Source organism: Mesoplodon densirostris, chromosome X, assembly GCF_025265405.1.
Source record: "Mesoplodon densirostris isolate mMesDen1 chromosome X, mMesDen1 primary haplotype, whole genome shotgun sequence".
Lineage (NCBI taxonomy): Eukaryota > Metazoa > Chordata > Mammalia > Artiodactyla > Ziphiidae > Mesoplodon > Mesoplodon densirostris.
In genome coordinates this window covers 130,568,760-130,854,853 of record NC_082681.1, presented here as the reverse complement: position 1 = coordinate 130,854,853, position 286,094 = coordinate 130,568,760, and the positions used below count along the sequence as shown (strand labels likewise).

The following is a 286,094-nucleotide window of genomic DNA, read 5'->3' as shown; positions in this document are numbered from 1 at the left end:
GGGGGGGTGCTGGTATATGCTCTGCACTGAGTTACAGTGAGTCATGTGTTTCTGTGTCTGTGCTGGTATAATCTGAGCATTGAGTCACAGTTCAGTGTGTGTATATGTGTGTGTGTGCTGCTATGGGCTTTGCATTGAGTCCCTGAGAGGAGTGTGTGTGTGTGTGTGTGTGTGTGTTGTGAAGATATAGGCTGTGCATTCATTCACAGTGAACCATGTGTGTCTGGGACTGGGGGCAGGCATACGGTGCACTGAGTCACAGTGAGCCATGTGTTTGTGTGTGTGTGTGTGTGTGTGTGAGTGTGCTGGTATAATCAGATCATTGAGTCACAGTGAGGTGTGCTGTGTGCGTGTATTTGCTTTTATGGAAAGCGCATTGAGTCTCATTGAGCTGTGCATATCTGTGTGTGTGTGTGTTTGTATTTCATGGTGTGGAATGTGCATGAGTTACTGTAAGGTGAGTGTGTTTGTGTGTGCTGTTACAGGCTGAGCACTGAGTCACATTTAGGGGTGTGTGTGTGTGTCGGTAATGGGCTTTGCATTGAGTCACTGAAGCCTGTATGTGTGTCTGTGTGGTGCTATAGACTGTTCATTGAGTCAAATTGAGACGTGTGTATGCGTGTGTACTGGTATAGGCTGTGCATTGCGTCACAGTGAGCTCTGTGTTTGTGTATGTGTGTGCAGTATACGCTGTGCATTCAGTCACCGTGAGGTTTGTGTGTGTACTGGTTTGGGTTCTGCATTGTGTCACAGTGAGCCATGTATGTCCATGTGCCTGTTTCTGTGCTGCTTTAGGCAGTGCATTGAGTCACAGTGAGCCATGTGTGTATGTGTGTGTGTGTGTAATGATATAAGCTGGGCATTGAGTCACAGTGAGCCATGTGTGTGGGAGTTGGGGAAGGTGTACACTGTGCACTGAGTCACAGCGAGCCGTGTGTTTGTGTGTGTGTGTGTGTGATGGTATAACTGGTTCATTGAGTCACAGTGAGCCATGTATGAGTGCGTGTTTGTGTGTGTGTGTGTTCCGGTAGAGCCTGAGCTTTGAGTCATAGTGTGCCGTGTGTGTGTGTGTTGTGTGTGTTGGTAGTACAGTCTGAGCAAGGGGTTACAGTGAGATGTGTTGTGTGTATCTGTGCTGGTATGAAATGTACATTGAATCACAAGGAGCCATGCGTGTGTGTGTTTGTGTGTGTGCTGGTAGAGGCTGAGCATTGAATCACGTTTAGGTGTGTATGTGTGTGTGTGTGCGTGCTGGTATGGGCTTTTCATTGAGTCACTGATGTGTGTGTGGGCGGGCTACAGACTGTGCACTGAGTCACAGTGAGTTATGTGTATCTGTGTGTGCTGCTATTGACTGTGCACTGAGTCACAATGAGTTGTGTGTGTGTGCTCGTATAGACTGTGCATTGAGTCACAGTCAGCATGTGTGTGTGTGTGTGTGTGCTGGTATGAGATTGCATTGAGTCACTGAGGTGTATGTGTGTGTGTGTGTGGTGCTACAGACTGTGCATTGAGTCACAGTGAGCCTTGCGTGTGTGTGTCTGAGTGCTGATATAGGCTGTGAACTGAGTCACAATGAGTTATGTGTGTCTGTGTGTGCTGGTATTGACTGTGCATGGAGTCACAATGAGTTTTGTGTGTGTGCTCCTATAGACTGCATTGAGTCATAGGGAGCATGTGTGTGTGTGGGGGCTGCTATAGGCTGAGCATTCAGTCACAGTGTGCCGTGTGTGTTTGTTGTGTGTGTGGTTAGTACAGTCTGAGCATTGAGTTACAGTGAGATGTGGGGTGTGTGTGTGTGTGTGTGCTGGTATGAAATGTACATTGAGTCACGTTAAGCCGTGCGTGTGTGTGTGGGTTTGTGTGTGTGTGTGTGCTGGTAGAGGCGGAGCATTGAATCACAGATGTGTGTGTGTTTATGTGTGTCTGTGTGCGCTGGAATGGGCTTTGCATTGAGTCACTGAGTTGTGTGTGTGAGGGCTACAGACTGTGCATTGAGTCACAGGGCAGAGTCATTGTGCATTGAGGCACAATGAGTTGTGTGTGTGTGCTTGTATACACTGTACATTGACTCTCAGCATGTGTGTGTGTGTGTGTGTGTGTGAGTGCTGATATAGGCTGTGAACTGAGTCACAGTGAGTTATGTGTGTCTGTGTGTGTGCTGCTATTGACTGTGCATGGAGTCACAGTGAGCGTGTGTGTGCTACTATAGGCTGTGCATTGAGTCACAGTGAGCCGTGTGTTGGGGGGGGGCTGGTATATGCTCTGCACTGAGTTACAGTGAGTCATGTGTTTCTGTGTCTGTGCTGGTATAATCTGAACATTGAGTCACAGTTCAGTGTGTGTATATGTGTGTGTGTGCTGGTATGGGCTTTGCATTGAGTCAGTGAGGTGTGTGTGTGTGTTGTGAAGATATAGGCTGTGCATTCATTCACAGTGAGCCATGTGTGTCTGGGACTGGGGGCAGGCATACGGTGCACTGAGTCACAGTGAGCCATGTGTTTGTGTGTGTGTGTGTGTGTGAGTGTGCTGGTATAATCAGATCATTGAGTCACAGTGAGGTGTGCTGTGTGTGTGTATTTGCTTTTATGGAAAGCGCATTGAGTCTCATTGAGCTGTGCATATCTGTGTGTGTGTGTGTTTGTATTTCATGGTGTGGAATGTGCGTGAGTTACTGTAAGGTGAGTGTGTTTGTGTGTGCTGGTACAGGCTGAGCACTGAGTCACATTTAGGGGTGTGTGTGTGTGTCGGTAATGGGCTTTGCATTGAGTCACTGAAGCCTGTATGTGTGTCTGTGTGGTGCTATAGACTGTTCATTGAGTCAAATTGAGACGTGTGTATGCGTGTGTACTGGTATAAGCTGTGTATTGCGTCACAGTGAGCTCTGTGTTTGTGTATGTGTGTGCAGTATACGCTGTGCATTCAGTCACCGTGAGGTTTGTGTGTGTGCTGGTTTGGGCTGTGCATTGTGTCACAGTGAGCCATGTATGTCCATGTGCCTGTTTCTGTGCTGCTTTAGGCAGTGCATTGAGTCACAGTGAGCAATGTGTGTATGTTTGTGTGTGTGTAATGATATAAGCTGGGCATTGAGTCACAGTGAGCCATGTGTGTGGGAGTTGGGGAAGGTGTACACTGTGAACTGAGTCACAGTGAGCCGTGTGTTCGTGTGTGTGTGTGTGTGTGTGATGGTATAACTGGTTCATTGAGTCACAGTGAGCCATGTATGAGTGCATGTTTGTGTGTGTGTGTGTTCTGGTAGAGCCTGAGCTTTGAGTCATAGTGCGCCATGTGTGTGTGTGTTGTGTGTGTTGGTAGTACAGTCTGAGCATTGAGTTACAGTGAGATGTGTTGTGTGTATCTGTGCTGGTATGAAATGTACATTGAATCACAAGGAGCCATGCGTGTGTGTGTTTGTGTGTGTGCTGGTAGAGGCTGAGCATTGAATCATGTTTAGGTGTGTATGTGTGTGTGTGTGCATGCTGGTATGGGCTTTTCATTGAGTCACTGATGTGTGTGTGGGCGGGCTACAGACTGTGCACTGAGTCACAGTGAGTTATGTGTATCTGTGTGTGCTGCTATTGACTGTGCACTGAGTCACAATGAGTTGTGTGTGTGTGCTCGTATAGACTGTGCATTGAGTCACAGTCAGCATGTGTGTGTGTGTGTGTGCTGGTATGGGATTGCATTGAGTCACTGAGGTGTATGTGTGTGTGTGTGTGTGTGGTGCTACAGACTGTGCATTGAGTCACAGTGAGCCTTGCGTGTGTGTCTGAGTGGTGATATAGGCTGTGAACTGAGTCACAGTGAGTTATGTGTGTCTGTGTGTGTGCTGGTATTGGCTGTGCACTCAGTCACAATGAGTTGTTTGTGTGTGTGCTTGTATAGACTGCGCATTGAGTCACAGTCAGCATGTGTGTGTGTGTGTGCTGCTATAGGATGTGCATTGAGTCACAATGAGGTGTGTGTGTGTGTGTGTGTGTTGGTATAGGCTGAGCATTGAATCACAGTTAGGGGTATGTGTGTGTGTACACTGGTATGGGCGGAGCATTGAATCAGTTAGGTGTGTGTATGTGTGCATGTGTCCTCGTATGGGCTGTGCATTGAGTCAGTGAGGTGTATGTGGGTGTGTGTGGGTGTGGGCTAGTATAGTCTGAGTATTGAGTCACAGTGAGGTGTGTTGTGTGTGTGGGTGTGGGCTAGTATAGTCTGAGCATTGATTCACTGTGAGGTGTGTTGCATGTGTGTTTGTGCTGGGATGGACTCTCCATTGAGTCACAATTAGCCGTGTGTGTGTGTGTGTGTACGTAGTGGTCTAGGGGGTGCACTGAGTCACAGTAAGGTGTGTGTGTGTGTGTATATGTGTCTGCTGGTTTAGGCTGAGCACTGAATCACAGGTGTGTGTGTGTGTGTGTGTGCTGGTAATGGCTTTGTATTGAGTCACAGGGGTATGTGTGTTTCTGGGGTGATACAGACTGTGTATTGGGTCACTGTGAGCCTTCTATGTGTGTTTCTGAGTGCTGATATAGGCTGTGAACTGAGTCACAGTGAGTAATATGTGGCTGTGTGTTTGCTGGTATTGACTGTACATTGAGGCACAATGAGTTGTGTGTGTGTGTGCTCGTATATACTGTGCATTGACTCTCAGTCAGCATGTGTGTGTGTGTGCTGCTATAGGCTGTGCATTGAGTCACAATGAGGTGTGTGTGTATGTGTGTATGTGTGTGTGTGTTGGTATAGGCTGAGCATTGAATCACAGTTCGGGGTGTGTGTGTGTGCACTGGTATGGGTGGAGCATTGAATCAGGTGTGTGTATGTGTGCATGTGTCCTCGTGTGGGCTTTGCATTGACTCAGTGAGGTGTATGTGTGTGGGGGGCTATTACAGTCTGAGCACTTAGTCACAGTGAGGAGTGTCTGTGTGTGTGTCCTGCTATAGGCTGTGCATTGTATCACAGTGAACCTTGTGTGTGTATGTGTGTTTGTGTATGCATGTGTGTGTGTGACGATACAGGCTAAGCATTAAGTCACGGAGGTGTGTATGTGTGTGTGTTGATACAAACTGTGCATTGAGTCAAAGTGAGCCGTGTGTGTGTGTGTAGGGAAGGATGGTGCATTGAGTCACAGTGAGCCATGTTTGCATGCTGGTATAGGTGGTGCGTTTTGTCACAGTGAGCGGTGTGTGTGTGTGTGTGTGCTGCAATAGGCTGTGCATTGAGTCACAGTAAAGTGTGTTTTCGTGTGTATGTGCTGGTATAGGCTGTGCTTTGAGTCACAGTGACATGTGTCTGTGTGTGTGTCCTGCTATAGGCTGTGCATTGTATCACAGTGAACCTTGTGTGTGTGTGTGTTTGTGTATGCATGTGTGTGTGTGACGATACAGGCTGAGCATTGAGTCACGGAGGCGTGTATGTGTGTGTGTTGATACAAACTGTGCATTGATTCACAGTGAGCCATGTGTGCATGCATGTTTCTGTGCTTCTGTGCTGGTATACAATGTGAATTTAGTTACAGTAAGGTGCCTGTGTGTGTGTGTATGTGTTGGCATGGACTGTGCATTAATTAACAGTGAGCCGTGCCTGTGTGTCTTTGTGTGTGTATGTGATGGTATAGCCTGTGCATTGAGTCACATTGAGCCATGCGTGTGTGTGTGTGTGTGTGTTGGTAAAGACTGCATTGACTCACAGGTGTGTGTGTGTGTGTGTGTGTGTGTTGGTAAAGACTGCATTGACTCAGGTGTGTGTGTGTGTGCCTGTATGGGCTTTGCATTGAGTCACAGTGAGGTGTTTATGTGTGTGTGTGTGTGTGTGCTGCTACAGACTAAGCATTGAGTGATAAGTGAGCCGTGATTTTATGCTGGTACAGGCTCGGCGATGAGTCACAGAGCCGTGTGGGTGGCGTGTGTGTCTGTGTGTGTGCTGGTACAGGCTGAGAACCGAGTCACACTTAGCTGCGTATATGTGTGTATGTATGCTGGTATGGACTTTCCGTTGAGTCACTGGGGTGTGTGTGTGTTTCTGTATGTGCTGGTATAGGCTTAGAATTGAGTCACAGTGTGCCGTGGGGGGGGGGCTACTATGGTCTGAGCATAGAGTCACAGTGAGGTGTGTTGTGTGTGTGTATGTGCTGGTATGGACTCTCTTGAGCCACAATTAGCCCTGTGTGTGTGTACGTAGTGGTCTAGGGTGTGCATTGAGTCACAGCTGTGTGTGTGTGTATGTGTGTGCAGGTTTAGGCTGAGCATTGAATCACAGGTGTGTGTATGTGTTTGTGTGTGCTGGTATGGGCTTTGCATTGAGTCACTGAGGTGTATGTGTGAGTGTGTGTGTGGTGCTACAGACTGTTCACTAGGTCACAGCCTTGTGTGTATGTGTCTGTGTGATGATATAGCCTGTGCACTGAGTCACAGTGAGTTATGTGTGTGTGTGTGTTGGTATAGACTGTGCATTGAGTCACAGTGAGTATGTGTGTGTGTTTTTGTGTGGTGCTACAGACTGTGCATTGAGTCACAGTGAGCCTTGTGTGTGTACATCTGAGTGCTGATATAGGCTGTGAACTGAGTCACAATGAGTTATGTGTGTCTGTGTGTGCTGGTATTGACTGTGCATGGAGTCACAATGAGTTTTGTGTGTGTGTGTGTGCTCCTATAGACTGCATTGAGTCATAGGGAGCATGTGTGTGTGGGGGGGCTGCTATAGGCTGAGCATTCAGTCACAGTGTGCCGTGTGTGTGTGTTGTGTGTGTGGTTAGTACAGTCTGAGCATTGAGTTACAGTGAGATGTGGTGTGTGTGTGTGTGTGTGTGCTGGTATGAAATGTACATTGAGTCACATTAAGCCGTGCGTGTGTGTGTGGGTTTGTGTGTGTGTGTGTGTGCTGGTAGAGGCTGAGCATTGAATCACAGATGTGTGTGTGTTTATGTGTGTCTGTGTGCGCTGGAATGGGCTTTGCATTGAGTCACTGAGTTGTGTGTGGGGGGCTACAGAATGTGCATTGAGTCACAGTGCATTGAGTCATTGTGCATTGAGGTACAATGAGTTGTGTGTGTGTGCTTATATACACTGTGCATTGACTCTCAGCATGTTTGTGTGTGTGTGTGTGTGTGTGTGTGAGTGCTGATATAGGCTGTGAACTGAGTCACAGTGAGTTATGTGTGTCTGTGTGTGTGCTGGTATTGACTGTGCATGGAGTCACAATGAGTTTTGTGTGTGTGTGTGTGCTCCTATAGACTGCATTGAGTCATAGGGAGCATGTGTGTGTGTGTGGGCTGCTATAGGCTGAGCATTCAGTCACAGTGTGCCATGTGTGTGTTGTGTGTGTGGTTAGTACAGTCTGAGCATTGAGTTACAGTGAGATGTGGTGTGTGTGTGTGTGTGTGTGCTGGTATGAAATGTACATTGAGTCACATTAAGCCGTGCGTGTGTGTGTGGGTTTGTGTGTGTGTGCTGGTAGAGGCTGAGCATTGAATCACAGATGTGTGTGTGTTTATGTGTGTCTGTGTGTGCTGGAATGGGCTTTGCATTGAGTCACTGAGTTGTGTGTGTGGGGGCTACAGAATGTGCATTGAGTCACAGTGCATTGAGTCATTGTGCATTGAGGCACAATGAGTTGTGTGTGTGTGCTTGTATACACTGTGCATTGACTCTCAGCGTGTGTGTGTGTGTGTGTGAGTGCTGATATAGGCTGTGAACTGAGTCACAGTGAGTTATGTGTGTCTGTGTGTGTGCTGGTATTGACTGTGCATGGAGTCACAGTGAGCGTGTGTGTGTGTGTGTGCTGCTATAGGCTGTGCATTGAGTCACAGTGAGCCGTGTGTGGGGGGGTGCTGGTATATGCTCTGCACTGAGTTACAGTGAGTCATGTGTTTCTGTGTCTGTGCTGGTATAATCTGAGCATTGAGTCACAGTTCAGTGTGTGTATATGTGTGTGTGTGCTGCTATGGGCTTTGCATTGAGTCCCTGAGAGGAGTGTGTGTGTGTGTGTGTGTGTGTGTGTGTTTGTGAAGATATAGGCTGTGCATTCATTCACAGTGAGCCATGTGTGTCTGGGACTGGGGGCAGGCATACGGTGCACTGAGTCACAGTGAGCCATGTGTTTGTGTGTGTGTGTGTGTGAGTGTGCTGGTATAATCAGATCATTGAGTCACAGTGAGGTGTGCTGTGTGCGTGTATTTGCTTTTATGGAAAGCGCATTGAGTCTCATTGAGCTGTGCATATCTGTGTGTGTGTGTGTTTGTATTTCATGGTGTGGAATGTGCGTGAGTTACTGTAAGGTGAGTGTGTTTGTGTGTGCTGGTACAGGCTGAGCACTGAGTCACATTTAGGGGTGTGTGTGTGTGTCGGTAATGGGCTTTGCATTGAGTCACTGAAGCCTGTATGTGTGTCTGTGTGGTGCTATAGACTGTTCATTGAGTCAAATTGAGACGTGTGTATGCGTGTGTACTGGTATAGGCTGTGCATTGCGTCACAGTGAGCTCTGTGTTTGTGTATGTGTGTGCAGTATACGCTGTGCATTCAGTCACCGTGAGGTTTGTGTGTGTACTGGTTTGGGTTCTGCATTGTGTCACAGTGAGCCATGTATGTCCATGTGCCTGTTTCTGTGCTGCTTTAGGCAGTGCATTGAGTCACAGTGAGCCATGTGTGTATGTGTGTGTGTGTGTGTAATGATATAAGCTGGGCATTGAGTCACAGTGAGCCATGTGTGTGGGAGTTGGGGAAGGTGTACACTGTGCACTGAGTCACAGTGAGCCGTGTGTTTGTGTGTGTGTGTGTGTGATGGTATAACTGGTTCATTGAGTCACAGTGAGCCATGTATGAGTGCGTGTTTGTGTGTGTGTGTGTTCCGGTAGAGCCTGAGCTTTGAGTCATAGTGTGCCATGTGTGTGTGTGTTGTGTGTGTTGGTAGTACAGTCTGAGCATTGAGTTACAGTGAGATGTGTTGTGTGTATCTGTGCTGGTATGAAATGTACATTGAATCACAAGGAGCCATGCGTGTGTGTGTTTGTGTGTGTGCTGGTAGAGGCTGAGCATTGAATCACGTTTAGGTGTGTATGTGTGTGTGTGTGCATGCTGGTATGGGCTTTTCATTGAGTCACTGATGTGTGTGTGGGCGGGCTACAGACTGTGCACTGAGTCACAGTGAGTTATGTGTATCTGTGTGTGCTGCTATTGACTGTGCACTGAGTCACAATGAGTTGTGTGTGTGTGCTCGTATAGAATGTGCATTGAGTCACAGTCAGCATGTGTGTGTGTGTGTGCTGGTATGAGATTGCATTGAGTCACTGAGGTGTATGTGTGTGTGTGTGTGTGTGGTGCTACAGACTGTGCATTGAGTCACAGTGAGCCTTGCGTGTGTGTGTCTGAGTGCTGATATAGGCTGTGAACTGAGTCACAGTGAGTTATGTGTGTCTGTGTGTGTGCTGGTATTGACTGTGCACTCAGTCACAATGAGTTGTTTGTGTGTGTGCTTGTATAGACTGCGCATTGAGTCACAGTCAGCATGTGTGTGTGTGTGTGTGCTGCTATAGGATGTGCACTGAGTCACAATGAGGTTTGTGTGTGTGTGTGTGTGTTGGTATAGGCTGAGCATTGAATCACAGTTAGGGGTATGTGTGTGGGTACACTGGTATGGGTGGAGCATTGAATCAGTTAGGTGTGTGTATGTGTGCATGTGTCCTCGTATGGGCTGTGCATTGAGTCAGTGAGGTGTATGTGGGTGTGTGTGGGTGTGGGCTAGTATAGTCTGAGTATTGAGTCACAGTGAGGTGTGTTGTGTGTGTGGGTGTGGGCTAGTATAGTCTGAGCATTGATTCACTGTGAGGTGTGTTGCATGTGTGTTTGTGCTGGGATGGACTCTCCATTGAGTCACAATTAGCCGTGTGTGTGTGTGTGTGTGTGTACGTAGTGGTCTAGGGGGTGCACTGAGTCACAGTAAGGTGTGTGTGTGTGTGTATATGTGTCTGCTGGTTTAGGCTGAGCACTGAATCACAGGTGTGTGTGTGTGTGTGTGTGTGTGCTGGTAATGGCTTTGTATTGAGTCACTGAGGGGTATGTGTGTTTCTGGGGTGATACAGACTGTGTATTGGGTCACTGTGAGCCTTCTGTGTGTGTTTCTGAGTGCTGATATAGGCTGTGAACTGAGTCACAGTGAGTAATATGTGTCTGTGTGTGTGCTGGTATTGACTATACATTGAGGCACAATGAGTTGTGTGTGTGTGGGCTCGTATATACTGTGCATTGACTCTCAGTCAGCATGTGTGTGTGTGTGTGCTGCTATAGGCTGTGCATTGAGTCACAATGAGGTGTGTGTGTATGTGTGTATGTGTGTGTGTGTTGGTATAGGTAGAGCATTGAATCACAGTTCGGGGCGTGTGTGTGTGCACTGGTATGGGCGGAGCATTGAATCAGGTGTGTGTATGTGTGCATGTGTCCTCGTATCGGCTTTGCATTGAGTCAGTGAGGTGTATGTGTGTGTGGGGGGCTATTACAGTCTGAGCACTGAGTCACAGTGAGGAGTGTCTGTGTGTGTGTCCTGCTATAGGCTGTGCATTGTATCACAGTGAACCTTGTGTGTGTATGTGTGTTTGTGTATGCATGTGTGTGTGTGACGATACAGACTAAGCATTGAGTCACGGAGGTGTGTATGTGTGTGTGTTGATACAAACTGTGCATTGAGTCACAGTGAGCCGTGTGTGTGTGTGTAGGGAAGGATGGTGCATTGAGTCACAGTGAGCCATGTTTGCATGCTGGTATAGGTAGTGCGTTTTGTCACAGTGAGCGGTGTGTGTGTGTGTGTGTGTGTGTGTGCTGCAATAGGCTGTGCATTGAGTCACAGTAAAGTGTGTTTTCGTGTGTATGTGCTGGTATAGGCTGTGCTTTGAGTCACAGTGACATGTGTCTGTGTGTGTGTCCTGCTATAGGCTGTGCATTGTATCACAGTGAACCTTGTGTGTGTGTTTGTGTATGCATGTGTGTGTGTGACGATACAGGCTGAGCATTGAGTCACGGAGGTGTGTATGTGTGTGTGTTGATACAAACTGTGCATTGAGTCACAGTGAGCCGTGTGTTTGTGTATGTGTGTGTCTGTGTGTGTGGACTGGTATTTGCCATGCGTTGAGTCACAGTGAGACGTGTTGGGGGGGGCTGGAATAGTCTGAGCACTGAGTCACAGATGGGTGGTGTGTATTTGCTGGTATGGACGCTGCATTCAGTCACAATGAGCCGTGCGTGTGTGTGTGTCTTTGTGATGGTTCAGAGAGTGCACTGAGTCACAGTATGGTGTGTATATGTGTGTTGGTATAGGCTGACCATTGAAACACAGTAAGGTGTATGTGTGTGTGTCTGTGTGTATGAGTGTGCTGGTATGGGCTTTGCATTGACTCACTGAGGTGTATGTGTGTGTTTGTGTGTGGTGCTACACACAGTGCACTGAGTCACAGTGAGCCTTGTGTGTGTGTGTCTGTGTGCTGATATAGCCTGTGCACTGTGTCACAGTGAGTTATGTGTGTGTGCTGGTATAGAGTGTGCGTTGGGTCACAATGAGTTGTGTGTGTGTGTGCTCATATAGACTGTGCATTTAGTCACAGGGAGCATGTGTGTTTGTGTGTGTCCACGCTGGTATAGGTTGTGCAGTGAGTCACAGTGAGGTGTGTTTGTGTGAGTGTGCTCATATAATCAGATCATTGAGTCACAGTGAGGTGTGTGCTGTGTGTGTATGTGCTCGTATGGACAGTGCATTGAGTCAGAGTGAGCCGTGAATGTGTGTGTGTTTGTATTTTGTATTTCATGGTGTGGAATGTGCATGAGTTACCTTAAGATGTGTGTGTTTGTGTGCGCAGGTATGGGCTGAGCATTGAGTCACACTTAGGTGTGTGTGTGTGTGCCGGTAGGGGCTTTGCATAGAGTCACTGAGGCCTGTATGTGTGTTTGTGTGGTGCTACAGAGCATTCATTGAGTCACAGGGAGCTGTGTGTGTGTGTGTGTGCAGGTATACGCCGTGCATTCAGTCACAGTGAGGCTTGTGTGTGTACTGGTATGGACTGCATTGTGTCACAGTGAGCCATGTATGTCCGTGTGTGTTTGTGTGCTTTCGGAAGTGCATTGAGTCACAGTGCGCCGTGTGTGTGTGTGTGTCTGTATGTGTGTGATGGTGTAGACGGTTCATTGATTCACAGTGAGCCATGTGTGAATGCATGTTTCTGTGCGTCTGTGCTGGTATACAATGTGAATTTAGTTACAGTAAGGTGCCTGTGTGTGTGTGTATGTGTTGGTATGGACTGTGCATTGACTAACAGTGAGCCGTGGCTGTGTGTCTTTGTGTGTGTATGTGATGGTATAGCCTGTGCATTGAGTCACATTGAGCCATGCGTGTGTGTGTGTGTGTGTTGGTAAAGACTGCATTGACTCAGGTGTGTGTGTGTGTGCCTGTATGGGCTTTGCATTGAGTCACAGTGAGGTGTTTATGTGTGTGTGTGTGTGTGTGTGTGTGCTGCTACAGACTAAGCATTGAGTGATAAGTGAGCCGTGATTTTATGCTGGTACAGGCTCCGCAATGAGTCACAGAGCCGTGTGGGTGGCGTGTGTGTCTGTGTGTGTGCTGGTACACGCTGAGAACCGAGTCACACTTAGCTGTGTATATGTGTGTATGTATGCTGGTATGGACTTTCCATTGAGTCACTGGGGTGTGTGTGTGTTTCTGTATGTGCTGGTATAGGCTTAGAATTGAGTCACAGTATGCTGTGTGTGTGTGTGTGGGGGCTACTATGGTCTGAGCATAGAGTCACAGTGAGGTGTGTTGTGTGTGTGTATGTGCTGGTATGGACTCTCTTGAGCCACAATTAGCCGTGTGTGTGTGTGTGTACGTAGTGGTCTAGGGTGTGCATTGAGTCACAGCTGTGTGTGTGTGTATGTGTGTGCTGGTTTAGGCTGAGCATTGAATCACAGGTGTGTGTATGTGTTTGTGTGTGCTGGTATGGGCTTTGCATTGAGTCACTGAGGTGTATGTGTGAGTGTGTGTGTGGTGCTACAGACTGTTCACTAGGTCACAGCCCTGTGTGTGTGTGTCTGTGTGATGATATAGCCTGTGCACTGAGTCACAGTGAGTTATGTGTGTGTGTGTGTGCTGGTATAGACTGTGCATTGAGTCACAGTGAGTATGTGTGTGTGTTTTTGTGTGGTGCTACTGACTGTGCATTGAGTCACAGTGAGCCTTGTGTGTGTACATCTGAGTGCTGATATAGGCTGTGAACTGAATCACAATGAGTTATGTGTGTCTGTGTGTGCTGGTATTGACTGTGCATGGAGTCACAATGAGTTTTGTGTGTGTGCTCCTATAGACTGCATTGAGTCATAGGGAGCATGTGTGTGTGTGGGGGCTGCTATAGGCTGAGCATTCAGTCACAGTGTGCCGTGTGTGTTTGTTGTGTGTGTGGTTAGTACAGTCTGAGCATTGAGTTACAGTGAGATGTGGGGTGTGTGTGTGTGCTGGTATGAAATGTACATTGAGTCACATTAAGCCGTGCGTGTGTGTGTAGGTTTGTGTGTGTGTGTGTGCTGGTAGAGGCTGAGCATTGAATCACAGATGTGTGTGTGTTTATGTGTGTCTGTGTGCGCTGGAATGGGCTTTGCATTGAGTCACTGAGTTGTGTGTGTGAGGGCTACAGACTGTGCATTGAGTCACAGGGCAGAGTCATTGTGCATTGAGGCACAATGAGTTGTGTGTGTGTGCTTGTATACACTGTGCATTGACTCTCAGCGTGTGTGTGTGTGTGTGTGAGTGCTGATATAGGCTGTGAACTGAGTCACAGTGAGTTATGTGTGTCTGTGTGTGTGCTGCTATTGACTGTGCATGGAGTCACAGTGAGCGTGTGTGTGCTACTATAGGCTGTGCATTGAGTCACAGTGAGCCGTGTGTTGGGGGGGGCTGGTATATGCTCTGCACTGAGTTACAGTGAGTCATGTGTTTCTGTGTCTGTGCTGGTATAATCTGAACATTGAGTCACAGTTCAGTGTGTGTATATGTGTGTGTGTGCTGGTATGGGCTTTGCATTGAGTCAGTGAGGTGTATGTGTGTGTGTGTGTGTGTGGTGCTACAGACTGTGCATTGAGTCACAGTGAGCCTTGCGTGTGTGTGTCTGAGTGCTGATATAGGCTGTGAACTGAGTCACAGTGAGTTATGTGTGTCTGTGTGTGTGCTGGTATTGACTGTGCACTCAGTCACAATGAGTTGTTTGTGTGTGTGCTTGTATAGACTGCGCATTGAGTCACAGTCAGCATGTGTGTGTGTGTGTGCTGCTATAGGATGTGCACTGAGTCACAATGAGGTGTGTGTGTGTGTGTGTGTTGGTATAGGCTGAGCATTGAATCACAGTTAGGGGTATGTGTGTGGGTACACTGGTATGGGTGGAGCATTGAATCAGTTAGGTGTGTGTATGTGTGCATGTGTCCTCGTATGGGCTGTGCATTGAGTCAGTGAGGTGTATGTGGGTGTGTGTGGGTGTGGGCTAGTATAGTCTGAGTATTGAGTCACAGTGAGGTGTGTTGTGTGTGTGGGTGTGGGCTAGTATAGTCTGAGCATTGATTCACTGTGAGGTGTGTTGCATGTGTGTTTGTGCTGGGATGGACTCTCCATTGAGTCACAATTAGCCGTGTGTGTGTGTGTGTGTACGTAGTGGTCTAGGGGGTGCACTGAGTCACAGTAAGGTGTGTGTGTGTGTGTATATGTGTCTGCTGGTTTAGGCTGAGCACTGAATCACAGGTGTGTGTGTGTGTGTGTGTGTGCTGGTAATGGCTTTGTATTGAGTCACTGAGGGGTATGTGTGTTTCTGGGGTGATACAGACTGTGTATTGGGTCACTGTGAGCCTTCTGTGTGTGTTTCTGAGTGCTGATATAGGCTGTGAACTGAGTCACAGTGAGTAATATGTGTCTGTGTGTGTGCTGGTATTGACTATACATTGAGGCACAATGAGTTGTGTGTGTGTGTGCTCGTATATACTGTGCATTGACTCTCAGTCAGCATGTGTGTGTGTGTGTGCTGCTATAGGCTGTGCATTGAGTCACAATGAGGTGTGTGTGTATGTGTGTATGTGTGTGTGTGTTGGTATAGGTAGAGCATTGAATCACAGTTCGGGGCGTGTGTGTGTGCACTGGTATGGGCGGAGCATTGAATCAGGTGTGTGTATGTGTGCATGTGTCCTCGTATCGGCTTTGCATTGAGTCAGTGAGGTGTATGTGTGTGTGGGGGGCTATTACAGTCTGAGCACTGAGTCACAGTGAGGAGTGTCTGTGTGTGTGTCCTGCTATAGGCTGTGCATTGTATCACAGTGAACCTTGTGTGTGTATGTGTGTTTGTGTATGCATGTGTGTGTGTGACGATACAGGCTAAGCATTGAGTCACGGAGGTGTGTATGTGTGTGTGTTGATACAAACTGTGCATTGAGTCACAGTGAGCCGTGTGTGTGTGTGTAGGGAAGGATGGTGCATTGAGTCACAGTGAGCCATGTTTGCATGCTGGTATAGGTAGTGCGTTTTGTCACAGTGAGCGGTGTGTGTGTGTGTGTGTGTGTGTGTGTGCTGCAATAGGCTGTGCATTGAGTCACAGTAAAGTGTGTTTTCGTGTGTATGTGCTGGTATAGGCTGTGCTTTGAGTCACAGTGACATGTGTCTGTGTGTGTGTCCTGCTATAGGCTGTGCATTGTATCACAGTGAACCTTGTGTGTGTGTTTGTGTATGCATGTGTGTGTGTGACGATACAGGCTGAGCATTGAGTCACGGAGGTGTGTATGTGTGTGTGTTGATACAAACTGTGCATTGAGTCACAGTGAGCCGTGTGTTTGTGTATGTGTGTGTCTGTGTGTGTGGACTGGTATTTGCCATGCGTTGAGTCACAGTGAGACGTGTTGGGGGGGGCTGGAATAGTCTGAGCACTGAGTCACAGATGGGTGGTGTGTATTTGCTGGTATGGACGCTGCATTCAGTCACAATGAGCCGTGCGTGTGTGTGTGTCTTTGTGATGGTTCAGAGAGTGCACTGAGTCACAGTATGGTGTGTATATGTGTGTTGGTATAGGCTGACCATTGAAACACAGTAAGGTGTATGTGTGTGTGTCTGTGTGTATGAGTGTGCTGGTATGGGCTTTGCATTGACTCACTGAGGTGTATGTGTGTGTTTGTGTGTGGTGCTACACACAGTGCACTGAGTCACAGTGAGCCTTGTGTGTGTGTGTCTGTGTGCTGATATAGCCTGTGCACTGTGTCACAGTGAGTTATGTGTGTGTGCTGGTATAGAGTGTGCGTTGGGTCACAATGAGTTGTGTGTGTGTGTGCTCATATAGACTGTGCATTTAGTCACAGGGAGCATGTGTGTTTGTGTGTGTCCACGCTGGTATAGGTTGTGCAGTGAGTCACAGTGAGGTGTGTTTGTGTGAGTGTGCTCATATAATCAGATCATTGAGTCACAGTGAGGTGTGTGCTGTGTGTGTATGTGCTCGTATGGACAGTGCATTGAGTCAGAGTGAGCCGTGAATGTGTGTGTGTTTGTATTTTGTATTTCATGGTGTGGAATGTGCATGAGTTACCTTAAGATGTGTGTGTTTGTGTGCGCAGGTATGGGCTGAGCATTGAGTCACACTTAGGTGTGTGTGTGTGTGCCGGTAGGGGCTTTGCATTGAGTCACTGAGGCCTGTATGTGTGTTTGTGTGGTGCTACAGAGCATTCATTGAGTCACAGTGAGCTGTGTGTGTGTGTGTGTGCAGGTATACGCCGTGCATTCAGTCACAGTGAGGCTTGTGTGTGTACTGGTATGGACTGCATTGTGTCACACTGAGCCATGTATGTCCGTGTGTGTGTTTGTGTGCTGCTATAGGCAGTGCATTGAGTCACAGAGAGCCATGTGTGTGTGTCTGTGCTGGTATAGGCTGTGCACTGAGTCACAGTGAGCCTGCTGTTTGTGGTAGTACAGGCTGTGCATTGAGTCTGTGAGCTATGTATGTGTGTGTGTGTATTTGTGTTCCGGTATAGACTGGGCACTGAGTCACAGTTAGCCATGTGTGTTTGTGTGTGTGTGTGTCTTGGTATCGGTGGGTCACTGAGTCACAGTGAACCATGTATGAGTGCGTGTTTGTGTGTGTCTGTGTTCTGGTATAGGCTGAGCATTGAGTCACAGTATGCCGTGTGTGTGTGCGCTGGTATAGTCCGAGAATTGAGTCACAGTGAGGTGCGTGTGCATGTGTGTATGTGCTGGTATGGATGGTGCACTGAATCACACTGAGCCGTGCATGCGTGTGTGTGCATGTGCTGGTGTAGACTGTGCACTGAGTCACAGCTGTGTGTGTGTGTGTGCATGCTGCTATAGGCTGTGCATTGAGTCACAGTGAGGTGTGTGTGTGGGGGGGTGCATGTGCTAGTAGAGGCTTTGCATTGAGTCACTGAGCTGTGTGTGTGTGTAGGTATAGGCTGTGTATTGACTCACAGTGAGCCATGTGTGCTTGTGTGTGTATGTGTGCTACCATAGACTGTGCATTGATTCACAGCTGTGTGTGTGTGTGTGTGTGAGCGCTGGTATAGGCTGTGCAGTGAGTCACAGAGGGGTGTTTGTGAGTGTGTGCTGGTATAGGCTTTGAGTCACATTGAGCCGCATGTGTGTGTGGTGGTATAGGTGGTTCACTGAGCCACAGTGAGCCATGTATGAGTGACTGTGTGTGTGTGTGTGTGTGTGTGTGTGTGTTCTGGTATAGGCTGAGCACTGAGTCACTGTGCACCGTGTGTGTGTATGTTGTGTGTGTGGGTAGTACAGTCTGAGAATTGAGTTACAGTGAGGTGTGTGTGTGTTTGTGCTGGTATAAAATGTACATTGAGTCACAATGAGCCATGCGTGTGTGTGTGTGTGTGCTGGTAGAGGCTGAGCATTGAATCAGGTTGTGTGTGTGAAGACATAAGCTGTGCATTCTGTCACAGTGAGCCGTGTGTTTCTGTGTGTGTGAGTGTGCTGGTATGGGCTTTGCATTGAGTCACTGAGGTGTCTGTGTGTGTTTCTGTATTGCTGGTATAGGCAGAGCATTGAGTCACAGTGCATCGTGGTTATGTGTGTGTGTGGTGAGGGGTGGCTGGTAGAGTCTGAGCATTGAGTCACTATGAGTGGTGCATGTGTGTGTGTGTGTGTTTGTAGTTCATGTTGTGGAATGTGCATGAGTTACTGTAAGGTGTGTGTGTGTGTGCTGGTACAGGCTGAGCATTGAGTCACACTTGTGTGTGTGTGTGTGCTGGTATGGGCTTTGCAGAGTCACTGAGGCCTGTATGTGTGTTTGTGTGGTGCTACAGACTGTTCATTGAGTCAAACTGATACACGTGTGTGTGTGTGTACTGTTATAGGCTGTGCATTGAGTCACAGTGAGCTGTGCCTGTGTGTGTGTGTGATGGTATAGAATGTGCATTGAGTCACAGTGAGCTGTGTGTGTGTGTGCAGGTATACGCCGTGCATTCAGTCACAGTGAGGCTTGTGTGTGTACTGGTATGGACTGCATTGTGTCACAGTGAGCCATGTATGTCTGTGTGTGTTTGTGTGCTGCTTTAGGCAGTGCTCTGAGTCACAGTGAGCCGTGTGTGTGTGTGTGTATGTGTGTGATGGTGTAGACGGTTCATTGATTCACAGTGAGCCATGTGTGCATGCATGTTTCTGTGCTTCTGTGCTGGTATACAATGTGAATTTAGTTACAGTAAGGTGCCTGTGTGTGTGTATGTGTTGGCATGGACTGTGCATTAATTAACAGTGAGCCGTGCCTGTGTGTCTTTGTGTGTGTATGTGATGGTATAGCCTGTGCATTGAGTCACATTGAGCCATGCGTGTGTGTGTGTGTGTGTGTTGGTAAAGACTGCATTGACTCACAGGTGTGTGTGTGTGTGTGTGTGTGTGTTGGTAAAGACTGCATTGACTCAGGTGTGTGTGTGTGTGCCTGTATGGGCTTTGCATTGAGTCACAGTGAGGTGTTTATGTGTGTGTGTGTGTGTGTGTGCTGCTACAGACTAAGCATTGAGTGATAAGTGAGCCGTGATTTTATGCTGGTACAGGCTCGGCGATGAGTCACAGAGCCGTGTGGGTGGCGTGTGTGTCTGTGTGTGTGCTGGTACAGGCTGAGAACCGAGTCACACTTAGCTGCGTATATGTGTGTATGTATGCTGGTATGGACTTTCCATTGAGTCACTGGGGTGTGTGTGTGTTTCTGTATGTGCTGGTATAGGCTTAGAATTGAGTCACAGTGTGCCGTGGGGGGGGGGGGGCTACTATGGTCTGAGCATAGAGTCACAGTGAGGTGTGTTGTGTGTGTGTATGTGCTGGTATGGACTCTCTTGAGCCACAATTAGCCCTGTGTGTACGTAGTGGTCTAGGGTGTGCATTGAGTCACAGCTGTGTGTGTGTGTATGTGTGTGCAGGTTTAGGCTGAGCATTGAATCACAGGTGTGTGTATGTGTTTGTGTGTGCTGGTATGGGCTTTGCATTGAGTCACTGAGGTGTATGTGTGAGTGTGTGTGTGGTGCTACAGACTGTTCACTAGGTCACAGCCTTGTGTGTATGTGTCTGTGTGATGATATAGCCTGTGCACTGAGTCACAGTGAGTTATGTGTGTGTGTGTGTGCTGGTATTGACTGTGCATTGAGTCACAGTGAGTATGTGTGTGTGTTTTTGTGTGGTGCTACAGACTGTGCATTGAGTCACAGTGAGCCTTGTGTGTGTACATCTGAGTGCTGATATAGGCTGTGAACTGAGTCACAATGAGTTATGTGTGTCTGTGTGTGCTGGTATTGACTGTGCATGGAGTCACAATGAGTTTTGTGTGTGTGTGCGCGCTCCTATAGACTGCATTGAGTCATAGGGAGCATGTGTGTGTGTGGGGGCTGCTATAGGCTGAGCATTCAGTCACAGTGTGCCGTGTGTGGGTGTTGTGTGTGTGGTTAGTACAGTCTGAGCATTGAGTTACAGTGAGATGTGGTGTGTGTGTGTGTGTGTGTGTGTGCTGGTATGAAATGTACATTGAGTCACATTAAGCCGTGCGTGTGTGTGTGGGTTTGTGTGTGTGTGTGTGTGCTGGTAGAGGCTGAGCATTGAATCACAGATGTGTGTGTGTTTATGTGTGTCTGTGTGCACTGGAATGGGCTTTGCATTGAGTCACTGAGTTGTGGGGGGGGGCTACAGAATGTGCATTGAGTCACAGTGCATTGAGTCATTGTGCATTGAGGTACAATGAGTTGTGTGTGTGTGCTTATATACACTGTGCATTGACTCTCAGCATGTTTGTGTGTGTGTGTGTGTGTGTGTGAGTGCTGATATAGGCTGTGAACTGAGTCACAGTGAGTTATGTGTGTCTGTGTGTGTGCTGGTATTGACTGTGCATGGAGTCACAATGAGTTTTGTGTGTGTGTGTGTGCTCCTATAGACTGCATTGAGTCATAGGGAGCATGTGTGTGTGTGTGGGCTGCTATAGGCTGAGCATTCAGTCACAGTGTGCCATGTGTGTGTGTGGTGTGTGTGGTTAGTACAGTCTGAGCATTGAGTTACAGTGAGATGTGGTGTGTGTGTGTGTGTGTGTGTGCTGGTATGAAATGTACATTGAGTCACATTAAGCCGTGCGTGTGTGTGTGGGTTTGTGTGTGTGTGTGTGTGCTGGTAGAGGCTGAGCATTGAATCACAGATGTGTGTGTGTTTATGTGTGTCTGTGTGTGCTGGAATGGGCTTTGCATTGAGTCACTGAGTTGTGTGTGTGGGGGCTACAGAATGTGCATTGAGTCACAGTGCATTGAGTCATTGTGCATTGAGGCACAATGAGTTGTGTGTGTGTGCTTGTATACACTGTGCATTGACTCTCAGCGTGTGTGTGTGTGTGTGTGAGTGCTGATATAGGCTGTGAACTGAGTCACAGTGAGTTATGTGTGTCTGTGTGTGTGCTGGTATTGACTGTGCATGGAGTCACAGTGAGCGTGTGTGTGTGTGTGTGTGCTGCTATAGGCTGTGCATTGAGTCACAGTGAGCCGTGTGTGGGGGGGTGCTGGTATATGCTCTGCACTGAGTTACAGTGAGTCATGTGTTTCTGTGTCTGTGCTGGTATAATCTGAGCATTGAGTCACAGTTCAGTGTGTGTATATGTGTGTGTGTGCTGCTATGGGCTTTGCATTGAGTCCCTGAGAGGAGTGTGTGTGTGTGTGTGTGTGTGTTGTGAAGATATAGGCTGTGCATTCATTCACAGTGAACCATGTGTGTCTGGGACTGGGGGCAGGCATACGGTGCACTGAGTCACAGTGAGCCATGTGTTTGTGTGTGTGTGTGTGTGTGTGAGTGTGCTGGTATAATCAGATCATTGAGTCACAGTGAGGTGTGCTGTGTGCGTGTATTTGCTTTTATGGAAAGCGCATTGAGTCTCATTGAGCTGTGCATATCTGTGTGTGTGTGTGTTTGTATTTCATGGTGTGGAATGTGCATGAGTTACTGTAAGGTGAGTGTGTTTGTGTGTGCTGTTACAGGCTGAGCACTGAGTCACATTTAGGGGTGTGTGTGTGTGTCGGTAATGGGCTTTGCATTGAGTCACTGAAGCCTGTATGTGTGTCTGTGTGGTGCTATAGACTGTTCATTGAGTCAAATTGAGACGTGTGTATGCGTGTGTACTGGTATAGGCTGTGCATTGCGTCACAGTGAGCTCTGTGTTTGTGTATGTGTGTGCAGTATACGCTGTGCATTCAGTCACCGTGAGGTTTGTGTGTGTACTGGTTTGGGTTCTGCATTGTGTCACAGTGAGCCATGTATGTCCATGTGCCTGTTTCTGTGCTGCTTTAGGCAGTGCATTGAGTCACAGTGAGCCATGTGTGTATGTGTGTGTGTGTGTAATGATATAAGCTGGGCATTGAGTCACAGTGAGCCATGTGTGTGGGAGTTGGGGAAGGTGTACACTGTGCACTGAGTCACAGTGAGCCGTGTGTTTGTGTGTGTGTGTGTGTGATGGTATAACTGGTTCATTGAGTCACAGTGAGCCATGTATGAGTGCGTGTTTGTGTGTGTGTGTGTTCCGGTAGAGCCTGAGCTTTGAGTCATAGTGTGCCGTGTGTGTGTGTGTTGTGTGTGTTGGTAGTACAGTCTGAGCATTGAGTTACAGTGAGATGTGTTGTGTGTATCTGTGCTGGTATGAAATGTACATTGAATCACAAGGAGCCATGCGTGTGTGTGTTTGTGTGTGTGCTGGTAGAGGCTGAGCATTGAATCACGTTTAGGTGTGTATGTGTGTGTGTGTGCGTGCTGGTATGGGCTTTTCATTGAGTCACTGATGTGTGTGTGGGCGGGCTACAGACTGTGCACTGAGTCACAGTGAGTTATGTGTATCTGTGTGTGCTGCTATTGACTGTGCACTGAGTCACAATGAGTTGTGTGTGTGTGCTCGTATAGACTGTGCATTGAGTCACAGTCAGCATGTGTGTGTGTGTGTGTGCTGGTATGAGATTGCATTGAGTCACTGAGGTGTATGTGTGTGTGTGTGTGTGTGTGGTGCTACAGACTGTGCATTGAGTCACAGTGAGCCTTGCGTGTGTGTGTCTGAGTGCTGATATAGGCTGTGAACTGAGTCACAAAGAGTTATGTGTGTCTGTGTGTGCTGGTATTGACTGTGCATGGAGTCACAATGAGTTTTGTGTGTGTGCTCCTATAGACTGCATTGAGTCATAGGGAGCATGTGTGTGTGTGGGGGCTGCTATAGGCTGAGCATTCAGTCACAGTGTGCCGTGTGTGTTTGTTGTGTGTGTGGTTAGTACAGTCTGAGCATTGAGTTACAGTGAGATGTGGGGTGTGTGTGTGTGTGTGTGCTGGTATGAAATGTACATTGAGTCACATTAAGCCGTGCGTGTGTGTGTGGGTTTGTGTGTGTGTGTGTGCTGGTAGAGGCGGAGCATTGAATCACAGATGTGTGTGTGTTTATGTGTGTCTGTGTGCGCTGGAATGGGCTTTGCATTGAGTCACTGAGTTGTGTGTGTGAGGGCTACAGACTGTGCATTGAGTCACAGGGCAGAGTCATTGTGCATTGAGGCACAATGAGTTGTGTGTGTGTGCTTGTATACACTGTACATTGACTCTCAGCATGTGTGTGTGTGTGTGTGTGTGTGAGTGCTGATATAGGCTGTGAACTGAGTCACAGTGAGTTATGTGTGTCTGTGTGTGTGCTGGTATTGACTGTGCATGGAGTCACAGTGAGCGTGTGTGTGCTACTATAGGCTGTGCATTGAGTCACAGTGAGCCGTGTGTTGGGGGGGGGGCTGGTATATGCTCTGCACTGAGTTACAGTGAGTCATGTGTTTCTGTGTCTGTGCTGGTATAATCTGAACATTGAGTCACAGTTCAGTGTGTGTATATGTGTGTGTGTGCTGCTATGGGCTTTGCATTGAGTCCCTGAGAGGAGTGTGTGTGTGTGTGTGTGTGTGTTGTGAAGATATAGGCTGTGCATTCATTCACAGTGAGCCATGTGTGTCTGGGACTGGGGGCAGGCATACGGTGCACTGAGTCACAGTGAGCCATGTGTTTGTGTGTGTGTGTGTGTGTGTGAGTGTGCTGGTATAATCAGATCATTGAGTCACAGTGAGGTGTGCTGTGTGTGTGTATTTGCTTTTATGGAAAGCGCATTGAGTCTCATTGAGCTGTGCATATCTGTGTGTGTGTGTGTTTGTATTTCATGGTGTGGAATGTGCGTGAGTTACTGTAAGGTGAGTGTGTTTGTGTGTGCTGGTACAGGCTGAGCACTGAGTCACATTTAGGGGTGTGTGTGTGTGTCGGTAATGGGCTTTGCATTGAGTCACTGAAGCCTGTATGTGTGTCTGTGTGGTGCTATAGACTGTTCATTGAGTCAAATTGAGACGTGTGTATGCGTGTGTACTGGTATAAGCTGTGTATTGCGTCACAGTGAGCTCTGTGTTTGTGTATGTGTGTGCAGTATACGCTGTGCATTCAGTCACCGTGAGGTTTGTGTGTGTGCTGGTTTGGGCTGTGCATTGTGTCACAGTGAGCCATGTATGTCTATGTGCCTGTTTCTGTGCTGCTTTAGGCAGTGCATTGAGTCACAGTGAGCAATGTGTGTATGTTTGTGTGTGTGTAATGATATAAGCTGGGCATTGAGTCACAGTGAGCCATGTGTGTGGGAGTTGGGGAAGGTGTACACTGTGAACTGAGTCACAGTGAGCCGTGTGTTCGTGTGTGTGTGTGTGTGTGTGATGGTATAACTGGTTCATTGAGTCACAGTGAGCCATGTATGAGTGCATGTTTGTGTGTGTGTGTGTTCTGGTAGAGCCTGAGCTTTGAGTCATAGTGCGCCATGTGTGTGTGTGTTGTGTGTGTTGGTAGTACAGTCTGAGCATTGAGTTACAGTGAGATGTGTTGTGTGTATCTGTGCTGGTATGAAATGTACATTGAATCACAAGGAGCCATGCGTGTGTGTGTTTGTGTGTGTGCTGGTAGAGGCTGAGCATTGAATCATGTTTAGGTGTGTATGTGTGTGTGTGTGCATGCTGGTATGGGCTTTTCATTGAGTCACTGATGTGTGTGGGGGCGGGCTACAGACTGTGCACTGAGTCACAGTGAGTTATGTGTATCTGTGTGTGCTGGTATTGACTGTGCACTGAGTCACAATGAGTTGTGTGTGTGTGCTCGTATAGACTGTGCATTGAGTCACAGTCAGCATGTGTGTGTGTGTGTGTGCTGGTATGGGATTGCATTGAGTCACTGAGGTGTATGTGTGTGTGTGTGTGTGTGGTGCTACAGACTGTGCATTGAGTCACAGTGAGCCTTGCGTGTGTGTCTGAGTGGTGATATAGGCTGTGAACTGAGTCACAGTGAGTTATGTGTGTCTGTGTGTGTGCTGGTATTGGCTGTGCACTCAGTCACAATGAGTTGTTTGTGTGTGTGCTTGTATAGACTGCGCATTGAGTCACAGTCAGCATGTGTGTGTGTGTGTGCTGCTATAGGATGTGCATTGAGTCACAATGAGGTGTGTGTGTGTGTGTGTGTGTTGGTATAGGCTGAGCATTGAATCACAGTTAGGGGTATGTGTGTGTGTACACTGGTATGGGCGGAGCATTGAATCAGTTAGGTGTGTGTATGTGTGCATGTGTCCTCGTATGGGCTGTGCATTGAGTCAGTGAGGTGTATGTGGGTGTGTGTGGGTGTGGGCTAGTATAGTCTGAGTATTGAGTCACAGTGAGGTGTGTTGTGTGTGTGGGTGTGGGCTAGTATAGTCTGAGCATTGATTCACTGTGAGGTGTGTTGCATGTGTGTTTGTGCTGGGATGGACTCTCCATTGAGTCACAATTAGCCGTGTGTGTGTGTGTGTGTACGTAGTGGTCTAGGGGGTGCACTGAGTCACAGTAAGGTGTGTGTGTGTGTGTATATGTGTCTGCTGGTTTAGGCTGAGCACTGAATCACAGGTGTGTGTGTGTGTGTGTGTGCTGGTAATGGCTTTGTATTGAGTCACAGGGGTATGTGTGTTTCTGGGGTGATACAGACTGTGTATTGGGTCACTGTGAGCCTTCTGTGTGTGTTTCTGAGTGCTGATATAGGCTGTGAACTGAGTCACAGTGAGTAATATGTGGCTGTGTGTTTGCTGGTATTGACTGTACATTGAGGCACAATGAGTTGTGTGTGTGTGTGCTCGTATATACTGTGCATTGACTCTCAGTCAGCATGTGTGTGTGTGTGCTGCTATAGACTGTGCATTGAGTCACAATGAGGTGTGTGTGTATGTGTGTATGTGTGTGTGTGTTGGTATAGGCTGAGCATTGAATCACAGTTCGGGGTGTGTGTGTGTGCACTGGTATGGGTGGAGCATTGAATCAGGTGTGTGTATGTGTGCATGTGTCCTCGTGTGGGCTTTGCATTGACTCAGTGAGGTGTATGTGTGTGGGGGGCTATTACAGTCTGAGCACTTAGTCACAGTGAGGAGTGTCTGTGTGTGTGTCCTGCTATAGGCTGTGCATTGTATCACAGTGAACCTTGTGTGTGTATGTGTGTTTGTGTATGCATGTGTGTGTGTGACGATACAGGCTAAGCATTAAGTCACGGAGGTGTGTATGTGTGTGTGTTGATACAAACTGTGCATTGAGTCAAAGTGAGCCGTGTGTGTGTGTGTAGGGAACGATGGTGCATTGAGTCACAGTGAGCCATGTTTGCATGCTGGTATAGGTGGTGCGTTTTGTCACAGTGAGCGGTGTGTGTGTGTGTGTGTGCTGCAATAGGCTGTGCATTGAGTCACAGTAAAGTGTGTTTTCGTGTGTATGTGCTGGTATAGGCTGTGCTTTGAGTCACAGTGACATGTGTCTGTGTGTGTGTCCTGCTATAGGCTGTGCATTGTATCACAGTGAACCTTGTGTGTGTGTGTGTTTGTGTATGCATGTGTGTGTGTGACGATACAGGCTGAGCATTGAGTCACGGAGGTGTGTATGTGTGTGTGTTGATACAAACTGTGCATTGATTCACAGTGAGCCATGTGTGCATGCATGTTTCTGTGCTTCTGTGCTGGTATACAATGTGAATTTAGTTACAGTAAGGTGCCTGTGTGTGTGTGTATGTGTTGGCATGGACTGTGCATTAATTAACAGTGAGCCGTGCCTGTGTGTCTTTGTGTGTGTATGTGATGGTATAGCCTGTGCATTGAGTCACATTGAGCCATGCGTGTGTGTGTGTGTGTGTGTTGGTAAAGACTGCATTGACTCACAGGTGTGTGTGTGTGTGTGTGTGTGTGTTGGTAAAGACTGCATTGACTCAGGTGTGTGTGTGTGTGCCTGTATGGGCTTTGCATTGAGTCACAGTGAGGTGTTTATGTGTGTGTGTGTGTGTGTGCTGCTACAGACTAAGCATTGAGTGATAAGTGAGCCGTGATTTTATGCTGGTACAGGCTCGGCGATGAGTCACAGAGCCGTGTGGGTGGCGTGTGTGTCTGTGTGTGTGCTGGTACAGGCTGAGAACCGAGTCACACTTAGCTGCGTATATGTGTGTATGTATGCTGGTATGGACTTTCCGTTGAGTCACTGGGGTGTGTGTGTGTTTCTGTATGTGCTGGTATAGGCTTAGAATTGAGTCACAGTGTGCCGTGGGGGGGGGGGGCTACTATGGTCTGAGCATAGAGTCACAGTGAGGTGTGTTGTGTGTGTGTATGTGCTGGTATGGACTCTCTTGAGCCACAATTAGCCGTGTGTGTGTGTACGTAGTGGTCTAGGGTGTGCATTGAGTCACAGCTGTGTGTGTGTGTATGTGTGTGCAGGTTTAGGCTGAGCATTGAATCACAGGTGTGTGTATGTGTTTGTGTGTGCTGGTATGGGCTTTGCATTGAGTCACTGAGGTGTATGTGTGAGTGTGTGTGTGGTGCTACAGACTGTTCACTAGGTCACAGCCTTGTGTGTATGTGTCTGTGTGATGATATAGCCTGTGCACTGAGTCACAGTGAGTTATGTGTGTGTGTGTGTTGGTATAGACTGTGCATTGAGTCACAGTGAGTATGTGTGTGTGTTTTTGTGTGGTGCTACAGACTGTGCATTGAGTCACAGTGAGCCTTGTGTGTGTACATCTGAGTGCTGATATAGGCTGTGAACTGAGTCACAATGAGTTATGTGTGTCTGTGTGTGCTGGTATTGACTGTGCATGGAGTCACAATGAGTTTTGTGTGTGTGTGTGTGCTCCTATAGACTGCATTGAGTCATAGGGAGCATGTGTGTGGGGGGGGGCTGCTATAGGCTGAGCATTCAGTCACAGTGTGCCGTGTGTGTGTGTTGTGTGTGTGGTTAGTACAGTCTGAGCATTGAGTTACAGTGAGATGTGGTGTGTGTGTGTGTGTGTGTGCTGGTATGAAATGTACATTGAGTCACATTAAGCCGTGCGTGTGTGTGTGGGTTTGTGTGTGTGTGTGTGTGCTGGTAGAGGCTGAGCATTGAATCACAGATGTGTGTGTGTTTATGTGTGTCTGTGTGCGCTGGAATGGGCTTTGCATTGAGTCACTGAGTTGTGTGTGGGGGGCTACAGAATGTGCATTGAGTCACAGTGCATTGAGTCATTGTGCATTGAGGTACAATGAGTTGTGTGTGTGTGCTTATATACACTGTGCATTGACTCTCAGCATGTTTGTGTGTGTGTGTGTGTGTGTGTGTGAGTGCTGATATAGGCTGTGAACTGAGTCACAGTGAGTTATGTGTGTCTGTGTGTGTGCTGGTATTGACTGTGCATGGAGTCACAATGAGTTTTGTGTGTGTGTGTGTGCTCCTATAGACTGCATTGAGTCATAGGGAGCATGTGTGTGTGTGGGGGCTGCTATAGGCTGAGCATTCAGTCACAGTGTGCCATGTGTGTGTTGTGTGTGTGGTTAGTACAGTCTGAGCATTGAGTTACAGTGAGATGTGGTGTGTGTGTGTGTGTGTGTGCTGGTATGAAATGTACATTGAGTCACATTAAGCCGTGCGTGTGTGTGTGGGTTTGTGTGTGTGTGTGTGTGCTGGTAGAGGCTGAGCATTGAATCACAGATGTGTGTGTGTTTATGTGTGTCTGTGTGTGCTGGAATGGGCTTTGCATTGAGTCACTGAGTTGTGTGTGTGGGGGCTACAGAATGTGCATTGAGTCACAGTGCATTGAGTCATTGTGCATTGAGGCACAATGAGTTGTGTGTGTGTGCTTGTATACACTGTGCATTGACTCTAAGCGTGTGTGTGTGTGTGTGTGAGTGCTGATATAGGCTGTGAACTGAGTCACAGTGAGTTATGTGTGTCTGTGTGTGTGCTGGTATTGACTGTGCATGGAGTCACAGTGAGCGTGTGTGTGTGTGTGTGTGCTGCTATAGGCTGTGCATTGAGTCACAGTGAGCCGTGTGGGGGGGGGTGCTGGTATATGCTCTGCACTGAGTTACAGTGAGTCATGTGTTTCTGTGTCTGTGCTGGTATAATCTGAGCATTGAGTCACAGTTCAGTGTGTGTATATGTGTGCTGCTATGGGCTTTGCATTGAGTCCCTGAGAGGAGTGTGTGTGTGTGTGTGTGTGTGTTGTGAAGATATAGGCTGTGCATTCATTCACAGTGAGCCATGTGTGTCTGGGACTGGGGGCAGGCATACGGTGCACTGAGTCACAGTGAGCCATGTGTTTGTGTGTGTGTGTGTGTGTGAGTGTGCTGGTATAATCAGATCATTGAGTCACAGTGAGGTGTGCTGTGTGCGTGTATTTGCTTTTATGGAAAGCGCATTGAGTCTCATTGAGCTGTGCATATCTGTGTGTGTGTGTGTTTGTATTTCATGGTGTGGAATGTGCGTGAGTTACTGTAAGGTGAGTGTGTTTGTGTGTGCTGGTACAGGCTGAGCACTGAGTCACATTTAGGGGTGTGTGTGTGTGTCGGTAATGGGCTTTGCATTGAGTCACTGAAGCCTGTATGTGTGTCTGTGTGGTGCTATAGACTGTTCATTGAGTCAAATTGAGACGTGTGTATGCGTGTGTACTGGTATAGGCTGTGCATTGCGTCACAGTGAGCTCTGTGTTTGTGTATGTGTGTGCAGTATACGCTGTGCATTCAGTCACCGTGAGGTTTGTGTGTGTACTGGTTTGGGTTCTGCATTGTGTCACAGTGAGCCATGTATGTCCATGTGCCTGTTTCTGTGCTGCTTTAGGCAGTGCATTGAGTCACAGTGAGCCATGTGTGTATGTGTGTGTGTGTGTGTAATGATATAAGCTGGGCATTGAGTCACAGTGAGCCATGTGTGTGGGAGTTGGGGAAGGTGTACACTGTGCACTGAGTCACAGTGAGCCGTGTGTTTGTGTGTGTGTGTGTGTGATGGTATAACTGGTTCATTGAGTCACAGTGAGCCATGTATGAGTGCGTGTTTGTGTGTGTGTGTGTTCCGGTAGAGCCTGAGCTTTGAGTCATAGTGTGCCGTGTGTGTGTGTGTTGTGTGTGTTGGTAGTACAGTCTGAGCATTGAGTTACAGTGAGATGTGTTGTGTGTATCTGTGCTGGTATGAAATGTACATTGAATCACAAGGAGCCATGCGTGTGTGTGTTTGTGTGTGTGCTGGTAGAGGCTGAGCATTGAATCACGTTTAGGTGTGTATGTGTGTGTGTGTGCGTGCTGGTATGGGCTTTTCATTGAGTCACTGATGTGTGTGTGGGCGGGCTACAGACTGTGCACTGAGTCACAGTGAGTTATGTGTATCTGTGTGTGCTGCTATTGACTGTGCACTGAGTCACAATGAGTTGTGTGTGTGTGCTCGTATAGACTGTGCATTGAGTCACAGTCAGCATGTGTGTGTGTGTGTGTGCTGGTATGAGATTGCATTGAGTCACTGAGGTGTATGTGTGTGTGTGTGTGTGTGTGGTGCTACAGACTGTGCATTGAGTCACAGTGAGCCTTGCGTGTGTGTGTCTGAGTGCTGATATAGGCTGTGAACTGAGTCACAATGAGTTATGTGTGTCTGTGTGTGCTGGTATTGACTGTGAATGGAGTCACAATGAGTTTTGTGTGTGTGCTCCTATAGACTGCATTGAGTCATAGGGAGCATGTGTGTGTGGGGGGGCTGCTATAGGCTGAGCATTCAGTCACAGTGTGCCGTGTGTGTTTGTTGTGTGTGTGGTTAGTACAGTCTGAGCATTGAGTTACAGTGAGATGTGGGGTGTGTGTGTGTGTGTGTGCTGGTATGAAATGTACATTGAGTCACATTAAGCCGTGCGTGTGTGTGTGGGTTTGTGTGTGTGTGTGTGCTGGTAGAGGCTGAGCATTGAATCACAGATGTGTGTGTGTTTATGTGTGTCTGTGTGCGCTGGAATGGGCTTTGCATTGAGTCACTGAGTTGTGTGTGTGAGGGCTACAGACTGTGCATTGAGTCACAGGGCAGAGTCATTGTGCATTGAGGCACAATGAGTTGTGTGTGTGTGCTTGTATACACTGTACATTGACTCTCAGCATGTGTGTGTGTGTGTGTGTGTGAGTGCTGATATAGGCTGTGAACTGAGTCACAGTGAGTTATGTGTGTCTGTGTGTGTGCTGGTATTGACTGTGCATGGAGTCACAGTGAGCGTGTGTGTGCTACTATAGGCTGTGCATTGAGTCACAGTGAGCCGTGTGTTGGGGGGGGGCTGGTATATGCTCTGCACTGAGTTACAGTGAGTCATGTGTTTCTGTGTCTGTGCTGGTATAATCTGAACATTGAGTCACAGTTCAGTGTGTGTATATGTGTGTGTGTGCTGGTATGGGCTTTGCATTGAGTCAGTGAGGTGTGTGTGTGTGTGTTGTGAAGATATAGGCTGTGCATTCATTCACAGTGAGCCATGTGTGTCTGGGACTGGGGGCAGGCATACGGTGCACTGAGTCACAGTGAGCCATGTGTTTGTGTGTGTGTGTGTGTGTGAGTGTGCTGGTATAATCAGATCATTGAGTCACAGTGAGGTGTGCTGTGTGCGTGTATTTGCTTTTATGGAAAGCGCATTGAGTCTCATTGAGCTGTGCATATCTGTGTGTGTGTGTGTTTGTATTTCATGGTGTGGAATGTGCGTGAGTTACTGTAAGGTGAGTGTGTTTGTGTGTGCTGGTACAGGCTGAGCACTGAGTCACATTTAGGGGTGTGTGTGTGTGTCGGTAATGGGCTTTGCATTGAGTCACTGAAGCCTGTATGTGTGTCTGTGTGGTGCTATAGACTGTTCATTGAGTCAAATTGAGACGTGTGTATGCGTGTGTACTGGTATAAGCTGTGTATTGCGTCACAGTGAGCTCTGTGTTTGTGTATGTGTGTGCAGTATACGCTGTGCATTCAGTCACCGTGAGGTTTGTGTGTGTGCTGGTTTGGGCTGTGCATTGTGTCACAGTGAGCCATGTATGTCCATGTGCCTGTTTCTGTGCTGCTTTAGGCAGTGCATTGAGTCACAGTGAGCAATGTGTGTATGTTTGTGTGTGTGTAATGATATAAGCTGGGCATTGAGTCACAGTGAGCCATGTGTGTGGGAGTTGGGGAAGGTGTACACTGTGAACTGAGTCACAGTGAGCCGTGTGTTCGTGTGTGTGTGTGTGTGTGTGATGGTATAACTGGTTCATTGAGTCACAGTGAGCCATGTATGAGTGCATGTTTGTGTGTGTGTGTGTTCTGGTAGAGCCTGAGCTTTGAGTCATAGTGCGCCATGTGTGTGTGTGTTGTGTGTGTTGGTAGTACAGTCTGAGCATTGAGTTACAGTGAGATGTGTTGTGTGTATCTGTGCTGGTATGAAATGTACATTGAATCACAAGGAGCCATGCGTGTGTGTGTTTGTGTGTGTGCTGGTAGAGGCTGAGCATTGAATCATGTTTAGGTGTGTATGTGTGTGTGTGCATGCTGGTATGGGCTTTTCATTGAGTCACTGATGTGTGTGTGGGCGGGCTACAGACTGTGCACTGAGTCACAGTGAGTTATGTGTATCTGTGTGTGCTGGTATTGACTGTGCACTGAGTCACAATGAGTTGTGTGTGTGTGCTCGTATAGACTGTGCATTGAGGCACAGTCAGCATGTGTGTGTGTGTGTGTGCTGGTATGGGATTGCATTGAGTCACTGAGGTGTATGTGTGTGTGTGTGTGTGTGGTGCTACAGACTGTGCATTGAGTCACAGTGAGCCTTGCGTGTGTGTCTGAGTGGTGATATAGGCTGTGAACTGAGTCACAGTGAGTTATGTGTGTCTGTGTGTGTGCTGGTATTGGCTGTGCACTCAGTCACAATGAGTTGTTTGTGTGTGTGCTTGTATAGACTGCGCATTGAGTCACAGTCAGCATGTGTGTGTGTGTGTGTGTGCTGCTATAGGATGTGCATTGAGTCACAATGAGGTGTGTGTGTGTGTGTGTGTTGGTATAGGCTGAGCATTGAATCACAGTTAGGGGTATGTGTGTGTGTACACTGGTATGGGCGGAGCATTGAATCAGTTAGGTGTGTGTATGTGTGCATGTGTCCTCGTATGGGCTGTGCATTGAGTCAGTGAGGTGTATGTGGGTGTGTGTGGGTGTGGGCTAGTATAGTCTGAGTATTGAGTCACAGTGAGGTGTGTTGTGTGTGTGGGTGTGGGCTAGTATAGTCTGAGCATTGATTCACTGTGAGGTGTGTTGCATGTGTGTTTGTGCTGGGATGGACTCTCCATTGAGTCACAATTAGCCGTGTGTGTGTGTGTGTGTACGTAGTGGTCTAAGGGGTGCACTGAGTCACAGTAAGGTGTGTGTGTGTGTGTATATGTGTCTGCTGGTTTAGGCTGAGCACTGAATCACAGGTGTGTGTGTGTGTGTGTGTGTGCTGGTAATGGCTTTGTATTGAGTCACAGGGGTATGTGTGTTTCTGGGGTGATACAGACTGTGTATTGGGTCACTGTGAGCCTTCTGTGTGTGTTTCTGAGTGCTGATATAGGCTGTGAACTGAGTCACAGTGAGTAATATGTGGCTGTGTGTTTGCTGGTATTGACTGTACATTGAGGCACAATGAGTTGTGTGTGTGTGTGCTCGTATATACTGTGCATTGACTCTCAGTCAGCATGTGTGTGTGTGTGTGTGCTGCTATAGGCTGTGCATTGAGTCACAATGAGGTGTGTGTGTATGTGTGTATGTGTGTGTGTGTTGGTATAGGCTGAGCATTGAATCACAGTTCGGGGTGTGTGTGTGTGCACTGGTATGGGTGGAGCATTGAATCAGGTGTGTGTATGTGTGCATGTGTCCTCGTGTGGGCTTTGCATTGACTCAGTGAGGTGTATGTGTGTGGGGGGCTATTACAGTCTGAGCACTTAGTCACAGTGAGGAGTGTCTGTGTGTGTGTCCTGCTATAGGCTGTGCATTGTATCACAGTGAACCTTGTGTGTGTATGTGTGTTTGTGTATGCATGTGTGTGTGTGACGATACAGGCTAAGCATTAAGTCACGGAGGTGTGTATGTGTGTGTGTTGATACAAACTGTGCATTGAGTCAAAGTGAGCCGTGTGTGTGTGTGTAGGGAAGGATGGTGCATTGAGTCACAGTGAGCCATGTTTGCATGCTGGTATAGGTGGTGCGTTTTGTCACAGTGAGCGGTGTGTGTGTGTGTGTGTGCTGCAATAGGCTGTGCATTGAGTCACAGTAAAGTGTGTTTTCGTGTGTATGTGCTGGTATAGGCTGTGCTTTGAGTCACAGTGACATGTGTCTGTGTGTGTGTCCTGCTATAGGCTGTGCATTGTATCACAGTGAACCTTGTGTGTGTGTGTGTTTGTGTATGCATGTGTGTGTGTGACGATACAGGCTGAGCATTGAGTCACGGAGGTGTGTATGTGTGTGTGTTGATACAAACTGTGCATTGATTCACAGTGAGCCATGTGTGCATGCATGTTTCTGTGCTTCTGTGCTGGTATACAATGTGAATTTAGTTACAGTAAGGTGCCTGTGTGTGTGTGTATGTGTTGGCATGGACTGTGCATTAATTAACAGTGAGCCGTGCCTGTGTGTCTTTGTGTGTGTATGTGATGGTATAGCCTGTGCATTGAGTCACATTGAGCCATGCGTGTGTGTGTGTGTTGGTAAAGACTGCATTGACTCACAGGTGTGTGTGTGTGTGTGTGTGTGTTGGTAAAGACTGCATTGACTCAGGTGTGTGTGTGTGTGCCTGTATGGGCTTTGCATTGAGTCACAGTGAGGTGTTTATGTGTGTGTGTGTGTGTGTGTGCTGCTACAGACTAAGCATTGAGTGATAAGTGAGCCGTGATTTTATGCTGGTACAGGCTCGGCGATGAGTCACAGAGCCGTGTGGGTGGCGTGTGTGTCTGTGTGTGTGCTGGTACAGGCTGAGAACCGAGTCACACTTAGCTGCGTATATGTGTGTATGTATGCTGGTATGGACTTTCCATTGAGTCACTGGGGTGTGTGTGTGTTTCTGTATGTGCTGGTATAGGCTTAGAATTGAGTCACAGTGTGCCGTGTGGGGGGGGGGCTACTATGGTCTGAGCACAGAGTCACAGTGAGGTGTGTTGTGTGTGTGTATGTGCTGGTATGGACTCTCTTGAGCCACAATTAGCCCTGTGTGTACGTAGTGGTCTAGGGTGTGCATTGAGTCACAGCTGTGTGTGTGTGTATGTGTGTGCAGGTTTAGGCTGAGCATTGAATCACAGGTGTGTGTATGTGTTTGTGTGTGCTGGTATGGGCTTTGCATTGAGTCACTGAGGTGTATGTGTGAGTGTGTGTGTGGTGCTACAGACTGTTCACTAGGTCACAGCCTTGTGTGTATGTGTCTGTGTGATGATATAGCCTGTGCACTGAGTCACAGTGAGTTATGTGTGTGTGTGTGTGCTGGTATAGACTGTGCATTGAGTCACAGTGAGTATGTGTGTGTGTTTTTGTGTGGTGCTACAGACTGTGCATTGAGTCACAGTGAGCCTTGTGTGTGTACATCTGAGTGCTGATATAGGCTGTGAACTGAGTCACAATGAGTTATGTGTGTCTGTGTGTGCTGGTATTGACTGTGCATGGAGTCACAATGAGTTTTGTGTGTGTGTGTGTGCTCCTATAGACTGCATTGAGTCATAGGGAGCATGTGTGTGTGGGGGGGCTGCTATAGGCTGAGCATTCAGTCACAGTGTGCCGTGTGTGTGTGTTGTGTGTGTGGTTAGTACAGTCTGAGCATTGAGTTACAGTGAGATGTGGTGTGTGTGTGTGTGTGTGTGCTGGTATGAAATGTACATTGAGTCACATTAAGCCGTGCGTGTGTGTGTGGGTGTGTGTGTGTGTGTGCTGGTAGAGGCTGAGCATTGAATCACAGATGTGTGTGTGTTTATGTGTGTCTGTGTGCGCTGGAATGGGCTTTGCATTGAGTCACTGAGTTGTGTGGGGGGGGCTACAGAATGTGCATTGAGTCACAGTGCATTGAGTCATTGTGCATTGAGGTACAATGAGTTGTGTGTGTGTGCTTATATACACTGTGCATTGACTCTCAGCATGTTTGTGTGTGTGTGTGTGTGTGTGTGAGTGCTGATATAGGCTGTGAACTGAGTCACAGTGAGTTATGTGTGTCTGTGTGTGTGCTGGTATTGACTGTGCATGGAGTCACAATGAGTTTTGTGTGTGTGTGTGTGCTCCTATAGACTGCATTGAGTCATAGGGAGCATGTGTGGGGGGGGGGCTGCTATAGGCTGAGCATTCAGTCACAGTGTGCCATGTGTGTGTGTTGTGTGTGGGGTTAGTACAGTCTGAGCATTGAGTTACAGTGAGATGTGGTGTGTGTGTGTGTGTGTGCTGGTATGAAATGTACATTGAGTCACATTAAGCCGTGCGTGTGTGTGTGGGTTTGTGTGTGTGTGTGTGTGCTGGTAGAGGCTGAGCATTGAATCACAGATGTGTGTGTGTTTATGTGTGTCTGTGTGTGCTGGAATGGGCTTTGCATTGAGTCACTGAGTTGTGTGTGTGGGGGCTACAGAATGTGCATTGAGTCACAGTGCATTGAGTCATTGTGCATTGAGGCACAATGAGTTGTGTGTGTGTGCTTGTATACACTGTGCATTGACTCTCAGCGTGTGTGTGTGTGTGTGTGAGTGCTGATATAGGCTGTGAACTGAGTCACAGTGAGTTATGTGTGTCTGTGTGTGTGCTGGTATTGACTGTGCATGGAGTCACAGTGAGCGTGTGTGTGTGTGTGTGTGCTGCTATAGGCTGTGCATTGAGTCACAGTGAGCCGTGTGTGGGGGGGTGCTGGTATATGCTCTGCACTGAGTTACAGTGAGTCATGTGTTTCTGTGTCTGTGCTGGTATAATCTGAGCATTGAGTCACAGTTCAGTGTGTGTATATGTGTGTGTGTGCTGCTATGGGCTTTGCATTGAGTCCCTGAGAGGAGTGTGTGTGTGTGTGTGTGTGTGTTGTGAAGATATAGGCTGTGCATTCATTCACAGTGAGCCATGTGTGTCTGGGACTGGGGGCAGGCATACGGTGCACTGAGTCACAGTGAGCCATGTGTTTGTGTGTGTGTGTGTGTGTGAGTGTGCTGGTATAATCAGATCATTGAGTCACAGTGAGGTGTGCTGTGTGCGTGTATTTGCTTTTATGGAAAGCGCATTGAGTCTCATTGAGCTGTGCATATCTGTGTGTGTGTGTGTTTGTATTTCATGGTGTGGAATGTGCGTGAGTTACTGTAAGGTGAGTGTGTTTGTGTGTGCTGGTACAGGCTGAGCACTGAGTCACATTTAGGGGTGTGTGTGTGTGTCGGTAATGGGCTTTGCATTGAGTCACTGAAGCCTGTATGTGTGTCTGTGTGGTGCTATAGACTGTTCATTGAGTCAAATTGAGACGTGTGTATGCGTGTGTACTGGTATAGGCTGTGCATTGCGTCACAGTGAGCTCTGTGTTTGTGTATGTGTGTGCAGTATACGCTGTGCATTCAGTCACCGTGAGGTTTGTGTGTGTACTGGTTTGGGTTCTGCATTGTGTCACAGTGAGCCATGTATGTCCATGTGCCTGTTTCTGTGCTGCTTTAGGCAGTGCATTGAGTCACAGTGAGCCATGTGTGTATGTGTGTGTGTGTGTGTAATGATATAAGCTGGGCATTGAGTCACAGTGAGCCATGTGTGTGGGAGTTGGGGAAGGTGTACACTGTGCACTGAGTCACAGTGAGCCGTGTGTTTGTGTGTGTGTGTGTGTGATGGTATAACTGGTTCATTGAGTCACAGTGAGCCATGTATGAGTGCGTGTTTGTGTGTGTGTGTGTTCCGGTAGAGCCTGAGCTTTGAGTCATAGTGTGCCGTGTGTGTGTGTGTTGTGTGTGTTGGTAGTACAGTCTGAGCATTGAGTTACAGTGAGATGTGTTGTGTGTATCTGTGCTGGTATGAAATGTACATTGAATCACAAGGAGCCATGCGTGTGTGTGTTTGTGTGTGTGCTGGTAGAGGCTGAGCATTGAATCACGTTTAGGTGTGTATGTGTGTGTGTGTGCGTGCTGGTATGGGCTTTTCATTGAGTCACTGATGTGTGTGTGGGCGGGCTACAGACTGTGCACTGAGTCACAGTGAGTTATGTGTATCTGTGTGTGCTGCTATTGACTGTGCACTGAGTCACAATGAGTTGTGTGTGTGTGCTCGTATAGACTGTGCATTGAGTCACAGTCAGCATGTGTGTGTGTGTGTGTGCTGGTATGAGATTGCATTGAGTCACTGAGGTGTATGTGTGTGTGTGTGTGTGTGTGGTGCTACAGACTGTGCATTGAGTCACAGTGAGCCTTGCGTGTGTGTGTCTGAGTGCTGATATAGGCTGTGAACTGAGTCACAGTGAGTTATGTGTGTCTGTGTGTGCTGGTATTGACTGTGCATGGAGTCACAATGAGTTTTGTGTGTGTGCTCCTATAGACTGCATTGAGTCATAGGGAGCATGTGTGTGTGTGGGGGCTGCTATAGGCTGAGCATTCAGTCACAGTGTGCCGTGTGTGTTTGTTGTGTGTGTGGTTAGTACAGTCTGAGCATTGAGTTACAGTGAGATGTGGGGTGTGTGTGTGTGTGTGTGCTGGTATGAAATGTACATTGAGTCACATTAAGCCGTGCGTGTGTGTGTGGGTTTGTGTGTGTGTGTGTGCTGGTAGAGGCTGAGCATTGAATCACAGATGTGTGTGTGTTTATGTGTGTCTGTGTGCGCTGGAATGGGCTTTGCATTGAGTCACTGAGTTGTGTGTGTGAGGGCTACAGACTGTGCATTGAGTCACAGGGCAGAGTCATTGTGCATTGAGGCACAATGAGTTGTGTGTGTGTGCTTGTATACACTGTACATTGACTCTCAGCATGTGTGTGTGTGTGTGTGTGTGAGTGCTGATATAGGCTGTGAACTGAGTCACAGTGAGTTATGTGTGTCTGTGTGTGTGCTGGTATTGACTGTGCATGGAGTCACAGTGAGCGTGTGTGTGCTACTATAGGCTGTGCATTGAGTCACAGTGAGCCGTGTGTTGGGGGGGCGCTGGTATATGCTCTGCACTGAGTTACAGTGAGTCATGTGTTTCTGTGTCTGTGCTGGTATAATCTGAACATTGAGTCACAGTTCAGTGTGTGTATATGTGTGTGTGTGCTGGTATGGGCTTTGCATTGAGTCAGTGAGGTGTGTGTGTGTGTGTTGTGAAGATATAGGCTGTGCATTCATTCACAGTGAGCCATGTGTGTCTGGGACTGGGGGCAGGCATACGGTGCACTGAGTCACAGTGAGCCATGTGTTTGTGTGTGTGTGTGTGTGTGAGTGTGCTGGTATAATCAGATCATTGAGTCAGAGTGAGGTGTGCTGTGTGCGTGTATTTGCTTTTATGGAAAGCGCATTGAGTCTCATTGAGCTGTGCATATCTGTGTGTGTGTGTGTTTGTATTTCATGGTGTGGAATGTGCGTGAGTTACTGTAAGGTGAGTGTGTTTGTGTGTGCTGGTACAGGCTGAGCACTGAGTCACATTTAGGGGTGTGTGTGTGTGTCGGTAATGGGCTTTGCATTGAGTCACTGAAGCCTGTATGTGTGTCTGTGTGGTGCTATAGACTGTTCATTGAGTCAAATTGAGACGTGTGTATGCGTGTGTACTGGTATAAGCTGTGTATTGCGTCACAGTGAGCTCTGTGTTTGTGTATGTGTGTGCAGTATACGCTGTGCATTCAGTCACCGTGAGGTTTGTGTGTGTGCTGGTTTGGGCTGTGCATTGTGTCACAGTGAGCCATGTATGTCCATGTGCCTGTTTCTGTGCTGCTTTAGGCAGTGCATTGAGTCACAGTGAGCAATGTGTGTATGTTTGTGTGTGTGTAATGATATAAGCTGGGCATTGAGTCACAGTGAGCCATGTGTGTGGGAGTTGGGGAAGGTGTACACTGTGAACTGAGTCACAGTGAGCCGTGTGTTCGTGTGTGTGTGTGTGTGTGTGATGGTATAACTGGTTCATTGAGTCACAGTGAGCCATGTATGAGTGCATGTTTGTGTGTGTGTGTGTTCTGGTAGAGCCTGAGCTTTGAGTCATAGTGCGCCATGTGTGTGTGTGTTGTGTGTGTTGGTAGTACAGTCTGAGCATTGAGTTACAGTGAGATGTGTTGTGTGTATCTGTGCTGGTATGAAATGTACATTGAATCACAAGGAGCCATGCGTGTGTGTGTTTGTGTGTGTGCTGGTAGAGGCTGAGCATTGAATCATGTTTAGGTGTGTATGTGTGTGTGTGCATGCTGGTATGGGCTTTTCATTGAGTCACTGATGTGTGTGTGGGCGGGCTACAGACTGTGCACTGAGTCACAGTGAGTTATGTGTATCTGTGTGTGCTGGTATTGACTGTGCACTGAGTCACAATGAGTTGTGTGTGTGTGCTCGTATAGACTGTGCATTGAGTCACAGTCAGCATGTGTGTGTGTGTGTGTGCTGGTATGGGATTGCATTGAGTCACTGAGGTGTATGTGTGTGTGTGTGTGTGTGGTGCTACAGACTGTGCATTGAGTCACAGTGAGCCTTGCGTGTGTGTCTGAGTGGTGATATAGGCTGTGAACTGAGTCACAGTGAGTTATGTGTGTCTGTGTGTGTGCTGGTATTGGCTGTGCACTCAGTCACAATGAGTTGTTTGTGTGTGTGCTTGTATAGACTGCGCATTGAGTCACAGTCAGCATGTGTGTGTGTGTGTGTGTGCTGCTATAGGATGTGCATTGAGTCACAATGAGGTGTGTGTGTGTGTGTGTGTTGGTATAGGCTGAGCATTGAATCACAGTTAGGGGTATGTGTGTGTGTACACTGGTATGGGCGGAGCATTGAATCAGTTAGGTGTGTGTATGTGTGCATGTGTCCTCGTATGGGCTGTGCATTGAGTCAGTGAGGTGTATGTGGGTGTGTGTGGGTGTGGGCTAGTATAGTCTGAGTATTGAGTCACAGTGAGGTGTGTTGTGTGTGTGGGTGTGGGCTAGTATAGTCTGAGCATTGATTCACTGTGAGGTGTGTTGCATGTGTGTTTGTGCTGGGATGGACTCTCCATTGAGTCACAATTAGCCGTGTGTGTGTGTGTGTGTACGTAGTGGTCTAAGGGGTGCACTGAGTCACAGTAAGGTGTGTGTGTGTGTGTATATGTGTCTGCTGGTTTAGGCTGAGCACTGAATCACAGGTGTGTGTGTGTGTGTGTGTGTGCTGGTAATGGCTTTGTATTGAGTCACAGGGGTATGTGTGTTTCTGGGGTGATACAGACTGTGTATTGGGTCACTGTGAGCCTTCTGTGTGTGTTTCTGAGTGCTGATATAGGCTGTGAACTGAGTCACAGTGAGTAATATGTGGCTGTGTGTTTGCTGGTATTGACTGTACATTGAGGCACAATGAGTTGTGTGTGTGTGTGCTCGTATATACTGTGCATTGACTCTCAGTCAGCATGTGTGTGTGTGTGTGTGCTGCTATAGGCTGTGCATTGAGTCACAATGAGGTGTGTGTGTATGTGTGTATGTGTGTGTGTGTTGGTATAGGCTGAGCATTGAATCACAGTTCGGGGTGTGTGTGTGTGCACTGGTATGGGTGGAGCATTGAATCAGGTGTGTGTATGTGTGCATGTGTCCTCGTGTGGGCTTTGCATTGACTCAGTGAGGTGTATGTGTGTGGGGGGCTATTACAGTCTGAGCACTTAGTCACAGTGAGGAGTGTCTGTGTGTGTGTCCTGCTATAGGCTGTGCATTGTATCACAGTGAACCTTGTGTGTGTATGTGTGTTTGTGTATGCATGTGTGTGTGTGACGATACAGGCTAAGCATTAAGTCACGGAGGTGTGTATGTGTGTGTGTTGATACAAACTGTGCATTGAGTCAAAGTGAGCCGTGTGTGTGTGTGTAGGGAACGATGGTGCATTGAGTCACAGTGAGCCATGTTTGCATGCTGGTATAGGTGGTGCGTTTTGTCACAGTGAGCGGTGTGTGTGTGTGTGTGTGCTGCAATAGGCTGTGCATTGAGTCACAGTAAAGTGTGTTTTCGTGTGTATGTGCTGGTATAGGCTGTGCTTTGAGTCACAGTGACATGTGTCTGTGTGTGTGTCCTGCTATAGGCTGTGCATTGTATCACAGTGAACCTTGTGTGTGTGTGTGTTTGTGTATGCATGTGTGTGTGTGACGATACAGGCTGAGCATTGAGTCACGGAGGTGTGTATGTGTGTGTGTTGATACAAACTGTGCATTGATTCACAGTGAGCCATGTGTGCATGCATGTTTCTGTGCTTCTGTGCTGGTATACAATGTGAATTTAGTTACAGTAAGGTGCCTGTGTGTGTGTGTATGTGTTGGCATGGACTGTGCATTAATTAACAGTGAGCCGTGCCTGTGTGTCTTTGTGTGTGTATGTGATGGTATAGCCTGTGCATTGAGTCACATTGAGCCATGCGTGTGTGTGTGTGTTGGTAAAGACTGCATTGACTCACAGGTGTGTGTGTGTGTGTGTGTGTTGGTAAAGACTGCATTGACTCAGGTGTGTGTGTGTGTGCCTGTATGGGCTTTGCATTGAGTCACAGTGAGGTGTTTATGTGTGTGTGTGTGTGTGTGTGCTGCTACAGACTAAGCATTGAGTGATAAGTGAGCCGTGATTTTATGCTGGTACAGGCTCGGCGATGAGTCACAGAGCCGTGTGGGTGGCGTGTGTGTCTGTGTGTGTGCTGGTACAGGCTGAGAACCGAGTCACACTTAGCTGCGTATATGTGTGTATGTATGCTGGTATGGACTTTCCATTGAGTCACTGGGGTGTGTGTGTGTTTCTGTATGTGCTGGTATAGGCTTAGAATTGAGTCACAGTGTGCCGTGGGGGGGGGGGCTACTATGGTCTGAGCACAGAGTCACAGTGAGGTGTGTTGTGTGTGTGTATGTGCTGGTATGGACTCTCTTGAGCCACAATTAGCCCTGTGTGTACGTAGTGGTCTAGGGTGTGCATTGAGTCACAGCTGTGTGTGTGTGTATGTGTGTGCAGGTTTAGGCTGAGCATTGAATCACAGGTGTGTGTATGTGTTTGTGTGTGCTGGTATGGGCTTTGCATTGAGTCACTGAGGTGTATGTGTGAGTGTGTGTGTGGTGCTACAGACTGTTCACTAGGTCACAGCCTTGTGTGTATGTGTCTGTGTGATGATATAGCCTGTGCACTGAGTCACAGTGAGTTATGTGTGTGTGTGTGTGCTGGTATAGACTGTGCATTGAGTCACAGTGAGTATGTGTGTGTGTTTTTGTGTGGTGCTACAGACTGTGCATTGAGTCACAGTGAGCCTTGTGTGTGTACATCTGAGTGCTGATATAGGCTGTGAACTGAGTCACAATGAGTTATGTGTGTCTGTGTGTGCTGGTATTGACTGTGCATGGAGTCACAATGAGTTTTGTGTGTGTGTGTGTGCTCCTATAGACTGCATTGAGTCATAGGGAGCATGTGTGTGTGGGGGGGCTGCTATAGGCTGAGCATTCAGTCACAGTGTGCCGTGTGTGTGTGTTGTGTGTGTGGTTAGTACAGTCTGAGCATTGAGTTACAGTGAGATGTGGTGTGTGTGTGTGTGTGTGTGCTGGTATGAAATGTACATTGAGTCACATTAAGCCGTGCGTGTGTGTGTGGGTGTGTGTGTGTGTGTGCTGGTAGAGGCTGAGCATTGAATCACAGATGTGTGTGTGTTTATGTGTGTCTGTGTGCGCTGGAATGGGCTTTGCATTGAGTCACTGAGTTGTGTGGGGGGGGCTACAGAATGTGCATTGAGTCACAGTGCATTGAGTCATTGTGCATTGAGGTACAATGAGTTGTGTGTGTGTGCTTATATACACTGTGCATTGACTCTCAGCATGTTTGTGTGTGTGTGTGTGTGTGTGAGTGCTGATATAGGCTGTGAACTGAGTCACAGTGAGTTATGTGTGTCTGTGTGTGTGCTGGTATTGACTGTGCATGGAGTCACAATGAGTTTTGTGTGTGTGTGTGTGCTCCTATAGACTGCATTGAGTCATAGGGAGCATGTGTGGGGGGGGGCTGCTATAGGCTGAGCATTCAGTCACAGTGTGCCATGTGTGTGTGTTGTGTGTGGGGTTAGTACAGTCTGAGCATTGAGTTACAGTGAGATGTGGTGTGTGTGTGTGTGTGTGCTGGTATGAAATGTACATTGAGTCACATTAAGCCGTGCGTGTGTGTGTGGGTTTGTGTGTGTGTGTGTGTGCTGGTAGAGGCTGAGCATTGAATCACAGATGTGTGTGTGTTTATGTGTGTCTGTGTGTGCTGGAATGGGCTTTGCATTGAGTCACTGAGTTGTGTGTGTGGGGGCTACAGAATGTGCATTGAGTCACAGTGCATTGAGTCATTGTGCATTGAGGCACAATGAGTTGTGTGTGTGTGCTTGTATACACTGTGCATTGACTCTCAGCGTGTGTGTGTGTGTGTGTGAGTGCTGATATAGGCTGTGAACTGAGTCACAGTGAGTTATGTGTGTCTGTGTGTGTGCTGGTATTGACTGTGCATGGAGTCACAGTGAGCGTGTGTGTGTGTGTGTGTGCTGCTATAGGCTGTGCATTGAGTCACAGTGAGCCGTGTGTGGGGGGGTGCTGGTATATGCTCTGCACTGAGTTACAGTGAGTCATGTGTTTCTGTGTCTGTGCTGGTATAATCTGAGCATTGAGTCACAGTTCAGTGTGTGTATATGTGTGTGTGTGCTGCTATGGGCTTTGCATTGAGTCCCTGAGAGGAGTGTGTGTGTGTGTGTGTGTGTGTTGTGAAGATATAGGCTGTGCATTCATTCACAGTGAGCCATGTGTGTCTGGGACTGGGGGCAGGCATACGGTGCACTGAGTCACAGTGAGCCATGTGTTTGTGTGTGTGTGTGTGTGTGAGTGTGCTGGTATAATCAGATCATTGAGTCACAGTGAGGTGTGCTGTGTGCGTGTATTTGCTTTTATGGAAAGCGCATTGAGTCTCATTGAGCTGTGCATATCTGTGTGTGTGTGTGTTTGTATTTCATGGTGTGGAATGTGCGTGAGTTACTGTAAGGTGAGTGTGTTTGTGTGTGCTGGTACAGGCTGAGCACTGAGTCACATTTAGGGGTGTGTGTGTGTGTCGGTAATGGGCTTTGCATTGAGTCACTGAAGCCTGTATGTGTGTCTGTGTGGTGCTATAGACTGTTCATTGAGTCAAATTGAGACGTGTGTATGCGTGTGTACTGGTATAGGCTGTGCATTGCGTCACAGTGAGCTCTGTGTTTGTGTATGTGTGTGCAGTATACGCTGTGCATTCAGTCACCGTGAGGTTTGTGTGTGTACTGGTTTGGGTTCTGCATTGTGTCACAGTGAGCCATGTATGTCCATGTGCCTGTTTCTGTGCTGCTTTAGGCAGTGCATTGAGTCACAGTGAGCCATGTGTGTATGTGTGTGTGTGTGTGTAATGATATAAGCTGGGCATTGAGTCACAGTGAGCCATGTGTGTGGGAGTTGGGGAAGGTGTACACTGTGCACTGAGTCACAGTGAGCCGTGTGTTTGTGTGTGTGTGTGTGTGATGGTATAACTGGTTCATTGAGTCACAGTGAGCCATGTATGAGTGCGTGTTTGTGTGTGTGTGTGTTCCGGTAGAGCCTGAGCTTTGAGTCATAGTGTGCCGTGTGTGTGTGTGTTGTGTGTGTTGGTAGTACAGTCTGAGCATTGAGTTACAGTGAGATGTGTTGTGTGTATCTGTGCTGGTATGAAATGTACATTGAATCACAAGGAGCCATGCGTGTGTGTGTTTGTGTGTGTGCTGGTAGAGGCTGAGCATTGAATCATGTTTAGGTGTGTATGTGTGTGTGTGTGCATGCTGGTATGGGCTTTTCATTGAGTCACTGATGTGTGTGTGGGCGGGCTACAGACTGTGCACTGAGTCACAGTGAGTTATGTGTATCTGTGTGTGCTGCTATTGACTGTGCACTGAGTCACAATGAGTTGTGTGTGTGTGCTCGTATAGACTGTGCATTGAGTCACAGTCAGCATGTGTGTGTGTGTGTGCTGGTATGAGATTGCATTGAGTCACTGAGGTGTATGTGTGTGTGTGTGTGTGTGTGGTGCTACAGACTGTGCATTGAGTCACAGTGAGCCTTGCGTGTGTGTGTCTGAGTGCTGATATAGGCTGTGAACTGAGTCACAATGAGTTATGTGTGTCTGTGTGTGCTGGTATTGACTGTGCATGGAGTCACAATGAGTTTTGTGTGTGTGCTCCTATAGACTGCATTGAGTCATAGGGAGCATGTGTGTGTGTGGGGGCTGCTATAGGCTGAGCATTCAGTCACAGTGTGCCGTGTGTGTTTGTTGTGTGTGTGGTTAGTACAGTCTGAGCATTGAGTTACAGTGAGATGTGGGGTGTGTGTGTGTGTGTGTGCTGGTATGAAATGTACATTGAGTCACATTAAGCCGTGCGTGTGTGTGTGGGTTTGTGTGTGTGTGTGTGTGCTGGTAGAGGCTGAGCATTGAATCACAGATGTGTGTGTGTTTATGTGTGTCTGTGTGTGCTGGAATGGGCTTTGCATTGAGTCACTGAGTTGTGTGTGTGGGGGCTACAGAATGTGCATTGAGTCACAGTGCATTGAGTCATTGTGCATTGAGGCACAATGAGTTGTGTGTGTGTGCTTGTATACACTGTGCATTGACTCTCAGCGTGTGTGTGTGTGTGTGTGAGTGCTGATATAGGCTGTGAACTGAGTCACAGTGAGTTATGTGTGTCTGTGTGTGTGCTGGTATTGACTGTGCATGGAGTCACAGTGAGCGTGTGTGTGTGTGTGTGTGCTGCTATAGGCTGTGCATTGAGTCACAGTGAGCCGTGTGTGGGGGGGTGCTGGTATATGCTCTGCACTGAGTTACAGTGAGTCATGTGTTTCTGTGTCTGTGCTGGTATAATCTGAGCATTGAGTCACAGTTCAGTGTGTGTATATGTGTGTGTGTGCTGCTATGGGCTTTGCATTGAGTCCCTGAGAGGAGTGTGTGTGTGTGTGTGTGTGTGTTGTGAAGATATAGGCTGTGCATTCATTCACAGTGAGCCATGTGTGTCTGGGACTGGGGGCAGGCATACGGTGCACTGAGTCACAGTGAGCCATGTGTTTGTGTGTGTGTGTGTGTGTGAGTGTGCTGGTATAATCAGATCATTGAGTCACAGTGAGGTGTGCTGTGTGCGTGTATTTGCTTTTATGGAAAGCGCATTGAGTCTCATTGAGCTGTGCATATCTGTGTGTGTGTGTGTTTGTATTTCATGGTGTGGAATGTGCGTGAGTTACTGTAAGGTGAGTGTGTTTGTGTGTGCTGGTACAGGCTGAGCACTGAGTCACATTTAGGGGTGTGTGTGTGTGTCGGTAATGGGCTTTGCATTGAGTCACTGAAGCCTGTATGTGTGTCTGTGTGGTGCTATAGACTGTTCATTGAGTCAAATTGAGACGTGTGTATGCGTGTGTACTGGTATAGGCTGTGCATTGCGTCACAGTGAGCTCTGTGTTTGTGTATGTGTGTGCAGTATACGCTGTGCATTCAGTCACCGTGAGGTTTGTGTGTGTACTGGTTTGGGTTCTGCATTGTGTCACAGTGAGCCATGTATGTCCATGTGCCTGTTTCTGTGCTGCTTTAGGCAGTGCATTGAGTCACAGTGAGCCATGTGTGTATGTGTGTGTGTGTGTGTAATGATATAAGCTGGGCATTGAGTCACAGTGAGCCATGTGTGTGGGAGTTGGGGAAGGTGTACACTGTGCACTGAGTCACAGTGAGCCGTGTGTTTGTGTGTGTGTGTGTGTGATGGTATAACTGGTTCATTGAGTCACAGTGAGCCATGTATGAGTGCGTGTTTGTGTGTGTGTGTGTTCCGGTAGAGCCTGAGCTTTGAGTCATAGTGTGCCGTGTGTGTGTGTGTTGTGTGTGTTGGTAGTACAGTCTGAGCATTGAGTTACAGTGAGATGTGTTGTGTGTATCTGTGCTGGTATGAAATGTACATTGAATCACAAGGAGCCATGCGTGTGTGTGTTTGTGTGTGTGCTGGTAGAGGCTGAGCATTGAATCACGTTTAGGTGTGTATGTGTGTGTGTGTGCGTGCTGGTATGGGCTTTTCATTGAGTCACTGATGTGTGTGTGGGCGGGCTACAGACTGTGCACTGAGTCACAGTGAGTTATGTGTATCTGTGTGTGCTGCTATTGACTGTGCACTGAGTCACAATGAGTTGTGTGTGTGTGCTCGTATAGACTGTGCATTGAGTCACAGTCAGCATGTGTGTGTGTGTGTGTGCTGGTATGAGATTGCATTGAGTCACTGAGGTGTATGTGTGTGTGTGTGTGTGTGTGGTGCTACAGACTGTGCATTGAGTCACAGTGAGCCTTGCGTGTGTGTGTCTGAGTGCTGATATAGGCTGTGAACTGAGTCACAATGAGTTATGTGTGTCTGTGTGTGCTGGTATTGACTGTGCATGGAGTCACAATGAGTTTTGTGTGTGTGCTCCTATAGACTGCATTGAGTCATAGGGAGCATGTGTGTGTGTGGGGGCTGCTATAGGCTGAGCATTCAGTCACAGTGTGCCGTGTGTGTTTGTTGTGTGTGTGGTTAGTACAGTCTGAGCATTGAGTTACAGTGAGATGTGGGGTGTGTGTGTGTGTGTGTGCTGGTATGAAATGTACATTGAGTCACATTAAGCCGTGCGTGTGTGTGTGGGTTTGTGTGTGTGTGTGTGCTGGTAGAGGCTGAGCATTGAATCACAGATGTGTGTGTGTTTATGTGTGTCTGTGTGCGCTGGAATGGGCTTTGCATTGAGTCACTGAGTTGTGTGTGTGAGGGCTACAGACTGTGCATTGAGTCACAGGGCAGAGTCATTGTGCATTGAGGCACAATGAGTTGTGTGTGTGTGCTTGTATACACTGTACATTGACTCTCAGCATGTGTGTGTGTGTGTGTGTGTGAGTGCTGATATAGGCTGTGAACTGAGTCACAGTGAGTTATGTGTGTCTGTGTGTGTGCTGGTATTGACTGTGCATGGAGTCACAGTGAGCGTGTGTGTGCTACTATAGGCTGTGCATTGAGTCACAGTGAGCCGTGTGTTGGGGGGGGGCTGGTATATGCTCTGCACTGAGTTACAGTGAGTCATGTGTTTCTGTGTCTGTGCTGGTATAATCTGAACATTGAGTCACAGTTCAGTGTGTGTATATGTGTGTGTGTGCTGGTATGGGCTTTGCATTGAGTCAGTGAGGTGTGTGTGTGTGTGTTGTGAAGATATAGGCTGTGCATTCATTCACAGTGAGCCATGTGTGTCTGGGACTGGGGGCAGGCATACGGTGCACTGAGTCACAGTGAGCCATGTGTTTGTGTGTGTGTGTGTGTGTGAGTGTGCTGGTATAATCAGATCATTGAGTCAGAGTGAGGTGTGCTGTGTGCGTGTATTTGCTTTTATGGAAAGCGCATTGAGTCTCATTGAGCTGTGCATATCTGTGTGTGTGTGTGTTTGTATTTCATGGTGTGGAATGTGCGTGAGTTACTGTAAGGTGAGTGTGTTTGTGTGTGCTGGTACAGGCTGAGCACTGAGTCACATTTAGGGGTGTGTGTGTGTGTCGGTAATGGGCTTTGCATTGAGTCACTGAAGCCTGTATGTGTGTCTGTGTGGTGCTATAGACTGTTCATTGAGTCAAATTGAGACGTGTGTATGCGTGTGTACTGGTATAAGCTGTGTATTGCGTCACAGTGAGCTCTGTGTTTGTGTATGTGTGTGCAGTATACGCTGTGCATTCAGTCACCGTGAGGTTTGTGTGTGTGCTGGTTTGGGCTGTGCATTGTGTCACAGTGAGCCATGTATGTCCATGTGCCTGTTTCTGTGCTGCTTTAGGCAGTGCATTGAGTCACAGTGAGCAATGTGTGTATGTTTGTGTGTGTGTAATGATATAAGCTGGGCATTGAGTCACAGTGAGCCATGTGTGTGGGAGTTGGGGAAGGTGTACACTGTGAACTGAGTCACAGTGAGCCGTGTGTTCGTGTGTGTGTGTGTGTGTGTGATGGTATAACTGGTTCATTGAGTCACAGTGAGCCATGTATGAGTGCATGTTTGTGTGTGTGTGTGTTCTGGTAGAGCCTGAGCTTTGAGTCATAGTGCGCCATGTGTGTGTGTGTTGTGTGTGTTGGTAGTACAGTCTGAGCATTGAGTTACAGTGAGATGTGTTGTGTGTATCTGTGCTGGTATGAAATGTACATTGAATCACAAGGAGCCATGCGTGTGTGTGTTTGTGTGTGTGCTGGTAGAGGCTGAGCATTGAATCATGTTTAGGTGTGTATGTGTGTGTGTGCATGCTGGTATGGGCTTTTCATTGAGTCACTGATGTGTGTGTGGGCGGGCTACAGACTGTGCACTGAGTCACAGTGAGTTATGTGTATCTGTGTGTGCTGGTATTGACTGTGCACTGAGTCACAATGAGTTGTGTGTGTGTGCTCGTATAGACTGTGCATTGAGTCACAGTCAGCATGTGTGTGTGTGTGCTGGTATGGGATTGCATTGAGTCACTGAGGTGTATGTGTGTGTGTGTGTGTGTGGTGCTACAGACTGTGCATTGAGTCACAGTGAGCCTTGCGTGTGTGTCTGAGTGGTGATATAGGCTGTGAACTGAGTCACAGTGAGTTATGTGTGTCTGTGTGTGTGCTGGTATTGGCTGTGCACTCAGTCACAATGAGTTGTTTGTGTGTGTGCTTGTATAGACTGCGCATTGAGTCACAGTCAGCATGTGTGTGTGTGTGTGTGTGCTGCTATAGGATGTGCATTGAGTCACAATGAGGTGTGTGTGTGTGTGTGTGTTGGTATAGGCTGAGCATTGAATCACAGTTAGGGGTATGTGTGTGTGTACACTGGTATGGGCGGAGCATTGAATCAGTTAGGTGTGTGTATGTGTGCATGTGTCCTCGTATGGGCTGTGCATTGAGTCAGTGAGGTGTATGTGGGTGTGTGTGGGTGTGGGCTAGTATAGTCTGAGTATTGAGTCACAGTGAGGTGTGTTGTGTGTGTGGGTGTGGGCTAGTATAGTCTGAGCATTGATTCACTGTGAGGTGTGTTGCATGTGTGTTTGTGCTGGGATGGACTCTCCATTGAGTCACAATTAGCCGTGTGTGTGTGTGTGTGTACGTAGTGGTCTAAGGGGTGCACTGAGTCACAGTAAGGTGTGTGTGTGTGTGTATATGTGTCTGCTGGTTTAGGCTGAGCACTGAATCACAGGTGTGTGTGTGTGTGTGTGTGTGCTGGTAATGGCTTTGTATTGAGTCACAGGGGTATGTGTGTTTCTGGGGTGATACAGACTGTGTATTGGGTCACTGTGAGCCTTCTGTGTGTGTTTCTGAGTGCTGATATAGGCTGTGAACTGAGTCACAGTGAGTAATATGTGGCTGTGTGTTTGCTGGTATTGACTGTACATTGAGGCACAATGAGTTGTGTGTGTGTGTGCTCGTATATACTGTGCATTGACTCTCAGTCAGCATGTGTGTGTGTGTGTGTGCTGCTATAGGCTGTGCATTGAGTCACAATGAGGTGTGTGTGTATGTGTGTATGTGTGTGTGTGTTGGTATAGGCTGAGCATTGAATCACAGTTCGGGGTGTGTGTGTGTGCACTGGTATGGGTGGAGCATTGAATCAGGTGTGTGTATGTGTGCATGTGTCCTCGTGTGGGCTTTGCATTGACTCAGTGAGGTGTATGTGTGTGGGGGGCTATTACAGTCTGAGCACTTAGTCACAGTGAGGAGTGTCTGTGTGTGTGTCCTGCTATAGGCTGTGCATTGTATCACAGTGAACCTTGTGTGTGTATGTGTGTTTGTGTATGCATGTGTGTGTGTGACGATACAGGCTAAGCATTAAGTCACGGAGGTGTGTATGTGTGTGTGTTGATACAAACTGTGCATTGAGTCAAAGTGAGCCGTGTGTGTGTGTGTAGGGAACGATGGTGCATTGAGTCACAGTGAGCCATGTTTGCATGCTGGTATAGGTGGTGCGTTTTGTCACAGTGAGCGGTGTGTGTGTGTGTGTGTGCTGCAATAGGCTGTGCATTGAGTCACAGTAAAGTGTGTTTTCGTGTGTATGTGCTGGTATAGGCTGTGCTTTGAGTCACAGTGACATGTGTCTGTGTGTGTGTCCTGCTATAGGCTGTGCATTGTATCACAGTGAACCTTGTGTGTGTGTGTGTTTGTGTATGCATGTGTGTGTGTGACGATACAGGCTGAGCATAGAGTCACGGAGGTGTGTATGTGTGTGTGTTGATACAAACTGTGCATTGATTCACAGTGAGCCATGTGTGCATGCATGTTTCTGTGCTTCTGTGCTGGTATACAATGTGAATTTAGTTACAGTAAGGTGCCTGTGTGTGTGTGTATGTGTTGGCATGGACTGTGCATTAATTAACAGTGAGCCGTGCCTGTGTGTCTTTGTGTGTGTATGTGATGGTATAGCCTGTGCATTGAGTCACATTGAGCCATGCGTGTGTGTGTGTGTTGGTAAAGACTGCATTGACTCACAGGTGTGTGTGTGTGTGTGTGTGTGTGTGTGTTGGTAAAGACTGCATTGACTCAGGTGTGTGTGTGTGTGCCTGTATGGGCTTTGCATTGAGTCACAGTGAGGTGTTTATGTGTGTGTGTGTGTGTGTGTGCTGCTACAGACTAAGCATTGAGTGATAAGTGAGCCGTGATTTTATGCTGGTACAGGCTCGGCGATGAGTCACAGAGCCGTGTGGGTGGCGTGTGTGTCTGTGTGTGTGCTGGTACAGGCTGAGAACCGAGTCACACTTAGCTGCGTATATGTGTGTATGTATGCTGGTATGGACTTTCCATTGAGTCACTGGGGTGTGTGTGTGTTTCTGTATGTGCTGGTATAGGCTTAGAATTGAGTCACAGTGTGCCGTGGGGGGGGGGGGCTACTATGGTCTGAGCATAGAGTCACAGTGAGGTGTGTTGTGTGTGTGTATGTGCTGGTATGGACTCTCTTGAGCCACAATTAGCCCTGTGTGTACGTAGTGGTCTAGGGTGTGCATTGAGTCACAGCTGTGTGTGTGTGTATGTGTGTGCAGGTTTAGGCTGAGCATTGAATCACAGGTGTGTGTATGTGTTTGTGTGTGCTGGTATGGGCTTTGCATTGAGTCACTGAGGTGTATGTGTGAGTGTGTGTGTGGTGCTACAGACTGTTCACTAGGTCACAGCCTTGTGTGTATGTGTCTGTGTGATGATATAGCCTGTGCACTGAGTCACAGTGAGTTATGTGTGTGTGTGTGTGCTGGTATAGACTGTGCATTGAGTCACAGTGAGTATGTGTGTGTGTTTTTGTGTGGTGCTACAGACTGTGCATTGAGTCACAGTGAGCCTTGTGTGTGTACATCTGAGTGCTGATATAGGCTGTGAACTGAGTCACAATGAGTTATGTGTGTCTGTGTGTGCTGGTATTGACTGTGCATGGAGTCACAATGAGTTTTGTGTGTGTGTGTGTGCTCCTATAGACTGCATTGAGTCATAGGGAGCATGTGTGTGTGTGGGGGCTGCTATAGGCTGAGCATTCAGTCACAGTGTGCCGTGTGTGTGTGTTGTGTGTGTGGTTAGTACAGTCTGAGCATTGAGTTACAGTGAGATGTGGTGTGTGTGTGTGTGTGTGTGCTGGTATGAAATGTACATTGAGTCACATTAAGCCGTGCGTGTGTGTGTGGGTGTGTGTGTGTGTGTGCTGGTAGAGGCTGAGCATTGAATCACAGATGTGTGTGTGTTTATGTGTGTCTGTGTGCGCTGGAATGGGCTTTGCATTGAGTCACTGAGTTGTGTGGGGGGGGCTACAGAATGTGCATTGAGTCACAGTGCATTGAGTCATTGTGCATTGAGGTACAATGAGTTGTGTGTGTGTGCTTATATACACTGTGCATTGACTCTCAGCATGTTTGTGTGTGTGTGTGTGTGTGTGTGTGTGAGTGCTGATATAGGCTGTGAACTGAGTCACAGTGAGTTATGTGTGTCTGTGTGTGTGCTGGTATTGACTGTGCATGGAGTCACAATGAGTTTTGTGTGTGTGTGTGTGCTCCTATAGACTGCATTGAGTCATAGGGAGCATGTGTGTGTGGGGGGGCTGCTATAGGCTGAGCATTCAGTCACAGTGTGCCATGTGTGTGTGTTGTGTGTGGGGTTAGTACAGTCTGAGCATTGAGTTACAGTGAGATGTGGTGTGTGTGTGTGTGTGTGCTGGTATGAAATGTACATTGAGTCACATTAAGCCGTGCGTGTGTGTGTGGGTTTGTGTGTGTGTGTGTGTGCTGGTAGAGGCTGAGCATTGAATCACAGATGTGTGTGTGTTTATGTGTGTCTGTGTGTGCTGGAATGGGCTTTGCATTGAGTCACTGAGTTGTGTGTGTGGGGGCTACAGAATGTGCATTGAGTCACAGTGCATTGAGTCATTGTGCATTGAGGCACAATGAGTTGTGTGTGTGTGCTTGTATACACTGTGCATTGACTCTCAGCGTGTGTGTGTGTGTGTGAGAGTGCTGATATAGGCTGTGAACTGAGTCACAGTGAGTTATGTGTGTCTGTGTGTGTGCTGGTATTGACTGTGCATGGAGTCACAGTGAGCGTGTGTGTGTGTGTGTGTGCTGCTATAGGCTGTGCATTGAGTCACAGTGAGCCGTGTGTGGGGGGGTGCTGGTATATGCTCTGCACTGAGTTACAGTGAGTCATGTGTTTCTGTGTCTGTGCTGGTATAATCTGAGCATTGAGTCACAGTTCAGTGTGTGTATATGTGTGTGTGTGCTGCTATGGGCTTTGCATTGAGTCCCTGAGAGGAGTGTGTGTGTGTGTGTGTGTGTGTTGTGAAGATATAGGCTGTGCATTCATTCACAGTGAGCCATGTGTGTCTGGGACTGGGGGCAGGCATACGGTGCACTGAGTCACAGTGAGCCATGTGTTTGTGTGTGTGTGTGTGTGTGAGTGTGCTGGTATAATCAGATCATTGAGTCACAGTGAGGTGTGCTGTGTGCGTGTATTTGCTTTTATGGAAAGCGCATTGAGTCTCATTGAGCTGTGCATATCTGTGTGTGTGTGTGTTTGTATTTCATGGTGTGGAATGTGCGTGAGTTACTGTAAGGTGAGTGTGTTTGTGTGTGCTGGTACAGGCTGAGCACTGAGTCACATTTAGGGGTGTGTGTGTGTGTCGGTAATGGGCTTTGCATTGAGTCACTGAAGCCTGTATGTGTGTCTGTGTGGTGCTATAGACTGTTCATTGAGTCAAATTGAGACGTGTGTATGCGTGTGTACTGGTATAGGCTGTGCATTGCGTCACAGTGAGCTCTGTGTTTGTGTATGTGTGTGCAGTATACGCTGTGCATTCAGTCACCGTGAGGTTTGTGTGTGTACTGGTTTGGGTTCTGCATTGTGTCACAGTGAGCCATGTATGTCCATGTGCCTGTTTCTGTGCTGCTTTAGGCAGTGCATTGAGTCACAGTGAGCCATGTGTGTATGTGTGTGTGTGTGTGTAATGATATAAGCTGGGCATTGAGTCACAGTGAGCCATGTGTGTGGGAGTTGGGGAAGGTGTACACTGTGCACTGAGTCACAGTGAGCCGTGTGTTTGTGTGTGTGTGTGTGTGATGGTATAACTGGTTCATTGAGTCACAGTGAGCCATGTATGAGTGCGTGTTTGTGTGTGTGTGTGTTCCGGTAGAGCCTGAGCTTTGAGTCATAGTGTGCCGTGTGTGTGTGTGTTGTGTGTGTTGGTAGTACAGTCTGAGCATTGAGTTACAGTGAGATGTGTTGTGTGTATCTGTGCTGGTATGAAATGTACATTGAATCACAAGGAGCCATGCGTGTGTGTGTTTGTGTGTGTGCTGGTAGAGGCTGAGCATTGAATCACGTTTAGGTGTGTATGTGTGTGTGTGTGCGTGCTGGTATGGGCTTTTCATTGAGTCACTGATGTGTGTGTGGGCGGGCTACAGACTGTGCACTGAGTCACAGTGAGTTATGTGTATCTGTGTGTGCTGGTATTGACTGTGCACTGAGTCACAATGAGTTGTGTGTGTGTGCTCGTATAGACTGTGCATTGAGTCACAGTCAGCATGTGTGTGTGTGTGTGTGCTGGTATGAGATTGCATTGAGTCACTGAGGTGTATGTGTGTGTGTGTGTGTGTGTGGTGCTACAGACTGTGCATTGAGTCACAGTGAGCCTTGCGTGTGTGTGTCTGAGTGCTGATATAGGCTGTGAACTGAGTCACAAAGAGTTATGTGTGTCTGTGTGTGCTGGTATTGACTGTGCATGGAGTCACAATGAGTTTTGTGTGTGTGCTCCTATAGACTGCATTGAGTCATAGGGAGCATGTGTGTGTGGGGGGGCTGCTATAGGCTGAGCATTCAGTCACAGTGTGCCGTGTGTGTTTGTTGTGTGTGTGGTTAGTACAGTCTGAGCATTGAGTTACAGTGAGATGTGGGGTGTGTGTGTGTGTGTGTGTGCTGGTATGAAATGTACATTGAGTCACATTAAGCCGTGCGTGTGTGTGTGGGTTTGTGTGTGTGTGTGTGCTGGTAGAGGCTGAGCATTGAATCACAGATGTGTGTGTGTTTATGTGTGTCTGTGTGCGCCGGAATGGGCTTTGCATTGAGTCACTGAGTTGTGTGCGTGAGGGCTACAGACTGTGCATTGAGTCACAGGGCAGAGTCATTGTGCATTGAGGCACAATGAGTTGTGTGTGTGTGCTTGTATACACTGTACATTGACTCTCAGCATGTGTGTGTGTGTGTGTGTGTGAGTGCTGATATAGGCTGTGAACTGAGTCACAGTGAGTTATGTGTGTCTGTGTGTGTGCTGGTATTGACTGTGCATGGAGTCACAGTGAGCGTGTGTGTGCTACTATAGGCTGTGCATTGAGTCACAGTGAGCCGTGTGTTGGGGGGGGCTGGTATATGCTCTGCACTGAGTTACAGTGAGTCATGTGTTTCTGTGTCTGTGCTGGTATAATCTGAACATTGAGTCACAGTTCAGTGTGTGTATATGTGTGTGTGTGCTGGTATAGGCTTTGCATTGAGTCAGTGAGGTGTGTGTGTGTGTGTTGTGAAGATATAGGCTGTGCATTCATTCACAGTGAGCCATGTGTGTCTGGGACTGGGGGCAGGCATACGGTGCACTGAGTCACAGTGAGCCATGTGTTTGTGTGTGTGTGTGTGTGTGAGTGTGCTGGTATAATCAGATCATTGAGTCACAGTGAGGTGTGCTGTGTGCGTGTATTTGCTTTTATGGAAAGCGCATTGAGTCTCATTGAGCTGTGCATATCTGTGTGTGTGTGTGTTTGTATTTCATGGTGTGGAATGTGCGTGAGTTACTGTAAGGTGAGTGTGTTTGTGTGTGCTGGTACAGGCTGAGCACTGAGTCACATTTAGGGGTGTGTGTGTGTGTCGGTAATGGGCTTTGCATTGAGTCACTGAAGCCTGTATGTGTGTCTGTGTGGTGCTATAGACTGTTCATTGAGTCAAATTGAGACGTGTGTATGCGTGTGTACTGCTATAAGCTGTGTATTGCGTCACAGTGAGCTCTGTGTTTGTGTATGTGTGTGCAGTATACGCTGTGCATTCAGTCACCGTGAGGTTTGTGTGTGTGCTGGTTTGGGCTGTGCATTGTGTCACAGTGAGCCATGTATGTCCATGTGCCTGTTTCTGTGCTGCTTTAGGCAGTGCATTGAGTCACAGTGAGCAATGTGTGTATGTTTGTGTGTGTGTAATGATATAAGCTGGGCATTGAGTCACAGTGAGCCATGTGTGTGGGAGTTGGGGAAGGTGTACACTGTGAACTGAGTCACAGTGAGCCGTGTGTTCGTGTGTGTGTGTGTGTGTGTGATGGTATAACTGGTTCATTGAGTCACAGTGAGCCATGTATGAGTGCATGTTTGTGTGTGTGTGTGTTCTGGTAGAGCCTGAGCTTTGAGTCATAGTGCGCCATGTGTGTGTGTGTTGTGTGTGTTGGTAGTACAGTCTGAGCATTGAGTTACAGTGAGATGTGTTGTGTGTATCTGTGCTGGTATGAAATGTACATTGAATCACAAGGAGCCATGCGTGTGTGTGTTTGTGTGTGTGCTGGTAGAGGCTGAGCATTGAATCATGTTTAGGTGTGTATGTGTGTGTGTGCATGCTGGTATGGGCTTTTCATTGAGTCACTGATGTGTGTGTGGGCGGGCTACAGACTGTGCACTGAGTCACAGTGAGTTATGTGTATCTGTGTGTGCTGGTATTGACTGTGCACTGAGTCACAATGAGTTGTGTGTGTGTGCTCGTATAGACTGTGCATTGAGTCACAGTCAGCATGTGTGTGTGTGTGTGTGCTGGTATGGGATTGCATTGAGTCACTGAGGTGTATGTGTGTGTGTGTGTGTGTGTGGTGCTACAGACTGTGCATTGAGTCACAGTGAGCCTTGCGTGTGTGTCTGAGTGGTGATATAGGCTGTGAACTGAGTCACAGTGAGTTATGTGTGTCTGTGTGTGTGCTGGTATTGGCTGTGCACTCAGTCACAATGAGTTGTTTGTGTGTGTGCTTGTATAGACTGCGCATTGAGTCACAGTCAGCATGTGTGTGTGTGTGTGTGTGCTGCTATAGGATGTGCATTGAGTCACAATGAGGTGTGTGTGTGTGTGTGTGTTGGTATAGGCTGAGCATTGAATCACAGTTAGGGGTATGTGTGTGTGTACACTGGTATGGGCGGAGCATTGAATCAGTTAGGTGTGTGTATGTGTGCATGTGTCCTCGTATGGGCTGTGCATTGAGTCAGTGAGGTGTATGTGGGTGTGTGTGGGTGTGGGCTAGTATAGTCTGAGTATTGAGTCACAGTGAGGTGTGTTGTGTGTGTGGGTGTGGGCTAGTATAGTCTGAGCATTGATTCACTGTGAGGTGTGTTGCATGTGTGTTTGTGCTGGGATGGACTCTCCATTGAGTCACAATTAGCCGTGTGTGTGTGTGTGTGTACGTAGTGGTCTAAGGGGTGCACTGAGTCACAGTAAGGTGTGTGTGTGTGTGTATATGTGTCTGCTGGTTTAGGCTGAGCACTGAATCACAGGTGTGTGTGTGTGTGTGTGTGTGCTGGTAATGGCTTTGTATTGAGTCACAGGGGTATGTGTGTTTCTGGGGTGATACAGACTGTGTATTGGGTCACTGTGAGCCTTCTGTGTGTGTTTCTGAGTGCTGATATAGGCTGTGAACTGAGTCACAGTGAGTAATATGTGGCTGTGTGTTTGCTGGTATTGACTGTACATTGAGGCACAATGAGTTGTGTGTGTGTGTGCTCGTATATACTGTGCATTGACTCTCAGTCAGCATGTGTGTGTGTGTGTGTGCTGCTATAGGCTGTGCATTGAGTCACAATGAGGTGTGTGTGTATGTGTGTGTGTGTTGGTATAGGCTGAGCATTGAATCACAGTTCGGGGTGTGTGTGTGTGCACTGGTATGGGTGGAGCATTGAATCAGGTGTGTGTATGTGTGCATGTGTCCTCGTGTGGGCTTTGCATTGACTCAGTGAGGTGTATGTGTGTGGGGGGCTATTACAGTCTGAGCACTTAGTCACAGTGAGGAGTGTCTGTGTGTGTGTCCTGCTATAGGCTGTGCATTGTATCACAGTGAACCTTGTGTGTGTATGTGTGTTTGTGTATGCATGTGTGTGTGTGACGATACAGGCTAAGCATTAAGTCACGGAGGTGTGTATGTGTGTGTGTTGATACAAACTGTGCATTGAGTCAAAGTGAGCCGTGTGTGTGTGTAGGGAACGATGGTGCATTGAGTCACAGTGAGCCATGTTTGCATGCTGGTATAGGTGGTGCGTTTTGTCACAGTGAGCGGTGTGTGTGTGTGTGTGTGTGCTGCAATAGGCTGTGCATTGAGTCACAGTAAAGTGTGTTTTCGTGTGTATGTGCTGGTATAGGCTGTGCTTTGAGTCACAGTGACATGTGTCTGTGTGTGTGTCCTGCTATAGGCTGTGCATTGTATCACAGTGAACCTTGTGTGTGTGTGTGTTTGTGTATGCATGTGTGTGTGTGACGATACAGGCTGAGCATAGAGTCACGGAGGTGTGTATGTGTGTGTGTTGATACAAACTGTGCATTGATTCACAGTGAGCCATGTGTGCATGCATGTTTCTGTGCTTCTGTGCTGGTATACAATGTGAATTTAGTTACAGTAAGGTGCCTGTGTGTGTGTGTATGTGTTGGCATGGACTGTGCATTAATTAACAGTGAGCCGTGCCTGTGTGTCTTTGTGTGTGTATGTGATGGTATAGCCTGTGCATTGAGTCACATTGAGCCATGCGTGTGTGTGTGTGTGTGTGTTGGTAAAGACTGCATTGACTCACAGGTGTGTGTGTGTGTGTGTGTGTGTTGGTAAAGACTGCATTGACTCAGGTGTGTGTGTGTGTGCCTGTATGGGCTTTGCACTGAGTCACAGTGAGGTGTTTATGTGTGTGTGTGTGTGCTGCTACAGACTAAGCATTGAGTGATAAGTGAGCCGTGATTTTATGCTGGTACAGGCTCGGCGATGAGTCACAGAGCCGTGTGGGTGGCGTGTGTGTCTGTGTGTGTGCTGGTACAGGCTGAGAACCGAGTCACACTTAGCTGCGTATATGTGTGTATGTATGCTGGTATGGACTTTCCGTTGAGTCACTGGGGTGTGTGTGTGTTTCTGTATGTGCTGGTATAGGCTTAGAATTGAGTCACAGTGTGCCGTGGGGGGGGGGGCTACTATGGTCTGAGCATAGAGTCACAGTGAGGTGTGTTGTGTGTGTGTATGTGCTGGTATGGACTCTCTTGAGCCACAATTAGCCGTGTGTGTGTGTACGTAGTGGTCTAGGGTGTGCATTGAGTCACAGCTGTGTGTGTGTGTATGTGTGTGCAGGTTTAGGCTGAGCATTGAATCACAGGTGTGTGTATGTGTTTGTGTGTGCTGGTATGGGCTTTGCATTGAGTCACTGAGGTGTATGTGTGAGTGTGTGTGTGGTGCTACAGACTGTTCACTAGGTCACAGCCTTGTGTGTATGTGTCTGTGTGATGATATAGCCTGTGCACTGAGTCACAGTGAGTTATGTGTGTGTGTGTGTGCTGGTATAGACTGTGCATTGAGTCACAGTGAGTATGTGTGTGTGTTTTTGTGTGGTGCTACAGACTGTGCATTGAGTCACAGTGAGCCTTGTGTGTGTACATCTGAGTGCTGATATAGGCTGTGAACTGAGTCACAATGAGTTATGTGTGTCTGTGTGTGCTGGTATTGACTGTGCATGGAGTCACAATGAGTTTTGTGTGTGTGTGTGTGCTCCTATAGACTGCATTGAGTCATAGGGAGCATGTGTGTGTGTGGGGGCTGCTATAGGCTGAGCATTCAGTCACAGTGTGCCGTGTGTGTGTGTTGTGTGTGTGGTTAGTACAGTCTGAGCATTGAGTTACAGTGAGATGTGGTGTGTGTGTGTGTGTGTGTGTGCTGGTATGAAATGTACATTGAGTCACATTAAGCCGTGCGTGTGTGTGTGGGTGTGTGTGTGTGTGTGCTGGTAGAGGCTGAGCATTGAATCACAGATGTGTGTGTGTTTATGTGTGTCTGTGTGCGCTGGAATGGGCTTTGCATTGAGTCACTGAGTTGTGTGGGGGGGGCTACAGAATGTGCATTGAGTCACAGTGCATTGAGTCATTGTGCATTGAGGTACAATGAGTTGTGTGTGTGTGCTTATATACACTGTGCATTGACTCTCAGCATGTTTGTGTGTGTGTGTGTGTGTGTGTGTGAGTGCTGATATAGGCTGTGAACTGAGTCACAGTGAGTTATGTGTGTCTGTGTGTGTGCTGGTATTGACTGTGCATGGAGTCACAATGAGTTTTGTGTGTGTGTGTGTGCTCCTATAGACTGCATTGAGTCATAGGGAGCATGTGTGTGGGGGGGGGCTGCTATAGGCTGAGCATTCAGTCACAGTGTGCCATGTGTGTGTGTTGTGTGTGGGGTTAGTACAGTCTGAGCATTGAGTTACAGTGAGATGTGGTGTGTGTGTGTGTGTGTGCTGGTATGAAATGTACATTGAGTCACATTAAGCCGTGCGTGTGTGTGTGGGTTTGTGTGTGTGTGTGTGTGCTGGTAGAGGCTGAGCATTGAATCACAGATGTGTGTGTGTTTATGTGTGTCTGTGTGTGCTGGAATGGGCTTTGCATTGAGTCACTGAGTTGTGTGGGGGGGGGCTACAGAATGTGCATTGAGTCATTGTGCATTGAGGCACAATGAGTTGTGTGTGTGTGCTTGTATACACTGTGCATTGACTCTCAGCGTGTGTGTGTGTGTGTGTGAGTGCTGATATAGGCTGTGAACTGAGTCACAGTGAGTTATGTGTGTCTGTGTGTGTGCTGGTATTGACTGTGCATGGAGTCACAGTGAGCGTGTGTGTGTGTGTGTGTGCTGCTATAGGCTGTGCATTGAGTCACAGTGAGCCGTGTGTGGGGGGGTGCTGGTATATGCTCTGCACTGAGTTACAGTGAGTCATGTGTTTCTGTGTCTGTGCTGGTATAATCTGAGCATTGAGTCACAGTTCAGTGTGTGTATATGTGTGTGTGTGCTGCTATGGGCTTTGCATTGAGTCCCTGAGTGTGTGTGTGTGTGTGTGTGTGTTGTGAAGATATAGGCTGTGCATTCATTCACAGTGAGCCATGTGTGTCTGGGACTGGGGGCAGGCATACGGTGCACTGAGTCACAGTGAGCCATGTGTTTGTGTGTGTGTGTGTGTGTGAGTGTGCTGGTATAATCAGATCATTGAGTCACAGTGAGGTGTGCTGTGTGCGTGTATTTGCTTTTATGGAAAGCGCATTGAGTCTCATTGAGCTGTGCATATCTGTGTGTGTGTGTGTTTGTATTTCATGGTGTGGAATGTGCGTGAGTTACTGTAAGGTGAGTGTGTTTGTGTGTGCTGGTACAGGCTGAGCACTGAGTCACATTTAGGGGTGTGTGTGTGTGTCGGTAATGGGCTTTGCATTGAGTCACTGAAGCCTGTATGTGTGTCTGTGTGGTGCTATAGACTGTTCATTGAGTCAAATTGAGACGTGTGTATGCGTGTGTACTGGTATAGGCTGTGCATTGCGTCACAGTGAGCTCTGTGTTTGTGTATGTGTGTGCAGTATACGCTGTGCATTCAGTCACCGTGAGGTTTGTGTGTGTACTGGTTTGGGTTCTGCATTGTGTCACAGTGAGCCATGTATGTCCATGTGCCTGTTTCTGTGCTGCTTTAGGCAGTGCATTGAGTCACAGTGAGCCATGTGTGTATGTGTGTGTGTGTGTGTAATGATATAAGCTGGGCATTGAGTCACAGTGAGCCATGTGTGTGGGAGTTGGGGAAGGTGTACACTGTGCACTGAGTCACAGTGAGCCGTGTGTTTGTGTGTGTGTGTGTGTGATGGTATAACTGGTTCATTGAGTCACAGTGAGCCATGTATGAGTGCGTGTTTGTGTGTGTGTGTGTTCCGGTAGAGCCTGAGCTTTGAGTCATAGTGTGCCGTGTGTGTGTGTGTTGTGTGTGTTGGTAGTACAGTCTGAGCATTGAGTTACAGTGAGATGTGTTGTGTGTATCTGTGCTGGTATGAAATGTACATTGAATCACAAGGAGCCATGCGTGTGTGTGTTTGTGTGTGTGCTGGTAGAGGCTGAGCATTGAATCACGTTTAGGTGTGTATGTGTGTGTGTGTGCGTGCTGGTATGGGCTTTTCATTGAGTCACTGATGTGTGTGTGGGCGGGCTACAGACTGTGCACTGAGTCACAGTGAGTTATGTGTATCTGTGTGTGCTGCTATTGACTGTGCACTGAGTCACAATGAGTTGTGTGTGTGTGCTCGTATAGACTGTGCATTGAGTCACAGTCAGCATGTGTGTGTGTGTGTGTGCTGGTATGAGATTGCATTGAGTCACTGAGGTGTATGTGTGTGTGTGTGTGTGTGTGTGGTGCTACAGACTGTGCATTGAGTCACAGTGAGCCTTGCGTGTGTGTGTCTGAGTGCTGATATAGGCTGTGAACTGAGTCACAATGAGTTATGTGTGTCTGTGTGTGCTGGTATTGACTGTGCATGGAGTCACAATGAGTTTTGTGTGTGTGCTCCTATAGACTGCATTGAGTCATAGGGAGCATGTGTGTGTGGGGGGGCTGCTATAGGCTGAGCATTCAGTCACAGTGTGCCGTGTGTGTTTGTTGTGTGTGTGGTTAGTACAGTCTGAGCATTGAGTTACAGTGAGATGTGGGGTGTGTGTGTGTGTGTGTGCTGGTATGAAATGTACATTGAGTCACATTAAGCCGTGCGTGTGTGTGTGGGTTTGTGTGTGTGTGTGTGCTGGTAGAGGCTGAGCATTGAATCACAGATGTGTGTGTGTTTATGTGTGTCTGTGTGCGCTGGAATGGGCTTTGCATTGAGTCACTGAGTTGTGTGTGTGAGGGCTACAGACTGTGCATTGAGTCACAGGGCAGAGTCATTGTGCATTGAGGCACAATGAGTTGTGTGTGTGTGCTTGTATACACTGTACATTGACTCTCAGCATGTGTGTGTGTGTGTGTGTGTGAGTGCTGATATAGGCTGTGAACTGAGTCACAGTGAGTTATGTGTGTCTGTGTGTGTGCTGGTATTGACTGTGCATGGAGTCACAGTGAGCGTGTGTGTGCTACTATAGGCTGTGCATTGAGTCACAGTGAGCCGTGTGTTGGGGGGGGGCTGGTATATGCTCTGCACTGAGTTACAGTGAGTCATGTGTTTCTGTGTCTGTGCTGGTATAATCTGAACATTGAGTCACAGTTCAGTGTGTGTATATGTGTGTGTGTGCTGGTATGGGCTTTGCATTGAGTCAGTGAGGTGTGTGTGTGTGTGTTGTGAAGATATAGGCTGTGCATTCATTCACAGTGAGCCATGTGTGTCTGGGACTGGGGGCAGGCATACGGTGCACTGAGTCACAGTGAGCCATGTGTTTGTGTGTGTGTGTGTGTGTGAGTGTGCTGGTATAATCAGATCATTGAGTCACAGTGAGGTGTGCTGTGTGCGTGTATTTGCTTTTATGGAAAGCACATTGAGTCTCATTGAGCTGTGCATATCTGTGTGTGTGTGTGTTTGTATTTCATGGTGTGGAATGTGCGTGAGTTACTGTAAGGTGAGTGTGTTTGTGTGTGCTGGTACAGGCTGAGCACTGAGTCACATTTAGGGGTGTGTGTGTGTGTCGGTAATGGGCTTTGCATTGAGTCACTGAAGCCTGTATGTGTGTCTGTGTGGTGCTATAGACTGTTCATTGAGTCAAATTGAGACGTGTGTATGCGTGTGTACTGGTATAAGCTGTGTATTGCGTCACAGTGAGCTCTGTGTTTGTGTATGTGTGTGCAGTATACGCTGTGCATTCAGTCACCGTGAGGTTTGTGTGTGTGCTGGTTTGGGCTGTGCATTGTGTCACAGTGAGCCATGTATGTCCATGTGCCTGTTTCTGTGCTGCTTTAGGCAGTGCATTGAGTCACAGTGAGCAATGTGTGTATGTTTGTGTGTGTGTAATGATATAAGCTGGGCATTGAGTCACAGTGAGCCATGTGTGTGGGAGTTGGGGAAGGTGTACACTGTGAACTGAGTCACAGTGAGCCGTGTGTTCGTGTGTGTGTGTGTGTGTGTGATGGTATAACTGGTTCATTGAGTCACAGTGAGCCATGTATGAGTGCATGTTTGTGTGTGTGTGTGTTCCGGTAGAGCCTGAGCTTTGAGTCATAGTGTGCCGTGTGTGTGTGTGTTGTGTGTGTTGGTAGTACAGTCTGAGCATTGAGTTACAGTGAGATGTGTTGTGTGTATCTGTGCTGGTATGAAATGTACATTGAATCACAAGGAGCCATGCGTGTGTGTGTTTGTGTGTGTGCTGGTAGAGGCTGAGCATTGAATCATGTTTAGGTGTGTATGTGTGTGTGTGCATGCTGGTATGGGCTTTTCATTGAGTCACTGATGTGTGTGTGGGCGGGCTACAGACTGTGCACTGAGTCACAGTGAGTTATGTGTATCTGTGTGTGCTGGTATTGACTGTGCACTGAGTCACAATGAGTTGTGTGTGTGTGCTCGTATAGACTGTGCATTGAGGCACAGTCAGCATGTGTGTGTGTGTGTGTGCTGGTATGGGATTGCATTGAGTCACTGAGGTGTATGTGTGTGTGTGTGTGTGTGGTGCTACAGACTGTGCATTGAGTCACAGTGAGCCTTGCGTGTGTGTCTGAGTGGTGATATAGGCTGTGAACTGAGTCACAGTGAGTTATGTGTGTCTGTGTGTGTGCTGGTATTGGCTGTGCACTCAGTCACAATGAGTTGTTTGTGTGTGTGCTTGTATAGACTGCGCATTGAGTCACAGTCAGCATGTGTGTGTGTGTGTGTGTGCTGCTATAGGATGTGCATTGAGTCACAATGAGGTGTGTGTGTGTGTGTGTGTTGGTATAGGCTGAGCATTGAATCACAGTTAGGGGTATGTGTGTGTGTACACTGGTATGGGCGGAGCATTGAATCAGTTAGGTGTGTGTATGTGTGCATGTGTCCTCGTATGGGCTGTGCATTGAGTCAGTGAGGTGTATGTGGGTGTGTGTGGGTGTGGGCTAGTATAGTCTGAGTATTGAGTCACAGTGAGGTGTGTTGTGTGTGTGGGTGTGGGCTAGTATAGTCTGAGCATTGATTCACTGTGAGGTGTGTTGCATGTGTGTTTGTGCTGGGATGGACTCTCCATTGAGTCACAATTAGCCGTGTGTGTGTGTGTGTGTACGTAGTGGTCTAAGGGGTGCACTGAGTCACAGTAAGGTGTGTGTGTGTGTGTATATGTGTCTGCTGGTTTAGGCTGAGCACTGAATCACAGGTGTGTGTGTGTGTGTGTGTGTGCTGGTAATGGCTTTGTATTGAGTCACAGGGGTATGTGTGTTTCTGGGGTGATACAGACTGTGTATTGGGTCACTGTGAGCCTTCTGTGTGTGTTTCTGAGTGCTGATATAGGCTGTGAACTGAGTCACAGTGAGTAATATGTGGCTGTGTGTTTGCTGGTATTGACTGTACATTGAGGCACAATGAGTTGTGTGTGTGTGTGCTCGTATATACTGTGCATTGACTCTCAGTCAGCATGTGTGTGTGTGTGTGTGCTGCTATAGGCTGTGCATTGAGTCACAATGAGGTGTGTGTGTATGTGTGTATGTGTGTGTGTGTTGGTATAGGCTGAGCATTGAATCACAGTTCGGGGTGTGTGTGTGTGCACTGGTATGGGTGGAGCATTGAATCAGGTGTGTGTATGTGTGCATGTGTCCTCGTGTGGGCTTTGCATTGACTCAGTGAGGTGTATGTGTGTGGGGGGCTATTACAGTCTGAGCACTTAGTCACAGTGAGGAGTGTCTGTGTGTGTGTCCTGCTATAGGCTGTGCATTGTATCACAGTGAACCTTGTGTGTGTATGTGTGTTTGTGTATGCATGTGTGTGTGTGACGATACAGGCTAAGCATTAAGTCACGGAGGTGTGTATGTGTGTGTGTTGATACAAACTGTGCATTGAGTCAAAGTGAGCCGTGTGTGTGTGTGTAGGGAACGATGGTGCATTGAGTCACAGTGAGCCATGTTTGCATGCTGGTATAGGTGGTGCGTTTTGTCACAGTGAGCGGTGTGTGTGTGTGTGTGTGCTGCAATAGGCTGTGCATTGAGTCACAGTACAGTGTGTTTTCGTGTGTATGTGCTGGTATAGGCTGTGCTTTGAGTCACAGTGACATGTGTCTGTGTGTGTGTCCTGCTATAGGCTGTGCATTGTATCACAGTGAACCTTGTGTGTGTGTGTGTTTGTGTATGCATGTGTGTGTGTGACGATACAGGCTGAGCATAGAGTCACGGAGGTGTGTATGTGTGTGTGTTGATACAAACTGTGCATTGATTCACAGTGAGCCATGTGTGCATGCATGTTTCTGTGCTTCTGTGCTGGTATACAATGTGAATATAGTTACAGTAAGGTGCCTGTGTGTGTGTGTATGTGTTGGCATGGACTGTGCATTAATTAACAGTGAGCCGTGCCTGTGTGTCTTTGTGTGTGTATGTGATGGTATAGCCTGTGCATTGAGTCACATTGAGCCATGCGTGTGTGTGTGTGTTGGTAAAGACTGCATTGACTCACAGGTGTGTGTGTGTGTGTGTGTGTGTGTGTGTTGGTAAAGACTGCATTGACTCAGGTGTGTGTGTGTGTGCCTGTATGGGCTTTGCATTGAGTCACAGTGAGGTGTTTATGTGTGTGTGTGTGTGTGTGCTGCTACAGACTAAGCATTGAGTGATAAGTGAGCCGTGATTTTATGCTGGTACAGGCTCGGCGATGAGTCACAGAGCCGTGTGGGTGGCGTGTGTGTCTGTGTGTGTGCTGGTACAGGCTGAGAACCGAGTCACACTTAGCTGCGTATATGTGTGTATGTATGCTGGTATGGACTTTCCGTTGAGTCACTGGGGTGTGTGTGTGTTTCTGTATGTGCTGGTATAGGCTTAGAATTGAGTCACAGTATGCTGTGTGTGTGTGGGGGTGGCTACTATGGTCTGAGCATAGAGTCACAGTGAGGTGTGTTGTGTGTGTGTATGTGCTGGTATGGACTCTCTTGAGCCACAATTAGCCGTGTGTGTGTGTACGTAGTGGTCTAGGGTGTGCATTGAGTCACAGCTGTGTGTGTGTGTATGTGTGTGCAGGTTTAGGCTGAGCATTGAATCACAGGTGTGTGTATGTGTTTGTGTGTGCTGGTATGGGCTTTGCATTGAGTCACTGAGGTGTATGTGTGAGTGTGTGTGTGGTGCTACAGACTGTTCACTAGGTCACAGCCTTGTGTGTATGTGTCTGTGTGATGATATAGCCTGTGCACTGAGTCACAGTGAGTTATGTGTGTGTGTGTGTGCTGGTATAGACTGTGCATTGAGTCACAGTGAGTATGTGTGTGTGTTTTTGTGTGGTGCTACAGACTGTGCATTGAGTCACAGTGAGCCTTGTGTGTGTACATCTGAGTGCTGATATAGGCTGTGAACTGAGTCACAATGAGTTATGTGTGTCTGTGTGTGCTGGTATTGACTGTGCATGGAGTCACAATGAGTTTTGTGTGTGTGTGTGCGCTCCTATAGACTGCATTGAGTCATAGGGAGCATGTGTGTGTGTGGGGGCTGCTATAGGCTGAGCATTCAGTCACAGTGTGCCGTGTGTGTTTGTTGTGTGTGTGGTTAGTACAGTCTGAGCATTGAGTTACAGTGAGATGTGGTGTGTGTGTGTGTGTGTGTGCTGGTATGAAATGTACATTGAGTCACATTAAGCCGTGCGTGTGTGTGTGGGTTTGTGTGTGTGTGTGTGTGCTGGTAGAGGCTGAGCATTGAATCACAGATGTGTGTGTGTTTATGTGTGTCTGTGTGTGCTGGAATGGGCTTTGCATTGAGTCACTGAGTTGTGTGTGTGGGGGCTACAGAATGTGCATTGAGTCACAGTGCATTGAGTCATTGTGCATTGAGGCACAATGAGTTGTGTGTGTGTGCTTGTATACACTGTGCATTGACTCTCAGCGTGTGTGTGTGTGTGTGTGAGTGCTGATATAGGCTGTGAACTGAGTCACAGTGAGTTATGTGTGTCTGTGTGTGTGCTGGTATTGACTGTGCATGGAGTCACAGTGAGCGTGTGTGTGTGTGTGTGTGCTGCTATAGGCTGTGCATTGAGTCACAGTGAGCCGTGTGTGGGGGGGTGCTGGTATATGCTCTGCACTGAGTTACAGTGAGTCATGTGTTTCTGTGTCTGTGCTGGTATAATCTGAGCATTGAGTCACAGTTCAGTGTGTGTATATGTGTGTGTGTGCTGCTATGGGCTTTGCATTGAGTCCCTGAGAGGAGTGTGTGTGTGTGTGTGTGTGTGTTGTGAAGATATAGGCTGTGCATTCATTCACAGTGAGCCATGTGTGTCTGGGACTGGGGGCAGGCATACGGTGCACTGAGTCACAGTGAGCCATGTGTTTGTGTGTGTGTGTGTGTGTGAGTGTGCTGGTATAATCAGATCATTGAGTCACAGTGAGGTGTGCTGTGTGCGTGTATTTGCTTTTATGGAAAGCGCATTGAGTCTCATTGAGCTGTGCATATCTGTGTGTGTGTGTGTTTGTATTTCATGGTGTGGAATGTGCGTGAGTTACTGTAAGGTGAGTGTGTTTGTGTGTGCTGGTACAGGCTGAGCACTGAGTCACATTTAGGGGTGTGTGTGTGTGTCGGTAATGGGCTTTGCATTGAGTCACTGAAGCCTGTATGTGTGTCTGTGTGGTGCTATAGACTGTTCATTGAGTCAAATTGAGACGTGTGTATGCGTGTGTACTGGTATAGGCTGTGCATTGCGTCACAGTGAGCTCTGTGTTTGTGTATGTGTGTGCAGTATACGCTGTGCATTCAGTCACCGTGAGGTTTGTGTGTGTACTGGTTTGGGTTCTGCATTGTGTCACAGTGAGCCATGTATGTCCATGTGCCTGTTTCTGTGCTGCTTTAGGCAGTGCATTGAGTCACAGTGAGCCATGTGTGTATGTGTGTGTGTGTGTGTAATGATATAAGCTGGGCATTGAGTCACAGTGAGCCATGTGTGTGGGAGTTGGGGAAGGTGTACACTGTGCACTGAGTCACAGTGAGCCGTGTGTTTGTGTGTGTGTGTGTGTGATGGTATAACTGGTTCATTGAGTCACAGTGAGCCATGTATGAGTGCGTGTTTGTGTGTGTGTGTGTTCCGGTAGAGCCTGAGCTTTGAGTCATAGTGTGCCGTGTGTGTGTGTGTTGTGTGTGTTGGTAGTACAGTCTGAGCATTGAGTTACAGTGAGATGTGTTGTGTGTATCTGTGCTGGTATGAAATGTACATTGAATCACAAGGAGCCATGCGTGTGTGTGTTTGTGTGTGTGCTGGTAGAGGCTGAGCATTGAATCATGTTTAGGTGTGTATGTGTGTGTGTGTGCATGCTGGTATGGGCTTTTCATTGAGTCACTGATGTGTGTGTGGGCGGGCTACAGACTGTGCACTGAGTCACAGTGAGTTATGTGTATCTGTGTGTGCTGCTATTGACTGTGCACTGAGTCACAATGAGTTGTGTGTGTGTGCTCGTATAGACTGTGCATTGAGTCACAGTCAGCATGTGTGTGTGTGTGTGTGCTGGTATGAGATTGCATTGAGTCACTGAGGTGTATGTGTGTGTGTGTGTGTGTGTGGTGCTACAGACTGTGCATTGAGTCACAGTGAGCCTTGCGTGTGTGTGTCTGAGTGCTGATATAGGCTGTGAACTGAGTCACAATGAGTTATGTGTGTCTGTGTGTGCTGGTATTGACTGTGCATGGAGTCACAATGAGTTTTGTGTGTGTGCTCCTATAGACTGCATTGAGTCATAGGGAGCATGTGTGTGTGTGGGGGCTGCTATAGGCTGAGCATTCAGTCACAGTGTGCCGTGTGTGTTTGTTGTGTGTGTGGTTAGTACAGTCTGAGCATTGAGTTACAGTGAGATGTGGGGTGTGTGTGTGTGTGTGTGCTGGTATGAAATGTACATTGAGTCACATTAAGCCGTGCGTGTGTGTGTGGGTTTGTGTGTGTGTGTGTGCTGGTAGAGGCTGAGCATTGAATCACAGATGTGTGTGTGTTTATGTGTGTCTGTGTGCGCTGGAATGGGCTTTGCATTGAGTCACTGAGTTGTGTGTGTGAGGGCTACAGACTGTGCATTGAGTCACAGGGCAGAGTCATTGTGCATTGAGGCACAATGAGTTGTGTGTGTGTGCTTGTATACACTGTACATTGACTCTCAGCATGTGTGTGTGTGTGTGTGTGAGTGCTGATATAGGCTGTGAACTGAGTCACAGTGAGTTATGTGTGTCTGTGTGTGTGCTGGTATTGACTGTGCATGGAGTCACAGTGAGCGTGTGTGTGCTACTATAGGCTGTGCATTGAGTCACAGTGAGCCGTGTGTTGGGGGGGGGCTGGTATATGCTCTGCACTGAGTTACAGTGAGTCATGTGTTTCTGTGTCTGTGCTGGTATAATCTGAACATTGAGTCACAGTTCAGTGTGTGTATATGTGTGTGTGTGCTGGTATGGGCTTTGCATTGAGTCAGTGAGGTGTGTGTGTGTGTGTTGTGAAGATATAGGCTGTGCATTCATTCACAGTGAGCCATGTGTGTCTGGGACTGGGGGCAGGCATACGGTGCACTGAGTCACAGTGAGCCATGTGTTTGTGTGTGTGTGTGTGTGTGAGTGTGCTGGTATAATCAGATCATTGAGTCACAGTGAGGTGTGCTGTGTGCGTGTATTTGCTTTTATGGAAAGCGCATTGAGTCTCATTGAGCTGTGCATATCTGTGTGTGTGTGTGTTTGTATTTCATGGTGTGGAATGTGCGTGAGTTACTGTAAGGTGAGTGTGTTTGTGTGTGCTGGTACAGGCTGAGCACTGAGTCACATTTAGGGGTGTGTGTGTGTGTCGGTAATGGGCTTTGCATTGAGTCACTGAAGCCTGTATGTGTGTCTGTGTGGTGCTATAGACTGTTCATTGAGTCAAATTGAGACGTGTGTATGCGTGTGTACTGGTATAAGCTGTGTATTGCGTCACAGTGAGCTCTGTGTTTGTGTATGTGTGTGCAGTATACGCTGTGCATTCAGTCACCGTGAGGTTTGTGTGTGTGCTGGTTTGGGCTGTGCATTGTGTCACAGTGAGCCATGTATGTCCATGTGCCTGTTTCTGTGCTGCTTTAGGCAGTGCATTGAGTCACAGTGAGCAATGTGTGTATGTTTGTGTGTGTGTAATGATATAAGCTGGGCATTGAGTCACAGTGAGCCATGTGTGTGGGAGTTGGGGAAGGTGTACACTGTGAACTGAGTCACAGTGAGCCGTGTGTTCGTGTGTGTGTGTGTGATGGTATAACTGGTTCATTGAGTCACAGTGAGCCATGTATGAGTGCATGTTTGTGTGTGTGTGTGTTCTGGTAGAGCCTGAGCTTTGAGTCATAGTGCGCCATGTGTGTGTGTGTTGTGTGTGTTGGTAGTACAGTCTGAGCATTGAGTTACAGTGAGATGTGTTGTGTGTATCTGTGCTGGTATGAAATGTACATTGAATCACAAGGAGCCATGCGTGTGTGTGTTTGTGTGTGTGCTGGTAGAGGCTGAGCATTGAATCATGTTTAGGTGTGTATGTGTGTGTGTGCATGCTGGTATGGGCTTTTCATTGAGTCACTGATGTGTGTGTGGGCGGGCTACAGACTGTGCACTGAGTCACAGTGAGTTATGTGTATCTGTGTGTGCTGGTATTGACTGTGCACTGAGTCACAATGAGTTGTGTGTGTGTGCTCGTATAGACTGTGCATTGAGTCACAGTCAGCATGTGTGTGTGTGTGCTGGTATGGGATTGCATTGAGTCACTGAGGTGTATGTGTGTGTGTGTGTGTGTGGTGCTACAGACTGTGCATTGAGTCACAGTGAGCCTTGCGTGTGTGTCTGAGTGGTGATATAGGCTGTGAACTGAGTCACAGTGAGTTATGTGTGTCTGTGTGTGTGCTGGTATTGGCTGTGCACTCAGTCACAATGAGTTGTTTGTGTGTGTGCTTGTATAGACTGCGCATTGAGTCACAGTCAGCATGTGTGTGTGTGTGTGTGTGCTGCTATAGGATGTGCATTGAGTCACAATGAGGTGTGTGTGTGTGTGTGTGTTGGTATAGGCTGAGCATTGAATCACAGTTAGGGGTATGTGTGTGTGTACACTGGTATGGGCGGAGCATTGAATCAGTTAGGTGTGTGTATGTGTGCATGTGTCCTCGTATGGGCTGTGCATTGAGTCAGTGAGGTGTATGTGGGTGTGTGTGGGTGTGGGCTAGTATAGTCTGAGTATTGAGTCACAGTGAGGTGTGTTGTGTGTGTGGGTGTGGGCTAGTATAGTCTGAGCATTGATTCACTGTGAGGTGTGTTGCATGTGTGTTTGTGCTGGGATGGACTCTCCATTGAGTCACAATTAGCCGTGTGTGTGTGTGTGTGTACGTAGTGGTCTAAGGGGTGCACTGAGTCACAGTAAGGTGTGTGTGTGTGTGTATATGTGTCTGCTGGTTTAGGCTGAGCACTGAATCACAGGTGTGTGTGTGTGTGTGTGTGCTGGTAATGGCTTTGTATTGAGTCACAGGGGTATGTGTGTTTCTGGGGTGATACAGACTGTGTATTGGGTCACTGTGAGCCTTCTGTGTGTGTTTCTGAGTGCTGATATAGGCTGTGAACTGAGTCACAGTGAGTAATATGTGGCTGTGTGTTTGCTGGTATTGACTGTACATTGAGGCACAATGAGTTGTGTGTGTGTGTGCTCGTATATACTGTGCATTGACTCTCAGTCAGCATGTGTGTGTGTGTGTGTGCTGCTATAGGCTGTGCATTGAGTCACAATGAGGTGTGTGTGTATGTGTGTATGTGTGTGTGTGTTGGTATAGGCTGAGCATTGAATCACAGTTCGGGGTGTGTGTGTGTGCACTGGTATGGGTGGAGCATTGAATCAGGTGTGTGTATGTGTGCATGTGTCCTCGTGTGGGCTTTGCATTGACTCAGTGAGGTGTATGTGTGTGGGGGGCTATTACAGTCTGAGCACTTAGTCACAGTGAGGAGTGTCTGTGTGTGTGTCCTGCTATAGGCTGTGCATTGTATCACAGTGAACCTTGTGTGTGTATGTGTGTTTGTGTATGCATGTGTGTGTGTGACGATACAGGCTAAGCATTAAGTCACGGAGGTGTGTATGTGTGTGTGTTGATACAAACTGTGCATTGAGTCAAAGTGAGCCGTGTGTGTGTGTGTAGGGAACGATGGTGCATTGAGTCACAGTGAGCCATGTTTGCATGCTGGTATAGGTGGTGCGTTTTGTCACAGTGAGCGGTGTGTGTGTGTGTGTGTGCTGCAATAGGCTGTGCATTGAGTCACAGTAAAGTGTGTTTTCGTGTGTATGTGCTGGTATAGGCTGTGCTTTGAGTCACAGTGACATGTGTCTGTGTGTGTGTCCTGCTATAGGCTGTGCATTGTATCACAGTGAACCTTGTGTGTGTGTGTGTTTGTGTATGCATGTGTGTGTGTGACGATACAGGCTGAGCATAGAGTCACGGAGGTGTGTATGTGTGTGTGTTGATACAAACTGTGCATTGATTCACAGTGAGCCATGTGTGCATGCATGTTTCTGTGCTTCTGTGCTGGTATACAATGTGAATTTAGTTACAGTAAGGTGCCTGTGTGTGTGTGTATGTGTTGGCATGGACTGTGCATTAATTAACAGTGAGCCGTGCCTGTGTGTCTTTGTGTGTGTATGTGATGGTATAGCCTGTGCATTGAGTCACATTGAGCCATGCGTGTGTGTGTGTGTTGGTAAAGACTGCATTGACTCACAGGTGTGTGTGTGTGTGTGTGTGTGTGTGTGTTGGTAAAGACTGCATTGACTCAGGTGTGTGTGTGTGTGCCTGTATGGGCTTTGCATTGAGTCACAGTGAGGTGTTTATGTGTGTGTGTGTGTGTGTGTGCTGCTACAGACTAAGCATTGAGTGATAAGTGAGCCGTGATTTTATGCTGGTACAGGCTCGGCGATGAGTCACAGAGCCGTGTGGGTGGCGTGTGTGTCTGTGTGTGTGCTGGTACAGGCTGAGAACCGAGTCACACTTAGCTGCGTATATGTGTGTATGTATGCTGGTATGGACTTTCCATTGAGTCACTGGGGTGTGTGTGTGTTTCTGTATGTGCTGGTATAGGCTTAGAATTGAGTCACAGTGTGCCGTGTGGGGGGGGGGGGCTACTATGGTCTGAGCATAGAGTCACAGTGAGGTGTGTTGTGTGTGTGTATGTGCTGGTATGGACTCTCTTGAGCCACAATTAGCCCTGTGTGTACGTAGTGGTCTAGGGTGTGCATTGAGTCACAGCTGTGTGTGTGTGTATGTGTGTGCTGGTTTAGGCTGAGCATTGAATAACAGGTGTGTGTATGTGTTTGTGTGTGCTGGTATGGGCTTTGCATTGAGTCACTGAGGTGTATGTGTGAGTGTGTGTGTGGTGCTACAGACTGTTCACTAGGTCACAGCCTTGTGTGTATGTGTCTGTGTGATGATATAGCCTGTGCACTGAGTCACAGTGAGTTATGTGTGTGTGTGTGTGCTGGTATAGACTGTGCATTGAGTCACAGTGAGTATGTGTGTGTGTTTTTGTGTGGTGCTACAGACTGTGCATTGAGTCACAGTGAGCCTTGTGTGTGTACATCTGAGTGCTGATATAGGCTGTGAACTGAGTCACAATGAGTTATGTGTGTTTGTGTGTGCTGGTATTGACTGTGCATGGAGTCACAATGAGTTTTGTGTGTGTGTGTGCGCTCCTATAGACTGCATTGAGTCATAGGGAGCATGTGTGTGTGTGGGGGCTGCTATAGGCTGAGCATTCAGTCACAGTGTGCCGTGTGTGTGTGTTGTGTGTGTGGTTAGTACAGTCTGAGCATTGAGTTACAGTGAGATGTGGTGTGTGTGTGTGTGTGTGTGTGCTGGTATGAAATGTACATTGAGTCACATTAAGCCGTGCGTGTGTGTGTGGGTTTGTGTGTGTGTGTGTGTGCTGGTAGAGGCTGAGCATTGAATCACAGATGTGTGTGTGTTTATGTGTGTCTGTGTGTGCTGGAATGGGCTTTGCATTGAGTCACTGAGTTGTGTGTGTGGGGGCTACAGAATGTGCATTGAGTCACAGTGCATTGAGTCATTGTGCATTGAGGCACAATGAGTTGTGTGTGTGTGCTTGTATACACTGTGCATTGACTCTCAGCGTGTGTGTGTGTGTGTGTGAGTGCTGATATAGGCTGTGAACTGAGTCACAGTGAGTTATGTGTGTCTGTGTGTGTGCTGGTATTGACTGTGCATGGAGTCACAGTGAGCGTGTGTGTGTGTGTGTGTGCTGCTATAGGCTGTGCATTGAGTCACAGTGAGCCGTGTGTGGGGGGGTGCTGGTATATGCTCTGCACTGAGTTACAGTGAGTCATGTGTTTCTGTGTCTGTGCTGGTATAATCTGAGCATTGAGTCACAGTTCAGTGTGTGTATATGTGTGTGTGTGCTGCTATGGGCTTTGCATTGAGTCCCTGAGAGGAGTGTGTGTGTGTGTGTGTGTGTGTTGTGAAGATATAGGCTGTGCATTCATTCACAGTGAGCCATGTGTGTCTGGGACTGGGGGCAGGCATACGGTGCACTGAGTCACAGTGAGCCATGTGTTTGTGTGTGTGTGTGTGTGTGAGTGTGCTGGTATAATCAGATCATTGAGTCACAGTGAGGTGTGCTGTGTGCGTGTATTTGCTTTTATGGAAAGCGCATTGAGTCTCATTGAGCTGTGCATATCTGTGTGTGTGTGTGTTTGTATTTCATGGTGTGGAATGTGCGTGAGTTACTGTAAGGTGAGTGTGTTTGTGTGTGCTGGTACAGGCTGAGCACTGAGTCACATTTAGGGGTGTGTGTGTGTGTCGGTAATGGGCTTTGCATTGAGTCACTGAAGCCTGTATGTGTGTCTGTGTGGTGCTATAGACTGTTCATTGAGTCAAATTGAGACGTGTGTATGCGTGTGTACTGGTATAGGCTGTGCATTGCGTCACAGTGAGCTCTGTGTTTGTGTATGTGTGTGCAGTATACGCTGTGCATTCAGTCACCGTGAGGTTTGTGTGTGTACTGGTTTGGGTTCTGCATTGTGTCACAGTGAGCCATGTATGTCCATGTGCCTGTTTCTGTGCTGCTTTAGGCAGTGCATTGAGTCACAGTGAGCCATGTGTGTATGTGTGTGTGTGTGTGTAATGATATAAGCTGGGCATTGAGTCACAGTGAGCCATGTGTGTGGGAGTTGGGGAAGGTGTACACTGTGCACTGAGTCACAGTGAGCCGTGTGTTTGTGTGTGTGTGTGTGTGATGGTATAACTGGTTCATTGAGTCACAGTGAGCCATGTATGAGTGCGTGTTTGTGTGTGTGTGTGTTCCGGTAGAGCCTGAGCTTTGAGTCATAGTGTGCCGTGTGTGTGTGTGTTGTGTGTGTTGGTAGTACAGTCTGAGCATTGAGTTACAGTGAGATGTGTTGTGTGTATCTGTGCTGGTATGAAATGTACATTGAATCACAAGGAGCCATGCGTGTGTGTGTTTGTGTGTGTGCTGGTAGAGGCTGAGCATTGAATCACGTTTAGGTGTGTATGTGTGTGTGTGTGCGTGCTGGTATGGGCTTTTCATTGAGTCACTGATGTGTGTGTGGGCGGGCTACAGACTGTGCACTGAGTCACAGTGAGTTATGTGTATCTGTGTGTGCTGCTATTGACTGTGCACTGAGTCACAATGAGTTGTGTGTGTGTGCTCGTATAGACTGTGCATTGAGTCACAGTCAGCATGTGTGTGTGTGTGTGTGCTGGTATGAGATTGCATTGAGTCACTGAGGTGTATGTGTGTGTGTGTGTGTGTGTGGTGCTACAGACTGTGCATTGAGTCACAGTGAGCCTTGCGTGTGTGTGTCTGAGTGCTGATATAGGCTGTGAACTGAGTCACAAAGAGTTATGTGTGTCTGTGTGTCCTGGTATTGACTGTGCATGGAGTCACAATGAGTTTTGTGTGTGTGCTCCTATAGACTGCATTGAGTCATAGGGAGCATGTGTGTGTGTGTGGGCTGCTATAGGCTGAGCATTCAGTCACAGTGTGCTGTGTGTGTTTGTTGTGTGTGTGGTTAGTACAGTCTGAGCATTGAGTTACAGTGAGATGTGGGGTGTGTGTGTGTGTGTGTGCTGGTATGAAATGTACATTGAGTCACATTAAGCCGTGCGTGTGTGTGTGGGTTTGTGTGTGTGTGTGTGCTGGTAGAGGCTGAGCATTGAATCACAGATGTGTGTGTGTTTATGTGTGTCTGTGTGCGCTGGAATGGGCTTTGCATTGAGTCACTGAGTTGTGTGTGTGAGGGCTACAGACTGTGCATTGAGTCACAGGGCAGAGTCATTGTGCATTGAGGCACAATGAGTTGTGTGTGTGTGCTTGTATACACTGTACATTGACTCTCAGCATGTGTGTGTGTGTGTGTGTGTGAGTGCTGATATAGGCTCTGAACTGAGTCACAGTGAGTTATGTGTGTCTGTGTGTGTGCTGGTATTGACTGTGCATGGAGTCACAGTGAGCGTGTGTGTGCTACTATAGGCTGTGCATTGAGTCACAGTGAGCCGTGTGTTGGGGGGGGCTGGTATATGCTCTGCACTGAGTTACAGTGAGTCATGTGTTTCTGTGTCTGTGCTGGTATAATCTGAACATTGAGTCACAGTTCAGTGTGTGTATATGTGTGTGTGTGCTGGTATAGGCTTTGCATTGAGTCAGTGAGGTGTGTGTGTGTGTGTTGTGAAGATATAGGCTGTGCATTCATTCACAGTGAGCCATGTGTGTCTGGGACTGGGGGCAGGCATACGGTGCACTGAGTCACAGTGAGCCATGTGTTTGTGTGTGTGTGTGTGTGTGAGTGTGCTGGTATAATCAGATCATTGAGTCACAGTGAGGTGTGCTGTGTGCGTGTATTTGCTTTTATGGAAAGCGCATTGAGTCTCATTGAGCTGTGCATATCTGTGTGTGTGTGTGTTTGTATTTCATGGTGTGGAATGTGCGTGAGTTACTGTAAGGTGAGTGTGTTTGTGTGTGCTGGTACAGGCTGAGCACTGAGTCACATTTAGGGGTGTGTGTGTGTGTCGGTAATGGGCTTTGCATTGAGTCACTGAAGCCTGTATGTGTGTCTGTGTGGTGCTATAGACTGTTCATTGAGTCAAATTGAGACGTGTGTATGCGTGTGTACTGGTATAAGCTGTGTATTGCGTCACAGTGAGCTCTGTGTTTGTGTATGTGTGTGCAGTATACGCTGTGCATTCAGTCACCGTGAGGTTTGTGTGTGTGCTGGTTTGGGCTGTGCATTGTGTCACAGTGAGCCATGTATGTCCATGTGCCTGTTTCTGTGCTGCTTTAGGCAGTGCATTGAGTCACAGTGAGCAATGTGTGTATGTTTGTGTGTGTGTAATGATATAAGCTGGGCATTGAGTCACAGTGAGCCATGTGTGTGGGAGTTGGGGAAGGTGTACACTGTGAACTGAGTCACAGTGAGCCGTGTGTTCGTGTGTGTGTGTGTGATGGTATAACTGGTTCATTGAGTCACAGTGAGCCATGTATGAGTGCATGTTTGTGTGTGTGTGTGTTCTGGTAGAGCCTGAGCTTTGAGTCATAGTGCGCCATGTGTGTGTGTGTTGTGTGTGTTGGTAGTACAGTCTGAGCATTGAGTTACAGTGAGATGTGTTGTGTGTATCTGTGCTGGTATGAAATGTACATTGAATCACAAGGAGCCATGCGTGTGTGTGTTTGTGTGTGTGCTGGTAGAGGCTGAGCATTGAATCATGTTTAGGTGTGTATGTGTGTGTGTGTGCATGCTGGTATGGGCTTTTCATTGAGTCACTGATGTGTGTGTGGGCGGGCTACAGACTGTGCACTGAGTCACAGTGAGTTATGTGTATCTGTGTGTGCTGGTATTGACTGTGCACTGAGTCACAATGAGTTGTGTGTGTGTGCTCGTATAGACTGTGCATTGAGGCACAGTCAGCATGTGTGTGTGTGTGTGTGCTGGTATGGGATTGCATTGAGTCACTGAGGTGTATGTGTGTGTGTGTGTGTGTGGTGCTACAGACTGTGCATTGAGTCACAGTGAGCCTTGCGTGTGTGTCTGAGTGGTGATATAGGCTGTGAACTGAGTCACAGTGAGTTATGTGTGTCTGTGTGTGTGCTGGTATTGGCTGTGCACTCAGTCACAATGAGTTGTTTGTGTGTGTGCTTGTATAGACTGCGCATTGAGTCACAGTCAGCATGTGTGTGTGTGTGTGTGTGCTGCTATAGGATGTGCATTGAGTCACAATGAGGTGTGTGTGTGTGTGTGTTGGTATAGGCTGAGCATTGAATCACAGTTAGGGGTATGTGTGTGTGTACACTGGTATGGGCGGAGCATTGAATCAGTTAGGTGTGTGTATGTGTGCATGTGTCCTCGTATGGGCTGTGCATTGAGTCAGTGAGGTGTATGTGGGTGTGTGTGGGTGTGGGCTAGTATAGTCTGAGTATTGAGTCACAGTGAGGTGTGTTGTGTGTGTGGGTGTGGGCTAGTATAGTCTGAGCATTGATTCACTGTGAGGTGTGTTGCATGTGTGTTTGTGCTGGGATGGACTCTCCATTGAGTCACAATTAGCCGTGTGTGTGTGTGTGTGTACGTAGTGGTCTAAGGGGTGCACTGAGTCACAGTAAGGTGTGTGTGTGTGTGTATATGTGTCTGCTGGTTTAGGCTGAGCACTGAATCACAGGTGTGTGTGTGTGTGTGTGTGTGCTGGTAATGGCTTTGTATTGAGTCACAGGGGTATGTGTGTTTCTGGGGTGATACAGACTGTGTATTGGGTCACTGTGAGCCTTCTGTGTGTGTTTCTGAGTGCTGATATAGGCTGTGAACTGAGTCACAGTGAGTAATATGTGGCTGTGTGTTTGCTGGTATTGACTGTACATTGAGGCACAATGAGTTGTGTGTGTGTGTGCTCGTATATACTGTGCATTGACTCTCAGTCAGCATGTGTGTGTGTGTGTGTGCTGCTATAGGCTGTGCATTGAGTCACAATGAGGTGTGTGTGTATGTGTGTATGTGTGTGTGTGTTGGTATAGGCTGAGCATTGAATCACAGTTCGGGGTGTGTGTGTGTGCACTGGTATGGGTGGAGCATTGAATCAGGTGTGTGTATGTGTGCATGTGACCTCGTGTGGGCTTTGCATTGACTCAGTGAGGTGTATGTGTGTGGGGGGCTATTACAGTCTGAGCACTTAGTCACAGTGAGGAGTGTCTGTGTGTGTGTCCTGCTATAGGCTGTGCATTGTATCACAGTGAACCTTGTGTGTGTATGTGTGTTTGTGTATGCATGTGTGTGTGTGACGATACAGGCTAAGCATTAAGTCACGGAGGTGTGTATGTGTGTGTGTTGATACAAACTGTGCATTGAGTCAAAGTGAGCCGTGTGTGTGTGTGTAGGGAACGATGGTGCATTGAGTCACAGTGAGCCATGTTTGCATGCTGGTATAGGTGGTGCGTTTTGTCACAGTGAGCGGTGTGTGTGTGTGTGTGTGCTGCAATAGGCTGTGCATTGAGTCACAGTAAAGTGTGTTTTCGTGTGTATGTGCTGGTATAGGCTGTGCTTTGAGTCACAGTGACATGTGTCTGTGTGTGTGTCCTGCTATAGGCTGTGCATTGTATCACAGTGAACCTTGTGTGTGTGTGTGTTTGTGTATGCATGTGTGTGTGTGACGATACAGGCTGAGCATAGAGTCACGGAGGTGTGTATGTGTGTGTGTTGATACAAACTGTGCATTGATTCACAGTGAGCCATGTGTGCATGCATGTTTCTGTGCTTCTGTGCTGGTATACAATGTGAATTTAGTTACAGTAAGGTGCCTGTGTGTGTGTGTATGTGTTGGCATGGACTGTGCATTAATTAACAGTGAGCCGTGCCTGTGTGTCTTTGTGTGTGTATGTGATGGTATAGCCTGTGCATTGAGTCACATTGAGCCATGCGTGTGTGTGTGTGTTGGTAAAGACTGCATTGACTCACAGGTGTGTGTGTGTGTGTGTGTGTGTGTGTTGGTAAAGACTGCATTGACTCAGGTGTGTGTGTGTGTGCCTGTATGGGCTTTGCATTGAGTCACAGTGAGGTGTTTATGTGTGTGTGTGTGTGTGTGTGTGCTGCTACAGACTAAGCATTGAGTGATAAGTGAGCCGTGATTTTATGCTGGTACAGGCTCGGCGATGAGTCACAGAGCCGTGTGGGTGGCGTGTGTGTCTGTGTGTGTGCTGGTACAGGCTGAGAACCGAGTCACACTTAGCTGCGTATATGTGTGTATGTATGCTGGTATGGACTTTCCATTGAGTCACTGGGGTGTGTGTGTGTTTCTGTATGTGCTGGTATAGGCTTAGAATTGAGTCACAGTGTGCCGTGTGGGGGGGGGGGGCTACTATGGTCTGAGCATAGAGTCACAGTGAGGTGTGTTGTGTGTGTGTATGTGCTGGTATGGACTCTCTTGAGCCACAATTAGCCCTGTGTGTACGTAGTGGTCTAGGGTGTGCATTGAGTCACAGCTGTGTGTGTGTGTATGTGTGTGCATGTTTAGGCTGAGCATTGAATCACAGGTGTGTGTATGTGTTTGTGTGTGCTGGTATGGGCTTTGCATTGAGTCACTGAGGTGTATGTGTGAGTGTGTGTGTGGTGCTACAGACTGTTCACTAGGTCACAGCCTTGTGTGTATGTGTCTGTGTGATGATATAGCCTGTGCACTGAGTCACAGTGAGTTATGTGTGTGTGTGTGTGCTGGTATAGACTGTGCATTGAGTCACAGTGAGTATGTGTGTGTGTTTTTGTGTGGTGCTACAGACTGTGCATTGAGTCACAGTGAGCCTTGTGTGTGTACATCTGAGTGCTGATATAGGCTGTGAACTGAGTCACAATGAGTTATGTGTGTCTGTGTGTGCTGGTATTGACTGTGCATGGAGTCACAATGAGTTTTGTGTGTGTGTGTGCGCTCCTATAGACTGCATTGAGTCATAGGGAGCATGTGTGTGTGTGGGGGCTGCTATAGGCTGAGCATTCAGTCACAGTGTGCCGTGTGTGTTTGTTGTGTGTGTGGTTAGTACAGTCTGAGCATTGAGTTACAGTGAGATGTGGTGTGTGTGTGTGTGTGTGTGCTGGTATGAAATGTACATTGAGTCACATTAAGCCGTGCGTGTGTGTGTGGGTTTGTGTGTGTGTGTGTGTGCTGGTAGAGGCTGAGCATTGAATCACAGATGTGTGTGTGTTTATGTGTGTCTGTGTGTGCTGGAATGGGCTTTGCATTGAGTCACTGAGTTGTGTGTGTGGGGGCTACAGAATGTGCATTGAGTCACAGTGCATTGAGTCATTGTGCATTGAGGCACAATGAGTTGTGTGTGTGTGCTTGTATACACTGTGCATTGACTCTCAGCGTGTGTGTGTGTGTGTGTGAGTGCTGATATAGGCTGTGAACTGAGTCACAGTGAGTTATGTGTGTCTGTGTGTGTGCTGGTATTGACTGTGCATGGAGTCACAGTGAGCGTGTGTGTGTGTGTGTGTGCTGCTATAGGCTGTGCATTGAGTCACAGTGAGCCGTGTGTGGGGGGGTGCTGGTATATGCTCTGCACTGAGTTACAGTGAGTCATGTGTTTCTGTGTCTGTGCTGGTATAATCTGAGCATTGAGTCACAGTTCAGTGTGTGTATATGTGTGTGTGTGCTGCTATGGGCTTTGCATTGAGTCCCTGAGAGGAGTGTGTGTGTGTGTGTGTGTGTGTTGTGAAGATATAGGCTGTGCATTCATTCACAGTGAGCCATGTGTGTCTGGGACTGGGGGCAGGCATACGGTGCACTGAGTCACAGTGAGCCATGTGTTTGTGTGTGTGTGTGTGTGTGTGAGTGTGCTGGTATAATCAGATCATTGAGTCACAGTGAGGTGTGCTGTGTGCGTGTATTTGCTTTTATGGAAAGCGCATTGAGTCTCATTGAGCTGTGCATATCTGTGTGTGTGTGTGTTTGTATTTCATGGTGTGGAATGTGCGTGAGTTACTGTAAGGTGAGTGTGTTTGTGTGTGCTGGTACAGGCTGAGCACTGAGTCACATTTAGGGGTGTGTGTGTGTGTCGGTAATGGGCTTTGCATTGAGTCACTGAAGCCTGTATGTGTGTCTGTGTGGTGCTATAGACTGTTCATTGAGTCAAATTGAGACGTGTGTATGCGTGTGTACTGGTATAGGCTGTGCATTGCGTCACAGTGAGCTCTGTGTTTGTGTATGTGTGTGCAGTATACGCTGTGCATTCAGTCACCGTGAGGTTTGTGTGTGTACTGGTTTGGGTTCTGCATTGTGTCACAGTGAGCCATGTATGTCCATGTGCCTGTTTCTGTGCTGCTTTAGGCAGTGCATTGAGTCACAGTGAGCCATGTGTGTATGTGTGTGTGTGTGTGTAATGATATAAGCTGGGCATTGAGTCACAGTGAGCCATGTGTGTGGGAGTTGGGGAAGGTGTACACTGTGCACTGAGTCACAGTGAGCCGTGTGTTTGTGTGTGTGTGTGTGTGATGGTATAACTGGTTCATTGAGTCACAGTGAGCCATGTATGAGTGCGTGTTTGTGTGTGTGTGTGTTCCGGTAGAGCCTGAGCTTTGAGTCATAGTGTGCCGTGTGTGTGTGTGTTGTGTGTGTTGGTAGTACAGTCTGAGCATTGAGTTACAGTGAGATGTGTTGTGTGTATCTGTGCTGGTATGAAATGTACATTGAATCACAAGGAGCCATGCGTGTGTGTGTTTGTGTGTGTGCTGGTAGAGGCTGAGCATTGAATCACGTTTAGGTGTGTATGTGTGTGTGTGTGCGTGCTGGTATGGGCTTTTCATTGAGTCACTGATGTGTGTGTGGGCGGGCTACAGACTGTGCACTGAGTCACAGTGAGTTATGTGTATCTGTGTGTGCTGCTATTGACTGTGCACTGAGTCACAATGAGTTGTGTGTGTGTGCTCGTATAGACTGTGCATTGAGTCACAGTCAGCATGTGTGTGTGTGTGTGTGCTGGTATGAGATTGCATTGAGTCACTGAGGTGTATGTGTGTGTGTGTGTGTGTGGTGCTACAGACTGTGCATTGAGTCACAGTGAGCCTTGCGTGTGTGTGTCTGAGTGCTGATATAGGCTGTGAACTGAGTCACAAAGAGTTATGTGTGTCTGTGTGTGCTGGTATTGACTGTGCATGGAGTCACAATGAGTTTTGTGTGTGTGCTCCTATAGACTGCATTGAGTCATAGGGAGCATGTGTGTGTGTGGGGGCTGCTATAGGCTGAGCATTCAGTCACAGTGTGCCGTGTGTGTTTGTTGTGTGTGTGGTTAGTACAGTCTGAGCATTGAGTTACAGTGAGATGTGGGGTGTGTGTGTGTGTGTGTGCTGGTATGAAATGTACATTGAGTCACATTAAGCCGTGCGTGTGTGTGTGGGTTTGTGTGTGTGTGTGTGCTGGTAGAGGCTGAGCATTGAATCACAGATGTGTGTGTGTTTATGTGTGTCTGTGTGCGCTGGAATGGGCTTTGCATTGAGTCACTGAGTTGTGTGTGTGAGGGCTACAGACTGTGCATTGAGTCACAGGGCAGAGTCATTGTGCATTGAGGCACAATGAGTTGTGTGTGTGTGCTTGTATACACTGTACATTGACTCTCAGCATGTGTGTGTGTGTGTGTGTGTGAGTGCTGATATAGGCTCTGAACTGAGTCACAGTGAGTTATGTGTGTCTGTGTGTGTGCTGGTATTGACTGTGCATGGAGTCACAGTGAGCGTGTGTGTGCTACTATAGGCTGTGCATTGAGTCACAGTGAGCCGTGTGTTGGGGGGGGCTGGTATATGCTCTGCACTGAGTTACAGTGAGTCATGTGTTTCTGTGTCTGTGCTGGTATAATCTGAACATTGAGTCACAGTTCAGTGTGTGTATATGTGTGTGTGTGCTGGTATAGGCTTTGCATTGAGTCAGTGAGGTGTGTGTGTGTGTGTTGTGAAGATATAGGCTGTGCATTCATTCACAGTGAGCCATGTGTGTCTGGGACTGGGGGCAGGCATACGGTGCACTGAGTCACAGTGAGCCATGTGTTTGTGTGTGTGTGTGTGTGTGAGTGTGCTGGTATAATCAGATCATTGAGTCAGAGTGAGGTGTGCTGTGTGCGTGTATTTGCTTTTATGGAAAGCGCATTGAGTCTCATTGAGCTGTGCATATCTGTGTGTGTGTGTGTTTGTATTTCATGGTGTGGAATGTGCGTGAGTTACTGTAAGGTGAGTGTGTTTGTGTGTGCTGGTACAGGCTGAGCACTGAGTCACATTTAGGGGTGTGTGTGTGTGTCGGTAATGGGCTTTGCATTGAGTCACTGAAGCCTGTATGTGTGTCTGTGTGGTGCTATAGACTGTTCATTGAGTCAAATTGAGACGTGTGTATGCGTGTGTACTGGTATAAGCTGTGTATTGCGTCACAGTGAGCTCTGTGTTTGTGTATGTGTGTGCAGTATACGCTGTGCATTCAGTCACCGTGAGGTTTGTGTGTGTGCTGGTTTGGGCTGTGCATTGTGTCACAGTGAGCCATGTATGTCCATGTGCCTGTTTCTGTGCTGCTTTAGGCAGTGCATTGAGTCACAGTGAGCAATGTGTGTATGTTTGTGTGTGTGTAATGATATAAGCTGGGCATTGAGTCACAGTGAGCCATGTGTGTGGGAGTTGGGGAAGGTGTACACTGTGAACTGAGTCACAGTGAGCCGTGTGTTCGTGTGTGTGTGTGTGTGTGTGATGGTATAACTGGTTCATTGAGTCACAGTGAGCCATGTATGAGTGCATGTTTGTGTGTGTGTGTGTTCTGGTAGAGCCTGAGCTTTGAGTCATAGTGCGCCATGTGTGTGTGTGTTGTGTGTGTTGGTAGTACAGTCTGAGCATTGAGTTACAGTGAGATGTGTTGTGTGTATCTGTGCTGGTATGAAATGTACATTGAATCACAAGGAGCCATGCGTGTGTGTGTTTGTGTGTGTGCTGGTAGAGGCTGAGCATTGAATCATGTTTAGGTGTGTATGTGTGTGTGTGCATGCTGGTATGGGCTTTTCATTGAGTCACTGATGTGTGTGTGGGCGGGCTACAGACTGTGCACTGAGTCACAGTGAGTTATGTGTATCTGTGTGTGCTGGTATTGACTGTGCACTGAGTCACAATGAGTTGTGTGTGTGTGCTCGTATAGACTGTGCATTGAGTCACAGTCAGCATGTGTGTGTGTGTGTGTGCTGGTATGGGATTGCATTGAGTCACTGAGGTGTATGTGTGTGTGTGTGTGTGTGGTGCTACAGACTGTGCATTGAGTCACAGTGAGCCTTGCGTGTGTGTCTGAGTGGTGATATAGGCTGTGAACTGAGTCACAGTGAGTTATGTGTGTCTGTGTGTGTGCTGGTATTGGCTGTGCACTCAGTCACAATGAGTTGTTTGTGTGTGTGCTTGTATAGACTGCGCATTGAGTCACAGTCAGCATGTGTGTGTGTGTGTGTGTGCTGCTATAGGATGTGCATTGAGTCACAATGAGGTGTGTGTGTGTGTGTGTGTTGGTATAGGCTGAGCATTGAATCACAGTTAGGGGTATGTGTGTGTGTACACTGGTATGGGCGGAGCATTGAATCAGTTAGGTGTGTGTATGTGTGCATGTGTCCTCGTATGGGCTGTGCATTGAGTCAGTGAGGTGTATGTGGGTGTGTGTGGGTGTGGGCTAGTATAGTCTGAGTATTGAGTCACAGTGAGGTGTGTTGTGTGTGTGGGTGTGGGCTAGTATAGTCTGAGCATTGATTCACTGTGAGGTGTGTTGCATGTGTGTTTGTGCTGGGATGGACTCTCCATTGAGTCACAATTAGCCGTGTGTGTGTGTGTGTGTACGTAGTGGTCTAAGGGGTGCACTGAGTCACAGTAAGGTGTGTGTGTGTGTGTATATGTGTCTGCTGGTTTAGGCTGAGCACTGAATCACAGGTGTGTGTGTGTGTGTGTGTGTGCTGGTAATGGCTTTGTATTGAGTCACAGGGGTATGTGTGTTTCTGGGGTGATACAGACTGTGTATTGGGTCACTGTGAGCCTTCTGTGTGTGTTTCTGAGTGCTGATATAGGCTGTGAACTGAGTCACAGTGAGTAATATGTGGCTGTGTGTTTGCTGGTATTGACTGTACATTGAGGCACAATGAGTTGTGTGTGTGTGTGCTCGTATATACTGTGCATTGACTCTCAGTCAGCATGTGTGTGTGTGTGTGTGTGCTGCTATAGGCTGTGCATTGAGTCACAATGAGGTGTGTGTGTATGTGTGTGTGTGTTGGTATAGGCTGAGCATTGAATCACAGTTCGGGGTGTGTGTGTGTGCACTGGTATGGGTGGAGCATTGAATCAGGTGTGTGTATGTGTGCATGTGTCCTCGTGTGGGCTTTGCATTGACTCAGTGAGGTGTATGTGTGGGGGGGGCTATTACAGTCTGAGCACTTAGTCACAGTGAGGAGTGTCTGTGTGTGTGTCCTGCTATAGGCTGTGCATTGTATCACAGTGAACCTTGTGTGTGTATGTGTGTTTGTGTATGCATGTGTGTGTGTGACGATACAGGCTAAGCATTAAGTCACGGAGGTGTGTATGTGTGTGTGTTGATACAAACTGTGCATTGAGTCAAAGTGAGCCATGTGTGTGTGTGTAGGGAACGATGGTGCATTGAGTCACAGTGAGCCATGTTTGCATGCTGGTATAGGTGGTGCGTTTTGTCACAGTGAGCGGTGTGTGTGTGTGTGTGTGTGCTGCAATAGGCTGTGCATTGAGTCACAGTAAAGTGTGTTTTCGTGTGTATGTGCTGGTATAGGCTGTGCTTTGAGTCACAGTGACATGTGTCTGTGTGTGTGTCCTGCTATAGGCTGTGCATTGTATCACAGTGAACCTTGTGTGTGTGTGTGTTTGTGTATGCATGTGTGTGTGTGACGATACAGGCTGAGCATAGAGTCACGGAGGTGTGTATGTGTGTGTGTTGATACAAACTGTGCATTGATTCACAGTGAGCCATGTGTGCATGCATGTTTCTGTGCTTCTGTGCTGGTATACAATGTGAATTTAGTTACAGTAAGGTGCCTGTGTGTGTGTGTATGTGTTGGCATGGACTGTGCATTAATTAACAGTGAGCCGTGCCTGTGTGTCTTTGTGTGTGTATGTGATGGTATAGCCTGTGCATTGAGTCACATTGAGCCATGCGTGTGTGTGTGTGTGTGTGTTGGTAAAGACTGCATTGACTCACAGGTGTGTGTGTGTGTGTGTGTGTGTTGGTAAAGACTGCATTGACTCAGGTGTGTGTGTGTGTGCCTGTATGGGCTTTGCACTGAGTCACAGTGAGGTGTTTATGTGTGTGTGTGTGTGTGCTGCTACAGACTAAGCATTGAGTGATAAGTGAGCCGTGATTTTATGCTGGTACAGGCTCGGCGATGAGTCACAGAGCCGTGTGGGTGGCGTGTGTGTCTGTGTGTGTGCTGGTACAGGCTGAGAACCGAGTCACACTTAGCTGCGTATATGTGTGTATGTATGCTGGTATGGACTTTCCATTGAGTCACTGGGGTGTGTGTGTGTTTCTGTATGTGCTGGTATAGGCTTAGAATTGAGTCACAGTGTGCCGTGTGTGGGGGGGCTACTATGGTCTGAGCATAGAGTCACAGTGAGGTGTGTTGTGTGTGTGTATGTGCTGGTATGGACTCTCTTGAGCCACAATTAGCCGTGTGTGTGTGTACGTAGTGGTCTAGGGTGTGCATTGAGTCACAGCTGTGTGTGTGTGTATGTGTGTGCAGGTTTAGGCTGAGCATTGAATCACAGGTGTGTGTATGTGTTTGTGTGTGCTGGTATGGGCTTTGCATTGAGTCACTGAGGTGTATGTGTGAGTGTGTGTGTGGTGCTACAGACTGTTCACTAGGTCACAGCCTTGTGTGTATGTGTCTGTGTGATGATATAGCCTGTGCACTGAGTCACAGTGAGTTATGTGTGTGTGTGTGTGCTGGTATAGACTGTGCATTGAGTCACAGTGAGTATGTGTGTGTGTTTTTGTGTGGTGCTACAGACTGTGCATTGAGTCACAGTGAGCCTTGTGTGTGTACATCTGAGTGCTGATATAGGCTGTGAACTGAGTCACAATGAGTTATGTGTGTCTGTGTGTGCTGGTATTGACTGTGCATGGAGTCACAATGAGTTTTGTGTGTGTGTGTGTGCTCCTATAGACTGCATTGAGTCATAGGGAGCATGTGTGTGTGTGGGGGCTGCTATAGGCTGAGCATTCAGTCACAGTGTGCCGTGTGTGTGTGTTGTGTGTGTGGTTAGTACAGTCTGAGCATTGAGTTACAGTGAGATGTGGTGTGTGTGTGTGTGTGTGTGCTGGTATGAAATGTACATTGAGTCACATTAAGCCGTGCGTGTGTGTGTGGGTGTGTGTGTGTGTGTGCTGGTAGAGGCTGAGCATTGAATCACAGATGTGTGTGTGTTTATGTGTGTCTGTGTGCGCTGGAATGGGCTTTGCATTGAGTCACTGAGTTGTGTGGGGGGGGCTACAGAATGTGCATTGAGTCACAGTGCATTGAGTCATTGTGCATTGAGGTACAATGAGTTGTGTGTGTGTGCTTATATACACTGTGCATTGACTCTCAGCATGTTTGTGTGTGTGTGTGTGTGTGTGTGTGAGTGCTGATATAGGCTGTGAACTGAGTCACAGTGAGTTATGTGTGTCTGTGTGTGTGCTGGTATTGACTGTGCATGGAGTCACAATGAGTTTTGTGTGTGTGTGTGGGCTCCTATAGACTGCATTGAGTCATAGGGAGCATGTGTGGGGGGGGGGCTGCTATAGGCTGAGCATTCAGTCACAGTGTGCCATGTGTGTGTGTTGTGTGTGGGGTTAGTACAGTCTGAGCATTGAGTTACAGTGAGATGTGGTGTGTGTGTGTGTGTGTGCTGGTATGAAATGTACATTGAGTCACATTAAGCCGTGCGTGTGTGTGTGGGTTTGTGTGTGTGTGTGTGTGCTGGTAGAGGCTGAGCATTGAATCACAGATGTGTGTGTGTTTATGTGTGTCTGTGTGTGCTGGAATGGGCTTTGCATTGAGTCACTGAGTTGTGTGTGTGGGGGCTACAGAATGTGCATTGAGTCACAGTGCATTGAGTCATTGTGCATTGAGGCACAATGAGTTGTGTGTGTGTGCTTGTATACACTGTGCATTGACTCTCAGCGTGTGTGTGTGTGTGTGTGAGTGCTGATATAGGCTGTGAACTGAGTCACAGTGAGTTATGTGTGTCTGTGTGTGTGCTGGTATTGACTGTGCATGGAGTCACAGTGAGCGTGTGTGTGTGTGTGTGTGCTGCTATAGGCTGTGCATTGAGTCACAGTGAGCCGTGTGTGGGGGGGTGCTGGTATATGCTCTGCACTGAGTTACAGTGAGTCATGTGTTTCTGTGTCTGTGCTGGTATAATCTGAGCATTGAGTCACAGTTCAGTGTATGTATATGTGTGTGTGTGCTGCTATGGGCTTTGCATTGAGTCCCTGAGAGGAGTGTGTGTGTGTGTGTGTGTGTGTTGTGAAGATATAGGCTGTGCATTCATTCACAGTGAGCCATGTGTGTCTGGGACTGGGGGCAGGCATACGGTGCACTGAGTCACAGTGAGCCATGTGTTTGTGTGTGTGTGTGTGTGTGAGTGTGCTGGTATAATCAGATCATTGAGTCACAGTGAGGTGTGCTGTGTGCGTGTATTTGCTTTTATGGAAAGCGCATTGAGTCTCATTGAGCTGTGCATATCTGTGTGTGTGTGTGTTTGTATTTCATGGTGTGGAATGTGCGTGAGTTACTGTAAGGTGAGTGTGTTTGTGTGTGCTGGTACAGGCTGAGCACTGAGTCACATTTAGGGGTGTGTGTGTGTGTTGGTAATGGGCTTTGCATTGAGTCACTGAAGCCTGTATGTGTGTCTGTGTGGTGCTATAGACTGTTCATTGAGTCAAATTGAGACGTGTGTATGCGTGTGTACTGGTATAGGCTGTGCATTGCGTCACAGTGAGCTCTGTGTTTGTGTATGTGTGTGCAGTATACGCTGTGCATTCAGTCACCGTGAGGTTTGTGTGTGTACTGGTTTGGGTTCTGCATTGTGTCACAGTGAGCCATGTATGTCCATGTGCCTGTTTCTGTGCTGCTTTAGGCAGTGCATTGAGTCACAGTGAGCCATGTGTGTATGTGTGTGTGTGTGTGTGTGTAATGATATAAGCTGGGCATTGAGTCACAGTGAGCCATGTGTGTGGGAGTTGGGGAAGGTGTACACTGTGCACTGAGTCACAGTGAGCCGTGTGTTTGTGTGTGTGTGTGTGTGATGGTATAACTGGTTCATTGAGTCACAGTGAGCCATGTATGAGTGCGTGTTTGTGTGTGTGTGTGTTCCGGTAGAGCCTGAGCTTTGAGTCATAGTGTGCCGTGTGTGTGTGTGTTGTGTGTGTTGGTAGTACAGTCTGAGCATTGAGTTACAGTGAGATGTGTTGTGTGTATCTGTGCTGGTATGAAATGTACATTGAATCACAAGGAGCCATGCGTGTGTGTGTTTGTGTGTGTGCTGGTAGAGGCTGAGCATTGAATCATGTTTAGGTGTGTATGTGTGTGTGTGTGCATGCTGGTATGGGCTTTTCATTGAGTCACTGATGTGTGTGTGGGCGGGCTACAGACTGTGCACTGAGTCACAGTGAGTTATGTGTATCTGTGTGTGCTGCTATTGACTGTGCACTGAGTCACAATGAGTTGTGTGTGTGTGCTCGTATAGACTGTGCATTGAGTCACAGTCAGCATGTGTGTGTGTGTGTGTGCTGGTATGAGATTGCATTGAGTCACTGAGGTGTATGTGTGTGTGTGTGTGTGTGGTGCTACAGACTGTGCATTGAGTCACAGTGAGCCTTGCGTGTGTGTGTCTGAGTGCTGATATAGGCTGTGAACTGAGTCACAGTGAGTTATGTGTGTCTGTGTGTGTGCTGGTATTGACTGTGCATTGAGGCACAATGAGTTGTGTGTATATGTGCTCGTATAGACTGTGCATTGAGTCACAGTCAGCACGTGTGTGTGTGTGTGTGTGCTGGTATGGGGTTTGCATTGAGTCACTGAGGTGTGTGTGTGTGTGTGTGTGGTGCTACAGACTGTGCATTGAGTCACAGTGAGCCTTGCGTGTGTGTGTCTGAGTGGTGATATAGGCTGTGAACTGAGTCACAGTGAGTTATGTGTGTCTGTGTGTGTGCTGGTATTGACTGTGCACTCAGTCACAATGAGTTGTTTGTGTGTGTGCTTGTATAGACTGCGCATTGAGTCACAGTCAGCATGTGTGTGTGTGTGTGCTGCTATAGGATGTGCACTGAGTCACAATGAGGTGTGTGTGTGTGTGTGTGTGTGTGTTGGTATAGGCTGAGCATTGAATCACAGTTAGGGGTATGTGTGTGGGTACACTGGTATGGGTGGAGCATTGAATCAGTTAGGTGTGTGTATGTGTGCATGTGTCCTCGTATGGGCTGTGCATTGAGTCAGTGAGGTGTATGTGGGTGTGTGTGGGTGTGGGCTAGTATAGTCTGAGTATTGAGTCACAGTGAGGTGTGTTGTGTGTGTGGGTGTGGGCTAGTATAGTCTGAGCATTGATTCACTGTGAGGTGTGTTGCATGTGTGTTTGTGCTGGGATGGACTCTCCATTGAGTCACAATTAGCTGTGTGTGTGTGTGTGTGTGTACGTAGTGGTCTAGGGGGTGCACTGAGTCACAGTAAGGTGTGTGTGTGTGTGTATATGTGTCTGCTGGTTTAGGCTGAGCACTGAATCACAGGTGTGTGTGTGTGTGTGTGCTGGTAATGGCTTTGTATTGAGTCACTGAGGGGTATGTGTGTTTCTGGGGTGATACAGACTGTGTATTGGGTCACTGTGAGCCTTCTGTGTGTGTTTCTGAGTGCTGATATAGGCTGTGAACTGAGTCACAGTGAGTTATGTGTATCTGTGTGTGCTGCTATTGACTGTGCACTGAGTCACAATGAGTTGTGTGTGTGTGCTCGTATAGACTGTGCATTGAGTCACAGTCAGCATGTGTGTGTGTGTGTGTGCTGGTATGAGATTGCATTGAGTCACTGAGGTGTATGTGTGTGTGTGTGTGTGTGTGGTGCTACAGACTGTGCATTGAGTCACAGTGAGCCTTGCGTGTGTGTGTCTGAGTGCTGATATAGGCTGTGAACTGAGTCACAATGAGTTATGTGTGTCTGTGTGTGCTGGTATTGACTGTGCATGGAGTCACAATGAGTTTTGTATGTGTGCTCCTATAGACTGCATTGAGTCATAGGCAGCATGTGTGTGTGTGGGGGCTGCTATAGGCTGAGCATTCAGTCACAGTGTGCTGTGTGTGTTTGTTGTGTGTGTGGTTAGTACAGTCTGAGCATTGAGTTACAGTGAGATGTGGGGTGTGTGTGTGTGTGTGTGCTGGTATGAAATGTACATTGAGTCACATTAAGCCGTGCGTGTGTGTGTGGGTTTGTGTGTGTGTGTGTGCTGGTAGAGGCTGAGCATTGAATCACAGATGTGTGTGTGTTTATGTGTGTCTGTGTGCGCTGGAATGGGCTTTGCATTGAGTCACTGAGTTGTGTGTGTGAGGGCTACAGACTGTGCATTGAGTCACAGGGCAGAGTCATTGTGCATTGAGGCACAATGAGTTGTGTGTGTGTGCTTGTATACACTGTACATTGACTCTCAGCATGTGTGTGTGTGTGTGTGTGTGAGTGCTGATATAGGCTGTGAACTGAGTCACAGTGAGTTATGTGTGTCTGTGTGTGTGCTGGTATTGACTGTGCATGGAGTCACAGTGAGCGTGTGTGTGCTACTATAGGCTGTGCATTGAGTCACAGTGAGCCGTGTGTTGGGGGGGGGCTGGTATATGCTCTGCACTGAGTTACAGTGAGTCATGTGTTTCTGTGTCTGTGCTGGTATAATCTGAACATTGAGTCACAGTTCAGTGTATGTATATGTGTGTGTGTGCTGGTATGGGCTTTGCATTGAGTCAGTGAGGTGTGTGTGTGTGTGTTGTGAAGATATAGGCTGTGCATTCATTCACAGTGAGCCATGTGTGTCTGGGACTGGGGGCAGGCATACGGTGCACTGAGTCACAGTGAGCCATGTGTTTGTGTGTGTGTGTGTGTGTGAGTGTGCTGGTATAATCAGATCATTGAGTCAGAGTGAGGTGTGCTGTGTGCGTGTATTTGCTTTTATGGAAAGCGCATTGAGTCTCATTGAGCTGTGCATATCTGTGTGTGTGTGTGTTTGTATTTCATGGTGTGGAATGTGCGTGAGTTACTGTAAGGTGAGTGTGTTTGTGTGTGCTGGTACAGGCTGAGCACTGAGTCACATTTAGGGGTGTGTGTGTGTGTCGGTAATGGGCTTTGCATTGAGTCACTGAAGCCTGTATGTGTGTCTGTGTGGTGCTATAGACTGTTCATTGAGTCAAATTGAGACGTGTGTATGCGTGTGTACTGGTATAAGCTGTGTATTGCGTCACAGTGAGCTCTGTGTTTGTGTATGTGTGTGCAGTATACGCTGTGCATTCAGTCACCGTGAGGTTTGTGTGTGTGCTGGTTTGGGCTGTGCATTGTGTCACAGTGAGCCATGTATGTCCATGTGCCTGTTTCTGTGCTGCTTTAGGCAGTGCATTGAGTCACAGTGAGCAATGTGTGTATGTTTGTGTGTGTGTAATGATATAAGCTGGGCATTGAGTCACAGTGAGCCATGTGTGTGGGAGTTGGGGAAGGTGTACACTGTGAACTGAGTCACAGTGAGCCGTGTGTTCGTGTGTGTGTGTGTGATGGTATAACTGGTTCATTGAGTCACAGTGAGCCATGTATGAGTGCATGTTTGTGTGTGTGTGTGTTCTGGTAGAGCCTGAGCTTTGAGTCATAGTGCGCCATGTGTGTGTGTGTTGTGTGTGTTGGTAGTACAGTCTGAGCATTGAGTTACAGTGAGATGTGTTGTGTGTATCTGTGCTGGTATGAAATGTACATTGAATCACAAGGAGCCATGCGTGTGTGTGTTTGTGTGTGTGCTGGTAGAGGCTGAGCATTGAATCATGTTTAGGTGTGTATGTGTGTGTGTGCATGCTGGTATGGGCTTTTCATTGAGTCACTGATGTGTGTGTGGGCGGGCTACAGACTGTGCACTGAGTCACAGTGAGTTATGTGTATCTGTGTGTGCTGGTATTGACTGTGCACTGAGTCACAATGAGTTGTGTGTGTGTGCTCGTATAGACTGTGCATTGAGGCACAGTCAGCATGTGTGTGTGTGTGTGTGCTGGTATGGGATTGCATTGAGTCACTGAGGTGTATGTGTGTGTGTGTGTGTGTGGTGCTACAGACTGTGCATTGAGTCACAGTGAGCCTTGCGTGTGTGTCTGAGTGGTGATATAGGCTGTGAACTCAGTCACAGTGAGTTATGTGTGTCTGTGTGTGTGCTGGTATTGGCTGTGCACTCAGTCACAATGAGTTGTTTGTGTGTGTGCTTGTATAGACTGCGCATTGAGTCACAGTCAGCATGTGTGTGTGTGTGTGTGTGCTGCTATAGGATGTGCATTGAGTCACAATGAGGTGTGTGTGTGTGTGTGTGTTGGTATAGGCTGAGCATTGAATCACAGTTAGGGGTATGTGTGTGTGTACACTGGTATGGGCGGAGCATTGAATCAGTTAGGTGTGTGTATGTGTGCATGTGTCCTCGTATGGGCTGTGCATTGAGTCAGTGAGGTGTATGTGGGTGTGTGTGGGTGTGGGCTAGTATAGTCTGAGTATTGAGTCACAGTGAGGTGTGTTGTGTGTGTGGGTGTGGGCTAGTATAGTCTGAGCATTGATTCACTGTGAGGTGTGTTGCATGTGTGTTTGTGCTGGGATGGACTCTCCATTGAGTCACAATTAGCCGTGTGTGTGTGTGTGTGTACGTAGTGGTCTAAGGGGTGCACTGAGTCACAGTAAGGTGTGTGTGTGTGTGTATATGTGTCTGCTGGTTTAGGCTGAGCACTGAATCACAGGTGTGTGTGTGTGTGTGTGTGTGCTGGTAATGGCTTTGTATTGAGTCACAGGGGTATGTGTGTTTCTGGGGTGATACAGACTGTGTATTGGGTCACTGTGAGCCTTCTGTGTGTGTTTCTGAGTGCTGATATAGGCTGTGAACTGAGTCACAGTGAGTAATATGTGGCTGTGTGTTTGCTGGTATTGACTGTACATTGAGGCACAATGAGTTGTGTGTGTGTGTGCTCGTATATACTGTGCATTGACTCTCAGTCAGCATGTGTGTGTGTGTGTGTGCTGCTATAGGCTGTGCATTGAGTCACAATGAGGTGTGTGTGTATGTGTGTATGTGTGTGTGCGTTGGTATAGGCTGAGCATTGAATCACAGTTCGGGGTGTGTGTGTGTGCACTGGTATGGGTGGAGCATTGAATCAGGTGTGTGTATGTGTGCATGTGTCCTCGTGTGGGCTTTGCATTGACTCAGTGAGGTGTATGTGTGTGGGGGGCTATTACAGTCTGAGCACTTAGTCACAGTGAGGAGTGTCTGTGTGTGTGTCCTGCTATAGGCTGTGCATTGTATCACAGTGAACCTTGTGTGTGTATGTGTGTTTGTGTATGCATGTGTGTGTGTGACGATACAGGCTAAGCATTAAGTCACGGAGGTGTGTATGTGTGTGTGTTGATACAAACTGTGCATTGAGTCAAAGTGAGCCGTGTGTGTGTGTGTAGGGAAGGATGGTGCATTGAGTCACAGTGAGCCATGTTTGCATGCTGGTATAGGTGGTGCGTTTTGTCACAGTGAGCGGTGTGTGTGTGTGTGTGTGCTGCAATAGGCTGTGCATTGAGTCACAGTAAAGTGTGTTTTCGTGTGTATGTGCTGGTATAGGCTGTGCTTTGAGTCACAGTGACATGTGTCTGTGTGTGTGTCCTGCTATAGGCTGTGCATTGTATCACAGTGAACCTTGTGTGTGTGTGTGTTTGTGTATGCATGTGTGTGTGTGACGATACAGGCTGAGCATAGAGTCACGGAGGTGTGTATGTGTGTGTGTTGATACAAACTGTGCATTGATTCACAGTGAGCCATGTGTGCATGCATGTTTCTGTGCTTCTGTGCTGGTATACAATGTGAATTTAGTTACAGTAAGGTGCCTGTGTGTGTGTGTATGTGTTGGCATGGACTGTGCATTAATTAACAGTGAGCCGTGCCTGTGTGTCTTTGTGTGTGTATGTGATGGTATAGCCTGTGCATTGAGTCACATTGAGCCATGCGTGTGTGTGTGTGTTGGTAAAGACTGCATTGACTCACAGGTGTGTGTGTGTGTGTGTGTGTGTGTGTTGGTAAAGACTGCATTGACTCAGGTGTGTGTGTGTGTGCCTGTATGGGCTTTGCATTGAGTCACAGTGAGGTGTTTATGTGTGTGTGTGTGTGTGTGCTGCTACAGACTAAGCATTGAGTGATAAGTGAGCCGTGATTTTATGCTGGTACAGGCTCGGCGATGAGTCACAGAGCCGTGTGGGTGGCGTGTGTGTCTGTGTGTGTGCTGGTACAGGCTGAGAACCGAGTCACACTTAGCTGCGTATATGTGTGTATGTATGCTGGTATGGACTTTCCATTGAGTCACTGGGGTGTGTGTGTGTTTCTGTATGTGCTGGTATAGGCTTAGAATTGAGTCACAGTGTGCCGTGTGGGGGGGGGGCTACTATGGTCTGAGCATAGAGTCACAGTGAGGTGTGTTGTGTGTGTGTATGTGCTGGTATGGACTCTCTTGAGCCACAATTAGCCCTGTGTGTACGTAGTGGTCTAGGGTGTGCATTGAGTCACAGCTGTGTGTGTGTATGTGTGTGCAGGTTTAGGCTGAGCATTGAATCACAGGTGTGTGTATGTGTTTGTGTGTGCTGGTATGGGCTTTGCATTGAGTCACTGAGGTGTATGTGTGAGTGTGTGTGTGGTGCTACAGACTGTTCACTAGGTCACAGCCTTGTGTGTATGTGTCTGTGTGATGATATAGCCTGTGCACTGAGTCACAGTGAGTTATGTGTGTGTGTGTGTGCTGGTATAGACTGTGCATTGAGTCACAGTGAGTATGTGTGTGTGTTTTTGTGTGGTGCTACAGACTGTGCATTGAGTCACAGTGAGCCTTGTGTGTGTACATCTGAGTGCTGATATAGGCTGTGAACTGAGTCACAATGAGTTATGTGTGTCTGTGTGTGCTGGTATTGACTGTGCATGGAGTCACAATGAGTTTTGTGTGTGTGTGTGCGCTCCTATAGACTGCATTGAGTCATAGGGAGCATGTGTGTGTGTGGGGGCTGCTATAGGCTGAGCATTCAGTCACAGTGTGCCATGTGTGTGTGTTGTGTGTGGGGTTAGTACAGTCTGAGCATTGAGTTACAGTGAGATGGGGTGTGTGTGTGTGTGTGTGCTGGTATGAAATGTACATTGAGTCACATTAAGCCGTGCGTGTGTGTGTGGGTTTGTGTGTGTGTGTGTGTGCTGGTAGAGGCTGAGCATTGAATCACAGATGTGTGTGTGTTTATGTGTGTCTGTGTGTGCTGGAATGGGCTTTGCATTGAGTCACTGAGTTGTGTGTGTGGGGGCTACAGAATGTGCATTGAGTCACAGTGCATTGAGTCATTGTGCATTGAGGCACAATGAGTTGTGTGTGTGTGCTTGTATACACTGTGCATTGACTCTCAGCGTGTGTGTGTGTGTGTGTGAGTGCTGATATAGGCTGTGAACTGAGTCACAGTGAGTTATGTGTGTCTGTGTGTGTGCTGGTATTGACTGTGCATGGAGTCACAGTGAGCGTGTGTGTGTGTGTGTGTGCTGCTATAGGCTGTGCATTGAGTCACAGTGAGCCGTGTGTGGGGGGGTGCTGGTATATGCTCTGTACTGAGTTACAGTGAGTCATGTGTTTCTGTGTCTGTGCTGGTATAATCTGAGCATTGAGTCACAGTTCAGTGTGTGTATATGTGTGTGTGTGCTGCTATGGGCTTTGCATTGAGTCCCTGAGAGGAGTGTGTGTGTGTGTGTGTGTGTGTTGTGAAGATATAGGCTGTGCATTCATTCACAGTGAGCCATGTGTGTCTGGGACTGGGGGCAGGCATACGGTGCACTGAGTCACAGTGAGCCATGTGTTTGTGTGTGTGTGTGTGTGTGAGTGTGCTGGTATAATCAGATCATTGAGTCACAGTGAGGTGTGCTGTGTGCGTGTATTTGCTTTTATGGAAAGCGCATTGAGTCTCATTGAGCTGTGCATATCTGTGTGTGTGTGTGTTTGTATTTCATGGTGTGGAATGTGCGTGAGTTACTGTAAGGTGAGTGTGTTTGTGTGTGCTGGTACAGGCTGAGCACTGAGTCACATTTAGGGGTGTGTGTGTGTGTCGGTAATGGGCTTTGCATTGAGTCACTGAAGCCTGTATGTGTGTCTGTGTGGTGCTATAGACTGTTCATTGAGTCAAATTGAGACGTGTGTATGCGTGTGTACTGGTATAGGCTGTGCATTGCGTCACAGTGAGCTCTGTGTTTGTGTATGTGTGTGCAGTATACGCTGTGCATTCAGTCACCGTGAGGTTTGTGTGTGTACTGGTTTGGGTTCTGCATTGTGTCACAGTGAGCCATGTATGTCCATGTGCCTGTTTCTGTGCTGCTTTAGGCAGTGCATTGAGTCACAGTGAGCCATGTGTGTATGTGTGTGTGTGTGTGTAATGATATAAGCTGGGCATTGAGTCACAGTGAGCCATGTGTGTGGGAGTTGGGGAAGGTGTACACTGTGCACTGAGTCACAGTGAGCCGTGTGTTTGTGTGTGTGTGTGTGTGATGGTATAACTGGTTCATTGAGTCACAGTGAGCCATGTATGAGTGCGTGTTTGTGTGTGTGTGTGTTCCGGTAGAGCCTGAGCTTTGAGTCATAGTGTGCCGTGTGTGTGTGTGTTGTGTGTGTTGGTAGTACAGTCTGAGCATTGAGTTACAGTGAGATGTGTTGTGTGTATCTGTGCTGGTATGAAATGTACATTGAATCACAAGGAGCCATGCGTGTGTGTGTTTGTGTGTGTGCTGGTAGAGGCTGAGCATTGAATCACGTTTAGGTGTGTATGTGTGTGTGTGTGCGTGCTGGTATGGGCTTTTCATTGAGTCACTGATGTGTGTGTGGGCGGGCTACAGACTGTGCACTGAGTCACAGTGAGTTATGTGTATCTGTGTGTGCTGCTATTGACTGTGCACTGAGTCACAATGAGTTGTGTGTGTGTGCTCGTATAGACTGTGCATTGAGTCACAGTCAGCATGTGTGTGTGTGTGTGTGCTGGTATGAGATTGCATTGAGTCACTGAGGTGTATGTGTGTGTGTGTGTGTGTGTGGTGCTACAGACTGTGCATTGAGTCACAGTGAGCCTTGCGTGTGTGTGTCTGAGTGCTGATATAGGCTGTGAACTGAGTCACAAAGAGTTATGTGTGTCTGTGTGTGCTGGTATTGACTGTGCATGGAGTCACAATGAGTTTTGTGTGTGTGCTCCTATAGACTGCATTGAGTCATAGGGAGCATGTGTGTGTGTGGGGGCTGCTATAGGCTGAGCATTCAGTCACAGTGTGCCGTGTGTGTTTGTTGTGTGTGTGGTTAGTACAGTCTGAGCATTGAGTTACAGTGAGATGTGGGGTGTGTGTGTGTGTGTGTGCTGGTATGAAATGTACATTGAGTCACATTAAGCCGTGCGTGTGTGTGTGGGTTTGTGTGTGTGTGTGTGCTGGTAGAGGCTGAGCATTGAATCACAGATGTGTGTGTGTTTATGTGTGTCTGTGTGCGCTGGAATGGGCTTTGCATTGAGTCACTGAGTTGTGTGTGTGAGGGCTACAGACTGTGCATTGAGTCACAGGGCAGTCATTGTGCATTGAGGCACAATGAGTTGTGTGTGTGTGCTTGTATACACTGTACATTGACTCTCAGCATGTGTGTGTGTGTGTGTGTGTGAGTGCTGATATAGGCTCTGAACTGAGTCACAGTGAGTTATGTGTGTCTGTGTGTGTGCTGGTATTGACTGTGCATGGAGTCACAGTGAGCGTGTGTGTGCTACTATAGGCTGTGCATTGAGTCACAGTGAGCCGTGTGTTGGGGGGGGCTGGTATATGCTCTGCACTGAGTTACAGTGAGTCATGTGTTTCTGTGTCTGTGCTGGTATAATCTGAACATTGAGTCACAGTTCAGTGTGTGTATATGTGTGTGTGTGCTGGTATAGGCTTTGCATTGAGTCAGTGAGGTGTGTGTGTGTGTGTTGTGAAGATATAGGCTGTGCATTCATTCACAGTGAGCCATGTGTGTCTGGGACTGGGGGCAGGCATACGGTGCACTGAGTCACAGTGAGCCATGTGTTTGTGTGTGTGTGTGTGTGTGAGTGTGCTGGTATAATCAGATCATTGAGTCACAGTGAGGTGTGCTGTGTGCGTGTATTTGCTTTTATGGAAAGCGCATTGAGTCTCATTGAGCTGTGCATATCTGTGTGTGTGTGTGTTTGTATTTCATGGTGTGGAATGTGCGTGAGTTACTGTAAGGTGAGTGTGTTTGTGTGTGCTGGTACAGGCTGAGCACTGAGTCACATTTAGGGGGGTGTGTGTGTGTCGGTAATGGGCTTTGCATTGAGTCACTGAAGCCTGTATGTGTGTCTGTGTGGTGCTATAGACTGTTCATTGAGTCAAATTGAGACGTGTGTATGCGTGTGTACTGGTATAAGCTGTGTATTGCGTCACAGTGAGCTCTGTGTTTGTGTATGTGTGTGCAGTATACGCTGTGCATTCAGTCACCGTGAGGTTTGTGTGTGTGCTGGTTTGGGCTGTGCATTGTGTCACAGTGAGCCATGTATGTCCATGTGCCTGTTTCTGTGCTGCTTTAGGCAGTGCATTGAGTCACAGTGAGCAATGTGTGTATGTGTGTGTGTGTGTGTAATGATATAAGCTGGGCATTGAGTCACAGTGAGCCATGTGTGTGGGAGTTGGGGAAGGTGTACACTGTGAACTGAGTCACAGTGAGCCGTGTGTTCGTGTGTGTGTGTGTGTGTGTGATGGTATAACTGGTTCATTGAGTCACAGTGAGCCATGTATGAGTGCATGTTTGTGTGTGTGTGTGTTCTGGTAGAGCCTGAGCTTTGAGTCATAGTGCGCCATGTGTGTGTGTGTTGTGTGTGTTGGTAGTACAGTCTGAGCATTGAGTTACAGTGAGATGTGTTGTGTGTATCTGTGCTGGTATGAAATGTACATTGAATCACAAGGAGCCATGCGTGTGTGTGTTTGTGTGTGTGCTGGTAGAGGCTGAGCATTGAATCATGTTTAGGTGTGTATGTGTGTGTGTGCATGCTGGTATGGGCTTTTCATTGAGTCACTGATGTGTGTGTGGGCGGGCTACAGACTGTGCACTGAGTCACAGTGAGTTATGTGTATCTGTGTGTGCTGGTATTGACTGTGCACTGAGTCACAATGAGTTGTGTGTGTGTGCTCGTATAGACTGTGCATTGAGGCACAGTCAGCATGTGTGTGTGTGTGTGTGCTGGTATGGGATTGCATTGAGTCACTGAGGTGTATGTGTGTGTGTGTGTGTGGTGCTACAGACTGTGCATTGAGTCACAGTGAGCCTTGCGTGTGTGTCTGAGTGGTGATATAGGCTGTGAACTGAGTCACAGTGAGTTATGTGTGTCTGTGTGTGTGCTGGTATTGGCTGTGCACTCAGTCACAATGAGTTGTTTGTGTGTGTGCTTGTATAGACTGCGCATTGAGTCACAGTCAGCATGTGTGTGTGTGTGTGTGTGCTGCTATAGGATGTGCATTGAGTCACAATGAGGTGTGTGTGTGTGTGTGTGTTGGTATAGGCTGAGCATTGAATCACAGTTAGGGGTATGTGTGTGTGTACACTGGTATGGGCGGAGCATTGAATCAGTTAGGTGTGTGTATGTGTGCATGTGTCCTCGTATGGGCTGTGCATTGAGTCAGTGAGGTGTATGTGGGTGTGTGTGGGTGTGGGCTAGTATAGTCTGAGTATTGAGTCACAGTGAGGTGTGTTGTGTGTGTGGGTGTGGGCTAGTATAGTCTGAGCATTGATTCACTGTGAGGTGTGTTGCATGTGTGTTTGTGCTGGGATGGACTCTCCATTGAGTCACAATTAGCCGTGTGTGTGTGTGTGTGTACGTAGTGGTCTAAGGGGTGCACTGAGTCACAGTAAGGTGTGTGTGTGTGTGTATATGTGTCTGCTGGTTTAGGCTGAGCACTGAATCACAGGTGTGTGTGTGTGTGTGTGTGCTGGTAATGGCTTTGTATTGAGTCACAGGGGTATGTGTGTTTCTGGGGTGATACAGACTGTGTATTGGGTCACTGTGAGCCTTCTGTGTGTGTTTCTGAGTGCTGATATAGGCTGTGAACTGAGTCACAGTGAGTAATATGTGGCTGTGTGTTTGCTGGTATTGACTGTACATTGAGGCACAATGAGTTGTGTGTGTGTGTGCTCGTATATACTGTGCATTGACTCTCAGTCAGCATGTGTGTGTGTGTGTGTGTGTGCTGCTATAGGCTGTGCATTGAGTCACAATGAGGTGTGTGTGTATGTGTGTGTGTGTTGGTATAGGCTGAGCATTGAATCACAGTTCGGGGTGTGTGTGTGTGCACTGGTATGGGTGGAGCATTGAATCAGGTGTGTGTATGTGTGCATGTGTCCTCGTGTGGGCTTTGCATTGACTCAGTGAGGTGTATGTGTGGGGGGGGCTATTACAGTCTGAGCACTTAGTCACAGTGAGGAGTGTCTGTGTGTGTGTCCTGCTATAGGCTGTGCATTGTATCACAGTGAACCTTGTGTGTGTATGTGTGTTTGTGTATGCATGTGTGTGTGTGACGATACAGGCTAAGCATTAAGTCACGGAGGTGTGTATGTGTGTGTGTTGATACAAACTGTGCATTGAGTCAAAGTGAGCCATGTGTGTGTGTGTAGGGAACGATGGTGCATTGAGTCACAGTGAGCCATGTTTGCATGCTGGTATAGGTGGTGCGTTTTGTCACAGTGAGCGGTGTGTGTGTGTGTGTGTGTGCTGCAATAGGCTGTGCATTGAGTCACAGTAAAGTGTGTTTTCGTGTGTATGTGCTGGTATAGGCTGTGCTTTGAGTCACAGTGACATGTGTCTGTGTGTGTGTCCTGCTATAGGCTGTGCATTGTATCACAGTGAACCTTGTGTGTGTGTGTGTTTGTGTATGCATGTGTGTGTGTGACGATACAGGCTGAGCATAGAGTCACGGAGGTGTGTATGTGTGTGTGTTGATACAAACTGTGCATTGATTCACAGTGAGCCATGTGTGCATGCATGTTTCTGTGCTTCTGTGCTGGTATACAATGTGAATTTAGTTACAGTAAGGTGCCTGTGTGTGTGTGTATGTGTTGGCATGGACTGTGCATTAATTAACAGTGAGCCGTGCCTGTGTGTCTTTGTGTGTGTATGTGATGGTATAGCCTGTGCATTGAGTCACATTGAGCCATGCGTGTGTGTGTGTGTGTGTGTTGGTAAAGACTGCATTGACTCATAGGTGTGTGTGTGTGTGTGTGTGTGTTGGTAAAGACTGCATTGACTCAGGTGTGTGTGTGTGTGCCTGTATGGGCTTTGCATTGAGTCACAGTGAGGTGTTTATGTGTGTGTGTGTGTGTGTGTGTGCTGCTACAGACTAAGCATTGAGTGATAAGTGAGCCGTGATTTTATGCTGGTACAGGCTCGGCGATGAGTCACAGAGCCATGTGGGTGGCGTGTGTGTCTGTGTGTGTGCTGGTACAGGCTGAGAACCGAGTCACACTTAGCTGCGTATATGTGTGTATGTATGCTGGTATGGACTTTCCATTGAGTCACTGGGGTGTGTGTGTGTTTCTGTATGTGCTGGTATAGGCTTAGAATTGAGTCACAGTGTGCCGTGTGTGGGGGGGCTACTATGGTCTGAGCATAGAGTCACAGTGAGGTGTGTTGTGTGTGTGTATGTGCTGGTATGGACTCTCTTGAGCCACAATTAGCCGTGTGTGTGTGTACGTAGTGGTCTAGGGTGTGCATTGAGTCACAGCTGTGTGTGTGTGTATGTGTGTGCAGGTTTAGGCTGAGCATTGAATCACAGGTGTGTGTATGTGTTTGTGTGTGCTGGTATGGGCTTTGCATTGAGTCACTGAGGTGTATGTGTGAGTGTGTGTGTGGTGCTACAGACTGTTCACTAGGTCACAGCCTTGTGTGTATGTGTCTGTGTGATGATATAGCCTGTGCACTGAGTCACAGTGAGTTATGTGTGTGTGTGTGTGCTGGTATAGACTGTGCATTGAGTCACAGTGAGTATGTGTGTGTGTTTTTGTGTGGTGCTACAGACTGTGCATTGAGTCACAGTGAGCCTTGTGTGTGTACATCTGAGTGCTGATATAGGCTGTGAACTGAGTCACAATGAGTTATGTGTGTCTGTGTGTGCTGGTATTGACTGTGCATGGAGTCACAATGAGTTTTGTGTGTGTGTGTGTGCTCCTATAGACTGCATTGAGTCATAGGGAGCATGTGTGTGTGTGGGGGCTGCTATAGGCTGAGCATTCAGTCACAGTGTGCCGTGTGTGTGTGTTGTGTGTGTGGTTAGTACAGTCTGAGCATTGAGTTACAGTGAGATGTGGTGTGTGTGTGTGTGTGTGTGTGCTGGTATGAAATGTACATTGAGTCACATTAAGCCGTGCGTGTGTGTGTGGGTGTGTGTGTGTGTGTGCTGGTAGAGGCTGAGCATTGAATCACAGATGTGTGTGTGTTTATGTGTGTCTGTGTGCGCTGGAATGGGCTTTGCATTGAGTCACTGAGTTGTGTGGGGGGGGCTACAGAATGTGCATTGAGTCACAGTGCATTGAGTCATTGTGCATTGAGGTACAATGAGTTGTGTGTGTGTGCTTATATACACTGTGCATTGACTCTCAGCATGTTTGTGTGTGTGTGTGTGTGTGTGTGAGTGCTGATATAGGCTGTGAACTGAGTCACAGTGAGTTATGTGTGTCTGTGTGTGTGCTGGTATTGACTGTGCATGGAGTCACAATGAGTTTTGTGTGTGTGTGTGGGCTCCTATAGACTGCATTGAGTCATAGGGAGCATGTGTGGGGGGGGGGCTGCTATAGGCTGAGCATTCAGTCACAGTGTGCCATGTGTGTGTGTTGTGTGTGGGGTTAGTACAGTCTGAGCATTGAGTTACAGTGAGATGTGGTGTGTGTGTGTGTGTGTGCTGGTATGAAATGTACATTGAGTCACATTAAGCCGTGCGTGTGTGTGTGGGTTTGTGTGTGTGTGTGTGTGCTGGTAGAGGCTGAGCATTGAATCACAGATGTGTGTGTGTTTATGTGTGTCTGTGTGTGCTGGAATGGGCTTTGCATTGAGTCACTGAGTTGTGTGTGTGGGGGCTACAGAATGTGCATTGAGTCACAGTGCATTGAGTCATTGTGCATTGAGGCACAATGAGTTGTGTGTGTGTGCTTGTATACACTGTGCATTGACTCTCAGCGTGTGTGTGTGTGTGTGTGAGTGCTGATATAGGCTGTGAACTGAGTCACAGTGAGTTATGTGTGTCTGTGTGTGTGCTGGTATTGACTGTGCATGGAGTCACAGTGAGCGTGTGTGTGTGTGTGTGTGCTGCTATAGGCTGTGCATTGAGTCACAGTGAGCCGTGTGTGGGGGGGTGCTGGTATATGCTCTGCACTGAGTTACAGTGAGTCATGTGTTTCTGTGTCTGTGCTGGTATAATCTGAGCATTGAGTCACAGTTCAGTGTGTGTATATGTGTGTGTGTGCTGCTATGGGCTTTGCATTGAGTCCCTGAGAGGAGTGTGTGTGTGTGTGTGTGTGTGTGTGTGTTGTGAAGAAATAGGCTGTGCATTCATTCACAGTGAGCCATGTGTGTCTGGGACTGGGGGCAGGCATACGGTGCACTGAGTCACAGTGAGCCATGTGTTTGTGTGTGTGTGTGTGTGTGAGTGTGCTGGTATAATCAGATCATTGAGTCACAGTGAGGTGTGCTGTGTGCGTGTATTTGCTTTTATGGAAAGCGCATTGAGTCTCATTGAGCTGTGCATATCTGTGTGTGTGTGTGTTTGTATTTCATGGTGTGGAATGTGCGTGAGTTACTGTAAGGTGAGTGTGTTTGTGTGTGCTGGTACAGGCTGAGCACTGAGTCACATTTAGGGGTGTGTGTGTGTGTCGGTAATGGGCTTTGCATTGAGTCACTGAAGCCTGTATGTGTGTCTGTGTGGTGCTATAGACTGTTCATTGAGTCAAATTGAGACGTGTGTATGCGTGTGTACTGGTATAGGCTGTGCATTGCGTCACAGTGAGCTCTGTGTTTGTGTATGTGTGTGCAGTATACGCTGTGCATTCAGTCACCGTGAGGTTTGTGTGTGTACTGGTTTGGGTTGTGCATTGTGTCACAGTGAGCCATGTGTGTATATGTGTGTGTGTGTAATGATATAAGCTGGGCATTGAGTCACAGTGAGCCATGTGTGTGGGAGTTGGGGAAGGTGTACACTGTGCACTGAGTCACAGTGAGCCGTGTGTTTGTGTGTGTGTGTGTGTGTGATGGTATAACTGGTTCATTGAGTCACAGTGAGCCATGTATGAGTGCGTGTTTGTGTGTGTGTGTGTTCCGGTAGAGCCTGAGCTTTGAGTCATAGTGTGCCGTGTGTGTGTGTGTTGTGTGTGTTGGTAGTACAGTCTGAGCATTGAGTTACAGTGAGATGTGTTGTGTGTATCTGTGCTGGTATGAAATGTACATTGAATCACAAGGAGCCATGCGTGTGTGTGTTTGTGTGTGTGCTGGTAGAGGCTGAGCATTGAATCACGTTTAGGTGTGTATGTGTGTGTGTGTGCGCGCTGGTATGGTCTTTTCATTGAGTCACTGATGTGTGTGTGGGCGGGCTACAGACTGTGCACTGAGTCACAGTGAGTTATGTGTATCTGTGTGTGCTGCTATTGACTGTGCACTGAGTCACAATGAGTTGTGTGTGTGTGCTCGTATAGACTGTGCATTGAGTCACAGTCAGCATGTGTGTGTGTGTGTGTGCTGGTATGAGATTGCATTGAGTCACTGAGGTGTATGTGTGTGTGTGTGTGTGTGGTGCTACAGACTGTGCATTGAGTCACAGTGAGCCTTGCGTGTGTGTGTGTGAGTGCTGATATAGGCTGTGAACTGAGTCACAGTGAGTTATGTGTGTCTGTGTGTGTGCTGGTATTGACTGTGCATTGAGTCACAATGAGTTGTGTGTATGTGTGCTCGTATAGACTGCATTGAGTCACAATCAGCACGTGTGTGTGTGTGTGTGTGCTGGTATGGGCTTTGCATTGAGTCACTGAGGTGTGTGTGTGTGTGTGTGGTGCTACAGACTGTGCATTGAGTCACAGTGAGCCTTGCGTGTGTTTGTCTGAGTGGTGATATAGGCTGTGAACTGAGTCACAGTGAGTTATGTGTGTCTGTGTGTGTGCTGGTATTGACTGTGCACTCAGTCACAATGAGTTGTTTGTGTGTGTGCTTGTATAGACTGCGCATTGAGTCACAGTCAGCATGTGTGTGTGTGTGTGCTGCTATAGGATGTGCATTGAGTCACAATGAGGGGTGTGTGTGTGTGTGTGTTGGTATAGGCTGAGCATTGAATCACAGTTAGGGGTATGTGTGTGGGTACACTGGTATGGGTGGAGCATTGAATCAGTTAGGTGTGTGTATGTGTGCATGTGTCCTCGTATGGGCTGTGCATTGAGTCAGTGAGGTGTATGTGGGTGTGTGTGGGTGTGGGCTAGTATAGTCTGAGTATTGAGTCACAGTGAGGTGTGTTGTGTGTGTGGGTGTGGGCTAGTATAATCTGAGCATTGATTCTGTGAGGTGTGTTGCATGTGTGTTTGTGCTGGGATGGACTCTCCATTGAGTCACAATTAGCCGTGTGTGTGTGTGTGTGTATGTAGTGGTCTAGGGGGTGCACTGAGTCACAGTAAGGTGTGTGTGTGTGTGTATATGTGTCTGCTGGTTTAGGCTGAGCACTAAATCACAGGTGTGAGTGTGTGTGTGTGTGCTGGTAATGGCTTTGTATTGAGTCACTGAGGGGTATGTGTGTTTCTGGGGTGATACAGACTGTGTATTGGGTCACTGTGAGCCTTCCGTGTGTGCTTCTGAGTGCTGATATAGGCTGTGAACTGAGTCACAGTGAGTAATATGTGTCTGTGTGTGTGCTGGTATTGACTATACATTGAGGCACAATGAGTTGTGTGTGTGTGTGCTCGTATATACTGTGCATTGACTCTCAGTCAGCATGTGTGTGTGTGTGTGCTGCTATAGGCTGTGCATTGAGTCACAATGAGGTGTGTGTGTATGTGTGTATGTGTGTGTGTGTTGGTATAGGCTGAGCATTGAATCACAGTTCGGGGTGTGTGTGTGTGCACTGGTATGGGTGGAGCATTGAATCAGGTGTGTGTATGTGTGCATGTGTCCTCGTGTGGGCTTTGCATTGACTCAGTGAGGTGTATGTGTGTGGGTGGGGGGCTATTACAGTCTGAGCACTGAGTCACAGTGAGGAGTGTCTGTGTGTGTGTCCTGCTATAGGCTGTGCATTGTATCACAGTGAACCTTGTGTGTGTATGTGTGTTTGTGTATGCATGTGTGTGTGTGACGATACAGGCTAAGCATTGAGTCACGGAGGTGTGTATGTGTGTGTGTTGATACAAACTGTGCATTGAGTCAAAGTGAGCCGTGTGTGTGTGTGTAGGGAAGGATGGTGCATTGAGTCACAGTGAGCCATGTTTGCATGCTGGTATAGGTGGTGCTTTTTGTCACAGTGAGCGGTGTGTGTGTGTGTGCTGCAATAGGCTGTGCATTGAGTCACAGTAAAGTGTGTTTTCGTGTGTATGTGCTGGTATAGGCTGTGCTTTGAGTCACAGTGACATGTGTCTGTGTGTGTGTCCTGCTATAGGCTGTGCATTGTATCACAGTGAACCTTGTGTGTGTGTTTGTGTATGCATGTGTGTGTGTGACGATACAGGCTGAGCATTGAGTCACGGAGGTGTGTATGTGTGTGTGTTGATACAAACTGTGCATTGAGTCACAGTGAGCCGTGTGTTTGTGTATGTGTGTGTCTGTGTGTGTGGACTGGTATTTGCCATGCGTTGAGTCACAGTGAGACGTGTTGGGGGGGGCTGGAATAGTCTGAGCACTGAGTCACAGATGGGTGGTGTGTATTTGCTGGTATGGACGCTGCATTCAGTCACAATGAGCCGTGCGTGTGTGTGTGTCTTTGTGATGGTTCAGAGAGTGCACTGAGTCACAGTATGGTGTGTATATGTGTGTTGGTATAGGCTGACCATTGAAACACAGTAAGGCGTGTGTGTGTGTGTCTGTGTGTATGAGTGTGCTGGTATGGGCTTTGCATTGACTCACTGAGGTGTATGTGTGTGTTTGTGTGTGGTGCTACACACAGTGCACTGAGTCACAGTGAGTCTTGTGTGTGTGTGTCTGTGTGCTGATATAGCCTGTGCACTGTGTCACAGTGAGTTATGTGTGTGTGCTGGTATAGAGTGTGCGTTGGGTCACAATGAGTTGTGTGTGTGTGTGCTCGTATAGACTGTGCATTTAGTCACAGGGAGCATGTGTGTTTGTGTGTGTCCACGCTGGTATAGGTTGTGCAGTGAGTCACAGTGAGGGGTGTTTGTGTGAGTGTGCTCATATAATCAGATCATTGAGTCACAGTGAGGTGTGTGCTGTGTGTGTATGTGCTCGTATGGACAGTGCATTGAGTCAGAGTGAGCCGTGAATGTGTGTGTGTGCATGTGCTGGTGTAGACTGTGCACTGAGTCACAGCTGTGTGTGTGTGTGTGCATGCTGCTATAGGCTGTGCATTGAGTCACAGTGAGGTGTGTGTTGGGGGGGGGTGCATGTGCTAGTAGAGGCTTTGCATTGAGTCACTGAGCTGTGTGTGTGTGTGTGTGTAGGTATAGGCTCTGTATTGACTCACAGTGAGCCATGTGTGCTTGTGTGTGTATGTGTGCTACCATAGACTGTGCATTGATTCACAGCTGTGTGTGTGTGTGTGCGAGCACTGGTATAGGCTGTGCAGTGAGTCACAGAGGGGTGTTTGTGAGTGTGTGCGTGTGCTGGTATAGGCTTTGAGTCACATTGAGCCGCATGTGTGTGTGGTGGTATAGGTGGTTCACTGAGCCACAGTGAGCCATGTATGAGTGACTGTGTGTGTGTGTGTGTGTGTTCTGGTATAGGCTGAGCACTGAGTCACTGTGCACCGTGTGTGTGTATGTTGTGTGTGTGGGTAGTACAGTCTGAGAATTGAGTTACAGTGAGGTGTGTGTGTGTTTGTGCTGGTATAAAATGTACATTGAGTCACAATGAGCCATGCGTGTGTGTGTGTGTGTGTGCTGGTAGAGGCTGAGCATTGAATCAGGTTGTGTGTGTGAAGACATAAGCTGTGCATTCTGTCACAGTGAGCCGTGTGTTTCTGTGTGTGTGAGTGTGCTGGTATGGGCTTTGCATTGAGTCACTGAGGTGTCTGTGTGTGTTTCTGTATTGCTGGTATAGGCAGAGCATTGAGTCACTGTGCATCGTGGTTATGTGTGTGTGTGGTGAGGGGTGGCTGGTAGAGTCTGAGCATTGAGTCACAGTGAGTGGTGCATGTGTGTGTGTGTGTGTGTGTTTGTAGTTCATGTTGTGGAATGTGCATGAGTTACTGTAAGGTGTGTGTGTGTGTGCTGGTACAGGCTGAGCATTGAGTCACACTTGTGTGTGTGTGTGTGTGCTGGTATGGGCTTTGCAGAGTCACTGAGGCCTGTATGTGTGTTTGTGTGGTGCTACAGACTGTTCATTGAGTCAAATTGAGACACGTGTGTGTGTGTGTACTGCTATAGGCTGTGCATTGAGTCACAGTGAGCTGTGTGTGTGTGTGCAGGTATACGCCGTGCATTCAGTCACAGTGAGGCTTGTGTGTGTACTGGTATGGACTGCATTGTGTCACAGTGAGCCATGTATGTCCGTGTGTGTTTGTGTGCTGCTTTAGGCAGTGCAATGAGTCACAGTGAGCCGTGTGTGTGTGTGTCTGTATGTGTGTGATGGTGTAGACGGTTCATTGGTTCACAGTGAGCCATGTGTGAATGCATGTTTCTGTGCTTCTGTGCTGGTATACAATGTGAATTTAGTTACAGTAAGGTGCCTGTGTGTGTGTGTATGTGTTGGCATGGACTGTGCATTGATTAACAATGAGCCGTGAGCAGAAACTAGGGACTTCCGGGTAAGATGGCGGAAGAGTAAGACGCGGAGATCACCTTCCTCCCCACGGATACACCAGAAATACAGCTACACGTGGAACAACTCCTACAGAACACCTACTGAATGCTGGCAGAAGACCCCAGACCTCCCAAAAGGCAAGAAACTCCCCACATACCTGGGTAGGGCAAAGCGGAGAGATCCCCACACAGAGGATCGGTGCCGAGCGGCACTCACCAGCCCGAGAGGCTTGTCTGCTCGCCCGCCGGGGTGCGCAGCGCTGGAGCTGAGGCTCGGGCTTCGGTCAGAGCGCAGGGAGAGGACTGGGGCTGGCGGCGAGAACTCAACCTGAAGGGGGCTAATGTGCCACAGCTAGCCGGGAGGGAATCCGGGAAAACTCTGGAGCTGCCGAAGAGGCAGGAGACTTTTTCTTCCCTCTTGGTTTCCTGGTGCGCGAGGAGAGGGGATTAAGAGCGCCGCGTAAAGGAGCTCCAGAGACGGGCGCGAGTCGCGGCTGAAAGCGCGGAGCCCAGAGACGGGCGTGGGACGCTGGGGCTGCTGCTGCCGCCGCCAAGAAGCCTGTGTGCGAGCGCAGGTTACTGTCCACACCGCCCTTCCGGGAGCCTGTGCAGCCCGCCACTGCCGGGGTCCCGGGACCCAGGGGAGGCTTCCCTGGGAGAACGCACGGCGCGCCTCGGGCTGCTGCAGCGTCACGCCGACCTCTGCCGCTGCAGGCTCGCCCCGCACTCCGTACCCCTCCCTCCCGCCCGGCCTGAGTGAGCCAGAGTCCCCGAAGAGGCTGCTCCTTTAACCCTGTCCTGTCTGAGCGAAGAACAGACGCCCTCCGGCGACCTACGCGCAGAGGCGGGGCCAGGTCCAAAGCTGAGACCCAGGAGCTGTGAGAACAAAGAAGAGAAAGGGAAACCTCTCCCAGCAGCCTCAGAAGCAGCGGATTAAAGTTCCACAATCAACTTGATGTACCCTGCATCTGTGGAATACATGAATAGACAACAAATCATCCCAAATTGAGGAGCCAGGAGTCAGTGCTGTGCCTCTGAGGTGGGAGAGCCAACTTCAGGACACTGGTCCACAAGAGACCTCCCAGCTCCACACAATATCAAACGGCGAAAATCTTCCAGAGATCTCCATCTCAACAGCAGCACCCAGCTTCACTCAACGACCAGCAAGCTATAGTGCTGGACACCCTATGCCAAACAACTAGCAAGACAGGAACACAACACCACCCATTAGCAGAGAGGTGGCCTAAAATCATAAAAAGTCCGCAGACACCCCAAAACACACCACCAGACGTGGACCTGCCCACCAGAAAGACAAGATCCAGCCTCATCCACCAGAACACAGGCAGTAGTCCCCTCCACCAAGAAGCCTACACAACCCACTAAACCAACCTTAGCCACTGGGGACAGACACCAAAAACAACGGGAACTACGAACCTGCAGCCTGCAAAAAGGAGACCCCAAACACAGTAACATAAGCAAAATGAGAAGACAGAAAAACACACAGCAGGAGAAGGAGCAAGATAAAAACCCACCAGACCTAACAAATGAAGAGGTAATAGGCAGTCTATCTGAAAAAGAATTCAGAATAATGATGGTAAAGATGATCCAAAATCTTGGAAATAGAATAGACAAAATGCAAGAAACAGTTAATAAGGACCTAGAAGAACTAAAGATGAATCAAGCATCGATTAAAAACACAATACATGAAATAAAAAATACTCTAGATGGGATCAATAGCAGAATAACTGAGGCAGAAGAACGGATAAGTGAGGTGGAAGATAACATAGTGGAAATAACTGCTGCACAGCAAAATAAAGAAAAAAGAATGAAAAGAACAGAGGACAGTCTCAGAGACCTCTGGGACAACATTAAACGCACCAACATTCGAATTATAGGGGTTCCAGAAGAAGAAGAGAAAAAGAAAGGGACTGAGAAAATATTTGAAGAGATTATAGTTGAAAACTTCCCTAATATGGGAAAGGAAATAGTTAATCAAGTCCAGGAGGCACAGAGAGTCCCATACAGAATAAATCCAAGGAGAAATACACCAAGACACATATTAATCAAACTGTCAAAAATTAAACACAAAGAAATCATATTAAAAGCAGCAAGGCAAAAACAACAAATAACACACAAGGGAATCCCCATCAGGATAACAGCTGATCTCTCAGCAGAAACTCTACAAGCCAGAAGGGAGTGGCAGGACATACTTAAAGTGATGAAGGAGAAAAACCTGCAACCAAGATTACTCTACCCAGCAAGGATCTCATTCAGATTTGATGGAGAAATTAAAACGTTTACAGACAAGCAAAAGCTGAGAGAGTTCAGCACCACCAAACCAGCTTTACAACAAATGCTAAAGGAACTTCTCTAGGCAAGAAACACAACAGAAGGAAAAGAACTACACTAACGAACCCAAAACAATTAAGAAAATGGGAATAGGAACATACATATCAATAATTACCTTAAATGTAAATGGACTAAATGCTCCCACCAAAAGACACAGACTGGCTGAATGGATACAAAAACAAGACCCATATATATGCTGTCTACAAGAGACCCACTTCAGACCTAGAGACACATACAGACTGAAAGTAAGGGGATGGAAAAAGATATTCCATGCAAATGGAAACCAAAAGAAAGCTGGAGTAGCAATTCTCATATCAGACAAAATAGACTTTAAAATAAAGACTACTAGAAGAGACAAAGAAGGACACTACATAATGATCAAGGGATCAATCCAAGAAGAAGATATAACAATTGTAAATATTTATGCACCAAACATAGGAGCACCTCAATACATAAGGGAAATATTAACAGCCATAAAAGGAGAAATCGACAGTAACACAATCATAGTAGGGGACTTTAACACCCCACTTTCACCAATGGACAGGTCATCCAAAATGAAAATAAATAAGGAAACACAAGCTTTAAATGATACATTAAACAAGATGGACTTAATTGATATTTATAGGACATTTCATCCAAAAACAACAGAATACACATTTTTCTCAAGTGCTCATGGAACATTCTCCAGGATAGATCATATCTTGGGTCACAAATCAAGCCTTGGTAAATTTAAGAAAATTGAAATTGTATCAAGTATCTTTTCCGACCACAATGCTATGAGACTAGATATCAATTACAGGAAAAGAGCTGTAAAACATACAAACACATGGAGGCTAAACAATACACTACTTAATAACGAAGTGATCACTGAAGAAATCAAAGAGGAAATTAAAAAATACCTAGAAACAAATGACAATGGAGACACGACGACCCAAAACCTATGGGATGCAGCAAAAGCAGTTCTAAGAGGGAAGTTTATGGCGATACAATCCCACCTTAAGAAACAGGAAACATCTCGAATAAACAACCTAACCTTGCACCTAAAGCAATTAGAGAAAGAAGAACAAAAACATCCCAAAGTTAGCAGAAGGAAAGAAATCATAAAAATCAGATCAGAAATAAATGAAAAAGAAATGAAGGAAACGATAGCAAAGATCAATAAAACTAAAAGCTGGTTCTTTGAGAAGATAAACAAAATTGATAAACCATTAGCCAGACTCATCAAGAAAAAAAGGGAGAAGACTCAAATCAATAGAATTAGAAATGAAAAAGGAGAAGTAACAACTGACACTGCAGAAATACAAAAGATCATGAGAGATTACTATAAGCAACTCTATGCCAATAAAATGGACAATCTGGAAGAAATGGACAAATTCTTAGAAATGCACAACCTGCCAAGACTGAATCAGGAAGAAATAGAAAATATGAACAGACCAATCACAAGCACTGAAATTGAAACTGTGATCAAAAATCTTCCAACAAACAAAAGCCCAGGACCAGATGGCTTCACAGGCGAATTCTATCAAGCATTTAGAGAAGAGCTAACACCTATCCTTCTCAAACTCTTCCAAAATATAGCAGAGGGAGGAACACTCCCAAACTCATTCTACGAGGCCACCATCACCTTGATACCAAAACCAGACAAGGATGTCACAAAGAAAGAAAACTACAGGCCAATATCACTGATGAACATAGATGCAAAAATCCTCAACAAAATACTAGCAAACAGAATCCAACAGCACATTAAAAGGATCATACACCATGATCAAGTGGGGTTTATTCCAGGAATGCAAGGATTCTTCAATATACGCAAATCAATCAACGTGATACACCATATTAACAAACTGAAGGAGAAAAACCATATGATCATCTCAATAGATGCAGAGAAAGCTTTTGACAAAATTCAACACCCATTTATGATAAAAACCCTGCAGAAAGTAGGCATAGAGGGAACTTTCCTCAACATAATAAAGGCCATATATGACAAACCCACAGCCAGCATCGTCCTCAATGGTGAAAAATTGAAACCATTTCCACTAAGATCAGGAACAAGACAAGGTTGCCCACTCTCACCACTCTTATTCAACATAGTTTTGGAAGTTTTAGCCACAGCAATCAGAGAAGAAAAGGAAATAAAAGGAATCCAAATGGGAAAAGAAGAAGTAAAGCTGTCACTGTTTGCAGATGACATGATACTATACATAGAGAATCCTAAAGATGCTACCAGAAAACTACTAGAGTTAATCAATGAATTTGGTAAAGTAGCAGGATACAAAATTAATGCACAGAAATCTTTGGCATTCCTATATACTAATGATGAAAAATCTGAAAGTGAAATCAAGGAAACACTCCCATTTACCATTGCAACAAAAAGAATAAAATATCTAGGAATAAACCTACCTAAGGAGACAAAAGACCTGTATGCAGAAAATTATAAGACACTGATGAAAGAAATTAAAGATGATACAAATAGATGGAGAGATGTACCATGTTCTTGGATTGGAAGAATCAACATTGTGAAAATGACTCTACTACCCAAAGCAATCTACAGATTCAATGCAATCCCTATCAAACTACCAATGGCATTTTTCACAGAATTAGAACAAAAAATTGCACAATTTGTATGGAAACACAAAAGACCCCGAATAGCCAAAGCAATCTTGAGAACGAAAAATGGAGCTGGAGGAATCAGGCTCCCTGACTTCAGACTATACTACAAAGCTACAGTAATCAAGAGAGTATGGTACTGGCACAAAAACAGAAAGATAGATCAATGGAACAGGATAGAAAGCCCAGAGATAAACCCACGGACATATAGTCACCTTATCTTTGATAAAGGAGGCAGGAATGTACAGTGGAGAAAGGACAGTCTCTTCAATAAGTGGTGCTGGGAAAACTGGACAGGGACATGTAAAAGTATGAGATTAGATCACTCCCTAACACCATACACAAAAATAAGCTCAAAATGGATTAAAGACCTAAATGTAAGGCCAGACACTATCAAACTCCTAGAGGAAAACATAGGCAGAACACTCTATGACATAAATCACAGCAAGATCCTTTTTGACCCACCTCCTAGAGAAATGGAAATAAAGACAAAAATAAACACATGGGACCTAATGAAACTTAAAAGCTTTTGCACAGCAAAGGAAACCATAAACAAGACCAAAAGACAACCCTCAGAATGGGAGAAAATATTTGCAAATGAAGCAACTGACAAAGGATTAATCTCCAAAATTTATAAGCAGCTCATGCAGCTCAATAGCAAAAAAACAAACAACCCAATCCAAAAATGGGCAGAAGACCTAAATAGACATTTCTCCACAGAAGATATACAGACTGCCAACAAACACATGAAAGGATGCTCAACATCTTTACTCATTAGAGAAATGCAAATCAAAACTACAATGAGATATCATCTCACACCAGTCAGAATGGCCATCATCAAAAAATCTAGAAACAATAAATGCTGGAGAGGGTGTGGAAAAAAGGGAACACTGTTGCACTGCTGGTGGGAATGTGAATTGGTACAGCCACTATGGAGAACGGTATGGAGGTTCCTTAAAAAACTACAAATAGAACTACCATATGACCCAGCAATCCCACTACTGGGCATATACCCTGAGAAAACCATAATTCAAAAAGAGACATGTACCAAAATGTTCATAGCAGCCCTATTTACAATAGCCCGGAGATGGAAACAACCTAAGTGTCCATCATCGGATGAATGGGTAAAGAAGATGTGGCACATATATACAATGGAATATTACTCAGCCATAAAAAGAAATGAAATTGAGCTATTTGTAATGAGGTGGATGGACCTAGAGTCTGTCATACAGAGTGAAGTAAGTCAGAAAGAGAAAGACAAATACTGTATGCTGACACATATATATGGAATTTAAGAAAAAAAATGTCATCAAGAACATAGGAGTAAGACAGGAATAAAGACACAGACCTACTAGAGAATGGACTTGAGGATATGGGGAGGGGGAAGGGTAAGCTGTGACAAAGTGAAAGAGCGGCATGGACATATATACACTACCAAACATAAGGTAGATAGCTAGTGGGAAGCAGCCGCATAGCACAGAGAGATCAGCTCGGTTCTTTGTGACTGCCTGGAGGGGTGGGATAGGGAGGGTGGGAGGGAGACGCAAAAGGGAGGGGATATGGGAACAAATGTATAAGTATAACTGATTAAATTTGTAAAATAAAAAAAAAATTAAAAAAAAGAATGCCATTTGCAACAACAAAAAAAAAGATGGCTTATAAACAAAAAAAAAAAAGCAGAAACTAATAAAAAAATAAAATTCAAAAATAAAAAAATAAAAAAAAAAAAAAACAATGAGCCGTGCCTGTGTGTCTTTGTGTGTGTATGTGATGGTATAGGCTGTGCATTGAGTCACACTGAGCCATGCGTGTGTGTGTGTTTGTGTTTGTAAAGACTGCATTGAGTGGGCATCCCTTATGGCGCAGTGGTTGAGAGTCCGCCTGCCGATGCAGGGGACACGGGTTCGTGCCCGAGTCTGGGAGGATCCCACATGCCGTGGAGCGGCTGGACCCGTGAGCCATGGCCGCTGAGCGTGCGCGTCCGGAGCCTGTGCTCCGCAACGGGAGAGGCCACAGCAGTGAGAGGCCTGCGTACCGCAAAAAAAAAAAAAAAAAAAAAAAAGACTGCATTGACTCACAGGTGTGTATGTGTATGTGTGTGTTGGTAAAGACTGCATTGACTCAGGTGTGTGTGTGTGTGCCTGTATGGGCTTTGCATTGAGTCACAGTGAGGTGTTTATGTGTGTGTGTGTGTGTGTGCTGCTACAGACTAAGCATTGAGTGATAAGTGAGCCATGATTTTATGCTGGTACAGGCTCTGCGATGAGTCACAGAGCCGTGTGGGTGGCGTGTGTGTCTGTGTGTGTCCTGGTACAGGCTGAGCACTGAGTCACACTTAGCTGTGTATATGTGTGTATGTATGCTGGTATGGACTTTGCATTGAGTCACTGGGGTGTGTGTGTGTTTCTGTATGTGCTGGTATAGGCTTAGAATTGAGTCACAGTGTGCCGTGGGGGGGGGGCTACTATGGTCTGAGCATAGAGTCACAGTGAGGTGTGTTGTGTGTGTGTATATGTGCTGGTATGGACAGCACATTGAGTCACAAAGAGGCATGCGTATGTGTGTGTATGTGTGTGTGTGTATGTGGTGGTGTAGAGTGTGCGTTGAGTCACAGTATGGTGTGTGTGTGCTGGTAGAGGCTGCACACTGAATCACAGGTGTGTGTGTGGGGGCTTGTATGGGCTTTCCATTGAGTCACTGAGGAGTCTGTGTGTGTGTGTGTGTGTGCTGGTATACTGTGAGCATTGAGTCACAGTGAGTTGTCGGGTGTGTGTGTGTCTGTGCTGGTATGTACTGTGCTTTTAGCCACAGTGAGCCATACGAGTGTGTGTGTGTCTGTGCTGGTATAGGGTGACCATTGAGGCACAGTGAGCTGGTTGTCTGTGTGTGTGTGTGTGTGCTGGTGAAAACTGTACACTGAGTCACAGCGAGCCGTGTGTGTGTGTGTGCTGCTACAGACTAAGCATTAAGTCATAGTGAGCTGTGTGTTAGTGCTGGCACAGGCTGCGCAATGAGTCACAGATAGCCATGTGTGTGTGTGTGTGTGTGTGTCGGTGTGTGTGCTGCTATAGGCTGAGCACTGAGTCACAGTGAGCCATGAGTGGGGGGTGCCTGGTATAGTCTAAGTATTGAGTTACAGTGAGGTGTCTGGTGTGTATGTCTGCTGTTATGGGCTGTGCTGTGAGTCACATTGAGGTGCGTGTGTGCGTGTGTGTGTGTGCTGTATAGGCTGTGCATTGAGTCACAGTGAGCCGTGTGTGTGTGTGTGCGCTTCTATGGGCTTTGCATTGTGTCACAGTGAGGTGTTTGTGCGTGTGTCTGTGCTGCTACAGACTATGCATTGAGTCACAGTGAGTCGTATGTGTGTGTATGTATATGTGTGTGTGTGTGTGTGTGTGTGCTGGTACAGGCTGTTCAATGAGTCACAGAGAGCCGTGTGTGTGGGTGTGTCTCTATGTGTGTGTGTTGGTATAGGCTGAGCACTGAGTCACATTTAGATATGTGTATGTGTGTGCTACTATGGGCTTTGCATTGAGTCACTGTGGTGTGTGTGTGTGTGTATGTGTGTGTTGGTATAGGCAGAGTATTGAGTCACAGTGCGCCATGTGTATGTGGTGGGGGGGCTGTTAGAGTCTGACCATTGAGTCACAGGAAGGTGTGTTGTGTGTCTGTGTACATGCTGGTATGGACTGTGCATTGAGTCACAATGAGCCATGCATGTGTGTGTGTGTGTATGTGGTAGTGTAGGGTGTGCATTGACTCACAGTAAGGTGTGTGTGTGTGTGTGTGTGTGCTGGCATGGACTTTGCATTGAGTCACTGAGGTGTTTGTGTGGGGGGGGCGTGGGGGTACAGACTGTGCATTAAGTCATAGTGAGCCTTGTGTGTGTCTGTGTGTGCTGATATAGGCTGTGCATTCAGTCACAGTGAGTCACGTGTGTGTGTGTGGAGGGCAGATATACGCTGTGCACTGAGTCACAGTGAGCCGTGTATGATGTGTGTGTGTGTGTGTGCTGGTATAGGCCATGAATTGAGTCACAGTGAGCCATGTGTGTGTCTGTGTGTGTGCACGCTGGTATAGGCTGTGCACTGACTCACAGTGAGCAGTGTGTGTTTGTGTGTGTCTGTGTGTTGCTATAGGCTATGCATTGAGTCACATTAAGTTGTGTTTCTGTATGTGTGTGTGTGTGCTGGTATAGGCTGTGCATTGAGTCACAGTGAGGTGTGTGTGTGTGTGTGTGTGTGTGTGCTGGTATAGGCTGTGCAATGAGTCACAGTGAGCCATGTGTCTGCCTGAGTGTGTGTGGGCGTGTGGTCTGGTATATGCTGTGCACTGGGTCACAGCGTGCGTGTGTGTGTGTTTGCTGGTATAGTCTAAGCATTGAGTCACAGTGAGGTGTGTGGTGTGTGTGTGTGCATGCTGGTATGGACTGTGCATTAAGTCACAGTGAGCCGTGCATGTGTGTCTGTGTGTGTGTATGTGGTGGTGTAGTGTGCATTGAGTCACAGTAAGGGGGGGGTGTGTGGGTGTGTGTGCTGTTATAGGCTGCGCTTTGAGTTACAGTTAGGTGTGTGTAAGTTTGTGTGTGTGTGTGTGCTAGTATAGACTGTGCATTTAACAGTGAGCCGTGTGTGTGCATGTGTGTGTGTGAGTTTGTGTACTGGTATAGGCTGAGCATTGAGTCACACTGAGGTGTGTGCATGTGAGTTTGCTGGTATAGGCTCTGCATTGAGTCACAGTGAGGTATGTCTGCCTGTGTGTGTGTATGTGCTGGTATATAGAGTGTGCACTGAGTCACAGTAAGGTGTGTGTGTGTGTGCTGGTATAGGCTGAGCATGGGTCACAGTGAGTGGTGTGTGTGTGTGTGTGTGTGCTGCAATAGGCTGTGCATTGAGTCACAGTAAGGTGTGTTTTTGTGTGTGTACGTGCTGGTATAGGCTGTGCTTTGAGCCACAGTGACGTGTCTCTGTGTGTGTGCTGCTATAGGCTGTGCACTGAATCACAGTGAGCCTTATTTGTGTGTGTATGTGTATTTGTGTATGTGTCTGTGTGTGTGATGGTACAGGCTGAGCACTGAGTCACTGAGGTGTGTGTGTGTGTGGTGCTACAGACTGTTCGTTGAGCCACAGTGAGCCATGCTTGTGTGTGTATGTATGTATGTGTGTACTGGTATTAGCTGTGCATTGAGTCACACTGAGCCGTGTCAGGGGGGCTGGTATACTCTGAGCACTGAGTCACAGTTAGATGTGTGGTGTGTGTGTGTATTTGCTGGTATGGACGGTGCACTGAGTCAGAATGAGCTGTGTGTGTGTGTGTGTGTATGTGGTGGTGTAGAGTGTGCATTGAATCACACTTAGGTGTGTGTATGTGTGTGCATGTGCTGGTATGGGCTTTACATTGAGTCACTGAGGTGTATGTGTGTGTGTGTGTGTGTGCGTGTGGTGCTACAGACTGTTCATTGAGTCACAGTAAGCCGTGTGTGTGTATGTGTATGTGTGTGTGTGTACTGGTATAAGCTGTGTATTGAGTCACAGTGAGCTGTGCATGTGTGTGTTTGTGTGACTGTGTGCTGTTATACATTGTGCATTCACTCACAGTGAGCCATGCGTGCATGTCTGTGTGTGCAGGTATGGACTGTGCATTGAGTCACAGTGAGGTGTGTGTGTATGTGCTGGTATAGACTGTGCATTGAGTCAAAATGAGCCGTGTGTGTATGTGTGTGTATGTAGTGGTGTAGGGTGTGCAGTGAGTCACAGTAAAGCGTGTGTTTGTTTGTGTGCTGGTATAATCTGAGCATTGAGTCACAGTGAGTAGTGTGGTGTCTGTGTGTGCATGCTGGTACAGACTGTGCATTGAGTCACAGTTAGGTGTCCATGAGTGTGTGCTTGTATGGGCTTTGCATTGAGTCACAGTGTGGTGTTTATGTTTGTGTGTGTGTTGTGCTACAGACTAAGCATTGAGTCATAGTGAGGCATGTGTTTGTGATGGCACAGGCTGTGCAATGAGTCACAGAGAGCCGTGTGTGTGTCTGTGTGGGTCTTTGCTGAAATAGGCTGTACATTGAGTCACGCTGAGCCGTATGTGTGTGGCAGTGGGGGGCTGGCATACGCTGTGCGCTGAGTCACAGTGAGCCATGTGTGTGTTTGAGTGTGCTGGTATAATCTGAGCATTGAGTCACAGTGAGCTGTGTGTGTGTTTTTGTGTGTGTGTGCTGGTATAGGCTGAGCATTGAGTCAGAGTGTGCCGTGTGTACGTGGGGGGGGGCTGATATACTCTGAGCACTGAGTTACAGTGAGTTGTGTTGTGTGTGTGTGCTGGTATGGACTGTACATTTGAGTCACAATGAGCCATGTGTGTGTGTCTGTGTGTGTGTGTATTTGGTGGCTTAGTGTCTGCATGGGTCACAGTAAGGTGTGTGTGTTTGTGTGTGCTGGTATACGCTGAGCACTGAGTCACACTTAGGTGTGTGTATGTATGTGTGTGTGTGTGTGTGATGGTATAGGCTGTGCATTGAGTCACAGTAAGGTGTTTGTGTGTGTGTGTCTTTGCTGGTGTGGGCTTTGCATTGAGTCACAGTGAGGTGTGTGTGTGTGTCTGTGTGCTGGTATAAACTGTGCATTGAGTCACACTGATGTGTGTGTGTTGGCTTAATGTGATTCTAAGCAAAATGCTTATGATAAAATGCTAAAGAAAAAAATGGGTAAGAAACCCACACATACCAAGATGGGTGCAGCAGGAGTGATCAAGATGACAGAGTAGTAGGACATGAAGCTCACCTCCTCCCACGAATACATCAAAAATACATCTACACGTGGATCAGTTCTCACAGAATACCTACTGAACGCTGGCAGAACACCTGAGACCTCTAAAAGGGCAAGAAAATCTCCACATAACTGGGTAGGACAAAAGGGGAAAAAAAGTGAGAATGGAATCAGGACAGGACCTGCACCCCTGGGAGGGAGCTGTGAAAGAGGAAAGGTTCCTGCACCGGGGGAAGTCCCCTCACCAGTGGAGAGATCACCCAGGACAGGGGAGAGCTAAGGAGCCTTGGAGAACGCAGCAACTGGTTTGCAGCAGCCAGAATGGCAAGCAACCTGCACAGACGGTCAGTGCCACTGCTCTGCACTCCCCAGCCTGAGACACACGTCCGCCAGTGCAGGTGGGACCTAGGTGTGGAAGCTTGGGCTTTGGAGATCGGACCCATGGAGAAGACTGGGGTGGGCTGTGCAGAAATAGCCTGAAAGGGCTGAAGCCAGATGCAATGGCATCTGAGGGTGTACACGGAGGAAGCCTGGGCCACCTTAGAGGCCAGGTGCCATTGTGTAGGCAATGCACAACGGGACGGGTGGGACCTGCCATTACAGCTTTTTTCCCTGCATAAGCTCTCAGGAGGCAGGACATCACCTAGACGAGCTCCAGGAGCCATCATGAGCCACCTCTGCTCCCATCGTGTGCTCTGGGGGCATGCATGAGCCACCACCGCCAGCAAGAACCCCACGACCGTGCACCAGCCACTGCATGTGCACACCCCCTATCAAGGGGATAACAGCCAGCACACACTGAGGAAAGAGGCAACAGGCATCCATACTAAAAACGGCCCTTGCACCAAAAATATTAAACCCACACAAGCTACATAGGGACACTCCCACATACAAATATCCCTCCAAGATCACAAGAGATAAAAGTGTTTCTCCTAAACTCACAGCATAAGAGAAATATAAGTAAAATGAAGAAGCAGACGAACCACTCCCAATTAAAAGCCCAAGAGAATTCCCCTGAAAGAAACAAACAATGAAACAGACCTCTTTGGTCCAATACACACCAATATCTAAAAGGAGATAATGACCTGAAGGAATGAAGAAAGACTATTGACAGAAATGCAGACTATTGTTAAAAGGAACTACAAACTATAAAGAGGAACCAAGGGCCTCCCTGGTGGCGCAAGTGGTTGAGAGTCCGCCTGCCGATGCAGGGTATACGGGTTCGTGCCCCGGTCTGGGAGGATCCCATATGCCGCGGAGCGGCTGGGCCCGTGAGCCATGGCCGCTGAGCCTGCGCGTCCGGAGCCTGCGCGTCCGGAGCCTGTGCTCCGCGACGGGGGAGGCCACAACAGTGAGAGGCCCGCATACCGCAAAAAAAAAAAAAAAAAAAAAAAAAGAGGAACCAAGAAAAATTAGAAAACTCATTTGCCAAGACAAAAACTAACCTAAAGGCAATGAGTAGCAGAGTAAATAGTGCAGAAGAATGAATAAGTGACCTGGAAGATAGAATCATGGAAATCACCCAATCAGGAAAGCAGACAGAAAGCCAAATGAAAAAAAATGAAAGCAATATAAGAGACCTGTGGGATAACATAAAGCATGCCAATCTACGCATAATAGAGATTCCAGAAGGGGAAGAAAGAGAAAATGGGATCAAAAATGTGTTTGAAGAAATGATGGCTGAAAACTTCCCAAACTTAAAGAAGGAAACAGATATCCAGGTACAGGAAGCACAATGGGTCCCAAACAAGATAAACCCACACAGACCTACACCAAGACCTATTATAATAAAAATGGCAGAAGTTAAAGAGAGGATTCTAAAGGCAGTAAGAGAAAAACAAAGAGTTAGTCACAAAGGAACTCCCATAAGGCTATCAACTGATTTCTCTCCAGAAACACTGCAGGCCAGAAGGGAGTGGCAAGATATAATCCTAAGGGAAATATTGAAAAGTCTTCTCTAAATACAAAAGAAGTCAAAGTATATAGGAAAGAGAAAATCACAATTGAAAAGCAAATCACCTAAATAAGCCAGTACCCAGATGTTTTTAAAAATTTAAAAATTTCTGTGGAAGTGATGATAACCACCATGAACAGTAAAAGAATGAACATGAAGATGTAACAGAGGAATCAAAATCATCAAATGTGGGGGAGGATAGTAAGAAAAATAGATTTTTTTTCATTTCCTACAATGTGTTTGAGCCTATATTACTACCAGTCTAAGGCAAGCAGATATAGGATGGGATTAACATACTTGAAAAACAGGGTACCACAAATCAAAAACATACAATAGAATCACAAAGAACAAAAAGAATATAAATATAATACGAAAGAAACTCATCAAACCAAAAAAGGGAAAACAAAAAAGAAAAATAAAGGGACAAAATATATATATATATAATCAATGGGAAAACAAGGCTAAAATGGCAATAAATATGTATCTATCGATAATTACCTTAAACATCATTGGACTAAATGCTCCAATCAAAAGATACAGAGTGGCAGATTGTAGGGTCTTGTTTTCTAATCCAATATGCTGCCTAGAAGAGACCCACTTTAGGGCAAAGGACACACACAGATTGAAAGTGAGGGGATGGAAAAAGATATTTCATGGAAATGGAAATGAAAAGAAACCAGGGGTCGCAATACTCGTATCAGACAAAATAGACTTTAAAACAAAGGCCATAAAGAAAGACAACAACACTATATAATGATAAAAGGATTAATCAAGAAGAGGATTTTACACTTGTCAACATATATGCACCTAATACAGGAGCACCCAAATACATTAAATAAATACTAACAGACATAAAGGGAGAAATTGACAGGAATAAAATAATAGTAGGAGACTTTAACACCCCACTCACATCAATGGACCAATCTTCTAAACAAAATCTCAATAAGGCAACACAGGTCCTACATAATACAATAGAACAGTTAGACTTAATTGACATGTTCAGGACATTACACGCAAAAAAACCCCAGCATACACATTCTCTTCAAATGCACATGGAACATTCTCTAGGACTGACCACATACTAGGGCATAAAACAAGCCTCAACAAATTTAAGAGGATAGAACTGATCTCAAGCATCTTTTCTGACCACAACAGCATGAAACGAGAAATCAACCACTGAAACAGAAACGAGAAAAAAATGATTATGCGGAGACTGAACAATATGCTACTTAAAAAAAAAAAACAATGGGTCAACAATGAAATAAAATACAAAATTTAAAAATGACTTGAGGGGCTTCCCTGGTGGCGCAGTGGTTGAGAGTCTGCCTGCCGATGCAGGGGACGCGGGTTCGTGCCCCGGTCTGGGAGGATCCCACGTGCCGCGGAGCGGCTGGACCTGTGAGCCATGGCTGCTGAGCCTGCACATCCAGAGCCTGTGCTCCGCAACAGGAGAGGCCACAACAGTGAGAGGCCCGCATACCGCCAAAAAAAAAAAAAATTAGAAAAAGAACAAACAAAACCTAAAGTCACCAGAAAGAAGGAAATAATAAAGATCAGAGAGGAAATAAACAGAGATTAAAAACCAATAGAAAGGGCTTCCCTGGTGGCGCAGTGGTTGAGAGTTCGCCTGCCGATGCAGGGGACACGGGTTCGTGCCCCGGTCTGGGAAAATCCCACATGCCACGGAGCGGCTGGGCCCGTGAGCCATGGCCGCGGAGCCTGTGGGTCTGGAGCCTGTGCTCCGCAATGGGAGAGGCCACAACAGTGAGAGGCCCGCGTACCGCAAAAAAAAAAAAAAAAAAAAAAAAAGAAAAAACTCAATAAAACCAAGAGCTGGTTCCTTGAAAGGGTAAACAAAATCAACAAACCTCTGGCCAGGCTCACCAAGAAGAAGAGAGAGAAGACCCAAATAAACAAAATAAGAAATGAAAAAGGAGACATAACAACTGACACCGTACAAATACAAAAACCATAAGGGAATACTATGAACAATTATATGCCAATAAATTCGACAACCTAAAAGAAATGGACAACTTTCTAGAAACATACAGCCCATCAAAACTGAATCAAAAAGAAATAGGTAATTTGAACAGACCAATCACTAGAGATGAAATAGAATCTGTAGTTTTAAAACTCCCCCACAGGGCTTCCCTGGTGGTGCAGTGGTTAAGGATCCACCTGCCAATGCAGGGGACATGGGTTCGATCCCTGATTCGGGAAGATCCCACATGCTGCGGAGCAACTAAGACCGTGTGCCACAACTACTGAGCCTGCACTCTAGAGCCCACGAGCCACAACTACTGAGCCCATGTGCCACAACTACTGAAGCCTGTGTGTCTAGAACCCGCAATGAAGAGTAGCCCTTGCTTACCACAACTAGAGAAAGCCCGTGCACAGCAACAAAGACCCAGTGCAGCCAAAAATAAAATAAATAAATTTATTTTTTTTAAAAACTCCCTCACAAACAAAAGTCCAGGACCAGATGGCTTCACAGGCAAATCCTACCAAACATACAAAGAAGAAATTATACTGATCCTTCTCAAACTCTTCCAAGAAACTGAAGAGAAGGGAACAATCCCAAAGACATTCTGTGAAGCCACCATCACCCTGATACCAAAAGCAGACAAAGACACCACCAAAAAAGAAAATTATAGGCCAATATCTTTGATGAATATAGATGCAAAAATTCTCAACAAAATATAGCAAGCTGGATCCAACAACACATAAAAAAGATCAGCCTTTTCCTCAGCTTCCGCTAAGGTGCTTGGTCCTTCCGAGGAAGCTAAGGCCGCGTTGGGGTGAGGCCCTCACTTCATCCGGCGACTAGCACCACGCCCGGCAGACCCTGCCTAGCCCTCACCCGCACCATGGCCTCCGTCTCGGAGCTCGCCTGCATCTACTCGGCCCTCAACCTGCACGACGATGAGGTGATGGTCACGGAGGATAAGATCAATGCCCTCATTAAAGCAGCCGGTGTAAATATTGAACCTTTCTGGCCAGGCTTGTTTGCAAAGGCTTTGGCCAATGTCAACATCGGGAGCCTCATCTGCAATGTGGGGGCAGGTGGACCTGCCCCAGCACCTGGTGCTACACCAGCAGGAGGTCCTGCCCCCTCCACCACTGCTGCCCCAGCTGAGGAGAAGAAAGTGGAAGCAAAGAAAGAAGAATCTGAAGAGTCTGATGATGACATGGGCTTTGGTCTTTTTGACTAAACAAACCTCTTTAGTAGCACGTTCAATAAAAAGCTGAGTTCTTTGCAAAAAAAAAAAGATCATACACCATAACCAAGTGGGATTCATCCCACATTCATAAGGATGGTTCAACATATGTAAATTAATCAATGTGATACACCACATAAACAAAAGTCAAAAACCACTTGATCACCTCAATAGATGCAGAAAAAACATTTGACAAAATTCAACATCCATTCATGAGAAACATTCTTACCAAAGTGGGTACAGAGGGAATATATCAACATAATAAAAGCTATTTATGACAAACCCAGAGCCAATATAATACTCAATGGTGAAAAGTTGAAAGCCTTCCCACTAAAATCTGGAATAAGACAAGGATACCCACTTCCACCTCTTCTATTCCACATAGTATTGGAAGTCCTAGCCACAGCAATCAGACACGTTCCTTTAAAAAGCAATGTGTCTTTACCTTAAAAAAAAAAAAAAAAGGTATCCAAATTGTAACAGGTAAAATCGTCATTATATGCAGATGACATGACTCTATATATAGAAAACCCTAAAGACTCCACACAAATACTAGAACTGATCAGTGAATTCAGAAACGTAGCAGGATACAAGATTAACATACAGAAATCGGTTGCATTTCTTTACACCAACAATGAAATATCAGAAAGGGAATGTAAAAAACCAATACCTTTCAAAATCACACCCTCAGGACTTCCCTGGTGGTCCACTGGCTAAGACTCCACAATCCCAATGCAGGGGGCCCAGGTTCCATCCCTGGTCAGGGAACTAGATCCCACATGCCACAACTAAAGATCCCGCATGCTGCAACTAAAGATCCTGCACACAGCAATGAAGACCCCGCACGTGGCAACTAAGACCCAGCACAGCCAAATAAATAAACATTGAAAAAAATGCACCCACAAAAATAAAATACTTAGGAATAAATCTGACCAAGGAGGTGAAAGACTTCTATGCTGAGAACTATAAAACGTTAAAGGAAATTGAAGATGATTCAAAGAAATGGAAAGATATCCCATGCTCTTGGATTGGAAGAATTTCCATTGTGAAAATGACTATACTACCCAAAGCAATCTACAGATTTAATGCAATCCCTATCAAATGACCCATGACATTTTTCACAGAACTAGAACAAATAATCCTAAAATTTATATGGAACCATAAAACATCCAGAATTGCCAAAGCAATCCTGAAGAAAAAGAACAAAGCAACAGGCATAACCCTCCCAGACCTAAGACAATACTACAAAGCTATAGTAATCAAAACAGCGTGGTATTGGCACAAAAACAGACATATGGATCAATGGAACAGAACAGAGCACGCAGAAATTAACCCACACACCTATAGTCAATTAATTTTTGACAAAAAAGGCAAGAATATACAATGGGAAAAAGTCTCTTCAGCAAGTGGTGCTGGGAAAGTCGGACAGCTGCATGTAAATCAATGAATTTAAAACACACCCTCTCACCATACACAAAAATAAACTCAAAATGGCTTAAAGACTTAAACCTAAGACGACACCATAGAACTCCTAGAAAGGAACACAGGCAAAACATTCTCTGACATAAATTGTACCAATGTTTTCTTAGGTCAGTCTCCCAAGGCAATAGGAATAAAAGCAAAAATAAACAAATGGGACCTAATCAAACATACAAGCTTTTGCACAGCAAAGGAAACCATTAACAAAACGAAAAGACGATCTACAAAACGGGAGAAAATATTTGCAAACAATGCAACTGAGAAGGGCTTAATTTCCAAAATATATAAACAGCTCATACAACTCAACAACAAAAAAATAAATGAACCCATCAAAACAGGGGCAGAAGATCTAAAAAGACATTTCTTCAAAGAAGAAATACAAATAGCTAACAGGCACATGAAAAGATGCTCAAAATCACTAATTATCAGAGAAATGAAAATCAAAACTACAATAAGGTACCATCTCACACTGGTCAGAACGGCCATCATGAAAAACTCTACAAATAACAAATGCTGGAGAGGATGTGGAGAAAAGGGAACCCTCTTACACTGTTGGTGGGAATATAAATGGGTACAGCCACTTTGGAGAACAGTGTGGAGGTTCCTTAAAAAACTAAAAATTGAATTACCATATGATCCAGCAATCCCACTCCTGGGCATATACCCAGACAAAACTCTAATCCAAAGAGATACATGCACCCCTATGTTCATAGCAGCACTATTCACAATAGCCAAGACATGGAAACAACCTAAGTGTCCACTGACAGATGAATGGATAAAGATGTGGTACATGTGTACAATGGACTAGTACTCAGCCATAAAAAAGAACAAAATAATGCCATTTGCAGCAACATGGATGCAACTAGAGATTATCATACTAAGTGAAGTAAGTCAGAAAGAGAAAGACAAATACCATGTGATATCACTTATATGTGGAATCTAAAATATGACACAAATGAACTTATCTATGAAACAGCAACAGACTCATGGACATAGAGAACAGACTTGTGGTTGCCAAGGGGGAGGAGGTTGGGGGAGGGATGGATTGGGAGGTTGGGGTTAACAGATGTAAACTATTATACATGGAATAGATAAACAAGGCCCTACTGTATAGCACATGGAACTATATTCAGTATCCTAAGATAAACCATAACGGAAAAGAATATAAAAAAAGAATGTATATATATGTATAACTGAATCACTTTGCTGTACAGCAGAAATTAACACAACATTGTAAATCAACTATACTTCAATAAAAAATAAACTGACCAAGAGAAAAAAAAGATTGGTGTTATTTTACTCTGTGTAAAGTCTACATTCAACGAAAAGCACTGTAAACAAATACGGCTCACTAGTTAATGCCATGCTTGCTGAAATACTTAAGGAGACATGTACTGATATCTGCAATTTACCACAAAATGCATCAAGGGATAAGATGGATTGGGGCTTTCCTGGTGGCGCAGTGGTTAAGAATCCACGTGCCAATGCAGAGGACACGGGTTCGAGCCCTGGTCTGGGAAGATCCCACACGCTATGGAGCAGCAAAGCTGGCGCAGCACAACTACTGAGCCAGCGCACCACAACTACTGAAGCCCACGCACCTACAGCCCGTGCTCCGCAACAAGAGAAGCCACTGCAATGAGAAGCCTGCGCACCTCAAAGAACAGTAGCCCCACACCCCCACTCGCCGCAACTAGAGAAAGACCGCGTGCAGCAATGAAGAACCAACACAGCCACATAAACAAATAAATAAAGTTATTTTTTAAAAAATTCTAGGTTAGCACTCCAATAGCAGAAAAGTTGACTTTCTACTGAAAGAACTACTACACCCTGATCTTTTTTATCTCCCCTGACCAGGAACTCAGAATCCTGAGCTAATAATAAAGTGAGATTATGGGTGATTTTTTTTCTTTCTTTGTATCTTTCTGGGTACTTTTAAGTTTTTATATTGCACATGTATTAATTTTTAATAAGGTTATAGAGTATCAACGTGTGAAGAACACATCTGGATGTTATAAATTGCTCTACATTCACAAGCATTCTTCTATTTCTCCATCAGAGGGCAGCATAAGCACAGTAAACAGCAAAAATCATTTCAAGGTGTTTGGTCTGAAACTGAATGCTGCTGTTCAGTGGTTGATTCTGACAGGCTGCTGGTACAAATTAATCATTAGATTGTTTATTTTTCTGATAAATGACTATATATTCATTGTAAAAACTGATATATAGGAGAAAAGACAAGTCACCTATAATCAGGGACCATCTGGCATTTATCTTCACATTTCTGTGTGTGATGGAAAGAGGAAGGTACATACTTTTTTAAAAGTCTGCTGACAAAATGTCCCCCATACAATAATTTTCTAATCTACACTTCACACCAAATGTCTCTTGAGCATCTACCTGCTTCCCTAAGTTCTCTGACACAGTGGTTTTTAAAGGCCGCCTGGTGTTCCAGCCTGTGGACTCGTTGTACCTTGCTTCCCTGATTTAAATTGGTCATTTGGGTGTTTTAACTGTCTTTAAAGTATAAAAGATTTCCCATGTATAAAATATACATAGAAAACTGTACCACCCAATTAATCACTACTCGAATTTCATAGATGTTAATTGTTGCCATTTTTACTTCAAAATATCTGAAGAAAGAAAAGTTGACAGGTAGGGTTGGAGGTCCCGATGTCCAATTAACTTCTCTCCTTCCATCCCCAAAGTCACCTCTGATCTGAAGCTGGTGCTTATTTTTCCCATCCTTGATCTCAGGCTTTAATTACAAAAGTATGTTCTGTAAACAATATAGTATTGTCCTGAGCTTTTAAATTCTACACATAAATGTAATCACCATGGCATATCCTATATTCGCTTAACATTATGATTTACCCCCTGTTGATTTAGACCTAGTTAATTTTAACTGCTTTAAGGTATTATAATTTATACATAGAATTTATTAACACATTCCCTATTGATAAGCATTTAGGTGGTTTCTAATCATTGAGTATCACTGCTCTTTGGACGGGGCAGGTGCGCATAGCTTCTCTACCTGTTTTACCTAGAGAAGAATTAAGTTTGGGATTCCAAAAGAGGAATGGTGGATTCGAAAGGGTCATCCCCTTCAGCTCTACCGGCTGCTGCTGGATCACACTCCTGAATTACCAATTTTCAATTCAGCAGGTCGTGAATTAGTCCCATTTCCTCACTTCCTCTTTGTGGTAGGAGGCATGGCTTTAAGCATTTTGGAGGTTAAGCATCTCTTCATGGGCCCTGGCAACAAGGTTCTGTCTTTTGCGAATCCATTGCCTTTGCTTATTATCTGCTTGGGTTCTTTACCTTTTTCTTCTCGATTTGTACAAATTGTGTATCTATGTCTGATTCAGACCGGGTGTCTAGAGGAAGCACGTGGCATGCACAAACCGGGTAATTTAAGGAGAGCTTGGGCTTCCCTACTGGTGCAGTGGTTAAGACTCTGCCTGCCAATGCAGGGGACACGGTTTGGAGCCCTGGTCCAGGAAGATCCCACATGCCACAGAGCAACTAAGCCCGTGCACCACACCTACTGAGCCTGTGCTCTAGAGCCCACGAGCCACAACTACTGAGCCCGAGAGCCAAAACGACTGAAGGCCATGCGCCTATAGCCCGTGCTCCACAACAGGAGAAGCCACTGCAATGAGAGGCCTGCGCACCTCAGCAAAGAGTAGCCCCCAACCCCCTCTCGCCACAACTAGAGAAAGCCCGCGCGCAGTAACGAAGACCCAACACAGACACATAAACAAATAAATAAATTTATTTTAAAAAAAAATTCTAGGTTAGCACTCCAATAGCAGAAAAGTTGACTTTCTACTGAAAGAACTACTACACCCTGATCTTTTTTATCTCCCCTGCCCAGGAACTCAGAATCCTGAGCTAATAATAAAGTGAGATTATGGGTGATTTTTTTTCTTTCTTTGTATCTTTCTGGGTACTTTAAGTTTTTATATTGCACATGTATTAATTTTTAATAAGGTTATAGAGTATCTTTATCAACGTGTGAAGAACACATCTGGATGTTATAAATTGCTCTACATTCACAAGCATTCTTCTATTTCTCCATCAGAGGGCAGCATAAGCACAGTAAACAGCAAAAATCATTTCAAGGTGTTTGGTCTGAAACTGAATGCTGCTGTTCAGTGGTTGATTCTGACAGGCTGCTGGTACAAATTAATCATTAGATTGTTTATTTTTCTGATAAATGACTATATATTCATTGTAAAAACTGATATATAGGAGAAAAGACAAGTCACCTATAATCAGGGACCATCTGGCATTTATCTTCACATTTCTGTGTGTGATGGAAAGAGGAAGGTACATACTTTTTTAAAAGTCTGCTGACAAAAAGTCCCCCATACAATAATTTTCTAATCTACGCTTCACACCAAATGTCTCTTGAGCATCTACCTGCTTCCCTAAGTTCTCTGACACGGTGATTTTTTTTTTTTTTTTTTTTTTTTTTTTTTTTGTGGTGCACGGGCCTCTCACTGCTGTGGCCTCCCCCGTTGCGGAGCATAGGCTCCGGACGCACAGGCTCAGTGGCCATGGCTCACAGGCCCAGCCGCTCCACGGCATGTGGGATCTTCCCAGGCCGGGGCACGAACCTGCATCCCCTGCATCGGCAGGCGGGGTCTCAAGCACTGTGCCACCAGGGAAGCCCTGACACGGTGATTTTTAAAGGCCGCCTGGTGTTCCAGCCTGTGGACACGTTGTACCTTGCTTCCCTGATTTAAATTGGTCATTTAGGTGTTTTAACTGTCTTTAAAGTATAAAAGATTTCCCATGTATAAAATATACATAGAAAACTGTACCACCCAATTAATCACTACTCGAATTTCATAGATGTTAATTGTTGCCATTTTTACTTCAAAATATCTGAAGAAAGAAAAGTTGACAGGTAGGGTTGGAGGTCCCGATGTCCAATTAACTTCTCTCCTTCCATCCCCAAAGTCACCTCTGATCTGAAGCTGGTGCTTATTTTTCCCATCCTTGATCTCAGGCTTTAATTACAAAAGTATGTTCTGTAAACAATATAGTATTGTCCTGAGCTTTTAAATTCTACACATAAATGTAATCACCATGGCATGTCCTATATTCGCTTAACATTATGATTTACCCCCTGTTGATTTACACCTAGTTAATTTTAACTGCTTTAAGGTATTATAATTTATACATAGAATTTATTAACACATTCCCTATTGATAAGCATTTAGGTGGTTTCTAATCATTGAGTATCACTGCTCTTTGGACGGGGCAGGTGCACATAGCTTCTCTAGCTGTTATACCTAGAGAAGAATTAAGTTTGGGATTCCAGAAGAGGAATGGTGGATTCGAAAGGGTCATTCCCTTCAGCTCTACCGGCTGCTGCTGAATCACACTCCTGAATTACCAATTTTCAATTCAGCGGGTTGTGAATTAGTCCCATTTCCTCACTTCCTCTTTGTGGTAGGAGGCATGGCTTTAAGCATCTTGGAGGTTAAGCATCTCTTCATGGGCCCTGGCAACAAGGTTCTGTCTTTTGCGAATCCATTGCCTTTGCTTATTATCTGCTTGGGTTCTTTACCTTTTTCTTCTCGATTTGTACAAATTGTGTATCTATGTCTGATTCACACCGGGTGTCTAGAGGAAGCACGTGGCATGCACAAACCGGGTAATTTAAGGAGAGCTTGGGCTTCCCTGCTGGTGCAGTGGTTAAAACTGCACCTGCCAATGCAGGGGACACGGGTTCGAGCCCTGGTTAGGAAGATCCCACGTGCCACAGAGCAACTAAGCCCGTGCACCACACCTACTGAGCCTGTGCTCTAGAGCCCACGAGCCACAACTACTGAGCCCGAGAGCCAAAACGACTGAAGGCCGTGCGTCTATAGCCCGTGCTCCACAACAGGAGAAGCCACTGCAATGAGAGGCCTGCGCACCTCAGCAAAGAGTAGCCCCCCACCCCCTCTCGCCACAACTAGAGAAAGCCCGCGCGCAGTAACGAAGACCCAACACAGACACATAAACAAATAAATAAATTTATTTTTTAAAAAAATTCTAGGTTAGCACTCCAATAGCAGAAAAGTTGACTTTCTACTGAAAGAACTACTACACCCTGATCTTTTTTATCTCCCCTGACCAGGAACTCAGAATCCTGAGCTAATAATAAAGTGAGATTATGGGTGATTTTTTTTCTTTCTTTGTATCTTTCTGGGTACTTTTAAGTTTTTATATTGCACATGTATTAATTTTTAATAAGGTTATAGAGTATCTTTATCAACGTGTGAAGAACACATCTGGATGTTATAAATTGCTCTACATTCACAAGCATTCTTCTATTTCTCCATCAGAGGGCAGCATAAGCACAGTAAACAGCAAAAATCATTTCAAGGTGTTTGGTCTGAAACTGAATGCTGCTGTTCAGTGGTTGATTCTGACAGGCTGCTGGTACAAATTAATCATTAGATTGTTTATTTTTCTGATAAATGACTATATATTCATTGTAAAAACTGATATATAGGAGAAAAGACAAGTCACCTATAATCAGGGACAATCTGGCATTTATCTTCACATTTCTGTGTGTGATGAAAAGAGGAAGGTACATATTTTTCTTAAAGCCTGCTGACAAAAAGTCCCCCATACAATAATTTTCTAACCTACGCTTCACACCAAATGTCTCTTGAGCATTTCCCTGCTTCCCTAAGGTCTTTGACATGGTGGTTTTTAAAGGCAGCCTGGTGTTCCAACCTGTGGACACGTTGTACCTTGCTTCCCTGATTTAAATTGGTCATTTAGGTGTTTTAACTGTCTTTAAAGTATAAAAGATTTCCCATGTATAAAATATACATAGAAAACTGTACCACCCAATTAATCACTACTCGAATTTCATAGATGTTAATTGTTGCCATTTTTACTTCAAAATATCTGAAGAAAGAAAAGTTGACAGGTAGGGTTGGAGGTCCCGATGTCCAATTAACTTCTCTCCTTCCATCCCCAAAGTCACCTCTGATCTGAAGCTGGTGCTTATTTTTCCCATCCTTGATCTCAGGCTTTAATTACAAAAGTATGTTCTGTAAACAATATAGTATTGTCCTGAGCTTTTAAATTCTACACATAAATGTAATCACCATGGCATGTCCTATATTCGCTTAACATTATGATTTACCCCCTGTTGATTTACACCTAGTTAATTTTAACTGCTTTAAGGTATTATAATTTATACATAGAATTTATTAACACATTCCCTATTGATAAGCATTTAGGTGGTTTCTAATCATTGAGTATCACTGCTCTTTGGACGGGGCAGGTGCACATAGCTTCTCTAGCTGTTATACCTAGAGAAGAATTAAGTTTGGGATTCCAGAAGAGGAATGGTGGATTCGAAAGGGTCATTCCCTTCAGCTCTACCGGCTGCTGCTGAATCACACTCTTGAATTACCAATTTTCAATTCAGCGGGTCGTGAATTAGTCCCATTTCCTCACTTCCTCTTTGTGGTAGGAGGCATGGCTTTAAGCATCTTGGAGGTTAAGCATCTCTTCATGGGCCCTGGCAACAAGGTTCTGTCTTTTGCGAATCCATTGCCTTTGCTTATTACCTGCTTGGGTTCTTTACCTTTTTCTTCTCGATTTGTACAAATTGTGTATCTATGTCTGATTCAGACCGGCTGTCTAGAGGAAGCACGTGGCATGCACAAACCGGGTAATTTAAGGAGAGCTTGGGCTTCCCTACTGGTGCAGTGGTTAAGACTCTGCCTGCCAATGCAGGGGACACGGTTTGGAGCCCTGGTCCAGGAAGATCCCACATGCCACAGAGCAACTAAGCCCGTGCGCCACACCTACTGAGCCTGTGCTCTAGAGCCCACGAGCCACAACTACTGAGCCCGAGAGCCAAAACTACTGAAGCCCACGCACCTACAGCCCGTGCTCCACAACAGGAGAAGCCACTGCAATGAGAGGCCTGCGCACCTCAGCAAAGAGTAGCCCCCCACCCCCTCTCGCCACAACTAGAGAAAGCCCGCGCGCAGTAACGAAGACCCAACACAGACACATAAACAAATAAATAAATTTATTTTAAAAAAAAATTCTAGGTTAGCACTCCAATAGCAGAAAAGTTGACTTTCTACTGAAAGAACTACTACACCCTGATCTTTTTTATCTCCCCTGCCCAGGAACTCAGAATCCTGAGCTAATAATAAAGTGAGATTATGGGTGATTTTTTTTCTTTCTTTGTATCTTTCTGGGTACTTTAAGTTTTTATATTGCACATGTATTAATTTTTAATAAGGTTATAGAGTATCTTTATCAACGTGTGAAGAACACATCTGGATGTTATAAATTGCTCTACATTCACAAGCATTCTTCTATTTCTCCATCAGAGGGCAGCATAAGCACAGTAAACAGCAAAAATCATTTCAAGGTGTTTGGTCTGAAACTGAATGCTGCTGTTCAGTGGTTTATTCTGACAGGCTGCTGGTACAAATTAATCATTAGATTGTTTATTTTTCTGATAAATGACTATATATTCACTGTAAAAACTGATATATAGGAGAAAAGACAAGTCACCTATAATCAGGGACCATCTGGCATTTATCTTCACATTTCTGTGTGTGATGGAAAGAGGAAGGTACATACTTTTTTAAAAGTCTGCTGACAAAAAGTCCCCCATACAATAATTTTCTAACCTACGCATCACACCAAATGTCTCTTGAGCATTTCCCGGCTTCCCTAAGATCTCTGACACGGTGGTTTTTAAAGGCCGCCTGGTGTTCCAGCCTGTGGACTCGTTGTACCTTGCTTCCCTGATTTAAATTGGTCATTTAGGTGTTTTAACTGTCTTTAAAGTATAAAAGATTTCCCATGTATAAAATATACATAGAAAACTGTACCACCCAATTAATCACTACTCGAATTTCATAGATGTTAATTGTTGCCATTTTTACTTCAAAATATCTGAAGAAAGAAAAGTTGACAGGTAGGGTTGGAGGTCCCGATGTCCAATTAACTTCTCTCCTTCCATCCCCAAAGTCACCTCTGATCTGAAGCTGGTGCTTATTTTTCCCATCCTTGATCTCAGGCTTTAATTACAAAAGTATGTTCTGTAAACAATATAGTATTGTCCTGAGCTTTTAAATTCTACACATAAATGTAATCACCATGGCATATCCTATATTCGCTTAACATTATGATTTACCCCCTGTTGATTTAGACCTAGTTAATTTTAACTGCTTTAAGGTATTATAATTTATACATAGAATTTATTAACACATTCCCTATTGATAAGCATTTAGGTGGTTTCTAATCATTGAGTATCACTGCTCTTTGGACGGGGCAGGTGCACATAGCTTCTCTAGCTGTTTTACCTAGAGAAGAATTAAGTTTGGGATTCCAGAAGAGGAATGGTGGATTCGAAAGGGTCTTCCCCTTCAGCTCTACCGGCTACTGCTGGATCACACTCCTGAATTACCAATTTTCAATTCAGCGGGTTGTGAATTAGTCCCATTTCCTCACTTCCTCTTTGTGGTAGGAGGCATGGCTTTAAGCATCTTGGAGGTTAAGCATCTCTTCATGGTCCCTGGCAACAGGTTTTGTCTTTTGCGAATCCATTGCCTTTGCTTATTACCTGCTTGGTTTCTTTACCTCTTTCTTATCGATTTGTACAAATTGTGTATCTATGTCTGATTCAGACTGGGTGTCTAGAGGAAGCACATGGCATGCACAAACCGGGTAATTTACGGAGAGCTTGGGCTTCCCTGGTGGTGCAGTGGTTAACAATCCGCCTGCCAATGCAGGGGACTCGGGTTCGAGCCCTGGTCCCGGAAGATCCCACATGCCATGGAGCAAGTAAGCCCGTGCACCACAACTACTGAGCCTGTGCTCTAGAGCCCGCGAGCCACAACTACTGAGCCCGTGTGCCACAACTACTGAAGCCCACGCGCCTAGAGCTCGTGCTCCACAACAAGAGAAGCCACCACAATGAGAAGCCTGCGCATCGCAACAAAGAGTAGCCCCAGCTCGCCGCAACGAAGACCCAACGCAGCCAAAAATAAATAAAATTAAATAAGGAGGGCTTAATACAGGGACTGTTGACAAATGCACGGACAGGTTGGGGGCAAGCACCGAGGGATAGTGAAGCACCCGAGCCGGGCAACAGTGGGTGGTGCTCACCACTTCCCACCTCAAGTGCCAGGGCCAGTGTGGACGACCATTCTCCCTAGCTTTCCGGGCGTTTCCGTGTGGATGGGAGGCCAGGAGCCAGCCCAGAGAGCTGGAGAGAGTAGATATGACAGGCTAAGAACGTGGCACCCCTGGAGCCATCCGGGTCCCTCAGCCTTCTCCTTCTCAACTGGGAGAACTTTGCTCGCCTTCCAGGGCAACAAAGCTGGAGAGCCTCCGGCTCAGGCCCTGGGAGTTTGGCTTGCATCCCAGGGAGAGTCATCTCTCCGGAGGAGAGGAGGGCAGGCCAGCAGCAGCCCTGCTAACAGCTCGGCTCCTTACTCAGGGCTCCTGTGCTCTGCCGCGTCCCCAGCACGGGCAGGTGACAGCGCTCGTTACCTCGCCCTATGGGAACCGGGGAGCTGGGGATCAAGTCAAGACACTGCTGGGGCTACTGCCTTTTGCTGTAATGAAGTCTGTGTCTCTGACCAGGGCTGAAAGCCAGGCAGGCTGACTTGTGAGCTCGCAGGAGGGTAAAATCACAGAGCCTTCGCACTTTCTGACTTGACGGGGGTGAGCAGAGCCCAGGAACCGAACTGTAAGCCTAGGAGCTGAGCCCTGGTGGAGGGACGTGGCCAGCTCCCTCCACAGGGCGGGAGCCAGGGGGGTCAGTCCATACCACCTGCCTTCTCCCCTCCCCCTGAAGCCCCCACCGGGAAAGCAGGGGGGATGTTAGGCGTCCGGAATTGTGAATGGTTTTGTGCTCTGCAAACTCCTCCTAGAATGTGGTTTGCCTTTCCCTCCGTAAGCATGGTCTGTTTGATATTGATTTTTTGCTATGTGTCCAGGCTTGCTTTGTGTACTTTTACCCAGGCCGTATTTGTATTAATAAGTGCTGCACGTGTGTATTGACTGGTTGTCGTGTGCTGGCTTCTACAAACGTCCCTTAGCTCAAGAGAACCAGCAACAATAATAGTGAGTCATTGGAGCAATGTCGGGGGTGGGGTTGGTTTAAAAAGAAAACAGAAACGCAACCACAATCCTCGACAATAACAACAGGCCAGAGGGTGGGCGTTTCTATGAGAATATTTGGGGCTGCAAGTGTCAGAAACCGTGACTCATTTGGATCAGACAATACGGAAAGTGGAAACTTCTATCTCTTTTCATAGAAAGTCCAGGCGTAGCTGTCCTCCAGGTGGGCTGGATCATCATCTTCATGATGTCATTACACCTGGACTTTCACGTTTCTCTTTTCTACCTTCGTACTAGTTTAATCAACACGTTTGAAGCAAGACACCTGCAGCAGTACCTCATCCAAACTTGTCAGTGTCAAGAGAAAGAGATACATAATATTGTCCTATGACTCTCGGTTAAAAAGAGGGGAAATTTCTCCCAGAGGTCTTCCTATCAGACTCCCCACCACACACCCCAATCACATACCAGCAGCTGGCATTGGGTCACACTGGTTTTCCTGAAAACATTACCCACAAGACAGAGGTGAATAGCGTCAAAATCATATTGATTGATTCTTAGGGCGAGAGAAGGAGTTGGCTTTCCCTTCAAGAAACACGCCGCGCAGGGCAGGGGTGGATACCTGACCAACATTTGGATTCCCTTAGGTAGACTGGAGAGTGAGGGGATGCTGGGGAGGCAACCCAGAGCCTTCACTAGTACAGGCGGGACCAAAGGAAAGCAAACTCTCAAACCTCAACAGAAAAAAACCAAACCATCCAACTGGAAAATCGGAAAAGATATGAAGAGACATTTCACGGAAGAGGATATACAGACACCAAGCACGTGAAAAGATCTTCAACATCATTAGCCATTTGGGAACTACAAATTGAAACCACAATGAGATGTCATTGCACACCTACCGGAAAGGCTCAAATTTAAACAAAATAGTGACAACACCAAATGCTGATGAGGGTGCAAAGAAACCCGACTAGACATCTGTAGTAGCAACATAGAACGGTACAACCACTGTAGAACATATTGTGGCAGTTTCTTAAAAATCTGAATATACACTTACCATTCGCCCCAGCAGCCCCACTCCAGGGTGTTCCCGAACCAGGCTTGTTTGTCCGAAGCGCAGCAAAAGCCAAAACGCTGAGCCGCCGAGGTTTGCAGCAAAGACAGGGTTTACTCCCAAGGTAGCCAAGCGAGGAAACGGGAAAACTAGCATCACATCCACCTCCCTGAAGGCAAGGGGATAACGAATAAAAAAGCAGAGGGGGGCCTCCCTGGTGGCGCAGTGGTTGGGAGTCCGCCTGCCGATGCAGGGGATACGGGTTCGTGCCCCGGTCTGGGAGGATCCCATATGCCGCGGAGCGGCTGGGCCCGTGAGCCATGGCCGCTGGGCATGCGCATCCGGAGCCTGTGCTCCGCAACGGGAGAGGCCACAACAGTGAGAGGCCCACATACCGCAAAAAAAAAAAAAAAAAAAAAAAGCAGAGGGGGGCTTCCCTGGTGGTGCAGTGGTTGAGAGTCCGGCTGCCGATGCAGGGGACACGGGTTCGTGCCCCGGTCCGGGAAGATCCCACATGCCGCGGAGCGGCTGGGCCCGTGAGCCATGGCCGCTGGGCCTGCGCGTCCGGAGCCTGTGCTCCGCAACGGGAGAGGCCACAACAGTGAGAGGCCCGCGTAACGCCAAAAAAAAAAAAAAAAGCAGGGGGGGTGTGAGGCGTGGAGAGCGCAGGGAGCACGGGGAAAGGTGATTAGAAAAAGGTGCGGGAATTGTTCGGTGCAGGCGTAACTAAGCTACAGGGCTCTGCAGGGTGAAAGGTCACTGGCGCATGCCCAGTTGGAGGGTCGGTGGTCCTATCCAGTCTTAACCAGCTCGGCTCTAACTAGACACAGCTGATTCCAAGTTTCTGGACAACAACTCGGGCAAACATCTTATTGTTGAGGCTACCTGCTGCTTGGAGGCCAGGCAAGTCCTTAATTAAACAATTCAAAGGACCTTGATTACTGAAGGCAGGTTACAGGTGAAATGGGGTTAACTGATGCTTACCCATTGTTTCATGGGCCCTCATCCCAGAGAAATGAAAACCTGTGCACAATTATTCAAAGCAGCTTTATGCGTGATAGCTAAAAACCAGAAACAGCCAAAAATGTTCTGTGACATATAAATAGTGAAACTGTAGTATATTTATACCATGGAATATAACTTAAAAGTCAAAACAGCAGCAAAAATGAACTATCGAGCCATGAAATACCTTGGATAGATCCCAAGGGCATTATGCTGCATGGAAAAAAAAATCCAAACAGTTACATATAATGTAATCCCATTTATATAATATTCCTGAAAGGACAAAATTATTGTGATGGAGAAAAGATGAGTGGTTGCCAGGGGTTAAGGATGGTGTGGTGGAGGGGACTCTGATTATAAAGGGGTAGCAATAGAGAGATCTTTGTAGTAATGGAACAGCTCTGTATCTTGATTGTGATCACACAAATCTGTACATGGGATGGCATAGAACTATACACACTTTGTACCAGTGTTAATTTCCTGGTTTTGTAATTACATAAGATATAACCATTGGGGGCTTCTGGGACTGGGGCAGAGTAGGAGGCACCAGGAATCTGTCTGTCTTCCTACCTAAACAACAGTTGCATTGGCAGAATCTGTCTGATGTAGCTATTTGGAACTGCAGTATCTGGAAGGCTTGCAACTTGCAGTGGAAGGCTAGGAGGGTACATTGTGGTTAATTCCAGTCAATTTCAGCTCTCAGTGCAGTAGCAGCTAAGGGTTCTCAACCCCTAGCCCTAAGGCAGGCAGCTGAGCAGTGCTCCTGGAGCAGCTGGCACAGAGCTTGTGGGAGCAGAATGGATAAAAACACTTTATCCAACTATATGCTGTCTAATATAAGTTTCTCACTTTAGATCCAAAGACAGAAATAGATTGAAAGTGAAAGGATGTAAAAAGATATTCCCTGCAAATAACAAACAAAAGAGAGTAGGGGTGGTTCTACTAACATCAGACAAATAGACTTCAAATCAAAAAAGTTTACAAGAGATAAAGGAGGACATTATATATTAATAGAAGTTTCAATAGAGCAAGAAGATACACCAATTATAAACATTTATGCACCTAATGACAGGCATCAAAATATATGAAGCAAAACTGGACAGAACTGAACAGAGAACTACACTTTTCTACAATAATGGTCATAGACTTCAATACCCCACTCACAATAATAAAACAACCAGGCAGAAGATAGCAAGGAGATAGAGGACTTAAAGAACACGATAAACCAACTAGATCTAACAGAACACTCCACCCAACAACAATGGCATACACATTCTCAAATGCACATGGAATATTTTACAGGATAGACCATATGTTAGTCCACAAATTAAGTCTCAGTAGACTTAAAAAGACAGATGTCACACAAAGTATCTTCTCTGACCACAATGAGATGAAGTCAGAATTCAATAAGAGAAGGAAAACTGGAAATTTCACAAAGTTGTGAAAATTAAACAACACTTTTAAACAAGCCACGGGTCAAAGAAGAAATCACAAGGGAAATTAGAAAATACTTGGAGACAAGTGAAAATGAAAACACAACATATCAAAACTTACGCGACACAGAAAAAGGGAGAAATTTATAGCTATAAATGCTTACACTAAACAACAAGAAAAATCTCAAATCAACAACCTAACTTTACAACTTAAGGAACTAGGAAGAACGAACAAACTAAATCCAAAGCTAGCAGAAGGTAGGGAATAAAGATCAGAGCAGAGATAAACAAAACAGAGAATAGAAAAACAACAGAGAAAATCAATAAAACCAAATGTTGGTTCTTTGAAAAGATCAACAAAATTGACAAACCTTTGGTTAGATGAACTAAGAAAAAAAGAGAGAAGACTCAAATTATGAAAATCAGAAATGAAGTGAAAGTGGGAACATTACTACTGACTCTACAGAAATAAAAATGATTATAAGAGAGCACTACAAACAATTGTTCACCAACAAAATGTATAACTTAGATGAAATGGACATATTCTGAGAAACACAAAACCTACCAAGACTAAATCGTGAAGAGACAAAAAATCTGAATAGACCTATAAACAGTAAAGAGATTGGATCAATAATCAAAAATCTCCCACCACCACCAACAAAAAAACCCTGGACCTGATGGCTTCACAAGTGAATTCTACCAAATATTTAAAGAACTGATACTGTCCTTCCTAAACTTTTCCCAAAAAAACTGAAGGAAGGAAACACTTCCTACTCTTTCTAGGAGGCCACAATTATCCTTATAGCAAAGCCAGAAAAAAGACACGACAGGAAAACTGCAGACCAATATCCCTTATGAACACTGATGCAAAAATTCTCATCAAAATACTAGCAAATTGAATTCAGCAGCATATTAAAAGGATTATACACCATGACCAGTGGGATTTATACCTGGGATGAAAGAATGGTTCAACATATAAAAATCAATCAATGTGATACACCACAGTAAGAAAATAAAGGGAAAAAGCACATAATGATCTCAGTTGATGCAGAAAAAGCATTCACCAACTTCAATACCCTTCAGTGATAAAAGCACTCAAACTAGGAATAGAAAGAATCTGCCTCAACATAATAAAACCCATATATGAAACTTCCACAGCAAATGTCATACTCAATGGTGAAAAACCGAACGCTTTTCCTCTCAGATCAGGAAGAAGGCATGGCTGCCTACTTTCACCACTTCTATTCAACAAAGTACTGGAAGTTCTAGCCAGCGAAATTAGGCAAGAAAACATCCTTCCAAATTAGAAAAAAAAGATGATCTCTATTTGCAGATGATATGACCTTATATGGGCATACATTGGAGATATTGCAGGTTTGGTTCCAAACCATCATAAAAAAGTGAATATCGCAATAAAGCCAGTCACATGAATTTTTTGGTTTCCCAGTGCATATGAAAGTTATGTTTGGGGACTTCCCTGGAGGTCCAGTGGTTAAGACTCCACGCTTCCACTGCAGGGGGCCCGGTTTGGTCCCTGGTCAGGGAACTAGATCCCACATGCCGTGCGGCACAGCCAAAAATAAAAAAAAATTTTTAAAGTTATGTTTGCACTATACTGTAGTCTAGTAAGTGTGCACCAGCATTATGTCTGAAAAGCAGTGTTACATACCTAAAGTAAAAAATACTTTATTGCTAAAAAAAATGCTATCATCTGAGTCTTCAGCAAGTTATAGTAGTAACATCAAAGATCACTGGTCACAGACCACCAGGAAAATATTATAGCAATAGAAAATATTAACAGAAATATTGCAAGAATTACCAAAATGTGACACAGAGACACAAAGTGAGCAAATGCTTTTGGAAAAATGGCACCCATAGACATGCTTGATGCAAGGTGGCCACAAACCTTCGAACACTGCATTATGGTAAAAACCAAAATAAGGCGAAGTGTAATAAAATGATGTATGCCTGTATGTAGAAAACCCTAAAGATTCCACCCAGGGGCCTCCCTGGTGGCGCAGTGGTTGAGAGTCCGCCTGCCGATGCAGGGGATACGGGTTCGTGCCCCGGTCTGGGAGGATCCCATATGCCGCGGAGCGGCTGGGCCCGTGAGCCATGGCCGCTGGGCCTGCGCATCCGGAGCCTGTGCTCCGCAACGGGAGAGGCCACAACAGTGAGAGGCCCGCATACCGCAAAAAAAAAAAGAAAAAAAAAAAAAAAAAAAAGATTCCACCCAAAAAACCTGTTAGAACTAATAAATGAATTGAGCAAAGTAGCAGGATACATAGTCAAGACACAAAAATCAGTTGTATTTCTCTGCACTAGTAATCAATGACCTGAAAGGGAAATTTACAAAAACAATTCCATCTGCAAAAACATCAAAAATAATAAAATGCTTAGTAATTGATTAAAGAGGTGAGAAACACGTGCAATAAAAACTACGAGACACAGCTGAAAGAAATTAAAGAAGACCTAGGTAAATGAAAACACATCCCACGTTCATGGATTGGAAGACTTAATATTTTTAAAACGTGCCAGCCCCTCCCTTGGAGTGCCCACAAGAGACAAACTTCCTCACTACCTCTTTTGGGAGGATGAGACACTTCCCTAGTCCTCCCTTTCATGAAGGAGGCAGGAAGTTCTTGTTCCAGCTTTATGCAGGGGTCTCAATTCCAGCTTCCTGTCTTGGTGGGTCAATGTCATGTCTTTTACTTCTGTGCTGGTATTAAAACCCCAGCTCCTAATGGTGAGGGTCTCTATGGGCATACATTTCCATTCTGACCCAGGAAAGTGATGCTTCTCTCTAGCTAGTCGGTGTATTTAATTTTTGTATCATATTTTATACAGCAGTCTGTGTATTTGTAGAAATATGAGGAGCATGGGATGCATTACGTCAATCCGCCCAATTGCCAGAACTGAAAGTTGGAGTCTGCTTCCAATTTTTCAATATTATAAATAATGCTATGAGGAATATCTTTGCCCATTAATCTTCATGCACATCTCTGGTTATTTTCTTTGGATAAATGCCTAGAAATGGTCAAAGAGTATGAACGGTTTTAAAGTATTTGATATATAATGCCCCACTGGCAACCTCAAAGAATGCACCACTTTACATTCCCTGAGAATTCCTGTTTTCCTGCACCCTCATCAACATTTGGAAACTTAAAAAAAAAAAAAAAACCATCTGCTTAGACTAAACGTAGAGCGTAAAAACAGTATTTTTCACACTTTTAACAGGTTAGAAAAAATCCAAAGAAGAATAAAATAGTGACATATAAATTCTATGAAATTCAAATTTCAGTATCAATAAAGACAGTATTTTATTGATACACAACTAGATCCATTCGTTTACATGTTATCTATGGTTGCTTTCAAGTTGCAATGGCAGAGAGTAGTTGTGACAGAGATCTATGGCTTGCGGTGCCTAAAATATGCACAGAAAAGGTTTGCTGACCCGTGATTTAGATAAAATCCGCCTATACACGAAGACATTGTGGTGTAATCATACAATGATACTAACCATCCCAGACCAAATGCACTACAACTACACACAACAAAGTGAATGACTCTCACAAACAAAGTTGAGAAAAAGAAGCCAGAAACAGAAGATTACATGTAGTATGCATGTTCCTGACCAAATGTTGAGAAACAGGAGTCGGGAGAGTGGTAACCCGAAGAGGGTCAGTGTAGTAACTGGAAGAGGCCAGGAGGGGCATCTCAAGTGCTGATCTGGCTGCCAGTTAGATGCATGAGTTTGGTTTGTAAAAATTCACGGAGACTTACACTTACGATCTGTGCACTGTTGTAAGTTGTTCAGTCAGGGACGACAATGAGTCCAACACACGAGATGTATGCGTTAAAGCACAGTGGTAGAGGGCTGTTGTTCGCTCAGGCAAAACAGCAAAGCCCTCAGTCCACTATGGCGTATTTATTTAAGTTTTATCTAATACAAAAAGGTTCTTTTTAGCACAGGCTGCTAAAGATCCTTGAAGGCTGCTTAGATCCTTGAACATCTAAGCAATGCACCTCCTTACCTTCTTATGTTCCCAATTATACCAAGGACATGCGTGGATCAGTGCCCAGAGCAATCAGTACTGCTTGCAGTCCTGAAACATTCTCACGCACCCAGCTTGTTAGGTGAGCCGACTCTTGGGTCACGTCTTTTCCCATGTCCTCAGTTACCCTGCTACAGTGCACCTACCAGTCAATAAGTTATGCCTCAACACAAATTTTAGAAAGAAAAAAAGAGTGATGGGGGTGGGCACTGCTTGGCCACATCTGGGAACATAGAGTTACATCAGAGCAGGCCAACATGTCTTTGGTATTTTCTCATTTTCTGTTTCTTAGCTCTTCTTCTGTAGCTCAGTTTTCGTTGCTTTCCTCATTACCTTTCTTCCCCTGCCTTAGGGGGAGGAACTCCTCTTAGCTTGGCAGACCTATTCTGTGATGAATAGGAGGTAAGTGGCTGTTAGACAGGTCCATGCATTTGTCACAAATATTTATCGCTATGTGACAAATCACCTTCAAGATTAATGGCTGAAACAACAATATTGTATTGTTTGCTCATGATTCTGTGGGTCAGGCAGGACTCAGCGAGGGGATTCTTTGGCTGCACGTGGCATGGGCCGCAGTCATGCACGGGGCTGGGCAGCTGTCTGGGATGGATGGTGCAAGAAGCCTTACCTCCCAGAGTCTGGCCCCTCAATGCTCCTTTCCACATGGTTCTCCTGGGCTGCCTGATAGCATGGCGGGCTCAAAGTCAGCAGACTTTTTACATGGCGGCTGACTCCTAAGAGCAACAAAGTAGAAGCACCCGTTCTCTTAAGCCTGGGGATGAAAGTCCCAGAACTTCACTTCTACCATATTATATCAGTCAAAGAAAGCCATGGGTGTGCTCATTCTAGAAGAGGGGAAATATTGCATGTATGTGACGATGTCATAATAAAAAGCAAGATAAATAAGCTAAAAAATTTTTTTTAAAAGAAGAGGGGAAATGGACTCCCTTCTTGACATGAGGGACACAAATGCATTTGTGACCTTCATTAAGCTACCCAGAACTTTATCTAGGCTGATAGTAGCTGAGTTGGCTGGAGCTCACCACACTTCCTGGAGCTTCTGGGGTGCTAGGGCCTCAACGGATTATAGCAGATACCCCCCACCCTTTTCCACATCATGGGAGACTCCTGTCCAACTATTAATGTGACATGTTCATGTTCCAGTCACCCAAGTGCCATTTGTGAGAACTCAATATACACACGTAATTTAATAATTTGTAGAGACAATTTACAGAGTTAACTGAATTGCAACTTGTCATCTTTTCATTTAAAAGAAATAAATGGAACTATGTCGTCTGGTGAGCATGAAACTCAAACAGCACAATATCACTGCAACAGTGATTACTGTTACCTGAATCCTTGTGTAGACCAATGCTTCCTAAACGTGAACGTGCAGAGGTCCGAGTGAGGCCAGAGGGTGCTGCTCTGTGGACCACAGAGTGTGACCCTCACTGTGGTGGGGCACGATTAGACCACAGTAGAATTCAACCAATCAGAGCTCAGTACCTTCCAAAGCACGTACCGGCTGCAAACAGGGTTATTTGGACCCTCCATCAACACTCCCTAGTTAAACTGGCATAGAGTTAAGCTGGCCCTTTATAAGGAACATAAATTAGTTGGTCAGGAATGAAATAATTTATTCAGATGACAACCAATCACACACACTCATGCAAATCCATAAATGGATGAGAACATGACAAAGGCAGAAAATTAGATTCAGAATATGTAAAAAAAAAAAAAAACGGAAACAAGCATCTTAGGAGGAATGCATTTTGAATCATATCAGACCTTATCAGCTCTATGCAGGCTCTGGAGGGCTGAGCAAGGTTTCTGAGTTTGGGTGGAATTTATTTGGTAAACAATATTGGTATTTGGTCATATTATTGGCACAGGATTGCAATGACGGACTTGTGATTTTTTTTAATGTAAGCACAGTAATTTGGACATTGTACAGCCCTTCAGAAGTGATTATAGCCCTCAAAAATGGTGTGTGTGTGTGTGTGTTTGTGTGTGCACAAAAAAGATCTACTCAGTTTACAAATCTGATAGTCAACTTATTTAAGTTATAAGTTCAAATGCCTACTTTTCCCTTAACTTTTTTCTAACATTTTTATTAAAGTGTAGCTGCTGTACGATATTATATGTTACAGGTGTGCAATGCAGTGAGTCACGGTTTTTAAAGGTTATACTCCATTTATAGTTATTATAAAATATTGGCTATATTCCCCACACTGTGCAATATATCCTTGTAGCTTATTTATTTTTCTTGGCGGTGTCTCACAGCTTGTGGGATCTCAGTTCCCCAACCAGGGATTGAACTTGGGCCACGGCAGTGAGAGCCCGGCATCCTAACCACTCGGCCACCAGGGAACTCCCCCTTGTAGCTTATTGTATACATAATAGTTTGTACCTCTTAATCCCCTACCCCTATATTGCCCTTCCCACCTTCCCACCCCGCTTGGCAACTAGTAGTTTGTTCTCTATATCTGTGAGTCTGCTTTTTTTTTTTTTTTTTTTTTTTTTTTTGCTGTACGCGGGCCTCTCACTGCTGTGGCCTCTCCCGTTGTGGAGCACAGGCTCCGGACACACAGGCTCCGCGGCCATGGCTCGCAGGCCCAGCCGCTCCGCGGCATGTGGGATCTTCCGGGATCGGGGCACGAACCCGTGTCCCCTGCATCGGCAGGCGGACTCTCAACCACTGCGCCACCAGGGAAGCCCTGCTTTTTTTTTGTTATAGTCACTAGTTTGTTGTATTTTTTAGATTCCACATATAAGCGATATCATACCGTACATGTCTTTCTCTGACTTTTTTCACTTAGCATAATAACTTCCCAGTCCATCCATGTTGCTGCAAATGGCATTATTTTGCTCCTTTTCATGACTGAGTAGTATTCCATTGTGTATATATACCTCATCTTTTTTTTTTTTTTTGGCTGCGCTAGATCTTAGTTCTGGCACGTGGGATCTTCTGTTGCGCCGTGCGGGCTTCTCTCTAGTTGTGGCGTGGGGGTTTTCTCTTCTCTAGTTGAGGCGCTGTAGTTGTGGCACGTGGCTTAGTTGCCCCGTGGCATGTGGTATCTTAGTTCCCTGACCAGGGATCGAACCCACTTCCGCTGCATCGGAAGGTGAATTCTTTTTTTTTTTTTTTTTTTTTTTTTGCAGAAAATATTTTTTTTTTTATTTTACAAATTTAATCAGTTATACATACACATATGTTCCCATATCCCCTCCCTTTTGCGTCTCCCTCCCACCCTCCCTATCCCACCCCTCCAGGCGGTCACAAAGAACCAAGCTGATCTCCCTGTGCTATGCGGCTGCTTCCCACTAGCTATCTACCTTACGTTTAGTAGTGTATATATGTCCATGCCGCTCTTTCACTTTGTCACAGCTTACCCTTCCCCCTCCCCATATCCTCAAGTCCATGCTCTAGTAGGTCTGTGTCTTTATTCCTGTCTTACCCCTATGTTCTTGATGACATTTTTTTCTTAAATTCCATATATATGTGTCAGCATACAGTATTTGTCTTTCTCTTTCTGACTTACTTCACTCTGTATGACAGACTCTAGGTCCATCCAGGAAGGTGAATTCTTTACCCCTGGACCACCAGGGAAGTCCCTTTCATATCTTGACAATTATAAACAATGCTGCTATAGCACTGGGGGGTATGTATCTTTTAAAATTAGTGTTTATGGTTTTTTGGGGATATATGCCTAGCAATAGAATTGTGGGGTCATATGGTAGTTTTATTTTCAGTTTTTTGAGAAACCTCCATACTGTTCTCCATAGTGGCTGCACCGATTTACATTCCTACCAACAGTGTGAGAGGGTTCCCTTTTCTGCACACCCTCCCCAGCATTTGTTATTTGTGTTCTTTTTGGTGATAACCATTCTGACAGGTGTGAGGTGATATCTCATTGTAGCTTTTCCTTAACCTTTTAAGTTCAGCCTAGAAAATTGATTATTCTTTTTTATTTTTATTATTATTTTTTTTTGCGGTACGCAGGCCTCTCACTGTTGTGGCCTCTCCTGTTGCGGAGCACAGGCTCCGGACATGCAGGCTCAGCGGCCATGGCTCATGGGCCCAGCCGCTCCGCGGCACGCGGGATCCTCCCGGACCGGGGCACGAACCCGTGTCCCCTGCATCGGCAGGCGGACTCCCAACCACTGCGCCACCAGGGAAGCCCAATTATTCTTTTTTAAAATTAATTTTTAAGTCTAGCAAATAATAGCAACCAATTTTAAGAGGACTTTGGAAAATATTTGATCCCACTTGCAAACTCAGATAATTAAACACCTTCATGAATTTTAAAGTACATTTAAAACCCTTAACACATTACACCCAGTTCCCTTCTTAATCACTTCAATTGTCTCAATTAACAAATACATTCCCAGGTATGCAAATATCCTTAAAATCTAATAAATTAAAATTATAAATATAGTAAAATTTAAGCTATTTTAAAATATTCCAATACTATATAAAATTAGTTTTCAACTAAAATCACGTTTAGATGAATTACCTAATTATATATTTTACAGTGGTTTCCAAAACTCAGAAATTCTTTGAAACTTTACAAATGCATAAAATACCAAATATGCAGAGATTCCTTCTTTACCCCAAATATGAATCCTATATTTTGATTCTCTTAAAAGTTTCTGTACTTTTCCCAAATCCTCCTGGAGCTGAGAGATTCATTCCATTACAGATAGTAATTACCATCCCATGACTGAGCCTGCATACATTCCCACGATTTGGGCTGGCCTCTGGCTAGATTCTTGTCAGTGACCCTAATGCAACACTTGAAGCCTATAAATGATTGTTATGTCCAGGATGCTATAGTTCACGGGAGGTGCTCTCAAGACCCTGACCCTTAATTTTAAGCTGTACACATTACTGAGTCTTCCATGTACCCCATGGACATTTGTAGGACTGGCAGCTTTATCCTTGATTGGATTTTGCAGGTCTGTGGTTCTCAAAATATGTACTTTTCTCTCTAGCTCTAAAGACCTTTGCACTAGAGGAATCCTAAGATATGTAAATACCCTTTTATCTGCAAATAAGATCTTTGGAATCCATGGAATCTTTCCAGAGGCTTTGATCAGATCGGGTTTGGATTTTAGGGCAAAATTGTCTCATAGGTTGGTGGTGTTTTCTTCCCTAGAGGCACATCAGGTCTTTGGTGTCTGTCTTCTTGTGATTTCAGCAGGAACACATACTTTTTTTGATATTCTGAATTATATTCGCTTTTGGATATGATTCGGTGACTCAGCTGTGGTCACCGAATTTGAGGTCGTCTTATTGATGAGAAGGTGTAATGTATCTTATTAGCAAGCTCATTGTTTATTCATTCAAGAAATACTTCTTAATTTCTTGCTCTTTGCAGATACATTGTGGAAAATATAACATGCTCTTTTCCTTCTGTTGCTCCTTACCCAGGGCTGCTCAACCTCGATACTAGTAACATGTGGGGCTTGGTAGGTCTCTCGTCCTCTGCTTTGTATGAAGTTTAGCAGCCTACATTACATGGTCTCTACCCACTAGATAGATGCCAGTAGCATCGCCTCCTCCCCCACCCACCCTCTCCAACCTTACCTCCTGTCTTGACAATCAAAAATGTCTCCAGGTATTGCCTGAAAAAGAATGTATACATATATATATATATATATATATATATATATATATATATGTATATATATATATATATATTTTAATCACTTTGCTGTACAACAGAAATTAACACAACATTGTAAATCAACTGTACTTCAATAAAATAAAACATTTTTATAATAAAAAAATGTTAAAAAAAATAAAACAAAACAAAACAAAACATTTTTAAAATGTCTGTAGATACTGCCAAATGTCCCCGGGAGGCAAAATCACCCCTGTTGAAGTATGCAGAAATCATAACCGGATGTCCCTGTTTTGAACAAAACAATGTTGGTAAATGTCGATCTGAGATACCTGGTAGGCAGAATAATCCCCCCGCCAAAAGATGTCCAGACATGTCCTAATCCCCAAAAGCTACGTTTCCTTACGTGACATATGTTACTTTACATGGCAAATGGAACTTTGCGGATGTGATTAAATTAAGGATCTTGAGATGGGAAGATTGCTCTGTATTATCCAGGTGAGCCCCATGTAATCAAAAGGGTCCTCATATGAGGGAAGCAGGGGGTCAGAGTCAGGGAAGGAGACGTAAGATGTAAGCTGAGGTGGAGGAGGGACGTGATTTCTGGAAGGGGCCATGAACCAAGGAATTCAGGCAGCATCTAGATACTGGAAAAGGTAAGGATGCAGAATCTCCACTAGATCCTCCAGAAGGAATGCAGCCCTGCCAACACATTAATTTTATCATAATGAGACTCATTTTGGACTTCTAATGAATTTCTGTACTTTCAAGTCACCATGTTTGTGGTAATTCGTTACAGCAGCTATAGAAAACCAATATATGTAACACCCAAAATTCAGATTCTATCCACTCAGCTGTTTTTATGGCGTTCCAATAGAATTTTCAAATTTTTTTTATTATGGACATTTTTAAGCATATATGAATTGTAGAAGTTTTATGATGACCCCCAGAACCCATCACCAGCTTCAACAATTATCAATTTATGATGACCTTGTCTCAAATCTATTCATTCCCACTCTCCATCACCCATGTTATTTTTAAACAAATCTTATATATAGATCACATTTCCCATAATTATTTCCAAATGTGTTTCTAAAATACATGCCCTATTTAAAAAAATAACTGGAATACCATTATCCGACCTAAATTTTAAGAAATAATTCCTTAATATCATCAACTACCAGGGAGTGTTTACATTTCCAGTTGCCTCATAAATATCACAGATGTTTTTTTCCAGTTGTATGAATCAGGATTCAAATACGGCCCGCACCGTGCCGCTAGTTCCCATGTCTCTTTAGTCTTTTTTTTCATCTACAGGCTCCCTTTCCATCTCTCCTTTTTCCCTCCCTTAGAGTTTATTTCTGAAAGAAACAAGGTCATTTGTTGGGTATCAGCTGGGATTTTGCTGATAGCATTCCGGAGATGTTAACTATTCCTCTGATGTCTGTATTTCCTGGAAGCAGGTAACCAGATCTACAGGCTTTGATCCCTCGATACAGGTTTGACTTTTTCACAAGACTACGTCACAGGTGGTGTGTTTTTCTGAGGAAGCACATCAAGTCTGATCGTCTATCTTTTTATGATCTTAGCAACCGTTGAAGTTCAGCACCAGGATCCAGTCAATCCATGGGGGAGGTGTCTTCACTCTAATTCTGATTCCATCACTGCTTCTTTGGGATTAGCTGAACTGTTTCCATAAAGAGACATTACCCTCATCTACAGGTTGGATACCCATTGGTCCAAGGTAAATCGGAACTTTGTGCAGCACATGGTAAAACTGGATACTTCTGGTCTATGTTGGATGTCAGCTATTACTGTTTACGGAGTCAAGCATGTCATACCTGGGGCTCCTGGGTTTGGTGGGATTTCTGGAGGTGGTCATGGAAGGCTTCTGTTTCCTGGGATTTCCTGGCACTGATCAGGACACTTCTATAGATCTCAGTCTTCCCTGAAGCAAAAGCAAGAGCCTAGGGACAAGTTTCCAGGAGTATTAGTTTCCTAGGGCCGTGGTAAGCAAAGTACCACAGACTGGGTGGCTTAAAACCATAGAAAGTTATTCTCTCATGGTTCTGGAGGCTAGAATTCTGAAATCAGGATGTCAGCAGGGCCATGCTCCCTTTAAAGGCTTTAGAGAAGGGGCTTCCCTGGTGGCGCAGTGGTTAGGAATCCACCTGCCAATGCAGGGGACACGGGTTCGAGCCCTGGTCTGGAAGATCCCACATACCACGGAGCAACTAAGCCCGTGCGCCACAACTACTGAGCCCGCGCTCTAGAGACCGCAAGCCACAACTACTGAGCCCATGCGCCACAACTACTGAAGAACGTGCGCCTAGAGCCCGCGCACCGCAACGAAGAGTAGCCCCCGCTCGCCACAACTAGAGAAAGCCCACGCGCAGCAACGAAGACTCAGCGCAGCCCCAAATAAATAAATAAATAACTTTATTAAACAAAAAAAAATACACATAAAGGCTTTAGGGAAGGATCTGTTCCAGGCCTTTCTCACAGCTCCTGGTGTTGCTGCCAATGTCTGCCATTCGTTGGCTTGTGGACATATCACTCCAGTGTCTGCCTCCATAACATGACCTTCTTCCTGTGTGTCTGTCTTCTCTCTTCTTCTAAGGACACCAGTCATATTGGGTTAAGGGTCCACCCTACATCAATATGACTTCATCATAATTTAGCTAATTATATCTGCAATGACCCTATTTCTATATAAGGTCACATTCACAGGTACTAGGGATAGGTACTTGAACGTATTTTGGGGGGGACATAATTCAACTCTCAACATCAGGGAGCCCAGGGTGTAGGAGCAGGGGACGTTCTTCCTGCCAGCAGTATCATGCTGACCTTGGGGAGGTAGCTGGGCTGGCAGAGAAGTCCTGGTAAACTAGTGGCTTGATTTGCTGCGACAGGGCCTCTTTCCTCAAAATGACCTTCTGTGCTGTCGCTGAAGATTGCTGTCCCTTTGGAATGTTCAAAGGACACAATGACTAGAGGTCAAAGGTATGGACAGGGCCCTGTGCTCCGAAGGGCTTGTGCTTGTTTTAATTGTCTACCATCACCATCTTGAAATTATTAATATTTTTTTAAACCAGGGGTCTGCTGTGGTCTGAATGTTGGTGTGCCCCCCGAGTTCATGTATTGAAGTCCTAGCCCCCATGTGATGGTATTGGAGGTGGGGCCTTTGGGAGGTGCTCAGGTCATGATGATAGAGCTTCACGAATGTGATCAATGTTCTTTTCAAAGATACCTCACAGAGGTCCCTAAACCCGTCCACCGTATGAAGATGCACCGGATCACGCTGGCACCCTGATCATGGACTTCCCAGCCTCCAGAACTGTGAGAAATGAATGTCTGTTGTTTATAAGCCACTCTGTTTGGGGTGTTTTGTGGAAGCAGTCTGAAAAGGGTCCCGCCTTTTCATTTGGCACTGCAAAATGTAGACAGCAAACTGTGTAGCCAGTCCTGGGTGGGGATACCAGGCAGGGGAGAGGCAGAGGAAACAGGCAAAAATCAAACACTGCTGACAGCATGGTTGGCTCGGGGCTGGCTTTTTGCCCATTTCTACTTCTGTGCCAGGTAAGCCAGGCTGAAGTTCGCAGAGACATGGCCTAAAGTTGAATGATAAACAAATCCAGACTGTTAAATATGCTTCTCATGCAAAGCTGAGTAGCGCTTGGCACCTCTTAAATGATAAATAAAGCCCTATTGATTATGAAGTTGAGTAACGGAAACACTAACCAGATGGCTCTCTGAATCAATCTAGTAAAATCGGTTTTTTTAGATGCCCGCACCCCCGCGCCACCCCCTTCCATGTGTGTAACATAGCGCTTCACAAACCGATGGGTCCGGGCTGACCATTTGGATGAGTTCCCCCGTGATGCTGATGCTGCCGGTCCATGAATCACTCTGTGGACATAAAGAGCTGTAGAAACACAGAGCAACTGGTTATCAAGTCAGGAGGTGTAATGGGGAATTTACGTGTCCACCTGACTGGACCACAGGGTGCCCAGATATTTGGTCAAACATTCTGGGTGTGTTGGTGTGGGTGCTTCTGGATGGGAGGAACACTTGAATCAGGAGATTGAGGAAAGCAGATGTGGGTGGGTCTCATCCAATCCGTCAAACGCCGGAGTAAAACAAAAAGATTGACTCTCCTGTGAGTCAGTAAGTAAGGGGGAACTCCTCCTGCCTGACTGATTGTGCTGGGTCATCCGCTTTTTCCTGCCTTTGGACCTGAAGTGAAACATCAGCTCTTCTGGGGTCTCCAGCCTGCTGGCCTTGGACTGAAACCATATCATTGGTTCTCCTGGGTTTCCAGTTTGCTAACTCAACCTCCATAATCACATGAGCAAATTCCTTATAATGAATCTCGATATATGTATCCTATTGGTTCTGTTTCTCTGGAGAACGCAGACTAATACAGAGGTCAGATGGGATAGCTGAGCTTTGATCCCAGGGCTGATGCTTTTTAGCAGTGGCCAGATCACATTGGCCTAGTTACTTACATTGTGTGGGCCTTGATTTCCCCACTAAAAGCCCAGGTAGAACAAATGTTACCATCAATTACACGTGTATTACAGGGCTTCTCTACATCAGCACTGACATTTGGGCTGGATAATTCTCTGTTGTGGGGTTGTCCTGGGCCCTGTAGGATGTTGAGCGGCAGCCCTGGCTTCTACTCACTGGATGCCCGTAGCCAACATCTCCAGATGTGGCCAAATGTCCCCTGGGGGCCACAATCGCCCCCCGGTTGAAAAGCACTGATCTATAACAAACATCTCGGGGTTGTTGTTTCAGGATCTAATGACGTTGCCTGTGTTCCAAAACTGTTCCATTCATGCTACAAAAGAGACTCATTTATAATGCTGGTGTCATCAAATGAGAAAAAAAAATGTTAATAACCCAGAGACTGCTCATTTCTGTGTCGGATAAATCCGCCTTCTTGTTTCTGTAAAGCCTGAGACTTCCAAGCTGGTCTGCTTGGCTCATAAAGCAGAGGTCTGCAGTTGAAGAATCTGTTTTTCCAAATCCACAGGGGACCCGAGTCATAATCCTAAACAGGAGAGAACCCGGCCAGGAGGAAGCATCGTGTAGTATGCCGGCTCATGGCAGCTGTGTCTTCTGAAAATTATGGATTGCCTGGAATACATTTCCATTTGGCTCGTTACCATTTTGTGCAATACAACCCAAGGCTTGGAAAGGAGAAGAAGTAAAAATATAGCTTTGGGAGGGGAGACCTGGAGAGGAAGCAAGTGGGTGACAGCAAATATTCTAAGTTTGGGAGAGAAATTGGTCTTACTTTTTTTTTTCTTAAAACTGAAGTTTAATAACCCAGGTACAGATGCCGAGTCCGCCTACAACATGACAGCCACGAACCAACGCCAAGGGCATTGCTGTGCGCGGAGAAGCCAACACGCAGCAGAATAAAGCACTAAAGTGACCAAACAGACGGCCTGGTTTACTCACACGGCTGACTCTTCCAGAATACTCTGCATCTCTTTGGGATGGAAGATCAGGACATGAGAAAAACCTCATCTCAAAACTGCACAAATCTACCCAAGTCAAGGAAGTCCCATTTGAGAAAAGTGCTCCCAGGCTCCCCGTCCACACTCAAAATCCAAACAAGGGCGTTTCCGATCACAAGTCAAATAAGTGTCTAAAGTTGAAGACCTAAAGTCCGGGAAAAAAAAAACCCTCAGGGAATAGCCCCACCCGCCCGCTTTTAGTTCCTGAGCCTGGGGAGAGGTTTCGGCTTAGGGATCTCCGCATTTGCTCTGTGCCTCTGCAGACCCTAAACCGGCAAGACAGGAATTAGCCAGAACTCCATCTGATCTTCTCTACAGCTTGTGGATTTGCATTATTTAAATATATGGGAAGCGCCCATAATTGAGTAACTATTCCAGCATTTAAAGAATGCCAAACAATGAGCCATTTCTTCTTCAGACCCACTCTGGCCCATTTCCGTTTTCCTCTTAGCACATTGTGTAGAATTACCCACTGTATCACTTCCTGGAACACGCGATTGTTTATACAAGCAGGCAAGACTTCTCCAGCAGTATTTATTTCTCTCATTTTCGACATGACGATTGCAGCCCTCCCGGGGCTCCCTTTTCCAGAAGCTTCCCAAGTATTGAATGTGGATAGAGGCAATTTTGTACCTTCCTTGATAACTCAAGGTTATCCTTTGGGAAGAGAAGGCGGAATCCGAGTAAAAATCTTCAGACTCTGGGCATGCTTGCCTGGCATGCAAGGAGTGTGTTGGATTTACTCCTTAAGAAGCATTTTAAAGAAAATATTCTGCAAGCTCCACCTGAGGGCATTTTAACAGTCTGGGCAAGGGGGTATTCCCCAAAGGGTCTACAAGGAGAACGGGTATCAATATTTGCATCTCCAGTACCCAGGGCCTAAGTGGATTTTTCCTGAGCTGTTTTTCCATCAGAAATCTTGGTGGGAGGAGAGGTTGCTACAATGTTTGTACTTTAGTTGTTGGCAAGGCTGTGGTATGAATATGGAGCCAATAAAGAATGCATAATTGTGCCTTCGGCTCAGACGAAGCCTCCGTTCCCTGCAGTGTTTTGTGTGTGCTTGTGTTTTTCAGTCCAACATGGAAAGCCCCACTTGACTGTGAGAAAGACAGGCCTTATTCTCCCTAACAATTAACACACGCACACAAGACTTCCCAATATATGGCAAAGCTGGGGAGGCAAGATTCCCCTCACCCCCCCTACCAACTTCTCTACCATCCCAATGCCCCGCACAGGTCTTTAGGGACAGCCAGTTTCTGCCTGGGGCAAACATTACAAGGGAAGTTGGAGGCCTCGGTCACCCAAGTTCTGGTCTCTTCCTTTTGTTGGCTCATTTTAGGAAGACAAATGCGGCCGGCCTGCTTCGCTTCTCTGACTCAGAGAGGTCCAGGGGCCGTGGGTGGGCCTGTGGATAAAGCCTTTTCAGTGAGGGGCTTCCATCTGTCTCCACTGGCACGCCGTGTGACATTTCTTCCCAATTCTCCTCTGTTAATGTGCAAATGAAATTAGGACTATGTGTAGATGTTGTCACGATGGTCAAAAGGTTTATATTTGCTAAGTGCTTGGAAGAATAAGCACAGCAGACTCTCTGGGGTCAGGCTCCCTAGAAGCAGGGCTCAAGGAGGGGTAGTTCTCATGCAAGTGATGGATGGGGGTAGGGGAGGCAGGCTAGAGAGGAAAGGAGCTAGCAAAGCCATGGTAGCCCATGGGGGGCTTTGGAGGGTGAGGTGCACTGCACTTCGTCCCACCAAGGCAAGGGGCCTGGTCTGTGATACGGCAGAAGCAGTCCTGGGCCAGGGGCGGGGGGAGCATCACCTCTCAGACATCTGTCAGCCAAGGGTAATCCTCTGAGAAGGGTGTGCGCCCCAGCCAGGGAGATCTGGGCGAGGCGCCGCCGTATCTGCTAGTAAATCAGCAGGTATTTGGTGACTGTGGCTACACGTGCCAAGGGGCAAGGGCTCAGGACTCGAGAATCTAAGGACCGGAGCCTCAGCTTCCTCATCCAAGCCATCTTCCTTTCGGTCTCACAAGGCCTCCCCTGAGTTCCCAGTCTGAACTGGCACCCTCGCTTGGTTTGTAGACAAGCCACAGTCCTAAATACCTATTCTTGGTTTAGTCCCCGACTTGGGGGCTGGGGGTGCACAGACTCTTTCCCGTTCTCTGCAGCATCCCAACGCCCAGCACAGTGCCTGCATATGGTAGGTCTGCAGCCAGTCTGAGGAGTCCAGAGGAAGATCTCATCCTCAGGGAAAGGCCCATCAACACGTGCCTCTTAGCTCCCCATGGGGTGTAGCTTCCCCCACCCCTGTTTCTTTATCTGATACTTTTTCATCTTGCCTTTCCTTCTGTGAGTGCTTTGATGTGTGTGGGTGTTCTCTCTCTCTGTTGAGGTTGGCGTCACTCCAATGCACTCCAGCCCCATTCAGGATAATTTTTAGTGATAGCGCCCAGATTTGTGAAATTCTGAAATGACACGATGCCTGGCAGGGAGGGGCGGGATTGCAGCTTCAGCCCAGCCACGTTGGGTGGTATGGTGACTGCAGCGTGGGCAGGGAGAGAGGGACAAGGCAGTGGCAGCCTCCTTGGTAATAAAGCATGCCGATCAGAAGGGAAGATGTCAGGGTAGCGACACTCAGCACTTGGGCATTCTCTGGACCATGCAAGATCACAAAGTATTTGCTTTTTTGATACGCTCCATCCCTTTCCCTTGGACATTTAATAATTGTGCATGTGTAACTAAAAGGACTCCAGTGGTGGAATTTCCGGCATATGATGTTCGGGTGGGGGCAGATTCTTGGAGAGCAAGGAAGTTTCTGTGTTGTGGTGGGAGAAGTGGAGGAAAGGCCTCCCTCGGATATGTCCCAATTACAGTCTCCAAGCCTTCACATTCCTTTTTAAAACAACTTTTCCCCTTATAAAAGTAATATAACCCTCTTACAAACAATTTAGACAGTAAATACGATAATTAAAAAAAAATCATCCCACTGAAGGAATGCAAACTGCTGTGAGCATTTGGGGAGGTTTTCCTCTAGTCTCTTCCCCTATGTAGCTAGATATGGATTGCTGTTAGGGTTTTTATCAGATCTTTTTGTAACACTGCAACAGTGTTTTAAAACCTCCCTGATACTTTCCTGCATTTCCTGGCATTCAGTCTTGTGGCCAGGGATCTGGAGCACTAAGTAGTAGCTGGGGGATTTGGAGGAAGAGAGAGCCCCATCTTTGGACTTCAGCTTCTCCAGCTATGAGATGTGAGTGGCACATAACTACCAATTACCATAGAGGTTTCATGTTTTAGGAGCTGACCTGGCTTCCGCCCAAGCAGTGGCCTACTTGGGTCTCCACTCACACTATTGGATCTTCCAGACTGGGAGATGCAAGAGCCCAGGGCAGGTCAGGGGGCCTGGCCCAGAGTGGGGACTTCGGATCAGCCCTGCTGGGGCTCTCCTGGCAGGGGTGAGAAGTGCCCACCTGCCCAGCTCCCCACTTCCAGGTGTGTCCTCCAGGTCCCACCCAAGAGGACCGGCCTCGGGTTCCTCCTCCAGCTACAAGCCCCCTCGGCCTCCCTTCCGGGGACTTACCCACCCTCGCGGGACCATCCTGGATATTCGGGAGACCCAGGGCGCAGCTCCCCTCCCCCACCAAGTGGGCAGAGAGGAGGACCCCAGACATCCAAGGCCTGAGAATGGGTGCAGTGAGGTGACCGCCCTCTCCCCCGGGAATTGTTTGGGCCCCAAGAGTCAGCCCCCGGCAGGCCGCGCCTGCAGCCCGGGTGGGGCGCCGTCCTCCCGGCCCTCCTTCCTCTCCGCGGTGGCCCGGGGGCGGACGGACGCGGCGGCGCCCATCCTGGCTCCCGTGCGGTTTCCCGGCGAGGCCCAAGGAGGTGGTGGAGCGGGAGAGAAGAGGGAGGAGCGCGCGGAGCAGGAGGGGAAGACGGAAGAACACTGAGCGGGGTTGGGGGTGTGGGAGCAGCCGGCTGGGGAGGAGGAGCAGAGCAGCGGGCGGGGGTGGGGGGCACAGGAACCAAGAGCCGAGGAGCCCCCAGGAGAGACTGGAGGCGGAGCAGCCAAGGGAGATTGAAGGGCTTGCAGCAAGCGGGGGAGGAGCCGCCGAGGGAAAAGAGGATGGGGAGGGGCGGGGCAGTTCGGGGCGGGGGCCTGCGTAGCCCCGCCCCCACCGGGCCGCGCCGAGGAACGAAGATGGCCGGGCGCGCCGCGGGAACTGAGGGGCCGCCGGTAGCGGCTGCGGCAGCTCTGGGGCTGTGACTCCACGAGCGGCGGCGACTCGAGTGACCCAGGCGGCGCGGGCGGCGGCGCGCAGGGCCGGGCGGCAGGCGGGCGGCAGGCGGGCGCCGGTGCGCGGGCACCGGGCGGAGGATGCACCGGGCGCGGCGGGCGGCTCCCCGCGGCCGCCCCCGCGCCCCGGACGCCGGGCCTTAGTGCTGGCGGAGGAGGCGGCGCGCGTGGGGCGGCCGGGCGGTGGCGGGGCCCGCGCCGTCATGCCGTGGCTGAGCGGCGGCCGGCGGCGGCGGCGGGGACAACCGCGCGAGGCCCCGCGGGAGCCGCCTCAGCCCGCGCAGCCCCCGCGGGAGCCGCCGCCGCCGCCCGCGCCCCCCGCCGCGGCCCCCGCGCCCCCCGCGACCTCCGCGCCGCCACCCCCACGGGCCCGGGAGAGCGCCGAGCTGCCGCTGCCCGCCGGCTGGGAGGAGGCGCGCGACTACGACGGCCGCGTCTTCTACATCGACCACAACACGCGCCAGACGTCGTGGATCGACCCCCGCGACCGGTAAGGGGGGCGCGGGCCCCGGCCAGGATTAGGGCGCCCCATACCTTGGGCCCAGGGAGAGGATCGAGGACCCGGGAGGCCTCCGGGTGTGGGCGAAGATCGTGAGTCCTCCGCGCCCGGCGAGGATCCGGGCTCCCCCATCCCCGGACCCCTGGCCGAGGATCGAGGCTCCCCCTCTCCCGGCCTCGAGCCTCAGGAGTGCGGAATCCCCGGCCTCCACCGCGGGGCGGACACTCTGACTTGGTTCCCTCACGTCACCCGCTGACCGACGCCTGGGAGCTGGGCGCCTGGAATTTCCTCTCCAGGGGCTGACGGATGGCCCTCTCTTCCTTTTTCCTCCGCGGTCTCGCCCATCCCTGTCGGGCCTCCGCGGCCCACCGCCCCTCGGCTGTGGCCCTACAGGCGCCCCCGACCTCGCGGTGGCCAGATGAGCTGTCATCTTGCAGCACAAACGTGCGCCCCAGCCTCGTGGTGTGGGTTCCTTGTCTGGCGGGCTGAACCTAGTTTCCATGCGAAGACTGTGCCAGATGGGACACTTCAGGGATTCCCGATTCTTTGGAGTAACCATCAAACTTGTGACGGTTACTCTTTAGCGCCTTAAAAATTGAGTTAAAATTCTGATTGAAAAAGCCTGTGTACTGCGGTCAGAATGGGCTATGATTAGACCCATATGCTTTTGGAATAAAGGGAAAACAAGAGTTGAATTTTAGGTTTCCTTTTTGTGCAAGATCCGAGTAGAGCATTAAATTGTCTTATTATTCACGTAAATAAATCCTACGGAGTGAAAAACGGATGCTTCTAAAAGCACCACCAGATTATGATTAATTAAGTTCATGTAATGACTTCTTCGTTAACTTTTTGCTCGATTGTCTGTTGGTTTCAGTGGTTCAGCTGCTTTTGGGGAGAGGCATTTTTTTGTGGAGTTGGAATTCTGTTGAAACCAAGGGATTACAGTGATGATCTGATATCTTGTCCTATATGGAGCAACTTCTTTCCACACTGGGCCTGAGTGCCAGAAAGGAAATACTGCAAGGTTCCCAGTGATTTTGAGACTTGAAAAGGCCCAGCGTGGTGACAGGCTCCTGTTTCCTCCTACCTGTCCTGGAAAGGCAGCGCTGCATGGCACTGGCGTTTGAAAATAAACCTTTGGGGAGGGAAGCTGCTAAATTATTGTTTGAAGATTTCTCTGGGTTCAGATAGGGAAAAACAAAGAAAGGCAAAAGGATCATGGTTCCTTAACATTCTCTTTGAACATGGCAAGCTTCTGGACTCAGAAACTTAGAGAGATTATAGCGCAGTGTATTGGCTTAAAAATATGCGTCGTTATTTTGAAAATCAGGTGAGATCATATTATAATTTTAACCAAAGGCTAGAGCCACAGCTATCTGATCAAGCCTTGGATGGTTCTGGAGTTGGTAGAACTGCTTGGAATGCGGTGCCCTTTTATGCTGTATGTCTGTTAAAAATCCAAACAACTGGAAAATGAACCAATTAAAAAATACTGCTTTGCTTAGAAAAGGCAAAGACTCATTTTATGAGGGTAATATAAAACAGTTGTGGTTACATTGGAGCGTGGATTCATGATGAAAAGTATAAATGTAAGAGTTTCCATTTTAATGGTACAACCCAGGCCATAGGTGAGCAGACCCCACAGAAGACAGCTTGTAGAATCTTCCTTTCCATGTATTTCATACACATTTCCTATGTTCCTCTTTCCAGAAATCGGTTACTGAATGACATTTTATACATCACTTATGGTACAGGTTTTTAAAAAGCCCTGTTTCTAATGCTAAAATTGTCGGTGGAGTGAACAAAAGTGGACATTTTACATTTTTTTGTAAAGTAAAAACGGGTACACTTTTATGAGACACTGTTTTTATAGTGAGCGAAAATTCAGCAGGGGACAGCTTGCACTTCAGCTCCCATAATACCTTGCCCGAAATATGTATGGAATGCTCAGCGAGCCACAGACATTTAAGTGGAGTCTACGGAAGGGTGTAAATGCTCTAATCGTCATTCTTCTTTCACAACAGAACCCTGCCGATTTTTGTAGGTGACCGGTTATCCTTTAAAGTTGTAATTGATTTTTATGATTTTTATGATATGGAAAAAACCGTGTGTCAGAGCACAGCATTTTCTCCATGTGCATCTGACAGTTAAAACCCTTTTTGAGTTGCATTTGATTCCCACAACTGGAAGACGGTATTCAAAAAATGAGGACTTTCGGGCTTCCCTGGTGGCCCAGTGGTTGAGAGTCCGCCTGCCGACGCAGGGGACACGGGTTCATGCCCCAGTCCAGGAAGATCCCACATGCCGCGGAGCGGCTGGGCCCGTGAGCCATGGCCGCTGGGCCTGCGCGTCCGGAGCCTGTGCTCCGCAGCGGGAGAGGCCACAACAGTGAGAGGCCCGTGTACTGCAAAAAAAAAAAAAAAAAGGCGGGGGGGCAGGGGGGACTTTCCCCAAACAGCTTCCAAATGGAGAACTGTCAGGAGAGGCAAAGAAATAGGTTTTTAAAGAAAATGAAATTATAGGGGAATAGATGAACGTAGTCGGTTAGGCAAAAATTGTTGCCGACTGAAAACATCATTTCCTATATAATTTATTAAACCTAATAGCATAAAATATGCTGCCGTAAGCAAGGTCACCGAGGGCCAAGGTTTGTAAACAGACTCTTCTACAGCTTTATAGTAATTCCATTCAGTGTTGTATTTAACAACACTGGGCCTTGCCAGCTCAGGGTGTGTTGGTGAATTATTGTAGCTGTACTTTCTTTTTCAAGTTACAACGAAGAGGTTGCAAACGTGAGGCGACATCTTTACAGATGTGGCTGCAGATGTGTAAAAAAAAATCTCAATATTTTCAAAACAGAATTTCTTTAGTTGGAGTATGAACCCACCTTACGTTTAAATTCACTCTCTGCAGATCAGTACTGTGCATATAATTTTCATAGTTAGTTTTCTGGGAATCATACCCAAAAACTTTGTTAAAAAATATAAAGTTGGGACTTCCCTGGTGGTCCAGTGATTAAGAGTCCTCTCGCTCCCAATGTAGGGGGCACAGGTTTGATCCCTGGTCGGGGAGCTAAGAATCCCACGTGCTGCATGGCGTGGCCAAATAAATAAATAAGATTAAAAATAAAGTTAATTCACCATTTTTGTGACTGGTAGTTTCTGTGGGTGAGTTGTGTGTGGTTTACATTAGTGACACATATGTGTTCCACATACATCAACTCAGAGTTCAATGGCCACTTTATAAAAAGGTATTTACCATTTGGGTGGATCATATGGGAAGAACTTTTTTGCCTCTTTTGGAAAAATTCAGTGCCTTTGACATGTATATGTCTGCTTCTTGCAGGGTTGTATTGATATTAACCTGTAGGTGGACTGATCTGTTGAAACTTAGTGTTCTGGGAATGCCAAGCTCGAGCAGTTTGAGTGGTGGACCATGTCACATTTGAGATCAAAGCAGAGTATTAAATGATCAGGATGATGGTGGAAGGCCCAGATTATATCATGACAAAAGCTTTTAGGGATCCATTTGTTCACGAGATGGGGTTTGACCTGCGCCACATGGAGAAATTCTGTGATATATTAAAAGTCTTTTGAACAGGCTGTTGCTTTAAGAAGAAAACAATCCATGGTTCTGGAATTTGCCAGGTTGGAGCCCCACATAACAGGGCCAGATGGCATCATTGCTACCTTCTTGGAACCTTAATTCAGTGTTAATTAATAGGAGGTTTACTATATTTACCCCGCAGAGTCTATTTTGGGATTATATAAACTTTCTGATAAGCAAATAATGATTTTTCCATTTTTCATTCTTTAAGATTATAGGTAGTCTCTGTATACATGGGGGAGTGTCTTGCTTTTCAGGCTGTAAGGAGTGGGCTTCTGTAAGAATCTTCTTCCATTTAGATGATCAACAACCACTTCTTGGTTTGTTCTCCGTCTAATATCTTTCTTTCTTTCTTTTCTTTTCTGTTTTCTTTCTTTCTTTTTTTTTTTTTAAGAGGAGTGAATGGAAAAGTCATTCATTTCCAAAAATAGCTCCCGGATGTTTGGGAATCTCTAAGTTTCCTTTTCTTCCCTTTCGCTCTGATTTTGGAAGTGGAAAGTGTGTTTCACCTCTGGTAGGTTCTAGTGCATAAACCTTTGGGTCAAGTGACATGTTAAAGGTCACCGGGTGAGCCCGGTGAGCTGCTTCTAGCCTGGGTCCTTTTGCTAATTGGCTGCCTTTCCAGTAAATTCAGTAAAATTAATCTGATGGAAAAAAAGCAGAGCTAAATTTTCCTGAGTTCAGTTTTCCCCATTCAAATCCAGTAATATGAAGTAATAGTTATAGATTCTTGGCCTCCTGTGTGCTGGGATGGTGGATGGAGACCAAGTTTGTCTGGGAGATGGGAGACACATAAAATGGAGACGGTGATGGTCACCAGGCACCATTATCAGGTGGTGATGGCTTCGGAGAAAAGGAGGAGCGCTCACTAGAGCCTGGGGGTTCTTTATCCTTGTCCATCATCTCGTAGGTTGAGCGTTTCTCGTGCTTTCTCAGTGCTGGGGATGAGAAGGGGGAATGTGAGGAAAGTGCTGTGGAAGAGGAAGTGCCGGGTGTGTTTGGAATGAGAGCGAACCGTTCAGTTTGGACTGACCCCGAGTCTTCGTGTAAGGCACGTCAGGCTCGGGCAAGACCACGCGTGGCTTGACTCCTCCAGCTTTGTTCTTGGAGGAGCCAGGGCCGCTTCCTTCAAACTCCCCATCTTGTATATGAGGGCTGTAGCCGAGGCGTGCGTCCCACCGGCTGTGGGAAGGACAGGGACTTGAGCTGAGTCTTCTGACCCTGATGCACTGGGCTGTCACGTACACCACCCCACTGCCCAGTCCCTACTCAGTTTGAAGCGTACTGCCTCTGTTCATTTGTTCATTCGATCACCCATTCATTCATTCAGTAACTGTGGGACAGCCTCTCCATCTCAGGCACCCTTCCGGGTTCAGGACTCCAGTGGTGAGCACTAGCGGACAGGTCCCTGCCTCCGTGGGGCTCACTCGTGCCCGTGTCCTCTTCCCTGAGGCCTCACCATGCCGCTCCTGCCTCCTGTTCTCCCCGCTGGGATCCCTTGGGTCTTAGGACATACGTGGAGTGCTTATCGTGTGCCAGGCACTTGGTGGATGCTCTCACTGAAAGCCCACGAGGGCTGCATGAGTTGTAGGTGGACAGGTGATGGAGCCGAGGCCAAGGGGGTTGACTTAGTAACCTCGCTTCCCAGAGCCAACGAGGAGGCATCTGTCTGACCCCGGAGTTGAGCCCAAGTCCACTACCTAACCTGACCTTCCCTTGGCTGGGTAACCGTGTGCCCCTTGTACTGTGTTATACCCAGTGGTTACTTTTATCTTATATTCACTGTTGTTTGATATTTAACAGACACCTCCCCCCCGCCCCGATAGAATAACGGCCCTCCAAAGATGTCCATGTCCTAGTCTCCTAAACCTATTAATAAGTTACCTTCCAACACAGATGGCATTTGTAGGTGGGATTAAGTTAAGAATCTTGAAATGAGGTGATCATCCTGGATTATCTGGGTGGGCACAGTGTCAACGGAAGAATCCTTACAAGAGGGCAGCAGGAGGGTCAGAGTCAGAGAAGATGTGACGGCAGAAGCAGACGTTGGAGTCATGTGGCCATGAGCTGAGGAATGCAGGCAGCTTCTGGAAGCTGAAAGAGCCAAGGAGGTGTATTTTTCCAGAGCTTGCAGATGGAACGCAGCCCTGCTGACACCTTGATTTTGGCAGAATGAAACTGATTTTTGACTTCTGACCTCCAGAACTGTGAGGTAATAAATGTGTGTTGTTTTAAGCCACCTGGTTTGTGGCAGTTTGTTACAGCAGCAGTAGGAAACCGATACGCCCCATGTGTTGTTTTCCCAGAGACAGTGGAAGCATGTGGTCAGCTTGGTGTCCCTTGATAACAGCCCCACTAGCTGGTATTTGTCAGGCGCTCAGGGGGACCGCGCCGGGCGTTTTATATCCGTTCTCTCGTTGCCTCCTCACACACTCCTGGCAGGCCTGCACCTTGTGGATTGAGCTTGGAGCTCCATTCCCTTTCGTTGCCAAATACCGTTCCCTGGTGGGACTGCACCGCGTTTTGGAAGCCGCCCTGAGGCGCCCTCCCTGTTCAGGTGTCCTTGCAGAATTTAGGAAATAGCTATGTCTTTCATTCCACGATGTCAACTCCCAACTGTTTTACTCAGAGAAAAATGATCATTCATAGGTTTACAGTGTCAAGATGTAAACACGACCTCGTGTACTCGGTGAAAAGTACGAGGTTTCAGGCTTGCTGTGATCAGCTGTTGTCTGTCCTCGTTTGTCTGATGCTTGTTTTGGCCCCTTCAGAAGTAGGAGTGGGCTTCCCCACTGGGGTTGTGCACAGTGGAACTGGCCGGGAAGTTCAGGAATGCTGGCACCCCCCCCCATGGGCCAGGTAGCCCCGAGTTTTAAGCTCCCCTGGAGATTACAGTGTGTAGCCAAGAGTCACAGTTTTGTGCCAGGGCCAGTGGAAAAGTAAGATATAGGAGGTGCTGATGTTTAACAGAAGTGGACATGGCAATCTTAACATCGCGAGACTCGGCGCATTTATTAATTTTTCTCTGCAAATTGCACAAAGACGGTCATCTGTCTAATTTCGAAGGAGGAGAAGGTGCCCTCGTCCTGTGGCTCATTGCTAGCACGACTGGCAGACCTTGCCTGGCAGGTCAGGGACAAGGCCAGGGTCACACCCAGCCAGCTCGCTGGGCTCCAGTCTCCAGGAGGGGCCTGGCATTCCGAGAGCAGTTCGGGGATGGTCCGGCTGCAGCCACCCACGTTCGCACCCGGCCCTCCTTTCTCCTTCCGTCCGGAAATGCCCCTCGCACACACTGCCCTTTCTCTAAGAGAAAATTAAAGATTGTAAAGAGGGGGTGGTGCTGTCCTGACAGTAGGCCCTTCGGAGGCCTGTTGTACTCATTTATGAAGCTTAATGCACTTCGTGTGATGAATCAACTGATGGATGCAGCCAGAGGAGCGAGAAACTTAACAGAAATTAATTGTTCGACATCCTGGTGACCAAAAAGCTGCCTGATTTGAGTTTTTCTTTGCAAGCGGCTGTGCTTCTCTCCTGCAGACCCCACTTTGCAGTCTCTGTTGGCGCTGTGCTCTGATGCACAGATGTGCGTGGTCCTGACGGTGGATGCCCTTTAAAATGTTCCGACCCACAGGGACCCGGGGTGTTTTTCTATTATACGGGAACCCATTGAAGTCTTCGTTCTTGCTTTACTACAATGACACAATGTGGAAGTATGCAGAGCGCGAGAAAACCCCTGCCTGCCCCTGCCCCGGGTACCCAGCATTATAATAGCTTGCTGTGTGGCCTGCCCCTCCCTTCTCTACACCTCTGCCTAAGTATATGTGCGGAAGCCCGGATACTTGGTTTGGAAGTTTACGTGAATGGGATCCTGCTGTCAATTTGTTTTTCTGTGACTTGCCATTTTCACTTAACAGTATGTCCAGGCGCTCTTTCCGCCGTCAGAATGTAAAGATCTACCACCATTCTCTAAAAAAAACCCTTGTTTTTATTGGGGTAAAAAGTCACATAACAAACTAACTCGTTTTAAAGTAAACAACTCAGTGGCATTTGGTACATTACCAGTGTTGTGCAACCACCGCCCTGTCCAGTTCCAAAACATTTCCATCACCCCAGAAGGAAACCCTGCGGTCATTAAGCAGTCTCTCCCCGCTCCTCTCGCCACCCCCAGCCCTGGCGATTGCCAAACCACCAATCTACTTTCTGTCTCTGTGGATTTGCCTGTCCCAGGCATTTCATATAGGTGGAATTCTATATTCCATACTTCATATCTCTGTAACTGTATACAGATGGCCTTTTGTGTCAGGCTTCGTTCACCTGGCCTAGTGTCATTGAGGTTCATACATGTTGTAGGCTTCTGGTTTTGTGCTTTTGCTTCTTGGTTTAATGCAGAGGACACACCATCATGTGATCCTATCTGAGGACAGCCGTGCGAACTTGGCCCACGGGAGCAGCTGTCACCCTTTAAGAAAAATCAGTTGAGGATCAAAGAAAAGAGATCAACGTAATTTAGCTTTTAGTTTGTACTTTAAGAGAGAAGTATAAACTATTTCACATTTCTTTCTAAAATTAGGAACAGGTAGCCAAAAACGAATATATGGTAGGATTTTTATCAATCTAGATGCTGAGTCTGTGCCAGGTGCGATGGAGGGTGACACATAATTAATATCGCCTAGGCCTTTTCCTCAAGGGGATGAAAGTGCAGCTGGGGAAACAAAAAGAACCTACATGAAATAATAGGCCAGTAGCGCAGCGGTTACCAGCCTGCTGCGGGGGGAGCAGGGGTGGCTGGGGGGGGAGATGGTCAGCCCTGAAGTCAGAAGTTACAGACGGTCCAGGTCCGCTCCTGCACCTGCACCTGCGGCATGCCACTGCGCAAGTCCCCACATTTCCTTGTGGCTGGATTTTCCTACATGTACGAGAAAACAATACTTGTTGTCTGTTGAGGAACTGATGCTTGTTGAGTGTAAACTGTTTCCCAGATGTGATGGCTGCCCCTGGGAGATCTTAGGACAGGGGTTGGCAAACAGCAGCCTACAAGCTGAATCCCGCTGGCCACCTGGTTTTATACAGCCTGCAAGATAAGAATGGGATTTTCATTTTTAAACGGTTGAAAAAGAATCAAAAGAAGAGTAGTATTTCATGAAAGTTACGTGGATTTCAAGTCTCAGTGTCCATAGATAAAGTTTTATTGGAGCACGGCCACAATCGTGCAATTAGTTATTGTCTTTGGCTGCTTGTGCGCTCTAAGGACAAAGTTGAGTCTCTGGACAGAGGCCATGTGGCCCACAAAACTGGAAATATTTACTGTCTGGCTCTTTACAGAAAACGTTTGCTGACCTCTGATCTTAGGAGAATACGGGGTCTGTTTAAGGTAACTATTAGTCACTGGGGTGGGGTAGATGGGGGCTGGGGTGGGGGACCCAGGATAAGAAGACCCCAGCGGGAAGTTTAACCAACTAGAGAGAAGGGGCTCAGAAAGATAAAACCCAGCGGGGGACCCTTTAGTCAAGGAACCCTCAGTAGAGACTTCTCTCCTCCCCCTGAAAGGCTGCTGCATCTAACTGTCATAAGACAAGCAGGGAAAGTTAGATTAGATTATTTAAACAACATGCCAATTAAGACTACAGTTGAGGGATTTCCCTGGTGGTCCAGTGGTAAAGAATCCGCCTTATAACGCAGGGGACGTGGGTTCGATCCCTGGTCGGGGAACTACGATCCCACATGCCATGGGGCAACTAAGCCTGCACGCCACAACTACTGAGCCCTCGCGCCTCAACTAGAGCCCGTGTGCCCTGGAGCCTGCGCACCACAGCTAGAGAGAGAAAACCCACGCGCCACAACTAGAGAGAAGCCTGCGCACTGCAGTGAAAGATCCCTCACACCTCAACAAAGATCCCGCGTGCCAGAATGAAGACCCGACGCAGCCAAAAATAAATAAAATAAATAAATAATGAATAAATCTTAAAAAAAAAAAAAAAAGACTACAGTCGACCCTTGAACAACTTGGGTTTGAACTGCACGGGTCCACTGGATTTTTTTCAGTAGTAAATACCACAGCACAGAACTGTGGATACAGAAGAACTGTGGGTACAGAGGGCTGACTATAAGTTATATGCAGATTTTCGACTTCCTGGTGGGTGGGCACCCCTAACCCCTGTGTTGTTCAAGGGTCAACTGTACTTTATAATAAGAAGACAGGAAAATAAGCACTTTTAGAACGATTTTCATTAAAAATACACAGTTAATTTTGGGGATCTAATGTACAACATTACGATTATAGCTAATAGCACTGTATTGTATACTTGAAAATTGCTGAGAGAGTAGATCTTAAATGTTCTCACCACAAAAAAGAAATGGTAATTATATGATGTCACGGAGGTGTCAGCTAACCCTACTGTGGTAGTCAGATTATTGCAATATATAAGTGTATCAAAATTAGCATGTTTGTGCACCTTAAATTTACGCAGTGTTATATGTCAGTTATATCTGAATAATACTGGGAAAAAATACACAGTTAAGAAGCTAAGGTTCAAAGGTACAAAACGTTTTAGTTCCTGGAAGAATTCGGGTACGGGACTCGCATTCTTTTGTGCTCCTAGGTAAACGAGGCTCCCCTCCCCCCATCTGTGCTTTATGAACTTGCGTGGTTTTTAAAGGCCAGTTACAGGAGTTGTGCATGTGCACATATGTACCTGCTCAGAGCTGCTCTCCACCTCTCCCTACAGACCTGGAGACACAGAAAGCCCCCCTGGGACTGGTGTCACAGGGAAAACCCTTCATTAACCTTCTCCCCTTCAGAGGAAACCGAGAGGTGGTCAGACCCCATTCCACTGTACCATTCCAGCCAACACAATGCACAGAATGAAACTGGTAGGACTCCGTTTATGTAGCATTCCTGAAATAAGAAAACTATAGAGATAGAGGACGGATCAGTGGTTGCCAAGGATTACGGATGGGGGACAGGGGTGGGTATGGCTGTAAAAGAGTGGCATGAGGGAGGCTTGTAGTGGTGGACCGTTTCTGTATCTAGAAGCTACACACACACACACACACACAGACACACACACACACACACAGACACACACAGACACACATGGAAGCATGTGAACTCTGGATAAGCTGTGTGGATTGTCCCAGTGTTGGTTACCTGGTTTGGTAACTGTACTTATGCAGGATGGGACCTTGGGGGAAACTGGGTGAAGGGTGCATGGAACCTCCCTGTATGTTTCTTTGCAACTTTCTGTGAATCTATAATTATTTTAAAATGTTAAAAAGGAAATTGGAAAATGAAGGAATCAAGCAGAGATCTAGTTATTCATAGTTTTTTTTTAAATTTTAACTACCTCCTTTCCTTTAACTCACTTATTTACATCTTATTCTGCTTTTTCTGTACAGTACCTAGCACATAGCAGGTTCTCAGTAAATGTTTGTTTCATGTATTTATGCCTGTAGAAACAGGTTTTATTTTTTCATAATGATAACCTTGTGTTTCTGTATTTCACTTTCTCATATATTCTAGAGTTCTCAAGAGCAGTGCCTTCTTGCCAACTGTCAGAGCCCCTGTTTTGTTGGAGTGGCCACCCTTGTCTTGACTCAGGGAATGTGACCCTCTCAGCAGCTCCTGGTGACGTCTTGATGGCTCTAAGCCAGTGGTTCTCAACTAGGGGTGATTGCCCCCCCCCCAGGGGGCACTTGGCAATGTCTGGAGACATTTTTGATTGTCACAACTGGAGGTGGGTATGGGGTGCTCCTTGCATCTAGTGGGTAGGGTCCAGGAACGCCGCCAGATATTCTGCAAAGCACAGGATGGCCCCTACCACAAAAAGAATAATCCAGTCCTCAGGTGGCTCTAAGCCAGTCATAGAGCAGCTAGGCCTGCGGTTGGCGGAGGCAGGGGCATATGACCCAGAGCCGTCCAGCGAGCTGCGAGGGGAGGTCCGAGGCAGGCGTGATGGAGCAGGAGGCTCCTTGTCCCCACAGACCTACAGAGAAGTACCTCCTGCCAGTTAGTGTCGTGCCTCCACCTAAACCTGGAGCTGGGCAGCCACGTCGCTGCCATAAAAACCAGCGGGGAGCTGCTGAGAAACCGAAGGTGGTGGCGTGGAAAGGCTGCATCTTTGTTAAGGTGGGTGGGTAGACATAAGGTTCTGGAGCTGCCTGCCTGCAGCAGCTTTTCATATGTGAAATGTAAAATAGCCAAGTCTCCTTATCTTTTAAAGCCAGTTGAATGGGGGTTTCTCTTCCTTGCAGCCGGCAGAGGCATCCTCACTTCTGTGTCTCTATCCCCTGTTGCCCTGTGTCCTCGCCACTGGCGTTCTTGGAGGCATAAGCTGCCACTGAGCAGCTGTGCTGCCGTTTATTAAATATCCCTCTGTTTTCGACCATTTAGATTATCCCTGATCTGTTTGATTATATAAGTACTGTCATTATTATGCTGCTAATGTGCAATTATTTTCTCTGTAGTGTTTTTTTTTTTTTTTTCTTTCCATATTTGCCTTAAGAGATCTAGGCATGGGATAAATGCAGTCCAGTGGTTGTTGATTTGCTGGAATACACTTCTATTTTGGAATGTTTTAGAATTACAGAAAAATTGCAAAGATAGGGTAGTTTTCCTCACTGTTACTATTCTATATTAGCATAGTACATTTGTCAGAACTAAGAAGCCTACCTTGATACGTTAGTATTAACCAAACTCCAGACGTTATTTGGATTTCACCAGTTTTTCTAGTAATGTCTTTTTTACTACTACAGTGGTCTTTGGAACTGTTAAATTGTTGATGTTTATATGGTTGAATTCTAATATTTGTTTTTCCTTCATCTCCCTTTTGTGAGTATTCGTGTGTCCTTCATGCATTTGACAGACTTGGTGGACGTGCTCTGAGGCTGGGTCGAGTGCAGGGACTCTAAAGCACTGGGATCATAGGCCCCAGGAAATTGGACACAAGGTAGAGGTTCTGAGTTTGGAAACACGCGCAAGCACACAGAAGCTTGCATGTGCTTTCAGGAGGATTGCAGACCTCTCGAAGCCCATCTCTGCTTCCTGGAATAACAGAAGCTTCGTTTGAGAAAGGCAGACACCCCCCAGAGGTGCCTGCCATGCACACTATGTGTGTCGTTGACATAAGGGATGCATGCTCATGTGTTTGCTCTCACTAGCCCAGGTACATCATACAGCAGCCATTGTACAGTGATTTGTGGAGAACCTTCCACATGCTTTCTCTAACTCTTCCCAGCGTCATACCCAACCCAGCATTAAACTGTGGTGTGCAGTCACTAGATATGAGCCCCAAGTACTGGATAGGTTTCACATGAAAAGGGAGGTGATGGATGAACCTCAAAGACACTGTGCTAAGTGAAAGAAGCAAAAGACAACACATTGTATGATTCGACTGATACACGATGTCCAGAAAAGCCAAATCCACAGAGGTAGAAAGTGGATTAGTGGTTGCCTGGGGCTGGGGGTAGGAAAGGGGAGTGACTGCTAATGGGTACCAAGGGTGTGATTGGGATGATGGAAATGTTCTAAAACTGGATTATGTGTTGCACAACTAAGTAAATTTACTAAAAATCATTGAAATTACCCATAAAATGGGAAGATTTTATGGTTTGTAGATTATACCACAATAAAGTTGTTTCTAAAAGTCTTTTAAAGTGACTCTGTTTTTAAATTCAGGTGGTTGCCTTGTCTTGATAATTGGACAGACCAGGCTACGTAAATTAGACTTGGCAGCCTCTAACCGTGCAAAAGGCTTCTGGTCTTCTTAAAACGTTCATACAATCACCAGGGACACTTACCAAGAAGCCACACGTTAACATTGCCCAGGAGTTTGGCCAACTGTAAGGGGAGAGTACCACCATGTTACAACGGGTAATCATTACTAGGTTAGAAATCTAGTTGGTCTCGTGAAGGAAACTGCCTCTATCGTTCAGAGGAATTTATCTTATAGAACGACTTACGAGCACTGCTGTTTGTTTAGCAAAGTGGATGTGATACCTGATTATGTGGCAGGCTTTGGGGTACAATGAAGTTTGTGGATAAAGGACCAATTGATGCCTGGGACTTTCAGTATCAGCATTTTTATCTTTCACACGTTTTTGAAAGAACGTCTTAAAATTGTATTGTGTGCCTTTTATTTCTTTTTGGATATACTAAAATGTAACATTTTCAGGATTTCCCTGGTGGCACAGTGGTTAAGAATCTGCCTGCCAATATAGGGGACACAGGTTCGAGCCCTGGTCCGAGAAGATCCCACATGCCACGGAGCAACTAAGCCCATGTGCCACAACTACTGAGCCTGCGTGCCTAGAGCCCGTGCTCCACAACAAGAGAAGCCACTGCAATGAGAAGCCCGTGCCCCGCAACGAAGAGTAGCCCTTGCTTGCCGCAACTAGAGAAAGCCCGTGCGCCGCAACGAAGACCCAACACAGCCAAAAATAATTAAGTTAATTAATTAATTTTTAAAAAATGTAACATTTTCTTGATAGTTAAAGGTTTGTATCAGTGAACATGGGCATTGGTATGTTCTTGGAATGTACCAGTAACCACAGGGACCACCCGGATGTGGTTAGCCTTGATTTTAGGCATAGATGGTCTTGAGTCTGACTCGAGGCTCTGCTGTTTCACCTGTGCCCTAAGGCAGCATTTGGGCTCTCTGAGCCTTGGTTTCCTCTTTTCAGAAAATGGGGACACCGAGGTCAATGTCCAGTGTGTAGTAGACACTCATATTTTCATTGTTCTTGTGGTCGTACAGAATAGTCACTCAGCTTAGTGATTCTTCAAGGTCTTTTCTGCCTGTCAAATTTTCCTCCCTCCTTTACGTCACTTCTGCTTCTGAATTGCTTCCTTAGTTTCCTCCTACTTGTGTAGCACTGGAGACTCACCAGTGTAAAGAAGCACTCAGAGTGCATGGTGACTATTTTTCCTCTCTGCTTAGAGCTCTTCTTTGCATTCCCTTGGTTTTGTGGCTGGGTACATGAAGTTGCTGGAAATGAAATGTTATGAACAGATTAGAGCAGAACCATCAAGCTTTTTGGGTAAAGGGCTAGATAGTAAATATTTTCGGTTTGGCGGGCCACAGGGTGTCCGTTGCAACTGCTCAACTCTCCTGTTGTAGCTCAGAAGCAGCCATAGGCAATACCTAAATGTGGACGTGCCTGCCTGTGTTCAATAAAAACTTACTTACAGAGACTGGAGGCAGGCTGGATTTGGCCCTTGGGACTTAGTTTGCTGACCTGTGATCGATGTCATACTTGTTTGTGTACTGTGTTAACACCACCAAAGCATTTGCATCTTCAGCTTTCATTGTAGTTTGTATTAGCTAGGATGCAAATCTGAAAAAACCCCAAACATGTACAGAATTATCGATTTCCAGGTATGGATGTCATCATGTTGCGGAATTTGGTATTTGTAGTACTCGGTGATGTTAGAGGTTTTACAAATTCACGTCACGTGATTAGACCCTGTTCCATAATTAATAGACACTTAATACTGGACAGATATTAAGACTAAGGAAAGTTGATTCAGGGTCAAGATCTTCAGCTATATCTTCTTGGCTACCTTGTGCAATACCTACAAGACAGTTTTCATATGTGTATTAACAGCTTTTGGATGTACATTTAAAGGCACAGGTGAACTTACTTTTGGGTTGAAGTTAAATTTACCCAAATCGTTGTGCTGTTTGGTCTTGAAAGGGAGCTCTCAGAACGCATGTCTATAGTGATGCCCCTGGAAGGTCCTCGCTCTTGCGGGGCTCGCATACCAGTGGTGGGATATGGGAAAGTTGCTGAAACGGGGTTAGGAAGGTGGTGAAAGACGTTATGTCACTTCAACAGTTAACTTAAAGATTTTCCTAGCAGCCGGTGCCCAAAGCTGTAAGAGAGAGTCCCACCCCAGGTTCTCGGATTCCGCTCCAACAGTGATTCTCAGCTAGGGGCGACATCTGGAGACTTTTGGTTTTCACAGCTTGTGGGGAGGGCTTGGTACTGACATGTAGTGGTGGAGTGGCCTGTCTGCTTCACCCTGCCTCTGGATCCTTGCGGTCTGGGGGAGTGCAGGGTTCTGCCAGCATCGGCACAAGGAAGCCCGGCCTTTTCCCTGGCCTGTGCTCAGCTTTGCTGACGGGGCTGCGAGGAATGTCATGGAACGGGAACCGCTGTGCAGCAGATGTGTTTCGTTTTTGTTATTTTAGCAGTTGAGCGGGGTGTTTAAAGAGTAGGTCTTTAGAGAAGATTTACATATACTTTTGGAATGCCCATACAATGTTGTAAATCCTTGTTTCAGAAATGAGTTTTTAATTATTATTCTGACTAAAAAAAAAGTGAGCAGTTACTCCCTAATGGTTGGGTGGTTTGGGGTCTAAAATGATGAGGCTGGAGCCCACAGGGGCCAGCCCTGCAGAGCTCTTTCACGTTGTGACTTTTCCTCAGGAAAGGCACGTAGCCGACCTGGCAGTGCTCTCCTGGCCGTGGACAGACGGACTGCTTCAGGAGGCATCTCACATAAATCATCCTGTGATTGGTCCGGCCCAGGTCACCCCGCGATTGCCATCTCATTCACCTCAGCGAGACACCGGAAGCCAAGCCGTCTCCCCTCCGATATCACAGACCTCCAGGATGTCACCATGCAGGTGGCATTTGACGAAAATGTCAAGGATTACCAAGAATAGCTTCTTGCATTTCCACGTACTTAAGGGAGAAGGACAGAGCTCCATTTGCATTTTAAGTGCCACCTCGGTGGCCAGAACCAATAATTCCCGTTTGAGCCGCTCTCAGCTCTATCCTGGGGCTTTAGACATCCTTTCCATTTCGAAATAAGAACTCACGTACTTATTTTACCTTGAAATTTCTTAATAGAATTCTTTTTCTTACGCCATTTATCACCTGGCTCCTTTAAAAATATGGATCACTCTAAAGTTTTATATAAACATGGAACTGATAAAATCCTTGTTTTTCCTGAGTCATTGTCAGCATCTCAGTTCTAAATCCAGTGCCAACTCAGTAAACATTTGGAATCCAAAGTCTGCATTTCCTTCAGCCGGGCTAACTTTTATTTTGTTATGTAAAGTAGAGAAACATAGACTTTCTTTCCATCTGTTTGGGGTGCTTAGTAGCCGCTCTTTCATTGGTCGGAGTTCGGGGTGGGGTGGGGGGAGTGCTACTTTTCCCATTTTCAGTAAAGCTGTGTGGATTAATCCCAAGCAGGTTGTGGGGTAGGAGGAGGAGCTAAGTTCTTCCTGGCTTTTCCGCCATCCTGAGCTGTGAGGTTGGTGTGTGGCCTGCTCCCCAGACTTGTGGGTAGTTCAGAGTCAACTTGGATTGCACAGGAGCTCTTCATTGATTGTGGACCAGAAAACACAAGCACGCCTTTGCGTCTTTCCTCTCTTTCCCGTGATCTTTTTTATGTCTCACTGGTGTTTGGTTGCTTTACCTCTCCACCTGGAGTTAAAGGAGGTGCCTTGACCTATTCCAAATTACTAAAATAAACAAAAATTAGGAAATTTTCCGAGAAGCAAACCAATGACATAACGGTACCGCAGGCATACGAGTTACTGGAATTGGTTTTGTGAAACAGTTGGCTCGTACTGTTTGCAAAGCTGGGGTTTTTTCCTCACCAAAAAGGTAGCCCTACGTAAAGTTAATTGTTCCCGTATTAAGTTCTTTTTTCCTCCCTTGAAAGTAAAGGTGAAACAGAAGTGTGACCTTTAGGCCATTGTTCTTTTGATAATCAGGTCTCAGACTTACTGGAAAGATGGATCAAAGTCAGAACTTTCCAGAAGCAGGGAAAGGAAGACGCTGGCGAGTGTTAATTGTAGCGCAGTTGGTTTATAAGGGAGGAAATGAATACTACGTACAGTGGTCCCTCCATGATAACTACCTCCACTCCGGTGGAATTGTGCAATGACACAAAACGTCACCATCTCCAGTCAGGATCACTGAAGCCAGATTTCTTTCTTTTTTTAAAAATATTTATTTATTTATTTTGGCTGCATTGGATCTTAGCTGCGGGATCTTTTTAGTTGTGGCCTGCAGACTCCTTAGTTGCGGCATGTGGGATCTAGTTCCCTGACCAGGGATCGAACCCGGGCCCCCTGCATCGGGAGTGTGGAGTCTTAGCCACTGGACCAACAGGGAGGTCCCTGAAGCCAGATTTCTGAAACACCTCCAGGAACCGTCACAGTGAACAGCATTGGAACATCAGAGGCTTGAAGCCACAGGCACCATGCCTGTTCCGAGGGGGGTCTTGCACCGCACACGCTCCCGCAAGCATTGCAGCCGGAACGTGGGCCGTCAGCAGTCAGGCGGCCGGGTCCCTTCTGCCTGATGACATCTCTGACCACGGAGCGCCAGCCAGCTCAGAGTTACAGCGTTCTTTCTTTTGTTGTGCTGGCCTGGGGGGCAGCCTCAGTTTCACCTTTCCCTCTGGTCCTTGTCAGCTCTCATTAGGGTCCATTAACATTTGCCCTTATTTGGGTGTCCTTAATGAGCACACCACAGTCCGGTGATGTTGAGGTCACCTCTCCAGTTTGTTTTGTGTTCGTGTCTGCGGACTACACTCTGGGTCCGTCCATCATTTTGGGGGCGTGATTTTGAATCCACACACCGTCCTGGTTCCGTTGCTCTTGAGTGCCTCGTTGCCATGATTTTGTCATTATTTTCGTTTTTCTGAATGTTACACATCTATTTATGCTGTTTTAAAAGGCATAGTTTTGGAACTTCCCTGGTGGCGCAGTGGTTAAGAATCCACCTGCCAATGCAGGGGACACAGGTTTGAGCCCCGGTTCGGGAAGACCCCACATGCCACAGAGCAACTAAGTCCGTGCGCCACAACTACTGAAGCCCGCTTGCCTAGAACCCGTGCTCCACAACAAGAGAAGCCACCGCAATGAGAAGCCCGCGCACCGCAACGGAGCGTAGCCCCTGCTCGCTGCAACTAGAGAAAGCCCAACGCAGCCAAAAAAAAAAAAAAAAAAAGAAATTTCTAAAATGCATAGTTTTTTTCAGAGAGAGGGAGAGCAGCATGTCATACTCTTTACCCATGATGAATATAGCATCAGGTAAAACCCTGAGGTCTTAGCCACAGAAATGCTCTCGGTTTTATATTAATTTAAGGTGGTATATATATGTATATCTCCCCACCCTAGGAGATTCTGATCAGCAGGGCCCAGGAAGCCCCCTGATATGCATTTTCTTCCCATTTTTAAAGACTGAGGTAAAATTCACATAGCATGAAATTAACCACTAACCATTTAAAATGGTTAATTCAGTGGCATTTAGTACATTCACGGTGTTGTGCGACCACTGCCTCTGTCTAGTTCCAAGATATTTCCATCACCGAAAAGAAAACCTTATACCCATTAAGCAGTCACTCCCCATTCCTCCCTCTTTCCAGCCCCAGGCAACCACTGATCTGCTTTCTGTCTCTCTGGTTTGCTGATTCTGGACATTTCTTGTAAATGGAATCATAGAATGTATGGTCTTTTGTGTATAGCGTAATGTTTTAAGGCTCACCCACGTGGTAGCTCGTATCAGGACTTCATTCCTTTTCAGGGCTGAATCCCATTTCATTGTACGGAGAGAGCACATTGTGTTTATCCCTTCCTTTGTTGGTGGGCATTTGGGTTGTTTCCACCTTTTGGCTCTTGTGAGTAGGGCTGCTACGACATGCATGTACAAGTGTCTGTTTGAGTATCTGTTTTCAGTATTCTTGGGTATATACCTAGGAGTGGAATTGTTGGGTTATATGGTAATTTGATGTTTCACTTTTTGAGGAACCATCAAACTATTTTTTTCCACAGCAGCTGTACCATTTTACATTCTCACTAGCAATGCATGAGGGTTAGTTTCTTCACATCCTTACCAACACTTGTTATTTTCTGTTGTTGTTGTTTTTTGGCTGTTTGCTTTTTTGAAAAAACGACCATCCTCGTGGGTGTGAAGTGGTATCTCATCGTGGTTTTGGTGTGCATTTCCCTAATGGCTGATGATGTTAAGCCTCTTGCCATGTGCTTTTTGGCTGTCTGTATATCTTGGAGAGATATCTGTTCAATTCCTTTGCTCATTTTTTCATTGGGTGGTTTGCCTTTTTGTTGTTGAATTTTAGGAGTTATTTATATATAACGAATACTGGACCCTTGTCAGGTATATGATTTGCAACTGGTGTCCATTTTTGAGAAGTTCTCCTGGTGAGTTCAATTAGCAACCAAGTCAGGAATCACTGATCTGGACCAGTGATTCTTGGGGCTTCCTGCAAAACACCTGGGAAGCTTTCTGAAAACAAACAAATGCAGCCCCTTGCCCCCTAACCATGGGGTTCTGATAAGCCCCCTTTCCCCTGCAAACAAACAACTACCTGGTGAAGCAGTAGTTTAGCTAAGGTGACTGACGACCTGACTGAATGGTTAGGTGTCATCAAAACAGAGAATCCAGCAGCTCCATAAAGGATCAGCCGGCATCAGCTCCCTGCTCCCCTTTCTCCAGAATGTTCTGTGCAGAGCGTCACGCTCACTCACATTAAAGGATGGCCTGGCCTCCCTGGAGTACCAGCAAGACTTGCCATGTTGTCAGGCCTCTCAGGAGGTGACATGTCATCTGCTTGTTTCTCCTGTGCCCATGGTAAGGGCACCTCAGCGTTCGTGTGTAAGATGCTGAGCTGTGCGCTTACTGTTTCTTTTTGGTTTCTTCTGATGGAGAGAGCACGATTGGTGCTTGCATGCGGTGTTTCCGCTTTAATCACGGTAATGTGGAATGTTGCGGTTTTCCCCTCTGAAGAAAGATATCGTCAGTCTGTTGTCCCCCTACCTCATGACCCTAATTCCAAAGGAGGCTGAGGGCTTGGCTCAAAACTGAGAAGGTGGGATGGTCGTGGGATGGTTGGTGGAGCTTTCTAGTCGAAGTTCTCATCTGATAGGAGGCTGGGCATGGGGGCAGGGCAGGGCGTGCTCCGTAGGGCTCTCTGTGTCATAGGAGTCTCTTCTTCCGCTGACCTGGCATTGTTTCCCACAGCATCCTGTATCACCCTGGTGGGTCCCTTCTCGCCCCGGCTTCCTAGGGGCCGAGACCCTGCCATGTTCTTCCTTCCTGCACCTTCTGCTGCATTCCGCCCCCGGCCTCCCCCGTCCATGTCTCCAGCTGGTCAAAAGTGACTTACTTCCATACACACTTCGGGAATAGCATAGGGACTCCTAAGAATGGGTTTTGATGGGCAGAAAAGCAGAAGAAAAAAGGTCACCTCAAAGGGATTCAGTTCCATAGAAATGCGCGTGTTTTATTAAATTCCAAGTTAGGGCACGTGGTATATTTTGCTGGGCAGTTTTTATAGGATCATTTTACTTAAGTGCCGCATCACATTCACCCTTAGAAAGAAGGCAAAGGAAAGTCTGTTTCGAATAATCTCCTGGTCAGCTGCATGTCTCATGCTTAGCATGTGCTCTGTGTACCAGTTTTAAAAATTGATGACTATTTTAGAACCACCGTCTCCCTCTGAAAAAGGAGAAACTGACTGTGGGATGAGCATGGCATTTTACTCTTTACCACATGCAGAAGCATGTCGTCGTGAAGTGTTTTTAGGGCATGTATTTGGCTGGCAGTTTTCCGTTCTCTCCTCTTTGCCAGACTGTACACTGTCTGGGGCCTGCCCTCATCCCCCGTGCTTCCCAGAGCTTTTCTTGCACTTGCGAAGTGGCAATGCCATCACCCAGCCCTGGGCTGAATAAATAATTATTTGATTAGAGTTCTAAAGATATTTGAAATATTCTAGGTGGAATTCTCAGTTTGAAAAGCAGATGCTGCTTAAAGTAACTGATCATGTGCTTCCCGTATAGAGTTCCTGACTCCGCTCACCTCCCATCTTCCCTCTCTGTGGAGATGCCCCCGCCCCCCAGGAGCCGGAAGTCTATTCACCTGTGAGAGCTTCACTTATACAAGTTGGCTCAAGCCAGACTTCAAGTTATAATTATCTAAAGAGCATTTAAAAACTACTGCTGCTCGTGCTCCCCCACAAATCAGTGAGGTCCAACTTCCGGGGTGAATCCAGACGTCCCTGGTGATTCTCCTTGCAGCCAGTGTGGAAATCCACTGTCGTACGGACCCATCTTGTTCACGGTAATGAATGAATATTTGTTGATGATTTCAATCTCATCATAAAACTCGGGCAGATAAGCCTTGACGTGAGAAACCAGAAACACTGAGGTTTGTAAAGGGGAATGAAAGGTCGGATAGCTAGCTGTAAATGCCGTTGTATTATTGCTTTGGAGCAGTGACGGGGCCTCAGGGTTTGATGTTCTGCTGAACCTAAAAATCACGTATGCTTATGTTGCATCGCTTCCTCCTCTGAGCTTCCATCGCCCTCTGCGTGCCCCTACCATTGAGGGAGTTTGTCAGGTAGTGGCAGTTTGTTATTTATTTGCTCCCTGGCTGAGCTGAACTCCTGGAGGTTAACTCCTGGCCCTTGGCATCTCAAATAGCTTTCCTGTAGTGAGTTATTGAAACAAATGAATAGCCCTTTACAAATTTCATAGAGCTTCTCCTAGGGTGGGGTCCCCAAGCTCTCGTATCCTTAGCCAAGATTACCTGCCTGCGACCACGAGCATCATTTATACCAAGCCTCGTGCCTAGCTCTGCGTGGCAGGAGCTCCCTGCGCGTCCCGTCTGTTGGCTGGGCCATGCTCCAGGAAGGGTTTGCCCACCTCTGCAGCTCACCTTGGCGTGGTGACTACAGCCTCAAACACCCACCGGGGCTGGGCCCCCAACCAAACTGCCAGATGTCAGAGGTCACAGGGAGTGGTGGGGACTGTGGCATGCTAGTGAGTGGCCCTTCCTAACGGGATGGCCCTCATCAGCTTTAGCCGTTTTTGTCTTTGGGGACTCTTATCCCCATGTACCAGCTCTTCCGATTTCTAAGGGAGTTAGAAATTCAGGTATTTGAAATGAAATGTGCTGAGGTTAAATGTTGGAAATGCACTGGGGTTTTGGTAGAATATCCGAGGGTCAGCACTGCAAACCGGATAGAACACAGCTGCAGGCTGAGTTGGCCCTGGGACGGCCTTGGAGTCATGTGCTTCCAGCTCTCGCTGTCTGGTTTGCCCTTCTTGTAGACAGAGAGAAGCAGGAATCCGGGAAGAATTCAGTGATGGCCGCACTTGTCCGGTGGGATCATGGGGAGAGGAGAGGAGAGGAGGCCACTTTGGGTTCTGGGTAAACGCGCTCTCATACAAAATGGCTTATTTTATTTGTATAGACATACCACAGTCCCCTCCAGCTCTCTACCTACAGTTACTGTTGTGTTTGAGTGTTGTCTGTATCTAGTCTTTTTTCTTTTCGTAAGTAAAGAAAATGTGGTGGTATATCAAGTAATTTTACAGCCACCCTTTCTCCCTGACCAGTAACCAAAGCACTTCCAAGTTATTCCAGTGTCTTATTAAACACACTTTAAACATTATCCCAGGTAGACCTCACCAGGAGGGGAGTTCTGTTTTGCTGCTTGCTCCCTTGCCCACAGAGCCTGAGCAGAGCCTGGCCTGTGGTAGGTCCTCAGGGACTGACTATTACATGATTGTTGGTGGGCAGTAATTTATTGGTTTGTTTCCTTTTTCCTGTTATTGTACCTAGTACTGTGATGCCCCTCTTTATACATTAAGCTCTTCACCTATTTTATTTTATTTTATTTTTTATTTTATTTTATTTTATTTTTTTGCGGTACGCGGGCCTCTCACCGTTGTGGCCTCTCCCGTTGCGCAGCACAGGCTCCGGACGCTCGGGCTCAGCGGCCATGGCTCACGGGCCCAGCCGCTCCACGGCATGTGGGATCCTCCTGGACCGGGACATGAACCCGTGTCCCCTGCATCAGCAGGTGGACTCTCAACCACTGCGCCACCAGGGAAGCCCTCTTCACCTATTTTAGATCATTTTTCATAGGTGTTGCTATTGACATTTGGGCTTGGGTGATTCTTCGTGGTGGGCTGTCCTGTGCACTGTAGGATGTTTAGCAGCATCCCTGGCCTCCACTTACCAGACTCAGTAGCACCTCCCCTCCACCCTTGTGACAACCAGAAATGTCTCCAGATGCTGCTAGGTGTCCCCAGGAGGCACAGTGGCCCTTGGTTGAGAACCCCTGTATAGTGGGATTAGTGAACCAAAGTGTCAATGTGTTTTAAGATTTTGAACCTTAAAATACATGCTGCTCGGAGAAAATACTTCAGTGAGCTGTTGTCCGCTGCCTCTCTCTACCCCATTTCACCCAGCCTCCTTCCCCTGGGAAATCAGCATTCTCCCACTTCCCTGTGACTCTGGAGCAGTGCTGTCCAATAGAACATTCCGTGATCATGGACATGGTCCATGTCTGCCCTGTCCAGTATGGCAGCCACTAGCCACATACATTTCTTGAGTACTTGAAATGTGGCTAGTGCAACTGAAGGATGAACTTTTAATTTAATTTTAATTAATTTAACTTTAAATAGCCACATGTGACTAGTGGCTTCCTCAGTGGACAGTGCAGGAAAGCTCCTCTCTGTGGCACCCCCAAATCACCCACCCTTTCTCAAAGTGGCCCTGATGAGAATCAGATCAATAGCAAGTTTTGAGGTGACTTCTCCTTGGTTGGTGTTTGGTTACTGTTGAGTTCAGCTCCTTCTTTTGTTACCTTCCAGCATCCCAGTTAGTTAGGAAAGCAGTTGAAGGAAATAAAGCCTAACTGAGATATGAAGGAACTGGGTTGCCCTCTGGCCCCCTAAGCCTGCCTGGAATGTGTTTGCCTATAAATCCCAAGGGGCCTGATTTGGGAATTCTGACTTGCAGGAGAGACCCGATAGGAGGACGGAGTTTTCCCTTAACTCAATCCGTTTGCTTCCTACTTTTCTAGAAGTTTCTTCCCCACTGGCCTATATAGATGAATTCTTCACCTCTTTTTTTTTTTAATATTTTTTGGTTTATTCTCTGAGGTTTTCTATTTACATCCATAGATATATAAACAGCCATATATACCGTTCTACACGGATAGAATTAGACCACTAATTGTTCCATAACCGATGCTCCCTTAGCCTGTTGTAACCAGTGCTGATGTGGTGAATGGGTGGAGGAGGGGGCTCTGGAGAGGTGACAGGGTCCCTGTGAGAGATGGTGAGGATCATCCAGCTAGGGCAGAAAGACAGGGATGGGTGACAAAGAAGTTTCAGGAGAACTTGCATTGTATTGCATGTTTTCATTTTTAAAGTCACATTTCCTTCATTGCCATTTTTCTTCACCTCTTTATCCCTCCCTTTCGCCCTCCATTCTTCTGTGCATCCTTCATCCATCCCTCTGTCCACCTGTCCATCCCTCCATTCTTCCATTCATCCGTCATCCATCCATCCCTCTGTATATCTTCCCTCCCCCCTCCCTCCCTCCCTTCCTTCCTTCCTTCCTTCCATTGACCCATCTACTGATCCAACTGTTTATCCGTCTATCCATCCCTTCATCAGTCCCTTTGTCCATCCTTCAGTCCATTCATCCCTTCCTCCCTCCGTCCTTCTCTCTGTCATTCGTCCCTCCATCCTTCCAGCTCCCCCCATCACTCCATCCCTCCTTCCATCCATCTGAGCGCAGTGCACACCTGCTGTAGGGTCAGGGTCTGTGCCGGGTACTGGGGAGGCAAGACCTCTAGGATCCTTGACTTCGTGATGTGCACAGACTAGCTGGGGCGTCTGAAGGCACTTGCCCTTCGATGAAGATTCAGAGCAGAGTCTTGGGAGCAGGATTGCCTGGGCTCGCGGTGAGGTAGCCTCTGCAGGGAAAGGGGGCTGTGGACGCTTGGAGTGAGAAGATGAGGCAAGGTCACTTCAGGGTTGAGAGCACTGGGCTGGTTTGGGGGAGGATAACAAAGACAGAAGGCCTTCGTCATTGCGGTCTCATTCTCTGCGATTGGATTGCTGGGCCATGATGTCCCAAAGTGGGACAGGCAGAGCCCTTTAGCCTTCCTTGGTTTCTGGTCCTGGGAAGAACTCCTTGCTTCACTTGTGTCCCCTCTGCCATCACGAAGCAGACCCCAGGCCCATGAGGGGAGCAGTGTTCCAGCGATCGGGGCCAGTCCCATTTACCTTAATGGTGGTCTTTGGTGACAGTTCTGAGCTCTGCCCAGGTGGGCTCAGGCGCCGAGCGCTGGCGGCTTGGTCTTGGGGATGTGCACCGATAAGTTTGACAGAACGGATGTATTTCAGAAAAATCGCAGGTTACTTGTTCTAGGTGTTGCTTTCCGTTTTGGACACAGCAGCCAGCGGTCCTGCCCAGCCCAACGACCCCTGCTCCCCCGGCCAGGGCTCCAGGGGGGCGCGTGCAGCAGCTGTCGGTGTCCCTGTCAGCAGGACTGAGGGGACGGTCCCACAGGCTTCCTGGTGCTGGGAGGAACCTCGGGAGAGGGCTGGAGCATGGGTTCTGAGGGAATGAGCTGGAACCCAGCCCGCGGCCGGCCTGGGGGCCTGCACGCACATTTCAGTGAGGGCACTTGAGAGGCTCGGTGTGGATGTTAATGGCCTTCTAGAGGCTTTAGGGTCCAGAAAGTTCAGCCAGAGTGGCGGGGGCATGCGAGGAAGGAGCCCTGGCGTTGGCGTGCAGATGCTGACTGCTCCGGCTTGTGGCCACGCGGTGGGGAATTTCGAGTCGCTCTTGTCACGCGGTGTATTTACTCAGCTCCTCCAGGTGGGAACCTGGCTTCTTTTCAGTTCTGAAGGGGAGTCTGGGGCTCACTCTTAAGCCGCTTCAGGGGGCTGCCCAAGTATTGTTACCCACAGTCCTGCTCTGAGGACTTTTTAAACAATTTTTATGACTTGATATTGAGCAAAATGACAGAGCGCCTGCGCCAGCGCCTGCAGTCTGGGGGGCAGCTTCCTACGTTACGGGACATCCTCACTCGAGCCAGTAACAGCCAGCCTGCCTCGCTCGTGCCTCTGGTCCCCGCCCGAGCCGGCCCGGTAGGGAGGCCGCCGCACAGGCAGCGATGGCCCGTCCCGCCTCCTTGGAGAGTCTCGGGGGAGCCCTGCGTTGTAGAACCTTTACAGTGAGAGTGGGTTTCCCGTCGGGCGGGCCCACGTGAGTGCAAAGCTGCCCCCCAAGACCTTGAGCTCACCGCCTTCCTGACGTCACATAGAAGGGAGCCCAGCGGGGTCCCGGAAACGGCAGAAGTGGTTACTCCTGTTACCCTTCCCAGAGCGTTCAGCTCAGGTGTCCCCTCGCCATCAGCACGGGCCTGGTGAGTGGCTTCACCGCGACTCAAGGACCTGCCCCCGTCACGGAGGCCCAGCGCTCCTCGGGCCTCGACCTTTCCCGCCCAGCCACTGCGTCCCCTTCCTGCTGCCCGCTTTCTCTGTAGCCCGAGGGACCTTCCTCCGAAACAGACCTGATGCCCGCGCGCCCGCCTCCATTCCTCAGGCCTCCCTGCCGCCTGCAAACTGCAGCCTTGCTCTTTGTCAGGCCGGCCCGTGCCTTCAGGGGGCGGGGTGGGGGGAGAGGCTTCCTCTCGCCTCACCTGTTCTCACCCCCACTGCGTGAGGCCTGGGCAGGTCCCCCGTCCTCCCTGGGCAGGTTGGAAGCGGCCTTGGCGCTCCTCTCTCTTGGGCCTTGAACCCACGGCCAGTGAAACCGGCCCTTCCTCCGGGAGCTGTGTGTGCTCTCTCCCTGGTGCCTCTTCCCCTGGGCAGGGAGCTCTGGGGACAGGGTTCCCGAAACTGGACTTCCCGGACAGGCAGCATTTCGTGTATACATGAGGGCAGCATTTTGGGTATATGTGTAAACATGTTTTTCTAGGGAGGAGATCGATGGCTTATCTCAGATTCCCAGGAAGATCCAGGACCTAAAAGAACCGCGAGCACGTGCCATTCCCTGCATCCTTTCCTGGCACATGTCTCTTCATCAGAGCTTGATGGGTGTCTGAATGTCTCAGATGTTCAGGCATTTTCCCCTCTGCTTTTGTTCATGGATTCAGATGGCGATATATGCAAAGAGGCATCTGTAAAGAATGGAATTCTCGTGCCCAGAAGAAAGCAGATTAAGTGACTGCTAAAAAGTTGTGTGTATGGCTGGGTTCTTTTGGTGGGGGGAGGTAATTAATACAAAAAAGAGCGGGTGATAAAATCCTTTAGCTCTTACTCTTAGCAGCCTGGCACAGGACTTCTGCAACTGGGAGCAGTACGCAGGGGAGAGCTCGATCTCGGCAGTATTTGCAAAGCTGAAATTGAGATCACAGAGCCGAGTTCTGTGCCGTCTCTGCCGCTGTGTGCCTGTGTGCCGCTTGGCTGAAAGGATGGCCACACTGTTCCGGGTCGCCTCCCCCTGTGATGCCATTTCTAAAGAATGTTATTGTTGGGCCTCTTTTCTCTCCTTGGCCAGTGGTGTTTTCCTCTCCTATTTCACTTGAACTTTCTTCTTCCGTCAATTGTTACTATTTCTTTTTTTTTTTTTCCCAAATCCTTCCTTAAAACCTCCCCTTTTAACTTTTAAATATCCCTTCCTGTCTGTGGTATTCAGTAGTAAGTTTAGAACCAAATTTTTATAGCACTGTATGTTATTCTTAAAGGAGTATTTTAAGCCCCTCTTCTATTGTTTTGGCCATACTAAAAATAAGAAGATGGTCATTAACTTCCCAAACTGTAGTCTCCTCTGAGTAATCATCATTAGCAACTTGTCAGGAGAGTAAGGAGGGTAAAAATTATTTGAAAGCGGCATATGGTGCATATATGCGTATCCTTATAGCAGTAATACAGCATCTTTATTTCCACTCTTTTCCTCAGGGATGGTGGTTCCTGCCTGACTGGCAGGAGCCCTTTCATTTTTGCCTGGAATCCCTCCTCCGAGCTCGGTGGGAGTGCAGAGAGCCGCTGGTGACCCCAGCAGTCTTCTCCCCCCTGGTCTTGCCGCTTCTTAGGTGCCCGTCCCTGAGCTCAGTTTCCTCCTTAGGTAAAGTGGGGGTGGTTATGAGGGACCCACCTTTTTAAAATTGTCGTGCTGATTCAAGAAGTTTCTCCCGTCCCTCTGAGCACAATGCGGGCTTTGCTCGGAGGGCTGGCGGCTGTGAGTGCACACTTTCGGCGGTGTCTGCAAAACCTACAGGTGGTAGGCGGCAGCCCTGTGCATTAAGCGCGGTGGTTCTTGTGTGACTGGATGCAGCCCCCTACAGGTACATCCCGGAGCGCTGCCTTGCCAGTTACTGCTCCGGGAAGTAGGAGACCATTCTGTATCACATGCGCCATGGAATGAAAAGTGTCATGATGTAGTATGTATGTCCTACCCTGGTGAGGTGTGATGTGCTCCAGTATTTTCTTTATTTTTCATTTAAATGTTGAGCCTTCTTTTAATTAATTTAGTTTTATTTTTGGCTGTGTTGGGTCTTCGCTTCTGTGCAAGGGCCCTCTCTAGTTGTGGCAAGCGGGGGCCACTCACTATCGCGGCCTCTCTTGTTGCAGAGCACAGGCTCCAGACGCGCAGGCTCAGTAGCTGTGGCTCACGGGCCTAGTTGCTCCGCGGCATGTGGGATCCTCCCGGACCAGGGCTCGAACCCGTGTCCCCTGCGTTAGCAGGCAGACTCTCAAGCACTGTGCCACCAGGGAAGCCCCCAGTATTTTCTTTTTAAACCGAAACACTGATTGGGACCTACTCAGTCAATTTCACTGCTCACTGATGGGCTGTGGCTGTAGCATGAGAGCGTGACATAGAGTAATGTGACAGATGAATACAGAGGATTGGGAGTGATGGTTTAGAGAAGGTTTCAATATGTGTCCAGCTATTTGGAAGACGTCCGGGACGTTGATCAGCCATGACTTAGAATTTGTGGATCAGAATCACCAGATGTGTGTAACAGTTTAACGTGAGTGAGATGACAGTCACCTACGTCCTTGGATTTTTTTTTTTCTTCTCCCAAGTGTTTCATATGACTTGGAGTCCTGACATTGTTTCTTCCTGCTGTAAATGAAGTACTTATTAGGAATCTCAATGTGTGTGTATTTTTTTAACACAGCTTTTAGTTAGGTGTAATTTACATCCCACAAAATCCACCGTTTTAGTGTAGTTCAATGAGTTTTAGTAACTGTATACAGCTGGACGACCATCACCACACTTTCCCACTCTGGTCCCTGATAGCCACTGATCTGCTGATCTGCTTTCTGCCTGTGTATTTTGGAATGCCTGCTTTTCTGGTTCCTCTTTGTAAAAGGCGGGTTCCGGAAGTCAGACTCTCCTGGGAGTTGTCGTTTCTCCACCCACCCCTGCTGAGAACCGCATTGGCTGGGCTTCTCCCTGGTGGCCAGTCAGCCTGGTCGGGAGCCCCGGGAGGAGGAGCCACTGGGGTTCATCGGGAGGGGGCTAGGTTCTGAGGTCTGGCCTGTGCATGCTTGGGTGGGCGCGGAGGCTTGGAGGGCAGCTGGGAGGCCCAGAGCTGACTGTGGGTCTCCTTGCGAGGGCCCTCCAGCCTGCACTGGCTCTCCTTCCTTAGCGCTGTGCATCCAGGATGCCATTCGTGATGCGACAAGCCCGCCTTTCCTATGGCGCTGGTAAACAGATCTCGAGCACCTGTTCCTCCCGTCCCCGAAGAGGAAGCGATGCATCCGTCACGCAGCAGCCCACTTTCTTGGATCCAGTCTCTCAAACCTCAGGTCTGCACACCTGCTCATGAGCATATTCTGTCGAGGCAGAGACGTGTGAGAACAGCTCTAGAACTGCCGTGGACATGTATTTGGTGGCAGGCTCCACTCGCCCTTAATCGGGTCTCGTCTGTGACTCACCCTGTGCGTGCAGCTGAGCACCTACTGAGGTGCGCCCTGGAGCTCTGTGGGGGCAGCTCAGAGCGGGAGGAGATGCCATTCTTGCCCGGAAGGAACAAATGCTACGGCAGATGCGATGTGAACAAATAACCACCTTCTACTTAGAGTTTTAATAACTGTCCCAGGAGGAGAGGGAAAGTGCTGAGGCTGGCCCAAGAAAGGACAGCTTACTTCCTGCTGGGGTGGGCTGGGTCTGGACAGGAGGAATCTGGGCCAAATCTTGGAAGACGCATCAGGATGTGAACAGGAAGGGGGCGGGAGGGAAGCATGGGAAAAGGAGAGAACGCTCCAAGTTTGGGAATAGCTGTTCCCGCGGGGCTTGCTGGGAAGGCGGATGGGCAGCCAGGGGCGGAGAGAAGGGAAACAGTTCCCTGCAGGATGTTTTGTGGTCTTAGAAACCTGACTCCTTCCAGATCCCCGCCAGGGGCTTGTAGAAGACGGTGTCTCAGCCTGGATGTTTCTTAAGTGGTCTCAGTCTCAGCCAGTGGACTTTGCTGTGGTCCTTCGTAGAATCAGGCTGTCAGAGAACGAGGTGAGGTCCCGGAGCTGTGCTGTCCGGCGCAGTAGCCGCAGCCAGATGGGCAACTGGGCGCCTGAGATATGCGAGCCCAGCAGGAGGTGAGCTCGCAGCGTAAAACACACACCGGCTTTCAGAGACTTCATACCACAAAAAGGATGTCAAATATCTCATTTATAATTTTTATAATCATTACATGTCAAGTTGATAGTATTGTTTTTTTTTTTTTTTTTTTTTTTTTTGCGGTACGCGGGCCTCTCACTGCTGTGGCCTCTCCCATTGCGGAGCACAGGCTCCGGACGCGCAGGCTGAGCGGCCATGGCTCACGGGCCCAGCCGCTCCGCGGCATGTGGGATCTTCCCGGACCGGGGCACGAACCCGTGTGCCCTGCATCGGCAGGCGGACTCTCAACCACCGCGCCATCAGGGAAGCCCAGTATTTTGGATGTACTGTGTTAAATAGAAAATATTATTAAAATAATCTCGCCTCTTTATTTTTACCTTTTTAAATGTGGCTACTAGAAAAAAATTTAAATTAATTAATTAATTTTTGGCTGCATTGGGTCTTCGTTGCTGTGCGCCGGCTTTCTTTTTTTAGTTGCCATGAGCGGGGGCTACTCTTCGTTGCGGTGCGTGTGCTTCTCTCATTACGGTGCCTTCTCTTGTTGCAGAGCACGGGCTCTAGGGCGTAGGCTTCAGTAGTTGTGGCACATGGGCTCAGTAGTTGTGGCTCGCAGACTCTAGAGCGCAGGCTCAGTAGTTGTGGCGCACGGGCTTAGTTGCTCTGCGGCATGTGGGATCTTCCCAGACCAGGGCTCGAACCCGTGTCCCCTGCATTGGCAGGCAGATTCTCAACCACTGCGCCACCAGGGAAGCCCTAGAAATTTTTTAGTTAAGTATGTGGTCCTCACTGTAAATATTTCTGTTGGACAGCACTGCCCTAGAGAATTCTTTTTACTAACTGGGCTGAAGTTTGTCTTTATTTATTTATTTATTTATTTATTTTTTGCGGCATGTGGGCCTCTCACTGTTGTGGCCTCTCCCGTTGTGGAGCACAGGCTCCGGACGCGCAGGCTCAACGGCCACGGCTCACGGGCCCAGCCGCTCCGCGGCATGTGGGATCCTCCCGGACCGGGGCACCAACCCGTGTCCCCTGCATCGGCAGGCGGACTCTCAACCACTGCGCCACCAGGGAAGCCCCTTGTCTTTATTTTAGTCTGAGTTGTATCATTAGAGCCTACATTTGAGGTGAACAAAGTGTTTTCACTTATCTCAGGATTGTGCACTTGATGGACTTGATGAGAAATTCTTTTTCTGTCATTTTCAAGATGGAAGACCGTCCTGGGTGAGGTGCTCAGGCAGGTGACTGCGATCGGGTGCCCCTCTGGCTGTGGTTTCCTTTGGGTGGTAGACTTGCATATTGGCCTGTGGGCAGCTTGCTCAGCCCTGCATTCTAGCATCTCAATCCCAGGCTTTTAAACTGTGTTCCACTCGTATAGTATTATACTGCTACATCAGAATAATACTGACATTCCCCCAGTTTTTAGAGGAAAAAATAACATGGAAGGAAAATGCATGTTTATGGACTATGTAATAAGTCCCCAAAACCTTGATATTGGTTACAGCCTTTCAGCCCCACCACCCCATAGTAAAGATGAGAAAACTGAGGCACAGCCAGACAGTCATTTGCCCAGGCTCATCCTCACTAGTAAGTGCTTAAAATATAGTTGCCTCAGTTGGAAGCTTTTCCTCCCATGATGTTTTTACAAGTTGTTGCAGTGTCTGTCCATTGTCAGGATGATTCAACAAAACATACACTGTAGGACTTTACACTTACTCAGTCACCAGCTCGTGGTCTTTTTCAGGTGTTGTGACTTCGGTTCACCAGTATCTGAACCCGTGTGAGAACCGGTAGGATCTCTGGTGAGGTGGAGCCCCCAGGAAGTTTGCCGGTCGTCCGAAATACCTCCTAGATTGGTTTGCCTTTGGACACTTTATTCTTTGCTGGAGGAAATAGCATCTTGCCAGGATCTCGCCCCTGTCCACCCCGGACTCCCTTCCTGGTGGAAAGGCCCACACTCAGGAAACCATAGTGTAGATGAGAAGTGGACTTGGTCGGTAGAGAATCAGAACAGAGGTTGTGGGAGGTCTTCAGGGACATTTCATCACGCTCTGTGGCCTGCTGAACCACCTTTCTCCCTTGCTAGGATGTATCTGCCTAAGGAGAGCTGTTCGAGGGAGGAATGATCCCGTAGCACCTTGGCCTCCTGAGCCCTGTTTTTCTTACAATTTAGGCTTTGCAAGCTCAGTCAGATTCTAGTCTGCCCTCTTCCAGTTGTTCCTTGACTACTAATTGGCTCCATTGTGGTTTTTATATGATATGAGTTTCTGAAATTGGCCTGATTAGTTTATCAAACAGTTTAATGAAGGCCTGTTGTATGTGAGGGCTCTGGCTCTCTAAAAAGACAAATTAGAGAAACAGAATCCTTCTTCTCAAGGAACTCACAGACCAATAGGGGAGGCAGCCATATCAAATAATGATTACAGAGTGATAAGTGTGCGGGCTTCTCATTGCGGTGGCTTCTCCTGTTGTGGAGCTTGGGCTCTAGGTGCACGGGCTTCAGTAGTTGTGGCTCGTGGGCTCTAGAGCACAGGCTCAGTAGTTGTGGCGCGCTGCGCCACCAGGGAAGCCCCCAGACTGATAATATGTAATTAACAGTCTTTTCACATGGAAACCACAAATGTAATTCAAGAACAATTCTAAGACTCAACACTAAAATCGGGTCACTCGTGCTACAGTAATACACTGAAATGTCAATTGCAATGTTTAGACTGAGTTTTGGGTGTGATTACTTTTTACCCTAAATCCTAGAATTGAGACTAGATGACAATTGCCAAGTCAAGTATATGCGTGTTCTAGAAATAATAAATGTGATTATTTGAGTGACTTTTCAGGACGAATGTGGCAGGCTTGTGGTGTATTCATTGCTGTTTTAACTCTGCTGTTTTTGTGTAATTTCAGGGAGTTCAGGGACCCACTCACTGCTAAGTGAGAACCCAGCTCTTGGGTATCAGTGTTACACCATTGAAGTTGGAGAAGCAGTAGCACAGCAAACAGGGTCTAACTCACCACGTAAATAAGCACAAACAGCCTGGGGTCCGTGTTCAGGCGGGCTGTGAAACCCGCTGTGAACCCGGTGTGTCCGAAAAGGTGAGGGAGTCATCATCATTTGTTGAGGATTGGTTTGGAATGAAATTGAGATGAATAGTATCCTCTCTGAATTGCATATTAAAAGTAAGCGTGGGGCTTCCCTGGTGGCGCAGTGGTTGAGAGTCCGCCTGCCGACGCAGGGGACGCGGGTTCGTGCCCCGGTCCGGGAAGATCCCACGTGCCGCGGAGCGGCTGTGCCCGTGAGCCATGGCCGCTGAGCCTGCGCGTCCGGAGCCTGTGCTCCGCAACGGTAGAGGCCGCAACAGTGAGAGGCCCGCGTACCGCAAAATAAATAAATAAATAAATAAATAAATAAATAAATAAATAAATAAATAAATAAATCAGCGTGAATGGGAAATATAGAGATTATCTTGTTCCAGGAGACTGGAAAGTGTAGTACAGGCACCACAGGATTACCCTGGCCCCCTTTGGATAAAGAAAATGTGTTCAGAACCAGTGTTTACACATAGACACAGAGAACAGTAGTGGTTGCCAGAGCGGAGGGGGTGGGGGGAAGGGCTGCATCAACGCATGTCAACTGTATGGTGACGGATGGAAGCTAAATTTTTGGTGGTGAGCACGCTGTAGTGTGTGCAGAAGCCGAAATACGTTGTACACGGGAAACGTATTGTTATAAACCAGTGTTACCTCAGTTAAAGAAACAGTCTCAGCATTAGAAAGCTTGTGTATCATCCAAATAAATTCACTTGCCTTCAGGGATCGAATGAAAAGAACCAGTGCTCATACTTTGCTCTCTGCTCTCACCTTCTGCCGCCCACGTTTACTTTTCTGCAGTTCAGGGCAGTCAGTGTCAGGTATTCCAGCCCCCTGAGCGTGGCCGGGAGTGAGGGCATGGCTCTTGATGCACTGGGCCGCTGCCGCCGGCCCCACCCGCTGTCAGCCCTGCAGTCCCTCGGCGGCTGTCTGCTCGGCAGAGTGATCGCCTCCCCAGGCGTCCACGCCCTACTGCCTGGAACCTGTGAATATGTTACCTTCCGCGGCAGAAGGGACTTTGCAGATGTGACCAAATAAAGGATCTTGCAACGGGGAGGTGATCCTGGATGATCTGGGTGGGCCCAGTGTAATCTCAAGGGTCTTTCTGAGTGGAAGAGGGAGAACCAGAGAGGTGGCATCCTGAGAAAGACTCTGCCGGCCGTGGCTGGCTTTGAAGGTGCAAGAAGCCACCGCGGATGCCAGTAGTCTATTACAGACACTGGTTTTAGTTCCGTGAAATCAGTTGGACTTCTCATCTCCGGAGCTGTAAGATTACAAGTGTGTTGTTTAACGCCACCAAGTTTGTGGCAATTTGTCACAGCAGCATGAGGAAACTAATAGGGTCTGAAGCAAGTCTGTTGGAGGTTGCGGGGGAAGCAGGAAGGGGAGTGGATGCACCTGGTCTCCACGCTGTAACTGAGGAGGCTGCACCCAGCCAGCATGACCCCGCGAGGTTGGTCGGATCACCCCCATTTTTTTTTTTAATGTTTATTTATTTATTTGGCTGCACCGGGTCTTAGTCGCGGCGCGCGGGATCTTTAGTCGTGGCATGCATGTGGGATCTACTTCCCTGACCAGGGATCGAACCTGGGCGCCCTGCATTGGGAGTGTGGAGTCTTAGCCCCTGGACCACCAGAGAAGTACCCCCCCCCCCCATTTTAAAGATTAGGAAACTGAGGCAGGCCCAGAGAGAGAAGGAATGACTCATGCAAGGTTTCATGGAAGTAAATGGTTCTCTGGGAACTGGTACTGGCTGAGATGGCCCAGTGCCACTTCTTAAAGAGCCCCGCAGGATGCAGCAGGCAAAAGGGAACAAAAAGAAGCCCGTGTCTGTGTCCTCCAGCATTCTCTCCCTTCTTGTGGACCAGTTCTGGTAAGAACGTCCAGCAAACCATATTCATGTCCTCTGCTGAGGCCAAGAAGAGCCGTTTGTGAAGCGGGGAATCTACGGTGGGAAGATCTGTGCGGGGCGGTTGAGGGCAGGGAGAGCTGGCAGCTCCAGGTTGACGTCGCTCAGATAGGAGGAGACCAGTGAGAACTGGCCGCGTGGGGGCCTTCATGTCCCACTGCAGAGCGGACTTGGCTGCGGGAGGACACTGGTGCCCGGCTTCTCAGCTCATCGCACACTTCCCCCACAGCCTGAAAATGCCGGGGAGCTGACGCTGCACTCCCTACCTGCTTGTTCTTTGAAAGTGAGGCACGCTCGTGCCATCCAGATTTGTCCCGAGCCCTTGAACAAATGCATTCAAGATATCCCCAGAGAGTGATGAGAAAGGCCATCTCTCACTTCACTGGTAGGAGTGTATGCTGATGCTAAAGCACCTTGGCAGTATACATCAGGTGTTTGCTGTGAGCTCATGTCCATGATTTACAAGAAAGAGCAGAAAATTGGGACATACCTAAATAGATGACTTGAGGTGCCTGGTAAAAAAGTAATGGTTTACTGCATATGACGGAAGGTTCTAAAATGACAGAAAGCGATGATGACAGAGACTTAAAGGACATGAGGAAATACACAAATGAAAAAAATTAGTGTGTGAAATTGTATCTAGTATGATATCAGCTGTGGAAAAATGTAGGAAAATAAGCTAAACCATGAATCCAGGGCTTCTGGATTATAGGTGATTTTATTTCCTGTGCTTTATACTTTACTGTATGAATTTTTTACGTTGACTTCACAGTAAGGAGAAAAGGCCTTCATACCCTTCAACCCCGTAAATTTACTTCTGGGAATCTTTCAAAGAAAATAATTGTAAATACAGATTATGAGCTATATGCACAGAGATGTTCCTATCGTCATAGTTTTTAAAATTGAGATGTAATTCACATATACCATAAAAACCACCATTTAAAGCATGCTGTTTACTAGTTTTTAGTATAATCACAAAGTTGTGCAACCATCATCCACTATCCAATTCCAGAACATTTTTATCACCCACTAAAGGAAGCCTAACCCCTTAGCAGTCACTCCCCATTCTCTCTTTATCTCCAACCCCTGACAACCACTGATCTACCCTCTGTCTCTATGAATTTGCCTGGTCTGAACATTTCTTGGAGATGGATGAATACAACATGTAGCCACTGTGTCTGGCTTCTGTCACCCAGCACAGTGACTTCAAGGTCCATCCATATCGTAGCATGTGCCAGTACTTCATTCTTTTTTTATGGCTGAATAATATTCCATTGTATGGATAGACAATGTTTTATTTGTCCATTCATCAGTTGATGGCCCTTAGTTGTTTTCACCTTTTGGCTATGGCGAATAATGCTGCTGTGGACATTCTTTTGTGTGGACACATGTTTTCGTTTCTCTTAGGTATACACCTAGGTGTAGAATTACTGACCCATATGGAAACTCTGTGTTTAACTATATATTTGAGAAATTGCTGAACTGTTTTCCAAAGCAGCTCTCATGAATATTTGCACTAGTAGAAATTAGGAAATAGTGTAGCTATGAATAGTAGGAGAGGGCTTCCCTGGTGGCGCAGTGGTTGAGAGTCTGCCTGCCGATGCAGGGGACACGGGTTCGTGCCCCGGTCTGGGAAGATCCCACATGCTGCGGAGCGGCTGGGCCCGTGAGCCATGGCCACTGAGCCTGCACGTCTGGAGCCTGTGCTCTGCAACGGGAGAGGCCACAACAGTGAGAGGCCCGCGTATCGCAAAAAAAAAAAAATAGTAGGAGAGTGCTTAGGTAAAACATATTAATCCCCTTAACGAACTGTTTGTAAAAATGCAAGTTATTTATTCTTAGACCGGGTGCTGGGGGTTCAAAGGCAGCTGAGACAGGGTAATTGTTCTCAAGGAGCTTAATCTATTCATTTGTTCCAGGTGATGTTTACAAATAATTTATAACAAGTGGGGACAGAATACTTAGGCTATAGCGTTAGGCCATCTTGAGTAATCTTTGGAGAGACTCAAGGTATGAATTATTAAGTAAATATGTTACAAAGTTAAGTGGAAAAGGCAGGGGAGAAAATTGTGTATACTGTACGATCATGACTATGTCAGAAAAAGACGAATAAAAAGAACACATAGAAAAAAGATGGAGGAAGACACATCAAAATAGGAATAATGGTTGTTTTTGAGTGGTGGTGTGCATGGACATTTCTCTCCTATTTAGGTGTATTTCCTAAACTTTGTGTAATAGAACCAAAAATACCCCGGGGTCTGTGTGTGGTGACCGTGGGAAGGAGTTGGTGGGAAAAATCTAGCATCAAGTTTCTGGGGAGATGAGAACTCAAGAGCCTGGACTGGCATAAATAACTGTGGGTGCCAGGACAATAAATTTAGATATCCTCGATGCTCTTATTGAGAATCATGCCAAAATCTGTCTGCATACAATGAAGTTACAGCTATCTGGAAGTCTGGAGGGTGTGTCCTCCTGATAAATAGGTGGGTGAAGCAGAAGTGCAGCATAGATGTTTCACGGCGTCATGCATGAAGCCAGGGAGTGGGTGGTTCTCCCTGCTGTCAGCTGCTTCCTTTGCTGCCTTCTTCCTGCCCAAGGGCCCCCTGTCCTTGCCTTCTAGTTTACCACTTCTGTCCTTTGGAAGCTGGAAAACTTCTTCATTGAGCCTGTTCGAACTGCTGTCAAGTGAGTAAAGGGTCTCCAAGTGTGAGCCCTGTGGACAGAGGAGATCAACAGCAAGGACTTGGTAACTTCTTCTCTTTGCTCATGGTGCGAGCTGGACTCCGAGAGGCGTGACTCGTCATCTGCTTGCTTCGAAGTACTGATCCTGTGGATGATCGTGCAAAGGCCATGCTCTGTTTAGAGAAGTGGAATCAGACATACGGATTCTATATCAGGCCAAAATAAAATTTACCAAAATGGTAGATGTGTCAGTTTATTTTTAGAAGAAGGAGTATGGAAGTGTTATTTTACTTACTTGCGTTGTTTATTGGATAGAAAATTGAAAACTATGAACTTGCAATAGTTTTATAACAGTTGTGAGTTGTAAAGTAAATGAATTGGGCTCAGCAGCGCTAGAAGGTCAGGCTTCCCACATATGTATATATACATATTTTTAATTAATTAATTTTATTTATTTTATTTTTAGCTGCGTCGGGTCTTGGTTGCTGCACGGGGCTTTTCTCTAGTTGTGGTGAGCGGGGGCCACTCTTCGTTGCGGTGCGCGGGCTTCTCATCGCCGTGGCTTCTCTTGTTGCAGAGCACAGGCTCTAGGCGCACGGGCTTCAGTAGTTGTGGTGCGCAGTCTTCAGTAGTTGTGGCTCACGGGCTCAGTGGCTCCGCGGCATGTGGGATCTTCCCGGACCAGGGCTCGAACCCGTGTCCCCTGCATTGGCAGGCGGATTCTTAACCACCATGCCACCAGGGAAGCCCTTCCCACCTATATTTGTCTACGAAATGAGATCATGTATGTCAAGATGCTTAGAACCTGCCTGTGCTTGGGCATCTTTCTCTAGGCTTATACGTGAATCTAGAATAGCAGAGCTGTGCTCAGGACTCAGTTTATCTTCGGGTAGCATTTGTTGTGGCTTGGTCCCATTCAGGACTTGAGTCACGCACAACAGTCTGCCGTTACCTGTTTGACTTGGAACCACGCCGCCACCACACCATTCCTGACCCGTAAAGGAACCGTGCTGCGGACACTGGTGTTTGGGGCTGGGACCGACACTACGCAGTAGGCTCATCTTGTGATGTCACGGGGTTTTGAGCACATCGTATTTGAGAGGATTTCCATGGTGTGTTTTACCTTCTGTATATGTATTTCTGTTTTGATATTGACTCTAACTTCTTAAAACCATTATGTTTAAAACGAAGATGAGTTCAATCAGTGCCGTTCTGATAGTGTTTATCAGTTTCTAAAAGCTACTGGGAGAGACAGAGCTTTGTTGTCGAACCAGTTTGGGGAAGTAACACGTTCAAAATCCATACGTGTCTTGTGGGGCTTGGCGTTGGTTGTGGTGTCTCACTTTCCTGGGGCCAGAGACTGGAACAGAGATGCGGGAAGACTGAGTTAGTGAAATTTCGGTTATCAGGTTCCCATGCATACCAGTCAGTGTGCATTTATAGAGACAACTGAATAGATAGCTGCCTGGACTCAGACCATTATAGGGGCGGCTTGTTTTATGCCACAGCCGTCCTGTCAATCAATGTGATCATGGGGTGTAGGGGCGGGGGAGGTTCTACTTAAACCCATCTGGAAAACCTTTCCTTTATCTCTCTGTGTCAAGCCAAGCTTTCCTTGATCAGATTTACTTCAAGGAGAAATGTCTGTAGACAATGTGCTTTTGTTGTTTTTCTCCAGAAAACAAAGAGGATCCTTTGCAGTTTCTGATTCCTACTGTGTAAAGAATACAGGCAGTATTTAGTAGGCATCTCCTTGTATTGTTACCATGCTTGTTTGGCTTTTTGCCTCTGGTCAGTGGTTAACATTTAACTCCTTCACTTACGGCCACTAGCAGATGAAACTGACAAATACATTTTAGATACATTTAAGCTGTAATGTACAGAAACTGAAAGTTGTGAGGGGGAAACATTTGCCAGGGAATGAGAACGTAGGTGCTCTCCTGTTGTTGTGGCAGAGCGACATTCCATTGTCATCACCTCATTAAACATACAGCTTGGAAGAAGATGCTTGTTTTACCTGTTTTGTAACTGTCAATATCTGTTTTTGCCGGTATTTAAAGTTGCACTGTGAGATAGTAATGCTTTTAACTGTGAGTGTACTGATACTGTTACTGACGATTATTGAGGCAAAGCCAGTGAGTTAATTTTCCAACCAAATAGTTGGAGCAAAAGCAGTCAATTAGATAATAATTTTGTATTGAAACCGAATTCTAGAATCCATTCAGCAAACTTACATGAAATTGACCTCAGTTTCCAATTTGCTTTCATAATTTTATTTTGCAGGATAACAAAGCCATTGACCTTTGCCGACTGTGTTGGGGATGAACTTCCTTTAGGATGGGAAACTGTATATGATAAACAAATTGGAATTTATTACATGGACCACATAAATAGTAAGTAGAGTGCCACACTTGAGTTGTTACATATGAATGACTTTTCATATTGATCCCACGGACGCTAGGAACTCTTTTTGTAGAGTGAAACGATTGTTACTCTCCAATGCACCGTTAAACTGGATTTTTATCAAGGTCATCCGAAGTGTTGATTAGCTGAGTTCTTCAAAAAGTGAAGCAGTTGTGTAGCTACCTGGCTTGTGTGTTGCTCAGGACTGCATGGAATATGTGGAATGCAGAGTTTGAATACGTAAAAGAAGGAATAAATTTCCCAGGCAGTTTAGTAATAGAAATCTCTCTCAAAATGAGAAGGGTGTTTCTTGCAGAGTGAAGTTCACAAGTTCTTGGAACAATGAATGCTCAGGTGGTTACCTTAACTTCATTTTGTCTTATCCCTTTGATTTTCACTTTAATACACCAAACCTTTTGGAGCTTTGTGAAGGGAGAAAATGATGTAAAGACCACAGCTAAAATAATGGGTCCTTGTCCATGCCAGCCTCCTTGGTAGAATTGCTGGGAGCAGTGGTTCTCACCTGGGGCTGGTTTGGCCTCCCAGGGACACGTGGTAGCGTCTGGGGCATTTTTCATGGTCATGCCTGGGAGAGGTGCTCCGGGCATCTGGTGGGTGGAGGCCAGGGATGCTGCTCACCCTCGTGCAGTGCCCAGGACGGCCCCCCGAATAGGCTGAGCCACCTGGAGTGTCCGGGGTGCCGAGCTGACACGCTGCTTCCCGGGCAGCATTTGGTTCTAGGCTTTCTGTGCCCCGCCCTCCTTGCTCTCTGCCGCCTCCTCAGCCTTCCTCCATCAGGGACCATCTGGGGACCCATTTCTCTCTCAGATTCACATTTCTTCACTCCCCCCTTTTCGTTCTAGCTGCCTAGTGATTTTGTCACCGTCATTACCACTGGGATCCGAAGTTCCCCTTGGTGCGCTTTCTGTCCTTCGATTTGTTGAGTGCGGGGGGAGGCCGGGGGCGGGGTGCCCAGCATGTGAGTGACTAAGCTTCTTCCACGCTCAGTCCCATGGCTCCTCCTGTCCCCTTAGTGTGATCGCCCCGGGCTGGTATCTTTAGGGCTGATTCCTGCATTGTCACCTGCCGGCCGGCCTCCGGAGTTCAGCATTTGGAACCCTGAATGGCGAGGCGTCCTGGCAGGGTCCTGGGGCAGGGGCATTTCCGATCCGTGCCCTCCGCCTTCACGTGACTGCGGCTCCTACCCAGGGATTGGGCAGGGGGGTGAGTGCCGCCCTGGCCCTGCTGGCCTTCTGGGCCAGCTTCCCCGTGCTGTGGGCCTCTCTGGGCCCGGGCGGCAGTGCTGAACGGCACAGGCATCCGCCTTGCACAACCTTTTTGGAAGCCGCCTACCTGCCGCCGAGGCCCAGGACTGACCCGTTCCGGCTCGTGTCTCGTAAACCCCGCTTGCCTCCTCCCTCTGTGTCCCCTTCTTTGCCGCCGGTGTGCCTTGCTGTCCTGCTGGCTGAGTCACAGCAAGTGTCACAGAGCACCTCTGTGTGCTGGCCACTCTTGAGGCCCTGGGGACACAGGCAAGTGAGACCCAGGCTCCACCGTAAGGATTCGACATGACACGCTAGACTTGGCCACGAACCGAAAACTGAATAATCACCATGGACTTTCTAATGGCCCCCTTGAGTATAACGGATGACCCAGCACCATGGGGGATGTGGCTGAAGACATCAGCTCCGGAGTCATACCACCTCCTCCCTCTGAGACCTTCAGGGAACCCAACTCTGTTTTTTTCCCCAGGAAAAAAAAGATTATTATTGTAACAATTTGTACACGGGCCGGAGACCCTATTCCAGAAAACTTGCTCCTGAGAACCTAACTCTTGATAGCACAGCTTTAAAGCTCTCTAAAGGCACAGGACCTGGGGAGTCAAATATTAAGTTGGAACTGTGCAGATCGATGGTGAGCTGAGGGACCAGAGGGGCCCTGCGTGGATCACCTGCCAGGTTCCCAAGCCTCTCGGGTGCACCGGGCAGAGTGTGAACGATGCCTGTCGGCCGGGGCGAGTGTCACGGCTGAATCAACGTCAGAGACGTCCGGGCACTTATAACAGCTGTGACTGCCCGCGCCCCCTCGGCCCACTGAATCTGGACTCCGGGGCTAGGTCAGGACCCCGATTTTTGTTGCCTTTGTTTTTTATTTCCCCATGGGAGCTTTTAAGGCCCAGAGAGGCTTTCTAGGAGGGGCCCTGGGGTAGCAGTGTGAAGCGGGGTAGGGGATGTTGCTGGGAGGGGGTTTAAAAAGGAAGGACTTACTTGAAACATCCTAGCAGGTGCTCTTGTGTGTATGGGGCAAAGATGTCCTCAAATTTACATTTTTAACCATTTTGATGTGAGACGCACAGAACGTAAAATTCACTTGAAAAGTGTGCAGTTCGGTGGCATTTGGTGCATTCACACTGTTGTCCAGCTACCACTTTTGTCTAGTTCCAGAACATTGCATCACGCCAAGGCACAACCTTGTGGTTTAAAAAGGGCCGTGCGTTAGAGAGTCGGAGGCAGAGTTGGGAGGGTCACTTTGGTGAGTGCACAGAGGATGGCGTTTGGAGAGAGGTCGTGAGGGCCTGACTGAAGTAAGGGGAGAAGCAGAGAAGGCGTATGTTGGCCACTATGATACGCAGGGGCAGGAATTGCCAGTTGTGGATGACCCATGGAATACCCTGCGTGGGGAAAGGAGCACGAGTCCTCTGAGGGCGAGTCCCAGGCTGGCTCAGTGGGTAGATCCAGAGGAAGGCGCTTACTCCGAGGGGCAGGCGGGAGACGCAGGCGCTCGTCAGCGTGGCTTCCTCCGCTTTGCTTTGGTTTGTGTCGTGAAAGGGCGCTGTGTGAGAATGGGTTCTGCTTTGGACGAGTGACTCAGAATTACCTTGCGTCCGTCCAGGCGGAGATGCCTCTAGGAGGGAGGAGGAAGGAAAGGATGGGCGCTCAGGGGAGAGGTTGGAGCCGGAGGTGGGCGTGAGCCCTTATGGGGCCTGCTAGAGTGAGAGAGCCAGAGCGGAAAACGGGACATTTATGGGAAGTCCACGAAGAATGCAGGAGGACGCCGTCTGGCCTGGGAGGTGGGAGAAGGGGGGCGAGCCAGTCACGGGGTCAGCAGAGCCCACAGCAGCCCGGCTTGAAGAAGGCAGGGAGAGGAAGGTTGGACATGTGTCTTAGTTCGACAGGAGTGGCCTCCTTTGGGTTCATGTCCACCAACATTTACTTAGAGTGTGAAAAGTTGCCTGGTACCGTCTTCCCCTGCATGGAGCTATGGCATGTCTACAGAGCTTTCTTCTCGTCCCAAGCGTGGGTGTGTAAATAGGAGGTGATCCACACTCTGGGAGGTTCGTTACATAGACGCTTCCATCATGTACCTCCTGGTAGTTAATTAATTTTCTCATCGACTAGTCATGTAACTGCGTGATTATTGGTCAACGTAAAGATTTTACCTTGAAGTCCCTTATGTTCTTGCCCTTTCAATTTCAGAGCTTACCCAGATTGAGGATCCCAGAGAACAGTGGAGGCGGGAGCAGGAACGGATGCTGAAGGAGTATTTAATTGTAGCCCAGGAGGCCCTCAACGCCAAGAAAGAAATCTACCAGATTAAGCAGCAGCGTTTCGAGCTGGCCCAGGAGGAATACCAGCAGCTGCACAGGATGTGTGAGGATGACGGCCGCTCGTACGCCAGCTGTGAGTTCGCCGTCCCCGCGGTTAACACGCGTGACTTCCCAAGCCGTCTCTCTGCTAGGCTTTCTGCAGACACTGAGCTTGAGTCAGGCAAGGCAGCCTCCTCAATTTTCTAATCGCAAACTGTTAGGTAGTCAGCCTTCCACGCTGCAATCTGATGGTCATTCACTACCGCTCCTTCAGCAGATGTTGGTCAAGTGTCCGCCTTGTACCCAGGCACTGTGACACAGGGGAGCCCAAGAAAGGAGAGGCCCTGCCCTCACGGAGCTTCCATGCGGGGGGGAAGGGAGGAAATAAACAAGCACGTTTCAGGTAGCGACACGAAACAACCTCCTGACTTCTGTTTGTCAGGGTGGAAAAGGGCTTCACCCAGAGATCTCTGCAGCTACTCCTGCTTGTCTGGGGGGATCCCTGGGAAGCCCCTACGGTGGTTTTGTTGGTCCTGCATGGAGAGATTCAGGAGCCTCCACACGTGTCACGCCCGGGTCTCTTTGTAGCATACTTTCTTGGGCAAGACACTGAAGGTGGGGGAACTCAGTATAACGCGGGGAATCAGGGGAGCTCTGCCCCTCAAGTGAGATGGGTGCACACTGACGTCTTCCAAAGGGAACCCCTCCGAGTTTTGGAGCCTGCCGGACGTGGCCTCCTGTGTCAGGAGGACTCAGCAGATGCTCAGGAATTGAAGGAATCAGGTCCAGTCGCAGAAGCCAAAGCCTCTGGTTACTGACCCAGTCAGTCACTGCCTGAGCCGGTCCCTTCCCGACAGTTGTCACGCTTAACCTCCCACTGCACGTGCTTGCGGCCATGACTGTCCCGCGCGCCGGTGAGCTTGGGGCGAGTGTATGAAGTTGGTATTGCTAGGTTTTATTGTATAAAAACCTAAGTCTGGTTGAGACACGGAGGGACTTACCTGTGACGTGACTGCCGTGTTGCCAGGTATTTGGCTCTGGTGACACAGCTTTGAACGTTAAAGACGTGGTCAAAGCTTTATCCCGTTTTGCAGGTCAGAATGGAGTTGAGGCCAAGGGGCCAAACATCTTTTTCACTGCAGCATACAAGCTGTGAAGAAGAGAGCAGTGGGGGTGGGCTTTGCCTCCTGTAGTAGGAATTGAGATAGCTGTGTCTCCATGTGCCATGAGAGAATGCAGGCTCAGGTATGATGGTAGGTTGTTTCCAGGCTGCTTCATGTCTTGTTCTTCAGCTGTTGGTATGTACTAGTTTTTTTCTTGTTTGTTTCTTTTTAACTGTCCATCAGAATGTGATGGGTCAGCTCAGTGCTAGTTTTTAGAAAAGTCTGGTCTCTTCCTACTTTTCTTTACTTGTAATGTCTTTCTCTGATTTTGGTATCAGGATAATACTGGCCTTACAGAATGAATTGGGACGCGTTCCCTTCTCCCCAGGCTTTGGAAAGTTCGTGTGGGATTGGTATTAATGCTTTCTTAACAGTTTGATAGAATTCACCAGAAAAGCCATCTGGACCTGGAGGTCTTTGTGGGAATGTTTGTAACTACAAGTTCAATACCTATAATAGTTACAGGGCTAGTCAGATTTTCCTGTTTCTTCTTGAATCAGTTTTGGTATTTGTGTGCTTCAAGGGATTCATCTCTTTCATCTAATCCAAGAATCAGTAAGCTTTTCTGTAAGGGATCAGATAGTGTTTTAGGCTCTGTAGGTCATATGATCTTAGACGCAGCTACTCAACCCTGTTGTTAGACTGCAAAAGCAGCCGGAGATGATACTTAAATGACGTGTGTGGCTTGTTCTGATAAAAGTATAAAAACAGTAACAAGCTGGATTTGGCCCACGGGGAATCTGCTGAACACTGATCCAAGCTGTCAAGTTTATGAAGTTTTTCGTAGATTTCCTGCATGATTCTTTCAATGTATGGATGGTGAGCTTGTGTCCTTTCCCTTATTTGTGATATTAATAATTTGTGTCTTAATCACCATAGCTCAGTGTTTATTGATTGTGTGTAGCATTACAGCGAACTGGCTTTTGGTTTTCTTTTTTTTTTTTTTTTTTCCCTATTTCTTGTCTGTTTTCTATTTTATTGGTTTGTCCTCTTTACTATTTCCTTCTTTCTACTTAGTTTGGCTTTAATTTGTTCTTCTTTTTCTACCTTCCTAAATTGGGAGCTTACACCATTGATTTCAGACCTCTCTTTTTTCTCACATAGCCTCTAAAGGTATAAATTCTCCTCTAAGTACTACTTTAACTGCATCCCACAAATTTTGGTATTTTCATTTTCAGTCACTTTATAATATTTTCTCATTTTCTTTGTGATTTCTCTCTTGACCCATGGGTTTTTTTAAAAGTAAGTTGTTGGGGGAATTCCCTGGTGGTCCAGTAGTTAGGACTTCTCGATTTCACTGCTGAGGGCCTGGGTTCAGTCCCTGGTCGGGGAACTAAGATCCTGCAAGCCGAGTGGCATGGCCAAAAAAAAAAGTAAGTTGTTGGAACTTTTTAAAGGTATCATATTGTTGATTTCTAATGTAATTCCCTTGTGGTCAGATACTAGACGTATAAGATTTTGATCTTTTGATATCTATTCAGATGACTTTCGTGGCTCGGCATATGGTCTCTTTTAAGTGATCTCATGGACTTGGTGCCTGGAGGTCACACTTGGCTAAAGCATTGGCTTATAACTGTTTCTGAAAGCATATAGTTAGCGATTCTAAACCTTTCCAAAAGTTACTTGGTAGAAGTAGATTGAACCATATAAAATTGTCATTTTTGTAGCTTAAAAAGGCCCAAATATTGGCAATTTCATGTGATTCAACCTAATAGAGTATTTCTTCCCAGTAGCCTGTAGGCACCTCATCTGTTCCCTGGTCAGGTTTGGTTAGGTCTCCAAAGAGCCTTTCCAGTCAGTCTTTCTAAGATGGGAGAAGCACATATCAGAAAAACCTGGCAGGAAGTTTCTTGCCAGTCATTGAAAGGACAAACTTCATCAAGAGAAAGTGTGTCTTGTGTACTGGTTACTGTACTGGTGCAGCCAGGACAGTGGGGACTCGGGACTGGAGCCCTTGAGGATGCAAATATAGGAGGACCTAGTTGCAGCCTATCGGATTCTACGCCCAGCCCGAGGGGAGGAGTCCCATAGCAACGTGGAGCCTAGAGGGTAAGGGCATCCAGCACTTACAGTCCTCTGGAGCTGGGACTTCCCTCAGCATCAGTTTTTGTATTTCCACGGGCTTTTCACTCCATTGACATTTGGGCAAGTAGGGAATTGCACTCAATTTTATTCTTCCTGTGCTCCGTAGAATTTTATTAATGCCCAGTAAAAAAGAAACACTTGAGATGCTGTCTTTGAAGTCATGTATGAGGAAACCTTGAGTCAAGGAAGGTGAGGACTCTGGTGTTGACTTGAGATCCTACCATGAGACTCCACTCCGCAACCCGTGAGAGGTCCCTGCGTAGACATGATCCCTGCCTCTACTCGTGCAGGTGGCATTGGAGGCCAGCTTAGGCCATTTTCATGAAGGGCTGGAGATGCCAGTGGCTCTTGCTGGAGCCTATCTCCTCAGGGAAAAAGACTACGAATGGAAGCTAGGAACTAATTCAAGCATTTTATCAAGTTACTGCTATCCCTGGGGTTTTTGATCAAGCTCTTTCAATTTGCCATTTAACCTGAACTTCATTGAGGATAATGCTGTTAGATATGACTCAAATGAACTATTTCTGGCCACAGGCTAAAGTTCAAGACAATGATCCTGGTGGCTTGTGCTCTACCAGATGTCTCCTACAGAGGTCTGGGCCCACATCAGGAGCTTCTGGTGGCAGGATCCATGGCACACCTGGGCTCCAGTTGGCCACCTGGGTCTGGCACAACCCAGATCGTTCACATTGTTAGTCATCTAAAGCAGGGCTCCTTGCTCGGGTACTGGGAGCAGAGGGAGATTTGGACTTATTTCCCATTACTTCCTTCATTGACAGTGACTCCAAGTGAAAGGAACCAACATCGAATGGGCTAGTGTTTTCCTGCATTGTTGTGATTGCAACATGGTGAAGCATTGTAACATGGTAATGTTATTTTCGGTATACACACAGAAACAATATTGGGTAGGCTAAGTTACTTCTTGAAGGTTACATCCCTAGTCACCGGAAGACCTTGGATTTGAACTCAGATCTTTTTGTGTAGCTAGCCTTCAGTGCTGTGTAGTATTTCCGAGACACGGAAGCGTCAGCTCAGAAGAACTGATCGTGGCTTTGGAACAGGCTGCCCTCCCATTGTTCAAGTTACCTGGAAATAAGGACCCATTATAAATTGACAAGCTGTCTGGCAATTTCACAACGCTTGAGGGGGCACGTGGAAGGCAGATCGCCTTCTGCTTCTCGATTTTCTGTGGCCCATAGTGGGATCACTGAACTAGGCATTTAGTTTTCAACAGATATTTCCTTAGCGCCTGGTGTCGGGGACACGATTTATCCTGAGCAGCTGATTGTAGGGGCAAATGAGGCAATAATTGTAAACAGAGGAATTCACTAGAAAGTCATTTCCAATATTGGAGCAGAAGGGCATGGGGGAGGGCAAGGGGAGGGGAAGTGCTCTCTTCCACACCTTTCACAGATTTCCCCCTGAGTTATGGAAGTCATCAGAATAAAACTCTGTTCATTGGAGAGGGAAGATTTTGTGTCAGGGCTGGGCCGTCTGGTGCCTGAGAATATCCAAGCCTTAACTTTTTTGTCTCTGACCAAAACAAAGTCAGGCTTTGCTGGATTTGAGCACACACATCCCCATGAGACTAAGACCCCAACTCCGCTTCAGTTCTGTTCGTTTATGAGCTAGCTGCCTGGGGCCCAGTCCTGTCCAATGCTCTGTAGAACCCTGGCATGGAACTCTTCACTGCAAAGGACTCAGTCTCTAAGACGCACCCAGTACTTTCTCTGCAGCTCCATTTTGTAGAGTTTTCTCCTACTTTCTTCACTGCAATTTGTTCTTCTGTTTGCCTTCTTCTTTTTTTTTTTTTTTTTTTCTTTTTGCGGTATGCGGGCCTCTCACTGTTGTGGCCTCTCCCGTTGCGGAGCACAGGCTCCGGACGCGCAGGCCCAGCGGCCATGGCTCACGGGCCCAGCCGCTCCGCGGCATATGGGATCCTCCAAGACCGGGGCACGAACCCGTATCCCCTGCATCGGCAGGCGGACTCCCAACCACTGCGCCACCAGGGAGGCCCTTGCCTTCTTTTTAAACACTGAATACATTCGTTATTTCAGAGACTTTTTTTTCATCGTTCCTGAGAAACTCTGACCTCCAGGTGCGTTCAGATGAAGTATATGACCAGTTGCAGGACCTTTTAGAAGGAGTTCTTGCTTGGGGTAAATTATAGTCTGAACCACAGGTCAGCAAATTTTGGCCCACAGGCTGAATCCTGTCCACCCTGGGTGGTTTGTAAATAAACTTTTATTGGGACCTAGCGAGGTCCATTCACTTACCCATTGTCTGTAGCAGCTACGGTGGCAGAGTCGAGGCGCTGAGACAGGGAGTGTGTGGCCCACAGAGCCAGAAATATTTACTATTTGGTCCTTTGCAGAAGCACCTGCACCAGCGGTTCTCAGCCCTGGCCGCACTGGAGGAATGTCCCGAAGGGCTTTGAAACACTCTTCTGTCTGGGTCTCACTGCCACCCCTAGAGATTCGGGTTTAATTGGCCTTGGTTGGGGACACTTTTTTTTTTTTTTAAAGCTCCCCAGGGGATTCCCAGAGTTGAGATCCACTGATTGTGATCCTTTCTTCCAGCAGCAGGAGTATGACTTTGTTTGTTACCCTGGCTCCTGGGAGCTCCCAGAAGCCTACAGCCAAAGTCTCTTCTTCGGGTGCCTGGGAAAGAGTCAGCCTTATCTCCGGTGAGAAAGCGCTGACCCGCCCTGCATTCCTGGCTCGGGCTGGCTCAGCGGTGGGGAAGCTTGACCTTATCAGTCCTCTGTCCGGCCCGCATTCTTTCTGAGGCTCCTGGCCCATCCCACAAAGACTGTCTTCCCTTGTCTCCCTGGTGAAGGTTTCTCATCTCCTGCCTAGCTGAGGATAAGGGCCACAGTCCATCCCTTGAGCCCTTGGTTTTCCTGCATGCAGGCATGTTGGAGCAGGCAGGAGAAACATGGCTCACGCAGCATCTTCCCAGGTGTTAGTTGGCAGGACCCAATCTCGAAGGTTGTCGCAGAGCACACATGTTTACCAGGTCTCCTCGTCTGCCCTAGACAGGGACTTCTTGGTTTGCATTTGGTGGGCTCTTGTGTTCCTTCTGTAGGTTACCTCTCAGTGGGCTAGTTTGATTTTTTTGTTCCTTTGCTTCTGGCGCCTTTAAAAAAGAGGTCATGCCCTCTTTAGTTGGCCTCGGTTGTTTACAGGCATGCCTTGGTCGGCTCTGGTAATTAGTACCTGTCAGCACGGAAACTGTCCAGGCTTGCCGTCCTCTGTGTCGGAGTCCTCCTGGGCTCCGCCGACGCCTGGAAGGCGTACACCTGGTCCTAAGGAGCCGTCTGCCTGCCCAGAGGAGGTCTTTGGAGAAGGACTGCCCTCTTTGAAAGCATGTCATCCGCCTGGGGCGATCTTGGGTTCTCACGGTCCAGAGGAGCCCTGTGTGTAAGAGGAGATGGACACAGAAGCAGACGTGGACACATTTCCCCCTTTCAATAACCCATAAAATCGAAATCCAAAGTAATTACTGGGGTCTGCGGCATTTTGAGTGCTAAATAACACAGACTGAGTTCTCCTGTTGCGCACCGGGGAGCCGGAGGGCCATTTCTTCTTAAGTTGGAAAAGCTAATGTGACCCACAGGAGCCCAAGTTCTAGACAGAAGTCCCTCTTTGACTGATGGCACAATGTAGGTCAAGTCACTGCACACTCAGCCTTCATTTATAAAGTGGGGAAACATCATCGTCATCTATCACAAAGATTTTATGAGGATAGATGAAGTAAATGTGACAGTTACCCTATAATAGCAAGGTACAGTAGTTTACATTGGTGAGGTCCAGTTAAGCTATAACCTTCTTATTATATTATCCAAAGCAATGCTGTATGCCTGAGCGGCCTCCTTAAGCTGTTTAAAATTTACCTTCAGGTGAGAAGAAAGCTTCAGAGGTGAAAGTCTCGTATTTATCCTAAACCTTGAGATTGGAGACGTGTCTTAACAGAGGAAGATGTTTCTTTTTCTAAGTGTTGTGGTGTACGTGCCATTAAAAATGGGGTCCTGGGCCTCCCTGGTGGCGCAGTGGTTGAGAGTCCGCCTGCCGATGCAGGGGATACGGGTTCGTGCCCCGGTCTGGGAGGATCCCATATGCCGCGGAGCGGCTGGGCCCGTGAGCCATGGCCGCTGGGCCTGCGCATCCGGAGCCTGTGCTCTGCAACGGGAGAGGCCGCAACAGTGAGAGGCCCGCATACCGCAAAAAGAAAAAAAAAAAAAAAAAATGGGGTCCAGAGTCTTGAACTTTTTCCTTGGACTCCACAAATGGGTTCCATTGGACTTACTGGCAGACATCAGGAACTGAGAATTTGTCTTTATAAATTGAATTATATCATTAGAAGTTCTGCCAGTGTTTATCACTCTCCTTAGCATTTGAAGATAAAACGCACTCACTGTCTTAGGTACTTGAGTTGCCTTTTCCCTCATCCCAGTCCTGGAATTTTATAGCTTTAGAGACCGTGGCAAAGGTAACATGAATGGTATCAATAAGTAAAACCTTTTACCATTTAGGATGTTTGCAGCTGTAAGTAGCAGAAAAGACTAACTCCCCTCGGCCTGGACAGTAAGGCTGTCATTGTCACTTAGCAGCGTCCTCCAGGGGGTGGTGGGCCTCCCCATTGGTGGACTGGGCAGCTCAGTGATGTCGTGGCTTATCAGGATCCCCCTCCAGGACTGGTCCAGGCTGAGTGTCCTGGGGGAGAGGCGGATGTCCAAGTGCCTCAGGGCTCTGTTGGTTACGCAGGAGAACCGGGGGCAGGTTGCCGTGTATCTCTCCATCTGTACCCACTACACCTCCAGCGTGCACTTCAAGGCTCTTTGCTAATTTTCCCCATGAAACTGCACAGGCAGAAACAGTTTTGGCAGTGATTTCAGATCATTGTTACTGATGTTTAACGTTGCGGTTAACTTCCCTGGACTTTGGTGGGGTTACTTTCTACCCGGAATGGGAAAGATCCCAGGTGGTAACTGTTGGCATTGTCTTCCTCAGCTGCAAGGTGACAAGTGGCCCCACGTGGAAGGAGTCAGCAAGCCCTAGGTTTATTTGCATGTTGTCTGGGCCCCAGCGGTAGCCCCTTAAGCTCAGGCTTGGGAAACTTAAGTCCCAGGAGTTTAATGTGGAGATTTTATAGAAATAACTTCTGCCTCTTAAGGGCATTGTTTGAGGTGTTGCTTTCATTACTGGTCTTAAATGAGACCAAAGACTCAGGCAAGATGGAGGTTCTAGGATTTGGAAATAAACATTCTTCGTCTTAGAAAGAATTCTATTTAAAAAACATTTTACTCTGTGTTTTTGAGAGATTAGAATTCTAAATATAAGAACATTTGAGATAAATTTGGCAAACAGCTCCTCCAGATATTTATTTCCAGTAGATTCTAGTAATTTGAAATTCTGACTGGGGCTTAGAATAGTAGATTTTCCATAGAACTGTATTTTTTTAGAAACAGGAGATATCTGAACAGCTCAGATTAAGTTGGGATGTGGTTCTATTTGAGGATGGGGTTCTATTTGAGGATATTAAATACTCTTGCTGTTTAAACCACTTGATGGCTTTCTAAAATAAATTTATTTATTTATTTTTGGCTGCGTTGGGTCTTCGTTGCTGCGCGCGGGCTTTCTCTAGTTGTGGCGAGCAGGGGCTACTCTTCGTTGCGGTACGCGGGCTTCTCTTGCTGCGGAGCATGGGCTCTAGGCGCGTGGGCTTCAGTAGTTGTGGCACGCAGGCTCAGTAGTTGTGACTCGTGGGCTCTAGAGCGCAGGCTCAGTAGTTGTGGTGGAAGGGCTTAGTTGCTCCGAAGCATGTGGGATCTTCCCGGACCAGGGCTCGAACTCGTGTCCCCTGCCTTGGCAGGCGGATTCTTAACCACTGCGCCACCAGGGAAGCCCCACTTGATGGCTTTGAGTCAACTTCTCCAATATGAAATCAGGAGATGATTATAAGCTAGTTTCTAGGTGTTGACATGTAAGTTACCTGAATGACAGCCTTTGGTACCCAGATCAAAGGAGGAAAAGAACGGATGCTGGCCCTGCTGGTGGGTCTTCTGAGCAGGTGAAACTAGTGAAAATGACCCAGAGGCAGATTACACCAGTGTGGGGTGACTCTCAGATGAAGAAAGAGGAGCCTCCACAACTCAGGAAGGGACAGGAACCAAGTCACTGCGGCTCCAAGGCCTATGAGAAAAAGGGATGCAGAGAGGTGGATGGGGTGATAGAAATTAGAAATGGCAGAAATGGGAAGGAAATCCAAAAAAAGGTGGATATATGTATATGTATAGCGGATTCATTTTGCTGTACAGTAGAAACTAACACAACATTGTAAATCAACTATACTCCAGTAAAAATTAATTTACAAAAAGAAAGAAAAAAAAGAGAAAGAAACAGCCGCAAGCTGCTCCAGTTGCTGAGACGGCGGAGAGGGCTTGGCTGACTGTGTTTAGCCCGCAGCTGGACGGCTGAGCGCACCTCATTCACCCCCAGGTATTAGCCGTCTGTAATCACGATGCTGTGTCTGTTAAAAGGCTTTAAATCATGTGTGCTGCACTGCTGAAGAAAGCATTTATCTATGCAATGTGATTTAGCTAAACATCCCTCAAAAACAAGCTGCTTAGAATAACAGCGTGGGTGCTTTGCTTCAGCTTTCGGGGAACCAACAACGTGGAAGAATAGCTTTTCCTCAAGCCTGCCAGATACTGATACATGACTCGAAAGTTGTCTTTTTCATTTTACAAATCTTTGGGGTTTTTTTTTCTTTCTTATGTCAAAAATCGTTCATGTGGAGACTATAGATATGAAGAGAGTGCATGTAAAATCTTTTGCAATGAAACCATTGAGAATAGCAGTCACCTTTGGGGTTCTTTTCTTCCAGTGACTTCCATGGGTGCATGCATTTTAAAAGGAAGTAAAAATGGGTTCATACTGTATGTACTGTTTACACAGTTAGAATAGTTTTCTATACCATAACCGTACCCCTCCCCCCATGTATATATGGTTTTTAACCCTAGTAGTTTTGCACTTGAAGTAAACAGAGTTTTGATTTACCTATAGCCATATATTTTATTATGTGGAATCACGTAGAAGGGCCTCATGCAAAAATCAGACATCAAGATTCAAGGTTGTAAATGTTAATTCTTCAGGAGCCAGCGCCAACTTGGAAGTCTGAGACTGAGAATTAACTACTTAATATGGTGAATCAGAAGTTCCTATCTGTGTATGTATTTACTTTAAAGGATCTATTATAAAATAAAATATTTTCCTTCTGTTTAGCCTTCTTTGGATATTCAACAAATACAAAGTACGACCCATACCAAATTAAAGCAGAAATAGCAAGTCGTCGGGATAGGGTGAGTAAAACGAATATTTTCACAACTGGAAGCCCCGTATGTCTTTTTATGTAACACCACTTATCATGGTTCATTTTATGGTGGCCAGTGTGTATAACACCCATATTTTAGTAAGATTTTCCATTTCATGAATTATTACCACATTTGGTTTTACTTTCCACTTTTTTTTTTCCGATAGGAAGGGAAAAGTTTCATTTTAAAGCCTCAGCCCATCTAACAAAAAATCACCTGTATCCCTCAGTGTGTTTCATGGGGCTACATTCACCCCTCCGTTTGGAAAGATTTGGTGACATTGGCGCCCAATCTCAGAGGGCTGCTTGCCTGTACCAGTGGGCTGCCAGCCCTGTCCCTCAGCAGCTTTAGCATCTGCTGTTCTTCCCTGGTGGCTGTATTCCCAGAGAACTCTTTTCTACGATGGCGTTTGACCAGAAGGTGCCGGTGCTCCTTGCCAGTGGTACCGGGTTTTTTGTATGCCACCACATTCCATCCCTTCAGCCCCTTGTCTTGGGTGTCTGGGAGGGGGGGCGGGAGACATCTTAGAGGCCAAGCCTCCTGTCCTGGTGTCTCAGTCCCTAAACCAGAGTGTCTCTTTCAGTGCCGTGGTTCTCACATTCTAGTACCCTAACAAAAAACACCCGGGGCATCAGTTCACAGTGTGAGCTCCAGACACCCCCCGCCTCGCCCCCACCGAGTTTTAACAAGGCCTGGAGTGGGTCCTAGCACCTGTTTAAATAAGCACTGCAGGCGACTGACTTCCAGATAGTGGGAAGCCATGCTTTGAGCAACAGGGTTTCCTAGGTGGGATCTGTGGGTAGTAAGCAGAAGAGAGGATGAAAAAAGTTTGACAAAGTTTGCTCATTGCAATGTGTAAATCAGTACCTTGAAAAAGAAAATCATTGCTGGTTCCAGGGCTCCACGTGGTAGAAAGCTGTTCGTGACCCGGGCCTTTTGTGTCTAAGCGAGCCAGCCCTTCTGCCAGGGCTGTTTGATATGCCAGCACTGTTTGATATGCCAGGGATGGAAGGCCATGGAGAGACTGGGTGACCCCGTGAATTGCAAGGTAGTCAGAAACTTAGATGATAATGCTAACAACTGTAGAAATCATTTTTCACAGCTTCTTTTTGTGGAAAAAAAATGTAATTTGTCTTTAGCTTTCCAGATTAAAACGAGAGCTGACCCAGATGAAGCAAGAACTGCAGTACAAAGAAAAGGGGGTGGAGACCCTGCAAGAGTGAGTGGCCTGCAGTGACAGAGGGAGAGTTTCCCTGCGATTTCCTGTTTGGTGCCGGGACGTGTGTCCTAAAGCTTCATGGGTGTTCACTTTTATGCTTTTATTTATGCTTATTATTTGCCAATCCTAAGGATCAGATCTCTCTTTCCCCTAAAAATACTTTGTTCTTGTTTCCTTGGGAAATAAGACCTTTATTTTATATTTACGCACATTCTTGATAGCTGTGCTGTCTGAAACACACATGGCTATTTACATTTGAATTCCTGTTTTGTTAGTTTTAGTCTCTTAAATTTTTTAATTCTAAAATTTAAATTAATTAAAGTTAAATAAAATTAAAATTTTAGTCCCCAGTCTCAGTAGCCACATCTGAAATGCTCAGTCACACGTGACTAGTGCAGGTTTTCTCCACCTCACTGCTCGTGACATTTTGGACCAGATAACTGTTTGTGGTGGAGCTGTCCTGTGCACCAGAGGATGTTTAGCAGCACCCCTGGCCTTGACCCCCTAGATGCAGGTAGCACCCTCTCACCCAGTTGTGACAGCCAAGAATGTCTCCAGATATTGCCAAGTGTTTCCTGGAGGGCACGTTTGTCCCAAGTTGAGGACCACTGGGCTAGTGGCCACTGCATTGGGTAGCACAGATAACATTTCCATCCTCACAGTACGTTCTGTTGGGCAGCCTGATCTATAGGTCTTCCTCCTATAAAATTGACATCTTTACAATTAGAACTTTATCCCTACTAAGAGTTTGGGGATGAAGTTCTTATCATTTGTGAGTTATATGAAGTGAGCAAATTCAATGAACAGAAGTTATTTTAGAAATGGTGATATTGGTGGTCTGAAAGAATTAATTTTCCTAAGAAAGGGCATTGTATTCTTGTTAGTCCAAAGTATATTCCCTTTTGATTCAGAGCCTGGTTTCACTTGCTGAACTTGGGCTTGTGCTTCATACCTTCTGTGTTAACGCTTCTCATGTGTCAATGGGGACTGTTGTAGCTCGGTTGCTCTGACAAAATACTGTAGACTGAGTGACTTAAAGAGCAGTTACTTCTCACAGTTCTGGAGGCTGGAAGTCCAAGGTCACGGTGCTGGCAAATTCATTATCAGATGACTGCCTTTTTGCTGTGTCTTGACATGGTGCTGTTTTTGGGTGGGGGGGCTCTGGTCTCTGGTGTCTCTTCTGTTTCTTTAAGGACACTAATCCCTTCATGGGGCCCCACCCTCATGACCTCATCTAAATCTAGTCACCCCCAAAGGCCCCATTTCTAAATACCATCTTATTGGGGGTTAGGGCTAACCATATGAAGTTTGGGGGACATGAATATTCAGTCCATAGCAGTGATCATTGGGCTAAATTGTCCGAGTGCAGCACCAGTGCCTGCTACATAGTCAGCCTTCAGCAAATGGCAGGAATCCATGTGGCTACGATTTCTTGGTAAATGTGGGCAGCGTGCCACTCTCTTGCATCCTGTGTGCAGACACAATGACAGTGTGTCAAATGTGATTGCAGTATTACTCTTTATAGGGAGGTAACACAGAATGTGTTTGACAAAGGTAATGATCCCACCTCATATAAAGGGTAATTAACGGGCACGTCAAACCCTGTTGTTTAACACAAGGTTGAGATTCACTTTGTTAATCACCCAGGATTAGTTTGGTTGATGATTCGTTTGTCCGCTTTTTAGTAAGGACATATTATAGACACCAAGGGAGACACAATAGAAAGGTGAGCTGGGTCTTGCCTGGAGGGGCTTGGCTTTTCTGGCCCTGAGACACTGCCATGCCCCCTGCAGGTCCCCCATGCGGCAGGGTTTGGTAAGCTGTCCACGTGCTTAGCATGAGCTGCAGGCTTTTAACCTTACGGTCAGCTTTTTGCTTTCTCTACCACTACCTGTAGCAGCGTGTGCGTGTGTGTGTGTGTGTGTGTGTGTGTGCGCGCGCACGCCCGCGCATGCACGCGCATTCTCTGGTGATTTGGATCTACAATGGGCGTTCCTTTAATTATCCTTAGTCAGTACAGCTTTTTTTTTCTTTTTTTTTTTTGCATGACAGAGAGTCTACTTTTAAATGATTTTCAGTACACCAAGTAGTAACATGTAACAAGTTCTTGAATTCCATCATCTAGTAATTTTTTAATTTATTTTTTATTGAAGTATAATTGATTTACAATGTTGTGTTAATGACTGCTGTGCAGCAAAGTGACTCAGTTATACACATATATACATTCTTTTTCATATTCTTTTCCATTATGGTTTATCCCAGGATATTGAATATAGTTCCCTGTGCTATATAGTAGGACTATCATCTAGTAATTTTGATTAAGAGAAACTAAAAGCAGCCCAAACAATGGTACTAGTATCCATTATTCTAACTCTTAGCCGGAAAGGACTGTTTTAAGGCTGGCTACTGTATCACATAGGTTACAAATAACTATTTATTACTTTTTCATAGATAAAGCCCCTGACCTTCAAGAAAGATTTAGGGAAAAAAAATTCATCTCTTTCTTTCTTAAGAAATTTTTTTTTTAACTACATCTAAGAAAGAAAAAGTCAGTATTGATATATATGCTGCTTGAGTGAAAAGGCATAGGAAAATAGACAATGTATACGCATTAAACTTCCAAGAAATATGAGGTAAAAAGATAAAATCTTGGGACTTCCCTGGTGGTGCACTGGTTAAGAATCCACCTGCCAATGCAGGGGACACGGGTTCGAACCCTGGTCTGGGAAGGTCCCACATGCCGTGGAGCAACTAAGCCCGTGCGCCACAACTGCTGAGCCTGTGCTGTAGAACCCGCGAGCCACAACTACTGAAGCCTGTGTGCCTAGAGCCTGTGCTCCGCAACAAGAGAAGCCACCACAGTGAGAAGCCCGTGCACCGCAATGAAGAGTAGCCCCTGCTCACCACAACTAGAGAAAGCCTGCACACAGCAACGAAAACTCAACACAGCCAAAAATAAATACATAAATAAATAAATTTTCAAAAGAAGATAAAAATCTTTGGATAAGCTCTAAGTTTGTACAAAGAAGCTAGATCTGCTGTTCTGCAAAAAGTGAAGGGACCTACTATATAACACACAGAAATAATTTAATGACTTTTCGCAAGACTATAACTCAAGCCTTGCTAAAGCTTCATATTCCATGAAGGGATCGAAAATGCCAAACCATGCAACAGCAGGCGGTTTTTTCCTTCCTTTATCCGTTTTTGTGGTAGTTTTTGTGGATTTCTGGCTGGATGTCGCAGACAAAGGCCAAGAGCTTATCCCGGACTTCATCCCTGTTCTGCCGGAAGTAGGTCTGGAGGATGGTCACCTTCTCCTGGGGGTCGTCCGCTTCAGTGCTGCAACTGCCGTGGGATCCCAGAGCCGCGGCCTCCTTGGCCTTGAACTCCTTCTCCCTCTGCGGGCGGTACTGTTCAATTTCAGCCCAGGCTGCTGCTTTGGCCTGCTTCAGCCTCCAGTTCTTTTGCTTGTGGTCCTCGGCCACCTCCTTGGCGGCCCGCTTCTCGGCCTGGAGCAGCTGCTGGATGCCCTGCGACCGACTGGCCGTGGTGGTGGCGATTCCAAGGCGGCAGAGAGCGGCCTAAATCGGCTTGACCGTCCCCTCGGGTCAGTTGACCCAGCCGCCCAAGCAGTACAGCTTTTTAAAAAAGTTTTGCTTAAACAAATCAAGCTGCATTTTCAATATCGGCTACTGGTTTTGTTGCTCATTTTGTCCATCTGCTGTGGTGCTTCCTGGCGCAGCAATACCTGTTCTGTGATTCTACGCCATATAGCCCTGCCCACCTCCAGATGCTCCCATGCCTGCTGGGTGCTTCTCTGTGCACTGTGGCTGTGCCCTCCTGTGTCACTTCTGCTAAAGGGCTGGATCAGAAATAAGCAGAAGCAAATCATGTAATTTGGCAGGTCTTCACAAGTTGCTTGGACTGTCCAGTTGAACTGGAGGTTGATTTCCTTCTTTCGTTTGGCCACACCATAGCTTTCTCTCTTCACCAGGGCGAATCAAGACTTCCCAGCATCTCTAGATAATACTGACTTTTCATGCTGGGCCTCATGCAGTTAATTTAACTCTCACTCGCTGAAGCTCTGGTGCAGGTGCTCGGGTTTCAGGGCGGTTCAGGAACACTGAGGTCACATGGGATCCCCGAGCCTCAGAGGGGAGCCCCGGCCGGCACCTTCCCCAGTGGCTCTGGCTTCTGTAACAGGATTGCTGGGCCCAGTGCCTGTCCCTCTGCTTGGCCTCCATCACTCTGGCCACCTCCGTTTCTTTATGTGAAGACAACGGTTATGTTGCAACGTCAGCTTAAGACCGAACACTCTCAGAAATAAAAGATGTCAGGGCTCAGGTGACAGAGAAAACCCCTTCCCCTTAGCATTGCTAGGAAGTAAATTCATCTCTTGTAGTCAAGGTAATTTTAAGACTAGGAAAAGACTGCCTCAGTTTCTCCAGGTTTATTGGACGGGAAGCAGAAGCTGGTCTGGGAAGAGTTATAACTTTACACCTGCAGGCGGAGCGGAGTATGAGTTGTGCTCTTGCAGAGAGAAGGGCCAGTGCCGTTTCATCTTCTTTCTGCTTTCCTTAGCAAGAATCCTTAGTGATGGGAAACAGGCCCCCTGCCAAGGGGACGGTCCTCACTCCCTGCTGGATACCCACCCTCCCCAGTGGAGGCTGAGGGGTGGCCTGAGGGAAAGTTGTGGACCTGGCCTTGGTCCTGGGGGACCCAGCCCAGCTTTCCAGATGGAGCTGCCTCGAGAGGCAGCTTCTAGTTGGTTGCTGTGTTGTCACTGCAAATGGTCGGTCACTCTGTGCTGTGACACGAGCTCACGGGAAGGAGAGGAAACAAGGGTGCTTGCGCCGCGCTTAAAACGCTTTGCCAGTGAAAAGCAGACTGATCCCTTCCTCTGAGTTCCACAGGCCATGTGTGAGACGGAAACAGCCTCTTTATTTATCTGGTATTGCACATTGGCTCTTGTGTTTGGATCAAATCATGCAGACAGGTATTATTTATTGAGAAATTTGGAAAACCTCTGGTAAGCATCGATAATGTGATTATCCCACCCCTACTGTAAAATCCTAACTCTGAGCACAGATAATACGGGAGCTGTTACATGTAAATGGGCTTCTCAGATATTATTTCCAACAGCGATTTAAGGCAGAGACCCTGGATTTTCCTCCAGAAAATTTTCTGCTGTTCTTGCTTCCCAGAATAGCCTGTGTATTTTTTTCCAGAGCACCTCACCGAGAGTTTGGCTACTTATAACATTTTAAACTCGACTTGTTTATCTTGGTGAACTTTCCTGGCTAGCAAGGAAATCCATCATTACGCTTGGGTCCAAGTGAGGAAAAAAGAACCTTTTGTATTTTTTTTTAAGTCTATGTATGTTAATTTCTGTAGATGGGAGCTGGCCGTGAACACATTCTCTGGGTTAATGATAGCATGCGTGTGTGTGTGTATAATGTATATAAACTTTTAATGATGGAAAATGTCAAATATACACAAAAGCAGAGAGAATGGTATAAGGGAACCTTTCTGTACCCCTCACCCTGCTTCAACAACTAACCACACAATGGCCAGTCTTGTTTTGTCTGTCACACAGCCTCATCGCCCAAGCTCTTACCGCATTATTGAAGCAAATCCCAGAGTCGTATTTCATCCATAAATGTCTCTCCTAAAGTAACGGACTCCTTTTGAAAACATAACTCTAATACCTGTGCCACTTAACTTTCTCCAGCAAGTGTTCCCACCTCCCTGGTTTGTTTGTGTCCGGGTTCCGACAAGGTCCACACCGTACGTTTGATTAGTGTGTCTCTTAATCTCTACCCTCCTCTCCTTTTTTCCTTTTTCCTTCCTTTCTTCCGGCTGACATCTTATTTGTTGAAGAAGCTACTTTGCTTGTCCCAAAGAATTGCCCTGATACCGGACTTTGCTGCGTGCACGTGCACAGCGTCATTTAACACGCTTCTCTGTCCCCTGCTATTTATGTAAACGGGTGTCATTAATCCGAGAGGCTTGATCTGACTCAAGTTCAGTTTCATTTTCTTTTCCTTTTGGTCCGGAGGTGCACACTCTCTGGTTGTCTCTTTTTTTGTGTGGTGTGAAGATTATTAGTGGGGTCTGGCATCGTCGGCCTGATACATCCATTTATAATGTTTCCCATCAGCTTTTCACGTAATGCTGTGCACGTGTAGACACAGAGGTTTCAGGATAAGTTCTCGAAGGTGGGTTTGCTGGGTCATGGGGTAAAGGCATTGGTCGTATTCTTAGATACTGCCGAATTCTCCTCGGGAGGGTGGCACCATTTTGCATTCCCACCACTAGTAGATGCGTGTTCCTGTTCCATCCGCGTGGCCAGCAGAATGTGTTGTCACTCACGCTTTTGCATTTGTACCAGTCTTATCGGTGAGAGATAGTGTGTCAGTGTCGTTGTAATTTGCATTTCTCTTGAAGCCCTTTTCAGCGTCTTCGGAAAACAGGAGCAACGTTTACAAGTCATGAAAGTCTTCAGAAAAATCAAACTTTTCCAGTGAGAGAGCTACTGGGTATCGCTGCCCCAAAGTTTCTGAGGCTTGTTTTGAAAAATTATCTTCATGTAACTCACGGCTAGCACCCGGGGGCAAGGGGGCAGGAGCTAGAATGAGGACGTCCGCAGCTTCCCAAATGGGTGATGCCCAAGAACGTGCTGGGTGTGCCAATGGGTGGGGGAGAGCTCCCTCTTTAGTGACGCTAGACCTCCTGGGCGTCTGGAATGTTCCTCCTGTTCGACTGTGAGGTGTCCTGCAACCGGGAAGCTCGTTTAACATCGCTTCACCCTGAGTTTCCCGCGCTTCTGTGCCACTGGCGCTTTTTTCCCGCCGTGCCACCTGTAACGTCCCCGAGTGCTGACGTGGTGGCTGCTCGTCCTCACACCAGCCATGGGGTTCTTGTAAAGTGTCTCCGCTGCGTGGCCCCTGGTGGCTCTCTCGCTTAGAATGTGATCCAGACTGCAGATGAGTCGGCCCCCATCCTCACCTCGTTCCCCCAGTCTCGCCCTCACTCACCCGCGTCAGCCCGCACTGCAACTCGCAGCTCCTTCTGCCTCGAACTCTCTCCCCAAGTCTCTCGTGCCTGTCCCCTCCCTTCCATAGTTCTCTGGACGAATGACATCTTGCCAGGGTCCCTGCTCACCACCGTATCTAAAAAGCAGCCCTCGCCCCACCCTCTATCCCCACACGGGGCTTCGTTTTCCTTGAACCACCAGTCGCTGCCTGATCCGCTGGTTTCTTTCTTGTCGTCTGTGTCCTCGCCTAGTGTCACGCTGTGCGAGGATGCGGACTTGGCCTGCTTCCCTACTCGGTCCTCGGGATGCAGCCAGCTCCGGGCGCAGGGCAGGGCTTGGTGGGGTGAGGGGACCAGCCCGGGGGGCCGTGCGGCACTGCTCCTGGGACACCGGGACCCCCTGGGCCAGGGCCTGGGCTGCGAGCATCGGGGAGGTCGCTGCATCGGCCCAGGTGCCTTCTTATTAACTGCCCTCTAGCGTTTCCTTCTCTGCTTCTTACTGTGTTGTATTGTGTCTTAAGAAATCCTATTTCTATCACTGCTGTTCAGATCACAGAAAGGGGTGCTCGTTCAACGCGCCAGTACCCACTTTCCGTGAGGTGTGTTCTTAGCCCCTGGGTCAGCCTCTTTGCTTTGAGCCTTTTAATTGCTTGATGACATTCTTCCGCTTTGGGATGCTGTGATGAAGTTAAGCCCGTGCGTCTCCTGCAATAAGAGAGAGTGACTGCACTCTGCGGACCATTCGATACCCCAACAAGGCAGCATTAGATCTCGGAATTAGCATTTTCCGTCCGAGGGGATTTAGTGGTTTCAGAAGAGAACGGGATTGTTCACAGGTCGCGCAGGCTTAGACCAGCAGTATCCCGTTACCGTAGCACAGAAGCTACAGCCCGTGCTAAAAGGCCAGCGCTCCTCAGATAACAGTAAAGCATACAGAAATGGGGGCGGAAACAAAAAGAGCGTTGTTCCCGTCGTGAGACGGGTCTGGCGTTCCACGCAGGACCGGCTGCTGATAGAAAGCTGCCGGAAGCTTTGTGAGGGTCGTTCAAGGCCCCCTGCCAGAGCTGGTGACGTAAAAGGTAGAGTTGTAACACTTCTCATTCTTGGGGCTTGTAATGTGTGGTATTAACGTGGAATATCTTTCGAGGCCTGGCAGCCCTTTTCTTCAAGATGTGGGTTTAAGAATCCATTTGGTTTTACTTTTGTCATACCAGCTCCCTTGACATCTTTTTTTTTTTAGTTAATTTATTTTATTTATATTTATTTTTGGCTGCGTTGGGTCTTCGTTGCTGCGTGCGGTCTTTCTCTAGTTGCGGCGAGCGGGGGCTACTCTTGGTTGCGGCGCATGGGCTTCTCCTTGCGGTGGCTTCTCTTGTTGCGGAGCACGGCCTCTAGGCGCGCAGGCTCAGTAGTTGTGGCACGTGGGCTTAGTTGCTCCGCGGCATGTGGGATCTTCCTGGACCAGGGCTTGAACCCATGTCCCCTGCATTGGCAGGTGGATACTTAATCACTGTGCCACCAGGGAAGCCCTTCTCTTGACATCTTAAGTTGAACAACAAATAGGGACACTTGAGGGCAGTGGGAGGGGGAGGTTGATGAGAATCATCGTGAAGATGTCCTCTTAGTTGTGTGCGGTCAGCATTTGAAGCTGTGCCTGCTTTTCTCTCTAACAGTTTCTTTCAAAAGGCAGCCAGTAAAGAGCACCAGTTTACTTTGGGACAACATCTGACTGGCTATGTGGGTGGCCCTCAGATTTGACACAATGCGAGTTTGGAGGCCTTGACGCTGAATGTATTGGTAGCCCGGCAACAGAAGAGGATGAGTGTGGTGTGCGGGGCCTCAGTGTGAAGCTCACCGTGCCTCTTACTGGCTGTGTGACCTTGAGCAGGTCACTTAACCTTCCCGAAACTGCTGCAAAATGTTGAGGGGTGAAAAGTAAAGGCTGTGTGCTCTGTGTCCTGGGGTTTTTATTTTACACTGGGTCTTAGTCCATTCAGTGTCTGCTGATGAGAGGCATTACAGGGTTGCTGATCCCTCTCCCTGATGGGACTCGGGGCCTGTTTTCCTCCAGGGAGCGGCCATTCCCATTGTAGATGCTGGTGCCTTGACAGGCAGCTGGCGCAGTGCCTGGCTTTACTGATGGCTGCACTTAGGCTCTGTAGCTGCTAAAAGCTATAAGGAAGTCACAACACCTAAGTACGAAGCTGGAGCTGATGTGGTTAGCATCTTACGTTGCGGCCTTAACAGTGGGTGTGTGTCTGTACTCTCTGACCATTTGATTAGCACTGATGGTTAGGGAACTGAAAACATTTTGTTCAGTGCAGTAGAGTTTCATTTCTCTATGTGGGTGTCAGTGTCAGGTGACGATCCATTTGCTGTATTTCTCATTCTATAGGAGCCGGTAGGCCTGGTTAGCAGAGGCATTGGTCATTAACTGTTACAGAGGAATCACACTTTTTTGGCCTTGGGTTTTTTGTATGGAAATGATGTAACCCTTTTCTACAGACTTCATCAACCTATGTGGGTTGTGGTTTGTGACATTAAATGAGACGTATTGGAAAGCCTTTTATCGGAGGATGGATATAACGAGATATTATTACATAACTGAGTCTAGATTCTCTCTGCAAGAAAAGTTGGGCCACTTCCTAGACAGATGCAGTGCTGGGAGATGGGTGGCCTTTGCTCCTGCCTTACATTAGAGACCCCTGGTTCTCCATAGAACAGCTAAAATGGAAAAGCACATGGCCAGGCCATGTTGGGATGTAGGGGTGTCACCATTCAATGTGTGGGGTCCCCCGGTGCATCTGTATCCGCTCTCCAAGGAAGAGGACTCGGGACCAGTTTTCATGAATATTTTGTTTGCTGCGGATGTCAGTCATAGCAGTGCTGTTGAGCCCTGAAGCCCTACTCCAAAGGGAGGGAATGGATTCCTGCTTGTTCTCTCATTCCAGTGGTGCTGACGGCTCAGACCAGCTCTGGTGCTGAGTTTTGCTGTGAGCTGTGACATTTGTGGCCAGGAATTTGTTAATGATAATAAAGTACCGGAGTTGGTGCATTGTTTACTTTTTCTCTCATGAGTAAGTAGACTGAGCATTATCCTGATAATAATAATCAGCGCAGACATTATACGCCAGGTCTCTGCCAAGTAAGCCCTTTCCTTACATTTCTCATTAAATGGGAGGGACATTTTTAGTGTCCTCATTTGAGGCATGAGGAAACTGAGGTTTAAAGAGGTGTCTTGCCCAGGGTCCCACTGTAGAGCTGGAGTGTCACTTGTACTCACCAGCATGCCAGGATGCTCTTGTCAGTGGAACAGAAGGGAGTTTGGGCTGGCCGTTAAGCATCTGGATTTTCGGGTAACACGGGGGAAACAGTTTAGAGCTAAAATCTGTGTCATGGTGGATCTGGAGCCTGAAATGCAAGCTGGTGACTTTCCAGAGAAGGAGTTCGTTCTGTTTCTGGACCGAAGTCTCTTCTTCAGCCCCGAGGGCTTCCAAGGCTTAAGACGTAGGTATGGACGATGTGACCAAGGACGAGCTACAGGAGGCTGCCTGCTCTTTGCAGGCCAGAGCCAAGCCTAGTCTCGGTCAGCGCTCTGCTTCCACCACCCAGAACCAGGCCCTGTGTGCCCAGGGGTGGGCTGGCTGGAAGGAAGGATGGATGGAAGGAAGTTAGCTTGAATGGGAAGCTTAAGGAAGGCTGAATGGATGTTTGAATGCAAGGGGAGTAGTTGAGAGAGTGATAAATTAGAACCAGAATAAAAGAAAGATAGAGGAGCCCTAAGAGTTCCCAACTTTCATACAGGGTGTCCCTGTTGAAAGTTCACTACTTTTTGCTGTTTCCCATATATTCTTCTTGTACACAGATTTCATTTGTATGTTTATTTAATAGACATTTTTGACCACTAAGCCAGATGCTGGGGATAAACGAATAAGACAGGATCCTGCTCTCAGAGAGGGAAATTTAAAATTTCAGGAAATTTTTAAACCAGTGAGCTCGTTGCCTGAGCATATTAGTAGAGGACACGGGCACCCTGCCTGGAGCATCCCCACCTGCAGAGGATGCTCCTGGGGCAAAGGGCGCCCAGCCACCACCAGTCTCATCTGGTGTTCACCACAAGCAAGGAAGGTCTTAGGGGATCTTTGTTTTTCTTTGTCAAAACATTGTTTTTAACTGTTTCCCACCTTTCTCTGAAGCTTTTAAGTTTTGGGTTGTTATTGTTTAATAGAATGTTGTAATCTCGCATAGAATGACTCATATTTCTTTTCGGACCAGGATTGATCGTAAGATGTCAAGTGCTCACACCAACTACAAGCTGGATGAGGCTCAGGCTATAATGAGTGAGCTGAGGACCATTAAGAAAGCCATTTGTACAGGCGAGAAGGAGAGGCGGGACCTGATGCAAGTAAGAGGCCCGGGTGCTCTTCAGAGCCCACGTCCGTCTGTCTGCCCACCTGCTTGTCTCTTAACTTTATTAAAAAAAAAAAAAAAAAAAATATATATATATATATATGTATATATTTACTATATATATATTATATATTTATTATATAATCATACATATTTTAAAGACATACATGTATGTATAATATATATGTATATATGATATCTTCTGTATATGTGTGTGTACATATTTATAAATATTTTAAAATACGCGTATTAGTTTCCTAGGGCTGCCATGATAAAGAACCACAAACCAGGTGGCTTAGAACAACAGAAGTTTATTCTCTCCGAGTCTGGAGGACAGAAGTCTGATCTCAAGGTGCAGCAGGGCCACGCTCTGTCTGAAGGCTCTAGGGGAAGCTCCTTCCTTGCCTCTTCCAGCTCCTGGGGGCTGCTGGCAGTCCTTGGTGTTCCTCGGCTTGTAGGCGTATCACTCCAGTCTCTGCCTTTGTCATCATGTGGTTTCCCGTGTCTCTGTGTATGAATTTTTTTCTTCTTATAAGGACACCGATCACTGGATTAGAACCTGCTCTAATCCAGCATGACCTCATGTTGACTTGATTCCATCTGCAGGGCTTCCTTCCAAATAAGCACACATTACAGGTTCTGGGGGTTAGGACTTCAACATATCTTGTTGGAGGACACAATTCAGGCCACAACAATGGGTGATACGTTTGTATTGTTAAATAATCAAAATAATTCAACGTCTGTTGTAAGAGTCTTGCTGTCACCCCGTTCTCTCACCTCCTGTAGCTGCTTTTATTAGCTTCTTGTACACCCTTCCAGTGTTTTGATACAGACACTTGAAAGTGTGAACACGTGGCCGGCTGCCCTCGCAGAAAGCCGGGCCTGTGCCTGCTGCCCCGCGGTAGCTTCCGCACCTAACCATTATGCCCTGTACCTTTTCCCGTCTCTGGACTCAGAGTTCCCTCCTTCCTGGATATGGCTGCATAGTATTCCACCATGAGGACAGACTTTATTTCATTGTAGCTTTATATTGCGTTGTTTTTTTGCCCCTTGAACTCCTGCAGTTTCTGTTGTTTTTAGAAACAGCTGAGTTTTTGCAGAGTCCCACGCCGGGCTCCTGCTCGGTGCCGGAATGCATCTGATGCTCTCTGTTGTGGCTTTTCTTTTCGGCTCAGCACACCGAGTGAGCACCTGGTGCTGGGAGGCATTTGTCTCGATTCTGTAGCATGTAAGACACAGAAGGACATGGGAGCAAAGCTCAGACTCGTAGGCCGAGTGCAACAGGTGTGCACATGACTGCCTTGCCCGGCAGTGCTTCCTAACGGCAAGGGCGTGAGACTGGAGTGTCCCTAGGCTGCTCCTTCAATTGAAGATTACCAGACCCTACCCCAGGTCTCCTGGATTAGACTGTCTGGGGTGGGGACCCAGAAATCTGTATTTTCAGATGCCCTGTATTTCCAGGTCATGAGAGGTAAATGGTCAGTTGTTAGGTTTTCTCGGAGGCCTGGTAGCAAGGAGAACAGCTGCCGTCTGCCGAGGCCTCTGTGTGCCGCGCTGGGCGAGGTGCTCTGTGGACATCACCCATGTGATCCAGGCCCAAACCCGGGCGTGAACCGGGTGGTACTTCACCCCAGGGACACGGAGGCCTCGCCCGGGACGTGGAGCTCGTGTCCCTGCCCCGTTCTTTCTGAGAGTGCAGAGCTGGCCGAGCCACCCAGTTGCCTCGAGTGGGTTCCCCACCACGGAGGCTGGAGATAGAATTTCTGGAAGAAGCTTCATACCCCAGCATCTTCTCTGAGACGCTCCAGGGAGACGCACAGGCAATGTCTTCATCTAGTAAAATCAAATAAGTTGTTTCATCTTTGTTATATGACTGTAGCAATCTTGGCCCATTCCAAGATGCCTTTGTCTAGATCCCGAGGCAGCTACCTGGGGTACACTGCACGTGGGCGTCTAGTGTCTGCAGGAATATCTGCTGAATGTGAATGCATTCACAAGTCTTTTTAAAAAAATTTTTTTTTCATGTTTTCCTCTTATTTTTTTAGATTTCTTTTTATGGGGGTATAGTTGCTTTTCACAGGTCTTTTAAAAATCTTAGAAAATCTGATTTCTCTTTAACTTTCACCCAAAAGGGTTCCCTGTACCAGAATTTATGCTTACTCTAATTTTTGGCAAACTGACATCCATATAAGATGACTTTTGACCCTGTAGCATTGTGACTGAAAAGCCAGGTTATAAGAATATGTAAATATTGTCTGGGAGCTGTTTTCACCTTCTGTGGGGTACTGAAGATCTCAAGGCAACATTCATCTCTGTTGGACTTATTTATTGATAGACTATTTTGGATGGAAATACTTTCCCCCCTCCCCTTTGCTCTATTGAGGTACACTTGACAAATAAAACTGTATAAATTTAAGGTGTACGTGATGGTTTGATATACACATCTATTGTGAAATGATTACCACAATAAAATTAGTTAACACGTCCATCACGTCACACGGTTACCTTTCTTTTTACACGGTGAGGACTTTGAAGATCTACTCTCTTAGCAACTTGCAAATATGCGCTGCAGTATTGCTAACTATACTCACCATGCTATGGACATGAGGTTCCTGAGATCCGGGGACTTATTCGCCTTACAGCTGGGACTTGGTACCCTTTGACCAGCATCTCCCCATTTCCCCCAGCCCTCCAGCCCCTGGCAACTGCCTTTCTACTCTCTATTTTGAATTTGGCTTTTTTGGAGGGAATGCTTAACTTTTCTTTAGGAAACACAAAGGTTTAAAAAACGGTAAAAGTGGTACCACAGTTCTCTATATTATTCACATGCTGCCAGGAGGACTCAGTTGCCGTCTGATTTAAATTACTATGAGTTTCATGAAAGGTGCATGTGCTGATCGACATTTCTCTTGAATCTCGTGAGAATGGAGTTGGGGCCGGCCCGCTCTCCGGTAATGAAGCTGCCGACCTGGAACAGGAAGGAAATGACTGCTGTGAAAGGGAAGAGAAGCATCGCCATCGCTGTTCAAGTCTCTTGTTGCATTCTCTTCCAGAGCCTGGCCAAGCTGACTGATGGCTTCAGGAATAGCTGTTCTCTTACCGACCCTCTGCAAGAGTTCCCTCCCAGTGCAGGCGTGCTGGGCGAGTCTTTACCTCACCAGTTCTGCGATGCTGGGTCTCAGACTGAGGTCATCGGCGAGGTACGCTCACTGGGCAGGGGGAGGAACCGAGTGTGCCCAGAGAGAAAAGGACTGCTTTCATGTGGCTGTCACCCATTTCTTTAAATTTTCCACTTTCCCTTCAAAAATGTTTTGGCTTTTGTGCCATTAAGTTTGAAGAAAGAATATTGTTTTTCACATCTAGCCATCTTGAAGGTTCAGGGGCCTGGGAGGCAATTGAATGGCTTATTACCTCTATCCTTGTGATTCGGATTCTTAAAAAAGGCAGAATCCTTTTGAGAGTTGAGTCTAGATGTTTCTTGGCACACATATGAGTTTTTAGAGCATGGATCAGCTAACTTCTTCTGCCAAGGTCCAGATAATAAGTGTTTTAGGCTTTGCTGGCCATGCAGCCTCTGCCATAGCTACTCAGCTGTGTTGTCATAGTACAGAAGCAGTCGTTGGCCATATGTGAATGGGTGGGTGGGGCTTCTTCCAGTAAAATTCCAATAAAGCTTTATTTACGGAAAGAGGTGGTGGGCCGGATTTGGCCTTTGGGCCATAGTTTGCTGAGCTCTGGCTTAGGCCAGTGATTTTTCAGAGGCTTTGTGGCTATGTCACTCTTGGGTTATACTTTGATGCTATTTCTTATTCTTCTAAGAGAATGTCAGGAAGTTGAATTGAATTGAAATTAATTTTGTTTGGGACTTGGAAGAATTTCATAATGCCCCTTTTGATAATTAGTAAAGCCTGGAGTTAGCCACAGAAACAAAACTGGCAGCCATCATTTGAAGCAGGGTGGTGAATACTTAAAGACACTACTGTTGTAATGTCATTGAGTGAAGTTTTACATTTATTTGTTACAAATGGAAAAACAGTTTGGATGGCTTCTTTTTCTTAGGGCTTACTAAGTAAAGATGAAATATCAGTGGAATGCAGAATGCCTTCCTAAAATTAAATAAAAAGAAACAAAAAGGAAAACCATTGACTAAAAAACTCTGGATTTTAAATAATTAGCTGATAGTTTAAAATGTCGACAAATAGTGCCTCTTTGAGGGGAGTATAATATAGGAAATAATGCCTCTGTGTCTTGGATGTCCTGAACTGCCCTATTTGCTGTGTTCCCCTCATTGTTCTCAAAAGTACACTTGGACATTTTTTGACTAGGTATCTTGGTTTAAAACAGAGAAGAATCTGTAAGTCAAAAATGTCTGGCATTTTTGCCTAAAGATTTTGGCATGGGAGAAGGAAAGAAGTATGATACTTATTGAATTCCATGAATAGTTCATTGCTGCTCAACATAAGGTTAGAATTAGAATTTTTAGAGACTCTTAACTAGTTTGAGAGCAACAGGTAAGATCGAAGGTTCTGTAATGATTTAGGTAAGACTTTCTAAAAATGTCAGGTGGGGAGTGGCTGGTTATACAGCTATAATAACTTCAGCAGTAAATTATCATTGTCTATGCGTTTACTGGGGCTGGCCCTGGCAGCTTCATGGCTGTTACCTCAATTTACGTAGTGGTTTCCATCTTCTTTTGACAGATGAGGGGGTCAAGGTGCCAGGTTACCTAAGGTCATGTAGCCAGGGAGAGGCAGGTCTGGGTTTGAATCAATGTCTCTGATCCGTAAACCTCTGTGTTTTCTACTACATCATGTTATAGAAAAATATATCAAAAGGCTGTAACTGCATTAGTTAGCTATTGCTGCATAACAGAACATCCCCAACCTAGCATTTTAAAACAGCACACTACCTCACATAGTTATCACTTTGAGTTAGTTTTGTGGGATGGGCATTGATGTAATCAGACATGCTTTTGGAGCCCACGGCTTTGCAAGCACAGATTTGTAAGCAGTACAAGCCTAATGTTGGAATTTAGCAGTTGGGGTACATGTTGTAGGGCTATGTAGGATCCATGAAGCAGGAACCTGTTGGATCCGTTTGGCTGTAGGCTTTTTTTTTTTTTTGAATGAAAATGTCCATTTTATTCTCACAGAAGAGTGCAAAATCAGAGCTTAGAGGTTCATAAATAGCATTGAGAAGAGGTTTAAGAAATGACATTTATTTGTCTTGATGGGTCGGCTTTAGGGGTCTCTAATGAACAAGGTGATCAGGTGACAAGTAGCTCATTTCCAGTGTAGAGAGTTTCTGCAGATGCGGTGCTGCAGCCTAAATGCATTTACATTGAGGACACTGTGGAGAGAGGCCTTGGGTGAGGCTGCTGAAATGTGTAAAATCGTGACACATCTCATTGGCAAGTGCTTAGTCTCGTATAAGGCATTTCTCCTTGCCATTCAAGGCGATAAAGGTATAGGGAAATTCCCCATTGACCTGTCTCAAAACTCATATCAGTGAATTCATTGCCAGCCATACAAGTAGAATAGTTCCAAATATTTGTTGACACGAGGTCATTTAAAAAAATAAAGCCTTAGTAGTGGCCGTAAGATATGGCCGAGTAAGGTCAGATCTACAGATGGAGCCGATTTATTGAAACTAGAGTCATACATTTCCAGGAAAGAAGGAAGAAGTAATCAAGGTGAGCTGCAGTTACCTCTCATACAGGTCTTGTTTGTTTTGTTTGGGAATTTGTTGGCTTCAGTGTAATTGGTATGAAAATATTTAGGTGCAACTAGTGATCGCATCAGAGCTCCTCATTTCAGCTCTTGACTCCTGAGGCGAGGCGGCCAGTCCCAGGCTTTTCCGTGCCTTCCTTCCGTCCTTTCACCTTTGATTCTTTCACGGGCTGCATAGCATTCGAAGGAGTCCCGTAGCCAGCACCTCACACAGCTAGTCCGTCTCCTTCAGATCTTGTGACTTTTTAGGAGAACACCCTTGTTTTGTGTTTATTGAGGAACGAGAGCATATACTACCCTAGGCGGGATGAATTTTTTTGCTTTTGTATCAACTTTGAGGAGTTCCCTATTTCTTCTAAAACTTAATTTGTTGTTGTTGCTCGGAATCACACAATAGATGAACATACTTCCACTGTTTTTAAAAAAAAAAAATCCACCAGTGTTGGGACAGCAAAAGTCTTCCCAGCCCCACTCCCAACCTCCACTGACCAGAGGTGGCAGCTGTTATTTGGTGTGTTTCCTTCCAGACCTTTGAAAAATGGAAATTGGAAGGTGAATTACAATATTCTTCATTGTTGCCGGAAGTTTAAGTGCATTTTCTGTTTTGAAAATATGTTTTTAATGTGTCTCCCCCATTTTTTTTCTTTCTTCTGTTCCCCAAAGTTCGTCTTTGATGATAAAACAAGGCTTGTGGACCGAGTCAGGCTTAACTGGCAGTATGAGGAAGCCAGAAAGAGGTAAGAAGCTCCTTTTTCAAACCGTGCCTCCTGCTTACTTCCTTCCTCCTGTGGAAAGCAGTTTTGCGGAGTTCCAACGTGTGATTTATCCACTTCTTATCAGCAAGCAGTGTCTGATAGAGTACAGAGTTAAGGTTCTTCATTTATGCGTAGCTTCTGAATACATGTGACAAAATTTCATGTGCATTAAAATGTGAAACTCGCAATATTGCAAACAGTTATGAAGACGGGATTTAATAAAAACAGAGACTCTTCCGGCTCTCCTTATCCTCTCAGGTAGTTCAGAACCCCCTCCCTGCCTTCCGACTGAGCATCAGTCCCTCAGACCAGCTTAAGCAAACCTGGTGTTTGAATATGTGGCCGCTTATTCCATAGGTTAACGGAAAAAGCCACGTATCTTGGGTTAAAAGACACTTTAGAAAGGATTAGGTCACCGGGCGATAAGCGGTACCTAATCTACATCATTTTGATGGAGAGAATTGGAACTCAGTCGCTTCTGTTGACCTGTGTTGTCCATCACCCGCCTTCTGAAGATCGGGACTTGACCTTGTTTGTGCATTTTCAAAATGTGTCTTTCCCTCCCTCCCTCCCTCCCTCCCGGTCCAGCCAGGGTTCATGGGCAGCACTGCCAGGTGGGCTGCCGGCCTCGTAGGCACAGTGTTTTGTCACCTTTCTCCCCATGTGCACCGTGTTCAGTATTCTGACTCTGCCCTAGATTTCATGTTCTTTTTTTAGGGACTTTCTCTCTTTTGTGCCTTCTGGAAAGAGTCTTAAAACCAAATTATTTCAAAATATGTGCTTCGGAAAGCTGTGAAGCCTATCTTTTTCAAAAAGTTTTTTTATTTTTTATATTTTTTAAAAAATATGGAACGCTTCACGAAAACCTTTCTTTGGTCACATATGAACTGCTGTCTGGGGGGTGGGGGGAGGAGGAGCGAATGCCAAGCAGGGTGAGGGCGTAGTTCTGGAAGCGAAATAGTTGGGCCCGCTCAGTATGGTGTATCGTTCAGGGATGTCTGGAAATCCGCTTTGTTACCTTTTTAGCAAACGTAAAAATAGCAACAGAAGCAGATCATCTGACTCCCTGCTGGAGGGCCGGCTTGAGCTGCTGCGGCCTCTGCCCAGAGCCCCTCTGCCGGGTCCTCCTGGCTCTTGCTCTTCACGGCGTCCTCGATGTGCTCAAGGCGGGCACTGCACTTCCACGCAGACCGCTTCCCTCGGCGCCTGCTTGCCCGGCCTCACACATCCCTTCTCAGGAGCTCGCTGGCTGGCATTTGTCAGCCGCTGTCGTCTCTCCCCAGTTTTCCTCGGCTCCTTCCTGCATGTTTCTGCTGCACTGTGTGGGTATCGGAATTTGCTGCGTTGTATTAAACTGCAGAAAATTGACGGTTGCTGCGCTTAACATAATCGTCACTGTTCTGCTGTGACATTTACCAACCACAGCAAGTGATGTCTTTGTTTTCCAGAGATGATGTCGGTACAGAGTGAGTAACTTGTTAAATGTCGAGATAATACATTTGGGCGGAAAGTCCATTCCTTAAGAAAATTATGCAGGGGAGGACACTGTACTTCATCAGTATCTTCTAAATGGAAGGAGTATTTCCAGGTCACCAGAGCCTTGTTAGGAAATGCAGTGCAGTTGCAGAGGAGGGTCCTGTCCCCAGCGCTTCAACCTTTGTGGGACAGTAGGGGCTTCTCAGAAACGCCTTTCTGGGCTGTGTTGGCCGCATTTAGAAATCAGAGATGCGTTGTAAAGACGTCCTGGGTTGGCTCACACAAGCACTGCCTTGTTCTTTTCCCACTAGCACAATGGTTCCCACTTGTGGGGCGGGGAATGGGGGAGGGGTGCGACAGCCCGACTGCACACCCGGCCCCCCGTAGACTTCTGGCCATGTCTAGAGACGTTGTTAGTTGTCACAGCTCTGGGGTGGGTGCTACTGGCATCTTGTGGGTAGAGACCAGGGATGCTGCTCCACATCCTACAGCGCACAGGACAGCCCCCAAAAGAGAGTCATCCAAATGTCACTAGTGCTGCGGCCGAGGACCCCTGCCCTGTGCTGGAGGATCGTGACGTCTTAGCCGGGCCATCTCTACCTCATTTCCCCGTGGCAGATCTGTATGGGTGACCCCAGCAGCTTCACACACATCCCGCAGCAGTGGGCAGAGAAGCTGCTGGAAGGCTGGGAGATTATACTTCTGCCCAGCACCTGCCCTGTTCCAGGTATTTCAAAGAAATTCTGTGGTTTATGTGATACCATAACGACATATGGTCTTTGGGACGTCCCTGGCGGTCCAGTGGTTAAGACTCCGTGCTTCCAATGCAGGGGGCCCGGGTTCAATCCCTAGTCAGGGAACTAACATCCCACATGCCGTGCAGCTCGGCCAAAAAAAAAAAAATACATATATATGGTCTTTAACCTGTTTGGGAGATAAACTCCCCCACAGCTAACAGAAATACGTGAGGATGCCAGTGGTTCTGCCTGGGGGTGGGGATACCCCAGGCAGTATCTGGGGTGTGTGTGTGTGTGTGCACACACAGTATATATATGTATAGACACACAGGGTTCAGAAACATGCGCATATATGCTTGTACATCTATGTACACATAAATAATACATGAATACATTGTTTTTGTCAAAGATGCAATCAATAGAGACCTCCCATCTTATCCTCGTCTCTAATCCTACCTCTCACCGTTAATGATTTGCTGTGAAACCTTCCAGTTTTTACCTAAACATTTAAATAAATTAAGCTCAATATAGTTAAACACAGTATATGATGCATAGCTTTTTTTTTTTTTTTTTTTTTTTTTTGCGGTACGTGGGCCTCTCACTGTTGTGGCCTCTCCTGCTGCGGAGCACAGGCTCCGGACGCGCAGGCTCAGCGGCCATGGCTCACGGGCCCAGCCGCTCCACAGCATGTGGGATCTTCCCGGCCCGGGGCACGAACTCGTGTCCCCTGCATCGGCAGGCGGACTCCCAACCACTGCGCCACCAGGGAAGCCCGATGCATAGCTTTTATAATGGTTATAGCCATCCTCTACGGATGGCCATCTAGCTGATTCCAGTTTTTCCTTTTCACAAATGGTACACATCTATTTACAGTCCCCAGCCTTGCAGAGATGGCTGTTTCCTTCGACAGATACATAGCAAGGAAATGTATGGGTCTAAAGACATGTCCATTCAAAGTTCGGATAGATACCAGTGAATCGTCTTCCAAAATAACTTGCACACTTTACCCTGCCACCAATGGCAATTGAGAGCCCTGATTTCTGTATCTCCTCCTCATCGTTAAATATCACCATTCTTTGTAAATTTTACTGGAGTGATGGGCAAAGATGTTCTCTCAGTTGTCACGTGCTTTTTCCCTGGCGAGAGTGGTGCACTTTTGCTCTGATGGTGCAGCTCAGCATAATTTTGTGTGACTTCTGGTTGGTTAAATTGCCAGGTCTGAATTTCTTTTCAGACAAGTGCTCCTTTCAAAACATGTTAGATCCCATCATCCACTAAGGGCTGGGGGTGGGGTTTGCGCCCCCCGCCCCCGGGGGGATGTTTTTGGTTCTCGTGACTGGAGAGAGGGTACTGTTGGCATCCCGGGCGGGAACCCAAGGACGCTGCTAAACAACCCACAATGCGCAGGACGGTCCCCACAGCAAAGATGTGGGTGGCCCAGAGTTTCTTTTTGCCTTCGAGAAACCGTACTCTTGAGCTTCTTATCTTGCTCCGAAATCCCTACTGTGTGTGGATGTCAAGGGCTCAGCAGCAGGTCCTCCACTGACTCAGGGCGTTAGCCTCGTCCAGCCACGTTGGCCCCCTTGCATGCCAGGCCTCAGACCTGCCAGGCACACTCCTGATTTAGTGCTTGGAGTTGGCAGAATAATGCTGCCCCAGATGTCTTAATCCCCAAACCTGTGACTCTTTGCCTTCCATGGCAGAAGGAACTTTGCAGATGGCCTCAAGCTAGAGATCTTGAGATGGGGAGATGACCCTGGATTATCTAGAGAGGCTCAGTGTAATCACAAGGGTCCCTATAAGAGGGAGAAGCAGAGAAGGAGATGTGAGGGTGGCAGAGATCAGAGTGATTCAGGGCCTTGAGCCAAGGAATGTGGGCAGCCCTTGGAAACAGCTGCAAAATGGATTCTTCCCGAAGCCTCCAGAAGGATCACAGCCCTGCTCGCCCATTTTTGACTTCTGACATCTGGAACTGTAAGGTAATCATGTGTGTGTTGTTCTAAGCCACCAAGTTTGTGGTAATTTGTTACAGAAAGAGAAGGAAACTAATACAGTGCCCTTGGCCCTCGCTGTTTCCTCTGCCTGCAATGGAATGCTTTGCCTCAAATGGTCACGTGGCCTCTGCTCTCCTTCTGGTCACTGTGTCTGTCTTTCCCTGCGAGAATGGGAAGCCCATGAGGGCAGGGGTTTTTGTCTGTTTAGGTCATTGCTATAATTCCACCAGCTGAGTACCTGGTGAATATTGATTGAATGAGTACACAGGGGTCTGCTTTGGTCACACTTGCTCTTTGGCCTTCACCCCTGCGGGTGGGCGAGTGGACAGAGTCCTGGGGCCCAGTCAGCTCCAGGCCAACTGCTGTGTTCCTGGCTCCCTTCCCCAAGGCCCTCGTCCTGGGGTGAGCCGTGGGATAGTTCCCCTTGACTTAAGAGGAGAAAGGGCATCTAGACATGCATGTCTTTAGGGAGCTGATGGAGGCTGGGCACAGTCACCTCCTACGTCATCATTCCAAGCTCGGCTTATGCTTCCTGGGCCTTCATGGTCATTGGAAAGGGCTTGTGGTCTTGGAACCCCCTGTAATGCGTCCTGTTCTTAGGTGTTGGAGAAAATGGCATTGGAGCTGGGCCCTGAGGGATGCTGGAATTCCTGCTGCCCATACGTTGAGGAAGGGCTTTCTCACTCCAGGGGGAGCAGGGGTCAGCGCGGAAAGTTGTATAATGGCAAGTTTCTTAGGTGTCAGGGAAGAACGGCCCCTGAGAGAGTTCTCTGGGTCTCGCTTTATGGTCGACCACTTAGAAGATGGGTCTCGATTTCTGATAATCAGTTCGGTGCTTTCATTGTACCTTCTCCTGCGTAAAAGCATCCTTGAAGCGTTCTTGTTGTTGCCAAGTCGTTGATTACAGCAGCCTGTGTTTGGCACTCTGGATCCGGTCCCCTGATGTGGTGGCAGTGCCTGGCTCCAGTCCCTGTGGGGTAATCATATTTGGCCTCCAGTCACTGAAATTGCTTACAGTTAAGGTTTAACTGGAAGGTGAGTGAGTTCCTGACTTGTAACCTACTCAGCTGTGGTCCTACAAGTGCCAGCCACATCTGGCAAGACGCTAGACTCAATACCCCTTGTAGTGTGGTCAGGACAACCCTACGATCCCCGCTCCTGGTATACATGTGACACTTAGGGAGGGTCAAGGTCATCAGGTGTTAAGAGTATGGCCACCCAGCACCAGGTCAGGGATTTTATTCCAGTTGCCTTTTCTGTGTGTGTGTTCAGACTGCCTCTAAATGAGACACATGATTAGAACAGCGTAGACTTGGGGAGGGAGCAACAGCAAGCAGGTCTTTGCCAAGAACTAAACCTAGAACCAACGTTAATGTTCCAAAACCTGAGTAATGAGGACCACAGTCAAAGCACAGTGGCTTTGGAGTTCTGTCCAGGGACTCTCCACGTGGCCACCTCCATGACAAGCATCAGTGGAGAAGGGTGTCCCACCTACAGGAAGGCATCATGCCCCCCCGTTCACCCACCAGTGCGTGGAAGAGAAGGCGTCACTTCTGATGGCAGTGTTAGCAAGAAAAGCGCATCCTTCCCTGCTCTTCACTGCGAGGCTTTCCTTATTTTAGTGCCACGTTCAGCGTTCTGTCTTTTCCTTCTGCTGCCCCAGCCTTAGACGTCCATCTCCCAGCTCCCAGTTCTGAAATCATTCCACCCTGCGAAGTTGAGCTTTCCTACCCTCTGCAAAACCTCCTGGGCTTTGCCACTTCTAAGTGGAGAGAAGTTGATGCACTTATGTATTTCCTTGTATATCTAGATTCGAGATGGTTTCTCAGAGTTGGCAAATCGTCAAAATGCAATAAATGTTCTGGGCTATGAGGGTTTCACGTACATTCAGATTTAAAGGAAGTTTATGGAAGTGGAACTCATAATTCCAAGCACTGGTATGATTTCTAGAGAATTCTCTAGACCAAACCACCACTATCATGGGGACTAGTTTTGTGTTTTCAACTCTAGGTCATGTGAAATGTACCCAAACAACTGCTTATTCCTTTCCCTTTAGGAACATGGCTTTGGATTCCCAAGGCAGACCTTATGATGGAAATATTTTCACATTATTGGTTAAAAATTTGAGAATTTTTCAAAGCCAGTTTGGAGGAGCTAGTCTTCTTGAAGCAATCCTGATGACGCAGATGGCTCCTTTTTTTTTTTTTTTTTTTTAATTCTTTTTTTTTTTTTTTGCGGTACGCGGGCCTCTCACTGTTGTGGCCTCTCCCGTTGCGGAGCGCAGGCTCAGCGGCCGTGGCTCACGGGCCCAGCTGCTCCGCAGCATGTGGGATCTTCCCGGACCGGGGCACGAACCCGTGTCCCCTGCATCGGCAGGCGGACTCTCAACCACTGCACCACCAGGGAAGCCCAGCTCCTTATTTTTAACCTAAGAGCACGTGTTCCAGAAACTGGAACTGTACAGTGCACAGACTAGCTGTTTCCATAGAAACACTCGCGGTCCTTATAGGAACAAAACATTCGGCCCGTCTGGTTTCTCCATGTCTCAGTGTTTGTTGCCAGGATGGGCCCTGCTGTTCCTCATTTGTCGCTGGCGTAGTATTAGGGTTCCAGCTGAATTTGATCAGTCTGTTGGATTTTCCCTTCATTTCTCTAATGACTGTGTGTTTGGGTTTGGGAGTGGGGCACGGCTATGAGAAACAAAGGAACGCACCTTCTCCATTCAGGCCAAGAGAAAGAAGCCTGGAGACGATCTGCCTTTTCACTTAACGAACTCACTCTCTGAAGATCTGTTCATTCAGAGGGGACAAGATGTGAGGGCAGGGAGGGATGTTGGGGTATTCGTAGGTCCTTCTTATGCCACACTTCTATATCCAGACTCCGTGAATCTCCAGTGTAGGATACAGAGTTGAGCCAAATGGACACTGGTTTATCGATATTTAGTTCAGGGAGCTGAAGTGATTTCACCATCCATCTGACTCAGATCTCAGCTGAGACTCTGGTGAACTTTTGCTTTTCATTTGAATGGATATTTGCAAAAAAGAAAACTAAGGAGAGGAAACATAAAGGTATCAAGTCTGTAGCTGTCATTGACATCTGAAGGCACTAGGCTCCAAGCTGGCACCATGTCCTGGAACATGGCATTGGGATCCACCACGTCCCATCACGACCAGCAGAGCCATGGCTTGCCTGGAGTTCCATTTCTATTCCAGAAAGCAGCAGTTTTTTAGGAACATGGGAATTTATATTATAGGTCACAGAATTCAGGTATAAATTCAAATACCTGGGGATTACTCTGGATATGTAAAATATGCCTCAAAACTGTGTAATATTAAAAGTGCATTTTCTTCTTCGAAAAAGGAGTCATATTTAAGATTTCCATGTGAACTGTAAGGGTCCAAGCAGTTTCTGCGGCATAAATGCAGGTTTCCATTCATGGTTTAATGGTGCCTGGGTTGTAACAGAAAAGGTGTTTGGGCAAAACTAGCAAGGGAAAAATGATTCATATTTGACTTCTGTCTACATTAGGCCTGTTCAGGGGGATGGAATTTAGAAATCACACAATAAATATGAGACCAGAATGCTTGATTGAGGACTTGCTTTCACTTCTTCACTATCCTGAGCACAGGGACATGTGTTTTAAAGCCTTTAAAGGCATTTGTGAGAGGATATATATATAGGCCATAAAAGGGATTACCTATCAAAAATAAGAATCAGGGCTTCCCTGGTGGCGCAGTGGTTGAGAGTCCGCCTGCCGATGCAGGGGACACGGGTTCGTGCCCCGGTCCGGGAGGGTCCCACATGCCGTGGAGCGGCTAGGCCCGTGAGCCATGGCCGCTGAGCCTGTGCGTCCGGAGCCTGTGCTCCACAACGGGAGAGGCCACAACAGTGAGAGGCCCGTGTACCGCCAAAAAAAAAAAAAAAAAAAAAAAAAAGAATCAGTAAAGAATACAGGTGACTCGCAGGGAAAAAAAAAAACCCTTGCCAGTTTTAAATTGATCTCGGTTCTCTTTATTATTTTTTTAAATTTATTTACTTTTTTTTTCTTTTAATTGGAGTAAAATTGCTTTACAATGTTGTGTTAGTTTCTGCTATACAGTGAAGCGAATCAGCTCTATGTATACATACATCCCCTCCCTCTTGGACCTCCCTCCCACTCCCCCCCATCCCACCCATCTAGGTCGTCACAGAGCACCGAGCTGAGCTCCCTGTGGTATACAGCAGGTGCCCACTAGCTATATTTTACACATGGTAGTGTATTTATGCCAAACCTAATCTCCCAGTTTGTGCCACCATCCCCTTCTCCCCCTGTGTCCACGTGTCTGTTCTCTACATCTACGTCTCTATTTGTGCCCTACAGATAGTTTCATCTGTACCATTTTCCTAGATTCCACATGTATGTGTTAATATACAATATTTCTTTTTTCTCTTTTCGGCTTACTTCACTCTGTATGACAGACTCTAGGTCCATCCACATCTCTACAAATGACCCGATTTTATTCCTTCTTATGGCTGAGTAATTGATCTCGGTTCTCTTTAAAAATGAACTTGGGGAGGTCCCTGGCGGTCCACCTCTTAAGCATCCAGTGGTTAGGACTTGCCGCTCTCACTGCCGTGGCCCTGGGCTCGGTCCGTGGTCGGGGAACTAAGATCCCGCAAGCCGCGCAGCGCGGCCAAAAAAAAAAGAACTTGGAAAAGTTTTTTTTTTTTTTTTTTACAAACTGTAATCATGACCTTGCTTTGTTTCTATGTATTTAATTTCCCTGAAAAGATATTTCAGAAGACAGCCTTTCTGGAAATGGTTTTTCCTGTATTACCCAGAATTGGAGCAATGGCGCTTGCAGGAGTGGGGTTCCAACCTGCACTACGCATCAGCTGTTGGGCGTGGGTGTAGAAGGGACATCGTGACTGTACATCTGTATGTGGTCTGACGTGGAAGGTCTGTTCCCTCCAGTAACCCTAGCACACGAAGGGTCCGCCTTGCAGGTGGCTTGTTTCCCGGCCAGCAGCACGGTAGACAGGGCTTATTGTTTTAAAGGTAAAGCCATCCCGTCTATTCCTTGGCAACTGTACTAGGAAGCGCTGAAGGAATCCTTTTAGAGCTTTCGGCTCCCAGTACAGACAGACAGACAGACACGTGCTTCTCTCAACCTGGCTGAGAGCATAACCCAAATGTCTGCCTCCGGAGTATGGATCTAGAGAAAGAAACTGCACTTTCCAATATATGCCAGTATCCTTCTAGATTCTTAGGTACCTCTGAGACGAGTATGCAGTCATTCACATTGTTGTAAAATTTAATTATTAAAAGAGCACTGTTCTAAGCACAGTGTGCTTGCCTAGTACTCAGCACAGCCCAAACAGCTTTTCCAGATGGGTTACATGAAGTCAGCTTCATCCAGGTTGTCTCTGCTGTAGAAGTCATCCCTCACCATGTGTCCTTACATATTTTTCTTGTGAGCTCTGGAAAGTTACAGTACACTGTTTATTTCTGGCCGCTGTACTATTTCTTTTATGCTCACAGTGGGCAGACCTCTTGAAATTTGCCCTTTGCTTCTCCTCCCTCTCATAATTCAGTTTTTTCTTTATTCTTTTTTCTGATAGTGGATATTACTTGAGATTTTCCTGGAAAGAATAGGAGTATCTAGGACTGGATCTCCAGCCACCCTCAGCAACTTGAATCCCTGTGAAATGGCAGCTAACCTGGAGCTGGCCAACTCATATGGAATCTTGATCTCCTTACATGTAAACTTCAGAAAACTCAAAAGGAGTGCTTTTAAAAATATGTCTGCTTGTAGTATGAGAATTATTAGTATATATTACCAGGTAATACTGCTAACTTTAGTTGTGCTCAGACAGGCTTTCCTGTGGATCAGATACATTGAAATGAAAAATTATGAGGACCCAGTGCGTTTGCTCATTGTACATCTCTTATATATTTATTCCTTACCTTTGACTTGGCTTGATCTACAGCAGAATGTTCCAGAAATTTCACTGGGTCTGATGTCTGATTTGGCGCTAATTTATGAGTCTGCTTGGAGTGTTTCCTTGGGCTTCAGTTACATGCCTGCCATAAATTTTAATTACACTAATTAGACAGAGGTGGATGCTTAAGCCCAGTTGGATTCCTAACCCTGTTCAGCTGCATCTGTCATTAGTTTTCAGTGACATGATTTGGCACCATTTTCCAACACATTTTCAGGAAATTAGTTTTAAGTTAGAAAAGAACTTGTCTAATAAAGCTACTGACATTCAGCTATTTTCTTTACCTTCTTGGGGAACTGGGCTTGAGTAAAATGTGTGCATTTAAACTATAACTTGTATATTCTTGTCTCTTCGTGACTGTGGGTTATCCGATTGGTTTGGTACTTGAAGAAGGAGTCTTGCCCTGTCCTACAGCCAGCCTGACTAGTCTTGTGCTTATGTCTAGTTCAGGAAGAGCGTGGATTGGTGCAGGGCTGGCCGACAGTCCTTAACACGTGTACCAGTATCTGCAGGAAGCACAGTGTTGAGAAGGATTCTGAAGTCTGGACCCAGCAGGAAGGATGCCAGCTTTGATTAGCGACATGTGCCCTGGGCACGGGACGGCGCAGTCTCAGAAGCACTCTTGCCATTCCTGTTTTAGTGAGGATAATCCCATCCGTGCCTGATGCAAGCCTCTAAGAGCTCCAAGGCCAATTAGCATCCTCCAGACCAGGCTGGGCTGCCTGAAAGCAGAGGGTGTCAAACAAGCATCAAAAACTCCTAGAGGGCTTGTCAAAACCCAGGTTGCCCAACCCCAATCCGCAGAGTGTGGCATTCAGCAGGTCTGGGGTGGGGCCCGAGGTTTGCATTTGTAACAAGCTCCTAGGTGATGCTGAGGCTGCCAGTCAGGGACCCCACTTTGAGAACCGCTGCCTTAGAGGCTAGAGGGCTATGTGCACCTGCCGCTTAGCTGTCCTCACAGCTCTCTGTCACCTCAGAGAAGTCTTTGGATTTTGGTTTTGGGCCCGTGTGCCAATCTCTGTCCTCCACAGCGCTGGGTTCTGGTCAGGTCTGGAGTTCCTTGTTTCTGCCCAGAAATAGCCCTCATCCTTAGCCACATGTAAACTTAAAGGGCTTAAAACATTCTACTCCTGCTATGAAAGGATGCTCTGAAAACACAAGTCGCATCTCTTTCACTTACTCTGCATTCAGCACCACCTCAGGACACCAGTCTGTCTGCCAGGCAGGCACGCGGACATTTAGGCACACAGGGAGTGACGAGAGCCATAGTTTTACACCTTGATGGTGGTGCCAGCACAGTGCAACTGACTGGTTTGTATCCGCCCAGATTACCCTGTACCACATCCACTCTCACCAGGGCTGGCTCCCATTCTTTCATATCCTTGCTGGCGTGTTTATTCTCCGTTTCATGCATTTAGCTTTTGTTGAGTATCTGCTCTCTGCCAGGCGTTTTGAACTTCATGCGTGGTCAAGGCCTCTGGCACGATACAGAATCCTGTGATGGGCGCATTTCTCTCCTGGGATTTTCTCAAGGCGGGCTCAGCAGTTAGGCACGGCAGAGAAGGCAGGAGGCCAGAAGCATCTCTCGTGTGTGCAGCACGGTGTTTAGCTACTGCAGAGGGAGGGGCACAGAGAGAAATGAGCCGGCTCCATCCCGCTCCAGAACGGGACACAGAGGAAACAGCACCGTGCACGTGGGCGAGTTGGGGTCTGCCAGCCTTTTGGTCAGTTCTTTGAAACAAAAATGATATGGTTACCGTCATCCTGAATCTCATAGGCTGGGGCATATGTCGCAAAGGACTTACACATCATTTTTGTTACACCTCATTTCCAGATCCTTTATTTTTGTCGTGTGAGGTTTTACTCAGTGCAATCATTCCCGTATTTATCGGACTGAGTTTCTAGAATCCGTGTGATGGTGCTGAGGATGTGTGAAGACAGTGCTTTTTCATCAAGTTCATGGATTTTTATGTGTCCCTGTCTTGCAGAGTCTCAAATATCCAGAGGCAGCTGGCCCAGTTTGAGAGCGAGTCCTGGCCGGGCATGGCCGAGGCCGACAGGGACCGGCTGCAGCTCATCAAGGAGAAGGAGGCCCTGCTTCAGGAACTGCAGCTCATCATCCAGCAGAGGCGGCCGGCGGAGGACGTGGCCCGGCTGGACGAGGAGCGGCGACGCCTGGAGGACGAGATCCAGCGCTCCCGGGCCACATCCATGCAGGGTGCCACGGAAAGGTGGGCTGGCTGGGCAGGCGGGGCTGGCTTCCAGCGGAGGAGCAGCTGGCAAAGCCGAAGCCTTATTACTCACGCAGCTACGGCCTGGCGGAAGGTGGAGGGAGCCTGCCATCCGCAGGGGGTGCCCAGGGCTCGGACGCTCCGGGTCCCTATTACAAGTGGGAGGTGGTCGAGAACCGGATGGAGTAGGGAAGACCGGGGAACCCACCACTTAGACCCCGCCCACTCCCGCTGCAGGTGCCAGGTGCCCCCGCCCCCTGTGTTTTCAGGACAGCGCCCAGGACAGGTGTCAGGTCTCCAGCCCACAGGGGGCCGGAGGCAGGTGGGGGTTGGCTCTGTGACCACGGAGGAACCTCGTTCCTGACGTCAGCAGCATCTCCGTTTCCGCAGTCTACCTCTTTTATCTCCGACTTTGATTTCTCGCCAGCAAAGCCTGCCCTTTTGGCAGCAGGAAGTCTCCGCTCTCTCGCGTGTCTGTTTCTGAACGTGCGTCTCTTCACTTGGTCTTGGGGCTCTTTCCCAGCGCGGGACACATGAAGCACATTTGTCCTCTGTTGCTCGGCCTTTCGTTGTGTGCCCCGTCTCCTGGTTTCCGTTTGCTTTGTGTGATCACAGATTGTTGTGTGATCACGGATTGTGTGGAAGGCTGGGTCTGCTTTCCACGTTGCACAGCTGTCAGAAGTTTGGGGATATTTGCTGAGCTTTGGAGGGCCCACCGCCCATTTGATAACATACTGGCTCCTTAAAATTCACTGTATTATGAGGATCATGAGCTGTATCTCTGTGAGCATTCTCTACCCAGAGTTTAATAGTCACCTGAATTATTTGGTCAGTACAGCTGCCCTCATAACGATTATTTCATCGAATGTTAGGGCTGTCCTCTGTTTTTGCTGGGGGTTGTCTCTGCTTGGATGTTCATTGTTAATTGATAGACAGGCCTGTGTTGTGTCCTTAGGGGCTAACGTCAGCGCTGGAGGGAAGCAGTGGTGATTGGAGAGTCCAGTGCATAGGAATGGGCGGAGAGCATGTTAGTTTGCCTGACGTGGGGGCGTGCCTTGTCACCTCGCTCAAAATAAACCCAGAGTTTATCGCTTCTGACTCTGCAACGGGACTATGAAATGGAAGTTTCATCTGTGCTCTTGTGCTTTTGTATTGTTTCAGCTTAACATCACCTTCCGTTCTCCCCATGCTGTTCTCTTGTGTATGTTTCAGGTCAGTGGGCCTGGGAGTTCTGGTTGGTTTTCTCTTAACGGGCGAGGATTCAGTCCCACGAACACCACATGTCCACCACATGTACCAGGACCCCACACCCATGTACCCTTGAGTGTTTCTGCCCTCACCACGTGGAAATCCAGAGTGCAGGAGTGCTGTGGTCCCAGGGCACAAATCCATGGAACCCCACGGAGCTGGTTTTACCCTGATGCCTGGGTTCAGGGCCTGGGTCACCCAAGCTCGTTCATCTGATGGGGTCTCTTGTGGAACCAGCCTGGGAGCTGCATCCTGGGGCGCAGGGCCCTCAGCTGGGACTGAATTGGCCCCAGGTGTCTCCTGAATCTGGCACTACACGGCCTTGGGCAAGGCGGGACGTGCACAGGTGCTAATAAGCACCTTTCCGGCCAGGTGATGGGGCCAAGTGCCCCATGAGTGTTCCCTCGGCGGTGACGTTCTGGGCCTAGCGGATGCGGGCCCGTTTCTCCCTGCCGCCTGGGGCCCAGAGGCGGAGGGCTTTCCCTGGGAACAGGCTGAGGGCGTTAGAAGAGACCCGGTCTGGGAGGAGGGAGCCAGGCAGAAAGGTATGGAGGTACGCATCTCAGGGCTGACGTGTGCCAGCTGTTTGGCCAGGCCCAGTCTTTGCCCGTCTTGGTTTCAGTGGCATCATTGTCAGATGGAAAGTTTGAGCAGGTTAGTGAGAGTTACTGGGGATTGGCGGGATGTAAGGTTTTTCCTCTTTCAAAGGAAGAGCAGTTGTTTTGTAGGGTGCCTGCTTGGCCATGTGTTAAACTGCCGTCATTTTGATTTGTAAACGAGAACTGTTTTGTTCTAGAAGCAAACATTCATTTGTACATTCACTTAATAACTTTTTCGAGTGCCTATCCATGTCGGGCTCTATTCTAGGCAGTGGGCTTAGCGCTGTGGGAAAAAATTTCATTTTAGAAAATAATAAAGTTGAAAAAAGTGGGAAGAAGACTACCTCCAACACTGTGGCAGTTGTTTTTTTATTTTATTTGTGTTTAATCTTTTAATTCTGTAGATTTTAGAATTGCACGTAGTTTTGCCTGGAAGGGGACTTAGCATGAGGGAATCTGATTTGTTCCAAGGAGTTCCAGTAGATTACTGCATGCTGTGCATTTGTATCCATATTCTAGTCTAGTCTCCCATCCATCTGTTCATCCACCCACACCCATCCTCCCACACACCTCAACCACTCATCCGTATGCCCATCTGCCTGTCTGCTATCTGTCCATCCAATCCACCTGTTCACCTATCTGTCTGCCTGTCCCTCCTCCCACCCCTGCATCCATCAGTCCATCCAGCCATCCACCCATTGATTTATCCATCCGTCTTTCCACCCATCCATCCACGCATGCATCCATCCATCCATCCACGCATCCATTCATCCATCCATCCATCCATCCACCCACCCATGCATTCCTCCGCCTATCCACCCATGTGCTGAACTTCTACAGTGTATCAGGCACTGTTCAGGCGGCCAGTGGTACATTTTTAAGCAAGACAAAAACAGTAGAACAGTCTGTTATCTTGGTGTTTATGACCTTGGATGTGCTTTTTTAGAATTTAGTCATTGACACCTCAATCGGTTTGGGGGAATTTACAGTTGAATTTCTTGTTAGGAAAATATACTTGGCATCTTTGAAATCCACCAGTGGACTCTTTTCGTACCTACAGGATTCTACTTCAGGAAAAAAGAAACTGTCTCCTGATGCAGCTGGAAGAAGCTACCCGTCTAACGTCCTATCTCCAGTCCCAGTTACAAAGGTGGGTAACTTGATTATCATGTTATAACATAGTGGCCGTGAACTTCACGATTCATTTAGCCTGACTTTCTCTCCCAGAACTTAGAACCTGCAGTGGTTGTAAACACTGGACAGGAAAGTGTGGATACACGATATTTTTAAGAGGAGCTGCTCACATATGATCCAAGGAATATGAGAACCAGATGTGACTTCAGAATAATGAATCATTTATCGAAGGATTTTGTAACTCCCAGCCTCAGGAGTGTATAAGTCCATCTACATAGATGCACACGTACACTTTTAATTATTTTTTTTAAGATACTCATTTTAGTTAGGCATGAATATCTTTAAAATCCGATTTGGATGCTCAGTAAGAGCTCCAGGTTTCAAGCACTTACCGTATCGGGAAGTGTAGTGTTAAGGGCTTTCTGCGTATTGTTTTCTCAGTTCTCCCCTCACAGTGCCTTGAGGCAGGAACCGCTCTCATCCCAGCGCCGGGTGAGAAGGTGGGAGGCTCGGAAAGGGCAAAGCCCTTGACCAAATCAAATGCGTTCAGCTAGTCTTGAGTGTGAGCTGGAACTTGAACTCGAGCAAGAGCCCTTGACGTTAACTACTGCTCTCGACTGACATTCAAAGACACAAAGGAAATATTTACGAAGGGGCGGGGGTGGGGGTGGGTGTCTTAAAAGGCTCAGAGGTGTTGAAGAGGCGCCGGTGTGAGGTTTGCTCCTCGTGGAGCAGACCGGAGGCTCGGCTCGCGGTGGGGACGGGCAGGCTCCAGCCGCGGGCTCCAGGCTGCTCTTCTCGTTTCAGCCTGTCCGCCAGCACCCTGACCGTCTCCTCGGGGAGCAGCCGCGGCTCCCTGGCCTCCAGCCGGGGCTCGCTGGCCTCCAGCCGGGGCTCCCTGAGCTCCGTCAGCTTCACCGACATCTACGGCCTCCCGCAGTACGAGAAGCCCGACGCCGAGGGCGGCCCGCTCCTGCGCTTCGACCTCGTCCCCTTCGACTCCCTGGGCCGGGACGCCCCCTTGGCGGACGCCCCGGGCCCCGCTGGCCCCCACAAACAGAGGCGCTCCCTGGACACGCCGCAGTCCCTGGCGTCCCTGTCCTCGCGCTCCTCGCTGTCCTCGCTGTCCCCGCCCAGCTCGCCCTTGGACACGCCCTTCCTCCCGGCCTCGCGAGACTCACCCCTGGCCCAGCTCGGGGACGCCTTCGAGGTGGCGGGCCTGGGCGCCCTGGACAGGCTGCGCGCTCAGGCCTCCGCCGTGGGGGACGAAGACCCTCCGGGCGCGACGTCCCTGCCGCCGCACGGGTGCCCCGGGGACGGGGAAGGACCTCGCGAGCGAGGACCCCAAGCGGCTGCCGCTCCCACGGCTGCAAGTACGTACTGATGGGTCCGGTGGGTGCCCCGGGACCGGGGAGGAAAGGTCTCGAGTTCAGGGAGGAAGCCGTGCATCCGCATGGAAGCCAGCTGGCTCTGCTGTGGCCTAGTGAGCCCTCAGCTTAGGACCCTCCAGGGCAAGAGGAGGCCCGCCCGCACGCACGCACGCACGCCCGCCCTCCCGCTCCCTTGCTCGTTCCGCGTGCTTTTGCCCTGGGTCCTTGAAATGTCATGGAAAGTAGTCTTTCCCAGCCATTTGGTTTGTTTTCAGAATATACTTAATTGTCGAAAATGAGACAGTTCCTCCGCATTCGGAGGCTGCTAAAGAAGTACTCGGGCCTTAACGAACTCTCCAGGGCGTGTGCCCACATGCAACGTTCTGTGTGTGTGCCCGCCTCAGACCAGCACTGGCACTGCTGTCTGGCTGTGGCCCGGCAGAAATCTCCACTAACGTTGGCCCTGTGACTTCATCTCTTCATCCTTTGTCCTTGTACTTTGTTTTTTTTCATTTATTTTTGGCTGCGTTGGGCCTTTGTTGCTGCGAGCGGTTTTTCCTCTAGTTGCGGCGAGCAGGGGCTACTCTTCATTGCGGTGCGTGGGCTTCTCATTGCGGTGCCTTCTCTTCTTGCAGAGCATGGGCTCTAGGTGCGCGGGCTTCAGTAGTTGTGGCACGCGGGCTCAGTAGTTGTGGCTCGCGGGCTCTAGAGCGCAGGCTCAGTAGTTGTGGGGCACGGGCTCAGTTGCTCCGCGGCATGTGGGATCTTCCCGGACCAGGGCTCGAACCCGTATCCCCTGAATTGGCAGGCAGATTCTTAACTACTGTGCCACCAGGGAAGCCCTGTCCTTGTACTTTTCAAGGACATAATTCTATCAGGGAGGGGGGGGGAAATATCAGTCCTTTCTACCGAATCGATTTCTCTGCTGCTCTTTAAATCCAGAAACATGTATCCATGAGAATTTCATCCGTCCAGTTGGTGTTAATTCAGCTTCTGCTTGGTGCCAGCGTCTGTCAGCTTGTAGCCCACATGGAAAACCAGACTGCTGTTCTGGGGAGTATTCTGGCTGATGGCTGGTGCACAAAGCAGAGTCTGGGCTTCACCCTCCTTATCTTCACCCCGAGTGCTTTTGTGAGCCAACCTCTAGCGACTTTAACTTCCTTAATTTTTAGAGAAGATCAGAACAGCCCTCTCATTCCTGAAGTTCAGCCCACTTCATTTTTATTTGCACAGCAAAACTGTTTTTAGATATTCCATTTAGGCGAACACTAGATAATTTGTATAGCATAGTGGATCTCAACCAGGGGTGTTTTTGACCCCTGGAGATACTTGGCAGACATTTTCAGTTGTCACACTTTGAGGCTGGTGGGCTGCTACTGGCATCTAGTAGGTGGAGACCAGGGGCAATGCTCAACATCCTACAGTGCACAGCATGGTCCCCATCTTGGCTGGAATGATCCAGCCAAGATGTCAAGAGTGCCGAGGCTGAGAAACCCTGGTCATGTACTGTTAAGCAGTCAGCAGCAAAAGGTGGAAATAAAACGTGAATCCAAAACCAGGGTGATGTAGCAGAAATGGCTTCGAACTAGCAGCTTATACCCAGATTCTGTTCCCTGCCCTGTTGACTCACTAGCTGTGCGACCTTGAGCGCAACCTTAGATGGAGCTGAGTCTCAGCTTCTGTGCCCTTGAATGAGGTGATCTTTATGGGCTCTTCTATTCACCACCATTCTGTTACCTGTCGGGGTTTTTTATGTATACCCACGCGGGTTATTATATATATGTAAGATAATAGTCTCTTGTAGCATTTATGTGTTTAACCAGAGATCCATTACGTTCTGCGGCAGCCCCGGGCCTTTTTGGCATCTCTATTATTTTGGTGTCTCCCCCCCTGCGTTTGCAAACACACCTTTCATATCCCCAGATACGTCATTTCTGTAATTCACATGTACAGGGGAACTTTATTCGCTTTGTTCTTTGTTGTAATCACAGGTTCAGTGCTCCATGTTTATTCAAAAAAGAAAATACAGAATAAGGACTGAATCGTGCATCTGTTGTTGCTTGAGCTTCCTCTTCTCAGTGTCCACACCGTCCCCCACCCGTACCAACTTTTCTTTAAAGGCTGAGATACAAGAGTGTTTGTCTACTTATGCAGAAAATCCATACAAGGTCCAGCACCGCTTTTGGTCCAGGGGAAACACTGGGTGGGAAGGAGAAGAGCTGACTTAATTTCTGATCCTGATTTCTTTATTTTTCTTTTCTGCTTTGTGGTGGATATTATAATGCTTCAAGCTTAGACTCGTAGGTCTTTACTTATGGTGTGGTCAGATACTGCCACCTGGTGGTGCGTTCATATATGACACTCTGGGTAGAATACAAACTAGAGGTACTTGACTTAGTGAATGGGTCTTGGTAGGTGCTCTCGCAGGGCTGGGTTGGGTGAGCAGCTTCAGGCATGGACACAGGGTGACTCCTTGCCTCCCTTGATGCTTATGAAGCCTAGAGTCATCGCAGCTTCATAAAGTTGGCGAGGATCTCAGTACTCGTTACAATAACCCCACCCCTCATTTATGACGCCCGAGGTCACGTATTTCCCTCCACTCTCCAGTCTAAGAACAGTACAGTCTAAGTTTGACTCAAGGAAGCTTTAGCGAGAAAAATTTTAGTAACATAAAATTCAGAGTTGCCCATTGTGTTTTAAATCAACCTGAGGGCACAGAAGGTGGGGCAGGGGAGTGGGGAAATAAACTGTCATCTTTAACCGTTTTTACATGTTTACTACAATTTTATCTTCCCCACATTTTGAAACTCAAATGTGTCATGATTTTGAAATCGTTCCTATTTTCATTCCCCACTGGTATTTGCTAATATAAGTCCGTAAGTACTTTGACCTTGTTCATCTGTTTATTGATGTTTTTTATTACATTCATACCGTTTAAAATTGTTGGCTTAAATTCTGCAGTTTTTTCACTTTGTGCTTTTTTTTTTTATCTCTTTTCTCATGCGGCTCGACAGAAACGTTCACTGTAAGTGACCTTGGACTTCTCCTTCGCCTTGCTGGTCAGGCTGTGCCACATCTTTGTGCAGTGAATCAATGTATTTAGGATGCTCGGGGTGTGGTCAGGAAGGGCATAGCTCATGGCTGTGCTTTAATGTAGCTCAACAGTTGCTCTTTTTGTTATTGTCGTTTGAACGGTATTCATCCTGGCTCTGAAAGTTGTGTAAGAACTTTTCTAAGAGCTTGACGTATTTTTTCCTTCTTGCATTTTTTTCCCAGACTTCAGCGCTTTCATTATTTTAATATGCCAGCTGGCAGCTTTGCCCACGATGTGATTTTCCTTATACTTTCTTCCCTTTTGTCAAGCAGTGTTGCTGTCCTTAAGTCTCAGTGTCTGTTTGTCTGTGTTTCATGATGGAAAGATCAGAGGTTTATAAAATGAATGTGTGGAAGCTTGTTTATTCCATACCTCACTGGCGTTGCTCCCCACTTTCCGTCTCGTTGCCTTGAAGCCCAAGAGCAGACGGTTGCGGTGTGTACTGTGGGGTGTGCCGTGTGCTGTTTCTCACCCAGGGCAAGTGCTGACCGTACCTCCTTCTGTCAACTCCTGCATCCAGTTGCTCCGTGAATGTGCTAAGCCCAGGATCACTGACGATTGTTTCCCCCATTTCCTTTCTCTCTTCATCCACTTTCACTGCAATGAGAGAGAAATTTTGTCAGTCACACCATCGGGTTGCCTGGAAGTTAACTGGATCATTGTGTGGTGTTACTTCCTTAAAGGCATGTAAGGCCGAGTGTCAGGGCTGGGAATGGAAGTAGTGAGTCGTTGTGTTTGCTGGGGTTCCATGCAGCAGACTGAGCAGTTCTATCTGCAGTTTAGAGCTGGAGGCTCTGGGTCCTTCCATGGGGCCGGGGTGACAAGCAGAGCTGGACTTGGGAGTCGCCGTCTACGATCTGAGAGTCGGTGCCTCCGGCCACCCCAGCATGGAGCCAGCTTCTGCCCCTGGCCGAGGTGGGGCCGGTGGCCCCCACGCTGGGCGCTGCAGACCTTTCAGAGATCGATCGACTTTTGTCTGCAGTTAACATCGTGAGACCAAAGGCCACAGCCCTGTCTGTTTTGTACCCCAGTGAATATATTTGGGTTTAATTGTGCTGTGAATAATAAATTGGTTGAACAGAGAGATGGTCATTGGTGGACTCGCTATTTCCCTCAACTCAGGGGTACACAGGTGTCTAGATTTTCAATTTCTAGAGCTTAGATGGCCGGAGAACATAGGAAGAAAAGAGGTACCTGCATTATTAATAAGAGGCGTTGTGATGCCAGAGTGAGGCTCAGTTTGGGGCTTTACGGTTTAAGCCTGTGTTCTGACTGTGTGTGCCTCTCTCAGAAGCGTTGAGGTTCCTGTGTCCGTCGTCACATTTAGCAGCGGGAGACGGCATGCCTGTTTCTGTTGCTTTTGTTAAAAGAAACTTGTTGCTGTGAGGAAAGGAGTTGATGAAATGGTAAAAGGGACAATGTCAGTGGTTGTCTTTGGCTCTTGGTTGAAACAGATACGAGACAAAAATTAGCTGCCCAGTGATGGTCCTTTCTAATCCCAGGAGACAGTTCTGGAAGCCAGTCTGGCCCCAGGGCTGCTGAGGACGCTGCAGTTAGAGCGGCAGAGGGGTCACGGAGACATCGGCAAAGGCCGAGTCTGGGTGCATCTGTGTCCTCTGACTTGAAAGTCACTCCATTTTGTTGGGGGTTATTTGATGATTTTTTAAAACTCTGTTTTCTGATTATAAAGCAGTGTAGCCTGTGTTCCTTGTATAAAGTATGGAGAATACCAAGCAGCGTCAAGGAGGAAACACCCCCCTCCTGCTTCTCGGAGAGCGCGCTGCCATCCGCGTGCAGGCGAAATCTCTCTCCAGGTCTTCCCGTGTGACACTCTCTCAAAGGGCCACGCCAAGGGCTTTCCCGCCACCTTCTGACCTGTGCACTCATTAAGGAGGTGAAGGGAGATTGATGATCATTTAAAGAGCTTTTAAAGAAGTAGCCAGAAGCCTGTTTCTTCCATTTTCCAATATAAGAAAAGACTCGAGCAGAGTGCATGTAAACACACATCTGCACACGTGCTGGCCTGTCTCTGCCACTTCGTGCCTTTGTCTCTGCTCTGCCCTGGGCTCCCGCGCTGTCGCCTCCTGAGCCCGGCCGTGTCTCTCGTCTGCAGCAGCGACCCCCCGAGAAGACAGCGCCCAGAGGCTGGAGCGGAGAGCGCGCTGCGTGTCCACCTGCCTGTCCGATTACTCGCTGGCCAGCGACAGCGGCGTGTTTGAACCTCCCACCAAAAGGTTAGAAGCTGACCTTCTCCCCTGCCTGGGCTGACTTCTCAGAAGGCACCCCTACCGAGACCTGTCTGGCTTGACACCCTGTGTGTCTCCGGGGTGCAGCTCTTCTGGCTTCTCCCCATGTGGGAGGGGCCCTGAGCATCCCCACGGACCCCCTCTGGTCCCAGGTGGCATCTGGGGACTGGCCTGGCTTCGGGCATCTAGGATGAGTGCTTTCTCTCCGGCCCCGGGGGTTGGAAGGCATGAGCCCAGTAGAGCCGGAAAAGGAGAACCAGTGTGCGAGGGAGACCTGCTTTTCTAGAAAGGACGTTCACTAGAAATGGATGTACCCCCCATCCCCTTTCCTTAGCTGGAGGAATTACTTTGCAGGGACAAAACCCCTTGTGGGCTTTATTTTGTTTGAGGCCTTTAATGTCATTTTTTCAGCTCAGATATCTGTATACATTTCACTTATCGCCAACTTTTTTTTTTTTTTTTTGGCTGCGCTGCTCAGCTTGTGGGATCTTAGTTCCCTGACCAGGGATCGCACCCGCGCCCCCTGCGGTGGAAGCGCGGAGTCTTAACCACTGGACCACCAGGGAAGTCCCCCCTGCAAAGCTTTTAAGAGTATATGTTTTTGAACTTTGTTGTGAATATCACATGTGGTTTTGAGAGGTATTTTCTCAAAAAGGCCACTTCGTCAGCAGGTACCCTGGGAGGTGACGTCATGGATCCTGGGGACCTGCCGTGCCCTGTCAGTCACTTAAAGCATTTATTTATGTCACAACTTAATAAAGCCCTTCTCAGTAAGAAGCACCCCTAGTGTGAGAGCGCTTCTGCCGAGCCCGAGGTAACCAGGCCCCCTCGGAGTAACGCGGTGCCTTTCCAACTGTGTTCAGGAGCGAGGATGCTGACGAGCCTGCGCGTGGAGACGCTTGCGGTAACGAGGGCCCCCAGATCCATGTTGGATTTTTGTGAGTACAGAAGACTCCTTCCCTGTTGCTCGTAAAGACGATATGTAGATTGGGGCCCGCCCGGCGACTCACGCCTCCACACACAGGCCAGGAGGGATGGAGGGACCCGCGTGATCCGGGTGCTGCTCCCTGGCCTGGGTACCCCCGGGCCCATCTCAGCGGTCTCAGGTGAAGGGACAGCGGTGGCGGGAAGGAGAGATGGGCAAGAGCGGCTCCACTGCCGTCCTCCAACACCAAGTCACAGCCGGGGACACTCACCCCGTGGGCACAGTCAGGCCCTCAGGAAAGTTCCCGCCGGAGCTGGGGTAGCCAGGTGCTGTGCAACACTAAGCGTTTTGGTTTCTAGCTACAGTGTCTAGAAAGGCAGTAACCAGCAGTGTTCAGACGAACAAGGGCAGGATGTTCACATCCCAGCAGCTTTCTTTTGCTCACTCTTGTCATCCCAGCGTTTCTCGGCACTCGTGACATTCAGGCTGGGTCATTCTTGGTTGGGGGCCGTCCTGTGCCCCCTGGGGTGTTGAGCAGCAGCCCTGGCCTCCACCCACTACATGCAGTAGCCCCCCTCCACTCAGTGTGACAGTAAGAAAAGCCTCTAGACTTTGCACAGGTCCCCTGGGGGTGAGGTGAGGACCACTGCAGTAGTTCAAGCAGGATTTCTGCACCGTGGGGCGTTTGCAGTCTGTGAACGTGCATTTTCTTTTCTAGGCACGACAGTGCCAGCGAGTGTCTCCTCGTGAACGTGCTCCAACTGAAGAACTTTGCCGGGCTGGTGGTGAAGGAAGACTGCAAAATGTAAGGTCCCGCGCCGGGGGCGGCGTGTCCTCCCCCCGGGCCCTCCTCCACACGGCACCACTGGCCGACCTGCTGCACGTGGCAGTTTGGGGAGGGAAAAGACTGTCGTGGAACCTGAATTTAGAATAAAACGCCAGGGAATGTCTGTCTGAAATCTAAAGGATTGTAAGTTTTAAGAAGAGGCTGGTTTATTATTTGAGGCAGGTGGAGTTACTGGAGCCAGGCTGGTTATGTGCCGTGGCCATGCTCACAAAGTGCCGGGTGCCCAGCATCGGCAGCGTTGGGGCTGAAAACGTCCATCCTGGTCACAAGACTGGTGGCGACACAGCCACACTCGGCTCTTGCGATCTGATGAGGTGCCTGAAGAGCCCTCAGGCTGGGCTCAGGCATCCTTGTCCGAGCAGGGAGAAGGAGATCTGAGTTGTCCCCAGTGGGGAGATGGGTGCCTGATGGGGGTGTGAGGTCCCACTCACCCTGGCGGGTGAACCCACCTGTGATGGGTGTTCAGGCCCGACGGTGCCCTCCCCTTCCGTGAATCGTCTTTGTAAACTGGCCTCCCGAAGGCCTTAGAAGCAGCCTGGTTTTCAGCAGCTGAGGGTTCGCCCTGATCCTGTACTTTACTCCACTGATGCTGGAGCTTCTCCTGGGTGCTGGTTCCCTGCTGCGGGCAGACAGGGCCGGGAGCCCAGCACGGCGGGTGCCTGGGTGGGCGAGCAGTCTGAGAGGCAAGGCAGGCAGAGCTTGGAGAGGGAGCCGAGGGGCCGTGGAGAGATCAGTGCAGATGTTTTCCCACAAAGGTGGTAAAAGCAGAACCTCCATTTGAGTCCCCCTGAAGTCCTAACCACTGACTTGGAAGTCTTCTCTTTGTGATTGGGTTTTTCCCCCTGATCGCCAGGGGCACGTAAGTTCTTTGGGCTTACTCTTAGTGGAGAAAAGGATCTTTTCCAAAAGACATTAAAATTCTGCACATGGGCAGTGGAAAAGGGCGGCGTCTGTGCACACGTATGTGATCCATGCGTGTCACGTGCAGATGTGTCAGTAAGCGCTGCCTCCGTCTGCTTTTTCCTTCCTTTCTTGGTTCCAGACACATCCGCGTCTATTTGCCCCCGCTTGACTCCGGCACGCCAAACACTTACTGCTCTAAGGCTCTGGAATTGCAAGCCCCCCTGATATTTAATGAAGTTTTCAGAATCCCTGTGCATTCAAGCATGGTGACGTTGAAGTCCCTTCAGTTATACGTGTGCTCAGTGAATCCGCAGCTACAGGAAGAACTGCTGGTACGGCGCCCTCCTCACCCTCTCCCCCTCCCTCCCCTCCTGCCTGTGTCCTGATGTCAAGTGATCTCCGTAGCTGGGAGGACAGAAAGGGATGGTAAAACCCCTTATCTTGTCAAGTGTTCTGTAATTTAAATATATTATCTCAGCTAATTCTTGCAAAACTCCTACGCAGCGGCTTCTGCATTATCCCTGTCTTGCGTCACGGGAACTAATAAAAGTCGGGTTGAGACATTTGGTAGATAGAAGTCTAGGATGGTCAGTTAAATTTGAATTTCAAATAAACTATGGATGCCTTTTAGTGTAAGTATGTCCCATGTAATATCTGGGACATACTTCTATTTTAAAAAAATCTGTTTATTTGAAATTGCAGTTCACCCAGATGCCCTCTATTTTATCTGGCAACCCTATAACTGGGCAGGTCAGCAGTCCGTCTTCACCCCGGCCAGCCAGTGCAGGGCCAGGGCTTGGAAGCCAGGGTGCTTTCTTCCCAAGGTTGGAATTGTCCCCCTTGGTCCCACCCCTTCAGTGGCAGAATTAGAGATTGGAGAGTTCCACCAATCCTATCCCTCTCTTTTTTTTTGGGGGGGTTATTTATTTATTTATATTATTTTACACCAGTCCTCTCTTCTTTCAAAAATTCCTGCTAGAATCAGCGGCTCTTTGAGTGGCAGATCCTGAGCCTGACCCACCATTCCATGTCGTCCATTCTCTGCCCCTGTTCCCCTTCTAGCACTTTCTGATTGGGCTGAACAAGCAAGCGAGGAGCCACCCCCGTTACGATCCTTTTCGATGACTTTCATTTTACTGCAGTCGTTTGAATAGCAGTGACACATTGTATGGCCTTTCTGCTTAAGATTAAAGAGTGACTTTGATGCCCGTTGGTTGTTAAGGTGCAGTCATTCAGGGCCTGTTCTGCTTTTTTTTTTTTTAAACACCACACAGGGCATTGCTCAGATTAACTTGGCTGATTACGATGGTTCGAGCGAGATGCAGCTGCGCTGGTACTCGGTGCAGGTGTTCACCGGCCCCGAGCCCCCCCGGCGGGAGGACGAGCGTCTGGGACACAGCGACTTCCGGGACCCTGCGCCCACCACGTGTGGAAAGACAGTAGGTGGCCTGGCTTTGAGACGGGCTTTTCCTGGGGACATTGTTTCTAAGAAACGCGTGTAGACTTAGTCTTAGAACACAGTGGCGACGAAGAAGCAGGGTTTCAAGGGAAGTAATAAAAACGGACTATAGTGATGTATGTGGCCGTTCATGGTAATATTCTTTAATGCAACTTGTTCATGATGATGAGTGATGCGTTGGTTGCTTAAAATTTGAGTCCTCAGAGCCACATGGAAAGGCCAAGTTACTGTCTTGCTGCCAGCCCGGGGGGTGAGCTGCTTCCCGCTGGAGAGCAGCCGGGGATGGCCACCAGCCCGGCAGCAGGGATGCTCCCCATGGGCCGTGCAGGCGCCCGCTTTCTGCTTTGCCGCCCACACGCCGCTGGCCTCGGCTGCTTCTTAGCAGCGTCCCTTTGGTCCTGTAGGACGCGGTGACAGTGCTGCTGGCGAGAACCACGGCCCAGCTGCAGGCGGTGGAGAGAGAGCTGGCCGAGGAGCGGGTGAAGCTGGAGTACACGGAGGAGGAGGTCGTGGAGATGGAGCGCAGGGCGGAGCAGGCCGAGGCTGTGTCCGAGAGGTGAGCGCGGCCAGCAGCCCCTCGGGCGAGAGGCCGCCGGGGTGTTCATCAGACGCCACGCTGCGTAGAATGTGTGCGGCGGCTCTTCGGTACCTTTGCCCAGAAGTCGGGATCCTTATGGGGGATCGTATGCCAGTCTGCACGAGGGCAGTACACTGACCTCAGCTCTACGTGTAGTCTTTTCACCTTTCCTTCTGTTCCCCGAATTTCTCTTAAAGGGGGGAACTGTTGAGGGACTCCCTCTGCCCAGATTGAATACAATAGGGCCCTTTAAGTTTTGTTTTTTTCTTTATTAACTGCTTTATTGGGATATAATCTCCCTACCATACAGTTCACCCATTAAGTGGACGATTCGGTGGTTTTTAGTACAGGCACAGAGCTGTGCCCCCAACATCACACTCAAGTTGAGGGCGTTTTCGTTGTGCAAAAAGGAAACCCCATACCATTAACAGTGCGCCCAGTCCTCCCAGCCCCTGGCAACTGCCCCTCTGCGTGCCATCTCCAGGGATTTGCCTGTCCTGGGCCTCTCTTGTAAATGGAATCATGCGATGCCCCTTTACGTCTTCCCCGGAGCAGCCCGTGGGTGAACGCTTGACTCGGGGCAGACGTGTCTGCAGTAGAGGAATAGCTCAGATGGGCAGGCGCCGCGAGTGAATCGCTCCCCGGCGGGTCCTTTCCGGCAGCACTTTCATGTTGCTTTGCTTCCACGGTTTTCCATAAAGAGCATCATGTTTCCAAAGCTTGCTACTTCTTCCTAATAGCTTTCTGTGGATTTATTTTCAAGAGGAGTTTATTTCCGAAAGGGAAAGTGCACGGAGGGTGTGTGTTCAGGGATGGGCAGGAGGCTGGGAGGGCTCGGGGAGAGGGGCTTCCGGGATGCTGGCATCTTCAGGGGCTGCAATTGGGCGATACAGACAGACAGACCCTCTTAATGAAAGGCCTTGTGGCTCAGTCTTCCCTACGAGACAGAACTGCCTTTCATTTTATGAGAAAAGCAACCGTCTTCAGTTACTGGAAGCAAACATTGGGCGGCTCTGCTGCTGTGCCCTGAGTGCAGCAGTAAGGTCAGTGCCCTGATGAACGTTTTGGGGGCTTTTGCCACACCCGCCTTCAGGAGTTGGCAAGCCGACTCGGTGGACAGTGGCTGTAGCAGCTGCGCCCAGACCAGCCCCCCGCACCCAGAGCCCTGCTACGTTGGTGTCACTTCCATCCACGGACACACGTTTGCCGGCCAGGCAGAGCCTTACAGCCCCAAGAAACTTCAGCCCCCACCTCTGAAGGTAAGCAGGAGAGGACAAAGGGTTTCGCGGAGCCCCTGCTGTTTTGCCTCACGGCACCAGGCGCTGCCCTGGAAGGACGGGCTGTGTGCCCTACGCGAGGGAATTGAAGTGAGGGGCCTCAGATCTGTAAACAGCAGGTACCATGGAAACGTCTGTCTAACTTGAAATTAAAAGGAAAGGACAACTAAACGGGGTGGATTTTTACTCCTTCATGTGCCATCTTCAGGGCCGCGTGTGGCTCAGGATGTTTTGTGGGTCCCTAACGTTTTGGACGCTTGTCATTTTTCTCCGTTTGTGCCATTAAGAGCAGTGAAGCATCCTTTTGGCCCTTCTGTTCACCCGACCCTAGTTGTGCCCATCACGGGGTCTCCACTGGGGAAATCTTTCAGGTTTGCGGTGACAAATGTCTAAGGAGCCCAGTGGGGTTGGGAGACACTATCAGTGCTCGATTGCAACTTTGTTTCCCAACTGTTAACTCATCACAACGTCTACCACCACAGCCCCTGATCTCAGCCCAAAACACAGGTCCTGAGAGAAGTGAGAGCCGCCCGCTGGCAGCCTCCCGCACTGCAGCCCATGCAGTGCCTCGGGCGGAGAGGTTCTGGGCGCGGCTGCCGGTCATGGCCATTATTCCTCTTTCTAAGACTTTGACAAGCGTTGGCCCACGTCAGGGGCAGTAGCTGTGGGAGGCTAGCTTGGTGTGTCCTTCTCCCTCAACTTTTAATTTTGAAGCACTTCAGATCTACAGAGAAGTTGCTAGAATAGTACAACGCATACTCGTATCCCATTCACCTAGACTCCCCAGTTGTTAGTTCTTCACCACATTTGCATTCTCTCTTTCCATGTGCATGTGGTAGCTGCCACGCATTGCAGATGCAACAGCAAAGAAACAAATGGAAGGTCCTGCCCTGTGGGCAACAGACAGGGTAAACCAGTAAAATACAGCAGTGTTTGAGATAGTCGAAGGGGCTACTGAAGAATCAGATGGTAGGGAAGCAGGGTTTGTGTATTTAGAAAGATTTACCATTTTAGAAAGGGTTACATTTAGAAATGTAAATGGGTATCTACAAACATCAGGACTGTAAAATGGTGCAGCGGCTATAGAAAACAGTATGGAGTTTCCTCAAAAAATTAAAACTAGGGACTTCCCTGGTGGTGCAGTGGTTAAGAATCCACCTACCAATGCAGGGGACACGGGTTTAAGCCCTGGTCTGGGAAGATCCCACATGCCGCGGAGCAACTAAGCCCATGAGCCACGCGGCCCGCACGCCCATGCTTGGCAACAAAAACAAACCACGGCGATGAGAAGCCCGCACATTGCAACGAAGAGTAGCCCCTGCTTGTCGCAACTAGAGAAAGCCTGTGCGCAGCGCCTGTGCGCAGCAGTACAGACCCAACGTAGCCAAAAATAAATAACTCTATTTTTTAAAAAAATTAAAAATAGAATCACCATATGATCCAGCAATTCCACTTCTGGATGTACATCCAAAAGAGCTGAAAGCAGGTCTCCAAGAGATACTTGCACATCCACGTTCATAGCAGCATTATTCACAGTAGCCAAGAGGTGGAAGCAGCCCATGTGTCCATCGACAGCTGAATGGATAAGGAAAAAGTGGTATATATGTATATGGAATATTAGCCTTAAAAAGGAAGGAAGTCATGTCACAGGCTACAACATGGATGAAGCTTGAAGACATTGTGCTAAGTGAAATAAGCCAGTCACAAAAGAATGAATCCTATACGATTCCACTTATATGAGATTCCTAAAGTAATTAAATTCATAGAGACAGAAAGTAGAATGGTGGTTACCAGGGGCTAGAGATGGGGAAATGGGGAGTTGTTGAATGGGGATAGAGTTCAGTTTGGGAAGGTGAAAAAATTCTAGAGATCTCTTCCACAACAATGTAAGTATATTTAATACTACTGAACTGCACAATGAAAAATGGTTACAATGGTAAATTTTACTTATTTATTTATTGTTGGCTGTGTTGGGTCTTCGTTGCTGCGTGCGGGCTTTCTTTAGTTGCGGAGAGCAGGGGCTCCTCTTCGTTGTGATGTGCAGGCTTCTCATTGTGGTGGCTTCTCTTATTGTGGACTGTGGGCTCTAGGCGCGCAGGCTTCAGTAGTTGTGGCGCACAGGCTTAGTTGCTCCGCGGCATGTGGGATCTTCCCGGACCAGGGCTCAAACCCGTGTCCCCTGCATTGGCGGGTGGATTCTTAACCACTGCGCCACCAGGGAAGTCCACGATGGTTAATTTTATGTATTTTTTTTATAATAGAAATGAAAGGTCATAGAAGTCTCACTGAGAAGGCAGTTTTTGAGCGAAGTCCTTAAGGAAGGAGTCTGGGAGCCTTGTGTGGGGCTGGGGATGGGCATTCAGGTGCAGGGAGCTGCAAGTGCACGTGGGGTCGGGGTAAGGAGGCATCAGAGCTGAGGACAGAGGGAGTCAAGGGGCCACATCATACAGGGCCTACTCAGGACTCTTGCTTTTTCTCTGAGAGCATTGGAAAACTGGTGGATAGTTTTGAACCCAGGGGTGATGTGATCTGACTCACTTTTTAAACATTTTCCTAGAATAATTTATTGACATGAAAATCTCATAAAATGAACCCTTTCAAAGTGAACATTTCAGTGACTTTGAATACATTTACAATGTTGTGCAACCACCACTCCTCTCTGGTACCAAGACGTTTCTTTCACCCCAAAGTAAAACCCCATAACCATTAGTATTCACTCTCCCTTATCTCTCCCCGACCCCTGGCAACCACCAATCTGCTTTGTTTCTATGGATTTGCCAATTCTGGATGTTTTGTGTAAATGGAATCATCCAGGGTTTAAAAGATCAGACTCTAGGGGATCGTAGCCAAGATGACAGAGTAAGGAAGAGCTCACCTCCACCCACAGGTGTACCAAAAGTACGACTGCAGTTGAACAACACAGGGGTTAAGGGTGCTGACCCACCTCACAGTCGAAAATCTGCATTTGGGAGTTTGTTTTTTTTTTTAACACCTAAAGGAACTAGAAAAAGAAGAACAAATAAGATCCAAAGTTAGTAGAAGGAAAGAAAGATCAGAGCAGAAATTAATGAAAGAGACTAAAAAGAACAATAGAAAATATCAGTGAAACTAAGAAGTGGTTCTTTGAAAAGATAAACAAAATTGGTAAACATTTAGACTCATCAAGAAAAAAAGAGAGCCTAAATAAGTAAAATCAGAAATGAAAAAAAGAGGGGACTTCCCTGGTGGTCCAGTGGTTAAGACTCACAGACTGCATGGCACAGCAAAAAAAGAAAAAAAAGAAACAAAAAAAAGAAGTTACAACTGACACCACAGAAATACAAAGGATCATAAGAGATTACTATCAACAGTTGTATGCCAGTAAACTGGACAACCTAGAAGAAATGGATGAATTCCTAGAAACATACTATTTCCCAAAACTGAATCAGAAAGAAATGGAAAACATGAACAGACCGATTATCAGTAATGAAACTGAATCAGTAATTTAAAAACTCCCAACATACAAAAGTTCAGGATCAGATAGCTTCACAGGTGAATTCTACCAAACATTTAAAGAAGAGTTAACACTCATTCTTCTCAAACTATTTCCAAAAATTGAAGAGGAAGGAGTGCTTCTGAACTCATTCTATGAGGCCATCATCACCCCGACCAAAACCAAAGACACCACAAAAAAAATAAAGCTACAGGCCAATATCACTCATGAACATAGATGCAAAAATGCTCAACAAAATACTAGCAAACCAAATCCAACAATATATTAAAAGGATCATAAACCATGCTCAAGTGGGATTTATCCCAGGGATGCAAGGATTGTTCAGTATCCACAAATCAATCCAAGAGATATACACCATGTTAGCAAATTGAAGAATAAAAATCAAGATCATGTCAGTAGATGCAGAAAAAGCTTTTGACAAAATTCAGCATCCATTTATGATAAAAGGTCTCCAGAAAGTGGATATAGAGGGAACATAACTCGACCATATACGGCCATATATGATAAGCTCACAGCTATCATCATATTCAATGGTGAAAAGCTGAAAGCATTTCCTCTAAGATCAGGAGCAAGGCCCACTCTCACCACTTTTATTCAACATAGTATTGGAAGCCTTAGCCACAGCAATCAGACAAGAGAAAGAAGTAAAAGGAATCCAAATTGGAAAGGAAGAAGTAAAACTGTCACTGTTTGCAGATGACATGATACTATACATAGAAAATCCTAAAGACGCGACCAAAAATCTACTAGACCTCATCAGTGAATTCAGTAAAGTGGCAACATTTAAAGTTAAGGGATATAAAATTAATATACGGAAATCGTCTGCAGTTCTATACACTAACAATGAACTATCAGAAAGAGAAATTAAGAAAATAATTCAGTTTACAGCTGCATCAAAAAGAATAAAATACTCAGGAAGAAATCTAACCAAGGAGGTAAAAGACCTGTACTCAGAAAAGTGTTAAGTCATTGATGACAGAAATTGAAGACAACACAAACAAATGGAAAGATACACCATGCTCATGGATTGGAAGAATTAATGATAAAATGACCATACTACCCAAGCCAATCCACAGATTGAATGCAATACCTATCAAAATACCAAAGGCATTTTTCACAGAACTAGAAAAAATAATCCAAAAACTGTATGGAAACACAAAAGACCCCGAATAGCCAAAACAACCTTGAGGAAGAAGAATAGAGCTGGAGGTATCATGCTCCCTGATTTCAAACTGTACTACAAAGCTACAGTAATCAAAGCAGCATGCTATTGGCACACAAAAAAAGACACGTGGGTCAATGGAACAGAGTAGAGAGCCCAGAAATAAACCCACACTTATATAATCAACTAATCTATGATGAAGGACACAAGAAAATACAGAGGGGAAAAGACAGCCTCTTCAATAAATGGTATTGGGAAAACTGGACAGCTACATACAAAAGAATCAAACTGGACTATGCTCCCATTAAATTTTAAAATGTTTAAAGACTTAAATGTAAGATCTGAAACCATAAAACTCCTAGAAGAAAGCATAGGTAGGTATGCTCTTGGACATCAGTCTTAGCAATGTATTTTAGGATATCTCTCCTAAGGCAAGGGAAACAAACAAACAAAAAACAAATGAGACTTTATCAAATTAAAACGCTATTGCACAGTGAAGGAAACTATCAATTAAACAGAAATGCAGCCTGCTGAATGGGAGAAGTTAGTTGCAAACGTTATATCCGACGAGGGGTTAATATCCAAACTACACAGAAAATTCAGACAACTCAACATCAAAAAAACAACCAACCTGGGCCTCCCTGGTGGCGCAGTGGTTGAGAGTCCGCCTGCCGATGCAGGGGATACGGGTTCGTGCCCCGGTCTGGGAGGATCCCATATGCCGCGGAGCGGCTGGGCCCGTGAGCCATGGCCGCTGAGCCTGCGCGTCCGGAGCCTGTGCTCCGCAACGGGAGAGGCCACAACAGTGAGAGGCCCGCATACCGCAAAAAGAAAAAAGAAAAAAAAAAAAAAACCAACCTGAGTAAAAACTAGGCAGAGAACTTGAATAGACATTTTTCCAAAGAAGACATTCAGATGGCCAATAGACACATGAAAAGATGCTCAGTGTCACTAATCATTAGGGAAATGCAAATGAGAACCACAGTGAGGTATCACCTCATACTTGTTAGAATGGCCATCATCAAAAAGACAACAAATAACAAACATTGGAGAGGATGTAGAGAAAAGGGAACCCTTGTGCACTGTTGGTGGGAATGTAAATTGGTGTCACCACTGTGGAAAACAGTAAGCAGGTTCTTCAAAAAGTTAAAAGTTGAACTGCCACACCATCTTGCAGTTCCATTTCTGGGTATTTTTCTGAAGAAAGCAAAAACGCTAGTTAGAAAAGATATATGCACCCCTATACTTATTACAGCATTATTTACAATAGCCAAGATGTGGAAACAACCTAAGTGTCCCTTGTCAATAGATGAATGGGTAAAGAAGACGGGGTATATATGTGTGTATATATGTATACACACAGACACACATATATATACATACATATGTATATACATAATATGCAGTGAAATACTGGCCATAAAGAAGAAGGAGATCTTGCCATTTACAATAGCACAGATGGACCTGGAGGGTATTATGCTAAATAAGTTGGAGAAAGAGAAATACTGCATGATTTCACTTATATGTAGAATTAAAAGCAAAACAAAACAAATGAACAACCATAACAAAACAGAAACAGACTCATAGATACAGAGAACAAATGGGTGGTTGCCAGGGGGGTTGAGGGGGTGGGGATGAGGGAAATAAGAGATGGAGATTAAGAGGTACAAACTTCCAGTTATAAAATAAGTAAGTCACTGGGATGTAATGTATAGCATAAGGTATAAGGTCAATAATATTGTGTTAACTCTGTATGGTGACAGACGGTAACTAGACTTATCATGGTGATCGTTTTGTAATGTATTAAAATATGGAATCAGTATGTTGAACACCTGAAGCTAATATAACATAGTAAGTCAATTATGCTTCAATAAAAATGAATGAGTGGCTCATACAGCATGTGGCCTCTTGTGACTGGCCTTTCACTCAGCCTAATGTTTTCAAGGTACATCAGATTGTAGTATCTACCAGCACTTCCCTCCTTCTCATCGCTTGCATGAGTATGCCACGTTTTGTTTATCTGCTCATCCGCCCGTGGATGTTTGGACTCCTTCCACCTTTTGGCTGTTTGAATAAGGCTGCTATGAACATTTGTGTGCAAGTATTTGTTTGAACACCTGTTTTCAGGTCTTTTGGGTATACACCTAGGAGTGGAATTGCTGGGTCTGACTTCAGTTTTTACCAGGATGTCCCTGGTGCTGTGTTGAGAAGGGTTTGAAGGGAGGAGGGAGGCGTGGAATCCAGGAGACGGGTGAGAAGCCTCCTGCGCTAATCAGGCACAAGACGATGGTGACCCAGATGGAGGGTTGGTGATAGGAGGTCAAAACATGCTTAATCTCGAGCACAGAGCCAACAGGATTTAATCTTGGACCAGATATAGGGTGTATGAAAGAGACCTGGGTCCAGAATGACACGAACACTTTTTTTGCTGGAGCAAATGGGAAAGTAGAGGTCCTTGGCAGAGGGAATATCAGAAATTCCATTTTGGACGTGTTGAGTGTGAAATGCCAGTTAGACCTCCAGTAGAAATGGCAAGGTTGTTCGGTGACTACACTAATTTAATGCTTGTGTTCTAGAAAGAGTCGTGGTAAACAATAAATTACTATCTAGGTTGATAAGGAAACCAACACAGAAGATCTCTTCCCAGAAGAGGTGGCGAGTCTGCCGAAGGAGAGGCCCGGCCGCAGGGCCCGCGGCTCGCCCTTTACACGGAGCAGCACCATTGTCCGTTCCCAGACTTTCTCGCCCGGAGCACGAAGCCAGTACGTTTGCAGAGTAAGTCGGGAGTCCTTTGCCACCTGCCTGGAAGGATTCTTCATCGGTCGCGGGCGGGGCTGGGCAGCAGAGGGTTGGAGCTCCCGGCTGACCCTCACCTGCACGCAGGGTTGAGAACTCTGAGACAGGTGGAGGGGGAGACCCCACCTGCTGTGGTCCGTGGAGACAGGACAGCAGGTTGGAGGTCGGCCGGCCGTGGCCGTGTGACAGTAACAGCACGGACTAGCAGAGACGAGGCGCTGTTGAGGATTAGTGCTCACGGCGCAGCACACTGGGGCGCCGTTTGGCTCGAGGAGAGCTTCGACCCTCCCGCTCCTCTGACGGGGCTCGTTGGGGAAAGCATCTTCCCTTGAAGGGGCTGCCGTGGAGCCGCTGCATTAGGGCGGAGCCAGAGTTTGATCATATGAGAGAGGCAGACCCTCAGGCGTACGTGGGAGACACTGAGGGGTCCCCAGGCCCACCCTCAGGCTCAGAAAGGAGCTTCCAGCCCTTCTCCCGCAGCGGAGTTGTGCGGCAGCTCTCACCTCTCGGAGCAGTGGCAGCGTGCCCGGAGCACAGCCAACCAGGGACGCTCACCCAAGGCTTGGTGCCCAGGGGTTTTGTGGGGGTCGTCACGGGGCACAGCTGGTGGCCAGCGTGGCTGACCATCTGCAGCCCCTCCAGGGTCAAGCTGGTGGCCCAGGGCCCCCCTCACATTGTCAGCAGAGACTGTGTGGCCGGGCCAAGGTCCCCAGGTAAACAGAGAAACTTAGAACGTTCTAGGGACTTACAGGTCACCGCCCGGGAGCTGAGCAGGGAGCCTACCTTTCTTGGGCAGGGAATCCTTTACTCATAGGAGGGAGCAACAGGGGCTGGGGCCCGGGTGGCCACGTTTGCGAGGCCTGCAGCTCCTCTCCCACGCAGTGAGGTGTCCCGGTCGTGCTGCCCCGGGCAGCCTAGGGTCAGGCGGGGCACTCCCGCCCCATCAGGCTGCAGCCGTGCGGGGCCTGATGCTTCATCACGCAGCTGGAGGTGCCTGATCGAGGGCCGTCCTTCCTTATCGTAGACTCCTGCCGAACCCCTGCGGAGCAGCCTCCAGCCTGCTTGCTGAGGAGGACGGGGTGGTGGTGCAGGAGGAAGCCCTTCACCTCCCCAGAGACAGGCCTCCAGCCCCTGCCCTGTGCTTTGCGCCCTGCACAAAGGCACGCACTGACCGGCGATGCGTCTAGAGGCCTCTTTGTTTTTATATATGTTTGTGATGATTGGGAGGCACGTAAGTGCAGTGCTGTGACATTTCCTGATATCTGGGGTTCATTGGCATGGAAAGTAAGGCCGTGAAGGCCAGGACTTTGCTTTCACACAGATATATGTTGATCCTGAAATGAAAACCTGCCGCCAAATGAAATACGTAACGTCTTGGCTCCCATGAAGTCGGCATTATTTATTTTTCTTTTTAAAGACAGGCCTTTTCCCTTGATGGGCAGGGTGGGTGTTAGTGGTGTGCGCTTGTCCTCCTGCCAGGAACGAGGCTCTTTTCTGGAACGCCAGTCTTCCCAGCTCTTGCGAAAGCTAGAAACACAACAAATGAGAATGACTGATAAAAAGTGAAAAGCGCTGAGGAGAGTGCGGGTTTTCATGATCGTCACACCGTATCAAGAGGCAGTTGGCATTGATAGGACTGAAATTGTGTTGCTCGATTAGCCTGGAAAACCTCAGCTGGTTCGGTTGATGGACCTGAAGGAGGGGTGGGGCTGCGGGTTGGTCTGCTTATTTGGTTTGTCTTTGTTTGGCTTGAAACTCTTGTGTAGGGTTTTCTTGTAAGCGAAACCCAAAGTCTTGGTAAAAGCTCTAAACGTCATAACTCTTTGAGTACCTGCTCGAGAAACAAAATAATCCAGTTCAGAGTACACAGAGAATGAATGTTGAATTCTTGAGGAAATGGTTCTGAACCTCAATCTTTTTGATGTAGCTTTATCGTAGTGACAGCGACAGTTCAACGCTGCCCCGGAAGTCCCCCTTTGTCCGAAACACTTTGGAAAGACGAACCCTTCGCTATAAGCAGGTATGTGCCACGTAGACTAATATGCCGTCTATATGTACCCTGGGAGTTACTTCTACAAACCTGAAGAGGTAATATTTTAGGTAAGATTAATTGAAAGGTAATATGTTTATTTTCTTGTTTACTTAGATATAATTTTTAAAAATGTATATAATGTCAATGTTTCCAATATTTGTTAATTTCCTGAGATAATGTCATAATCTAAGATAATACATGATCTTTACATTTAAAATATAATAAATTAATAAACAGCCATTCTGTATAAGAGATTCTTCTTTCTTTCTTGACAAGGGAGTATATACAGTTTAGAAAATTTGAGTCTTTCAACATGGAGCATTCTCCTACATAGGACTGTTCTACAGTTTTCCTTTATATACACCGAATTTTTTCTCCACATCATGCCAGTTTACACAGTTTTGCTACTTTTAATTTGTATGGTAGTGGTTCCCTGACTTTCCCAGGCAAGAATTCTTTGAAAGAAAAAAAAAAATTCCCAGATCTCCTTGTGGTGGTCGTAGAGTAGCCGCTGACTGAGAATGATAAGAAAATATATAACTCAGCAACAAAAGTATTTCTCAGCAGCCATGCTGTTGGCATTTTGGCCTAGGTCTGTCTTTGTTGGGGGCTGTCCTGTGCACTGTGGGCCGTTGAGCTGCATCCCTGGCCTTGACCCACTAGTTGCCGGTATCACCCCCTCCCCCAGTTGTGACAACCAAAAATGTCCCCTGAGGGCCCAAGTCACCCCTGGTTGGGAACCAGTGAGCTCTGCTACGAATTCAGCGGAGCTTTTAAATGAGTTTGTGTTTATTAAGTCACTTACATTTGCATTTAACTTCAGTATATGTGCAAAATAGTGTTATGGGTGTGTAAGACGCATACAGTTATTCAGTCCTCCCGACAACGCTGATAGGCTCGTGGATTTGTGATTTTGTTGCACTAACTGCCTTCTCCAGCGTTGTTTGCCGTGGCGTGGGACGTACTGCTCTCAGCTCCGTGTACAAAATTCTATTCTCGTCTTAGAACTTTCTTGAAAACAGGAGACTTGCTTACTTCAGGCTTATATGGGGAGGAATGTTTTTTGTTGTTGTTGTTGTGTTTTGGCCTCGCTGCGCGGCTTGCAGTCTTAGTTCTCCGACCAGGGATTGAACTTGCACCCCAGCATTGGAAGCGGGGAGTCCTAACCATTGGACTACCAGGGAATTCCCTGGGCAGGAACGTTTTTGACAGCTTGTGTGTGTTTAACCAGAAAGCCCTCAACGTGGTTTATAATGTGTTTTTTTCCCGTTATACAGTAGGTCATTAAGATTTTGCCATGTCGGTATATTTTTCATCTTTTTACAATAGCTGCGTGTTCTGCTGGCCTTACAATGTATTTGATCACTTTTCTCTTGTTAGGTATTTAGGATTTTTTCTGTCATAAACCTTTTGCACATCATCAGCTGTGCCTTCCAGATACAAGTCAAATGAAATTTCAGAACCAAAGAAAACACAACATTTTGTGGCTCTTGCTTATATTGTCAAGTAGCACTTGAGAAAGATGACGCCCTCCTGCCCCGTGTGAGAGGGTCTGTTTCTCTGCGCTTTAGCCAAAGCCTAGGTCGTCATTACAGCGGACAGTTTGCTGTCACTGGCTCGTTACCGGAGTGGAGGTTTGAACCCGTGTCGCCCACATCCGTGTTGTGTTGGCGTCGGGCCACGCTGCGGGTGTCTCCCTCCAGTGGGGTCGGTCACTCGGGGAAGAAGCTGCAGGCAGGGCGCGGGCGGGGTGGGCGCGCTCACGGCCGCGGTCTCGCAGCCCTGCAGGTCCTCCCTGGCGGCGCTGGCGGCGCGCACGTCCCTGGACCTGGAGCTGGACCTCCAGGCGTCGCGGACGCGGCAGCGGCAGCTGAACGAGGAGCTGTGCGCCCTGCGCGAGCTGCGCCAGCGCCTGGAGGACGCCCAGCTCCGCGGCCACGCCGAGCCCCCGGCCTGGCTGCTGCGCGACGAGCGCTTCCGGAGCCTGCTGCGGGAGGCCGAGAGGCAGGTGAGGCCCCGGCCCGCCAAAGGGGGGAGGGGGCGGGCGGGCGGGCCCGTCTCACCTCCCGGTGCGCGGAGCTGGCAGGGGCTTCAATCGCTCTTCCTTAAAACTGGAAGCAAACCCATCTGGTTCACCCCGCGTTGCTGTTCCAGACGAGACAGACCAAACTTGACTTCCATCAAGAACAGGCAGCTGAGAAGATGCTGAAGAAGGCCTCCAAAGGGGTGTGCCAGCTCCGCGGGCAGAACCTCAAGGAGCCCATCCAGGTGCAGGCGTTCAGGTGCGGAGAAGCCCAGGCCTCAGTCTCCCGCTTGCTTTTTACTGTCATGCCTTTGTCATTTAAAGAGTAAAGTAAGTACTGAGAAAGACCCACAGGAAGTCGAGGACAAAGCAGGAATCTCCCCTGCTATTAGCATTGCGCAGATTTGCTTCCGATCTTTTCTTCTAAACACTGTTTTTTTCATGCTGCTTGTAATCACAATGTGGGTTCGAGTTTGCATTTTGCTCTTTTTAAATTAAAATACCCCATGTTGCCACATCATCTGTTATCTTTTTTGGCTGTAATGCCTCATCTAACAGACATAATTTACCTATTTTATACGCTGCTTCTTTCCAAATGTTTGCTCTTGTAAACAGCACAGTGATCTACATATAGATACATATGCGTATCACCTTTGCCTTTTTAGTTAACTTTTCATTGAAGCATAATAGACATACAGGAAAGCGTGCCTATCGTCCTATATATGAAATATTTCAGTGAATTGTCATAAAGCCTACATGGCAAGAATCAAATGTTATGAGCACCCCCAGATTTCCCACACCACAATAACCACCATCTTGAATTTGAATAGCGTAGATTAGCTTTCCCTGTTTTTATTTTTATACGAGGAAAATCACCCAGTTAATCTATTTTCTTTTGTGTCTGGCTTTTTAAAAAATCGAGGTGAAATTCACGAAGCATAAGATGAACCATTTTAAAGTGAACAATTCCATGGCATTTAGTACAGTCACAATCTGTATTCAGTTCCAGAACATTTCCATCACCCCAAAAGGAAACCCTGTACCCCCGGTAAGCAGTCACTCCCCATGCCAGCCAGCCTCTCGTCAGCTCTTGGCAGCCACCCTTCTCCTTTCCGTCTCTATGGGTTTGCCTGTTCTGGACCTTTCATATAAGAGGAGTCATACAGTATGTGGTCTTTTGTGTTTGGCTTCTTGCACTTAGGATAGTGTTTTTAAGGTTCATCAATGTTGTAGCATGAATCAGTGCAGTGTTCCTTTTTAGGGCTAAGTAATATGTGCCTGATCTCTAGCCCTAATTTTTTTATACCCTGAATTTTTACCTCCCATCATAAAAGAGTATAAAACACTGTAGCTATCTTCCTTCAACTATGATTTAGAACTCCTTGTATAGTTTTTCATTTATTCATAAAGAAAATGTTTGCTGAGCATCTACGTATACCAGGCACTGTTCTAGGCACTGGCGTCAAACCCTTGCCCTCATGGGGCTTTGTAGCTTCTATTAAAATTTAGAGAGGGGGCCGGGGCGAGAAACTTTAGAGAATTTGTATACAGATTTGTATACAGATGCTCCTGGGGGTTGGAATTCAGCGTGTTCTCTGAGTAAGAAAACCTGTCAGTGATGGTAGAGCCTCGTGCCACCTTTCAATGCATTTCTATCAGCCTCTAACCTGTAATTCTTTCCAATCGCAGGGAGAAGATAGCATTCTTTACAAGACCAAGGATTAACGTACCTCCTCTGCCCGCCGACGATGTTTGATGTAGTGCTTTGTACACATGAAGTATTTACCTGCCTGTTTCACTTTCATGAAGTTCTTAGACTAGCTAAATTTGTCGTTAAAATATTTGTGCAAAGCTATTAATATACACATTTTGTAAAAAATAAATAAAAACAAAACACATATATCTATACATATATATTTTATAATAGTGACGGCAACAGGGCTTGGTTTTTCCTTGTTGTGAAATTGACATCTCTGAAGACAGGTTATTTTATAAGAGATCAATTATCATGTTAAAGAGTGTACAGTTTTTACGCTGTTTTATTTGACTTAAAGGCTGGAAGACAGAAACGAAGTGAGTTCAGGCAAATTCACTGTATTGTAATTTATTTATAGTACTTTTTTTTTCCTTGAAGGAAAATACTGACTTTAAGATGTATTTTAAGACTGAAATTTAGTTCTTCAGTATTTGCCATGTGGTAGAATGGATCTTTGGGGCCGGTTTTGTGTCTGACATCCGAAATGCAAACACTGTGTGCTGAACTCGTCACTTGTCCCGTTTCTCCTGTGTGCATTTATCATGTATATTGTACACTTTTGCACCCTTCGTGTTCTGTTAAGATGCCACCTTAGGGGCTCAGTCCTGAGTCAGTGCGGGGTGCGCGTTGCGGACCTCGGTCTCCCGCGCGGGCTGGGCACCCATAGCCCCTGGTTTCCGTGCATCTTGCCGTGCCCACCCCGGGTCTGAGGCCGGTCACGCATGGAGCCCCCGGCAGCCACACAGCCCACCCTCACCCGGCCTCGGCAGCCCCGCCTGCCTTTCCAGTCCGCCCCGTCTGATCCTGACCGACAAGGAGGGCGGTGGTGGAGCTTCTGCTCTGCTGCTCTGCCCTGCAGGAAAGTGAAAAGAGAAGAAGGAAGGTGCGTTTTCACTGACTCACTGGATCCGCTGATGGATAGAGCAGTCACGACGTGGACGCGATAACCTTTGAAGGCGCTTTCTTGAGGAAGCCAGCTCCCGTGGGAACTACAGCTACCCGGCGAGTCACTCACAGGAGAGCATGTGCTTTCGATCAGAGGGCCCCCGCCCCATACTGGAGTCGTCCCAATATTTCTTAAGAAATCTTAGAACTAGCTCATGAGGAAAAAATTCTTTACGTCATAAAACTATACCATCCTTTAAAAATGCCAGGTGGTATAGTTTGCCTAATTTGTATTTATTACGTATGAAATGCACTCTCCTTCATGAGGCCTCGGAGAAGTAAACGAGGTGAGTCACACAAAATGTAAAAGAAAACGGAACCCTCGTCCTGGGTCTTTGTGCCCCTCCCTTGAAAGTGCCCCTCCCCCCTTAATCAGCAGCATCTCTCTTCTCATTCGTCTGTAAGCACTCCCTTGTATAACCCACCTTCCTTTTCACATTTATTAAAAATGAATTTTGTAAAAGCATTTCATTGACATGTGACCTATCACGGACAGTGAAGTTGTCAGTGGTGGTAAGGCTGAAAACTCTGTGCTTTTTCACACTTGTTCTTGCTATGTATTTCTGCCTCTAGTCTCGGGGTTTTTTTTTCTTTTTTCTTTTGCTAATTTCCCTGCATACATACCCACAACAGAGGTAGAGAGACAAAACACGTGAGTGCTTGCCAGAAGTGCTCCCCAGGAGACAGCGTTGCTGCACGGGTCAGGTTGGTGGCAGGCCCTCTCTGTCCCCAGCTGCTGAAACTTCAGACTCATGGACTGGCTGCCGCTGGGCTCTGGGCTGTGTGGAGAGCAAGTCATATGCGTCTGAGGTGCATGGCTCCCCAGACGTGGGAGAGCCCCGGCCGCGTTGCCTGGCCTCTGTTTAGACACTGCCACTTGAAGCTCTAAGTGGGTGGAAGGGTTGAGGTATAGCTTTCCTGCTAACCCTGCAAAGTAGCAACGTGGGGAAACCCACTGTGCCAATCCAGAAAGCCCGCAAGGGTTTTCAAATGTCACTGCCCAGTAGATACAGGTTTCTGTTTGGAATGCTTCTCCACCTCAGAGTTAAAAAAAAGGAAAAAAAGCCCTCCTTTGCCCCACCGGAAACAAATGCAGCGCCAGCTTTGGTGTCAGTTCAAGGAGCGCTGTGTTTTGCGCCTTTCCCCTGTGCTTCTCCGCCTCCCTCCTGTGTCTGTCTGCTTTCGCACCTGAATGGGACCATAGGCAGAGAGGAAGGAAAAGCCGGGCCGATGAAGGACGGGGAGGGGACGGGTCCGTGCTGCTCGCAGGCTGTGCTGGAAGTGGCACGTGGACAGCGACAGAGGCCAGCCCGGGAGGCAGGGCGCGAGGCACCCTAACTGGCTTCTCTTTCGTGATTCGATTGTGCAGCTTCCGACTAGTTAAGACTGCCACCCCCTGGAAAATATCCCACATGTCCGAAAAGTGAAGTCCTGTCGTCTTAAGGGGTATTTTCTTATGTTTAAGTTTGCCCATAATCGTGCCTTGGACAAGCCAAAGTCTGCCACCAGGGTCCTTTAGAAACTGTGATGAGTAAAAGGGAATTTGGTCTTCACTTCATCTGGTCACGTAATTGTCACCACCGAAATAAGTAACCTTCTGTTGTGGGAATAAGTTATAATCAGTATTCATCTCTATTTTTGTCACTGTTCTAATTGTGTCATTTGTATTGTTTGAAAGTATTTCTTCTACAAAATTAAACTAACCTGCCTTAAGAACAGCATGGAAATGTGTGATTTTTTTAAAAAAATGTAATTAGAGACTTAAATATATTAAAATGTATATAATTTTTTTCAACATAAAAATAGAGGTATGGGGGCTTCCCTGGTGGCGCAGTGGTTGAGAGTCCGCCTGCCGATGCAGGGGACACGGGTTCGTGCCCCGGTCCGGGAAGATCCCACGTGCCGCGGAGCGGCTGGGCCCGTGAGCCATGGCCGCTGGGCCTGCGCGTCCGGAGCCTGGGCTCCGCAACGGGAGAGGCCACAGCAGTGAGAGGCCCACGTACCGCAAAAAAAAAAAAAAAAAAAACCCTGTGCCCGTTAGCCGTCATCCCCATTTCTCCCCCCACCCCCCACCTCTGGTAACTGCTAATCTTTCTCTGTCTGTGGATTTGCCTATTTTGGACGCTTCCTGGAAATAGAATCACATGCTATGTGTGCTGGCTTTGTTCGCTCAGCATCACGTCTTCTGGGCTCGTCCACATTGTAGCCTGTGTCAGGACTTCACTCCTTTTTATTGCTGAGTAATATTCCTTTGTGTAGATAGACCACATTGTGTTTATTTGTTCGGCAGTTGATGGCCATTTGGGTTGTTTCCACTTTTTGGCTGATAGGGATAATGTTGCTGTGTACATTTGTGTACAAGTTTTGCTGTGGACATAGGTCTTCATTTCTCTTGGGTCTATACATAAAAGTAGAATTTCTAGATCATATGGTAATTCTATGTTTAACCATTTGAAGAACTGCCAGACCATTTTCCAAAGCAGCTGCCCATTTTATATTCCTACCAGCAGTGTACAAGGGCTTCAGTTTCTCCACTTCCTGGCCAACACTTGTCATTTTGATCATAG

General features: G+C 47.2%; 3 protein-coding genes across 5 annotated transcripts; 2 read left to right on the top strand and 1 right to left on the bottom strand.

Moving 5' to 3' along the window:
* Positions 1-130,313: 130,313 nt before the first annotated feature.
* Positions 130,314-130,691, top strand: LOC132482228 (large ribosomal subunit protein P1-like). The gene has a single exon (XM_060087374.1). The coding sequence runs from the start codon at positions 130,329-130,331 to the stop codon at positions 130,671-130,673; it is 345 nt and encodes a 114-aa protein (XP_059943357.1). The 5' UTR covers positions 130,314-130,328; the 3' UTR covers positions 130,674-130,691.
* A 35,779-nt stretch (positions 130,692-166,470) lies between these two features.
* On the top strand, positions 166,471-285,231 carry WWC3 (WWC family member 3). Of its 3 annotated transcripts, XM_060087990.1 has the most exons (23): positions 166,471-166,757; positions 207,745-207,854; positions 211,341-211,544; positions 221,985-222,061; positions 223,213-223,292; positions 234,603-234,732; positions 237,791-237,937; positions 241,130-241,203; positions 253,399-253,641; positions 256,549-256,638; positions 257,430-257,995; positions 263,200-263,320; positions 264,196-264,270; positions 264,976-265,062; positions 266,147-266,339; positions 267,282-267,446; positions 267,871-268,022; positions 269,137-269,302; positions 276,586-276,750; positions 278,699-278,791; positions 280,584-280,811; positions 280,958-281,085; positions 282,516-285,231. In XM_060087990.1, the coding sequence occupies exons 1-23, from the start codon at positions 166,471-166,473 to the stop codon at positions 282,580-282,582; spliced, it is 3,648 nt and encodes a 1,215-aa protein (XP_059943973.1). In that variant the 3' UTR covers positions 282,583-285,231. The 3 variants fall into 3 exon arrangements, with proteins under 3 accessions (XP_059943973.1, XP_059943974.1, XP_059943975.1); XM_060087991.1 differs by lacking the exon at positions 207,745-207,854 and having other exon boundaries at positions 166,678-166,757; XM_060087992.1 differs by lacking the exons at positions 166,471-166,757; positions 280,584-280,811 and having other exon boundaries at positions 207,757-207,854.
* Positions 226,487-233,206, bottom strand: LOC132482595 (V-type proton ATPase subunit G 1-like). The gene is made up of 3 exons (XM_060087906.1): positions 233,103-233,206; positions 230,488-230,709; positions 226,487-226,832 (listed from the first exon to the last, which is right to left on the bottom strand). Exons 1-3 carry the CDS (start codon positions 233,204-233,206, stop codon positions 226,487-226,489), a joined length of 672 nt encoding a protein of 223 aa, XP_059943889.1.
* Positions 285,232-286,094: the final 863 nt, after the last annotated feature.

What these genes read in the sequence shown, in the direction of transcription:
- LOC132482228 (XM_060087374.1), top strand. Translation starts at nt 130,329, where the DNA reads ATGGCCTCCGTCTCGGAGCTCGCCTGCATCTACTCGGCCCTCAACCTG.
- LOC132482595 (XM_060087906.1), bottom strand. Translation starts at nt 233,206, where the DNA reads ATGACTGACATCCGCAGCAAACAAAATATTCATGAAAACTGGTCCCGA. An exon ending in GGGACCCCACACATTGAATG is followed by an intron (nt 230,710 to 233,102) that starts GTGACACCCCTA and finishes CCGGTGTCCCAG; the next exon opens with GAGCAGTGCCGCACGGCCCC. An exon ending in GCCCCGTGTGGGGATAGAGG is followed by an intron (nt 226,833 to 230,487) that starts GTGGGGCGAGGG and finishes CACCACGGCCAG; the next exon opens with TCGGTCGCAGGGCATCCAGC.
- WWC3 (XM_060087990.1), top strand. Translation starts at nt 166,471, where the DNA reads ATGCCGTGGCTGAGCGGCGGCCGGCGGCGGCGGCGGGGACAACCGCGC. An exon ending in TTACATGGACCACATAAATA is followed by an intron (nt 207,855 to 211,340) that starts GTAAGTAGAGTG and finishes TTTCAATTTCAG; the next exon opens with AGCTTACCCAGATTGAGGAT. An exon ending in AGACTGAGGTCATCGGCGAG is followed by an intron (nt 237,938 to 241,129) that starts GTACGCTCACTG and finishes TGTTCCCCAAAG; the next exon opens with TTCGTCTTTGATGATAAAAC.